Raw genomic sequence first — 282958 nt, forward strand, 5'->3', positions numbered from 1 at the left:
TCCATTGAAAGGTGGTAACCGTTGAATAAGTGAAGCTCAAGGAAAGAAATGAGAAAATAACTCCAATAATGAAGCAAGCTAGTGTTGAAACAATGTTTAGTCATTACAAAATCTTAACCCCTTCTGTTCCCATTACGGCCATTTTGTGACGGCTTTTCCCGCCAACCAACAAACACCCCTTTTGACAGTTCTTCTTTTGTGATATTGAAGCTAAAGCAAAATGCGGGACATGGAAGCAAAACATTGTTTTTACTTGCAATTTAGGTGATTAAGTACTGTGGATAATTAATTGGAATAACAAACAATTTCCTCCATGGTGGATTACTGATTAGTCGAGCTCCCCAGCGCTGCTGTGGCCTTTTTATCCTCTGTGCTTCAATTATGTTAATGCTAACTTTCTCTCCCAGAAATTATTGTGATTAATTTTCTCTTGTTTTGAATTACAATTCCACTAGCTGCCGGCACTTTAAAGCATTCATTAATCCCCAATTAGATTGGTGGGCTCATTTGCTCCAGTGCTGGTCGGTTCTGTAGCACTTTGTGTTTAATGTGCTAATTGGGGGAGATTTAAAACAACTAACCTCTTATGAAAGGAGAAAAGTTATTCAACGGTTACATTAGCATCATTTATCCCAGGATGCTTAATTAGACATTACCAAAATAATCATGACAACTGACTAACAACTGTGGTTAGCTGTTGGATACTAAAAATAAGGTAAGTTCAGTCGTAATGGATCCAGCGCACCTGGGCTTTCTTCAATTCTTATCGCCAAATGTGTTGTTTGTGCTTATCTCCAATCATCCAACATGCCTAAGACAGTATGTTTCTTTTTCACTTCATGCATTTTATGTCTCTTCAGTGCTTTGTTACAACCACTCGAGCAGCATTAAAAGCTCACTACTCCATTAACCGAAGACTTGGATTGTCGCTAACTCATTTACCACCATCAGAGGATCGGCGCTTCAGGGGAAACATGAGTGGGGTTGGATATAAGGAAAAAAGGAACACTTTCATGTCTTGATGTGATCTCGTAAAATGGGACCTGGAACCTGGGAGTGAAATATTGTTTAGCTGTGTGTACCGCACAAGCTTTTCCATCAAAAGATGAAAAAATAAAGAACCGGGGGTCCCAGATCAAAGAATACAAACTTCAGTCATTGCATACATCCGAGCCTCCATACAAAGTTCTGTAACCTGAATATTTTTTCGGAATTATCAAAGTGAAGGTTTTTTAGAACAGTGCATTTAGCTGCAGGTCTCAAACTCTACTAGAACATGTCCTCTAAAACACGCCCTCCAAAGCGTTGTCTTTGACATTTGTCTTTTGGGGATCATATGGAACGACCCATACCGGCCTTTTTCTGATTCTGCACCACCAGGACAACATCAGGTGTCTTGCCTGCCAAAACCATTACTAGTCACATACCCTTTGTTGTATGATCGGCCACGGTTTGGGTTTGGTTTGGCACTAACAACTTGGTTTGGGTTTTAATTGTTTGTTGAGGCACAGCGACTACCTGTGCAAAGGTTAAAACAAATCAATGTTGACTGTTAGCTGAAGAACGGAAACAAACGGCATTCTATCTGGGTGAAGTCCAATGAATTCTGGATGATGTACTATTGAGTTTCTCTTAAACCTGTTTAAAGGGGAAGCATGGTAGGATTGAGTGTGCCAAGGTAATCCGATAATGCGATTCAATGATTTGAAATTCCCTGATAAATGCAGATGTCCACCTTTCAATTCATCTGTATTGATTTGATGCATTTTAGATTAAAGCATGCACCAACACAGGTTAGTGTGTGGCGCAGGTAGCTGAGCTCAGGGTAGGGATGCCCCCCAAAACCCGTTTCTAAACAGGAACCGGATCAAAATGAGTGGAACCTGGAGTATCCATAACGGTCTGAGTAACTGGTTCTGGTAATAGGACTTTCAAAGTGACAGAGTGGGAACTAGGAAAATAGCAGCATGAAAAACTTCCTCACTTGGTCTTTGTGTCTTTGCACAAAGGGCAAAGACGTGCTTTACTCTGACACACTCTCATCAACTCCGGCTTAGTACTGCGTGAGACACACTTCATGGCAAAAAGAACAGAAACATCACAAGTGTGGCTACATTTTTACTCGAGTAGAAGCTGATAACTCTCGTCACAAATGCAATAAATCTCTTACAACTAAGGGAGCTGATACCAGCAATGTATCAAAATATTTGGGAAACAAGCATGAAAAATCTGCAGAAATGCATGTTTTTTAGATTTTTGGCCAACAGCGGGCCAATTCTTATCCATTGTAGGTAATGTTAGCGATACCACACAGAGTTTGCTAAATTGCTCATTTCTTTGCTTATTGTTTAGCTGCAAATGTACTCCAAAAGTTTGGTAACTTCTTGTTTTGCTGCTAACGAAAGACTTTTTGCACACATGAAATACTAATAGTAAAAGGTAACCTTTGATGGTACAGACATTATGGATGCTAAATGAACATAAACAAAGGAATTTTATGCTTCATACAAAATCCATCTGAGGTTGCTCATGTAATATTACAGACTCCCAAAAGAAATAGGACATGGCTACAAGTGTGAGTAAGTGATAATAATGATATCTTGTGTGAATAAAACTGTAGCGGGACACTATCATCTCGGTTCCCATGTTGCTTTAACCTCTTCCACATCTCAAGTGCTCACACACGAAATCTATTACTACCCTTTTAGAATTACAATGCAGTGAATATCATCTTATTGAGTGCTTTGTTCAGGTAATTCATAAAGCACTTCGAACAATACTGAAGCATTGAGATGAAAACCATTGTACCTTGTGTACAAATGAACACTTGCTTGTTTCATTACACACTTTTCATCTATATGGAAATGAAATGATGCGCTCTCGAGTCTTCTTTGCTTGTTTGTCTTGTCCGGCACGGACAATGAAAAGAAAATAAGAATTGCCTGTGTGCTGGAAACTTTTGTATAGGCAGCTCTCATGGCAGTATTACAGAGCAAGAGGGAAAGGGCTGCTGGATGAAAGAGATGTCCAGTGTCACAGACAGCCTAAATTCTCATTTTGATGAATAGCACAGTTTTTTCAGAATAGGATTGCGCTGTTTGTGCACATACATGCTGATGCCAAATGATAGTAGCTCATGGTTAGTTGAATGGGAAAAATGCTACAAAAAAAAAATAAAACGTTAAAATATGCTTTGGAGTTAATTGTGTTTTAATTACACATGTCACAAAAGACCTGCTATATGAATCCAACACATGGTTCAGATACTACAGCGTTATTTATTCAGAGCATGCACAGCACAGTTTGCACAAGCACAGTTTGCACCTGTGTGCAAATCGCCCCAGAAATTAAATTGTGTTAATGACATCTGTGTTTTATAAGTTTGATTGACTTTTTAACTTCATGTTGTTTCTAGAGAAAGAGAAACATCTTCAGGCCTTTCAGCTACATCTCTTTTCCATTTCCTGCCTCAAACAGGGGACAAAGACACCCTTGTCTGTCAGTCATGCCAAGTGCCATTAGGAAGTAAAGGCGGGGAGAATTAGGTAGGGGCAGGAACAGGGCTCCCAACTACAAGGTAACAAGGGAAAACCAATCCCTCCTGGAATTATCCTGATACTGGAGACACAGGGCTCACCAGACAGTGGATCAATGGGTCTCTCCGGGGAGGAGAAGGAAGGAGGAGGGGTCCAGAGCAGGATATTGCACCAAAGAAAGTGTGCCACACTGTGTCTAAATTACCCCCAAAGTTGTGGGGGATCCTGTTACCTGTTCAGATGTTTGAGTTTGAATGTTCACTTGCCCGTTTTGGCTTTATGCCCGTGCCACACCTACTAAGCATCTGGCTTTGAAAGTAGTATTGGAGATCACAAAGGCAAAAAATTACGCAATAAGCTTTGTTCTGTTGAGGTCAACCACATAAATGTAGTGTTGGGAGAGAAACATTTTAAGTCCAGTTGAATTGGAAAAAAAGCTTTTCTGGAATTCAATGTTCTGAAGCCAAACACGTGATATTATTGGAGAAATTTAGACTTTAGTTTGCATGTAGTTTGGTTTAAAGTTTTTTTGCAATAACCGGATGAAGCCACAAATTCCAAGACAAATGGTCAAGTGGTTGCGCTGGTCTGCCATGTTTTTTAATTACAGCCAGATTTAGAAACAGCAGCAGTGGAATTTTCAACAACCATGAATATCTTGGTAACTATCCATCAATACATCTGCAACTAGGGAGGTGTATGGAGCCACTGACCCATGCACCTCCCGTGTCGTGCTACATTCTAAGCCAAATGGGAATGAGTTCCATATACATTTGTCTTGTACCTGTACACCACTCAAATATTACTTTTCACTAGGTAATACTTCCAGTACAAAAGCTAAAGGTGCTCCAATTTCTGTTTCACTGATACTTTAGGCCTCCATTACGACCTCTCCAAAAATATGTCCCAAACAAAAAACGCAAAGGGTCGTCCATACCTTTGCTGCATAAAAATGAAAAACTTTATCTGGCAAGATATTGGGCTGGCAAATCCACATTTAAAGTGCCCGATGCAGACTCATGTCAGATGCCCACTCGGTGGGGCCTTCTTCTGGAGTTCATAGCTGATCACTCATACCAACTTGTGTTTTCATTTGGGAATGTAGCTTATGAAAAATTGCAATTCTGCTCCTCACCCTAACCCTAGATTTCCCCAGCACTTCACCTCACTACCTGTTAACCCTCCGGTACAACCAGACTCAATGAAACCAAGCCTCTCTTCTATTCCTTTATCCACCATCACACATTGCTCATCCCTCGCCTGTTGTGTTCCTTCATGAAAGCACTGGGTATTCTCTTTGAGCCATCACGCATTGAGAATGAAAGAGCCGAACCCTCTTGTTCCTCACCCTCCCTGTCCCCTCCCACCATCCCACATGTACAATGCACTCTTGTCTAGTGCCATGTTTTGAGGGAATGTCTTCATCCAACATCTATGAATGACTGGGGCACGCGTCACATATTGATCCACTCTCTTTGTGAGGAGTCCAAGCTTGTGATAATTAGCTTCGTCCATTAGCGACTTTGTCAAGCTAACGGTGCCATTAAGAGTCTAAGCTTCTGTTCTTTTCTGCAAATATTTATCCGGCCTGAATTTTCTCCTTTAAAGAGTATGATAAGGGAAAAGTAAAAATGTGTTGTGGACGGATGCAAATTGGAAAACATAAAGTGGGTGTTTAAATGAGTTAAAAGGCATCGAGATTTAATTAACATCCTAGATAGCTGGCTTCTTTGTTCCTCTGCTGTAAATGATGATCTTGGCAGTGAGCAGAGCTATTATTTTGAGTGTGATTTTAAAAGGTGCTTTGCAGACACATTGCAGAGGCACCTTTCTTTTCACAGCCCAAATGCAACTTCTCTTTTCCCTTTATGATGTTAATTTTCCATCATTAGAGGAAGAATATGTATGTTCATCAGGGATTTCTTTGCAGCAAGCGCGCAGATTTCATGAAAAAATAAAACAGGAGATTGACCAATCAGCTGATCAAACTGTACTCTTTTGGCAAGAATTAGGCGATCCTGCAATGCAGAGCACGAAAGCTTCAAACTGAATATGTTGACACTTTACGAGATTGTTCCTTCGGTGGTCCGGACCTGAGTATCGATTGCAATACAAGAGGTTCACATCCACCTGTTTACTTTCTCTGTTTACTGTTTACTTTCCTCTGGCAGGCAGAGATATTATTTCTCTGTTGAGGACCCTAGAAAAGCGGCCAACCCGCGGTCAGTATTCGACCCCGGCACCTGCCGTAGCTCTACTGATATAATGAGAGTCTCTGGAGAGAAACTATACCGATGCCAGTAGAGGCTCTTTGGTGAGGCATCCAAACAGCAGCTTCCACTCTGCAGATGTCGTTTTGGGATGCATGCGTGTCACATTGACCTGACTGACCATCGGCTGGCTGAGAGGAGAAATGAGCGCAGCGTATGAGAAGGAGGGAGCACCAAAGTAAAGTGCTCACCCTGAGCCATTATGATTAACCATCAGCAGTTTTTGTGTAATCATCGGCAATGTGCACACAGCAGAATACCGTATGGAAAGAGCTGCAGAGAAAAATCAATCACATTATATTAGTGTGGACATGCTTTATTGACCTCTGTTGGTGTTCACACATTTCATACTTGATTTGTATCTACTGGCGGGCGTTTAGAACAATGTGGGCAATTTGGGCAATGAGCAAAAACAGGGCAGCGTTTTCATGCCCCAAGCCAGAGATTATAGATTGAGTGCTACTTTATGAAAAAGAGCAACCTATTTAGATGCATTTCCTGCATACATTTGATGAAAAATCTAGCGTTGGCTGAAGCTGTACTCTTATTCAGTCCCATCAGAGAATATTTTCTGTATACATAGCCACATAGGAGCCAGACTCTCAGCACAATGTGTGAAATCTCGTGTAGCTCAGGCGGACAACAGTAAATAAGAGTTGGATGTCTCATTATCTGAACATCATGCTGTGACAGCGGCATTCATCTAAAATGCATTGTATCTAAAGGTTAAGAGTAGTTATGAGAAAAGTAATGTATGATTAAAATACCTTTCGGAGTGAAGTACCTTCACATATATTTTCCTTGGTAATGAAAGCAGGATTCAGTGGAAATTTAGTCATTTGGATGCCCATTTCTTCAAGGCTTTATTCTCCCTCTCTCTCCAACGATTTATCCGGGAGAGAGAGTGAAGAGCTCACAGCTAGCGAAACAGACAGTAAACATTTTGTTATAGTCGGAACCATCTCTTATTACTGGTTTTCATTAAAAAAGAAAGCCTTTCAAAGCATTCAAAGCATTTCGGCGGATGAAGATGCTTCACAATTTTCTCCCTCTCACCTCTTTCTCTCCTCACTATACCTGAGTCCTTTCTCTTTTTGATGCTGTTAAGGGAGTAATTGAGTGCAGAAAATGGCTTGGCTTATTTGGACTGAGCCTGATCCAGAAATGATTAAAGCTAAAGGGGTTTGAGGTATTCAAAGGGAGAGAACGACAGAAAGAATATGGTCAATGCTTTTTTTTTTTTTTTTTTCCATTTTGTGCAGGAGGAGATGGGAGGGGTGGTCAGGCCGAGCAGCCAGACAGGTTGGTGTTCAAGGGGAGTTGGGGGAGGAGGGGTGAGGGTGGGCGCACAGAATAGCCCCTACTCATACCCCTATTAAAAGCATCAGGATTGTCAGAGACGGCAAAAAGACAGGAAATCACTGTATGAAATGAAGCTTCTTTTACCAATTACTGAATACCTAGTGCACACCTTGGAGCTCTTTGTGCTCTGTAGCACCAGCTCTCTGTCTCGCGACCCTTTTCTCTTTCTTTTTCTTTCCTCCCGCCTCTCTCTCACTCTCTTTATCTCTCTCTTTCTCCCTCCCTCTCGCCGGCTTGAAGCCTTTGAGTCAGATGCATTAGCACCAAGGCCCGGAGAAGAGGCAGCGTTTTGAAAGCCCAGTTGGACTCACTTCTAGCCTGTCGTTGTGGTTCCTTTTCAGGCTTTTATTCGCAGACAGTAGGGGCAGGTCTGAAAGAGACGCTCTCAACCTCTCCACTCAAACATTTATCTCTCCCTTTTTTTCCTTGCTACAGCAGAGATGATTAGCAAAGGGAGCCATTTGCTGATCTGCGGCGCCTTTTTGCACAGTGTGTTAGAAAATAAAAAGGGAGCACATTCAGCTTGTCTGATTAACACACACCTACACAGTTGTGCACATTCAAATACATACTGTAAAACAAGAATGGATCAGACAGGGGCAAAAGTCTATCCGTAGTTATGGATGACAGCTGTGTTGTTTTGAATAAAATCTCTTTTACCTGTAATTGATATGAACCTGAGCCCTGAGCGGAGGATCTATCAGGTCCTCGGGTTTGGATGGATGAGCTCTGTCGTGCTCTCTCAACCTGATCATGACTCTTGGGACCTATAAACCCCTCGCAGTCTGGCTCACCATCTCACCTATTGACCAAGTGAGTTATTTACTTCCCAGTTAAAACAATGCCAGATAGGTAAAGTAGTCTGGAGAGAGCATTTAATGCTTGTGGTTGTGTGTTTGGTACTCTGTTCATGGATATAACACCACGGCAGCCCTCCAACACGAATCCAAGAGAGCCATCTTAATGTGGTTTCACATTGTGGGTTTGTGTGAGCGTTGTTGCTGTGAATGTGGTTATGGGATAGCCAGTGGTAATAGTGTCGTTAAAGAAGATATAGCTGCCAAATTAGAGGTTCACAGAGCATATTTGCCAGGGCAATAGCTGCCTTCAGGATCCATAACGTTGTTAGTGAGTTTTCATAGACCGCGCTGACGGATGCTGTCGGCTTGTTCTGGTTTCGCTCATATCAAGACACATGAGGATATTATTATGTATGATTACTCATTTTGGAGAGATTTAACTCTCGCTCCCAACACAAGCAACCCAACCCCTGCTCCACACCAATCCCTTTACATCGTCCTCACCTCATCCGTCATCCCCAGTTGCAGACAGGAGGGGACACTTTTAAAAATCACCCTGTGTTTTGCCACGAGCGCTCTTGTGATGCTAATAAGATTTTCATTTACTCGGAAATACATTACTCCATCTTAGCTCCCTACATCGAGCACAGGTATTTTTAATGATTTGAGATCTTTAGCTTGGTGTTAATGTCAACCATCAGGAAGTTGCTTGAGTTGACAGCGTGTGTGTGTAGTTGTATAGAGTGAGGCATCGTTGCTCACTGGCCGCCATTTGCAAGGTTAATGTTGTAGAAAACAACATCCATCTCTGTTCTCCCCCACCTCACAACAGCTTCATTAGTCCCCGACGCTCTTATCCCTCCATTTACATTCAAACGTGACATGCTTCATATTATTGGCTAGTGATCCGATCAATACAATTCCAAAGTCCATGCCGCTGCCAAGTTCCCCAGCCCATCGTCCACAGGATGCATATTTTAAAACACCGGGTCAAATTTGCACCGGATACACCAGCCGGTCATTTCCCATTCATACGCAGTAACTGGTTAATAAATAAAACAAGCTGGAGGCGCCGACTATCAGTAATAATAACAGAGTGAGTTCAGTTTTAGACCCTGTGATAAATGAACCCTGTGCATGCTTTTGTAAAGCTCTGTTTGGTGCTGACACATTAGTGTTTTGAGCAGGTGAGTCGGAGACAAAGATTTTGATTCAGGGGATTCCGTTAGTTATACAAACGACTAACTGAACCAAGGCTTTTCCTCTTTGTCTCATCAGTATGTGCCTCGTGTTACAAACCTTGTGTGGAGGAAATGCTATATAGCAATCATATTGACACACCTTTTAGATAGTCCTCACAATATAATTTGCCAGCATTTAGTTCATTTTGATGACGTAAGAAATATCTAATACCTTGGTTTGGTGTTTTATATATTTATTTTTAATCTATTTCATGTCATACTCTGAACGAGATCCAGCGCAGTAACTGTAGTCTGTATTGGCAAATGTAACAATGCCACATTTAGATGTTTTTTTTAAGTATGATGACTAAAGGAGATTTTTTCTCATTGAGTTCAGTAAATTGTATTGTCAAAAGAAATATTTGCGTAGGGAGATGTACAGTACAAAGAGCTAGTATAATTAAGGGGACACAAAATGAGTAGTAACAATATAATTACTTTCCCTGGATTAAAGTACACAATGGGTTTATTAGAGGAGAGTTACGTGGGGTCAGGAAACCTTCATGGTCTAACTATAAAAATATATATATTGCAAAAGGCTGGGTTTTCACTGAACACACAATAAAAAGGTTTATTTTCCTATTTATATGACAAAAAACACTCAATATCATCTTATTTAATGTAACCTGATTGCTGATCAGCTAAATTCATTAATAGAAATACAAAGAGATGACCTGAATAGTAGAATCAATAAAGATTACAGTACAGTAACACACAAACAGGCTTTGAGTGGATGTCACAAACATTACTTGTACTAACAATATAGTTATTATTTCATGATACCCAAAGAAGATTCTTGTTACACAAAAAAAGCCTCTTCTTAGAATAAGGAATATACAATAAACAATATATTGCTATCAAAAGACTTATTTAATTTGAATAAAAATATAGTAAAATATTTTCATAATGAGTATATAAGCATTCTGTAAATTGGCTTGAACTTTACAATCACCTCCAGTCGTCCATCTCTTTAAACATTGATCTGATAGCTGATGGGCTTCAGTGTTCCGCAGAACGGTTGCTGTCATTTCAAAATATTGCTGCTGCTGTTTTGTGTGTATGTGTCAAATGTCTTTTTTTATAAATGGACAAAACAATGCAGTGAAGGTCTCATGTTCAAACAAAGTTAGAGTCAGACAAATTCATAAAATGACCTGTGGGTAATCACAAAGTAAAATATGCTTTAGCCCGAGCCATGAGAAATGGACAAAAAAGCACTGATAAATAGCTGTGCTCATTGTAAATTCCATACTCAATTGTGGCATTTTCCAGGGTAAATGGAATTGTACATTAAAGTCTGAATATGCCTGACTTTGGGGGAGTGATGCATTTTATTTTCCCTCTGTCTCCCACAGATGTGGCCCGTGGAAGCCACAGTATTGCGGTGCTTTCAGGGAAAAGGCCATCTTTAGGACCTCTTGATCAATCTGTGACCTTTAAGTACACAGCCATCTCGTAAATAGGAGGGTACGCTTACAGAGACTTCAAAAGCAAGGGGACCCGATAATTTCAAAATGGAGCGGTGTGGAGTGGCGCTGGTGGGTAGTCCATAAAAGCCTGCCTTGTTCTCTACACACCTCCTCTTTGCTCCACAACAGCCAGTTAGGGTAATAGCTCAAGGGAGAAAGGGGAAGAGCGAGAGAGCGAGAGAGAGAGGGGGAAAGGGAGGAGGGATGGATGGAGGGAGAGAAAAACAGGTAATTACTGGTAATCATTGGTCGAGGAAGAGCTGATGATCACTACAGTATAACAGATTGTACTGTTCCCCGTTGAAAAACACTGAGAAGACCGGATGTGCTGCTGTCTGCAGGTAACGACTGGGAAATTAGTCGGTAACCTTAAACCCCCCCTCCTCGCATTCATAGCAAAACTCTTTCCCTCATTGAGAGGAGATCTATAAATCTCAATATTCCACTCAATAAGTACAGTATAAGTAGGGACTATGGGTCCTTTATTATATTACAATCTTTTTTATTTATATTGGACATCAAGTAGAGGCAAGTAGCTGTGGTTCAACAAGGAACCAGGGTGTGAGATAGAAACGCTATCACTGGGACTTTTAGTTTCGTCTTGATTTAAAGCAAAAATATATTAAATCTCTCTATTATCTTTCAAAATATGTCAGACTAAGTCAAATCCCAATCGGGCAATAAAAGTCCAGTAAAAAGGGATTTTTTTTTTTTAATCACCCGCAAATGGCTCAGATTTGCTGAATGTGGCTGCCTGGCAACATTATACATTTTCTGTTTGTATAATTTCATCAACAACATCTATTCAATGAAAGTGCACCGAACCATTTGGTAAAATGTGCATAAAACCTTTTTTTACCAGAAATGGCTGAGCAGTGATTTCCACAACTATTGATATTTTTTTAAAGCAAAAAAACATTAAAAAGTGTAAAAATAAAAATAAAATTGTTTCATGCCAAACACTTAAATCAATATCTGATCATTTCCACCAGGATGAAGTCACTTTTCAGAAGTACTCAAATTATATTTGCAGCAGTTACAGTAGGTTTCAAATCTCTTGAAAACAGCTTGTGCAATTAAATTCATCAATGCATCTGTATTGTATCACTTCTATTCCAATGATTTCTTCCACTGCCTCTCACGTTCACAGTGTTGAGCTACTACAAGTGTAGACTTTAGTAGAGCCAGTGTCACGAGAAGACTTATTGATTTGGAGCAGTGTCTTCCTTGGGCTCTGTGCGACTAGACAGTGGCCTCATCACGGCGGGAGTCTTTAGTGGATCAATTGGGAGCACTTGGCCTGCTTGTACCTGTTGTGTAACTGATAAGACAACACTTTGGAGAACTGATAATGATTAGCTGAGTACAAACACAGCAAATGCACAGCACAATATGGATGAGACCTGGAACATTGATTGTCCACTGTTTTTACAGCACAAAATAAAGCTGGGGTGCTTTTTGGTACTTTTTGTGTTTAAATCCAGAGAAAGAGTCACAATCAACAATCCTAAATCCTGTATCTAAAAATCCTATTCAAATATTTTCTTAGAAACTACGGAAGAGGCCCTGTTGTTGTGTCGCTCAAGACTCATGAGATCATTTCTGTTTCATACACTCGCCGGTGATGGTGACGTGGTGAGTCCATATCCTGATACGGCACCAGTCGAAAAAGGAAGGCATGAGGTCATCAGTATTGACCTAGAAGCAGAATAGCTTCTATTGATGATGATCCTGCCAGACACAAAAGTTGATACAACAGAAGCAGAGAACATTTGAGTCAAGACAACGTTTTATGGCTTGAATGAAAAAAAAAGGTTGTGAAGGCATAAAATATAGATGAGAGTCAATGAGAGAGAGTGACGCTTGAGCACAGACGCCTCCCGTGTTGACATGTGACAGCGATAAACGTTGTCATGGGAAGCCCATCACTTAAAACAGCTCCGGTCAAAATGTGCCGCTGGGAGTTCTGCCTTCCGTCATTGCTGCTAAACGCCACAACAAGGATTCTCCCTTAGTATTTTTTTTCTCAAAAATGACAGTATCACTTGCACATTGCCCAAACCATAGCCTTAGCCAAAGCATAGTTTTTGTCGTGCCCATTCAAGAGGACTTACCAAGAACACGGATAATAATAACAGGCTTGTAACGGATACATAGACGGTTCGCCGTCCCGCTACAGTTAAATCTGGCCCGCGGGTACTGTGGCAGTGGGGGACCGGTAACGCGAGACTCAAAGATTTGCTGCATTAGTTCTGCTTAGCTAACCGTGAATGCTAATTGCAGGAAGAACAAACTAGTACTCTCCCCTCCTTTTCCTCTCTCCTCCCCCTTAAGCCGGCCGTAGAGCGAAGCACAGAGAGTGTCACACAGCTTGCCTTGGAGAGGGAACAAAGAAGGTTGTTCTGCAAGCGAGATTCAATATGTAGAGGGAAGACACGTTAGTTTCCCCCACAGCCGTCATCTTGTCCTCTCATGGGCGCCATGACGGTGTGCAGGGTGAGAGTTCATCTAGCAGTCCAACGTTCTGCTAACTCCTCTAAATCAGTCTACAGCAGGTTGAACACAGAGTGTTTATTGGTGTCTCTTTAAGCTGCAGCCTTTTTGCCATTTTAAGCCATTTTGATGTGCTCTTTCATAGGTAAAATATGTGAATGTTTAGGCTTTCAGGTGTAATTACATTTTTTGTAATAGTAGTCACTTGGCATACGTTATTGTGCAGATGTCGCAATTTTAAAACATTGGGAAGCCATAATTTTTAAAACCATCACCTAACATTAGAATTGTGTCCAATCAGCCTCTATTGTAAATGTCTCTCTGAAATAAGTACTGCAACCATACCAACGAGATCATGATGCAAATCAAGCCGGTCATGAATTAAAAGAGCTCCATTCAGAGGAATCCAACTGTGACACGACTTTGTGAGAAAAACAAGACAATAAAGGAAAGAGGGCTAAGAATAGAAGAAGTAAATCTAGTGCTAATACTGATACTGATACTAATCTGTGGGCAAGGTCAAAGACCCAGTTACATACCAGAGGCTATGAAGGCTAAGAGGTCCTGGTCAGTCTGAGCTGCCGAAGCTGTGATCCCCCTCTGAGGTTCTGACCTGGGCAAATGAGAGGCCACTAGCCTAGTGGCAACCACTATCTCCTATCACTCTCCTATACAGACATCTATAGACTACCTACAGGCCCTCGGGTCGCAGCTATCGTATAGCAACTGTACCGAGCACTCCTGTCTTTACCTTGCAGTGGAGATTTATTGTAATTGGAAGATTCCTTTACAAAAGCTTGGGATCAGCGTTTCTTCAAGGATCTCTGTGCGGTCCCGTGGGGGACACCCTTTGATCCCGACCTTCGAACCCTCAGGGTTAAGCCTTGCCTTTGCAGATGAGTTTGACATGATGGGTCACTTCCTAATTGACCAATTGCTTAATGCCATTTCTAGGCCCTGCTGGTTTAACAAGTGTATGTTTTCCTTTTCACGTTCCAACCATATTCCTATGACTGCTTTGAATGGATTATTTTTCTCCACACAAATAGATTCATATGCCGTGCTAAAGATGTGACATGGTCATTATGCATAGGAAAGGTTCACATGGCAGAGCCCTTATGAGTTATAAGTACTATCTTGGATTGAAAACAGGCAAAGAATCCGTCAAATGTGTTTAATATCACCGCTGGGGACGTTAAAATCTGTTGAAACCGCTGTTTGTGTATTCCATTGGGATTCACACATTTTCTCTTCTTTTCTTTTTCACAACCACCGACTGTGTGTTACCCCGACGGTGCTGAAGGCCGTAGTAGCTCCGAAGCCATCAGAGACAGTGAAGAAGAGCACAGGCGGTGTCGAGTCCTACCCTGCAGCATGTGGTTTGTAAGTTTCCGCCCCTCCCCACCTCCATCCTTTTCGCAATCAGATTAGTTTGTCTAATAGTGAGAGGAGAGGTTGTGGCCAGTGGGCCCTGCAGGCTTTGGAAGAACAGGTGGCCAACTGCTGAAATGGTTATTCTGCATTGATCTGCAAAAGCGATGTTTGCGGTCTGCGTCCGTGTCTGACTCATAGATCACTAACAACAGAAAGTTGGCTGAGCTATAAACCATCCAAATTTCTGCAACTCAATCGTTTCTTTCAACGATGATTACAATTTTCAATATGACTCATCAAGGCACCGTAGTGTAATTGGTTTGGTAGCTGTCATTGTGCAACAGGATGTATAATTTGTCCTGTTCACTTCCATCTCAACTCTAGTTCAGTTCAACCGTCACCTATACTTGTGTTGTTCAACGTCTTCCGAATCTACCTGCAGACCGTTACTCAGATGGATTACGTGGTCACCTTTCCTGATGACCTCTGTTCACCTGCAGGACCATGGGAATCTCCTCTGCCGGAATACCTCCTCCCCGGTACACCAAGAACGTGCTCTGCCAGCCGCCTAGCGCCTAGACGGATTGTTTTGGGGTGCAGAATTAGTCGGGTCAGGGAATCCTCGGCCTCAGGCCCAGCTAATTACTTTCCAATGCAACGACAATTCTTTTGAAGAGCGGTTTTCTCGCTGGCCAAATCCCTTTAAAAGCGTCTTGGGGGTGCAAAGAGGGCAGAGAGGGAGTGAGCTGTGGCGGGCCACACCAGGGCCAGAGGGGGTACTCGTGTTACACTATGCCTGCCGCGATGCATTGTTGGTGGGACGCAGAGGCTCCAGTGCCCCCCCACCACCACCTCCCGCCTCCATCCTCCTCTCAGCACCGTCCCTCCTGGAGAGGCTGCCACGGAGCCTCACAGAAAGCCTGACACCAGTCCAGAGGATGCACTCTGCACATGAAATTCTACCCTCAACTAATGGTTACAAATGTGTTCTCAAGAAATCCCTGGTCTCCAGTACAAACCATAGACTCACACTGCCGTATGTGCACAAGCACAGAGGTTGCGCACACACACACAAACACACACACACGTGGGCCCATCGGCATACACAGTTGCGGACAGTCAGTGATGCTGAACCGGAAGAATTAAAATGGACTACGTGAATGATGAGATATGAGGTTATTATTATACTCAAGCTACGACGACCAACAGACTGATCAACAAATTGATTTTGGAAAGCACAGGTGGCTTGCGGCTTTGACAGACACATCACAGGGATTTCAGCGGCCGCTTGCTTTCTTTCTCTCTCAAAGAGAATGTATTCCCTTCCAGGGGAGCGATCCCTAATTAGCTGTCAGGTGATAGTGTGCTGCTTTCATTGTGCTCCCTGCTGCTTGGCTGCAGGCTATGTGGTCAGCAGTCAGTCTCACACTGAAGTGACAGATCATCTCTCTATACACCAAAACCCTGCAGCTGAAAGAGACCACTTGGTTCTTACAAAGAGATCCCAACTCTTCATATTAAGGAGAAGTCAATATCAAATCTCATAACAAACAGATCACCGCACCAGCAAAGACAAGGAGATTACTTGTGAATATGCGTGTGTGTGTGTGTGCTCTCACTTTAATAAAAAAATAGCAAGTGATACGTTTGTCTTCCACGAATACATGATGGGTGATTTGGATCTGAATAATTTAGTGGCCCTTTGTTTTTGTCAGTTTATTCAATGTAGATGGTTGTAATGGGTAAAGATCCTTCTTATATCATGTTCCAACATTCAATGAAACTGACAAAAGCTTATGGAAAATAACAATCACGTTTTGTCGTATAAGTGTGAAAAATAACTATCCTTTCCTGTACTTCCCAATAAAAGCCATATCTTCTAACTGCACAGGATATGGCAGACAGGTAATTCCTGATATAAAAGATATGATTTCTTCCTGTCTGTCTGCTAGTTTCACTGCAGGTCTCCTCCAGACAGTTCCAGTATCCACCCGGGCAGCAGAGGGGCCGTGTCTGAAGGTCATGTCAGCACCGGGGCGTAAACGTTAGACCTTTTTGTGGTCAGGGTAAATGTACGAGGCCGTCCTGCGGGAGCACTCCTTCCCTCTCTTTAATCGGCGTATAACAGGCCCTTGTAGAGCCAAACTGTCTGCGACACATCAGCACTTAGAAATGAAAAACCCTCAGCTAACCATGCGACGGCTGCGGTTTGACTACGGCAGCTGGATCATTTCAGGAAAAACACTGACAGCTCTGCTGGTGGGAGGGAAAAGGGAAAGGGGAAATCCATTTGAACACTCCATACATATTACATCTGTATTTTTTTAATCTTCCAATTTAAATTGTTATATATTATACAATGATTTGCTGATCATCCATATGATTACTTAAATATCTTTCAAGTCTCCTCCCTGAAAAAAATTCACTTGCAAAATAATTTTGTCTGTAAATGACACACATATAGTGCAATTTACTCTCTTATTTTAAAATGAACCCTGATATATCGGAATTGGTATTTTAAGATCATGGAGTTGCTCTTTGCATTTAGGTTGCCCTGTGATCTGGAATATATTTCGCAAATATTTTGAAACTGCCCCTTTTGACATTTTATTCTTATTCAGCTTTACTAACATTCGCCTGTAAATAAACAATCAGTAATAAATAAAGTGAATCAGCCAAAACACAGAATATCCAGCCCCTGTCAGTGAAGCCAATAATTTGAAGGAGCCGAGAAAGCAAACTTAACAGTTCTAATGCTCCAGCCGAGAAACTTAATTTACCAATTTGCAGGAAGACAAGATGGCAGGAAACAAGCCAATTTGCCACGTGTGCAGCGCACAACAAACCCCAGCCTCGCTGCCCGGCCTCATGAGAGGCAATTATCCCTAAAAAGAATGCCAGGCTGTATTAAGATGTTGCCGCATCAAAACGAGGGAGACAGCCTCATTACGAGTGATTATGAGGGAATTAGAAACATCATTTAACTAAACGAGCAAATAATGTCCAGGATATTGAAGAAGCTGCCTGCACTTCTGCCGACCGCTGCAAGTCCCATTACAAAAATTGTAGGTCTTTAATAGAATAATGACATGCTTTATCTTCCCTGGCTCTCCCTGAGAGGGTCTTGAAGCAGAGGGGCGGGCTGAGGGAGGGAGGGGGGAGGAGGAGGATGTGAAAACAACTGTTGCAGAGCTCGCTGTCCGCAGTGTGGTCTGACTCTTGAGTGTGTAGCATAAGGACTTCAAGATAATTCCCCAATTATCCTTACAAATACAAAATGGAGAGCAGAGAATTGTATCTCCCATCCATTATTGCGTCAACGGTAATGTTAACGGACTTATCTCTGGCGCAATAGGAGAGTTCTCGCCACGTACTGTGGCCTGTAATAGTACGATGCATATTGGAATGGCACTTCAAAACAGGCACTTTAAGAAATGGTCGGTAATTTAACAATCGGGGCAAATTTGGCCATTAAAATCCCTAATACTGATCTTTGGTTAAAACACTGTTCTTGGAAGGTTTAAATTGTATTTGACCTTGAGTTCTTAAAATGTGAAAAGAGTGAAGCAAATAGAATTTAACAATGAAATGGCATGTGACTATTTTTGAAACTTAGTTCATCCAACGTTTGTTATGTTTAGCAACCAAATCCTTTTCAATCCATGATTTATCACATTTAACTTAATATACTTTAGCAGCATATGCCTCTCCTGTTAAGGAGAAGGGGTAAGGGGCTGCGGAAGGGGGGTGGGGGGGGGGGACAAACACAATTTCCCTTCAGCTCCTTCATTTCCAGTTGATATAAAACAGAATCATGAAAAATCACTTCTGGTCCAAGCTCTCCTTTTTAACCATTAACCTATAAACACAGAAGCTGGTTAAAGCCGGCGGATGACAGGGTCTGCCTCAAAAACCTTGTTACGTTTCTCTCAAATTCATTTAGGGAGCAAACAGGTCTTGAGAGTTGTCTGGCTTAATGCATTGCGATCGCTTTTAAAACTCTTGTCTTGAGGCAGACGCGGGGCTCGGCATCTGCTCGCGGTGTTATACTTCATAGCCTTCTACTCTAATATGAAGCCACGCACGCCCTCTTTAAATCAAATGGCTTTAAATATGTCAGGTAGTCGAAAAAAAGCCTTCCTCCAAATAAATTAAGAGAGAAAAACGGGTTCTTCAAATATTAGAAGAGAACATTGTGAATAAAAACCTAAGTAATGTTGTTGCAGCCTGTTTAAATTTAATGGGTTCTCTATTAAGTTAGTTTTGATCTACATCATTTTATCTCAAGATGTAAAAGATGATATCCGGAGGTTTTAGTATAATTCATTGTGATCCTGTAAATATGCTCTGAAGGAGGGAATCAATTTGCCCGATGCTCTCTGTCTTTGCCTCTCCCTATCCACACTGCGTGTAGCCCACAGTTTCCATTACTCCCATCATAAATTATACCACAGAGTGAATTACACTTGCTTTTCACCTTAGCAGGCAGGTTTGATGAATCCCGAGGCACAACACATCATCTCAACAAATCTTCATCACCATGCCCGTCGCTGTCTCTTTGCAGTTTAAACCACTCCAAATCATTTTCATTGCACCGCTATTAAAATTTGTAATTCACACCTGCCATTGCAGTGATACATAGTTACGTGGGACCCCTTTCTCTACCCGTTCCTCTCTTTCACCCTTTCTCTCCTTTGCTCGTCACCGCATCCCCACACATCTCTCTCTCTCTCTCTCTCTCTCTCTCTCTCTCTCTCTCTCTTTCTCTCTCTCTCTCGCTCCTTGTCTTGTAAATCAAACAACCAGCGGTGACAGGTCATGCAGATTTCCCACACGGGTGCAAACATCCATCCAAAAGAGTGGCGCGTTGCCGTCACACCTGATGACATAATGACCACTTGGAAACTAATAAACAGCTTCATTCAGGCAAAGCTATTGCTCCTTTTCATAAGCGTTACGGCGCCCCATCCCTCGCTCTCTCTCTCTCTCTATCTCCCTTTTCTCTCCCTCTCCTATCCGTCACAAATTCATCCCCCTGCGCCTCACCTCTTTGCTGGTGCTGGAGTTACCCATAAATCACTGCTGTTGTCTAACGCTATCCATTTTCCCAGAAACACAGGGCGGCTGTTGCAGAAATTGGGTCAGGCATAATCTGCAGGGCAGCAGAGCCTGGCTAGTCATGATTCTGCTGGCTAATAGCACACAGTGAGAGATTGGCGGGATGGGTGGAAGGGGTTGGCTGGGTGGTGATGGTGGTGTTGGTGGGGGTCCCCTTGAACACAATGTGACACCCAAGAAAAGGCAAATTACAGTTATTTTGCTAATCATCAAGCAGTTGTGTTCTCGAGAGTGAGTAAGTGTAGGGGATTCTCTTCACCTGTTTTTTTTAAATATTTGCATGCAATTGTCATGAGACCGTAAATTGAACTTCAGCAATATGAGCTGGACTCCTTTAAAATCTAAACTAGCTCCCGCGTTAACAAGACTCAATCATGTGTTTGGTATTCGTTGTGTAACTGATCGTTCACTTTGCAGACAGAAAAAAAAAAGGGAACAGCTTCGATTAACTTTGACAACATGGCTCTTTGCTGTGGTTCCCCTTTCAAGGCCTGATGCGGGAGAACCACAAAGGATGCAGACTTCAAATGAGAGAAGATCTGTCCCAAAGGTCTGATTGGCTTGTCCACATATGAATAGGCTTTCTGATTATGTCTGCACATTTTCGATTCAATTCAGTCTTCTTTTTTTATATAGCTTTTGAATGAATCTGAAAGTATGGCTCTATATTCTTTGCCATGTCCGATCCACATATCAAGAAATTGTAATTTTTCGTAGGAGGTATAAGGCTAGACTAGAGAGCTGTTTGAAATATTGTATAAACTGTAAGGTCATACATGTCCATTAATGCCAGTGACTCCAAGCTTTTTTCCCTTCAATTCATCCATGACTTAAACACAGGTGATTTAGTCCAACAGAACCCTGCACATTTGCAGCAGACATCCTCCTTTAATTCCTTCATAATTATATCATGCATGTATCAGAGATTTATTTTCACACTAGCTTGATCACATTGGCACAAGAATTGTCTAGTAGCATTTAACAAAAGTCTCAGATTTGTGAGTGTTTACCTTCTGTGTTAAATTGTTACAACAGTATAAAATAAAACCAAGCAAGCCCAACTTTCACTGAAATAGAAAATTTATTGAATGAGAAGGTTATTACTGAAGTTCTAAATTACAATAGAAACAATGATATTTTCCCTTAAATGGAATAATAATGCTTTTCCTGTCAGGTGAAATAAATGGCACTGCTGCTTTGCAATATGTGACAAACCGATTAAGAATATAAACACTGTAAAAGCATTTCGTTTTACTGGAATCTATTTTTTTCTCGATATGGGATATGACTGTTAAACCCCATTATTGTCTAAGTTCAAGGAGGAAAGAGAAAATAAAAGTACAAAAATGACTGTAATTAATTATACACATGGTGTATTTTAAACAATTAAGCTTGGCTGCTTTCATGTGAGACGTACAGTTGCTGCATAATAACAATTTCCTCGACGAATAAAGTGATACAATTAATATACAGGGGTTATGTGGAGACACTTAAAAGGTTGTTCGTATCGTTTGGTGATGCGTTTGCGTGTTTGCGTGGACTGCAGCGGTGAACACACAGCGCGGTCCATCAGTACTCAATCTTGTTATACAGGTTGTACAAAGGTAGCGCTGACAGGTTGCTCCCCGGGTAATAGAGGGGCGTCGGAAAGGCGATGGACCGGGGAACCGGAACACGCAGCAAGGAGTTGTCTCTGAAGACCAGCGGCATCCCCACTAGTGTCTGCGCGGAGGCGTGGGCCATGTTGGCCGCCTCCAGTTCGGCTGAAAGCTGCCGTTTCCATTTGTTCCTCCGGTTCTGAAACCACGTCTTGACCTGAGTCTCTGTCAGCTGCAGGCTGGAGGCCAAGCAGGCCCGCTCCGAGCTGCTCAGGTACCGCTTCATGTCGAAGGTGGACTCCAGCTGGTACACCTGGCTGCGGGAGAAAACCGTGCGCGTCTTCTTCTTGGCCGAGTTGCCCTGCTTGTCCGCGCCGTCCGAGTGTCTCTCCTCCGACAGGGGGGACATTTGGTGGCACGGCCTCTCCTGCTCCTCCTTGTAATCCTGCAGCAGAGGCTGAGGCAGGTGCGGCCGCCGCGCGAGCCCGTCGTTCCCGGAGAGAAGTCCTTTGCGGGGCGCTAAACGCGGCGCGGGGAGAAGGAGATGGTGAATATCACAGCCGCCAGATATGCACGCTTTTTTTTTATTTTTTGCTTTTTTATTAAACAGGCGGCGAGGGTTTTTTTTTGCGTGTGTGAGGGGCGGGAGGGGGGAGGAAGGGGTGAGGGGCGGGGGGGGGGGCGCTTTTTTCTCTCTCTCATCCCTACTCAGTTTGAGAGTTCCTAAAGTGTGAACTCTGACTTCCCTAAATCGGCTGCTAAAAAGCGGGTGACTTTTTAAACAAACAATCCAGCGCATGAGTACGCGCGGTGTTCCGGCGAGCCATTAACAAAATCCCGCTCTATTTCACGCCCAATTGACGGCGTGTGGGTGCAGCCATTTTAGACATGTTTCGTCAATTAGCGGGCTCAATTAAATGTGAAATGAGAGGAAGGACCCAGGGCTTTAATTATTCGACCTTCCACTCTTCCGCCGCGATGCTGCAACGAAACGAGTGGAAGTGGATGAGCCGCGCAGACACGCGCGGTGAGATGAGTTCTGAAGTGCAAACAACAACAACAAAAAACTGTAGGCCCGGTTGATTAAGAAATGAAATAAATAAATAAAACAGGAGCCACTAATAAGGCCTGCTGCCATTTGACGCTGTACAAAAAGAAATCCACAAAATAAATGTAAATGTTTCCAATAGCATTCACATGCAATGTGATGGATGGCTACCACTTATTTTTTCACTTTATTCCCCTTTTTTTCTAATTTCATATTTAGAATAATCGCCATAGAAAGACGAAGCTGCTCACCTATGCAGAAGTTGTGGGCTTGGTGCTGGCTGCACGGCTCGCTGTGACCCGTGTCGGAGCAGAAGCAGTCTGCCGAGTCCTCCCCGCCGCTGCACTCCTCGGAGGAGGACACCGACAGCGAGCGCCTCCGCGGCGGAGGCGGCGGCGGCGGCGGCTGCGGCGGCACCTTAGCGAGCTCCTTGCTGACGGAGCGCGGCGCATCGGGCGGCGTGCCCAAAATGGACTGGATGGTAAAGCTGGAAATCGGGCCCGACGAACACTTGCTCCCGCTGTCTTCTGCGCTACTCATTCTCGCCTCATAACAGTATGAAGTATCGCCTGAATCTTGTCTGTCCCCTTGTATTCCGTTATTGATTTTCTGCACGGTTGCAATCGCGTGGATTGCGTAAAAAAAAAATTGCGGAAGCGGCTTTTTTCGCGTTCTCCAGTGGCTTTCTCCTCCTCCCGAGCCGGTTTAATTGTGGAGTTTTAACATTGAAGGAGTTGATGGTGTTTTTTCTAGAGCTCGGGGAACATGAGTGTATTCCCGGTCCTCCTCCTCACGCTCTGGATCAGAGGCAGGAAGGTTGCGTGGGTTCATTTGCATGTAGGTAAGCTCCTCCTGGGCCAATCGCAGTCTCCGACACAAGCCCGCACATTTTAAACTCCCGTCAAGGTCCTGAGATGGGGTGATGAGACCGGCAGTACGCGCCGTCACAAGCGAAGGTGGTTTTAAATCAATTAAAATCTGATTATGAATTAAAACAGACGTGTAAATACGTGTCACTAAATCGCCGTGTGTCACATGTGACAAAAATCAGGATAAGATTTGTGAAAACGTCATTTTAAAAATCAACTTTTGATTGTGACTTGTTGTGGCCTGCTTAAATAGGCCTGAACCACAGGTTGATGACTTATTTGCTTCATCTATGTAACGGCTCAGTCAACTGAGGATGACCTTCTGCTCTTTTGTTTTTTCATCATCTTCCGCTCTGCTAAATTGACCGTGGTTGCGGTTACAACGCGTGCAGTTTAACTAATGCAAAGGCCCAACTCATTTTTACCGAAAATAATAAACTCATTCCGCGTCCATTATCAGCGATTAAGAATTCATTTGATCATTACTGTGCTAATCTGCATCGTGATGGCCGCGAGTGGAGTAGGGGCCGGCTAATTGATTGACTAATTGATTGGAAGGTGGTGGGGGCTTGAGTGCACGCGTGCGTGTGTGTGTGTGCGCGTGTGAGTGTGCGCTTTCCACTATACCACCGCCCTCCCACCACCCATGCTCTATTTGTGTGATGTCTCCCCCCCCCCCCCCCCCCTCTCTCTCTCTCTCTCTCTCTCTCTCTCTCTGGTTGTGTCTGGCTGCTGGACAGCTGCGGGGCTTGAGCTGGCCGTTCGGGCACATTATCCCTCTTTTACTGCTTTGTAAGGCAGCCTCAGACACATTACAAATGGTCAGCTTTAATCATCATGTCAGCGCCCTTCCAAGTAGCCACGCAACCGGCATTCGGTGTATAAGGCATGGCTGGAACATTCACAAGACGTCGGCCACGGCCACTGATAATGATGCTGGGCGAGTACATGATGTTCACAACGGATCCTGCCGTCACCATCATCACCACCAGCATCATCATCATCATCATCAGCAGCAGCAGCCAGACAGAAGCATCTGGATCCACGCGTAAATATCGTCAACTGGCAGCGGGCGGCCAGCAGCTGCTAAACGATCTTAACAAAACGCTTTCGCAGGGGAGGCTTTACCGAGGGGGGGGGGTATATATATTAGGGGAGTCAAGGCGGATGCTGGATTTATGGTGGTTACACATAAGGCGTGAAATCTGCAATGACGGTTAAATGGGGTTTATTTTTACATGCCGCTCTTTTCGAACAAAGACCTTTGTCAGCGGAGCCGCCCTTAAACGCACCAAGACGACTTTTCGCAAAGTGAGATTAGTTCTTTATAGGCAGTGCACGTGACAGGCTGCACAGAGCGAGTTACGCACGCGGCTGCTGCTTTTGTGCGCCGGAGTTTGCGTTGGTGGGTTGCGGGCCGGAGCGGTGTATTAGTGAGGGAAGTGTCCACCCCCCTCCCCCCCCCCCCCCGCGCTCCCCGGTCGTGTTTCCGCATTTCATCGAGGCCTCAGACAGCACGCAGCGGCCCTGAGCTCGTGCTCTGTCACAATGATAGGTGGCGCACGCGCGCCCTATTCTGCAATAACCGAACACGATCTTTAGCAGGAGAGAAAGGTCTGAGAAAGACAGATGAAGTTATGAGGCGCTTTGATCCGGGAATCAAGCCTCGATAAATATTAAACAAAGACCCTTTACACGTGTGTATTATGATATATGGCGTGTCCAACTCTAGAATAAGGAAATTACCAGAGAAAATGATATCAATAAATTTTCTAAGTATAAACGTTGATTACGTTTCGATTTTCATTCAAGAAAGCGAGGGCTGCTCTTTTTTCAGGAGGCGTTTGCGCATGTCTGTACGCGCACATTCGTGTGGGTGTTTTTGTGTGCGTGTGTGTGCATGCGTGTGTGTGTGTGAGAGAGAGAGCGAGAGAGAGGGCGAGGGAGAGAGAGAGAGATGTAAACGCAAGCAGAGCCCCCGAGCCCTGGAGGTGTACAATTTATGTAATCTGAGTGTGGAAATGAACTGGGTAATTTATTGGAAAACACAAAGTCAGGAAGATTGGATCAGTACAGCCTATCCACGGGCTCCTATCCATCAAGTTCCAATTAACAACCTAACCGTTGACTTTTAATGGCTTTCCAATCTACTGCCCTGATAGACTCATCAATTCCTCGGGGAGAAATTAAGAAAATCGACCGCCCCTTGGCGTTTCGGTGTCATTCTTCACAGCAACTATATGTCAAATTAAAAACACAATTAAAATTTAAACTGTTCCAATCAGACGGTGCCCCGCAACCTATGTTTCACTTAATAGAACTTTGATGAAAATCGGATGCCCGCATTCAATCAGCAAAGCGAATGGGATGGGTTTGAACAAGAGTTCCTCTTCGAAAAGTGTCAAACGAGTCCTTCAAACACACGAGCTCCGACGCCTCCGATCACTTCCGCTTTGGCCAAATTGCGGAAATTCATTAGTTTGTGTCGTTGGCGCGCGGGACCAACGCGGGAGGTGCGTTTGAGGTGAATACGATTATTCACATTCGGACCACGAGAGTCATTCTAGAGGGTATCTTGTGTTTAATATGTTTGAAATAACTGAATTCGTGAGAATAACGTTGTGTGTACAATGGCAACCCCTGCAATATGAAATATGCAATCCGCTTGCATTCTGTCCCGTTGCCAACCCTTCAGGAACCACTGCCAGGAACGGTTCTGTAGGCCTCGGCCACGAAAGAGCCAATTTCGCTAAATGCTTTGTTTGATATCCTATGCATGCAGCCATTGCCTCCTCCCGATACAACTAACTTTAACAGTCCAACACACACACACACACACACACACACACACACACACACACACGCGTGAGCAGATGCTGCTGCAGGAAAGAAGCTTCACACAAGGTGACCGGTTGGTTTTCAAACTGGCACTGGGCCTTAAAATGAGCCGATCAAGCGCTCAATTTTAATGTAATACATGAGCGGAGTCCCCGGCCACTTCCGTACCCCCCCTCCTCTCTCATCTCGCTGCTGCAAATGTACTCTATCTGGTCTGCTCCTTTACATGCAGATGTCCCACAAATGGAAATTATCGAGTGGTAATTTTTCAATTTATGCGCGCAAATCAAGGTCATAAGCTGAGTCGCAGCGGCGCGTGGACGTTGCTCTTACTCGACGCAGTATATGACGATGCAGACGTTCACGGATCGATATGTGCCAGAGGAACAATGCCAGGGCAATCTATTAATTTGCGGTAATGGGGCCGTGTTGAGTGCGCGCGGTAGGTGTGTACATCAATGCTTTGGGTGATCTGACGACATTTGAATGAACCCTTTGTCTCTTGATGAGGTCATCATCATCATATCAGTTTATAGCTGAATGATTCATTTCCAATAACATGTATTAGCCTACTGATGAAAACAGGAAATGACCTTTGATGCAAAGGTTGTTCTGAGAAATACACTTGCCACATTATTTGAAGAATTTTTAAATAACCGTATTGTTTCCCATGTTTAGATTCAAGTGTAGTCAGATCTATTTAAGAATTGTGGAAAACTGAGGTGCTGAATAGTTTGTCTGCCTAGAGGGAATAAACGTGTGTTTTTGAGTGTCCACCTGGATTCTCACCTGAGATTCTCGATTCAAGTGTAAGAAAGAAGTATTTCAATAAAACGTTCCATCCTGTTGACCATTTATTTATCAAATGTACTTTCACAAAATGTATTGATTATCATAGCGTTTATATTATGCGTGTGTGTGTGTGTGTGTGTGTGTGTGTGTGTGTGTGTGTGTGTGTGTGTGTGTGTGTCTGTAAACTGTCTTGTAACCTGCGTTCTGTTAAAAGGAAAAATTGTTGCGATTTTTTTTATCAGTCATATTTTCAGTGCACTTTTATTCACGTCCATTGATTTGTCATCATCAAATCATGAAAGAAATCAAGTGGGAAATAATAATTTGGGTTTTTGTTTCGTTATTTAAGAAAAGGTGTGGGTTTTCATGAAAACATGCACAATTCGTATCGTTTGCATACCAGTAGTTTTTAACAACATATAGTTAATTTAACTTGCAGACAAAAGCATGCGTGTCAAGTGTCAGTGACACCTGTGGTCGCATGTACTACAAAGTATAGTCCACCTTGTTCAATCCCCCAAAATCCATTTGCATTTCTCCCCGATTAAATATTATCATTTAAAAATGATCCTTGTAAAGAGAAACGTTTGCACATAAAGTTGTTAAATAAAGTTACATGACGTTCATCAATAAACATGTGTTTACATTTGAAACAAATTAATTTAAAGATGAATTAACGATGATTAAGTTAGCAGTATAAACATAGTGTTTATTTGATCTGTGGGTTCTGACATCCTTCCATCTTAAAACACCTGCGCGCGCACGCACACAAGGCCATGAGAGAGAGACACGATGTTTAAGAGACAGCTGATGTGAATGCATTACCCATCACTTTGGCAAGATCGTGGCGATCATGCATCTAATGGACCAAGCCTACTTTTTTTGCTAAAATATTGTTTTTAGAATGCAAAACACGATTAGGAAACCTGAACCTTCCCGAGCGTCTGTATATTTGTGCATGTGAATGGATGGACCGAGGTGTATCTACTATCAGAAAATGAATTAATTCCATACTTATTTAAATATTTTCCTCCCTTGGCGCAAAAATGTTGTGACAAAAAATAAATACAATTTTATTATATTCTAAAATGGTTTAATGCAATATCCTCCGATCATTACGGAGACAGAAAGACCTGGTCAAACAAACATTATAAAATGTAAGGAATTCTCCATTTATTTCACAACATGGTTCAGCAATACAATATCAAAATGTTTTTTTTTTACTGTACAAATGAGAATTGGCAGCTCTCTCCCAGTTCCTCATTAAATATATACATTTACATATTTTTTACACTAGTGTAGTCGACTTTTTTTTTTGTTGCTGCTCCTGTTCAAAAGCACACAGTAGTTTAAGCGACATTGGCAGCTCACACTTGTGCTTGTGTCCATTCAGAGAAAACATGGGACTCACTAAAACTCAACATAAAGCCACATGGTAATTTACAGTTGATAGTGTTTTGATTGTCCCCCGTCAAGCGCTTAGAAAATAAAAAAAAGGAAATTACAGCAAAACCACACCAATATTCTACCGATGTCAAACCAAGTTTTCCGTTTGGATGCATTAATTCACGGCACACCTTTAGCGGATTGCACGTCGTCGTGTAACGCGTTCTGTGACGGCAAATATGCCCGCGCGTTCAGCTTCGCCAATTTTTGTAAACAAGTTTAAAAAAGAAATGTCGCGGAGTTGGCCCGTCCAGAAAGAGTCGTGCTGTAAGAAATACACACATGTAAACCAGATGGACTCCTGAGGTGATAAATACATATGTCTGAGATCATTTTAACAGTGATAATAACATAAAACATGGGATTTGAGTTGTCGGATCACGTGTAAACGGCCAACTTTTGGAAAAATGACACAATGTATCTGCCAAAAAAAGGTCCACGTAGGCCCAACCGCGTGTCTCTGTTTTTCTTTTCCTTCATTCAGTCATTTGTACAAAAATATGAAGTCTTTTTTTTTTATCTTTTTACTTTTTGGATGACTTTGAAAATCTACACCAAGTTGTGCCGCAAGACTCAGCCTATTTTTCTTCTTTTTCAAACTGGTCTGAGCATCGGCACGGACGTGACGATGGGATGCGAGTAGTAGACGCCGGGATGCGGGAAGGTGAGCAGCGGCTGGCTCACGGGCACGTTGGCACCGGCGCCTCCGCTCTCCGAGACCGAGTTCTCGTGGTAGAGGATGGGCACCCGGACTATCCTCTGAGCCGCGGCGTGGCTCAGGTTGGCCGCCTCCAGCTCCGCGGCCAGCTGCCTCTTCCACTTGTTCCTCCGGTTCTGGAACCAGATCTTCACCTGAGTCTCGGTCAGGTGGAGGGACGCGGCCAGGCCGGCTCGCTCCGAGCTGCTCAGGTAGCGCTTCATGTCGAAGGTGGACTCCAGCTGGAACACCTGGCTGCGGGAGAACACGGTGCGCGTCTTCTTCTTGCGGCACGGCTTCTTGTCGTCGTCCCTCTTCTTCCATTCCTCCAGGTCGTCCTTTTTGGCTTCCTCCGTGTCGCTCTCTTCCAGGATGATCTCGTCGCCACTTTTGTTGTTGTGTTCATCTTCGTCGTCGTCATCTTTGACGTCGGGCTCGGATTTGAGAACCAGGTCCGGCGAGTCTCTGTCCGTGCCCGAAGTTGGAGAGGAGTCCCTGGCTGCTAGTTTTTCAATAACTGAAATGGGGACACAGGGAGACGGGGTCATAAACACATGGGGCTCTGCTCGGAATGTCTGGGCTTTTATTGAAGCCTGTTGATACTGCACAGCCTTTTTTGTAGGGGGGGAACTAAACAAACATTTTGTACATATAGACACCTTGTTTAAATATATTCAAACAATTATATACCCTTTTTTTTAAAACACTTTAATAAACTAAGGGAATACAATATTTAAAATAGTTATGCTTGTATTTGTTTTGTTTAATTCCAACAAAAAGATTGATGTCCTAATTAAACGCGTTTAAAAAAAAGCCCATTTATTCTTTACATGACACACGCGTTTTAAATCCACCCTGAATAAATCACGGGAACAGCCATGTGAACACGCAAGTGGGTGACCGAGCCTGTGGGGTGAGACGTTCCCAGTGGGCGCCAACAGACAAATCAAAAGCACGCCGCGCATCGTCACCCTCACCCGGTGATTTGAAGACGTCTGCTTCATTTTATGCACAGCGTGTCCGTGTTTTTTTTTTTTTTTTTTTTAGATCTATTACTAAAAAAATAGCCCCCCCCCCCATCGAGGACACGTCGTCAAATTGTTTTTTTTCCACTGCGGTGCTGTAACGACGGAACACACGGCATCCCCTATGTCCCATCACCCAAAACGCACCATTTAACGAGGACGGTCCGAGTGCAGCGTCTGGTATCTGACTCAACATGACGTGTCACAAAACGCACACGGGTCGTTGTGCGGAAATTCACATTGATTTTTATTTAGGAAAAATAACTGATCAAGAGTGCGATACAGAAGAGTAAGTTGGACAATCCGCGCGTGCGTTTAATATGATAAACAGTCTCGTTTTGTTCTGTCTGTCGGTCTTACCTTCGGTTCTGTGGAGGTGGGAGGATGAGCTCAGGGCGTAGGGGTACCACCACGCCGAGGTGCGCTCCAGGTAGTGAGCCGGTAGACTGAATCTCTGCGCGGGCAGGTCGAAGCGCGGAAAGCTGAATTCCCCCACCTGGGAAAATGAAAATCCTCCCTCCAAAGCCGCCTTGGTTGCGGCCAGAACGGGCTTCGGTTTGGACGGTTTGCTATCGCAGTTCAGCAGGTTCTTGATGAAGAAAGGAGAGTCCTTGGCCGAAGCGCACGTCTCTTGCGTTGTCTCTGGCATCGCTGTGTTTGCGGTCTGAACGCAGAAGGACCACGGAAGCAGGAATTAAAAGAGAGAAGAAAAAAGAAAAGGCAAGGCTCACTTACACGCAGTCGGTGTACTGGCTTCCCAGTTCCTCTTTTACTCTTCTCGTTGATTTAACACCCGCAGAGCGCGTCAAAACACGCGTCCTTCTAGACTGAAGAAGTAATCAAATAAAAGGTTTGAGCGCTAACAAAAAAAAAAAAAAAAAAAAGTAAATGAAAGATGCATAAGCATGAAGATGTGTCATTCCGGGCTCTTTCGTCAAAACGCAAACTGTGTCCACCGTGTCAGTCAGGCTGTTGCTAATGATGAAATAAAAGTGTCATCCAAGTTAAATGCGGAAAGTATAGGCGATTGGGCATGTACAATGGCAAATGGGATTAAGGGAGAGACGGTGGAGGAGAGAGAGAGAGAAGGAGAGAGAGAGAGGCAGAGAGAGAGGGAGGGAGGGAGGGAGGGAGGGAGAGACCGTCCTCCCTCTGTGCGCTCTGGCTGCAGGCTGTAAGCACTCGCCTGATATTGGTCTCATTCAGTCCAATTAGGCAGCAAATCAACACAAGGCTGTTAGCGCCAAAAAGGAAGGTTTGGGAGAAGCGCCTCATCCAGTCAGACACTGATCGACTGAACAAGGTTATATTTGTAGTCCAGTGTTTTTATATTTATTGATACGGGTTTCATTAATAAACCACTTTAAACCAGGCTGCAGGTGTCTTTCAGATTTTTTAAATTCAGATATGTATCAATATAATTAAGATATATATTTTTTTATGTTCATCAAAACCTAAGTAGCTGTTATTTAAATAAATTAAATAATAATAATAATAGTATTCATCCCGTATGGGAATTAAACTGAAATTGTGAGACGAACAGGTAAGCGTTGTAACATCCATCCTCCATCCGCATGTCCAAAACAACATTGCAGATAAAGTTGTATGTATAGTCGAATAACCCCAACGTCAGAATACTTCTAACACGGTATGAAAGAGGCCTGAGATCAGGCACCAGCTCCTCCACGTGTCACCAATGGGCGATTAGATTCATATTTCTAATTCATTGATTTTCAGCGAGGGCCACTTCCACAATGTCTGCTGGTCGCACAGTCATTTATTCCCCCCTAATCGATTCGCTTAATTTATCCCTCAGATTGCACTCTTTGTAAGTGTGCTATGTATATTCACTCATTGATATTAATTGACTTGTTAAAAAAGTAGTCCGTTGGTCGGAAGCTGGTGTTGCGGAAAGACTGGGAGACAGCGCCCTCTGTCGGTCCAGGGGAGGAAATGCAAGCGTAAAGACTGTGTGTTAGGTGCTTACATTTACCACTTTGTGAGGACGAAAGTATTCATCACACTGTCACATGATGGGGACTCATCTTAAATCTGGTCCCCATAAGGTTAACTACTAAGTGTCAAGGTATATACTGTAGATTTAGTTATAGGGTTGCAGGTTGGCATGTAGGACTACAAGAAATTCATGCAAGTTCATGCATTGTCCTCCAAATGGACTAAAAAGTTTGTGTGCCATCTGACTAATATATTTGTCCTCTAGAGCATGCGTGAGCCAAGGGAGATGTAGTCATTTCAGTATTGAATCATCATCATCATCATCAGTTCAGTTCAGTTCCCTAAAGACATTCATTATGTGATATGCAGCCATAATAGAGGGTGTCAGTTGAAAGGTAAAGGTTGCAATGGATGCCACAATGTCCCGTCCCCCCCCCCCCCCCCCCCCACATATCTGTAGGGTTCTTACAAGCACCGGTATGGCCGTGGTTTAATTAACACGTGTTATTCATTTAGTGAGCTGCTCAAGAAGTACCCCGTCTCTGTGATGTAATTACCACCTTTCCATGGTGATCATCACAGGTATTTGATGGCGCTCTGCGGCCGAGATGCAAAATGGGTGTTTTTATTAGAACTAAATCCAAAGAATTCCCATTATTTCAACATGCCTCAGGTGCTATTTGACAATGGGCCGCTATTTAGAAAGAAGGTCTGAAAAATTTAATTTTATATTATTGTATTGCAGCAGGGCCACCAGAGCTCTATTTACGCTGGGAAGTTACTCAAACCATTTTGCTACATATTTTGGTAGATTCTTCACAACAGAGAAGAAACTCCTAACCCTGAGGGAGTTTTTAATAACAGTTCAAAAAAATATTAATTTAAAAACTTCCTGAACAAAATTGAGAAATTAGAAATCTTACATATCTGATAGTTCTTCCACAAGTGTCCAATGTTTGACCGCAGACATTTGAAATAATCCTTGTATTTAAGTTAAACGTTATACACATTGCGTATGTCATGACTTGAAGCTGTCATATTTACATTCTCGTAAACACATGCAGTTCACGATATACACAGTATTCAAATCCGCGATACCTTCTGCACAAAACTAATCCCAACTAAACAAGGCTAGATATTTGTCAGTGAAGCAGCAACAAGGCTTGTGATTAACCCACATCACATCTTCCACCATTTACCGACAAAATAAATGTTCTTGTTGTCAAAACGACGGGGAAGACATTACAGATATTAAACATTCAGAGAAGCTGATGGTGGTCATGAAAAGAATAAATATATTACATTACATTATTATATTAATTTAGGAGCTCTTCAGTGGATATCACTACGAGGCGCTCTATTATTATTTTTACCATTGTACAAAAGTGACTTTCATAGGTTGTTATCACATTGGCCTGATTCCCAGGTTGTGCTTTGAATAGTCCAATAGAGATTGTTAAAGGGCCTAGTAACGCCGTGAATTTAAATTTACCACAGTGCTTTACCACTATAACAGCAGATAAAAAGATCCCAACATATGCAAACCTTGAAAATGAACAGTGCAAAGGTGCTGTACTAAAACGTAGCTCATGTTATGCATTGATTAGAAACATACAGTAGACTTTGTCCAGAGGCCACATGGGCTTTCTGAATGCTCCATAAGTCTGTTTTTGTTGCTCCTCGGGTAGGTTACTGTGACTTTTATATTATTTATTTCAAAGCGCCAAGATATTGATTATTTCACAAGGAAAAATGACAAATGGCAGGAGGGAATGACACGGTCAGCAGGTTCTATTAGAGAAATGATAGTGTTGCTCGTGGTTTGTTAAAAGGTCCAGTTTAGATACTTTATAGGTTTACATCCATCATCGTCTAATGACCTATTTGATGAAAAACACTCGCTCTGGTGACAATGGCCCTGTGCAGCCAACTTCGCTTTGTAATTGCTCCCATATTAAATATAGATTTTTGTTTTGATATCTTGAGAGAATTCCTTTCTGTGGGTCAAAATTGTGATAAAAGACACGGACGCAACAGCTAACGTTCAGAGGGGGAAAACTGGAAGGAAAATTGGGGAAAAAGATGGTGTGGCGGTGTTGATGGTGGACCCGTGTTCTGAGAACTCGTAGAGCAGGTATTCAGATCGGTTAATGAGATGAAAGAAGAAATACTCCACAACAAATAAAAGTAAGTATCTTTTGATAAAAGTACTCAAAGTCTCAAACTCATTGGCATCAGATTGTTTTTCCTGAAATCACAGTGTTGTAGTTGAGTTGATCTACTTTAACTACAACACTCCAGCACAGGTACAACTATTTTAAAATGATACTTAAAAGTGTGAAGGTATCATTCGGGAGGGCAGACTTTAATCTCTGCAGGACTCTGTGTACCTCTTCCACTTTTAACTGGACACTCCGGTTGGCACGATCCATTAAACCATTGAAGGCCACACTGAGATTGCTTTAGATTTAAGTATTGCATTTAACTTGTAAAGGAATTGGTGGCCCTCCACTGACCCAGCGAGCTTTAATTGGGATTGTGCGAGTATTGATCGTAGGTTAGCCAAGCGCATCTTGAATTACGGCCTGGTTAGCTTTTAATCGGCGTCTTGCACCGGCCCGTCGAAGGAGCTCGAGGTCATTCAGGTTGGAGCACTTGACAAGAGGGAATATTGTTACTTCCCGTGTAAACAGGAAGCCAAATATGTCTAAGGAGCAGAAGGACAGTTGCTCTTTCAAATTTACTTTAATTCCAAAAGGGGTGTAATTTTCACTTGGTGTCCCTTTAAGAAACAATGTTAGCTTCGGCGCTATGAGCAGATATGGAAAGGTGTATTCTCCTTTTTAAAAATCTTTCTTGCTCTCATTTTATCCACATTTTACGAGTCCTTCGCTTACTTTATTGTTTCTCAGCAGAGATGATGACCTCTGTAAGGTTTGGATGGAAGCAGTCGTGGGAGCGATGTAGCCCTTTTTCTCTATTACGAGCAGCTTCCTCTGAGCCCGCCGGGCGCCCAGCCTCAACATCCACCCTCTCCAAAAAAAAAAAAAAAGCTGGCGATCGTCACCTCTTTACCCGGCCTGCCTGTATGTGTCATTACAACTGGGTAATCTGGAGAGGGCAACAGAAAAGTTCTCATCAGTGTCAGCCTGAGATATAGATACGGGCCGGGTAACAAATGGCCAAATGCACAGGCAGCAGAGCAGACCATCAATAAAGCAATTTCTTGTGTCATAACAGCCGTGCTTTTCCTAAAGCTAACCTTTCAAAACTTTTCCCTCTGCAAATCGCTGCAGCCCCACCATTAGAGTCCTGCCTTGTGAATTTAATGGATTCCGTACAAATAATATTCCACCATAATGGAAAAGGTTGAAGTCACCGAAGACAGATGAAGTCATAAACACGTATAATTGAGAATCAAAGACCGATAAATTTTAAACTGCTATCCATTTTCTCTTTTTAGATGATGATCTATGTCAGCACGGCTGCAGGAAAATGGAAGAGATTATGGGGGGAAATTATAACAATAAATTTTCTAAACATACACCTTGATTATGCTTCGATTTTTTGGAGGGATAGAAGGCGAGGGAGGGGTTTTTAGAAGGAAGGCTGGGATTGCTGAAAGCTTGCTGGTTAAATGGCACCATAAAAAAGGTTCCCTGCTCTTTTGCCTGCAGAGCGTAGGCATGCCTGGAGGTGTGATTCTCCCCCTCCTCCAAATGGGGGAAATGAATTGTGTAATTTATTGCAAACGTGCACACAGTGAGATTAGATCAGCATATCCCATCAAAGGAACAACAATCAATCAGCCTCTAGTTAACAGCTTGAAACACATAAACCAGGGCACCTAATGGCTTTCCAATTTAACAGATTGATAGACTTATCCGGTCCTAAGGGATGAATTAAGAAAACCGGGTACTTTCACACAGGCACTGGCGCTTTTGACAGGACCTTTTTACCCCCTCCAGCTTTCTTACCATCTTTACTCCTGGATTTAGGGATATGGTTAACCTGAAAATAAAGAGGAAGTCAGTTTTCCCCCCTTTTTCTTTTTTTCTTCGTTTCTGTTTGAGAAAGCACTCCGGAGCTGATTTGTTATTCAGATGAGGCGGCAGTAGAAGTGTGTCAGATGTGGCGAATGAGCTCATTTTAATGACCTGATTATCGCGGGTCATTTGGAACTGTGAAATCAAGGGAGCTATTCAAAGCCACTTAGCAATATCTAAATGTGACCCGGGCAACCCATTCAACCAAGAATGTAGTTTTTAAAAAAGGAGCTTGTTTGTTTCATATCTTATTAATCACATAATTGAATGTTGTAAACTCATCAGTGCAAAAAATGGTAAGGGAATAGTTTAGCATTTTGCTAAATACACTTACTCTCATAATTGCCACAAGTTAAATCACAAGATTGATACCACTCTCCGGATAAAGATTAGCTTTAGCTTTAATATTAGCTAGTTAGCTTAGCTGAAAGACTTAAAACAGGGAAGTAAAGCTTGTAGTAAATTATTTATTAGTTTTTTATTAGTAAATAGTGGACTATTTGTTGGCTTCAGGAAGATGACGGTCCAGGATGAGAATTAATTCAACATTCCCATTTTTAAAACTGCATACTTAGATTTTGATAGTTTGGCGTCTGTGCCGTTTACAGGCGAATGCTGAGATTGTAATAAGACCACAATGGCCGGGCTTGATTTTGTTCTGTTTGAACATACCAGCCTCGCAGAAACACTTCCAAAGAAGGTTTACCGGCCTTACTGTTCTCTTAAGAGCCGGGACCTTGAACCCTTGAGAAGTAGCGTAATCCACACTCTGTGTCACCATATTATCTTGTCCACATCCGCGGCGACAGCTGATCTGTCTGCGTCTCTACATAATTGAGGAGCCGTTGGCATCAAGGATGTGACCCTGAGAGAGATGAGAAAGCGTTACCTTAGACCCCCACGAGCAGACCAGAGGAACTGGCGCGAGTGGGAGCCACAGACGGGGTCAAACAGACGGTCTCCCTCGGAGCCTCCGGAGCCAGCGGCCCGTGACACGTGCACGTGACTGATGCCTGCGCTCCAGACCAAAGAGGAAACTGATCTTCTGGTCGCCGTTAAGGGCCGGGGTCAATTTCTTTCTCGCCTCTGACATTTCGGGAAATGAATTGAGATTCAGACCACGGGTTGGGAAGCGAGCATAATTGATTACTGAAAATCAATACATTGGGTAATGAATAAGGGCCCATTACTAACCAATCATCACAAGAATAGCACTTTAGTCGGTTCTTTGTTTCTCCTTCCTACAGCTCAGCGGAAAATCTGCGGCCCACTGACACGCTGGACGGATCGATACTCCAAAAATCCAAGAGGACAACAGAGAAAATAACCAAAAAACAAAACGAGAACTAGTCTATTTAACTCAATGAGATCCTCACTCTCGAGGTCAGAGAACAAAACTGTGGTTTCCCGCTTGACATTAACACTCTCGTCCTCCTGGTGGACACAACTCCGCTGAACCTCTTGTTTGTTGCTCATGGAACACAAAGAGCACCGAAACACGATGACGGCCCTCGTCGTGATGGACAGTAATTGGTGTTTGTTTGCTCTCTTCGCTCCCTCTCTTGTGTCGCGGGGTGGTAAAGAGCGCTGTTACAGTCAGCTGATTAGTACGGCTCTTCCAGCAGCTGTCAGGGCGGCCTAATAAGAAGAAACTTGAGCAGAGTGACAACAGGAGGCCTGTGCTCAACAAACACACACACACACACATGCATATTGAGTTGAAGCGCAGCGCGAGTGAGTGAGAAAGAGAGATTCATTTGAGATGCCTTCAATGTATTTATTTCTTTCAGCTTTATGTATTTACGCAGATCAGTGAAGATAAATGTATTCGACTTTGAATCTAATAGGAAACAAACCTAGTGATTTGACATTAGGTGCAGCTACGTTAAGATCCACTCTTCAGTCAAAAAACTTGTATTCTTAAGTGCCAGTATTCAAAATAAATGATTACGTTTACGTCAAAAGTAGATAATCAAGGCATTTGATGTCTACATATGTTTGGCCATCTATGTATAAACATAGCAGAAAAAACTCTAATAAACTAAAGACTGAGATACAATCTGAGGTATATAATTGTAATTGTCATATAATTTTCCTTCTGTACTGTAAATAAGAAATGTATGACGCACCAGCATCAATGCCTAATGGATCTTCTGAGAATTGCCCTCCTGATTCATCAAGCATTCATACCAACCCATCACATCTCCATCTTCCACACAACTTCACGCACCCCCAAGTCCTCAGGGCACCCAGAGAAAATTAACCATTTAATAGCAATAAATAACAGATCCCGACTCAAGGGGACTTCAAATCAGCCTCTTGCTCTCTCGCTCACACCCACACACTCACACAAAGACACACACACACAGACAGAACAGCCACTTTACTTGAGTATTCCCATTTTATATGACTTTATACTTCCTCTCCACTACATTTCAGAGCATTATTCTCTTTACTCCAGCAGATTTGTCTAACAGCTTTTGTAGATCAACTAAAGCCACTAAAAGTAAATAAGTAAGTAAATAACTGCTCAAACAATTGTGAAATCAAAGCGATGACCTCGTGCTAATAATCAAAATAAGTAAGAAACTGAAAGCATCTATTTACTAAACATGTAGTACTTTTACTTGTGATACTCTACTTTTGGCAATATCCCTTTTTTCGTACTTTTACCGAAGGGACATTTGAAGAAAAAGAAATCACTCGAGTTGAAGGACTAAAACATGTATTGTATTGCGAACCAGGTTCGGTGGCCACGCTGGTCCATGTTGAAGTGTCCCATGTTCGCTAGTTTCTTTGAATCGAGGTGGCAAGCGAGTGGTTGGAAACTCGGGAAAGCGCCTCACAAGTAGAGAGGATTTACTGGTTACCATAAAGGATGATCCTGTTCTCGCAGCCACGTTACATTCCGGCATCTGTCTTTTCTGTTTTCATTATACGTCTTCATTCTTGGCTTGTGTCCTGCTGACTCCGTGTACTGTTACGGGCCCGTGTATTCGTCAAAATGGAGTATTGACTTTTTGTAAAAACATAAGTGCAAATCAAATCAACGGCGTGCGGGGGACAGACGATCGCTGCCTATCTGTGCCCACGTAGGAAAAAGGAGCAGTTAGTGATCCATTGATTTGATGTGAAGGAGGGGAATTCTTTTGCCTGCATCAGAAAGACCTCCGCCGCATGCTGAACGGCTAACAATCACTCCTCCACCCTCACCTCCAACTACCTCTAACACCCAACTGTGTCCTCAATCACCACTCCACCAGGCTCAGGTATGCAACCTTTCCGTCGGCACTGTTGTGTATTTGGCTTTCTATTTCACTTTAATAGGAGAGAAATTGGCAACATATTCTTTTACAGCCCCCTGGCACCATTAAGGAGCCTGCTGTCATGTGGATTATTTATGAAAAACTATTTCATGCTTACTTACATTTGCTGCTTATTTTCCCCCAGTGTGACCTGCAGCAGATTTAGTTCCATTTCGAAAGCCTTAAAGCCAATTCTTTATATCTGCGGGTCAGACTTCTCGATTGAGGCGAGATTGAAATACCAGTGTGTAGAGGAAAAGGTATGGCAAGAGGAAACCAATGGCGTTTTATTGTGTTGAGGGCTATAAGAAAAAAGAATAGGGGGGGGGTACTTAAAGACGAAACGATGGGGGTGAAGGCTGAGGAGCAGGGTGATTTTTAGGTGGATGTAGAACTGGAGACACCTGAAGAAATAAGAGGCAATGCAGAGGCGGCAACACGGGTTGAGGAATGAAAGGGCCACAAACATCCAGCTGATCGTGAGCAGAAAAAGCAACAAAGACCGACCTGGAACTGAGTCAGCAGATTGCTATTGAGTAAGTAAAAAAAACAGTAAAGACATAAAAAACAAAGTGGTCTTAAATCCAGAAGATTTTATATTTCATCTAAAAACACGTCAAATATCGTTGTTTGTGACGTGTTTCACAAAGGTAAACTTAGGTGGGAATTTCTGCTTTGTTTCTAGAATCTATACTCATATTGTTGTCTGTATAAGAAAATTGGCAATCTTTGTCTCTCAACATATCAAATAAATCAAAATAAACTTCTCCGCTAAGGAGCTTGACAGTCCGGACAAAGCAGTCACTTGCATGCATTTATACTCATAAATCCCGTACTGTATCGGGTCCCAATGCACGCACACACAAACACACACACACACACTTTTGATCTGGGTTTGTTCTCGGCTTTATACAGTGACCCTAATAAACTGCGGCGTGGCCCGGCAGGTTTGTCACTGTCACAGGTAAATGATGTAACTAATGAGTGTGAAGCGGAGTGGATGGGAGTCTGGCTGTTAGCTTTTAAACACCTCTCCAGCTGACTAGGTTTGGGGGGGCCCAGCTGGACACGGCCATCGGATCGATAGGGGGTCAGGGGGTCAGTCAACCCTCCCATTATAGCCCCGGTGGCTCCCATCATCGTCTGGCTAACGATGCCTGCAGGAGGGCAGGCAGAGATGGAGCCACCGCGAGCCGAGCACGCAGCTCCTGCAGCTTCAGAATGAATATTCTGTTGTTGAGAAACATCGGACACCATTTGGGGTCTCAAATGGTTGTTATTGGCACGTTTGTATTTTCACATCTCAAAAATAAGCTTAGCAGTGCCGCAAGGATGGAATTATTTATCTTGCTTGTGCAGTTTTCTTTTGTAATGATAAAACAGGTCAGAATACGCCACATTCTGACAATAATCTTTTCCTAAGTACCAGAAGTGTAAATTTACTTTTAACTTTTTGATGCTTCCAGCATAAAAATGAAACCAAGCCAGATGGACCAGAGTTCATCCTGTGTTAGGATGAGGATATGTATAAATGCATCTATTTTGATTACAAACATAATCCCCCAATCAGTGTCAATTTTTTTTTAATTAACGTTTTTTGCAAAAAAAAGAGCTATTGATAATCCAGATCTCCAGCTAAACGCACTGACACACCAACAGCTCAACAACTCCTCACTGTTATCATTTCAAATATACATTTCTTTTCTGCTTTATCTGTCACCATCAAACTAAAATATCCCATCTGCATCTGCCGTGTTGTTCTCTGGCTAATGTCAAGGACAAAGAGAGCGACACGGGAGGATGGGGGGTTCCTGTTCAGGGCTGTTTAATGATTAACTTTTAGTCTATTGATAACGTGCCTTTTGTCTGGAAAAACAGTCTTCCAATGTTTCATTTTGAAATATCGCGTACGCGTGTGTGTGTGTGTGTGTGTGTGTGTGTGTGTGTGTGTGTGTGTGTGTGTGTGTGTGTGTGTGTGTGTGTGTGTGTGTGTGTGTGTGCCTGTGTGTGTCCATCTGAGCTTCTCCTCGCTATATTGACACAGCCGTGCCGGCTGCACATGCTTTTAGTGTATGTTGGTGCATGAGAGCGTGTCCCACCTCACAGCTGCTGCTCTGCACCGCTGAAAACGCCGGACACACCCTCGGGTGTCCCATCAGGTGACCACTGGGCTGTCAGCTCTGCTAGTGGTGTTAGCGGCGTTGTAGCCATGAGCCGCGAGCATCACAACGCTCCGGGTCTTGGATTTTGCAATTCTTGGAGCTTTGAGGGGTTTTTTTTAATCCTGTAAATTCCGTGACGAGTGCAGCAAACGTTATTTTCACGTTGTGTTAATCATGAATATAATAGCAGCGGTATATGTGAAAGTAATTCTGGCCAGATCAATATCATTAAAGAAGCGTAATCTAAAACTTCCCTCAGATTAGTATATATGTCCAATTTAGACCCCTCTTTACTCCTCTTCAACAGCCACTCCAACCGATCCAACAGATCCATACGGAGATCAAAACAGCAGCTAATTTAGAGCATGTGGTGTTCGTGCTGTGAGCTCCCGCAGGAATACTGGGAACAGTTTTGTTCATGTTGATACATTATTAAAATTGCATCAGGAGAGTAAATCGTTCCCGGCTACATTGGGTTTGATCAATATCCTCAAAGGGCAGAGGCCTCATTAATCTCAAAGTTCCCTCACATTAGCAGGACTGTCCAATTCAGAGGCCTCTTTACTGCCAAAGATCCAAACTCAAAGCTGATCTTGAGTTTTTAAAGTTGTGAGCACCCCCAAGGAATACTGACACCAGTTTTGTTCATATAGATTTATTCAGTATTTAGTGTAACTTATTTTTTTATTACTCTTTGATATCTTTAAACTGCTGTACGCAAAACATAAAAAGACATTAAGACAAAATATAAAAGAAAGGCAAGTCAATGCAAGTGAGATAAATAATTCTATAAGGAATACAATAAATCAGAGGTGAAGTAAAAATAAAGAACATGCATTGTCATGTCTTATGTTGGACTATTCAAAATATCTTTTAGGAGCAAGTTGAATGTACCCATTTTGTACTATTATCAGACATCTCACCTAACTAATCCGCAGATGATTGTTACTTGCAGCCCTAAGAAGAGATAAAATGATTTAGTTTGAGATCAGGGCTCGATGTGAGCAGACATGCAGAGAGTCGACACCCTGCCATGTGACCCAATGGCGATTAAAGATGTGCCAGTGGACGCACTATATTATCTTCCTGCGGACAGGCTCATCCATTACCTGCCCTCTCGCGGTGCGAGTGAAATGCTCGTATTGGGGCAACTATGCGTTCAGAGGCATCATTCAGGACAGTGACCTATAGCCATAGAGTGACAAGCTAGAAAAATGTACCCACTTTCAGGCTGTACAAATGACGTTTGGCCACAATAACTCAGGACCGGACACCTCATTTCGAGTTGGGAGCCGGCCGGCCAGTCAAAAGCTATCATACCATCTTCTTTATTTGTGGCCCGTGCTTTTGATAGCAACACTATCAAATAAATACCGCTAAAATGCCACTTCAGTCAAAAATATTGTCCGGTTCTTTCTCCTCCGTGACCGGATCCGGATGGCAACCTGTTTCTGATGAACCATTGAGAGTCAGGCGGTCGCTCAGCCGGCGTCCATCAAACCCCACAGCGCCATGAGTTAGTGTTGGATAGATAGATGCACGTGAATACGAGTGATCAATGCCGCCGATCCCCTTGGAGCCCTTCTCAAAGCGTGATAGTCAAATGAATTGATTACCAATTATTCATTGGGGGAATTGCTTGCTTTGAGGAGTAATCACTCACCTATAAAGAAGAAATGGCTATGAATACATTTCAAGGATGACAATCTTTGAGGAGTAATAGTATAATTTGTCACTTGTGACAGTCTATTTGATTGTTCTCGATATTTCAGCCCGGTGGAATATTGGACAGAATCCCGCCGGGTTGTCAGAGGCGAGCTGAGGTGTGTGTGTGCGAGCGAACGCGCCGAGCGGTGCTTTAATACGGTAATAAGGCAGTCACAAGAACACGTAGACTTCCTAAGGTGACAGCAGCTTTATCGGGCATCGCCTCATAAAGTCCCATCATATCTGTTTGCCACTATTATCAAATGGATGTTTAGCATGCTTACGTGTGTGGGTGTGTGAAAGACAGATAAGAAGGATCACTGTGTGTGTGTGTGTGAGTGTGTGTGTGTGTGTGTGTGTGTGTGTGTGTGTGTGTGTGTGTGTGTGTGTGTGTGTGTGTGTGTGTGTGTGTGTGTGTGCAGCCCATTGCCATTACAGCACAAATAGATAAGCGTAAAAAGTGAGTTGATCCGGTCTGAGGGCAGAAATACTGGAAGATGTTTTCCTTTTCATGAGTAAAATAAGCCCATTATCCTCCCGCTCTGAAATTAAACATTTCTCCTTTGCTCTCCCAGTTCCCTCCCAAAGCCCAGGCAGCTGTGGTCAAACTTGGGTCAATAAAATGTCTGTCCATTGAGTTTAACATTCATCAAAAGATGAAAGTTTGTCTTTAAAGCAGAGATAGAATTCAGCGGGGAGAGGAGCGGGCCCTTTTCTGTGAGGCACGCAGGAAATGAATCAAGGAAATGGGGTTTTTCGGTGTGCCCATATCTAATCTATCCTTTGTCTGCATGCAGCCTGCTCCAATCCTCACCAATCAAGAGCGACACGCTGGCTTTATGAAAAGCCACTTGTTCCCTGCATAATTGAGGGGGGGGAGGGGGGGATGGTGTGTGTGTGTGGGGGGGGTCTCATTGCTGAGTTAAATGGGAGGTGGAGGTTGGAGGGAGGGGCAGTCTTGTTTGCCCGTGTAAAGTGTGATCCAGATAATAGCATTCTCATCAAAGGCGGCAATTACATTCATTACAGCGGCGCGAGGCGTGCCTGCAAGGAAATTAAGTGGTGAGAGGAAAGAAAAGCTTAATATATACCTCCTTTCTCCTATCCCCCACCTCTCGGTTCTTTTTCAAACGCTTCTCGTGGAGCCGGAGAACTCAAGAAAGAAACAGTCTCAGTAGGAGAAAGAATAAATCTTGTCAAAGTCCCTCTTCACCTTTCTGCTGCCAAGAGGCTCCTGTCTCCCGTTACTATGGCTGCACTTGTCTGGGATAAAAAAGCTTTTCCAGAAGGGTAATCTCCAATGCAGCTTTTACAACAAGCCCAACAAATGACACCGAGTCTTTAAAAACTGCTTAAGACTTTCTCTAAATTAAATTCCAATTTCTTTCACGAGAGGAGGAGCAGATCAATTGTCTTGTGTGGCGTTAAACCACAAACAGCCTGTAAATCAAGCGGTTAAGTGGAGACGGGAACCTTTTCATTCAGGCCTTTTAAATGTGAATCAGAGCAAGTGGTTAACACTGCAACCTTCTCAAAGACAGGTGTTGTCCCTGAGTCCATTCTACATCCGCCTCTGTGTGTATTCGCACTCGCTCATATTATTTGTGAAGGTTCTGAGTTCAAGTCAGGCCTTTAAAAAAAGCATTAAGTATATGAATAATTGTGTCAAAATAGAAAGAAATCTGTTGGAATAGCGTGTTTTACTTGCAAAGTTTGAAGATTCAATTCTATTATTTAATTATTTGAGTCCTATTCTACTTAATATATGCTCACTACTCTTTAAAAGAACAGCTTAACAAACTCTGCGGTGGACATGTCATTGATGTGAAATTAGGTTTGACTAATTACTTCCCTCAATTCATTCTAGGCTTCAGAAATCTGTCCTCCAAACCAAAGGCTGCATTGGCCGGAGCTGCATGAAATGCGTTGCTGAAAAACACAACGTTTGATTATCATTTTAATGATTAATTAAAAGGAATTACAAACAAAATGAGCGCACAGAGAAGTGCGCACTTTGTCTCTTCGAACTGACAAATCCTTGTGGCTGTGTGTAAATTATTCAACAGGACCCGGCCTCAGTGGAAACCTGAGGATAATTAAATTGCAATAAAATAACATTAGCGTGGACGGGCTGTCAGAAGGTGATGTAATTGACAGCCGGCTGCGGTCATGGTTCAACTGATGAGGTCGACTGTCATGTTGTCCCCTGGTCCTGTACACGTCGTCTCCGGGGACTGACAGCTGACACGGAGAGGACTCTCTATACGCTTCCTATACGATTATAGCCAACATCTGTGTAATCTTGATGAGTCAGGGTTAAGACTTATGAACAATGCTAGTCCGTCCACACGTATTGTATTTTGGATGTATACTGGAAGTACTGGTTTCATCGCTGAGACACGTGCACCATCTAGTGTCCAAATGTTGAACTGTACTCACAAGAGGTCAGGCAACAGAAGACACACAATGTCGGACAGGTTTACTTAAAGAAAGTTGGAATATTCTGTTAACATAGTCTATAATTTCTCTATGAGACAGATAAACAGTTAATACACACGGCCTGTGACTATACAGAACATAGGTGGATACTTTTTCAACACAAAAAACGTGACTCGTGTAGCAAAGTAAATAATTCACAGGTTTACAGGTTTCACAGGTTTACATTACTGCTGAAATACTATTGCTGTGTCGAACAACAGTTGTGATGCAGTAAAAGGATACCGCAGCTTCACACAACTCGGTTGTTTGTCATATTGTCATTCTCCTCAGTGGTTTTCCTACGACTTTGACACAAATGGGGCAATGCAATCTTCAACAAGTGCCTACTTGTTAATTATTGATTGTGATGAAACATGAATGAGTCAATAGCTTTTGAAAGTAATGCAATTGTTTTAACCTCATTAACCACATGTGTATAATTGCAAGGGGTACATTTGGAAGTGTCACGTCATCATTAACCCCATTAAAAAAAAGCTATTGTTGCTATTAAAAAAGTTGCAAAAGTGCATTTTTGTGATTACAATGCAATAGATAACGATAAGATTGTTTTTTTTTCCGTTTTGAGCTATGTGCCCATTTGTTCCCATTATCTCCGAGACGAGGCAGACTAGATTGATCAATTTACTTCATATAAGAGTGAAAATAAGAGTGAAAATAGGTATTCTTGGGTTTGGGTTGAACTGATCCCAAACACCAACAACATATAGTTGAGCTGATCCCAGAAAACGTAGCAAGAAAACATTGATTCCCTCAAAAGATAACATTTTTGCATATTTCTACTCTACTCTAAACTTAGGTTATATGTTTTGAATAATACCTGTTTGATCATTTCTTCAAGTATCATTTACCACACTTTTGTGTATTGTTTTGAATCTGTGATTTGTCTTTCGTTCAGTAATTGTCATAAAAAAACATTTGGACCAAATACTTTGGCCAATTTAAAATAGTCTCACTTAAATTGTATTTGTATCAAGTAAACATGTCCTGAAAAGCAGATTTCGTTGGCTCACAGTAACGTTGACAAGCTTTGGCGGTGGGAACCTTTGTTCGCTGGCACTGTGAACTGGTGGCCGGACGGTTTACGGCGATGCTCACGGAGTGAACTTCCACCCCCTCCAATTAGTTTATTGTTTTAACTTAGCTAACAGGTTCTATGAGTAACTCGGCCGAAAGAAAACATTCTAACGATTAGCACGCTTGACGATTCACTCATTAAGATGTAAGAAAGAGCGCGTCGACCAGATTCCGGCGTTGACAGAGATGCTCTCTCCGCGATAAGCTAGCTAGCGTTAGCTGTCTAGCTAACGTAGCTTACGTAGCTTTGGAAACAACATGACGGCGACGAGGAGCGGTGTGTAAACAGCGACCGACCGGACGCCGAATCGCGCCGATTTCCTGCTGGTGCACATATTTCCAGGATTATCCCGTCTCTTTTGTCTGCATAGCCTTCTCGACCGCGACAACACAACCGATTTCATGTAACGTTAACCCGCAAGTTCTCTTAGAAAAGGTACCGTTAGCAGTGCGTCTCTGGATCGAGTTGACGTGGCTGCTTCATTAACTTTCTTATTTGTTGTTGTTGTTCTTTGTTGTATGTGTGAGTTACTTGTGAGTTCATAATGTATTCATCCTAATGTCAATTTATCTTTGCGCGTCAGTAAACCGGGAGCAAACGTCGTCGTAGCGTGCGGGACCGTAGCATCCCTTTATTCCGATGGGCGAGGAAAAGCCGGACACGCTGGACTTCGTGAAGGATTTCCAGGAGTATCTGAGCCAGCAGACTCAGCATGTCAACATGATATCGGGCTCTGTCAGCGGCGTCAAGGAGGAGGACGAGCTGCCACCAGGTAACAAAACGACGACCCATCTCTTTGCAACTCCCTGAAAGATTCTTTGGGATTTAAGCACCAGAACCACCTGTTTGTGTATACGGAAGTGTTGGGCTACATGCTTTTTGTAATCCAAAGGAATGGCACCTGTTTAAATCCCCGGGGATAATCCTTTTCTTTTGATAGTAAAGTACAAGCGTGGTTTGTTTGGTATGTTATTCCGTATTATACCCGTTTGGCTGATCTTTCTGTATGCAGACTGCAGTCAGAATGGACTAGATCATCCCTCAGTGGACTTGTCGCTGGAGGACAGTTCGGGGATCCTGGTGGATGGTTTTGAGAGGACCTACGACGGCAAGCTCAAGTGTCGCTACTGCAACTATGCTACCAGAGGCACCGCACGGCTCATTGAGCACATCCGAATTCACACCGGTAAGTGTCAGCGGTTCATTCTCGTGGGATTAATTCACATGTTTCGGTTAATCAGGCTGCCTTCCTCAATCAAACAGGAGAGAAACCTCATCGCTGCCACCTCTGTCCATTTGCTTCCGCTTACGAGCGCCACCTGGAGGCCCACATGCGATCGCACACGGGCGAGAAGCCTTACAAGTGTGAGCTGTGCTCCTTCCGCTGCAGCGACCGCAGCAACTTGTCGCACCATCGCCGCCGACGCCACAAGCTCCTGCCGATGAAAGGTGCCCGCTCACTTTCCCACAAGAAGATGTTGAGTGTTCTACAGAAGAAGGCCAGCTCGCTGGGCTACGGCCGCCGCCTCCTCATCAACTTTAGCCCCCCTTCCATGGCGGTGCACAAGGCTGACAATGTCAACGACTTCTCGCACGAGCTGCCCCACTTACGCCAGGAGACGTATGATAACCCGGGTGGCCCAGCGGAGCACGGGCACTCTCCAAATCACCGTGACATGGTTATGGATAACCCCCTGAACCAGCTGTCCACACTGGCGGGCCAGTTAGCCAGCCTCCCCTCTGACTCCAGGGACCAGATTCAACCCCCCATGTCTCCAGGAGAAGAGTCCCCCGTAGATGAGAAGCCCTTCCTCATCGAGCAGCCCCATCCCGCCACAACTCCCGTGGCTGTGTCTGCGTCAGCCAGCGTGGTCCAGGCCTCCTCCTCTTCCCCAATCACCCCGGAGTCCCGGGCTCCTGCCCACAGCAGCTGCAGCCCTAGAGGGGGGCCGTGCAGCGAGCACAGCGGGCGCACCAGCACTCCCAGTATCTCCAACAGCCAACCCAGTACGCCGGCCCCCGGCCTGTCCATCCCGCTCCAAGAACCCCACATGCTACACCACTGCGAGCACTGTGACATCTACTTCCCCGACAACATCCTCTACACCATCCACATGGGCTGCCACGGCTACGAGAACCCATTCCAGTGCAACATCTGCGGCCACAAGTGCAGGAGCAAGTACGACTTTGCCTGCCACTTTGCGCGCGGGCAGCACAAGTAACGGGCGGCTGGGGAAAACTTTGAAAGGACTTTTAATGGACAGCTTTGTTTTATTGACACCATAGTAGTTTTATTTATTGGTCTTTTACTTGGCCGTGATGTAGCCTAGCCTTTTTGAAAGGTGTAAAATGTTAACATGATGTGGTTTTTAATATGTATAAAAATAGGTGCCCATTTAAGTGTATTATGAAGGGTTGAGTTTATTTTTTTGGTATCATGAATCAGAGAAACAACTTCCCTACTTGTCCAAATGAATTGACCTTATTTAATGGAGTAAGTTATCAAGTCCGACGTAAAGCTTCTCTTCAGCTGTGATCTCTGTCACCTTTTAGGTGATGACACTCATGGTGTGCACACAGCACTCTGCCTCTCAACAGTGTTCCCCTTTTAAAAAAAAATGCTAAAAGAGAGGAAACGAAATACATCCTCAACCTCCTCTGCCCTGAGGATACTCATACGGGAGAGATCTTACTTTTGCCTTATAGAAATTATTTCAGTGCTTTGTGCATCAATACTATTCTTTGCAGTGCCTCACATAGTCACTTTCCTGTCTGTCCCAGATAAAATGGACTGTTACTTTGAAGATGAATCGATATTACAATACTCTCTTCTTGCTGTGATGAATAGGCCCAGAACCTTAGAAAAAGAGTTTGGTCATTGTAGTTTTCTATGGTAGCCATTCTTTTTTTTGCCAAATATCTTCTATACGAATGCTGCTAAGACACTTATGGATCTAAAATACGTGGATGGCGTCTACCTGGCCAAACTCTTGTCTCGTGGTTTTAGTTCAGCCCAGTTAAGCTGACAAACCAGATTTGGTGGAAGTTGCGTGGTTCTGAAGTTACTTCCTTCACCATTTTGCATTATGGTCACTTCAATAGTTTGGTTGAAACGGTTTCGCCCATCCTTTTAATAACATTATGTCACATTCTGATGTTTTGCTATCGTACAAAGTCACTTTGATATCCAGTATCTGCGTGTGTAGGACAGTCTAGCCTCATGTGAACACTTGTTCAGTAGCACCGGGGATGCCACCTTTGCGCCTTTGTGATAATAACACACACTGAGATTCCCCCGGTCATCAAAAGGATCAGAGTGCTTTGCTGAATATTTACTGAGTATTGTATTCTGAGTTGTTGAATAGATGTTCAGTGTAAAAAAAAAAAAAAGCAAACACATGCAGGAAGACTGATAATTTAGCAAGGTTGTTCTTTGTCTCGGGTCCTGTTTGTTGCTTAGCAACATGTGTGGAGAACATTGTTACTGTTTTCTTTTAGGACCATCTCGGTGTTGCCATGCTAACCAGTAACAGGGGCATCCGGTAACTGCCTTATGTTTCGTCTGCGTGTTGTAGGTTCATAGGTAACGGTGAATGTTGAAGCCTGATGGCAAATCATTTCATTGTGAGATGCATAAATCTTACTCATTTCTAAGTAAAGTGTTTTCTATCTGAATTGCACTTGGCTTTTTGTCTCCTTATTTTCTCCTCCAAAATCAATTAATTGATTGGTATTTGATGTTCATTAAGCAGTAATGAAATACACCAACACGCGGTGTCTTTTGATGATGCTTTTAATCAGGTATTAAGATCAAGGGGAAATAAATGGGTGAGTATGATTCAGTGTGTCATTGAACAGAATGAGTTATAGTGAAGATGACTGAAGCCTCTCAAGGCAGAGTCCAGTTACTCCCTTTTCTGCTTCAGGGTGTCTTCCTCCTTCTCTTCAGGGTCTGGGGAAGAGAAATAGCAAAATGTGTTTTATTGTCGCGTTGCCTTGAGATCATGTGACTACATGTTTCACTGCTAACAAAAGCTCCAACTGATCCCCCTATTGGATCCAAATCGAGGTACAGATTGACACAGACCTTTGAGTTGGATGGGACCCAAGACCAGAGTTTGGCCTTCGTGGGCCGACCCCAGGTCTCTGGCCGCACGTCTGTTGCAGCCCCGGCGGCACCGCGAGTTGTAGTCGGACGCTTGGCATATCAAGACCTTGCACTGGATGTACACCGACTCTGTGGCTCGCAGGAACTGGAAGGCCTTGAAAGTGAAGCGGGCATAAGCACTGGAGCCGGAGGCGTAGGGCTGGTAGGTGTTGTCCATAGGACAGCTGAAAGTAAAAGAGACACGTGTGTTTCTGGAGAATACAGGTACAATTTATTTTGTTATTGTATATTTGGCAATGCAAAATTTCCCTCTTGAGCGATCAATAAAGTATCTATCTAGTGGATTATAAAGTATTAGCACATGGCGCACTTCCATCTTACCCGTTGCGAACGAGGTAGTACGGTCTGGTCTGGAAATCGTGGGCCGATGGTGATGTCACACAGGTATCCAGAAAGAGGACCAGGGAGCTGTCACCCCTGCTGAGGTTCACTTGAACAAACAAGTTCTGGTTGAGTGTCACCTTGTATGGCACTTCGGTCACCTGTGAGTGTAAAAGCAGAACATTAGCATGCCATTAACTCTTTAGCTGAGGGATTTTCTTTCGCAAACACAACCAACAAACCAAACACCTGCGAGTAGAAGCTGCTGGACGTGTAGAAATCCATGCTGGTGTTGAATCTGCCGGTGCCTGTGATGCTGGTGTTGTCATGGTGACGGACGATGTACATGATCTGGGCCACGGAGTCCTGCGCCATCCGACAGCCCACGCTCATCTTGAAGTGAGCCTGCCGTGTGATCTCGCCGGAGCCGGAGGTGAAGGCGCGGAGAGCGTTGGTGTACACAACGCTGCCGTTGTCAAACTGTTCAAGGCACGATACGTTGGGAAAGGGTCACGCTCTTCTTACGTCACACTCATTTTTATCGGGATTGTTAATGTTTTCCAGAAGGAGGGTAGGGGGGGGGGTTGCCTACCTTTCGAACGTTGCCACAAGTGTTGATTGGGAAGTTGAAGACCACCTGGTCTCTCGAAATCTGGGGTCTGCATTGCTCGTCATTCAGGTACAGATCGTTGCCGTCGTAGCCGAGAGAGTTCAGGTAAGTCCTCTGGAGAACAATGTTCATGTTGTCCGAGGAACAGTCCACTCGACCTGACGGGGAGAGAGTCACAGCTTGGATTACTTTTAGGGTAAAGGTGTAAGGTTACACAATATTTCTGTTTTGCCAGAGGTATGGTTCAAGGGTCATTTGGGCTGTCCATCACTTCAGCCAAAGTAAAGTTTTCTACCTGAGTTTGATGGTAAAGAGCTCATAAAGGCAGCGTTAAACCCTCGGCGAACAACGGAGCTATCAGTCCGGAAGACCACGGTCAAGTAGTTCGAGGTGGAGTAGAAGGTTGCTTGCTGATTGCCCTCGCACACTTTCCCCAGATGCTGTGAGCTAGCAGAAGGCCCGTCGTAGATAGAAATGTAGTCACAGCCGCAGCAGTTCTCCAATCTGTTTTTCCAAACAGATGATAAAAGCCACAAATGATTGAATTGTTAAAGCAAAACTCCACAAAATACTTGGAGCCAAATTCTCACAACTGAATAATGGTCTTGAGTGTTATTCCTTTCGTGATGCATATTTTTGTATTTGCGCTCCACATGAAACTGCTCTTTCACACAAATGACTTCCAAAGGGCCGTCTGAGGTTCACTCACTGCAGGTCTGTGAATGACAGGAAGATTCTTTGGTCGTACGCAACCCTGAGCTGCCACACACAGTAGCCGTTGTTGTAGTAGTTGTTGGGGTAGTTTGGGCTGGAGAAGTTACCAGAGCCAAACAGAGAGCCTCCACAGGAGCCCCCTAGAAGTGGACAACATTACACGGGGGTCAATGCAGAGGTTTATTAATTTCGCAGCAGGCTAACGGCACACGATGACGATCCTACCTGGCGTTGGCATCGGGGTTGAGCTTGGGCAGTGGGCTGTTTGGAAAAACAACAACAGCAACGTGGGTTTCAATGTTGCCTTTGGGTGGAACGTGTGATGAAGTTTAAAACGACTGAACACTTACAGTAGAAGTCGTAGCAGCAGTTTCCATTGTATTGACAAGAGCTCGAGCAGGAGCAGCTTCCCATGTGCCGGCCACAGTTGTGTCGACAGGAGGGCTGACCTGAGAGAAGTGAAGAGTACAGTAATGAGACATTTCATACGTCTCCTAGCAGACTATGGGGGGGCTGATTTACTCCCTGATAGTCCGGGTTGTCTCCTAGTCCACGAGGAATACAATCAACTAATTGATGATATAGTTTGCTCGTGTGCATGTAGGTTGTTGAGAGGGTTTAATACCTGTGGTTGGTTGGACTGTGGTCGTCGTGCAGAAAGCTACAGGATGGAGAGAGAGAATAAAGTCACCAAGTGAAATTTCCGACATCTCTTCTCACTGTGTGAAACAATCATCTTGACATTTATTCTGCAACTGTGAGCAAACATTGTAATCACACCGTGAGCAAACAAACACCGACGGATCCCACAGACTGAGTCCTTCAGCATGAGAACAATGCAGCACGTTAACGCTATTGATTAGTTTGACTCAACGACTGAACACTTACAGTAGAAGTCACGACAGCAGTTTCCATTGTATTGACAAGAGCTCGAGCAGGAGCAGCTTCCCATGTGCCGGCCACAGTTGTATCGGCAGGAGGGCTGAGCTGAGAGAAGTGAAGAGTACAGTAATGAGACATTTCATACGTCTCCTAGCAGACTATAGGGGGGCTGATTTACTCCCAGATAGTCCGGGTTGCCTCCTAGTCTACGAGGAATACAATCAACTAATTGATGATATAGTTTGCTCGTGTGCATGTAGGTTGTTGAGAGGGTTTAATACTTGTGGCTGGTTGGAATGTGGTCGTCGGGCAGAAAGCTACAGGGTGGAGAGAGAGAGTAAAGTCACCAAGTGAAATTTCCTACATCTCTTCTCACTATGTGAAACAATCATCTTGACATTTATTCTGCAACTGTGAGCAAACATTGTAATCACACCGTGAGCAAACAAACACCGACGGATCCCACAGACTGAGTCCTTCAGCATGAGAACAATGCAGCACGTTAACGCTATTGATTAGTTTGACTCAACGACTGAACACTTACAGTAGAAGTCACGACAGCAGTTTCCATTGTATTGACAAGAGCTCGAGCAGGAGCAGCTTCCCATGTGCCGGCCACAGTTGTATCGGCAGGAGGGCTGAGCTGAGAGAAGTGAAGAGTACAGTAATGAGACATTTCATACGTCTCCTAGCAGACTATAGGGGGGCTGATTTACTCCCAGATAGTCCGGGTTGCCTCCTAGTCTACGAGGAATACAATCAACTAATTGATGATATAGTTTGCTCGTGTGCATGTAGGTTGTTGAGAGGGTTTAATACTTGTGGCTGGTTGGAATGTGGTCGTCGGGCAGAAAGCTACAGGGTGGAGAGAGAGAGTAAAGTCACCAAGTGAAATTTCCTACATCTCTTCTCACTATGTGAAACAATCATCTTGACATTTATTCTGCAACTGTGAGCAAACATTGTAATCACACAGTGAGCAAACAAACACCGACGGATCCCACAGACTGAGTCCTTCAGCATGAGAACAATGCAGCACCTGTTAACGCTATTGATTAGTTTGACTCAATGACTGAACACTTACAGTAGAAGTCACGACAGCAGTTTCCATTGTATTGACAAGAGCTCGAGCAGGAGCAGCTTCCCATGTGCCGGCCACAGTTGTATCGGCAGGAGGGCTGAGCTGAGAGAAGTGAAGAGTACAGTAATAAGACATTTCATACGTCTCCTAGCAGACTATAGGGGGGCTGATTTACTCCCTGATAGTCCAGGTTGTATCCTAGTCTACGAGAAATACAATCAACTAATTGATGATATAGTTTGCTCGTGTGCATGTAGGTTGTTGAGAGGGTTTAATACCTGTGGTTGGTTGGACTGTGGTCGTCGGGCAGAAAGCTACAGGGTGGAGAGAGAGAGTAAAGTCACCAAGTGAAATTTCCTACATCTCTTCTCACTATGTGAAACAATCATCTTGACATTTATTCTGCAACTGTGAGCAAACATTGTAATCACACCGTGTGCAAACAAACACCGACGGATCCCACAGACTGAGTCCTTCAGCATGAGAGCAATGCACATTGCAAGCACATTGATTTGTTTGACTTGTCACTCTCAGTGGTAGTTGTGTTGTTTTACTGCGTAGTGAATCGTAACTCGTCTAGTTCACGTCTTGCTTCGTTAAGCAAAAAGAGACAATCGCATTTGTCGTCGGTGCAGCTTTACACTGTAATTTGACGGACGGACTGCTTCAGCGAGTCAGGGCTTCAGAGGTGCTTAATGCTGTTGATTTGTTGGACTCGGCACTTACATCTGTAGTCATGGCAACAGTTTCCTTGGTATCGGCAGTCGCTTGTGCAGGAGCAGACTCCCAGGTGCGAGCCGCAGTTGTTACGACATGAGCGCTGAGCTGGGAGACAACATGTAGTTCAAAATGACTTGAAATGAAAGTGTACGTTTATCTTTTATGGAAGTTTTATGGAGAGAATTGGTTTACCTGGTTCCGTTGTAATCGCAGAGTAGCAGTAATCTGCATGACATAGAGATTAGATTATGTTGATTTATGAATCTAACCCACTATTTTAAATGCTTTCTCTTAATCTAGTCTTTAAAGATTGATCTTAAATCCCAGGGTGCAAGGAGTGTTCAGATCGTTAACTTCAGTACCAATACAGCAATGTCAAAAATACTCCATTACAAGTAGAAGTCCTGCATTCATGTTCCTAATAACAGTGAAATACCCTTCAACCATTCATTACAATTATATAATCTTACCATATAACTAATAATGAAAAATAAATCCTTTCTAACAAACAAGTTTATTGTTGTAGTGTTTGTTATGTTCAGCTTACATTTATAGTCTGGACAACAGTTCCCTCTGTATTCACAGCTGTAAGAGCACGAGCAATGTCCTAAGTCGTAGCCACAGCTGTGCCTGCAAGAACTTTGACCTGCAGAAAGAACAGAAAACGTAATTTACAGATCTCCCTAAAAACAACACTGTTTAGGTCGCTCTTTACTTTTTTGTATTCAACCCAAACCCTGAAGTTTTCAGGGTGTTGGTATTGTGCATCCTGGCCTTCTCACTTGGACACTTGAATAAGACCAAGCCGTCATAATGTTAGTATTCATACCTGAGCTTTTCCTACAGTGACAAGTGAACGCGTTGATGGTGAAATAGGCCTATGACGTTCAAATGCAACAAAGAAAAGGTCTTTTAACCTGACAAACCTTGTGTCGTTTCATACCACGGCCAAGGTGTTGTGTAGCGTGCAGCCCCTGGTTTATTATGAGAGAATCACACAAATATGATGAAAGTCAGAGTATTTAAAGACCCGAGCCAATACGGGCAGCAACAGACAAAGACCCATAATAAAAATAACAATAAGGAAATAGCGAACCATACCTGGCACTGCGGATGAGGCGATCGCACCTACGAGAACCATGAGAGTCCACATGACGAATTTGTTCACCTTCCAACCTGCTTCAGATGCTCACCATTGAGGCTTATATAGCCAGAAGCGTCAGCGTCACACTCATGAATTTTGTGATGCCCCTAAAAGTGACAGTAATAAATTATTAATTTATTGTTGGCCATGAGAAAAACCACACTTGCTTAAATATCATAAAGCGAGAGATAAGATTGTTTTAGAATATTTGCTGAAGGCATACTTTTTTTTTCTTCATGTTTTCTTTTGATAAGACCCCCCTCCCCACACACCCCATTGATCTTACATGCCTCACTGATCGCAATGGAATATTGTCACCATTAGAATCTGTCTCCACTGGTTAATTTGTTCTTTGCAATAACGTAACATCAGGCATTTGATTATTAATAATTAAACACTATAATCTAATGCAGTTTCATGTATTTTCAATCCTGGAGAATGAGCAGCAGCTTGCAACCGTCCTGCGAACATGCAAACCTATAAATCAGATTAATTCATCTTTTTAATAATAAAATCCAGCAAAAGATACTGTCAACGTTTTACAGCAGTGAAATTACATGTTGTTTTTTTTACATTTTAGCCACATTCAGAGTAAACATAACCTTTGACCTTTCAGCTAGCGGCCCTTTAACATTGGATTAATAACGTAGATTAACATTGGGGCTTTGTCCACAACTTCTGGAGGTATTTGCCACACAATTTGGTGCACACATGAATGTCCCCCTCAATGTTAATTGTAATGACTTTTGATGTTCCTTGACTTCTTCTCTTTGGGTCAGCATTTAGAATTTGTCAAATATGTTGATTTATGACCAGATGCCTGAAAAACAAATGACATTTACAACGGACTTATATGCAGTTTGTGTTGAGCTCCTAATAACACATATTAGCATTACAATGGGCTACACACGTGTTCTACATTCACTGAGTCCCGGTAGACCTACTACTTTGTCATAACAAAGCACCTTAAACTTTGACCCTTTTACACACATCCTGATATCTAATTAAATTTACTTTTCTGATAAATACATGAAATACAAATAAAATCATACTTCATATGAATACCGTAAGTGGAGGTATTACTAGTATATGTCATTGGTTAAGAAACCAGAAATAAACTTGACTTTGGATACCAATCGGTCAATTACACATTCATACATTTTTGCTTTGTAGACTCTAAACATTTTGGTATCAATATAATTACTGTAAGAATGTTTGTTAAAGATGCTTTTAAAACATTTAACATAACACCATGTTTCTCTTTACGATGAGACCATGTCCTGTTGAACCAGGTGTGTGTGTGTGTGTGTGTGTGTGTGTGTGTGTGTGTGTGTGTGTGTGTGTGTGAAGGATTTCCCTCATTACAGTCACGGATGTCGATCCCTTAATAGGCTTTGTTAAAAAAAATGTGTAGACATGTGTAGAAAAAACATCTGTAATTTGTTTGCTCTTTTCCACGGACACTTTGGGTTTATTATCTCTCTAAATCCAGTCGTAACCTTTCAGTGGCTTGACGCGTCAGAAAGTTAAAGTGAGGATAGGAGACACGTTTATTGGTTTCATTAAGTAACTGATAGAATTCCTCAGAATTACTCAGTTGACATTGGGTAATGCACGTTATTGTGCATTTATAGTCAAGAGGGTTTTCGCACATGTGACATGGAATGAATATAAGACAACTCCAAAAAGAGGGAATATAGATGAAGTCAGACAAATCGTCACAATAATAGCTGTATAATATACAACATGAAATTATGCCTGTGCTCTTTTTGCTCATAAACTAGATTCAAGTGATTCAGATCTGTTTACTTGATGCTTGTTTGTTCCCCCAAAGTTGAACAAAAGTTGTTAGAACACGCGTAATGAATCATTTGAACGGGGACATTTGAGTGAGTCACTGTGAAACACAAACAAGCCGTCCCTCTGTCCCTCTGTCCCTCTGCTCCCCAATTATCCTTGATGGAACTTGAGCTCTCCTTTCACCCCCTTCCAGGATGTGCTTGCATCATCCCCCTAAAGTCAACACGTAGAGGGACATCGGCTGGTCTCTGACTACATAGCAGCAGAGCCCCTGACTCAACGCCGCCTCGGTTAATCAGTAACCAGGGCGGGAGCAGCGTGACTGGCCGGTGGGGGGGACGCTTTAAAGTAGGGAAGCAGAGGAGCCGGGACCTCATTCAGCGCCTCACTCAGCAGCGGCAGACACACACACACGCACACACGGTAAGAGGGAACTTACTTAATCACAGCAATCCTATTAGATGAGGAGAAATGTTAACATAATTAATGGGACTGATCCATTGTGTTCTTCAAAAGTTAAACATAATGTTCTAAATATCTAAAATGTGTCAAACAGCCTGTCTGACAAAGCTTTGTTTAATTTAAAGCGTATTTACTTCATAAGAATAAACGCTACAACTAAAATGAATGAGACCCAAAGAAAACGTAGTCTGTATCTAGAAAGACAACATCATTGATAATCAATTGAGTGGGTGAGTAAAGTAAAGCAACATTTTAGTATGCCAGTTTAATTGATTGGGACCAAGGCCGTGTCCTGTGGTACATTTCCAAATAGAGGGGAAGTCTGGTGTTTGCTTACCTCGTACAAGAGTTCATCAGTCCACATTTTGCATGTTCGACTCAAAGGATAAAGTCCTATTTTTGCATAAAACAAGTATGCAAGGTTAATGCATAAAAAGTCTGCATTTATTAGGAGCTCCAACAACACAATTGCAAATATCTCAATGAACTTGTTAATTATTTTAATTATATACTATGTGCGTAAAGAATATCAGTGAATTATCTATTCACTCATTCCAGATTATATTCATACATTTAACATGCAGCCTAGATTGGATGTAGGAATCACATTTTCTAATCAAAATGAACAGTTTTGTCTTAACATATGTTGATCTGGTCTGATGTCCGCATGAGGGCACTCAGTTTGTATCCCTGATTTGGAAGCTGCTTTAACAGGAACCAAATAAGCCACAAAAAATATCCAAGTGGAACATCCATCTTATTTTTTATTCTTTATTTTTTGTTTTTATTTTGTGAAAACGCACAAATTTGCACGCTGATGTGTGTCGATGCGTCTTCATTATCTATGCGACCTGCTCTCATTCACTGACCAGCATGTGAGAGGCCACAAAAGAGTAATCAATCCATCGCTGACATGCTGCTCTATGTCCAATGTTCGTGACAGACAATCCGGTCGCAGACGGAAAAAAACAGAGTCCCGCTCACAGTGATCCCCACTTTCACAAGCGATCCAACGCAAAGCCCCCACTGACACCCCAAGGGGCAGTTATATGTGCCGCTATGCTCAAGGAAATTCATTGCTAACAAAAGAAACGCCATCTATCTCCACAGAAGGAAACGTTTTACGGTGACTCCAAACAAGAGGTAAAATGCAGTGGCCCCTTCTAGCCCTCGTGCTTTGCTGCTACCTCTCAGGAAGCCGAGCCAACCGCGTCTACGTCCACCCTTTCTACCTCTTCGCCGCCGAGAACGTCAGCTGCGAGACTCTGCAGACCCAAACCCCAGGGCCTCTGGACACGCGCCCTGTGGCACCCCTCGACGTGGAAGTCCTCACAGCGGACAGCAGGGACCGGTCTGAACTGGACGCCCAGAGGCAGAACATCACCGAGAGGACGGTGGTCCTGGCGGAGCTGTTGAACTCTGTGGGCCTGAGGATGTACCAGGCGGTCAGCAGCAAGCAGCCGGGCACCAACACCCTGTTCTCTCCGGTCAACACCTACGGATCCCTCGTTACCCTCCTCCTCGGGGCCTCCAAGAAGACCGCAAGATCATTCCAGGTCTCTGATTTTGATTTGTTCTTATGTGTATAGATGAACCTGTTGATCCTTTGCTATTGCGAAAGAGGGACGTGACAATCAGGTCTTTTTTCGTTGACTCAGAGATGTTGATTTTGACCGAATCAAACCTTTCCTCGCAGTACCTTCTAAACCTGAACAGGCACACCGACCGAGAGGACTGCGTGTCCTTCGTGGATGGACACAAGGTTCTGAAGACCCTGCAGGGCATTAACTCTCTGGTGGACGACGGACCCAAAGATGAGATCACCACACAGGTCTGGGCCTTCGCTCGCCAGGGCGCTCAGCTCTCCGAGGACTTCATTCGAGGCACGCAGGACTTCTCCGACACGTCGTTCATCCGCGGGGTGGACTTCTCCAGACCTCAGGAGGCCGAGGAGCTGGTGAACAGCTTCGTGAATAAGACATCGGACGGGAGGGTGATGGACATCTTCAAAGATCTGAACTCCAGCAGCGACCTGCTGTTTCTCTCTTCATTCAACTTCCAAGGTCTGTTTCTTCTTCCTCTGTGTAGTTCGGTCAACTACTGCGCAGTACCTGAGTGTGTTCTTTGGATGTGTCTGTTTAGGCAACTGGAGGACAGCTTTTCAGCCAGAGAAGACCACGTTGCAGGAGTTTCATGTTGATGAAACCACCACAGTGATGGCTGCGCTGATGACCCACACGGGTCTCTATCCCTACCTGAACGATAAGGTACATTTGAATTCAAAAATATCGTTTGTCGCCACATATTTTCCGCTGTAAAATATGAAACTGACTCGCATGAGTGTTCAAATATAATGGGTGTTACTTTGTCCCTGTGAAGGTACTGCAGTGCACAGTTGTCAAGCTGTCTCTGAGCAAACGGTCCTATATGTTGCTGGTCCTGCCTCACGAAGGCGCCGACCTCCACAAGATTGAATCTAAGCTGCTCACTAAAGTCTTTTCTGGCTGGCACCAGAGCCTCCGAGAAGGGTGAGTATTATGCACTTCTAAAATCCTAAATCCAGACCTATCATGACTATCACGTTCAGTTTCATTTCAAAGACTTTGTCCTTACAAACCACCCCCCTCTGTCCATTGGCCCAGTCTGTTGGAGCTGTCCCTCCCAAAGTTCTCCATGTCGTCTGAGACTTATCTGCGCGACCTGCTGACCAACATGGATCCAGAAATTGAGACCAAGCTGTTAGGCTCTCGGGCCGAGTTCAGCCGACTCAGCAACACCAAACCTTTCACCATCGACAAGGTGAACCAGATGAGTGGTGACGTTGTCCGGAGAAAAAAAAAAACCCTGTCTTTGTGCGTTTGTGTGTATCATTAATGGATATCTCTGTGTCCTCTTAGGCCATCAACAAGGTTTTGTTTAAGATGTCAGAAGAAGGCGCAGAACTGCGGGACAAGGTCCAGGAAGCAGGAGTTCCTCTGAAACTGTCCATCAATCGGCCATTCTTCTTTTCTGTCATAGAGGGAAATTCTAACGCCATCCTCATGCTGGGCAAGATCACAAATCCCACGCTGTAAAGTAATATAGTGCTTTAAAACTCATCAAGATCATACTGTTGTTTTCCAGCCGAAAAAATGACCACACAGTACGTTCTATCTAATATTCAACAGTGTTATCTTTCACCATCCATGGAGATCCCCGTCTCAGTATTTATGAAAAGCTTTTACTTTATGCTGAAATGTTATCAAGCAGCCTGTTAAATATCCTAATTTGTTTCTCTCGTGTAAAATGTATTATAGCAGAATTCTGTACAGTATTTTTCAATAGAGAAGCTACAGTATCCACAATTCTCTATGATGAATGACTGAAACGTTGTATATTGTAACTGAGAGTTTATTTTTGTTTTGTTGACATTTGTGATTGCTGAAATAAAACTTAAGTTTCCAATACGGCTCAAATCACATTGTTTCTCATCAAGATTTAAGACAATTTTCACACAAACATGACATACTAGCCAAAACAAAAGATATTTTTGGAGTGTATGTCTAACAGATTTTGATATTTTAATTAAATTACTTTTATTTTGTACAGCTCAGGATAACAAATTTGCCTCAGAGGACTTCCAATCTGTATACACGTGACATCCTCTGTCCCAGAACCCTCACATCGGCACGGGGGACAAACTCCCCCACCCAAAAGAAACTAACGAGGAACGGATCATTTTGTTTGTTGTGTGTCAAACAGTGAGGGAATGTTTTGAGGTTGTGAAAGATTATGAGATTTAACTCATCAGTATTGATTAGCGAGCCTTGTACCAGTGGCTATAGTGCGAATTGTGGGCAATTGTACTCGCTTCTTTGCACACGCCCCATAAAGAGATTTGAACCTTTACGTTTTATATATTCAGAGGAAGTGAGACAACTTTAATAATATATTATGTTGTAAAAAAGTAGGTACTTTCATACTCACAGTATACTAAGTGATGTCTTATGCTAATATCGAGAAGTTAAGCCATAAGTCATACACAAGTAATGATGGTATGTCCCTACTTGTCTTTTTTATGGCATCAAATATTGTCATCAAGTATCGTATAGTATGCATTAAAAAAAAACATCTAGCTAGCTAATCCACTTTATTAAAAACACACAAATTCAATTTTGTATCCACAGTTAAAATTTATTCCAGAGTTAAGAATTCCATTTTATATCAAATTTAACATAAATGTAATGTACATGTTAAACAGACCATTTCAGCTAAAACCTTCCCCTTGGAGCACAATTTACACAGATAGGGCTTCATTGATGGAGAATCTAGCCCAACATATATAATGATTGGTACATCATTTTTGTGGAGATGATCAAATCATAGTGTTATTCGGACCGGTGGTTTCAGAGCGTTGGTTGAACGAATATTCTTGTCCAGCTTGTAGTAGATTTTTTGTAACTGAGGACTGTAAATCCAGACTTCATTGTACACATTGAACCTTTAAAATCTGCAATAAATAGAGATGATTTTGTACCAAAAGGATTTCAGTAGTGTCAGTCCTTGTCAGTCTTTGTGGCCTGATCATTATTATCCATTTCAGGTAATGCAGCAGCATGCGAATGGCTTGCAGTTGCTATGGACTGAACCTTTCACTGGCCCTGTTCAGCGAGCTCTCTGGCCTCCTTCACCAGGTCCATCAGAGTGGAGAACATGGGGATGTCTCTTTGCTGAAGACCCATCTTCTGGATCTGAGACACACAACAGAGCAGTGTTAGAGAGAATACTCAAAATGATCACACCTAGCCATATTTGCTAGTTTTTGCCCAAGGGATGGTCAGTCACGTGTTTGAGTATTTGTCTCGCCTGCGTGCGTTTGTGTGCTCGTCAAACGCCACCTACCTGTTCCCCGAGGTACTCCACGTCCAGTGCAAGTTGAAGTCGGATCTTGCTGTCGTCCGTGGGTCCACCGTTTGCTCCGGCAGCGGTAGTCGTACTCGCACCTTTTCTGGCTTGTTTCAATCGCTTCAGACTCTCCTCCATCTTTCTCACTGAGCTCAGCACCTCTGAGATGGTCTCATAATACCTGAAGAAAATGTGTTTGGGTGGCAGCTGTAAAAATCTCTGAATACTTTAAGAACGCAGTAGCCGTTACATTGTATTAAACGGCTCATTCCTTGATTTGCGAATAATTCTGGTAATGTTTATGGGTCTTACCTCTGTGTGTAGTCAGTCAGTGCAACTCGCAGCCACTCTTGCGCTGTAGAAGGGGCGACGAGCCCTGTTGAGTCCGTCAGCAGCTGATGTAACGGGCGTAAGGCGTTGTCCATGTAGGCGGATGCACGCACTGGCGGGTCCTAAAGATGTTATTGATTAAAATATTACAAGACACAGACTCGTTCCCGTCAAATCCGGCCTTTCACTGCATTCCAAGAGGTTAAATCACGTCGCATGCATTTATTTATAGAATATAGGAGAAATAAGTATAAACCAAAACACAATCTCGAGTGCATTTGTCCTCCAGGACGTTGCGTAAATCATCTTTACTCCAAGATATGTGCACGTTTGCAGCTTCGCTGACCTTATTAGTCCTGCGGTAAAGGCGCGGGACCTCAGAGGCACTCTTCAGGAAGCGGCAGCAGCGTTCCGTCAGATGCTGGGTCATCCTGGTGTTCAGAGTGGGAACGCTGCTCGATAGGCAGTTCTTGGAGTCCGTTAGGGCATCTGACACGGAAGAGAACACTTGGAGTGAATTGCCCTGTGGCTCACGCTGCGGATATTGAGCAAGGAAGCCAAGAGGGTAGAAACTATTTCATTTTGTGACCGACATGTTTCTCAAAATTGAAGGGTTAGATTTTAAATGTCAGTGACAACACCTGGCATTGCTCTTTATTGCCTTGTCTCACCTGCCATGTTTTCCACAGAAATAAGACAAACACTGCAAATAAACTGGTGAATTACTTCCAACCTACCTTCCACAATAGCAATGTTATTGAATCCGATGGCTTCTAGCCGCTGTCTGACCATGTCTGTCACGTCCGTTATCTAAGAGAAAGACAAGCAAACTCTGTCAGTCACTCTGTCAACAATGAAGAGGAAACCATTAGGAAAATTTAAAAAGGGGCAATTGGCAGTTAGAAAACCAGAAAACCAAAAGTGCATGTGTATTATAATATATGTGTGTGTGTGTGTGTGTGTGTGTGTGTGTGTGTGTGTGTGTGTGTGTGTGTAATTAGTGTGTGGGTGTACCTGCTCTTGCAGCTTTTGGATGTCGGCTGCTATGTAGACCAACTGTTTGGTGGACAGCGAAGCGGGACTCCCGCTCTCACTGCCGCCCTCCTCCATGGACGTTCGGCTGGAGGTGGAGGAGGCGGAGCTCGGCAGGGGCCTGGTTGGTTCTTTGGTGGCTTCAGGGGACGGAGTCTTCGTCAACACCTGTGTGGACGCGTAACGTTGTGAGGAACACAAGCAAGCCACGGCGACATTGGCAATCCACGGCGTATGTCTTTAAATGACTACAGTCCTCAGGTGTAGTTAGGCTCACCTCGTCAAGAAACTTGGCGTATCTCGAGTAGAGCTGCAGTGTGAGCTTCCAGAAGCGGTGGGCCAGAGGTGATAGGTAGATTTTGTCTGACCAACATCGCATGAGACAGGACCACAGCACCTCAGATACCTGCAGGTGGTACACGCTGCCAGCTGGGCATGTACAGACTCACAGTTAGTTCGGAAAAGGTACACACAGGCGTTCACTATGGAAGAAAAAAGAAATCCAACCGGGTGCTGCTTCAAGTCCATCACTGATGGCGTTCTCCAGACTCCCCGCTATTTCCTTGTACCTGGAAAAACAAGGCCAAACAATCAATGTGCTATTTCACGCACCAGCTCTGATATGCACGTGCTCATGACGTGAAATACCGCTGTGCGCGCTTTCCAGAAAAGCTGGACCGTGCAGGTTGTGTTGCGAAATGAGGTCACGAGCCCTGATCTTTACAGTGTGTGTGTGTGTGTTTGTGGAGGGTGGGCGTTGACAAATAGATGACAATTTCTCCACTTTTTCACACAGATCAATGGCCTTTCAGTCAAGGTCCGGTGTCATGCTTATGGGCTAAGTTAAGTATGGTGATTCGGTGACACACATCGTCTGTTTAAATACTTCTTCTTGTCATAAATATGCATGAAACTTCATGGCACCCCCTCTAATTCCAGTGTTAATGCTGCGCTACGCCAATCCTCTCCTGGCTCCAGCTTTATACAAAACCAACAGACATGAAAGTTGGATCAGTTAAAAGCAAATAAGGGGAGTTCCAAAAACATAAAACCTTTCCCTGAAAGAAGTGTGTTTTTGTACTTTGACAAATGAGTAAAGAACATCATCTCATTTCTCCACGTCACAACATAATCAACAAAAATAAAGTCCAGATCACATTGAGGTAATATGCACCGTAGTTGAAAGTAGACAGGCAGATTCCATTTGTTGTGGAAGCTGGTGTACGAGGGATGGACTCTCAGCCTCTTCACACTGGCCTGCGAGCTGCACTGGCGCTCGAACCGCCGCACAAACTCCACGCTTGCACTGTAACGCTAAGAGAAGTAGAATGTGAAGAGTCAACAGACGCCACACGCCGGTGAAACGACTCAATCGGAGTCTGAATTATTTGACACAAAACTACACGAGGTAAATGCACGCACACAGTCCCTATGGACGTACCTCGTAGAAAATGTCAGGGTTGCCAGGGTTGAAGAGGTAGGCCAACCTCTCCTCTATCCCTTTGATCATCTCTGGCCACACTGAGTTCACAAGGAAATCATAGCCGGGCACTGTGTCAGCTTTGTCACTGAAAGGAGAGACAATAATGCAAAATAATATCAAAAGAATGGTATGCAGATGAAAGCGGGTCGTTTGTTTCACAATTAGAAGCACGGGGATTTCAGAACAATCAACACAACAAAGAGTTGCTTGATCCAAGCGTGCTTTGAATGAATTGGCCTCCATATTAGGAATACCTGGATATGGCTCCTCCGGTGACCTCTCTAAGCAGCCTGCAGTGATGAGGAACAAACTCCAACAGTCTGGAGTACATCAACTGGAGACCATTGGGACTAGACTTCACCGCCTCTTCTGTTATCACCTGAAAGAAGAAAAAGAGACAAAGTAATCAAGTGACGTCTTCTACCCAACTGAAATTCCCTTGGATCAACTGTACATCAAAATATGAGCGGTATGCTATACCTGGTCCATGTACGGCTTTACCAGCACCTGTCCAACCAGGGCCTCGACATCGCGAGTCTTGTCTATGGTGGCGTACGTCCTCAGGCAGTGACGCACCATGTCCACGTTGGACGTTTGCAGACCCTCGATCAGCACGCCCTCCAGAGACTGCTGCAGCATGGAGGTGATCCCTGCGATGCGCTGGCGGAGGACGCAACCAGGGGATGTGAATATTGCAACAAAGTATATTCAATCTCATATTTTGCCGCTGCCCGGACTGTAAGTATGTATTATAGGACTGAAGGATTGATTAAATCAGCTTTCATCCATCTCCTGTCCCATTAACCCATTAACACTTACCGGTCTAACTTTGTCCAGTAGCGGCATGCCTTTGCTCTGTACAGCGTGGAACTGCAGCTGGTTGAATTCTGTAGCAATCCTCTCCAGGATGTGACCTGCTAACAAGGGACTGCACAAAGACAGACATGAAGTCGGACAAAAAGGCTTAAACCGCCGGAATAAAATGTAAAAACCAGGACAGTTTCTCATTTAGCTTATTTATCTATTGATGGACAGTCTATTATAATATATGGTAAGGGCCAATAGCTTTCCATGATTCAACTAACATATATAAAGAAATGACAGCGGGTCAGTTGCACACCTGCTGGTTTCTAGAGAGTTGGATTCCTTGGAGCTTTGTGAGTGGAGGATCTTCTCAATCTTCTCCACTGAGCGCACCACTTGAATGAGCCTCAATACACACACCTGATGAATGGGATTATAAAAGGAAGATGAAAATGAAAATGAATGGAGTTTGTCCCACCGATGAAGACAAATGTCCAACTGTGGGAAAAATAGTATGTCTGTACAATAATCAAAAAATCATTAGTATGGCAAAGAATGGAGCTGGTTCCAACCATACTTAAGTTACAACATGGCTCAGACATCTACTAGACTGTCATAGAGGATTCTAATGGTGATTCTAAAATATGCTTGACAATGAACACAAACTGTGATCAAATGCTTCATTGAGACAAAATTAATAAGAACCAAACCTTTTTTTTCTGCAGATCTTCCTGTTTGGCTAGCTGGTTGTCTATAGCCTGAATCACCTCGCTCACACAGGAACGCAGACTCTGCAATAGAAACCCGCATGAACACTCACACACACACTGTGGCACGCACTAGCCATGCGATGTGAAGCTTACAGTTTATCACAACACGTACCATAACCTCCTCTCGTAATTGTCCCAATGGCACAGAGAGCTGATTGAGGGCTTTGTCCATCCCCACCTGAGACCAAGAACCAGAGGTTTGTCGTTAGAAACAGACTCCTGCAGACTTGAATAATGAAAACGACTTGGTGTGCGCTATCATTTTTCAAGATAAAATTTCTCACAACGTGGGGTCATTTCTGGTTTTATTTTGTAGTTTCCTGCCTCCTGTGTCCCTGGGTTAACTTCACTTTCTGCCCTGGTGTATTTTCCCTGTGAGTGAGATTGTCTGCCGTGTCCCCGATTGTTTCCTGCTGTGTCCAATCACCTGCACCTCCCAGTGTATTTAAACCAGGTGTTTCGATCATGGGTTCATGGAGTTGTCCATGTCCCTGCTGGTGAGTTGCGTCGTTGGTCTGCGCTGCAGTTGTTCCTAAACAAATCATTTTTGTTTGTGAAGTCTGCGATTGGGTCTAACTTCTGCCTGCACCTGACAATATTAAGAGCTTATTAAGTAAAAGAGAAAACATCATAAAATGGTTGGACCATAAAACACAGGCGACTGCAACATGCAGGTTTTTTTTGTGTTCATTTAGTTGATTTTTAAAGTTGTATAAATTAAATTACTGGAGCGTTGAGACTGCTGTGAATGAAATGAGACAAAAACATTAATTTGGGTTGAATTAAATCGTTTAAATAACACTGCCCCTATTAATGTCACTATCACATCTTTACTTCGATGTGAAACCCTACCTGGTATGCGGTATTCTAAGTCCTCTATACTTGAATACATGAGGCCTAGTTGGACTCCAGAGCACATAACAAATGAATACTTTAGCTGTAAAAGAGACTAAAATACAAACCAAGCTTGGCTTTTCTAGATCATGAGAAAATATTCCTCTAGGCTCACTGACACGGATTTCTTAAAGCCCTCCATGTCTCCTTTTGAACACAAGTTGCTGGTTAGAGTGCACAACCAAATTACAAACAACTGACCAGGTTGGTGGAGAGGTTCACAAAGTCGGCATAGTCCTTGTTGATGAGCTCCACCATGGCCGTTTTGAGCAGCTTGTAGTAGAGCTCCAGGTCCTCCCTCATCTCCTCCATCTGGACCTGTTTCCGACACTCCGACACAAACTGGTCCACGTCAAAGTCATCCTGCAGAGAGAGACGGGACGATGACGTCACAGAGGGATACCTTCATACAGCGGCAGACATGTAGTGTTTTAGTAGCACGACATGGAACAAGAAAAACATCAGAATGCATATTTTACTTTATGCTTTAACCAACAATAGCTATGGGGGTTTGCGTTAACGGTTTTAAGTATGTTTAATAATAAACGAGAAAGGGTTAAGAACGGAGCAGGAAGTCAAAAGTAAAAGGCTAATGCGAGCTGACGCTGGTTAGAGGCACACGCTACAGTGAGCGCGTTAACCAGCGAAAAGGATTCATACCTTCATAAAAACATCCTTGTCGAAGCACAAAGAATCGGGTCCCTTCGGTAAATTCATATTGAATTCGGTTAAACGGATAAAATGTGCACGCAAAGAAAATATCAGCCTCCTCCAGCAAACTGCAGCGATTATACTTCCGCAAACATGGCAAACGCTCCAACGAAGAAGAGGAAGCGGATGAGTGGACCGTCGCAGTGATACCGATATGACACTCAGCGCCCTCTAGAGGTGGACAGTGGTGGCGCGGCGCAGTGGAGGCGTGTCAACATGTTGAATAGATTTGGCGCATGCTTCTGCGTCTTTTCGCACAGTCGTGTCGACGCACTCGTTTCAATCCATGGTTCAAAAAGGCTTGCGTGTGTTGCAGAGCAATTCACCGTCAGAATATGTGATCTCTCAGTAGTGTTTGTGACTAGCAGGTGCACTGAATTAACTGATTAGGTGAGTGACAGGTGGAGGAGACAGGGTAGAAAGTGACGGAGCTGTGGCGAGGCTTATTTCTTTTATTTTCATCCTAAAACTAGCTGTACTGGTAGTAATTTACCACTAAACGACGTCGGGGGATTTCACAAACACCGTCATCACCTGTGTGTCAGCACTGCACGAGCACTAGGCGGAGGAGGAGGAGGAGAAGGAAGGAGCGCGGCTTGTGGGCGCCGCGGAGCAGTTCGGTGAAATTCTCACAAGAACTCAAATAAATGCCCCGTCGAATGTCAAAACACATTTGGGGGGATTTGATGACAGTGCGAGTAATAGTTATTCTAAAATGTTGATGAATGAAGAAACAATTGTGCTCCAGCAGAAGGGGCACTTTTCTCATCTAGGGCTCAAACAGCCTCCAATAAACGCAGTGCCAAAGACTACACCATGCCCAGCTGTTTTGGTAATGAATGAGAGTTAAATAGATATTGTTCGTTGAATTTGAGCTATTCCAAACCTTTACTTAGCAATAGTTGATTTGACCATTCTCATGTAGGATTATGTACCGAGCACCGGTGCCATATTGGTGAAATGAAATGACACAAATGACTATATGAACATCTATTTATTGAACTTTAACAAAACGGAAAAGTGCAAATGTAAAACAAATCTTTTTTGTGGGATTTAGTCCAGCGCTTCTTTAATGTGTCTTGTCCATATATTGAAGCAATAATGATAACAAATAAACAAATAATAAATAGTAAATGCTTTATATAGCCACATATTAAAATAAGAAAAGCTTCCGAAGCATCACGGCCGAGGCGAAAACATGGGTATTTTCTTTTAGTTCGTCCGTAAACTTACATTTACGTTTCGGCATGGCTGCAGATGTCATGTGCTGTAAACAATGCAACTAGTGAAGTGCTCAGTGTTGCCAGATTGTAAATGGTGAAGTATCGTACCAAAGGCTCAAAATGGTCGTATTTGGAGGATAATTATCGTGTATCTGGCAACATTGAGATCGGTTGACCAATGCCTGTTCTCTCTACAGCCAGAGCTCGCGAAAGAAGGTGGAACGTAAGGGAGACACCATTTCCAAGGGTCTAACCCTAACCCTAAGGGCGTAATAACTAGTTTTTGAAAGACCCAGAGAAACACAAATGTACGACGAAGCAAAATCCCGGACGTTTTTGGAATCTCTGCCGGGCGCATTTTTTAGGTCTCAAAAAGAGGACATGTCCGGGGAAAAGAGGACGTTTTGTCACCCTAATTAAACAGTCTGATAACTCTGTCCTCGCAGCAGCTAACGATGGCTCACCGCTTGTGTAGCTACAGCAGCTAGCTAGCCATCTACCTTCTATTCGTATTTATGTTTCTACACAATAGAAAAGCGAAGTGCTCTCGTGCCTCATGCAGCTCTTCTGTGTCGCACATCAATACTTTGAGACAAACAAGGAGGGTCAATCTAACGTAAATGCTTTTCAATAAATGTCTTTAGTTCCTGCACAATGAACATGAATCTCAAATTAAATGATTAATATTCCCCAAATTCCAATTAACTACATTTCCGCTGTTACAGAGGGGAAACACTGTAATCATACTGTAAACTTTCAAAAGTTCATATATTGTGCATAGTTTGAAGTGAAAAAAAACCCTTTCTTCAATTGTGTTTGGGTTCAGGCTCTGTTTAGGATCGGTATCGGAAAAACCCAAACGATACTCATCCCTACTCTCATGTGACATGTCTGCGCTCAACGTGAAGCTAAAGCCAGCCTCTGGTTAGCTTAGCATGAAGACTGGAGACAAGAGGGCTCGAAAGGGATGTTTAAAAATCCGGATTCAACAGTTTACAAATTTCCGACTTGATGAAACAATGGACAAAAATCGTTCTTTATTTATTCTTAAAGTGTTTGCTTTCAAGATCAAGATGGGGTCATAGAAAAAAACAAGTAGAGCAAAGTGTTTTATGCACCATGTTAAGTGGATGAGCTCCATCATTACAAATATACCGTCCACACACACACATTTACTCTAAAGGCTCATTTGCATATTGTAGATACCTTCACTGTAACCATAGAGACGTTACATCATGATGGAACATTTCTCCATGTTCCATGTTCCATGTTCCATGTTCTGTGCTCCGTTCACCACAGCATAAGAACACAGTCTGTTGCACATCCAGTCAGTCAGTTTCAAACCTCGCATCTACACACTGAAGTTTTCCGGACCTACACTTGCAGAAAGCAACCATGTAATGCCTCAGGAGTCTGTAGAGGGGACGAAGACGCGTTCTGCTGCACTCAACAGAGCTCAAGGTAAGTGAGGAATCCAGACAGACTGCAGCCTTACTGCTGTGAATGATGTATTGGTCTATCGGGTGGAGAAGGCTGTGATTTAGAGCTAATACCTTGAGATAAACCTCTGATTCCTGCTGTTGTCATGTAGATGTACACAGAGACGCATTAACATATAAAAGTACTTACACAGAGACGCACTAACATATAAAAGTTATTTGAGGAAATTGCACTTCTGAGTTTGTACCCTATGGTTGAATGCACTTATTGTAAGTCACTTTGGATAAAAGCGTCAGCTAAATGAAATGTAATGTAATGTAAAAAGTACTTACACAGAGACGCACTAACATATTGGTATGCACAGAGACTAGCTAAACATAAAAAGCAAATACAGAAATACAGTTTAACAACCACAAATATATAATGTAGATTTACACATCCATACAAACATGAAATAATTAAAATGTGCATCAAATTAAAATAATTGGATCTATGAATCTTGTCTCACATCCTGATGAACCTCCTCACGTCTCTTCTCCTTGTCTGCAGACCAACGGGACGCCATCAGGACGCCACGTCAACGGGACGCCATCAGGACGTCACATCAACCCCTCAGGAGCAAATCCAGATCTACGCATGACACCCCCCCCCCCCCCCCCACACACACACACACACACACACACACAGATGTACACACAGACACACTATCATTTGGTTCTAAACAATGACACACACTAATATTTAGATGTACACAAAGACACAATAACCATTAGATGTACACACAGACACACTAACAATGAGATCTACACACAGACACACTATCATTTGGTTCTAAACAATGACACACACTAATATTTAGATGTACACAAAGACAATAACAATTAGATGTACACACAGACACACTAACAATTAGATGTACACACAGACACACTAACATTTGGTTCTAAACACAGACACACACTAATATTTAGATGTACTCAAAGACAACAATTAGATGTACACACAGACACACTAACAATTAGATCCACACACAGACACACTAACAATTAGATGTACACACAGACACACTAACATTTGGTTCTAAACAAAGACACACACTAACATTTAGATGTACACAAAGACACATTAATATTTAAATGTACACAAAGACACAATAACAATTAGATGTACACAAAGACACAATAACCATTAGATGTACACACAGACACACTAACAATGAGATCTACACACAGACACACTATCATTTGGTTCCAAAGAATGACACACACTAATATTTAGATGTACACAAAGACACACTAACATTTGGTTCTAAACAAAGACACACACTAATATTTAGATGTACACAAAGACAATAACAATTAGATGTACACACAGACACACTAACAATTAGATCCACACACAGACACACTAACAATTAGATGTACACACAGACACACTAACATTTGGTTCTAAACAAAGACACACACTAACATTTAGATGTACACAAAGACACATTAATATTTAGATGTACACACAGACGCACTAACAATTAGATGTACACACAGACACACTAACATTTGGTTCTAAACAAAGACACACACTAATATTTAGATGTACACAAAGACACAATAAGAATTTGATTTACACACAGACACACTAACAATTAGATGTACACACAGACACACTAACATTTGGTTCTAAACAAAGACACACACTAACATTTAGATGTACACAAAGACACATTAATATTTAGATGTACACACAGACACACTAACAATTAGATCTACACACAGACACACTAACAATTAGATGTACACACGGACACACTAACAATTAGATCTACACACAGACACACTAACAATTAGATGTACACACGGACACACTAACAATTAGATCTACACACATACACACTAACAATTCGATGTACACACAGACACATCCTGATGACCATCCTCACGTCTCTTCTCCTTGTCTGCAGACCAACAGGACGCCATCAGGACGCCACGCCATCGGGACGTCATCAGGATTCCATCAGGACGCCATCAGGACGCCGCGTCAACCCCTCAGGAGCAAATCCAGATCTACTCATGACACACACAGACACACACACACACACACACACAGATGTACTCAGAGACACACTAACATTTAGACACGCTGGCAAATTTAGATGTACAATTAGATGTACACACAGACACACTAACATTTGGTTCTAAACAAAGACACACACTAACATTTAGATGTACACAAAGACACATTCATATTTAGATGTACACACAGACACACTAACAATTAGATGTACACACAGACACACTATCATTTGGTTCTAAACAATGACACACACTAATATTTAGATGTACGCAAAGACACAATAACAATTAGATCTACACACAGACACACTAACAATTAGATGTACACACGGACACACTAACAATTAGATCTACACACATACACACTAACAATTAGATGTACACACAGACACATCCTGATGACCATCCTCACGTCTCTTCTCCTTGTCTGCAGACCAACAGGACGCCATCAGGACGCCACGTCATCGGGACGCTACGTCATCGGGACACCATCAGGACGCCACGTCATAGGGACGCCATCAGGATTCCATCAGGACGCCATCAGGACGCCGCATCAACCCCTCAGGAGCAAATCCAGATCTACTCATGGCACACACACACACACACACACACAGGTGTACTCAGAGACACACTAACATTTAGACAGGCTGGCAAATTTAGATGTACACACAAACACACTAACATTTGGTTCTAAACAAAGACACACACTAACATTTAGATGTACACAAAGACACATTAATATTTAGATGTACACACAGACACACTAACAATTAGATGTACACACAGACACACTATCATTTGGTTCTAAACAAAGACACACACTAATATTTAGATGTACACAAAGACACAATAACAGTTAGATGTACACACAGACACACTATCATTTGATTCTAAACAATGACACACACTAACATTTAGACAGGCTGGCAAATTTAGATGTACACACAAACACACTAACATTTGGTTCTAAACAAAGACACACACTAACATTTAGATGTACACAAAGACACATTAATATTTAGATGTACACACAGACACACTAACAATTAGATGTACACACAGACACACTATCATTTGGTTCTAAACAAAGACACACACTAATATTTAGATGTACACAAAGACACAATAACAGTTAGATGTACACACAGACACACTATCATTTGATTCTAAACAATGACACACACTAACATTTAGATGTACACAAAGACACACACTAATATTTAGATGTACACAAAGACACAATAACAATTAGATGTACACACAGACACATCCTGATGATCCTCCTCATGTCTCTTCTCCTTGTCTGCAGACCAACAGGACGCCATCAGGACGCCACGTCATCGGGACGCCATCAGGACGCCGCGTCAACCCCTCAGGAGCAAATGCAGATCTACTCATGACACACACACACACACACAGATGAACTCACAGACACACTAACATTTGGTTGTAAACGAAGACACACTAATATTTAGATGTGCACAAAGACATATTAATATTTAGATGTACACACAGACACACTAACATTTAGATGTACACACAGACACTAACAATTAGATGTACACACAGACACATTTGGTTCTAAACATAGACACACACTAATATTTAGATGTACACAAAGACACAATAACAATTAGATGTACACACAGACACACTAACATTTGGTTCTAAACAAAGACACACACTAATATTTAGATGTACACAAAGACACAATAACCATTAGATGTACACACAGACACACTAACAATTAGATCTACACACAGACACTAACAATTAGATGTACACACAGACACACTAACATTTGGTTCTAAACAAAGACACACACTAACATTTAGATGTACACAAAGACACATTAATATTTAGATGTACACACAGACACACTAACAATTAGATGTACACACAGACACACTAACATTTGGTTCTAAACAAAGACACACACTAATATTTAGATGTACACAAAGACACAATAACAATTAGATGTACACACAGACACATCCTGATGATCCTCCTCATGTCTCTTCTCCTTGTCTGCAGACCAACAGGACGCCATCAGGACGCCACGCCATCGGGACGCCATCAGGACACCACATCATCGGGACGCCATCAGGACACCACGTCAGCGGGACGCCATCAGGACGCCGCGTCAACCCCTCAGGAGCAAATCCAGATCTACTCATGACACACACACACACACACACACAGATGAACTCACAGACACACTAACATTTGGTTCTAAACAAAGACACACACTAATATTTAGATGTACACAAAAACACATTAATATTTAGATGTACACACAGACACACTAACAATTAGATGTACACACAGACACACTAACAATTAGCTGTACACACAGACACACTAACATTTGGTTCTAAACAAAGACACACACTAATATTTAGATGTACACAAAGACAATAACAATTAGATGTACACATAGACACACTAACAATTAGATCCACACACAGACACACTAACAATTAGATGTACACACAGACACACTAACAATTAGATCTACACACAGACTCACTAACAATTAGATGTACACACGGACACACTAACAATTAGATCTACACACAGACACACTAACAATTATATGTACACACAGACACATCCTGATGATCCTCCTCACGTCTCTTCTCCTTGTCTGCAGACCAACAGGACGCCATCGGGACGCCATCAGGACACCACGTCATCGGGACGCCACGTCATCGGGACGCCATCAGGACGCCGCGTCAACCCCTCAGGAGCAATTCCAGATCTACTCATGACACACACACACACAGATGTACTCGCAGACACGTTAACATTAGGTTCTAAACAAAGACACACACTAACATTTAGATGTACACAAAGACACATTAATATTTAGATGTACACACAGACACTTTAACAATTAGATCTACACACAGACACACTAACAATTAGATGTACACACAGACACACTAACATATGGTTCTAAACAAAGACACACACTAACATTTAGATGTACACAAAGACACATTAATATTTAGATGTACACACAGACACACTAACAATTAGATGTACACACAGACACACTAACATTTGGTTCTAAACAAAGACACACACTAATATTTAGATGTACACAAAGACACAATAACAATTAGATGTACACACAGACACATCCTGATTATCCTCCTCATGTCTCTTCTTCTTGTCTGCAGACCAACAGGACTTCATCAGGACGCCACGCCATCGGGACGCCATCAGGACACCACGTCATCGGGACGCCATCAGGATGCCACGTCATCGGGACGCCATCAGGACACCACGTCATCGGGACGCCATCAGGACGCCGCGTCAACCCCTCAGGAGCAAATCCAGATCTACTCATGACACACACACACACCCACACACACACACACACACACACAGATGAACTCACAGACACACTATCATTTGGTTCTAAACAATGACACACACTAATATTTAGATGTACACAAAGACACAATAACAATTAGATGTACACACAGACACACTAACAGTTAGATCTACACACAGACACACTAACAATTAGATGTACACACAGACACACTAACATTTGGTTCTAAACAAAGACACACACTAACATTTAGATGTACACAAAGACACATTAATATTTAGATGTACACACAGACGCACTAACAATTAGATGTACACACAGACACACTAACATTTGGTTCTAAACAAAGACACACACTAATATTTAGATGTACACAAAGACACAATAACAATTTGATTTACACACAGACACACTAACAATTAGATGTACACACAGAGACATCCTGATGATCTTCCTCATGTCTCTTCTCCTTGTCTGCAGACCAACAGGACGCCATCAGGACGCCACGCCATCGGGACGCCATCAGGACACCACATCATCGGGACACCATCAGGACACCACGTCATCGGGACGCCATCAGGACGCCTAACAATTAGATGTACACACAGACACACTAACAATTAGATGTACACACAGACACACTATCATTTGGTTCTAAACAATGACACACACTAATATTTAGATGTACACACAGACACACTAACAGATAGATCTACACACAGACACACTAACAATTAGATGTACACACAGACACACTATTATTTGGTTCTAAACAATGACACACACTAATATTTAGATGTACACAAAGACACAATAACAATTAGATATACACACAGACACACTATCATTTGGTTCTAAACAAAGACACACACTAATATTTAGATGTACACAAAGACACAATAACAATTAGATGTACACACAGACACATTAGTATTCAGAAGTACACAAAAACACAAACATCTGGTTCTGCACAAAGACACATTAATATTTAAATGTACACACAGACACACTAACATTTAGATGTACACACAGACACACTAACAATTAGATGTACACACAGACACACTAACAACATTAACATGTTAATAACTTTTCTTCTTTTCTCTCTTCTCAGGAACTGCTTCAGATGTTTTCCCAATGATTGTGTTATTATTATTGTTAAATATGTCGTCTGTTTATTATTTTAACAATGAAAATACATTTTAATAAAAATAAAACCAAATGAATCCGTCTTGTTTTCTTCAGACCAAAGAGAATCACATGTCCTTTATTACTCGTTGACTTGATTGTCAACAACAATGATCTTGAGTTAATGAGCGTTTGTGTATTTAATGACACACAAAGGTTTCAGTCGACATTTTAAGCCTGATTTCAATTGTTGACTCACTTCCTCCTGTAATCAGACATCAGGCGGAATAAGAAGAGAATATTTAATCAATGAACATGTTTCCGATATGGAACATTTTGATTAAAACATGAATGCTTCTAAAAAATGATGTCAGGCAACTCAAAGCACAAACAAGTTCAATTCTCTACAAATAAAGCAAATTCAAACCCCAAGTTCATCGGGACGTGTGAGCGTCTCTAATGATGCAGTCAAGTGCAACTCCAGAGTTACGAATGTCTGTTCGTTCTCTCTGCTGCTGGGCGACAGACGGCATCTTTTCTCCCACGCTGTTAATCAGAAACTCAATGAACCGCCACGCTGCAGCATGCGAGCTGCAGCCCTTCAACATTCCTACAGTTAGATGAATAAATAAATATGATAAAAAACGGATCAGACAAATGTGTGTTAACTGCTCCCAAAATGACAAATTCTAAATATTCTAATAGGATAAATTACTAACTCCAATGTTAATGGTAACTTGATCTCAACCATCTTTAGTGACTAAAATCAGCCAACGAATCAGAAGGTTTGTTCTAGGGGTTGATGTTCAAGACAATCATTAACACATCTAGTTGTCCTTTTTTATTTGTTATGTTCTATTACTAAATACTAAATTCATCTATTAATTAATATGTTTTACCGTTGAGGGGGCATGAAGTTAAATGGTTAGTCACCATACAAGTAAAAATGATTATATAGTGATAAACTATATAATATAACCAGGGCTGTAGTGGAGGGTAAACGCACGTAAATGCCGTTTACGCACCTCTATAATTCTGGAAATAGCATTTACGCACCTATAAATAGCGTTTACGCACCTCAAAGTTCCCTGCGCCTTGTATTCTTCCTTTGGAATAATCCGAAATAAACTTGGTGTAATTTTAAAACAGCTAAGACTACGTTTCCTATTGTTGAACATATAAACGCCGTAGTCTGAATAATTTTCATCTGCGCTGTATTACGGTCTGTGAGCATCCAATCAGTGCCTTGCGGCTGCAGCAGCGACACCAATCAGGATCCAGGAGGTGTGTAAACACACGTTGTGGATCAGCCCAGTGGTCCCCAACCTTTCTTACCTCACGGACCGGTTTCATGTCAGACAATATTTCGCGGACCGGTCGAGAAGGTCCGACGGGGGGGGTGTAGTCGTTGCGGGCGGAACGACCGATGGGGGGGGGGGGGTAGTAGTCGCGCGCTCTGTGTTCGCTGGTCGTGCACGGCAAAAGGACAAGAAAAACGCCTGGTGACGCGTAGATTAGAAAACAAGTCAGTTCTCAACGTGAAAAAAACATGCTGTATGGGCTATTTATGATGACATAGGTAGTACATGAGTGCTCCTTTAACTTATGTTGTTCATACACATGTATTCATTGTCATTGATTGTATATGACTTACTTACTGATAACATAATGCAATATAGCCAGGACAGCCTTACAAGAGTCGCGGCGCTTTGTGTTGCGTTGCTTCGCATCGCGTCGAGGTCTGTATGATCACAAAATTCAGAGTTTACCCACCTCTAATTTTACCACTGCAGCACTGGTCAGAACAATAGGTGGAGTACGTTTTTTTTGGTCGAAGACAATCTAGAGAGTCACGTCTTTGTGTGTGGAAGTCGTTGGTTTGTTTATTTATTTATCAGAGACTTTATTGCCCCGTGCATCGCCACTGCTGCTTTTCATCGCGGACACATTTGTCTCGTATTTTCCTCCAGAACTTTGTGCACCTCGAGATCTCAGAGATCTCCCTCCATGAGTCGGAGGCCACTCGCGCGTCCTTACAGTCCGCCAATAACGGGTTGTAGAAGTGGTCATATTTACGGATTTCTTCCGTCAAAAGCTCTCCAATCCTATCGATTCTCTTGTAAACATTCTTCGTTTTAATAATTAATAATCTTGCGTCTGCGTGTCCTTGCGCCTCTCTGAAAACGAAGAAGCATAAACTAGGCTTATGAATTATTTTAACCAATTGCTTTGTTGAAAAGTGTGATTAGTTTCAAGTTATACACTGTTTCACTAAACAGATTATGTGTTCATTGCTGAATTACATGTTTCTCTCATAGGCAATTATTTGGAGCATGGTAAGTATTTCCATGTTAAGGGTTCGGAAAGCCCGAGGGAGGCCTCACTCCTTTGTTCTCGTCCCGGCCGGAAATGAAGTTTGAAGAGTCAGCTTGCTTAAATTAAAAAATCAAAAAGTACTTAATAACTAAACAACGTTATAAGGAATACAATTACAAAGTGAAATACAAAACGAACAGTAAAACATTTTGCGAAATAGAGAATTCTCTGATCAAGACTAAGGTGACTTATCAAAGCGGCTGCAGGAAAATTCTAACAGTCCTTTCCCCGCTTTGGTCATTTGAAAACTCTTGAGGTGTGTCTTCTTGGGTGCGTTTGAATGTCGGGTTTGGCATTGGCTTCAATTACAACACACTCATAAATGATTGTGCCATACGGAGCATGTGTGGGATGGTGAGATGGCTTCACGCTGGTCTGATCTGTCCAAAACATCCTCTCATGTCTGAAAGCACGTCTCAATATCAGTGCTAGTCTTGAAAAAGACTGGTGTTTTATTTGTCGCTAAATGACTCGATGTAACCTTTGAAAAATGGTGGTGAATCCAAAAAGCTACTTAAGTCTGTAAAGGACAAATATCGCAGATACTAAAACATCCAACTGCACTGCATGGTGTGGACTCCATGCAACGGAATGCAAAATACAACAAAACCCACTTGTGTGGTTTTATATATACACATTATATACATATAAATATATATATATATATTTATACATATATTAGGGATATTTATATATATTAGAATGGTCTATATATTTTTAAAAAATCACTAATTCATCTTAATCTAGAATAATCGCGAATGATGGTTGTAGCTGGTTGTCATCTACGGTCCACTACGATTACCGAAGGGGGGCGTTTGTTTTTTGACAACGTTTTATCTCATAATTTTGACTTTCTATCCCCTTTCTTTAGTGCGGAAATGGGCTTCTATAGTTGTGTGAATGCATCCTCCAGCCAATCCAAAAACGCGATTTGTAACCAATCAGATGTAGAGACCATGGTCACTGGCTCCGCCCCCTTACTGTCAAAAAGAAAAACAGCGAGCGCGTAGAAAACACCTTCAAGCGCCAGCAGAGACTAACCTCGCGAGCGAGGAAGTTCACGTTTCGCAAGGGAGCAAATATCTTGTGCGAGAAGGAGATTTGCTCGCGGATGTTTGATTTACGCGCGCGCATCAACCTGATTTGCGCTCTCAAGTTTTGACAGTGATTTGCCGCCTGTTAAAAAAACACCAGCCACAAGACAGCCTAAAAGGTTCTTAAATGACTTTACTTACTTTACTTAATTACTTAAGCTATCAACTATTCTTTATTAAATTGTTTATACCAAATTAAAAAAGGATGCCCTTGATACATGCCCCTTAAATCAGATGTCGGCCAGAGGTCAGGCGGATGGTCTGCTTCTTCAGGCAGCGCTTCTGGTGGCCATCACTCGAGAGGGACACGGAGGGGTTTGTGGCCGCTTGTCCAGTTTGCACTCAGAACAAGGCCTCCCTCCAGCGACCATCAGTTACCACACCCCACCTCTGGTGCCTCGACGGCCTTCTTCATACATATACTTACGTATATATATCTGTATCAGTGGCGGCTGGTGGGTTTTCTTTTTGCCATCAGTTTCAGTAAACATCCCTGTATGATTCAATGCAAAAAATGGTATCAAATACACATAATTAATTTGCAGTTTAACATAATAAGGACATCTTATCTTAAACAATTCAGTACATCAATGAATATATAAATATAACTTATAAAACAATATTCAGAATATGATAACTACCGTGACTATTATAAATATCCAATATAAATATAATAAATATATTATATTAAAGGATAAATATATTACAGTATAAATATATTCATATAGCTAACTAGCTAGCTAAACCTCCCGGTGTAGAAGTCTCTTTAGAAGAAAAACAAACTTAAAATTGTGACTAATGGCGATTAATACATTTCCAAATGTGTGATGAATTAGATCATTATCTGTTGACTGCCCTACTTTTTAGTATAAAACACTTAAATTCTCTCAATTATTTATTGATTTCAGTAATTGGCCAAAAATGATTCATAAAGTATACGGTTCGTTTATTGGCAATCCAAGAGGAATTATATACAGTATACACAAACACACCCACAGGTCAAGAAATAACAGGAATGCAAATCCATCAAGTAGTAGTTTTAGACAGTTAATGATAATAAATTGTTGTGAAGACTAACTGGATGTTCACTCAAAGGGGTTCAAGGTTCCTTATAGCTGCTTTTTAATTTAGAATATAGAAGTTGTGTATGTCAGACATGACAATGACATTGTTAACTAGCGATTTCGGGGTAATTAATACGTCCTGTTACATGACCTGCTGATGACACTGGAGAGAGGAAATGTTTTATTCACGAATATTTATGAAATAGGAGCATTTAATTCCGGCCACCTCTAATTCCTTTGTCGTTGCTGGTGGACTCTGCTGCCACCTTGTGGTTCATTTGCATCACTGCAGCGTTTCTTTTACACTTCACCCACACTGCGCTACCACTACCAAGTCCAAGATAAATTCATCCAGGATAACGTGAATATCCCGACTTAATCCCTCATCCTGGTTTCGTGCAACAGCCCCCTGGTGATAAAGTTGCAAATAACAACATCCAAGTGTGATTCTTCTTCTTTTTTGTAAATAGGGGCTTATAAAGCATTCATAGGCACAATTATGTGTTTGGCTTTTTTTTAATTGCTTTTTAGAGGACTGCATTGTCATCACTTCTACCCATATCCCTATTATATAACATCACCATTAATAGTCGTGATATCTCCACATTTTAGCTCCAGCAGCTGCTCCTCGTGAGATTGAATGAGGAAGTGCATCTCATTGGATGGCGGCGCAGGGCTGCGCCGTCAGGTGATGCCGAGGCGGCCACTATCTCTCTCTGTGGAGAAATCACTGGCACATCCACCCGGATGCGAGGCCACAGCTATCGACAATCCTGCAGCACCGTTGGCAGAGCGAGGAGTGGGGAGTGGTGGGGGGGGGGCGGAAATATTCCAGTACCCTTGAAGCCGACAGCTCTCTTCCCGGATCCGAGCCCCGGAGAGGCGAGCGCTGCAGGATCACAATTCACACCCAAGACAGAGCGCGGGGGGGGGGGGGGGGGTTTACGGCCACGCTGAACTCAAACACCTCCCGGCGCCGGCGAGATCGTGACCACCTGCACGCCCACAGCCGCGGTGGAAGGGTGAGACAGAGGGAGGAAGAAGCGCGCGCGCGAGAGAGAGAGAGGGGTTGGGAGAAGAGCATCACCACTACGGAGAGAGAGATGGCGGAGTGCGGGCGGAAGGCGCTGTCTCTCCTGGAAGCGGCCCGCTCCCGCTACGAGAGCCTGCAGATATCCGACGACGTGTTCGGCGAGTCCGGCGACGACAGCAGCGACAATCCCTTCTACAGCACCTCCGGGGACTCGGACTCGGACAACTGCATGGCTGAGGACGAGCAGCTGCAGCAGCAGCACAAACGGGGCGATAAGGAGGGCAGCGGCCACCGCGGGGGGTCCGGAGCCGGTCCCCCGGGCTCTCTGTCCCGTAGTCAGGCAGAGGAGGAGGGCTGGACGGAGACTCTGCAGGACGTCACGGTGCCGCCGTTCAAAGAGACGTACGGTAAGACGTGATGCATGAATAAGGTCATTCGTGCAAACGTGTGTGTGCGTGTGTTTGGGGGGTGGAGGTTCCTTTGGCTTTCAGTTTGGTGCCAAAATAACACAATAGGCCATTGTTCGGACACAACTGATGCTTGTTTCATTTTCGTTTGTGTGTGTCCATCCCAGTGAGTGAGTGGCAGAGATAATCATGCCACTGCATCATTAATTGCTGTTCAGTTGATTGCAAACGGTTGGCCTTTGATACTTCACCGCTTGGAGCTGTTGCACACATGGTGTCCTGTGTGTGTGTGGGTGTGTGTGTGTGTGTGTGTGTGTGTTCATGTTTCAGTGCAGGGAGACCTGCTGTTCAGTTTAGAGAATCTGCATGTGGTCTCTCTTGGTTCTACACACACATTACATTAAGCATAGCGTACTGTATGCAGAATGCATGCTGGCCTCTGTTATTTAACATAACTCATCACTCTTAGCTCGAGGTACAAGTTAAAGGCATTTTGATTGCTGTTGCACCCTCTCTCTCTGTAAGCGCGTGTGTGGAAGCGGGGTTTGGCTTCTCATTGTCCGGCTGTGGCAACAGCGATGGGTAGAAGTGCCCTCCTGTGTCCACTGTGACGCGATGCACTGTGGCACCCTGGGAGGTGAACCAGCAAATGGCTGCAGCAGATATGGTCCAAGCAGCTCACACACATGACAAACACACATAGGAGGGTCTAGAAAGAAGTTTTAATGTCAACAGAAAAACGCTGTGTCACAGAATGCCACATAAAAGACCCAATCAAATCATGACAAGTCCTAGTGTTGTGTCATGTGGTGCCATTTGTGAAATTGGATTACCGAGGAGGATGAAGAATAAAACACGGAAGAGCGCTGTTTTCTTCCGCCCTTGTTCCAGATTTGAAGCATTGATTACTGCAGTAATCCAGCTAACTTTGGTAATCATCACCATTCATGCAACGGTGCAGATTTCAATGTTATCCAAAATAATCCAAACCATAAGTGGTTTCTTTGTTGGTTTTACGTGTCATTCTGTCCTCCCTGCTCTGTCCGGGTAATACAGACATCAGCAGGTGTGTCTGTCTGGTTTGCACAGTCTGGTTAATAAAGATCCATCCACCGTCTTGTTTGCACAAGCCCGGTCAGTGTGGGTGTAGCCCCCGCCATCTTGCATCCGGGTCGAGATGATTAAGAGCTGCCTGACTGGATGGAAGCGAGACTGGAGCATAATCACACATCAGACCTCGGATGGCTAAGAGCCGTACACGGATTTCATCAGCCCGAACAGCGCAGATCGACTGAGCATTAGCGTGGATACATTTACCCCATCAGTTTCCATGACACGAGACGAGCTGCTGCTTAAGCCACTAAGTTGGTGTAAATGTCGTTGGATTTTTCAGTCTATTCTTTCTTCTTTCCATTTTTCCCTCCTTGTCCTACTGTCCAGCTGTGACGGTGAAGACACGCTGCTGATGTGACGGCCACCCTCCTCGGAGACCGTGCGCCCCGTACATAAATCATCAGCCACGGTCATGAAGCAATGGGTCGACCCTCAGCAAACTCTCAGAAATAAATATCTCATATATCCACCTGGTTTATTATCTTACTTTATTTATTGTATAGTAACAGTAATACAAACTAATACTACAAAAAGTAAAAAACAACAGAGACCAATTTTTACTATTTTTATTATTTCTATTAAATCCACTTATCACTGACAACATGTAGGCCCTCTGTACTGTGTGGTACCGGATAGATTACGACGAAGTCTACTTAGATAAGCCAGCTCGCCTTCTTTTCCAGGTTTGTCAGATAAAGTTGGCAAACTTTAAATTACTTAAATAAAATAATAATATAGTTTAAATAACAAGTGTTCATTTTCCATTTGATAGTTTCACAAAAGCCTCAAATATTGTGGTGTAAATTAAATTAAATAATCACTGTACAATACTATAATAATATGATCACATTGTGTGACTATTTAACACAATTTTGTTGTCAAAATAGATGATTCATAGCAAAACGGGAAAAAAAAGATAAGTCTTTTTTGTGCACGTAAAGAAGTGTTTTTGCAGCTCAGTAGAACACCAATCATTTTAGGGGATTGTTGTGCCCTCCAGACAAAAATGTGTATAAATAATGTGATCTATTTCAGCACATTGCCCTGTCAAAGCTGACATTTCTATATTAGAAAATATTCAGAAATCCTTCTCAAACTCATGTTCTCTTTTTTTCGTTATATCCGCTGAAACTGAGAGTAAAACATGTTTCGTCTGCGTGACGGGTTTATCCACCCGACTACAAATCTCTCATTCCTAAATCCGTGGCTATAAAAGCTGTACCAGGCAGATGTTTGTCCCTCGCCGACAGAAATAGTACAGCAGATAATCATGAGGGATTATGCTCCTCAGTTTTGGGGAAATTGATATTTCAAAGCTTCCCCATTTGTAGTCGGAAGAAAGAATCATCTGAGGGTCTGATCCGGTTTCACCGGCATGACGTCGGCTTGATTGCAGCTGGCGTGGAAGAAGATCAATGAAGGAAATCGATTGGAACAATCCCATTATGCATAAAAATGATGAGGTCTTCCTTTGATCGTATTTTTGGCTCACGCCCGCTGGACGTTACATCTGAATGTCTGATGTGTTTACGGAGGGACGTCTCGCTCTGAGGACGTCTTGCTGGATTTTACATTCCCGCTTTCAAATCTAATTGGAACTTAAATGAGTGGATCTCGAGCTTTGAGGGGCTGCTTGTCTGATTTTCCTCTTCTCCTCCTCCGCGACGCACCATTTGGGCTTAAGCCTTGTGCGTGTTGTCTTTGACCCGGGCTTTGAAAGGCCCTGAAACAAAAGTTCTCTCATCATTTGTGGTTGCAGCCGCTCAGGACTGGAGAAATAATAGAGAGTGAAAACCTTGTCCTCCTCTGATCAGAGATAACAACGCGATTGTGTCGTTCAATCCAGGCTGAAGTTGTTCTTCCCGCTCACGGATTCCAACAACCCGAGAGAATGTTTCTAATTAACTAGAGCCGGTCACTGCGTTGTGTAGTGATTGGGCAACGTCAGTGCAACACCCAAAAGCTTACAGACAAAGAGCTTTCAAATAGGAGGTAAACTGGCGGATTATCCGAGGACAGAAAATAACTGCTTGTAACTAATCTTATGTTCATTCTTTCCTTTGACGTTAATAAAGGTTTACTCATTATCTTAACTTCTCCAGCCTTTTTTTGTACTTTAAACAAACCATTTCCGCTGTTTGTCCACTGCTTTAAGGTTTGCTATGAATGTGCGAGAGATCGAGAGGGAGAGAGAAGAAGATTTTGACTCAATGCCACCCGCCATGACACCAAAGCGCTGAGTCATCGAAACCGTCGCCTGTGCAGGATCGCCACGCCGTGACAGGGGTCACAGCGCGGCGGCTGTCATGTTGAGTAGATGATCTAAGCCGCCCCCCCGGCCTCAAACATTTACACCAAAGGCTTTTTGTGGCTGATTCATGGAAAAGCACAGATATTTCATTACAATTTAATACGATGCAAAGCTACCTGATATTAATGATTGTTCTCCCTGTGCCAGAGGAGTTTTATGAAAGCAACAAACAGTCTGCGTGCAGCCTTCACAGTGACAGCTCAACAAAATCTCTTTGTAACGTGTCAAAAGAGAACCTTTTATTCAGTCAATCAAACGTCAGGCGTAACAAAGTAGAGTTGAGTTTGCCCGCGTGGGACTCTCAGTCTGTCTTCCTCCATCATAAATGTTTATTCTATCCCTTCCTGTCCTGATTCAGGTCCTGCTCAGAAGATGCCGGCCTCCTCCACAGCTTTGGACTTCTTCCAGCTGTTCGTCCCCGACAACTGCATCCAGAACATGGTCACCCAGACCAACATGTACGCCAAGAAGTTCCAGGAGCGCTTTGGCTCAGACGAAGGCTGGCGTCCCGTCACGGCCCAGGAGATGAAAGCCTTCCTGGGCTTTGTCACCTCCACCAGCGTGCAACGCTGCGAGTCGGTGCTCAGCATCTGGAGCTCGGGCTTCTTCAGCAACCGGAGCATCGCCTTGAAGATGAGCCAGGCGCGCTTCGAAAAGATCCTCAAGTACTTCCACATCGTGGCCTTCCGGCCGTCACAAGGGAGCAACCAGGGCCTGTACAAGATCCAGCCCTTCCTGGACCTGCTGCAGCAGTCGTTCAGCTGCACCTTCAAACCTTCACAGACGCAGGTGTGTACACCATTATACTACACTGTATATACAGTATGCATGTATAGCACAGTTTTAGATTTTACGTTTAAGATATAATAGGTGATGGATTTGTTGAATCACCCAAGATGATGCATGCACTTTTAAAACGGAAGGAGTTCCCCATTTAGCTTGTAAAATAAGAAGGTAGAGAAAATACGCTTTTTGAGTACTCATATCAACTATTTGGGAAATGTCGTCATCTTTAACACACCTCATTTCAAACTCTGTTTGCATTAAAGCCACATTTATGCAACTGGGCCAGTGGAGCTCCTGGCCTGCAACTCTATTTTGGTTGGGCTGGAGTTTATTCAAATACTGCTTTACTATCTTCTCGAGATGAACAGCAGCACGACAGGTTCTAAACGAGCCGATCACGTCTGTTAAAGCATATTCGCATTTCTAGATCAGCGTTGTGCTTTTGATTAACTCGATTCCTGTAAGAAAACATCCCACAGTGCTCCTAATGAAAAACAGGCTCATCATATGTGTGATTAAAATCGAGTAATGGGGTGTTGTGGAAATTCGCAGACGGAAAAGAGAGCACAGCATTTAGTTATTGCATATTTATTTCTCATTTACTCATAAAAATTGTTGCCATGAAAGTCAGAACATAAGGTTGCTTCCACTTCATTTAAGGACTTTTTCAGCTTCACGTTCTTTCATGACGATAACAAATAAACCGAGGTATTTAGATTCTGGTTATAGCCAGAGTTGGCTAATCATTTTCCAATGTGATGACACTTAGAAGACACTTAGCCAATATACACCAATATCACGTCATCATCAAAAGTTTAAATGTCGACGAGTTTCTTTCATTGTGAAGAAATGAAGCGCTCTGTATCCCATTTGCTCGGATAATGACTGGGAGGAGGAGGCAGGCCGTCTGTCACGCAGCACACGCGTGTATCTAGGCCAGTTGGGTTTATCTGTTGTTTTTCTGTGCCAGGGGCAGAACGCGAGTCCCAATAGTGAAACGGTCGCTCCGCAGACAATAGCAAAGTCGTCCAGCCATTGAATAAATTGAGCTGGTTTGACTAGTAATTGATCTGTTAAAGGTCTAGATTAATTAATCACTCGGTCCATAAAATGTCAGAAAATAGCAAACAAATTGATGTGATGTATTTGGTAAAAACAGCCCAAAGCCCAGCATTTAGTATGATAAAATGGAAGAAAACCAGCCGATATTCATGACTGAGCTGTAACAGGAGGGTTTGGGTATTATTATTATTTGAATGACTTATTTCCATAATGAAAATAGAGGATGATTAATTGCTGCAGATCAAATAATCAATAAAAAAATAAATGTACTATTTTTAATTGAGGAGATGACTGCTTTGTAAACATTTGTAATAATTCTATACATAATATTTCTCTACATGTGAGGCTGCATGACCTGGATTTATCTTATAAAACGTATCATTATTCGTGTGCGTGTGTGTGCCTGGGAAACGTGCTGCAGTGGCTACAGGATGTTTCTTAAAAGGCCATTGTGGTTAGTTTGATGTCATTCGTCTAATAGGCTGCACAGCCTCATTCATTTTCCACTTGTTTAATCCATAACTCCTCATTTGACATGGAAATAACTCGCTGCTCGTTGTCCTACAGCAACTCTTCAGCTTTAGTCAAATCGGGATGGAGGAGGCGGCGGAGAGCACGAGAGAGCCGCGAAACATTTGAAATGCAAATATCTGTTGTGTGTGTGGTTGAAAGGTTCGACCGAAAATATGAATAGATGAGTGTACCAAGCGTGCGTATTTGTCCAAGGAATGGTTAGATATCTTTTTATTTTGTGCAAGAATTTAGTTTTCGTTTTAACATCTGATTCTGGTCCTAACCAGTAGAGAATGTTATTAGACGGGGAAATGTTAGTTTGAGTTTAGATGACCAGAAAGTGGCTCTTTTTGGGAACAAAACATAAAGATATTGAGTTTACTATAATGGGAAACAGATTTATATTTGAGAAATTGAGACAATTCTTTCTTTTTTGCTTGAATCAAGATTTACCAAATTGTCACAGATTAATCTTCTTACCATTGATTAGACTCATTGTTTCAACTCTTTATTATATACATATATATAACATTATGTATTATATACATTTATATATATATATACATATTATATATTTTGATCAATTTTGATCAATTTGCAGCAGGACTGGTGAGTTTCTTTTTATTCGTCAAAGGCTCACCGAATTTATACATTAGGCGAAAGTCAGGACAAAGTTAGTTATGTCTTTTTTAGATTTGTATTTCTATGGGCTTTTGTCTAAAGCTAGAATACTTCAGACCATGACAGTACAGTCTAAACTCTTATTTTGTCATGAAGTTGTAGAAAGACAGACTGAGGAAGAAGTACCGAAGGGAATAACATTAAAATGCAGAGGAGGTCTTTCGTCAGACAGCTCTGCACAGTTTCAGAGTTTCTGCCGAGAGTGTTTCTAGTCTGTATTCTTCGCAGTATCTCGGGCTTGTGAAGATCTTCAATCGGCCGCCTTCCCTCTCTGACCTCGAGCTGTGTTGTTACATCATTCACCATCGTTATATATAAAAATCCATCAAGACAAACTCACAGTTGCATTGCCCATTTGTTTTCCAGGTTCTTCATGAGCCATTTATAGACGAGGATCCGGTCTTCATCACCACCTGCATGGAGAGAGAGCTGAGGAAGAGGAAGAAGAGGAAGTTCAGCCTGTGGGTACGACAGTGCACCTCCACGGGATTCATCTGCCAGGTAGCAGCAAACGACACCAGCAATTACAAATCTGAACGCAAGCGAGATGTAGTGAAGAGACGAGGGAGAAAAGGAGTGCGTTGGTGTGTTTGCTTTTAAACTTTGTGGCACAAATCTAATATTTTTAATTGAAAAATGAAACAACAAAAAAAAGCTTTTAAAGGCATCAAATACTTTGATCTTTCCCCATGTTTCCCAAATCTCATTCTCAGCTCGTCGATGATGCATCGTATTGCACTGCCGGTATTCCAAAGAATAAAGAAACGTTTTAAAATGAGAAATACCTTTTGGGTGAAAATATTGATTGTCAGATTTTTCTCTCTCATTTGAATATACGTCTCGGCTTTGATCTCCGCCTCAGTCGGTTCTGCTGCTCGCCAGCAGCCTTTCTCCGACTGTAACCTTCCACTCGTACTGTTCCTTACGTAACGCCGCTATTTATGAAGTCTGAGCCAGCCGCCCACGGGCTGATTCAGAGCCAGTCTCCCTCTCCAAACAGGGACTGAACCAAACTACAAACCAGGCCTCAAATATCTACCCCGCCACTTAGCCGGGGATAAAAAATGATATAGTAAAACAAGAATGTCATGAAAGCATGATAGCATTTTTCTTCAGGTGTAGGAAGGAGCCTTTCCGCTGAAAAAACGTAACCCTTTGCAGAAAAATCCGCTACAAAAGTACAGCAATTAAGTTTCAAAGTAAAGTTTGGTGACTGCTGTGAATCAAAGATTTCAGAAACAAGTCTTCAGGGAAAGCATCTCCTTCTGTGTCCTGGATGTCCTCCAGAATTACTGGACGTTAGGGGAGAGCGGACGGACCACCATCAAGAATTTAGATTTTTTCCATTTTTGTTTTCATGGCTCTGTATAGAAAAATAAATCACATTCATTAATATCTCCCGTGAAATACGAGTTATGCGCGAGAAGCTTCTCCGTGATTTAAAGCCAAATCCCATCATCCATTTTTAAATTAGCATTAGAATTACCATTCACACCCACTGTGTGTATTTGGCAGTGCCTCATCCTTTACCAGCCCACCCATGTGTCTCTTCTCTCTCTTAACGGTTAGTGTCTCAAAGGGAGAGAAAGGGAGAAAAAAAAAGTCCAAGAAATAAAACGTTAAAAGTTAATGGAGCGAATCAATGAGATTCCATTAAGCAGCGCAGCACACAGGGACACGCAAACAAAACACACACAGAGGAACGTGCGGACCACTTAGTGTGATAGACGCTGGCTGTGCAGGCTAATGCCGCTCGGCTCGTGAACAACAGCTGGTATTTAAGTGCAAGAAAGACACTGGGCTGCTTGTGGGTTTACATTTGTCTTTGCATGTATGTGATAACGGCTTTTTTCACAAGACGAGATCCGCTTCATGTTTGTGCTGAGACTTCCGAGGGCGCCATGTGGCCTTCATCCAGAGCGACGTATATCTAAACAGCAACTGGCCTGATTGTCATGAAATATTCATATTTACATTTTGGGACATTTTTAGAGGCTCGGGCCTAATTTATCAAAATGTATTCATTATATTATCACGACTTTAAGAGATCACATTCACGTGCTCCAAATGAGTTAACTTGATCCTTATGAGCTTTATTATTGCACCTACATCAGGTCGGGGGGTGGGGGGGTTAATTCTTCTTGTAAGACCACCAAGAGTAAAGAGAGGAAATGAGGAAAGATAAAGACAGAGGGAACGACGTCGGAGCCAAAATATAATTGGCGCTTGGTTTCTCTATTGTTTTTTTTTGGTTTTATCTACATGCCTCTTTCTGCAGATCTCAGTCCATCTGAAGGAGGGCACGGATGCTCTGGCCACCTTGAAGAACAAGCCTCAGCTCCACAGCCTCGTGGCCAAGCAGCTCTGCCAGAACATATCTGGCAAGAACACCATCGTCTTCACCGGGCCGTCCATAACGAGCCTCAGCCTCTTCACCGAGTTCAGCAAACAAGGTACCCGCACAGGTTGTTGCACCAGCAGATGTAGAGTCTATTAGTGTGTCTGTCGCCGCTTTTTCCGTCTCGTCTCCCTTCCTCTTTGCATGTTATCATCGGTGTCGTTTAGTTTTTAGCCGTAGCGATAGCATCTGCGGGCTAAACGGCACAGAGAGCACCTTGGGTGAAACCTCTTCAACCACATGTGGAATGTAGAATCAGCAGAATCAGGTCTATGTCAATGAAAAACACAGCTGGGTTTATTTAATGGTCTTTGTTTTGCCCTTTTTTCGCCACCAAGGATAATAATTTATTGAAGAAAAAGCTTGATGTTGTTGAAATTCTTTTTAAATTCTTAATCTTTTCTGCTAAAAAATGACTTTTTAAGATGGCTGGGAGTTTTTTTCCCACTGTTCAGCTGACATTGATCATAACAGCCCCACAATGCTCTGCGATAGACAGTTAATTGTCTTTTCACTTGCACAATAAATCCTGGAAGTGTTTAGCCTGGCCAGAACTCCAAAAATCAATAAGTACAGTGCAACAAATGACAATAAGAACACTTGCTTGCAAATAGTTTTTGTTGTTTTACTCTTTCTGTCGCACTCTACAAAAACAGCCCATATTATCATTATTATTTAATGTGGTCATTTATCAGAAGTTAATCTACAGGAGATCGTTTTGCCGATTATCCGTCAGTGAAGCGAGTTTTCACAGCTCCGATTTCCATGCTCATTATACCGAAGGCATCCTTTATTATTAAACGCATATAATCCTGCTGTGGTTGGAGTGAGTCACATCTATTCAGTGAGCCGTTTTCATCGTTCCATAAAAGGCTCAAATACAGCAAATCACTTAAGAAAATGAGATCAGCGGAGAAATATTGAGCGAAACCGATCAGGCTTTTTTGACATGGAAATTGAAAAGTTTTTACATTCCGCACAAATCCTCTTGACTAAAGAATAATGGAAAATACATTTTAAACTCCGGTACAACCGCAAATCCAAAAAAACATCCAGAGGTATGATCAATATCCTAATTGGACAATGCGACCAGGAGGCAGTCGGCCAAACAAAAACTCTTTATTCTGAGCTTGCAAAAGCAATGCCCGACATTTTCTTTCAAATGTATTAGTTAATGAACTCTGCAGCACACACAGACATATGTATTAACAGATAGAACTCATTCTCCAGATTAAGAACATTAACAAATCAGCAGCCCTCATCCATTTAATAGTTTTATAATGGCTCATTCATGTAAGAAATATTGGAATGGAATGGCTGGGAAGACAAATGAGAGCAGTTGGGACAGTTGTGGAAGAGATAAACGTTCTACAGTATTCTTATAAACTATCTGTAGCTTGACAACTGAATAATCATCCTGTTATTTAATCTTTAACTGTTTTTTTGTTTTTTTAAGAAATGCTGTATGTTTCTTCACATTGATGTATATACGGTACTCGTTGGATGTCTTTCTGTTTCGGGGGCATTGACACAAATGTCTTTCCAGATATCTACTGCTGTGGTTTGCTGAGCACCAGGAAGAGCGACTGTACGGGTTTACCACAAAACATGCTGGTCTGCAGCTCCACACCGGCGCAGCGCGGCCAATCGCGCGTAATGATGAAGGGCAGCATGTCCCTGATCAGCTGGTACAACAAGGGACACTTCCGGTTCCTCACCAACGGTTATTCCCCAACCAAACAAGGTACATTAAAACTGAGAGTAGTCTTGTTGAATCATAAAGATTTGAATCGCATATCATATAGACTGCTGAACAAAATGCATGCATTTTTGTAATTGTAGGAAATGACACATGATTTTTGAAAACTCCTGAATATAACAATTTTTCATCAGAAATATGATTATCTTTACCGTTACCATTAGTTGAAATTTGCACGTTGATAAGCATTTGTGTGAGGAAAAGTCAATGAGAGCTTCTAATCCATGATAATCCATTTCCAGGGAGCGGCGGGATCATAATATCCTGCTTCTGTCTCTGAGCGTAATCCACTCCCCTTGGAACCGTTTTGTTGCACCAGATCAGCTGAACTCGTTCAAACTGAGTAGAGTTCAAATTCCATCAGCAACATTGTGTTCCTATTATGATCTAAAATAAAACTTTGTCATGATTTGGGATTTCTATATGATTTACTCAGTGGTGACGCAAGTGTGTTTTTTATACGATAACAACATTCTGAATTTAGTGTTCAGCATTTAACTACATGTTGCGTAACTGAAGCGTAACTTTTCAACTGCATCATCCATTTGGTGCCCAAATGTTGTCATGAAATGTTTTTAGTTCCACACCGTTAACATTATTAATGACTGCATTTCCATTTCCGCGCGGGCTCAGCGGTACTTAAATGGAACGAAACAGTCGATAATGTTGTTACCTGCGCGTCTCCAGCGCTGAAGTGTGAAAAAAAAAGACTAATTAACAAAGCCGCCCGGCAGCAGACAAACATCGAAGAATGTCCTCTTCCTTATCCCACATCATCTGGGGAGAGGGAGTCTCTTCTTTGTGCCGTTCACTCTCATTTTTCCTGGTGTGTGTGTGTGTGTGTGTGTGTGTGTGTGTGTGTGGCAGGTATCATCATTAAGAGGAAAAGTGGGGAGATCCCTTGTCCTTTGGCCGTCGAGGCCTTTGCGGCGCACCTCAGCTACATCTGCAAATACGACGACAAGTACAGCAAGTATGTACGAACGGAGCAAGTGGGCTCAAGATGACGCAAACACTTTAACTTGCTTTCCCCACGTTGTCCGCTAAATATTCAGCCACGATATTGAAAACTTTTAGCAACGCAAAACATGGAGTAATATGGCTCTGGTTGACTAGCAGAGACGTCACACAAATTAATTAGTTTGATCGAATATCTTAAGAAACCCAAGTTGCTATTTTCCTCCCACAGGTACTTTATTTTCCATAAACCCAACAAGACCTGGCAGCAGGTGTTCTGGTTGAGCATCAGCATCGCCATCAACAACGCGTACATCCTCTACAAGATGTCCGACGCTTACACGGTCAAACGGTACAGCCGGGCGCAGTTTGGAGAGAGACTGGTCAAAGAGCTGCTGGACCTAGACGACTGCTCCCCCACACAGTGAGGACGAGGAGGAAGAGGAGGAGGAGGAGGAGGACAGTCAGACCGCGAAACCTAACACACACACACACACAATTTTCACAGATTTACACTTCATTACGATTGTACAGCGACTGCTGTCTGTGTGTATGTGATTGTGCTGAAGCAGTGGCAGGCCTGTGTCGCTCCCCCTCTAGTTGTTTTCTGTGCTTCTGTAGATGTCCGTTAACACACGACCGCATTCTACACACTAGAGAATCACGAGGCCGCTCACATGGCCTCAACCGCACCTTCTAACCACGTAGATTTACTAAGGATTCGTCAGCAGGGGCCATTTCACAAGCAGGACAACGAAACGCAGGACACATTTCACCGGTAAAACGATGTCCGCGTCAAGTCTTGGACGCCAATCAAAGAGCCGCGGTGTGTCGCCTGAATCTGGGTGTTAAAACTTGTACTCGTCGGGCTAAAAGGCGACACGTAGCTCGACATTTACGCCGTGCTAAAACAAGCCCGTGAGCCTGTGACAAAAGTGCTGCAAACCGGGACGACCCGGTGTGGTTCACACGCTGCATGCATGAAGAATCTGGATCGTGGTATTTTCTTTGTTTGGTGTGAAAATGATTTTTGCTCCAGGTGTGGTTTTGCAAATGTGTGTGTCTGTGTGTGTGTGTCTGTGTGCATGTGTTAAGAAGTAGAACTGCCATTTGCGACTGCGACATTGAGCCTGAGGACATAGACGTGCGGCTATTGTGACCCAGAAGTGTCGTGTTGCTGCAGACTGTAATCACCAGAGGGAGACTGTCGGGTGACGTAAAGCCTCACGCAGCAGTGTGCCAACGACCTGCAGCGCCAAGGAGACGACAATGACCAGACAGATGGCAAAAGGCAACCGTTAAAGTTAGGTTGAAATGACATCATTAGTTTTCATTTATTAAGACTTCTTCAAAACATTTAAAAGACACTGTGGGATTTATTTAATCAGATTTAACTGAAAGCATAAAACAGGTCAACTTCAATTCAAAATTAGTAAGAAGAAGTAGTGAGAAGAACACAGGAAAAAAAGTACACATTTCTCATATTGGATCACATCGCTCACAATAAGAAGCTCATTTAGAAAATAGGTTTTCAGTCTTTGAAAAAAGAAAAAAAAATGGGACAATAAATGCAATTAAATATGCAACCTGTTTTGGTACCAGCACCCAAAGCTGAATAAACTAATCTTTTCTATTTTAGTACTCGTGTAGCTAGCTGTACTTTGCAGGCCACAACCAGTTGAAAAGCTCCTCCGTTGAGTGGTCGGTAGCCGGTGTAATATTGAGAGCAGGCTGGCAGGAGATTGGAATAATATCACATGACCATATTTGGTAAAAGAAGCAAAAGCGCACAAATCCTGTGAGAACGTCTCGTTTGAAAAAGTCTCTCGCTTCGATTTTAGACCTTTCTCCCAGCCGAGTGTGAGCGAAGAATGAGTGTTTATTAAAAAGAGCACCTGTCTTCAGGCGACGAAACAACACTGCTGTCTGTAGCTTAATAAGGATTTACCGAGTCCACGTTGCTTTGCTTAACACGTGACCGCCACGCTGGAACAACGACCCGCTGCTTTAAGTGGAAGGCTTTGGTGTGTGTGTGTGTGTCTGTGTGCTTTGCTCAATCAGCGAGGTTTGATCCGTGGACACATGTGGTGGGGAGGGACGGGGACGGGACGGGGGCTTTGCGCGGGTACAGCTGGTTTGTGGAGTGATTTGGTGGCAGGACTCATGCACTTTCTCTTATCACAGTCTTGCACTTTGAGGAGCTGTTGAGTTGGTAATATGTTTACTAGATATGTCCTTTTTGCTTTTGAACCCAATCAAAAACATGTGGGAATAAATGAATAAATTCTGTAAAAATACGTAGATTAAGTGAAAAAAATGCCAATGAAATAAGAGGTAAAAGTGATGTCTATAACCAAAACAGAAAAGATTTCCACTGTAGATTTAGACTTCAAAGTAAAGTACGTATGTGTATATTCTGTTTACAAATGACTGCACTGAGTACATGTCCATAATCACTGTCACTGAGACTCAAGATTGTGATCTTTTTTTTTTTTTACTTGTTCACTAATCCAAAGCATTGTTGTTCTCATTGTGGCACGAAATGTGTTTTGTTAATCTTCACCGCAAAGCAGCAATGTCATCGTGTCATGTAGTTGTCAACGCGTGATATTAATGTTGAATACTTACTAATTACTCACACATCTGATGTCAATTCAAATTAGTTCATAACCCTGTAACCATTCTGGATATTCGCCTCATTTATTTTCCCCAGATGTTTTGTCTAATCCCGCCCTGCTGCGCCGTGATTGGTGAATAATCAACAGGCTTTCCTACGCTTTGAGAAAGGAGGAAGGAACTATTATGTTGTTCAATCACACTCGTGGGATCGCTAGTTAGCTAGCTGGCTACTTTCCTCTTGCTTTCACGATGCCAATTTCTTCACCACCTCAAAAGGCCTTGATGCACGCGTCTGTACGCGTAACTCGTGCTGTGGGCCGAGGATTCAATCATCACTGAAGCAGAAAAATACAGGCCAGGTTAAAAAAAAAATAACCCTTACACTGCCTGACAAAATTGGGACGCACATATCGCATCCAAGTTTTTTATGCTGTGCTGACGTCGCTTGGCTCAGAGCAGAAAGGATGCACCAGGGACTGTGCCGGGCCGTAGTTACTTGGCAACCAGTTGTATATGAATGTGAGAGAAAGAAAAAAGAGGTAATATTTGAAGTTCTCTGCCCATATTATAAAATTGCTCTGCTCCCAACTGCAGACTGAGGGCTGGGCGGCTTCGTGTCGTCTCCTTTTCATTATCAATCAGGAGAGAAAAGCCCAGCATCCTCCCCCGATAACGTTGTTCTTCATTCATTTCAAACTCCCACGTAATTTTAAACTCTCAGGTTAATACCTGAAAGGATTATTCTGTCCAGCCGGCTCTGTTGACCAGCCGATGAGTCGGATATTTCTATAGTGCCTTTTTCCGTAAGAGGTTCAGTGTTAATGTCCTGAAATAGTTGATGTGCAGGTTAGATTTGAAGAAAAAAAATGAAATCAATATGGTAAAATTTCAGTCCTGCATGGTGTGAATAATAGAAACTAGGGAAATACATCTCTCACCGTATCACAGTAGAGTTTAGAAAATATTTCATGCAGCCCTATGACCTTTTTGCTATAATGTTAATAAGTAATATTTCACATGAGTGGTGTCACTGGAGTCAACGCGACTCTTCAATATGATATTTTAACACATCTGAAAACATAAATGTCCAAATATAACTTCTTTATAAACTGTAATTTCATTATTTTTTCACAAATAGTTTTTGTTTGGGTAAACGACTATGTAGGAACCTTTGGAGGAAAGCGCTGAGAAGAGGGAGAGAGAGGGAGGAGAAATGTCATTTTGATGGGGTTCTTTCTCTCCATTTTATACCGTGTCTCCTTTAAAAATATCTTCTGTTCATGCTCATTTGTTTAAGTCGGATGTGCCAATCAGAGTAAACAAAGACGGACGGACGGGAGCTGCTCAGCCGCCATGACAGGAGGATTTGTCCTCTACATCCAGGTTTTCTCAGCCAAAAGATTATCCCTCAATCACTTGTCGACAAATGTGCTAAAAGATTCCATGAAATAAATCGACCCCCCTCCCCCCGTTTGTCTTGTGGTCACGCAATACAGATGTTCGTGGTGTGCTGTATGTGCCAGTTGGCCATCTCTGTACAGTCTGTCAGTGTTTGTTTTCCGGAGAGAGGGAGACGGTTGTCAGTGAAGATATTTATTAATCAAAGTCATTATCTGTGGATGTGATGAAGAATTTAAACGGCTGACCTCAGGGCTCCTTGACTAACTGCTGTACAATATATCCCCCATTGAAATAACACGCGTACACTAAATGGACTTCTATAGCCTTATCAGGTGCTATCCAACCACAGTACCAGTAATAGTAGAGTTAGATTTGTTGTCGTTAGAAGCTCAGCAACCAAGCAATGAACGCCGAGGTCGAATCAAGTTTTTCCCAGATAACATGTCAGAAAAATGTTAATGTTACCAGGCGCCCAAAGCAGACTTTAACCATTTCAACATGATTGTGGGTTTCAGACAGTGGCTTAAGAAGGTGGAATGCTGTGGGGCTGACGTGTCGTCTAGTTCCACAGAAGGATGTGTGTATGTGCATGTAACGTTGGGTGAAATAACGTGTGTAAAATAAATGGTGTACGCTGGACCAAACTTTTCAAAAAATGTGTGCTGCAATGAGTTGAGCAAGGTGGTAAATGTGTCTCCATTAAAAGGGTTCTCCGTGGAAGATTTGGTGGAATTATAATCGCCATGATTTTAGTGTTAAAAGTGCATTATTTACTTGACTTGAGTGCTGAGTCTGTATTCACTGAGCCTATGATTAAAAGACGTTCCTATGCAATACATAATCTAGTCAATTTAGAGTTAAATTCAGCAAAGACCCCCAGAGACACTTGGTTTTGTGGTTCATAGTTGGATACTCTATGAACATTATTGGGGCGTGACAGGCGGCTAAACATTATGTTTCACTTAAGACCTTCTCAAAATGATAGAACGGTATCCATCTCTGTGTATGGCCAAGTACACATTTATGATCCACTGTTTATTTGGTATATAATCCAAAAATATCAGTAAGGTAACAGAGAAAGCAAATATGTTGTTATTTATGGACGTATCACTGGAACCATTTAGATTGAACGCACGGATACATTTCAACAATGTAATGTGAGAAGAAAGCAGCAGAGGGCAGCAAATCATAACTGCGACCCATCATGGAAAATACCACTGACAGCTCCTCAAGCACACCGCTGAGGTTAAGCAGCAAAGTTTGACTGTATCATTTGATTATTGTTGCACTTTAGTACCAACCTGCTAAAACCAGGGGGCGACTTACGTAAACAGCCACGTGCAGGAAGAGGTTTGGCAAAAATAGTTGTTAGATGTTATCTCATCTGCAGAGCTCAACAACCTTTCACAAAAAATATTATCACTGCCTCTGACTGTGTGTGTGTGTGTGTGTGTGTGTGTGAGAGAGAGAGAGAGAGAGAGAGAGAGAGAGAGAGAGAAGGAGTTAGTGATGGAGAATGAAGCAGATCTGAAGGTAAAAGTTATGATTTTCACAGAACAGAAACCTGTGGAGAAGTTGCACAATAGAAAACCTCAGCTTCAAAGATCACACAAGCAGCACCCAGCTCCCAGGGACGGACGGACGGACAGACACGTGAGGGGCTGCTCGGGCGTGAGACAGACGGACTGAACGTGTGGCGTATCATCAATTAATAGTTTATTGAGTTCAAAATATAAATCTGCAAAATAACACAAAAATAAAAATGTTTTTACAGTTTATAATGTCTTGTTTCAACGTCCTGACTCTCTCAAATAAATCCTAGAACCAAAGACACCGCTCCAAATAAATGATTTTGTTCAGAAAAAATATTTTCCATTTACAGGGAAATACTGTAAAGGGTAAAAATCAAGCAACTATTGTGGTGTAAAGTGTAGCTTCACTGCTTTGTGTGACTCAAATCAGCTCGTAGCCTTGATTCAACCTCATCTATCATCCCAACAGGAAGACAGGAGAATGCAGTATGAAATGGACTGTCACTGTTACATCACTTCATCATCACTTCACTTTTGCGAATAATAGATGTCCCGTTTAAACAAACCACCATCATGCAAACAACACTCCGGTGCTTTTATTTTGAAAAAAAAGCTCATCTGAAATATAGTGTAAAGGCCGACAAACAATGGGGTTTTGTGAGAAATGTCTTTTAAAGTTTACAACCTCCGTCTCCACAATGTCTGGAGCCTCCACCCGTCCTATGTGTGCAAGGTTATGACGTTCTCAGCCCACTCAATCGAGCTCTGCACCCTGCACACACACACACACACACATACACACACACACGCCTCTACAGCCATCATTATGTTGTAATCAGTTGTCTGAACGACACCGGGACAATGATTATTTTTATGGGATTTAAAAAAAAAAAAATATCGCAACCTAGGAGGTCAATGCCGTGTCCTCAGGGAGACAATGTTTCCTGATTCCTGATTCCTGATCCTGATATGCATCACTGTTCACAAGAGAAATAACATTACACGTTTTTCAACATGACTTTGTTGGGGCAGCTTTTGGTGTCGTTTGGGTGGTTATGTGGTTATTTGTAAGAGAAGAAAGGAGGTGATCCTAGATGCTGTTCAATGATTAACCACGCTCTCTGTACGGTTCTATTTACTCTGTGTGTGTCACAGTCAAACGTTCCTCGAGATGCTTTTCCAGATTGTTTGGAAAATGACAGCCACTCATTAAGACGTGAATGATGATTTTCTTAAGAAACCTGTACAGATAAGACTGTCAGTGGACTTTTGACACGGGCTGCGCAAACGCTAATTACTTCTCTACAATAATGAGTTCTTCTTTACACAGAGGTGTCGAGAAACTACAGATTGCGTGTAGTCGTTTTCCAGTCAGGTGCTACGTGTGTGTGTGAGTGTGTGAGGTGTTTAACGCCTCTCTGTCATGTTTCCTGGTGGTTCCTGACCCATGACTCAACATTTTTTTTTGTGCATGATGGATATTTTCATTTATGTCTTAAACGATGCCAAACTGACTGTTGCTTTCTTATGAAGACAATGGCTCCCAGCTGTGTGTGTGTGTGTGTGTGTGTGCGCTGAGGGAGCCTCTTGTCGACCCACTCAGGTCACATCCGAACAACAGCTCGGGGTCAAAGCTGTTACCGTCACGATGTTTGCAGGGCTCAAGGGTGGAATCACGAGCAGCGGTTATGAATACCAGGTTTCATACAGGACAGTTAAAATGACGCGCAGCTGTCGAAAAAAGAATGGGGAGACAAAGGGGGGAGGGTGGGAGGGGTACGAGAGGTAGGGGACGTGTGATCCCATGTGTTCAGGGACCGTGTGTAGGTGTTAGGGGATATTTGGGATGCAGCAGGGGGGATTGAGGCACCAGAGAGGCCTTCGTCATATAACAGGATGATGTTTTATCTCAACGGAAGAAGGGGGGAGAGGCAAGGGGGTGAGGGGTGTGTGGGGGGGGGGGGGTGTAATGACAGGGGGAAGTGAAGGCTGATTGTTTTCATGGTTGTCCACCCACAAAAGTTAACAGCCTGTTGGACATGTGTAGAACTCACACATTGTGTACATAGGGTCTGGTCAGGCAGGCCGGGACAAGCATTGGGAGGTTCTTTAGATTATGTAACTATTCACATGCATCCGTCGGTAGCACGTGTGTGTGTGCGTGTGTGTCTGTGTGTGTGTGCGTGTGTGTGTGTGTGCAGCCAGCCAATTAGATGGCGTCTTCTTTATGCAGTCACCATTCTTTGGTCTTGTTTAACTGCCTCAATTTTATTCCTCTTGTCCAAGCTTGTACTTAAAACAATTCAAATTAAAAATAAATTAATTAAACACCTCTTAGCCGGGGAAAAGTCCATAAACTAGGAGAACATCATTCCAACCACTGACGTGAGGCTCATTGCTCAATTCGTGTCACACTTCCTTTGTGTTTGTTGGCTCCGAACCAACTTTCCTTTAAGTTAGTTTGAGTTACTAACGAGATAAAGAACAACTCGTTCAAGTAAACCGATGAGCTCAAATATTATGCTTTACCTTTGTCTTATGGATTTCCATCTCCCCGTATGTGTTGTAATTCAAAACATCACATCTTTGCACTTTGGGAAACAATGGATCATTTCTGGTGAGAATTAAAAAACGCCCACCATTATACCACATGTTTTTCTTAAAATCCCGACCCCGACCCACACACACACACCTCTCCTATCATATATAAATACCTCAGCTTCCTCTGGATAATTGTGAATAGCATCTGTTTTATGTTCTGCATAAGGACAATGCTTCAATAGGAAAACACACAAATTCAAATTCAAGTCAGATAGTCTCAATGGTGTCATTGGGACAAATCCTAACAATGACACTATTGTGTTTTATTAGTCTGTGTGCGATGGGTTCTGTTGTGAAAATAACTAAAGGTTTCCCCATGAATATAAACATTTAAACCGAACATATCGATTCCCAGAGTAACTCAAAATGGCTCAATCGGCTGCTCGAGCCCTGACGTTTGAATCCTCGCCGAAAGACAAGTCACTCTGCTGCATAACAAGATGTGCATCAATCTCCGAAGAACGATGTGTTGCCTCTTATTGTTGTGCTGAACATGATGGAACCGTTCCCAGTCAAAGCTGAAGATGTATTATTGTGTGAATTTTCTTCTTCCATCCATTAATGCTGGCCGGTGAAATCGGGCCAAAATAAATAATAGGAGAGAAAATATAAAGTCCCCTCATACATGAATTCAGATGTTGGTTGTTCTCGTTCTCGCACATTTTTCTTTGTCCCACCAAAGACAGAATGTATACTGCAATAGGAAGTTTGATTTTTATTGAGTATTGGAGCTCAAAGGGACGAACGACGCGCGCGACCTCACGGGCTCCGTCGTCAAAAGCCAGCCGCTCGGCACTCGAGGGGTTTAAGTCAGCAAACGGCTCTGATTAAATGTACGTGGGCGACATACTGCACATTGCTGGCTGACTCGTTCCTCATTTCACAAATCAAGATAAGAAACGGATTTCTTCCACGCTTCCGTGAAAGCGAAGGTGCTCAAATTCTCTCAACGCGCACAGAGTTGCCGTGGGTGTTGAGCAGGTGCATTGGTATTTGCATGCGGAGGAAAAAGCCTAATGGGTTTGTCCTTTGAACTGAAATTTACATGCGCAGGAACCTGACTGGAGGATCAACTCACTCAGGCCTGCTCAAGACTCCCAGAGGGGATTTCTGCAAGAGTCGGACCAAAGAGTCCATTTAGTGTGCAGCTTCACGTCGTATCACGCTGTGGTTTCAGTGGTGTATCATCTTGTTTTCATTAGTCACTGCGCGGTGATGTTGATACTCCCTGACAACGGACATACATTGCTATGTCTCACAGGGGGAAGCGGTGACCAGGAATTCACACTCCGACAAAGCGCACCAAGAAAACCTCTTGTGAAAAACGGTGAACTTTCGGCCTTCAGAGCAGCGGCGGAATCCGCCGAGGATCGTTTCGCTCTTTGGGGTGTCCGAGTATTCAGTTTCAAAATGAGAGGTAGTCTAATAATTTTTCAGAGCGTACATGGTTCTGCTGACCCCGTTCTGATCCGCTCTGTGATCCCCGAAGCGCCGGTTCTGTATCGATTACGAGCGGCCTGCACCTTCACGTGAAGATGTTGATGTCGGGGAGGAACCAACTGAACAACTCCCCCCTTTCTCCGAGCCTGATGATCAGACTGAATTTCAATTTCTTACTTGTCCCAAGCTAATCCAGACGAGCGATAACAGACGAGACAATAAGTAATTGGACCAGAGGTCCCTGAATGAATCCGATTTCTTCCTCCCTGTGCTTTGTCGTTGTGCGTCGCGTCACTCTCAGGTGTGGAGCACGTGGACGACTCCGTTGTAGGTTGCTCCCGGAATACAACCCGACCCGGTGAGGACGGCCGCATGGCGCTTCGTTTTGCGGTCGCCACGTCACGTTGTTTTTAGGGAATTCGAACCAAGCTTGATATCATCTGAAATAATTAAGTTATCTTGCAACATCGTTCCCCTTTGTGTTTCCCATCACTGTGAGAAGCTTTAATGGTGGAAATTCCCTGATTCCACACTTAAAATATGTCCTGATACATTTTTCAAACAGCTGTCTGACCACAGAGGACTATGATTGGGTAGAAATCATCAAACTTTAACAACCTGATCAGTTTACTTTATCTGGCTTAGTGGTTTAACAGAGGTCAAATACTCTGAAATGAATCAAACCACAACAAACCGAGTGTTCCCGGAGGTCTCTGGGGTCTCTGGGGTGTCTGGGGGATTTGGGGTCCTGGAACCAGTTTCCCTGTATCTTTTTGCTGTTAGAGATTGCTCAATGGCACTTTGAGATCAAACTACCAACCTCGCCCCCCCCCCCGGTCCAGATGGAGCTCAGGGTGAATCTCCTGTGTTTGTTCTCACGGCAGCTCCCTCAAAGCGCCTCGCCAGGTCGCCGTCACAGACACAGAGCGCCGAACTCCCAGGCTCTCATTTTGGATTTCAAACACTCGGACATTCTTCAACCGATGACTGCGATTTTTGAAAAGGAACGTAGCGTCTCTGAATCAAACACCCCTTTCGGTTTTCTCATATCATCTTTTAAAACTTTTCGATAGCATGTCAGCTGGTCTGGTATCACTTCAGCCTCTGATAACAACGTGTTCTATTCTGAGAATATTGGGAAGGGTTGACTTTGGAGGGAGCTACATGTGTGTGTGTGTGAGTGTGTGTGTGTGTGTGTGTGTGTGTCTATCCGGGCTCCCCGTAGTCCTTGTATTGGTCTTCTGAGTGGGTGGTCTGTTCCAGGAGAAGAGCACTCGAAACACTACACCTACATACACACACACACACACACACACACACACACACACACACACACACACACACACACACACACACAAAGGGAAACTGGGAATCACACCAACACAGCGCAGCAGAGGGTGGAGCAGGCAGGAGCCTTCTTCCAGATGTGTGACATTAATTCAGTTGATCCAAAACATGAACCGGTAGCTCCCACTCACTCATAACCGCTGTGTGTGTGTGTGTGTGTGTTTGTGGGAAAGTCTTAACTTTTTAACATTGTCACACAACACACCTGCAAGTCGATGTCTTCTGTTTAATTTGTCCAATATGGAGACAGAGGGCATCGAGAAAAGAAACAAAAGAGACGAGAGAATAAAAATGAGCTCAAGCTGGAGGAAAAGATGGAGCAGAGGGGACGAGAGACGAGGTGTGTATATAACGAAAAAAAGGTGGGTGAGGAGCGGAGCAGGTTATGAGAACACTCTCCACTCTGACCCGTGAAGCTGCGCCCATGGACTTTCATAGAATACTTTCCACCAGAATGAGTGGGTGGGGTGGAGGGGGGGGGGGGGGGGGGCACAGAAAGACAAAGAGAGAGACAAGAGAGAGAGAATGAAATTAAATCAGGAGGAGCGGAGGAGGAGAGCGAGGGGAGATGTAGGAGGACGGAAGTGGTTGATTGGGTCCCTCTAGAGATTCTTTTGTTTGGATTGTTCTGCAACTCACTTCTTGCAGCCCCCCCCCCCCCTCTCCTCCCACACCGCCCCCATTTTTTTGGACATCTGAGGTGGATTACAACAGAGAACCCGGGTCACATTTATGACTCAAATCAAGAACATATGGGGTGTGTGTGTGTGTGTGTGTGTGTGCACTTGTCTCCATGTCCATTTCGATGCTGTGGGATTCCCCTCCGGTCCCCGAGCGGTGGTCAAATTTATTTTCTTGTCCGTTGCCTCTTGCTGGGACATCAAAGCGCTGTTGTTTGCTGACCAGCGGGCCTGCTGCAGGTTACTCGCAGGTCTCGAACCAGAGCGCTTCTCTCTCCTCCACATCTTCTCTTCTCATCTACTTTTCGGTAAAATAAAACTGAGCTTTCGAGTCTGTCGGAAATCCCAAATCCAATTAGCGCTTGCACAGAAAACCATGTGTTTTTTTTAAAGTATTATTAAAGTGTGGTTATGTCTCATTTAGGCATTTGGCGAAGCTGGTTTTTAAATGGACCACAAACACCACACGCTGTACTCGCACAGCACGGCTTACTCTTAAAATAAAAACGGCTTTAACACGAACCTCATGGAGAAAAAAAAAAATGAAACTACCACATATTTTGGTTGCTGCCACACATAAGCCCTGAAATGAAGGTGAAAGATGAAACCATTAACTTCAGCACAAGAGCGCATCTGTAAAAGTGTCAGTTGACTTTATTGGGATCGGTTTCACTCAGTTGAAGAGAAAACAACTTTTGTCTTTGGAACGTTTAACTAGGAAGAAAGAACAAATCTACAAAATAAGTTGGAAGGACAGTATATAAAAACAATGGCATCAAGAAAACATAACCAAAAAGGAAAAAAAGGCTCAAATATTTTTTGGATGCAGAGCATTTTTATCGTTTTGCCCTTTTGTTTACAAAACAATAACAAAAGAGAGGGTGTGGGTGGCAGGGAAGGGGGTATTTACAGTGCATATATTTACATTAAGGCATTTTTGCTGGGGAGAACGGCGGCTGTTCTAACAACCCCCACTTCTACACAATCAAATAAATAGTCAGATTTACCATGATACATTACAGTGATATATTATCTTTATGCTACCTGCAGTGAAGGAACAAATACAGTTATATGTGCAGGCCAAACCAAACCATCAAAATGGACATTCAAATATATGTATATCAAAAAGGACAATGTGGAATTTTTCTCAAGTGTGTCCTGAAACATTCTTCTCATGCGGAGCTTTTGATTGATGCGACTGTTCCTCATGTCTAATATCATTGTGACGAGATCCGTTGGCGATGTTGTGCAGAATCTTAGTTAAACTAAACTCAAATTATTACTTTGCAAAGTCAGTCTTGACTCTTTAGTAAATTGAACACCCTCATTGTGCTTTCACAAACACACACAACAGCTCAACATCAACACAGTCGTGTTTCCACGCAACTGCCAAGCAAATTTTTTGCTTTTTTGAAATGTTGCAAAACAGATATGCAAATGAGGCGCGTTTCTGTCAACTGGTCTGGAGAGAATAAACAGCAGTAGTTGTGTACTCGCTTTGGCTGTAATCCGCCAGTTAACAGAGTAAAAGAAGTACAACTTGCTATTTAGCCTCTACAAAAGAAAAAAAAAACTATTATTCGTTGAATTATTGGTTAAATATCCAATAACAAGATATAAGACAAATCTGCTGTCAAATAACATTTTAGTCAAATCTTTGACAATGCATACCTTTTTAAATGATTAAATACTACTTTTATGGATTACAGACTTATGACACCTTCGAATCCTCGTCAAATGTCAAACAAGGATCTTGAGGAACACTTGCAGCAACAAATAACTTGCAATGCCCATGTGGGAATGTTCTTTTAAGAAAGACTTGGAAAAATGTGACCTTATCCTTTCATAAAATATACGTCCATGTTTGACTGACTGATTGAGCCCCATTGTAAGTTAGTTGTGTCACAGAGTGAAAGCCCCCACAGAGAGTCCCACAAAATGAATAATCACAATGAATGATGGGTAAACCTTGTCATTTAAAACAAGAAATCGAAATAAAAATTTCAATAGATTAGGAAATAAAAAACAGCACCATGTGTGTTTTAAAAAAAGGACTAAATTGATCACAGCTCTGCTACCACTGAACAAAACCACGTGAATCATAGAAGGAGGCACTTAATAAGGTTTTTGTGAGGAAGATGCTGCTTTGGTTAAAACATTTTGAACACAATAAACATAAAAAAAATCTGGATGAGATGGATGTAAAGTAATCGAAGCATTATAATTGAAACACGGTCAATTCTGTTTAAACTGAAGGAATTCTGCGCCTCTACTGGTTCTATTACACTTCACAGGGTGGAAATCCATCCAAAGCCATCATGAATCATTCACCACCTAATTGCTGCTCTCCAGCAGCCGTCCACCTTCCTTTGTTCCTCAGACGTCCTCTCGCTAAAAACTCAAATCTCTTCCACTCAAACCCTCCCTCCTTTTTTTTTCTTTTCCTGCGCTATCTTCCCTCTCTCCAGAGTATAAATGCCTTCAATTTTTAATATCTGAACAGCGAGGACTTGTGTGGCGTTCCCAGGCAGTCCAGTAGTGATAATAACGATCGTTCCAGTGGTGAGTGAGACGAGAACGGGAAGCTCAGACTTACAACAATTCTAGTGCAAACCAAAGGATTTGGTTAAAAAAAAACCTGGATATTCCAGTTATATGAACAAACCAAGGAGTTAAACAAAGATTTGGCTTGACTAGTTTTGCAAACAAAAGCTTCTCCTTTATAAGAAAAATATACTAAAACAAAGCCAGTTCTATGTTAGAGGGACTTACGGGTTTGCAGTTTTTTTTTTTTTGCAGAGTCCAATTGCACTGGAGACACATTTTTTAAGCTACTGTTTTCCTTTTTGTTTTAACATTTTCTCCCTTCTATTCATCCAAAAGAAAATGTATATCAAGTATAAATGCAGATTAGGGGGGCCGGGACTTCATCTGCCCATTATCTTTCTACGACTTTCTACAACCTCAGATTTGTCCCACTTTGGGTTAAGAGCAACACGCGCGTCGGGCCGTTTCAGCCCCGGATAGCAGCACCAGGAGCGGCTGTGGCGTCATCGGGCAGCTTGTATCATCGCTGCTGTGGGACATGGAGTGAGTGCTTTGTGTGTGCGTGCTGCTAGTTCTGGTGTCTCTTCATGTGCAGGGCGAGGTGGTCGGATCGGGAGAAGGAGCGCGAGCAGACGGCGCACTGGAAGGGTTTGGCGCCCGTGTGCTTCCGGAAGTGACGCGTCAGCTCGTCCGAACGAGCGAAACGCCAGTCGCAGCTGTCCCACGTGCACCTGTACGGCTTCTCGCCTGCGGGACGAGAGAGAGAGAGAGAGAGAGTGGGGATTTAGTGAGGCCGAGCGTGTCATTGATCATTATTGACGCAGACGTTGCAATGAGTGACATGAGTCATACTGGGTGGGTGGAGGTACCGGCAAAACAGGCTCTACAGAAAATTCAGTTTTCAAAAAAAAAAAACATATACAGTCATGTAACTGTCAGATCATCCGGCAACGCGGCGCGAGTTTCCCACGGCCGGCTCGCCTGTCGCGCCGACATTTCTCCGTGCCGGGGAGTATCGCCGGCCTCTCTGAAGCTCCGTCATTCTGATGGTGTGCAGCCGCGGCTCCGGAGGCACTTTGTGAACAACTTGTGTGACCGGTTTCTTTTAAGCCCCCCCCCCTCTCCCCCCCGCGTGCACACGCTCAGCGGCCCCGTTGGTGAGCGCAGAGGATTCGTGGTGTCAACCCATGCAGATCATCGGTCCAGGTTCCGAGATATTCTTCCGTCACATTTGCGCCGCCGCCCAAAAAATAACAAAGGCAAATGGAATTTTACTGTGACACTAAAACAATTAGACAACAAGAGCAGATTACACCTCCAAGACAAGTCTTGACAACGCATTTTCTTTATGTGTTTAGCTTGCTGGGATTTCTGGATTTTTATGAAATATGGCCAGGGACGTTATTCTTGCTCGGCCAAATCGGCCCACTTTTAATCCTTGTTTCTTTAGGTGCGTTTTGAAAGAATAGGTGAGACAAGCTCCTACTGAAGTCAACACGTTTTTCATTTCGTTGATCAAAGAGCACCTTACGATGGAGCCACAGCTCTTTACAAGCAAATTATATTGGACTCAAATGGAAATATCTGCTTTTGGATATTTCTTCCTCCGTTTGTCTATTAACTTATTTGATTAAAAACACGTCGGGGTATGTGTCTGCTATTGGTAATTCTGGGGCAAATACCAAATAAGAATTCAACAACTGTGTCATTCCAGAAACATGCTCCATAACTCCAGATAGTCCACGTCTCCATTTAAAAAAGAAAAGGAGAAAAAAAAAAACAGTGGAAAGCTCTTTGCAGCATGGATATGATTCAATTCACCTCTATGACAAGGAAGCAGAAGCGATTGTCTAAAGGATGCGTCTCAGAACCTGGACAAACTAAAACTGCCTGCTGCTGGATACATTACAGAAAACACGTGCCTTCTCCTCATCGGTCTGAAGCAACCCTTTAAACAAGCACAGCAAGCAACGCAGCGTCGCTACAACAACAACAACAACATCTGTAAGCGCCTGTCACGAAATGAACCACAATGTGGTTACAACAACACAACCTGAAACTGAGCACAAGTCACAACGAGACACAACGAAAAGGAAGGAAAATAGAGCGAAGGGAACTGGGAGTGATGTTCAGATTTTACGCTAGCGAAAACACACACGCACTCCTGCACACACAGACACACAAACAATCAGGGTAATGGATGTTGATGGAGATTAGAGTGGGAACTCCCACAGGCACCCGAATGCATTAGGCATCATCTCATACGGATTACTGACAGGTGTGTGTGTGGTGTGTGTGTGTGTGTGTGTGTGTGTGTGTGTGTGTGTGTGTGTGTGTGTGTGTGTGTGTGTGCATTCAAGCAGCTGAATAAGAAGTACAACGAGTAACAGACAAAGATAGAAATGGGGGGGTGAAGATGGGAGCTTGGCACACGGCAGAAAAGACGATGACTATGAATGAGAGCGAGGGTGAGAAAGTGGCTGCTGCATCCCGCTCAGCGTTTCCCCCACCATTATAACACCCCCCCATATATATATATATATAAATATAAATATGTTTAATTAGAATAAGTCTGTCTACTACCCCCCCTCCCCTGAAGTTGTAAACCTAGGGGGAAACACTGCCTCTTCATGCGTCCTCGCCTCGCGGTCTACAATATCCGCGATAACCACAAACAGCCTGCAGCATGAATGACGCCGCATCTAATTGGCGTGTCATGTTCCCAAAAGTGAAATGCGAGGCACGCAACCATGTTCTGTACGAACAGTTCCCATTGGTAAAGGGAACGGACGAGTTTGCCGTGCGTGCAGATGAGTGAGGAATGCGTAGATATCAACAGAAGCTTTGTTTTGTTAGCTGCAGAGAGGCGGGGGCCAACACCTAAGCGCTTGTTTGTTGCCTTTGCTCATCGAAAACTAAATAGCTCAGATCGAAATGTGAAAAAGAGGGACACCGATTAAGAGGACGACTAAACTAAAGAAGGAGGAGAACGGACACCGAGGTGCAAACGACGATTAGAAGCGGAGCGATTGGGGAGATATTTTTGTATCTGCACACACACACACACGATTTATTTATTTATAGTGGCGAAGCGTATTGGAGCTTTTAAAGCATCCGAACACTTAAGAGAAACGCCAGCGTCCGTCCAGTGCTGACCACGTAGTCCGAGAGTCGTCCCCTGGCAGAAGTGTGTCACTTCCACCTGCTTTGATGGAATAGTATATTGGGCAGAGGATGGGAATGGGGTAGGATACATTTACACGCACATGCCAGGAACACAACACTCTGCCCAGCAACACGGTGCCAGTGCAGATACCAAAATACCAGCCATGTGGGCAGCGGCTTCTTTTTTTAAATTTTTTAAAATTATTTTTAAAATTATTGACGAGTCCCAATTTTAAAAAGCTCCATTGATTGGAGGAACGTCTTACCCGTGTGAGTCCTGAGGTGGGCTTTCAGGTGGGACGACTTGGTGTAGACTTTCTTGCAGCCTGAGGACAGAGATGGACACAAACAGAAGGCTCAATCCCGGCGCGAATCGTTCACCTGTCACTCGTGCATTTGACCAACAGAGCTCGGCCGCGGTGTGAAAGGCCAACTGATGGGGCAACAGAAGTTGTTTGCAATGAGATACAGTGAACTTGTGTTTCCGTTGAAGGCTTTCGGTCGTATTTGGGGGGGGGGGGGGGGGGTTTAAACTGGTCAAGATCACGCTCATTAAGACCACACCTGTAGTTCGACGCCAAAGTCGCGACTCCTTAAGCTCAACACCATGAAACCGCCTACACATTACGTTGCACACTAACAAGTTTGAGAGACACGCCGCGGGTTTATTCGGGCGATGGGAGCCCGTTTATTGCAAAGATTAAACAGCGAGCAGCCGCGTGACTAACATACTCGTCCGTGTGTGGATGCCATGGAATAGAAGTCAGGCATGCGCTGACACGCTGCGGGAGGCTTTGCTTAAACCCATTTTTTACGCTGCCACGGGCTTCTTGACATTACCTGCCTTACAAGTAGCTGCATATTGGACAAATGCCATCTGAGCTCAAACTGTATGCAAACTATGCGTTGGGAGGAGAAATGGTGAATACTTTGAAGACACAACAATGAGTGAGAGCGCACGGCGGGGAATGCTCGAGTGCTTTAAGGTGAGATGATAGATGCAAATTAGTTTTTGTTTTTTAAACCAGTTGACAGTTTGACAGGCGCTGATAGATGTTGTCCCCGAGGCTGGACAACTTTTTGTGTCTCAGGCTGGGAAAGTCATTCAGGCATCTTAAAGTAAAGCTGCTTTTATGAAATTCACCTGACCGCAGCACGGCACACAAAAACCTGTGTGGCAGACCTCACCTGGGTAATCACAGTGGTGGATCCGTCGCTTCTCCAAGTCCGGGTTGTTCCTCCGGTTGTAGCGGGCGGGCGCGGTGGTCTGGGCCGGGCTCGGGGCGGCGGTGGCTGCCGCGGGCGCGACTTGGCCCGGGGCCGGCGTGGGACCTGCGGCGCGGGGCGGAGCCAAGCTGCCTGGTCCCGGGCCCGGGCCGGGGCCGGGTCCGAGTCCGGGGGTGCCGCCCGACAGCTTGGAGGCGATGGTGGCCGCGTATGAGGGCGGAGGCGACATGGTGTGGAGCAGCTCCTTCTGCCGGTCGGGGCTGCCCGGCTCCGAGCTCGGCGGGGACGGGGGCAGGTAGGGCACCTGCTGCTGGAGGAAATGGGGGTGTGCCTGAGCACGGGGTTGCGTGTACGCTCTGCCGCCCAGGCTGCTGTAGGCGGCGGGCTTGGCGGTCCGCTCTTGCTGAGAAGCCACCGGCAAATTATGGAAAGGCGCGTGGATTGTGGGAGTGGAAGTGTGTTGCATCTGCTGCTGCTGATGGTGATGATGATGGTGATGATGATGGTGATGCTGCTGCTGCTGCTGCTGAGCATCCATACCATCGCCGCGGTGATGGTCCAAGCCACAGTTCAGCAGCTGAAACAGCGAGCCGCTGTTGTCGTGGTGGTGGAGGGCGTGCTGCTCGAACTGCGACGACATCTCCTGCTTGATGAACACCTCCGGCACCGAGTCGTCGCAGCGGCTGCCCCCTGACTGGTTGAAAGCGCTGGTAAAGTCCGGCAACCCCGTTAACGTCATGTTTATGGCGGAGGTCTCCATGGCGATGTTGCCGGGCCCGTGCCCAGACGTGCCGCAGCTGCTGGCAGACGTGGTGCTGGGGCAGTGCAGCTGTACGTTGGGGGAGAAACACGGGGAGGCGGGCTCTGTTTTGATTTGGGTGAGGCCGGTGTGGTTCTGGTGCTGAGGGGGCCGCGCCTGCTGACACAAGCCCATCCTCAGGTAGGCAGCGTCGGGGAGGTAAAGATTCATGTTGAGGGTGTAAGGGGCCCCGGTGTGATCGCCTGTGAAGAATTGATCCATTGCAGACGCGCTGCCTCTCTGGGACTTCTGCTGGCTGTCTGCGTGAGGTGGAAGGGGGAGGGACTGGGGGGAGAGATACCTGTCCATCTCACACTTCACCTGTTGGCGAAAGGACAAACACACACAAAAAGTCTGGTTTAGAAACCAGTTCATTGAAATGCATCCAGTCGGACTTGAAACACCGTAAAACTATTCCGAGGCGTCTTTTTTGAGGAGACAAAGGGTTTGATCGTCACCGCTGAAACATGTATCAAGTAGTCATCAATAGCCAGTTGCCACATTCCCCCTCTGGCTGCAAGGCTGAACTCAAAAACCCGCCGCGAGGCCGCCAGCAGAGGATCAAACCCATTTTAAAAAGCTGATCTAATACTACTCATGCAACTCCATTTGCACACCGATAACGCGCCAATTACAACAACAAAAAAACAAAGGAGCAGCTCGCTCCAACGGAGTATTACAGATTATTTCCACGCTCACTCGTGTGCTTTGTGCTCTCACTCCTGTGAATAATAAAACAAGTTGAAGAAGCCGTGCAGCAGAGGATGAACCGACAGCATGAAGGGGGGGGGGGGGGGGGGGACGGGGGAAACACCCATGCCTCCCTGCCCGCTGCAGCAGCAGCAGCAGCAGCAGTCTGTGGATGGGCTGCTATTTGGAGGCTCCTGATCCTACCAGCTGTTATATTGCAGCTCTCTCCCTCTTCTCTTCTCTGCTGTGCACAGAGTTTCCAGCTAACTGGGGGACCGAGTCGCCGGGAGCCTTTCTGTCCGAAGGCTGGTGTCAGTTGTTGTCAGCGTGGTATGATGGTGACGGGAGGAGGAGGAGGAGGGGGGGGTGCGCGCAACAACTGGTGGCCAACTGGCTGGCACAGAAAACATGCGGTGAATGCCTTCGCGGGCGGAGCCGCCGGGCTTCGCGTCCGGCTGATCGCAGCCTATCACTCGCTTATCAGCGCAATTCATGCAAAAAAACAAAAACAAAAAAAAACAGCGATAACATCGCGCAGCGAGGCCTGCTGGGGATTCGGACAACAACAACAACAAAAATTCAGGGTCTACAACCTTTCCGCCACGCCCATTCAAAGAAATGCATCACTGATGCCTTTTTTTTTTGTTACCTGCGTGTAGTCAATTGGTCCGGACTTGTCCGTGTCCGTGATCTTGCAGTCAAAGCCGAACAACACCGAGTCCTCCAGGGGGAAAACGGCGGGCAGGCTCGCCTTGTGCAGCGGGTAGAAGGCATCCTCCTGCCCGCCGACGCCGCCGCTCATCGCCAGTGTCGCGGCCATGGAGCTCCGACGCAGATGGACGCTCGTGCCGTTGCGCGAAAGGGAGGATGCTGCTGCCCGCGTGCCGGAGTGAAAAGAGTGCGGGGAGGGGCGGCGGGGAGTTGGGGGGGAGGGGGGTGTTCTGGGGGGAGGAGGGGGGCCGCCGGACGAGGTGTAGCGTGCGCGGTGGAGGTTGTCGATGCGCGTCTGTCAAGCTACCGTCTCCTTCCACTTGTTTCATCCCTCCACCGCGGCCCACCGTTTTCTATCTGCGCCGCGAGGGGCGGAGCGGCGCGGGGTAAACAGCGCTCACGCACCGCCCCTCCAGGACCTTTAATGAGGGAGGCTTTGATCGCTCCGCCGGCCACCGCCCTGCGCTCCATCCCAGCGCGCCCACAGCGGCGAGGTGCGCGCGGAGCCAGCCAGACCGCGTGCACGAGCACGAATTAGTAAAATAAACAAAAACATGATGGTTTTTGTTGTTGACATAACATATTTATATAAATATATATAGGCTATATATATATATATATATATAAATAAACACATGTATAGAATATAGAAAATGTATACATAGTGACGCACCCCAAGTGAAAAGGGTGTTACTTAATTATTCATTAATATTTTATTTTTATTACAGGTTTTCAGAAACTATGTTTCAGATATATTGAAATGTTTATTCTTCTTAATAAATAGGTTGAATTCTGAAGGTTGGCTGAAGCCATATTTTTTCACTTTTATTCGTTAAAGGTGAAGACCAGTAAGCAAAATGTGTGAGTAACATATATTGCCATAAGCATTCCCCAGTAGACCACTTACTAAAGGAAGGGGATTCTGTACTAGAAATATTACGTTGTTACATAACAGGACTTCCTTTAACTGAACTAGACAGGATTTAAAAATTACACTTAATCACAAAGTTAATTCTGCAAAATCCCTTCTGCCATCACGACCCAATCTGTGCGACAAAATTGATAAGTTGTGCATTTCTTTTAAAGAAACATCTAATTATATGTAATATATATAGAAATATATATATATATATATATATATATATATATATATATATAAGTGGTATATTGTAGAATGCAAAAGGAGTTTAAACCGCTCTAAAGCAGTCCTCTGGTCAAGTTTAATATGACACCGATAAGAACATGTCTGAAATGATAACGGTATGCGTACTATGTCTATATTTAAAGCCAAAGGAGCCTCCGCTCGGGCAAACTACGGCTTATGTTCCTCCAACGCCATTTGTCTGTAGCCGCCAGTATTTGCAAACGTGGAAAAGATGAGAAAATAATGATAGACAGACCTAATAAAATGAAGCACTGCCAAGGAAGAGGAATGTTTGGGCAGTCAGTTAGCTGGGAATGTGTGTACCCTGTGGAAGGCAATACCTTCTTTAGAGGGTTTATCCTCTCACAACAAAATGCAACCAAAGATGAGAACAACAAAACACTCTGACACCAGGAACAATTTTTGCTTTTGTATTTCAAAAGTTGATGACATTTAAAAAATCCTAAAACACTAAATACGATTATTAAAGCCTTGAGTGACGATTAAGAGCACCAATAGTAACAGAGAGGAATTTTGCATTAGGGTTTCTGCTTCGTCTTTTTGTACCAACCAGGAACTTCTTTATTAGTCTGTGAAGGAAAAGAAAAGAATAGCGGTTAGAGAAGAATAAAGCGCCAAGCGGAATACTTTCACTTATTTGACTTCCACGCGATGTAATAATTAATACGCTCGCTCAGCTGTGTAAAGCTCATATGGACCTAAATGACGAAATGTGATTAATAACTTCCCGTTGCTTCGCCGAGCCCCTGAACTTGTCTGGACTTCTGTACAGGCCGGTTAGCGTGGTGTGACTCATGAAGGGCGTCGTCAGATCAAACACTTACAAACACAGTGGGTTTGGGTTTGTTTGGTGACTCTTCTTCTGTGGTTTTGTTCATTTTTTTGTACTGATGCTTTCCTGCTCCAGAGGTTGCCGTTGCAGTTTTGTCGGTTCCCAACGGGTTTAGGGGGTCTCCCTGTCCGGAACGCATGCTGATCAGGACTTGCTTCATCACCGCTAACTCCTGAAGAATAAATAAAAAAGAGAAATAGCAAAAAGAGCCGGGTCTGAAAAGGCGAAAGTCATTTTTGACGTGAATTCTGTCAAAAAGATAAACCAAACATTATACACTCATTAAATATGTGTCTGATACAATTAAATGCCTTAAAATATAGAGAATACTATTTAAAGAATTCTCAAAAAACGTTTCCAGGAATGTTTATTGATGCTTTCTGATGCGGAGGAGGGGGGGGGGTAGAGGGGGACTTTTCACGGTTCTATTTATCACCCTTGAGGACATGAGCCCCGGCATGTCACACATGCACACGCACCAGCGCACACGCACGAGCACACACGCACACTGGTGGCATCCCAAACAGTCGAGCCGAGGAACAGCTGTCTATGACAGGACAACATACTCCGAACAGCAAACGGCTGGCTGGAGGGACCCACGCGCACGCCCACGCACGCCCACGCAATCCCGAAGGATGCGTTGCAACACTAGTTGCAACACATTGGTTGGTTGATTTATCGATTAGTTTGGTTGATTTATCGATTAGTTTAATTGGTTCTCAAAGTGAGTGAAACTGATTGATTTCACACCACAACCGGAGGAGAGTGGGGCGTTTTTTGGTCGTTCATTATTATGTAATCTATAAGTGGCGTGGAAAAGTGTAGGAACCCGTGTTGGAACCACTCAATCAGTTAAATACGATCGGCAATCGTTTTGATAACCGCTTCATTAAAAAAAAAAGATTACCGATTAAATTGTCTTGAACTGACTAGAAGGAGGAACCAATGATGTACATAATCTTTAGTTGCGGTCATAACTAGAACCCTTCTGCCAACCAGTCGAGTTGAAATGTTATCACTGTCCAACCTGCATGGAATTGTCATTGTTAGCTTATTGATTCTTGAGCCATTACCAAAATTATAAATGATAAAAAACTACCTTTTATATTTTGCTACAGTGTGAGAAGAATGTTTTTCCACAGAACAGGTGACAATTAGTCACAGCACCAACACTGACCTTTTCAAACTCATAAACACTTTTTTTCTAACTGGAACTTTACTGGAATTTCCTGTTTCCACTCTGAACCAGCCCAAAATGTTCAAACTACATAAAACATCACAAAGCATCGCGTGTACCTCTCGGTGGTTGAGGAGTCGCTCCAGGTCGGCGGCCATGTTGTTTTTCACCTGTTGCAGGGCGGTCCGTTCTTTCCTCAGAGAACTGGGGTTGCACCCAAAAACAGGCAGAGAACAGCTCTTGGGTTAATAGAAAAATATCACTGAACTTATTGGGGAGGAGTGAATTCAATATTGGTTGTGTGAATCACTAATTTATCGTTCTTTTTTTTAAGAATTAGTTGTATTGTGGCGCGAGGGTTGGGTCAGAAAAAGGCCAAAACGGGACCAGGTATATTTAAAATCTGAATGTGGCCCATTTGTGTGTAAACTGTATATTTTCATTTCATTTTCTTTAAATGCTGCGCTATAAACCCATCAGTCTGAATGGGGGCAGTTTGGTTTACCTGTATTGGGAGTATAAATCCAGGGGATATAAAACCACCCAATCAAATAATTTCTAAAAGATGTGTACGTATTAATAAATTGTTTGTGAGGATTCCATCTTGTGAGAAAAAAAGTCAGTCCTGTCAAAGTTAGTTTTTTTTCCTGGGGCTGTGACACGTACATGCAGGGGCTTGTGGCGGTGCTGCTTTAAAACAAATGATCTTGCAAATTTTTAAACAGCAGCTCGGTGGCTTCACCAGCGTTTACCGAGGATTGACGAACTCGACAGTCTCACTTACTGACCGCCGTTGTCCGTTTCTATGATGTCACTAAACTAAGTGAAAACATTAATCCTTGAGACGCACAGACTGCGGAACATGAAGTGAGAGTGTGTGAGCAATTGCACACATAACACGGCGTCGCCACAGGAAGACTTCAATGCATCTGTCAGATTGGGAGTGTTCAAGAAGCTTCTGGGGATTTTAAAAGGGATTTATTTTTTGCGCTCTGACGCTCGCCTCGGGTGAGCGCAGCAAGAGAAAACCCGTCGGCCTGAAAAAGTCCATCGGTTTGCATATTTCTCAGGTTAAACTACAGGAGGAGGGGCGGGAGGGAACTAGGTTAGGGCCGTGAAGCTGTAGCGCGTGGATGGCAAAAACTCACTTCTTGCTCAGAGCCGAAGTCGTGCACGCGTGCGGCGCCGCACTTGGACGTAATGAGCTAGGTGTGACAGGTATACGTGCAGACAAAAGAGAGACAGGCTCAAAAGCACAGACGCCCCAGGGTGGGGAGGCACGGATAGCGGCCGCGATGAGAGAATCACAATATATAAAAAATTAAACAAGGAGACGAGGAACACGACTTGATTGCTTTCACTTATAAAAAGGTATTGTGTGTGTTTGGTTCTAAACGTGTTCAGTTCCTTCCTTGTTTAGAGGGACGTGTTCGGCTTTGTAAACGAATGTTCTGCGCGTGTACCTGACATCGTCCTCGAGGGAGGCGAGGCGCTCCTTCAGCGAGGTGATCTGCGTGTCCTTTTGTCTCACGGTCTCGATCAGGTAGCCATAGGGCTGCTGTGCCTGCTGCAACAGCTGGTTGGCAGCCAACAACTGAGGAACAGCGCGCACACGTGCACACCCACACACACACACACACACACACACACAATTGAGCAATCGTAATAAAAATGACTTCGCCCAGTCAATGTTCTTTTTTTCCTTTGAGTTATTTCAACCCCGACTTAATAATACACCTGAGACGGAGGTGTACAAAAAAAAAATTAAAAAAAAGACTTGGTGGTTTGCACGTGTCCAAAACTGTGGAGAGTCACGCATGATGAGTCAACACGATACGAAAACTGCCTTGGTGGTAACAGGAATATCGAAATGATTTCATTCTAAGGCTGGACGATACTTGAATGCATGAATTAAGCACATACTGATGTGTTCAATCAGACTAAACCTCATCTCTCTGTACACTTTAGTATGTGTTAAATTCACAACGGAGAAAACATAATTAGACTTTACCGTCAGACTGTTAATTGATTTAGCTGAAAACATGCTACATCACAATGAATATTGTTAGTGAGATAAGAAATTACATTTATTGGGGTTGTAGATTTATCGCCCAGCCTGACTTTACATGTGGGTAATATTGTAAAATGCAAGACTTCCTTATCTCTGATAAGAAAGTACTTAAATGCCCATAAATTAGAGTTTTAAATGAAGAAATAAACTAATTAGTTTCCTTTTTATGAAAAGCAGTTAGATGGAGCCATAAACTTGAGATCCGGGGGAATGTTCGTAACCTCGTTAACCTCATTTATTACAGGTCATTTAGCTGACGCTTTTATCCAAAGCAACTTGCATAGCATTTTTAACCCATGGATTTTTACATTTTTGCCCGGGGAGCAATTAAGGGTTTTCTCTTATCGAAACCACTGTCAGAAAAGCACCTTTTCAGTGTTTTCTGACAATCTTTCATATACGAGTGTGAATGTCCCATGAGCGCGGAGACATTACCCAGCGAGTATCAGGCAAAAGATAAAGTCAGGGTGTTACACATTAAGCCACTTTTACAGCCAGCAAGTAGTGAGTGGAACTGGGTGGGAGGGCAGGGCGACTGTGTGGGCGGTTAAGTCGGGGAACACCCTTCTTAGTGAATAAATAGTCTAATTTTTCACCCTTTTCTTTCACGCTCGGTGCTTTGCGAGGCAAGAGTCGGTCACACCTGAAAAGCTGAAAGGCTGGCTTATTTAGTCTCAAACCGGTCTGGCCTCTCTAGTCTGTCTCGTAAAGTCTCTCCTATTAAGATAATAACGAGTGAGAATAATGGCGAGCGCATCGGTTGACCGAGCTGCTGCTCTTGTGAATAAAACCGTTCCTGGATAATTACTTAATTTCTTTGCGTTGCTTTTTTTTTTTTTTTATAGACATGAGAAGTAGACTGGGAGACAAATTTGGTACAAACGTAGTCACGCACGGAGTAAATACACACACACACACACACACACACCCAAGGGTAAAGTCTCCGCACTGTACACACGAGCGCATACTACGCCACTCAAAAGCAGCAAGGCTTGGCCCGCTGGGTCGTTCGTTGTGGGGGGGGGGGGAGAGGGGTGAAGAGCGGGGACAGTGTGACGTGTGCACGGATGAGGGCGCTCTCATTGGGGGAATCCCGAGGGGACCCACCGCCTCACCAGCTTCTTTTGTGTGGTCTTTGAGCGAGCGCTGCGCTGCATTGAGGAGGTAAATGGTGGCGGATGAAAGAGGGCTGTGTGACAGCGGCGAGGTCGTGTCGTCAGGTCTGAAATGAATCAGGAGGCTTTGCAGGAGCTCTGTGACGGTCAGTCAGCGTCGCACGGCACCGACTTGCATTGCTTGGAGTGGTTCGTTTGTTCACACTTGTTCCTTCTAGACTTTAAATGGAACCTAAATGGCCCGTTAATAACGGCCCCCTGGCAGGCGAACGTCTAGGGGGGCGTTTACCTCTTCGGATACGTGTCCCGTCTGGGACTTGAGTCTCTCCAGCTCTCTCGTCAGAGACGTGTTCTGCCTCTCGAGCTGCAGCACCCTGCGCGCCAAGTGAACGCTGCACGACGCACAAACACACAACACAAACAGTCGCAGACATTCAAAATGTATGCATGCATAAATGCAGCGTTTATGCTGCAGCTTATTGCAACCGCAAATGTTTGGGATCAGTTTGAGCTTTTGGCTGCGAACATACATGCGTCACATTCACGTGAAGTAAAATGCAATTGTATTTAGTTTGATCTAGAAACAAACAAAACTGTAGACCAACTCAGGATCACAAATCAGACCAGAGAGCTTCTCCCTGTTTTTTGGTCGTTCATTATTATGTAATCAGCCTACTTGCGGTGGCCTTGCTTGGACCCCCCCCTCTGCACACATCAAATTATTCAATTCTATATATATTATATATATAATATTCTATTATATAGACACACACAGTATATTGAGGAAGAAGCACACACACAGGTCAGAGAGCAAACTTCCAGTGTTCATTTAGTTCCATCTCTTATTATAATACTATATTATTATGTGTGCTCCTGTACTGCGCGCTGTACCTCTGTTTCAGTCGCCTCTTAGCCGTGGTGGGAACGTTGGCTCCGTAGCCGTAGGAGAACAGCACTCTCTCGGCCTCCTCTTCGTTCTCAACTGGCAGCACACAGAAACACAAATAATCTCCTGGACCGTTCTGATAACAACAAAGTAAAAACTGCCAGCCCGCGTGGTGGTTTTATCTTATAAAACTACCACACAGGCTGGTAGTAAAATCTCATTGTGTCACACAACATCTTCTTTTTCTCCTAAACTTCTCTTCCAGTATTTCCATTACTTCACACTACTTCTTAATCCGAGTCTCACTTTCGGCGGCCTGCATGGTGACTTGGTCCAGCTCCTGCTCGAGCTTTTCGTACGTCTCCAGGCGAGACGCCTGCTCGGTGTTCTGAGCTTGCAGCTCCGCCAGGCGCTTCTCCGATGACGTCTGCAGTCGGTAGAACTCCTGGGTGAGGAGCTGAGGGGGAGAGGAGTTAGGGGAGATAGGGAGTCAATCAGCCCGCGGCGGGACAATACAAAACAAAAGGCTTTTTCAAATTGGGGAAAAAAACCCTGTACATTTTGTATGTGTAAATAATTATAGAAGAGGAATATTATTTTCATTATATTCTGCAATGCCAATCTTTTTACTTTTAACCATTTTTGCACTTGCAAAGCGAGGCCCCAATGTTGTTACATTGTTTTGTTGGGTTTTATGTAACACAGTTTCTCAGGCTGAAACTCCGTGTTCTGGCTTGCAGAGTTGCCACCGTGGTAAATGTGAAACATGATACTAACCTTTACCGTTGCCTTTTACAAGCGTAAACAAAATGAGAGAGAATTTAAAGAAATGAAAGGACGACTATTTCCAAACCTCACGATTATGCAGAACAAAATCAAAAAGCAACAACAAACACTGAAGCCAGAAGCTAAACCGGCTCTTTATTCACTAGGAGAAAATATCTGTGACCTGCACCTTCCCTACGTTATTATGTGCAAAGCGCCGTCTCATGTTGCTGGTCCTTCTGCCCCCCCCTCGAGCCCGCCCCCCCACCCCCCAGACGGGGTTAAACACAGGCGAAGAGGTGGACCTGCGCTAAGTGCATCAGACGTCGAGGGCAAGCTGCACTCAATTAACCGCTTACATATGCTATTATAAATGGGTATAAATTACAAACGTGTGATTATGAACGAACAACGAGGCGTTGGGGGGCTTGGGAGGGGCGTGGTGGCGGGGGCTGACGTTCACACTACCTCCAGTTTCTTCTGCTGTTTCTCACACTCCACCTGGCACTGGGCCAGCGCCTTGGCCGTCTCGTCCTTGACCATCTGAGCGCGCTCCGCCTCGAAGGAGTGCAGCTTGGCCCGATTGGACAGCTCCGACACGCGGCTGTCGGCGCCCAGCTGGAGCTGACGGAACCTGCGGGGACGGAGACACGCGGGTGGATCTCGGACCGTCGGGGGGGGTCGTGTGCGGATGGGAGCGGGTGCGTTAAAACAAAGCGGTACTTTCGGTGCAGACCGGCAAGGAAGAGACGACGTTGGGATTTCACGGCCAAATTTTTTTTTTGTGGTGCCGAACAAGTCACAAGACTTAAGCGAGTGTTTCCTAACGGCCCTCCTGGCAATGTTTGTAGTTGACAGCGAGAGGAAAAACCGGTTTCAACTTCTCAGTTGCTGCTCAGTAATTAGAAAAGAGATACAGAGAATTGTGGCGTTTGTGATTTCTTGGTGGTGGGAAAGAGAACAGTCGCTTAGAAGCACCTCGCCTTCGGGGGAAATAAAATATCCATCAATCTTTGGGATGTCATAGTCAGAAGTCCTTCATTGAGAAGACCAACATTTGTTGATTCCACCCCCCACATAGAATACAATAGTTCTCCTAACAGAGAGCCCGGTCGTCTTGCGCAGGCCGCTTTCCGGCAGCGAATCCATTAAACCCCGGAGGTTGGTAGAATAATATTAAGAACTCTCGATTACAGCTGTCCTGATGGGATTTCATCCTCCGCGCTGAGCGCCCAAGGTGACAGACATGTACACGTGGTCCACATGGCCTTCTTTTATTTATGGCAGCCAAGGAGAAAGCATTTTGAGAGAAAAAAGCGAGGGATTTCAAATGAAACGACATTTACAGCTGCAGAACACCTGACTTGGGGGCGGGGCTCTCCGTGGCAATTTCGTAGAAGTCCGGAGGGGAGAAAAAGCAACAAACGCTCTGAATACTTTTTCCTTTGTTATGGACATGTTGTTGGCCGTAACTCGCCCGTTGGCCGGCGTTCGGTGGTAGAGGGCCGAGACTCGAGCCGGCCCCCCGTGCCACAAACCATCTGACGCCATTTCGAGCTCGTCCGCCTCATTCGTTGCCCCCAAAAATAGGGGCATGCGTGGGGGGTTATGGGTTAAGGGCTTGAGGATCGCATCTGTCGTTGCTGGCTTGCGATGTGACGCAGAGGGGGAATGTGATCGCAGCCGCAGGGGTGGGATGGGGGGGGGGGGGCGGGAGCGGGGGCGGGAGCGGGGAAGGGAGAGTGAACCGTGTGTGTATATAGAAAGACCAACAGCTGGTGGCTTGGATCTAGAGAAATGACTGGTATGTTGTAGTAACCGAGGAAAGAGACACTGCTGCTGTGTACGTGCGTGCCTCGCTGCGTGCGGATACCGTTAAAAGGTCAAATTAACAAATGCTGCGTAGTACTGAAACACGTTAAAATATGATTCTACTGACACATCAATTCCAAAAACGTATTCACAGGAGGGAAATGTATGTATGCAGCAGAAACGGAATAAATAAAGTGGAAAGGAATAAAGTGTTGACGAGGCCGACTGAAACAACTTCTGATACTGTGTGTGTGTGTGTGTGCACGCCCCAGATTATCTGTTGCAATTTCCAGGCAAGATTTGAAACTTCCTACAAGGACGTGACCGTGAGGCATCTTTTGAGGCTACACCGGAATGGCCATTGTTTGCCGGGGGGGGCCGAGATATGGTCACCCAACTCGGATACAAATCACCAGGGAGGGTGGCGGGGGGGGGGGGGAGATGAGTGAAAAGACGCCACCTTTGTCACTCATTTATGGCCGTATCAACCGAGGCAGATCTGCAATTTGTTTTTTGGTGCGGCAAAATATATGAATCGCACGCAATAAAATGATGCCGCCAGGGTTACAATGACCGTACAATGGATGAAACGGCTCAACCAGATGGCCCGAAAGGCCTCAAAGGATCGCTTTAGGGGGAACGGGTGACCCCCACGCACGCCGCAAGTTACAACGCTCGCTGATGACAGGTCGTCGCGTCACGGCGACCACAAGCTCACAGCGAGGAGGAAACTAGGGAGGAATTACAGCCGAAAGGAGGCTCATCGCATGAGCAAAGCAAGACGCCCTCTTTATGGATCACGCTAGAGGCCGCCGACTCGACAAGGAGGAGGAAGGGATGCTACGTCGCCATATTTCAAATTGACACATTGCGCTTATTTCTTTTTTTTTTTTACCAACTTGTCAGTTTAACAGTTGCCCTGAGGTGAAGTTCCCACCCTGATACTGCACTGGGGCAGTGAACACAAAACGGCAGTTATACCGTTTTAACTTCTAAAAAGGACAACATCTCGTATTAAGTTACTCATTCACCAGAGTGCCTAAAAGAGGTGAGGTGCAACCGAGTCTGCAGGTAGCTGCTGAGGATTTGAGAAATGGGGAATACAGAGAAGTAGAACGGGTTCCGTGAGGGGATTGTGAGATGGTCATGAAGCAGATTCAATGTGATTTCCTTGTTTACACACTTTGACAACGTTAAAGGGTTAACAAAAATGTCAAACGACCTTTCACTTTCTAGTGGTTCAGTATTATTTGTACAGGTTTTTGTACAATAAATGACAACAGTCATAAAAGAAAAACAGGAGAAAAATAAACTAGATGTACCTTTCGGTCAATACATATTAACCCAAGATGATGACTGTAGAACTCACTGTTCCAGCAGCTGGTCGTATCTGGACTGCGTGTCTCTGTCAGAAGCCACCGCTCGGTCCTTCTCCAGCACGGCATTGTCTCTGGCCTCACGCAAGTTTCTGGTCGGCAACCCAAACAAGTACAATGTCACGTCGCAGAGCATTTCACTCTTTTAAAGTTATGTTTCATTTTAATAGATGTGCTCATTGATCTTCCTCTCATTAAATATTTGGGTAAGTTGGTGACTTCGCAGCGTGACATTGATCCCATTTATAAATAACAACAAAGACACAGCTTCCTGCAGTAACGTAACGAACTACATTTACTCCTGTCTGAAAACTGTATTTGCTTAGATGATGCTTAGGAAAATGTGCAACTTCTAGTCTACGTCCATGATATTTTTCATAGTTTTTACCAACATATATATATGCCGTTTCTTGTATAAAAGGACGGCTACCTGTTCTCCCTCTCATACATCTCCCTGGAAGTTCTCTGCAGATTGTCTATCTCCTGACTGGTTTTCAGCCTGATGTTCTCCAGCTCCTCCCTCAACTTGGTCTCGTACTCAGACTTGTAGCGGTCTCTGTAAAAAGAAATACGTAGTAAATTAAATAAAGCAACTGGACGCATTTTAAAAACACTAGAATATACAAAAACAGCAGACCCTAACCTGGATGCCACATATTTTTCATAGGCGTCCTCCCTCGCCTTCTTAGTGTCCTCTAATTGCACCTAGGAAGAATGAAGAAGAAGTGGCAGCACATTAGACTCTGTCCTTTTATTGAATATCTGCTGTATTCCATGAGCCTCCTAGCTGATGGACTGTGTGAACCTGCAGCCTCTCCAGGCGATCTTCTCCGTGAGCACAGCGGACACTGAGCTCCATGTTCTGTCTGTGCAGATACTCCTTGTCCTTCTGCAGGAGCGTCACTGACTGCTGCAACGTCGCCACCTGGAGGACAAAGGTAGATTTTGACGGAACAAAGCACCCTCAAAAAAGGGACCAGTGAGACGTATGAAGACCAATTGTTCAGTGGTGGGATGGGTGTGTGAAGTACCTCTTTGCTGTGTGCGTTCCTTTCTCTGGTCACTGCTGTGTGAGTCAAGTCTAGAGTCTCAAATCGTCTCTTTAATTCTTTTAGGTCGGCCTCAAAGTTGTCCCGCTCACTATAAAGCATGGCGTGAAATGTTAACATCTGACCTTGAAACTAACGTATCCAGAACTTAAATAAAGGAGAAAACAAACCATATTAGACTAAAAGTGTTAAGGAGTTTGGTTTTGACAATCGCAAAAAACTAAATTACATTACACATATTGTTTCATTTCAAGTGCTGCCTCCTTTGAAGGATGCAGTCTAAACAGCTGTAGTGTGACCTTATAAAGGAAGACAGCTGACCCCTCCCCATCAGACGAGGTCTACAGAGAAGTTACTCCTCTTGTCATGTCAAACACACACACACCGTTTGATGGCAGGGTAGTTGTCACGGCGATAGTCTCCTTCTTGGATCTGCTGTTTGGTGTCGGCCAGTTCTAGTGTAAGTCTCTGGCTCCTCAACTCCAGCTCAGTACGGAGCCGCCGCTCTTCCTCGTAGCTCTGTGGGTACAAAGACAACCGTGTCGACGTGGCGTGTTCACAACATTAGTAACACAACGCAATAAGCAGGATTATAGCTCCTGAAAATGTCCACAAGCATCATGGTTCTTTTAAAAAAAAAAAATGTTATGGTCCTCTTGAGCTCACGGGTAACTTGCCTGCTGGATGCGACCAAGCGTAAAAAAGAAAGTGTGACAACAAAGATAGGACAATATAAGAGCAACAACAAAGGACAATATAAGAGTAACAATATCTGGATACTCTGTGGCATTCGAGCGATGTTCATTTAATGGGGATTGGTAGTTCTCAGAGGGTAGAGCGGGGGGTCCTTTATTGGCCAAAGTGCCCTTGAGCGAGACAACAAACCCTCAAGTTGCTCCGCAGGTTCTCCACAGCAGCCCGAGGCACCCAGAAGGTTAAGGCGGGTTTAAATGTGCTGAATTCTTTCCCTGCCTCCAGCATGTTCCGCCATAAGCTCAACGACACGTGATTCATGCTGACAGGGTGATTGGGGCCTTGTCCTCACATTTAGGTTAAAAGGTATTTGAAACTCGTCAACCTTTCTGAATTTTAAATGTGTGACTCAACGCCTGAGGGAGTCATCGTGTACTTGTTCTTTAGTCTTTACACAATGCAAATAATGCAGCTCATTGACATTACGGACTTCTATTTGTACACCAAAAAAAAGGCCACAAAAGGCCGTGCCATGTTGATCAGCAAGTTAGCGGTTTTGTTTACTGTGACTTTAAATTATATACAAGGAGAAATGGAAATAGACGGAAAATTGTCAGACAATATACAATAAAACATGCCAAATTCACTTCAAAACAAGTGAACTTGGTACTGAAAGATGAGAAAGAATCCAACAGGGAGGTGTAGTGCGATCCGGGGTCGGTGTGCCGTACCTTCATCAGAGCCTTCATCTGGGTTCTGTGCGTATTCGCGTCATCAGTCAAGCCGTCTCTCTTCGCGCTGAGCTCAGCCAGCTGGGCCCGCAGAGGGGTCACCGCCTCGTAGAAACGCACCTAAAATCGGGCAAGGACAGCGTCAGCTTCACCGCGCGCTCTAAATCAACGCGTCCGGTCCGTTAAGGCTGCGCCAAGACGCTGCTTACCGCGACATATTCCTGTATGGAGATCTGGTCGTCGGGGAGGTCACGGAGCTCCTGGTATCGGTCCCGAGAGATGTCCAGATCCCTGAGAGACCGCCGCAGCTCCCCGGCCTTCTCGCACAGCTGCCGGTTGGTCTCCTCCAGCTGCTGCTGCCGGAGCAGGATGGCCTCCATCTCCTGCTTACGCAGAGCCTGCTGCTTCCTGGCGACGGCACCCTTCGTTAGCACACTTTACACATTTGTGATTACCAGATCATCAGTGGGATCGGCTAAGACACAGGTGGGGTTTTTTTTCTTCCTGCTGAAGCACTTTTCTTGCTCCAAACAAACGCATCACTGATTGAGTTTTCCATATTTCACACATTTTCTTCATACTCTTCAATTCTAATTCGGTTAGATCAAGGTCACAGTTCCCTCTCACTCACACACACACGAACACACACACACACACACACACACACACACACACACACACACACACACACACACACACACACATTTCCGTCTCGGCGTGTGTGCGATCTTAGTTGAATTAATTGGGAGGCAATAAGGTTAGCCGGTCGTGTCTCGGCCAAGATACCGCCTTACTGTACGATTGTATGAAATAGTCGAAAGCAAAACGAACAGGTTTGTCTGCTCACTGTAACCAAGAGGTTTATATCAGAGTAAATCTATTGAGATAAGATTGTCCCTGTCCATCGGCGCCCTCAAAATTCACTCACCTGGTCTCCTCTTGAGTGAGTTTCAGCTGGCTGTCCAGTCTCAGGGCCAGGACTTGTTTCTGATGCAGAGCATCGTTGAGCATCTCCTCCAGCTCATCGACCTGAAGCGTTCATGGAAACAACCACAAGGCCACTATTACAACAAAGGCCAATTTTGCAAATGGCAGCTCCGACTTCCCCCCCACCCCATCCTCCTACCTTGGACATGTTGTCGGCCTTCATGTTGTCTATGATCAGGGTTTTCTGAGAAAGCTCGATCTTCAGCAGCTGGACGTTGTGCAGCAGCTCCTTCCTCTCGATCAGCTGGCGGGTCACCTTGTGGGATCCGTCCCGCTGCTCGTCGGACGAGGAGACGTCCTCCGTGGTGGGCACGGTGGTTTCCAGGCTGACGTCCTCCGACTCCAGGTCCAGGGAGCTGGAGACGTTGGCCGCCGTCGGCCTCAGCTGTTGCTTCTTCGGAGGCATTTTCGGTTGTTTTGGTCCGCTCGTTTGTTTGTTTGTTTGTTTTCAAAACAGCTAACTGTCCATAAGGAAATATTACAAACGTGTGTACAACCAAGAGTTAAAGTGACACACCGGAGCTGACAAGAGTGCGGTGTTTATATTTTAAACGGTCCCGCTCCGAGCCGCCTGCTTACCGCCATCCCCGGCTCGACTACGACGGTGAACCAGTGACGTGAACTACAGCGACGTCAACGGCGGCGGACCTCCGATACAACGAGCACCCGCCCGTGTCCTTTTTTACGTCGCGCAGAGCGTGCAGTGCCTCCTCCTAAATCACGGTGGCGCTGTGAGCTCGGACAAGTAGTACGTCTTACGCCTTCTTCTACTTTGTTTTCGTTCAACAACCGTTAGATGGTCAACCAAAACTAGTGTCGAGCAACAGTTTTGTTATTGTTTTATGTTTTAACCGTAGAATCACCGTATATCTCAAGGCACAGATTGTGTCATATTGTCCTACATGGTTTATAAATCGATATTGACGGACAAGATTGACATCGCCATCTAAAACCCACGTTTGTCAAAACTCCGGAAAAGTTTTGTCGGCCCACCGATTTTACGTTAGTTTACACATGGGCAGCTAACTCCCTGCTGGTCACCTAATGGTAGGAGAGAAACATCGGAATTAAATCTCTTAAGGATTTAATTGTCATCATGTTGAAATCCAAAACGTTCGTGAAGAAGACCCGGGCAGGAGGGGTGATGAAGATAGTGCGGGAGCATTACCTGAGAGATGATATTTGGTGCGGAAGCGACATCTGCGCTGAGTGCAAACATGAGTGCGCGGTGCTGCAGAGGGACCCGTTCATCGAGAGCAACCTGTGCTCTTATCTACATTACGTGATTCCCGACACTAATGTTGTGCTTCACCAGGTACAAAAAGCGTCCCCGTCTTTCACACATGTGCTCTATACATTTAAGTTGGTGTCTCCAATGTGTTGTGATGATCCAAGCTTTATTGTCTCAACTTATGGTTATTTTGCTTCATATACATTAATACATATGTATAATCTTCTTTGTGTGTCTTTAGCTATATGACCATGCTGCCAGAATGTGCAGCTACAGCTATATCACTTTTTGTATTCACTCCATCATTCGCCACAGATTCTAAGACTCTTTACTCCTCTTGTCCTGCAGATTGACGTGTTGGAGAACCCTGTGATCTGTAACGTGATCATCCTTCAGACTGTGCTGCAGGAGGTTCGCCATCGCAGCGCACCGGTCTACAAACGCCTGAAGGACATCATACACGAGAAAGAGAAGCACTTCTACACCTTCACCAACGAACACCACAAGTGAGAAAAAGAGATCAGGGACTAAGTGCATTGTGCAGATGCACATTAATTAACTGCGTATTCCCCACTCACACTATGACCTCTTTATTAAAACCCTAGAACTAAAAACAAAAAGTGGGGCAGAAGATTTAGTCTTTTTTTTTTGTTCATTCTTCCACATTCCTCCCCCATGATTTCTATTCTCCCAGAGAGACATTCATTGAGCGCGAACCCGGAGAAAGCGCCAATGACCGCAACGACCGCGCAATCCGCGTCGCCGCAAAATGGTACAGCCAGCACCTGGAGAAGAGCCGGGCCGAGGCCGACGGACCCAAGGTGGTCCTCCTCACCAACGACCAAGGGAACAAACGGAAGGCCGAGGAGAGCGGCCTGCTGGTGTACAGATGTAAGCGCTGTTCAGCAAGCGGGCGTCCTCATTTTTTCCTACCGTAAACTAGCATCGTCACAGGTGTGTATTCTCTTGTAGGTGAAGAGTACATCAAGAGCCTGATAGCGAACCCTGAGCTTGTGGATTGTCTGGCTTTGTCCAATGATGACAAGGTGAACTCCCTGTAATGTGTACGCATAGAAATGAAAACTATTTCGCTGTGCGTGATTTGTATCTGTACATCTCCTGTTTTCCCCTCCGCGTCTTCTTTGTGCTTATTTTGATCCTTTCATTTATTTATTTCTCAGAATGATATCACAAGCAGTAAGATGATTTTCCCGGAGCACCTCCCCCTCTCAAGGATCCAGGCAGGAATTAAGAGCGGCACTTTCCTCCAGGGCACCTTCAGGGCCAGCAGGGACAACTATCTGGAGGCCAGCGTCTTTGTTCAGGGAGAGGGGGAAGACAGCACAGAGGTGTGTGTATGTGTGTGTCTGTGTATATTTATCGGAAATGTCTGAGATTTTCTGTTAAGAGAAAGAGTTAATTCACTCTAAAAAATAAAATAGGAACACATGCAAATTGTAAAGGCTTTGTTCGGTCCCTTCGTCTCGCTGACAGGTTCTCATCCAAGGTCTTCAGAACCTCAACAGAGCCGTGTACCAAGATCTGGTTGCTGTGCAGCTGTTGCCCCGCAATCAGTGGGTGGCGCCGTCCTCGATCGTGCTGCAGGACGAAGGCGCGGCAAAGGACGATAATGAGGAGGACAAAGACGAGGAGGCGGAATCAGTGAGTTGGACTGAAATAAATTGTTTTTGGACTTCAACTTCCCGCTGGAGGTGCATGTGCCTACTTATGGTGTTATTGTCTGAATGTAATACAGCAGCGTGGGAAGAATGACCGTGCTGTGCTACCCAAAAAGAGACTAGCAAGTGAATGAAGATCCCAATGTGGCTTTTGTTTATGTACAGTGTCTTAATAGTCTTTGTGTTCCTGTGTGTGCGAGCAGTTGAGGATGTCGGCAGCTGAATCAGCCAGGAAGCCCACCGGCAAAGTGGTGGGGATCATCAAAAGGAACTGGAGGCCATACTGCGGGATGCTCAATCCCTCCCAAATCAAAGAGGTAAGTCTCGACTTCTCTATGATTCCATACACAGTTTTACATTTTAAATGCCGTATACTGTACAAACTCTCTTTTCTTTTCTTTTTCTCTCAGTCTACCAGACATCTTTTCACCCCGGCGGACCGACGCATCCCCCGCATCCGCATTGAAACACGTCAGGCATCCACACTGGCGGGCCACAGGATCATGGTGGCCATGGACGGCTGGCCGAGACACTCCAGATATCCCAATGTAAGTTGCAACTTTCTTTTTGCCAAAGTTTTGACAGAAAATGGAATTGTCTTTAGGGTTTCTACATTCATATGAAGCCGCAATAAAATGATTAAATCCATCTTTTCTTCTTTGTTAGGGCCACTTTGTGCGCAGTCTGGGGAATGCGGGGGACAAGGAAACCGAGCAGGAGGTGCTGCTGCTGGAGCACGACGTCCCCCACCAGGCCTTCACTCAGGCTGTGCTCAGTTTCCTTCCCAAGATGCCGTGGGTCATCACACCAGAGGTAAAGACGGCAGCAGTATTCTAGTCACAGTTTTGGTAATCATTTATCATCCCGCGATTCGAAGTAGCGTCCGTTTTACGTTGTGTGCGTGTATTAATGTTGATGTTTGTGGAACAGGAAATGGCCAGGAGAGAGGACCTGAGGCATCTGACCGTGTGCAGTGTGGATCCTCCCGGATGCACAGACATAGACGACGCCCTGCACTGTAGAGACCTGGACAACGGAAACCTGGAGGTGCTCGAACTGGACACACGCGTGACAAGAGTAGAGAGAATACTGCGTTTTTTTTATTTCACATGGGCCTAAAGTATTGCATATGTTTGTTTTGTAGGTGGGCGTGCACATCGCTGATGTCAGTCACTTCATCAGACCTGGCAACGCTATGGACATAGAGGCTGCGAACCGTGGCACCACTGTCTACTTGTGTGGCAAGGTAAGGAAAAACCAACTGCACCCGAGTGTTTTCACCACGTCAGAAGGCCAACGTCACTGGAAAGATAAGCCTTCTTGTTTGGGAAACCTGTTTATTAGTAAACTATTTGACACCTTTTGCCACGACACAGTCCACCAACATGAAATCACATACATGTCTTGCATCTCTTTTTACTATTCCTTTTTTACCTGTGATATTCCCTGGTGAGATGCAAAACACACTTGGTATTGAAAGTTTATTAAATCTTATGTATCATTTCAGTTTTCTGGCGTTTGTGTATTTTATGCTAACCAATAAGCTTACCATGACCACTAATAGTTTTGATTGATTTAGAACAATAGATTTTGACACAAACTAAAATAATTGTAATGTTGTGTCCATCAGAGGATAGACATGGTCCCTGAGCTGCTCAGCTCCAATCTCTGTTCTCTACGCTCCAATGTGGAAAGGTGAGGAGATGCAAACACTTAGATATTAGTGTCTACAATAGTAGATATTATATTAAGCAATTTCTTTTCACTAATTCAGTAAATAAACGGCTGTTCAAATGTTTGTCTCTTATTTAACAATTTGTTTTGCCAGGTTGGCTTTCTCATGTATCTGGGAGATGAACCACAAGGCCGAAATTATTAAAACCCGGTTCACCAAAAGTGTCATTAACTCCAAGGTACAGTGCCAACACCCAACACCTGATGTACGATGACAGAAGATATACCCAATGCTTTGTTCATGTGTGAATCAAATCTACAACAAAGCATTTTTTTGTTGTTTCCTGGTCTTACAGGCGTCTTTGACGTACGCTGAGGCCCAGATGATGATTGACACCACCAAGAACGATGATGTCACCAAGAGCCTGCGAGGTCTCAACAAACTGGCCAAAATCCTCAAGAAGCAGAGGATAAAGAAAGGGTAAAGGCTGGGTGTTAGGAGGGATGGAGGCCGAAGGATAGAAGCTGCATTACTTTGTTCTGATGGACTGACGGGTTGAAACAGTAACCCAAAGCACTGGTTGTATTCAACAGGAAGCGTGTTTTGTGTTGCATTTGATCGCTTTCAGGGCGCTGACGCTGTCATCCTTAGAGGTCCGATTCCACATCGACAGTGAAACCCACGACCCCATCGACCTCCAGACCAAAGAACTCATGTAGGAGACTTCAAAAAGCAACTTTTTGTTTATCTCCAGCCTGTCAGGCTGCGTGTTTTTATATAAGCCCATCTCTTGTCGATTAGGGAGACCAACTCTATGGTGGAGGAGTTCATGTTGCTGGCCAATATTTCAGTGGCCCAGAAGATTTTTGATGAATTTCCAGACTGTGCTTTGCTGAGGAAGCATCCGGCACCGCCTCCATCTAACTACGACATCCTGCTGAAAGCTTCAAAGTCCAAGGTAGAGAATGTCTTCTATTTTTAAAGTTTCCCGCTAGTCTGAGCTTTAGCGAATTAAATGAATATATAACCCTTTAATCTCTTCCCACATTTCAGGTGTGTTGATTTATTCAAACAGAAGTGAATGAAGTTGACATTTTCTTCGACATATAACAGTGAAACTTTTTAACCATCCGTTCCTGTGGGCGAAACCGGAAAGCTGTTTCATGACCTCACATCTAACAATGTTGATTGTTCCTACTTTACCGTTACCTTCTCCCTGCAGGGCGTAGAGATCCACACGGACTCGGCCAAGGCGCTGGCGGACTCCCTTGACGTGGCCAGAGTGGACGGCTTCCCGTACTTTAACACGCTGCTGCGCATCTTGGCCACTCGCTGCATGATGCAGGCGGTCTACTTCTGTTCCGGCATGGACAGCGATTTCCTGCACTACGGCCTTGCTTCACCCATTTATACCCACTTCACGTCACCTATTAGGAGGTCTGAAAACGGATATTCTGACTAGATATGTTGTGTTGGGCCCCTTGTTGATAACAAAGACGCCACAACAGCACGGTTCTCACTAACCTGCTCACGCCTTCCATGTTGTCCCCCTTGTTCTGTCTGAACCTCCACCTCCTCCACCCTCTTCGTCTGCTCCTTTCTACAGGTACGCAGACATCATCGTTCACCGCCTGCTGGCAGTGGCCGTCGGGGCAGACAGCACCTACCCGGACCTGATGGATAAACAGAAGCAGGCGGCCCTCTCCAACAACCTCAACTACAGGCACAAAATGTCTCAGTATGCACAGAGGGCATCGGTGGCCTTCCACACACAGGTAAACGCACGGATAGACACACTGGTATGATTTCACAGTTAACAGTAAAACCAATACGGAAATGTGGCAAACGAGCCCACTTCTCACAAAACATTTGAATCCAACGGACCTCACCGCACTGCGCCGCCAAGTCGCGCTTTTAATGCAAATGTTCTCTTTCCAGTTGTTCTTCAAGAGCAGAGGCATACTGAACGAAGACGGATTTGTTCTGTTTGTGAGGAAGAACGCAATCATCGTGCTCATCCCGAAGTTCGGCCTGGAGGGAACGGTGTTCTTCGATGCCAAGGACAAGGCGGGCCCAGCCCTTGTTTTTGACGAAGAGGTATGAAGTCCTTCTCTCGTGGCTCGTTAGATCAACGCTGTTTAAACCGAACCGATCAGAGGGCGGCGCGCTTTAAAGACGTCTTCCATGAATGTCTGTAGGGTCCCACTCTGAAGGTTGAGCAGCACACCTTCCGCTTGTTTGACAAGGTGAAGGTCACCATCAGCCTGGACGCCTCCAATATTCAGCACCAGAAGATCCGCATGTCTCTGATTGAGCCCGTGGTAAGGACCGACCACACTCAGGTTCTATTGTGGAACCACCAGTGGGAGATTTGGCTGAGAAAGGTCAACATGTTGTGTAAATTAGTTTAATTCACTTAACCGGTAGCTTTCATTGTTTTTATTTCAGATCGCTGGTGTGAGTGTTCCGCCCCCAGATGTTGAACCACAGGCCAAGAAACCAAAACTGGACCGCTGAGGTAGAGAACAGAGCAGCAATTCACTCGAACCGCCAGCTCAGCACGTCTAAGTGTGTTAAGAACGGATACAATTTGAGCGACGGGGTCTGTTTCAAAAGCTCATAAGTCACTCTGCTCTTTACAGGACGGGAAACACATGAAGCTGCAACTTGTCAACAACGTACTGCCGATCATTAAAGTGTTATTTTTACCCGTTAGTGTGTTACGTAAGCCCATTGATTTAATTCGTTAAGTACTTGGAAAAAGTTTCATTAGACAGAAGTGTGATTGTTAACAGCTGTATTCAGAGGATCGCAGGTGATCCTTAAATACATTTGTTTCTGTAATTTTATAAAGTTACCCATAAAAAGCATAATAGATTTGTTTGGATGGATTTTAAGTATTAATCTCTACTAAATGTTTTTTGCAAAAGGAGTCCCCTAGCAATGAGTTACTATATTTTTTTAATCATTAAGGAAAAATACACATTTAGAAAATACCAACTAAAAGAAAAACTCTTTAGCCAGATAAATATTCAAGTTCATTTAATGCAATAACGATTCAGCCAGTGCTTTAGGTATATAATAAAAAAACGGCTCAATCAGTTCTCTAGTGGCATTATCCAGGAATAAATATCCTAATGAGTTGCACAAATAAGCTGTATTAACAGTTCTTAATAAAAGAAAATCTCAATCATAAAAAAATATGATAAACAGTTCAAATCTGATTTCATCTGAAAATCTGGATCTTTCAGCTTGATCGCATCAGCAACAAGTTCAAGTGAAATGAGGTCAATACAGCATTCAAGGAGCTTACTGTTGTGCAAATTTGATACAGACGTGACTTTTTTTCCCCCATTTATCACACCAGTGAACCGTCCTCTGTCCGAGAGAACCGCCGACTTGTGCTCATTGCTTACAAGTCTCACGCTGGAACTACAATATCGACTGAGTTAGTCTTCTCCCTTCCAACAGGTGATGAAACATACTGTGGTTGATCGTTTGTGAACTTTACACCTTAAAAACACAAATAACCAGGTGTGAAACTGAGTTCAAAGTCACACAAATCACCCCAATCGAAGCTATGCAACATAAAACGCTTCAAAAACAATGTGTAAACTTTGTTGGATTTGTTTGCGAGTTCATCACGCCAAGCTTTCACTGGAGGAGGCGTCCCCTTAAAATGCGTCAGACGACTCAGTGGTGATGATAAAATACCTGTAGAATCAGAAACTCCATTTTAGTAACAAGCAGAGGGGAAAAAAAAAAAAAGACTAGCGGCACAACACTGTAAAGTCTTCGTGACTTTCCAGTGTGTTTGCACGTACAGGGCCGACTCACCTTTACTTTGGTCTGTCGAGGGAGTTGAAAGGCTTCTTCTGCCGGGTTTGAGCTGAAGGACTCTTTGCCGTGGCAGTCCGAGCCGAGGGCGTCTATGAGGCTGGCAGTGCCCGCCGAGGTAGTGTTGTAACCGCTGTCCACCTGAAGGGGACACCGAAAAGCAGCCCGTATTTCAGTGAGGCGAACAACTCCACCTAAATGCACCGCGGCAGCTGCTCGCACGAACCTGCATGCTGGAATCGTAGCGTATGCTGCTTCCCTCCGCCAGGAGAGACACGAACATGCGCGAGCCTTCTGCCGCCGACACGTTGCCCATACGAGAGCTGGTCAGCCGCCCCGAAAGCGCCGCGCTGTCCTCCTCCTCCTCCTCCTCCTCTTCGTCCTCCGACCTCCCTTCTGCCTCCTTGCCCTCGTCCATCTTCACCGGCTCCGTGGGATCCGCGGCAACTCTCTCCAGGCGTCCGTCGCGGGCCTGGGGGGAAGAGGGATCCAGCTCCATCGGGGGGAGAGAAGAAGAAGAAGAAGAAGAGGAGGAGGAGGAGGACGGAGAGGAGAAGGGGAGCTGGTGCTCGGCCTCGTGGTCGTCCTGCATCTTGGGGTCGAGGATCGGCGAGATGAGGGGAGGCGAGGCCAGGCAGCGCACTCTGTGCCGGGGCTTGGGACGGCCGTTGTGCTGCGGCTCGTTGCGGCCGTGCAGCTGGTGGGGGGAGCAGCTCCGGATGGGCGAGCAGCCCTCGACTAACGGGCTCTCGTTGCAAGCGGTGAGATTGTTGTCCAGGGAGACACCCAGTGGAGTGAAATGGCTCGGCTGCTTCTTCTCAGCTGAAGAAAGAACAAAAAAAGATTCAGATTGAAGAAAGATAATCCCCAAAGTCAAACCATTCTGCCCTATTGTGTGCACACGTGACCAAACGGCCTACCTGAGCATATGGGTGTGCGTGCTCCGCGCGCAACAATAGGAGAGATTGTGGGCGAGACGAGGCCAGCAGGAGAGGACATATCGGGGAACGGGGGACTGGCGATGCTGCCCAGGCTGCAGTCACGGAAGCGGCCACGCTGGATGGGGCTGGACGAGAACTGACCCTATATTTTAAAAACACAAGGCAAACACATTTTTGTTCAAACGGTTCGATTCAAACACAAAAAAAACGTCTTATCACATCGCCGCTCACCGTGGAGGGAGTCGCGGCCGAGACGCCACAGGACAGAGGGGAGAAGAAGATGGACGAGGCGGCTTCGCCCTGGACTCGTCCTGCGGCGCCCTCGTCCCGGTGCAGCGAGAGCCTCTCCGCCGTGCTGTGGCCCCTCTCTGGGCTCGGCGGGCTGGAGCTGTCGGAGCCGCAGTAGGCGCCCTGCCCGTCGAGGAAGAGTTTCCGTCTCAAAGAGGAGGAGCTGAGGCTCTCCTGCACGCCGTCGCATGGTTCGTCGTTGCGGTAATAATCTCCTGAGGAGAGGGCGGAGAAAGACACTGTGACTCCATGGGTCCAAATACGCTCTGGATTTGAATGTATTGCCGTTTGTTCAGAGGCTCACCCAGCACTTTCTCCAAATCGAGAGCCGCAGGTAATGAAAGTGTTGTCTGGCACGAAACTGAAAAAAGAGTAAAGATTAAATCAAGCACAAGTAAGACGACTCCGTAGGAAAGTCACGTCAAAACCGTCTCAAGGAACACACCAACCTGAGATCTTTTCCGGCTCCTCTGCGATCACTGGAGACTTAGAACCTACAGGAGTAAAGACAGCAACGCAGACCCGTAAATATGAAGACCTTAAAGTCAAGAACTCAAAAGAAAAGGCAAAAAGTGATGGAAACGTTACTGACTTTAGAATTAAATGCAATACTTTAATTTAAGTGGAAAAAGCATTAACCCATAAAATAAACTTACTTTTCATATACATTTGAGGGCCTTTACGGGTGTTGGGTGCTGCCCATGGGGAGGGCACGATGGCTCCTTTGGTGAAAAACTTCATTGGGAGAAAGATGGTGTAGATATTCACTAAATGAAATCAATAAATCGTGAATATGACACCTCCTCCATTCGCTGTGATAAGAATCCCAAACCTGTTCAATAGCGTTCTGTCGCTTTTCCTCAATGTCAGAATCCATCCTAGACGGGGAGAGAAAACATTCATTATGACCCGGCTGTCCTCCTTTAAACCTCCACATCCGCCGCGACCCCTCCCAGAACATACCTGGTCTGGCTGAGGTAAAAAGACTGTCGCTGGATGTCCTCTTGGTCTATGTGCACCGGGAGGAGACTGGCCATCTCGTCGATGGACCAGTTAAACCTGGGTGGAGTCTGCGGGACAAACGGGGGAGCAAATGAGTATCACAGCATTGAGATGGTTGCAGTGAGAGACCACAGGCCGGCAGGTCCACGCGCGCACGCACACACACACCGTGTTCACACTGACCACTTTGCAGGGCTTGGACGTGAAGACGGAGGGGCTCGGCATCAGGGGCTCCCGCAGCTGGTGGTAGTCATTGGGGCTCTCGAACGGGTTCCTTACCGAAGGCCTGCCCGGAGTCTCCGGGGTGATCTGGAGCGTTAGCTCGACGCGGTCCCCCATCTTCAGATATTACAGTCTGCGTGAAGGAAAAGGACGGTTGTTTTTTTTAAAAAGAGTAATGCTCTCACACGACAGCTTTTGGTAAATTGACAGGTTATTTAAGGTAACGTTACATTAGTTCCGCTGTAGCCGCCACAGGCAGCTGGCGGAATTCGGTAAGACGATCCTTACTCTCCTCTTTCGGAAAACACGCCACTTTACTAAAATGTCAAAGAGACATATTGTTATTTACTTACGCCAAATGCAGATGCTCCGTTGGTACTGCAGCCAGCTGTTAGCGAGTCGGGGCTAAATGCATTGAGTGGTCGGCAAACAATCGTCAGCGAGAGCGTTCAAACCAACGTTTATTTCAATTTCACCCACAAGGCCCGCTGGCCAATAGGAGCATTGCGGGAAGGTCTTGGAAACCAATCAACAACGACGTGTCGTCACTACCGGTTTTGGAGAGCTAGCTTAGCAGGCAATGTAGCTAACTAGCTGCTAATACAGTCCTTCAACGATCGCGCTTTACAATCTGCGGCTGCTTGTATCTAAAATTAACGTTTAACGTTATTTAAAAAAAAACTGAGCTCTTGTTTAAGTTTAGTTTATGTTGTTAGCAACCTGCTAGCAAACGTTGGCTAACGGTATTCAGCCCAAGGTTTCACTATGGCAAGTGCAGCAAGCGCCAACCTAAATGCAGTACGCGAGACCATGGACGGTAAATATACAACGTTATATATTACATTAATAAACGCGCAGTAGTCTGCGTTTATTTGTTGAACAACTGTTTTTGTTTGATAACTCGTAGCTTGCTTGTAATCGTACAGCTGACTAATGGCACAGGGCTTATTTAAGACCAGAAAATGAACAACAAACTAATGTTTGGATAACTCGACGTCTTCTTCCAACAGTGTTACTTGAGATCTCCAGGTTGCTGAACACCGGTTTGGACATGGAGTCCCTGTCGATATGCGTCAGGCTGTGCGAGCAAGGCATCAACCCAGAAGCTTTGTCTGCAGTCATCAAAGAACTGCGTAAAGCTTCTGAAACCCTCAAGGTATAGAAACGGAAGAGCTATATTATTACTTTCAAATGATTATCTAACCAGCTGACATCGTTAAAGAGAAAATGTGTGAGACTATATATGACGGTTAAGTCCCATTCGTCTTTACACACATCCGTAAATGCTGATCTATGGTGCTTTCTAAGAAATCACGTCCAATGTAAAGGAGAAATTGCTACACTAATCATCCTGAATTTGCAGTTATGTGACAGGGGTAGTAGCAGAAAACCTTCACATGTCTAAATTGTGCAGCAAAGTGTTCGACTATTCTTTCTTTTTTCTTCTGTTGATTGATTAATCAAGTCATAGTACAGGATCTTATTCCCGTTTTATATGGACATGGATGTCAATATGACATAAAGCCACTGGAGTCAGAGATTCTGCCATTGCTTTGAATGCCAATACTGAGGTATCCCTCTCTTGAGTACTTATGGGTGTATTTGAACATGGCTGTCATACAGACTTTAGCATTTCTATGATTTATGGAATGATGTCCTGTGCACAGTTTTAGCCCGCCTATAAAGCTGATGTAATTTGGTAATTAATAAAACAAACGTTATCTCATAATTAAATATGGCATAACACAATTATGTTTTATTTTCTATTTCAGGCCTCTGAAAACAGCACTAACTGAAGATGCAGCCAGACCGTCTCAGTTTGAACTTGAATGGGTTAATGTCCCGTTCCTGGATCTGTACCTGCGATGGGATCTCCAGCCAATCAGATTAGCCTGTGTGTTGGCACTGTGTCCTCTGCGCCTCCATGGTGACTCAACTGTTCCCGTTCTGCGCTTTGACTTGTGTCTTGAGCTTTTGTGTGTGGGTTGGGGGAGGTGAATCAACCTCAGCCCTCTTCCTAAACACGAGTCCTCTCCAGACATTAGAGCACGCTGCGCCATTCAGCCTCAGATCTGTGTGCGAGTTTCGGCCATTTGAAAAGTAGAAGATCCGAGTGGTTTTACCATCGACTGCCTTCATTTGAGAGTATACTTAGTTTCTGGCGGTCTACTAGTGTTGCACCTTTTCATGGGAAAATGTTTTTATGATGTTTTGAAATATAATTTGCTTTGAGTTTTTTTTAATTTTGTGTAACCATAATGCATTTTTCAACTTGATCCTTTTGATGTCTAAATTAAAATGTTGCCGTCAATAACCACAAGGTGGCGTGGTGTCCTTCTTATTCTTATTCTTTCTTTTTTTCTAATCAGGCATAAGAAGTTAACTGCTAGTTTCCGCTCTCATAGTTTTCCTGATGTTTGAGAGCTGTTTTTTATCAGGTACTTTTTAAATCATATTTTCCACATTTATTTATGTCTTATTTTCTCTCCGGCCTTGATCCCATTGTAGAATATAACAAAGCATTTTTTCCCAGTGATGTAATTCTTAATGGCTTTCAAATGGGACTTGAAATTTTTCTGAAGGATCGTGCAAAGGAAATGATCTTTCCTGTCACACTAGGTGAAGGGGAAAAAGATACAAACACGGAGCATGCCGGGGCGATCGCATCAACGTGTACAAAGAGAAGACATGAACAAGGGTCATTCTTTACAGCAGGATGTCCTGTTGACCTTAAATCACACCCCCTCCGTGTCTATCACACGCAAGAAATAAAAGAATTTGAGATTTCTTGCAAACTTGACTTAAAAAAAAAAAAAAAGGTGTCTTTGATCAACCACAAATGAAGGCCCTACATCATGTGTCCAACCACACGCAGCATTGTTTTGTTTCTCCACCGTCTGTGAAATGGCTCTATTCATCTTCCAGACGAGGGGAAAGTGCTGAGAGCACAGAACATTCCTCCACAGGCCAATATACAGACAAGGAGCGACCTCTCATCCGAAAGGGCTCGAATCAGTAGCTTTTGTATGCGTGTGTGTGCGCGTGTGAGAGAGAGAGTTTAGGTGTTCATGCAGCGCTGTAGATGTCTACAAATGAGTAGCCCCCCGAGCCATCTGACAGTCACGCCTCACCCCTCACAGGCACACCACGGAGAAAGCTTCAGAGTGTGTGTGTGTGTGTAAGCATTTCTGTCTTCCTCTGCTTTTGTCTCGCCATCTCCACTGACGGCGCTGAGTCTAAATCTCTGTACCGCCGCTTTGATCTCCTAACACAGTATCTCTCTGTTCCTCAATACCGGCATGGTGTTAGCCGAGTACGAGAGGCATACAGATACGGTGCAGTGGCTCTCCTTGATCGCTCGTGAGCCTAAACAACCCCTGGCCCTCCGTGGGGGGTGGGGTGGGGTGGGGGGGCGAGCTGCAGGAGATGTTGATGGAGGGAGACCCACATTGAGAATCCTTTTCTTTCTTTTTTTTTTTACAAAGAGTTATGCGCGGCTTGATTGGCTACTGTGGGCGTGGGGTTCAGGATTCATTGCTCTCTGGTGTGTTTGAAGGGTTTGTCCTGATCCCAGCAAGATACTTTGATCTCTATAAAACAAAATATTCTCAAATCCCACAGTCCTGCCTGGGAGATTAGCGTCCATATATGCATAAACATCTAAGAGGTGTTCAACTAGGCCACTGGTCAGGTCACATGACTGTATGAGCTTAAGCAGGTCCTCACTTCAGAACTTCTAAAGGTGTTTATGTTTGTACGTCTGATGATTATCCAGGCTGAGTATTATTTTTCTGATAAATGAGGGCAGTCTCATTTAAAAGTGAAAGATTACGGTTCAGGTGGGCGCAATGGATATTAGAAAAATAATTAGACTGGACTGATTAGAAGTTTCTTATGCATAAGGAGAGATGGTCTGTTGATGTTTGTACAAAGCTCAATTACAAGCAGTGTCTCATGAAAACAACTTCAGTGTAGAGTAGAAGGCGAGTTTAACCAAAAGTCAAAGATCTCTATGTGCACAGTTATATTTAGGTTACTAATTACCATTAGCCATAAACAGGTAGGTCTCCCTGCAGGGACAAGGCTTTGTTTGTTGTGTCCATTTCATTGCAAATTATATGATAATTTCATGGATGGAATGTTAAGTTTTAAGACTTTATTACGGATTAGTTCTTCTGGTTGGACAAACAGAAAAAAAACCTTAAGTGTTGTTTTGAGAAGGGAACTTTTAAAATTGTCGTTATATTCTTGGCCAACAGATGTTTCAGTGTTCGCAAAGTATTCTTGGAGTTTAATAAATCCACGTGAGCTGGGAACATGCACACAAAGAATATTTACTTCAGATTTTTTAATTTGATCCAATGATCGTGCTCCATTATGAAAATGACAATTTCTAACATGAAATAAGTTATTTTTGCTGCTTAATATGCATATAAAATGTGATGCACCATGACGCACCAGACTTAGCCATGGCGTGTAGAATAAGTGCAGCTCCACAGCGGCCAGCCGTTACCTCAAGATCTTAAACAGACCTTTCTACTTTCGTTTTTTCTTTCATGCTGTTTTTAGTACAAAGGCTGGACTAGTTTCACATTGTGTTATTTCTACTTCACTTTAAGCAGTCAGAATACTGTTTGTACCACTGATAATAAATTACATAACTAACTAAGCAGATAACATTGTTTTATTAATCCCCTGAAATCCAGTTATCGACCCCCTGGATCAGTGGACATCCTGAAGACTTCATACCTTGGCTGTGTTCTGGAAGTGATTGATGCATTAATATTTCTGTAACTGATCAAGCCTTCATCCTTCAGGCCTGTGAGGCGTCCCCGAGAGGAGCAGCGTGACCTTGTTAGATCTTACTCCTAAGCACCACCCTTGATCACATACAGGCCGCACTCAAACACTGTAGGATTACACTATTTAGGTCCCAATTAAATTCACAGCAAGGAAATTGGATCATAAACCCTTTAAAGGATCGTTAACAATCATTAGACAGGATAATGGCATAGCAATCAAAATATGCAGAAAAAAAAAACAACTTCCAAAGTCTTTTGGTGACTTTGTTGTTTTTGGACATTTTCCAAGCTGATTAATGTAGAATTGATTGATTTACAGTTGTAATTAGCTGTCTCCTGCATAGATGCATAATAATCATATATCTCCCTTAAAGTATTAATCGGTTTCATTAACAAAAGCAGTTAATTGAATAACAATTAACAAAGTTGGTGATGGCATCAACGTAGCGTGTGCAAACTCCCTTGTGTTTTCCTTATGATGATAATGAAACCACCTTTTTATCAGATTGAAATTTTGTGTGTTGGACTATGTAATGACTAATATGATATTGGGCTTATTAGTTTATTCGAGTAGCTCACTGAGGCGTTGAGCTGGTGTTGAGCGCGTTGTGTTTAACAGGTAGGCACCATATGCCGCCTTAATCAGACCTCGGAATCACATTTAGTTGTTAAATTGTCTGCCAATAAAAGCAGGTAGTAAAACAACTGAAGTTAATTCAATTTCGGACGAGTTCGGGCAAAGGGAACAGCTGTTGGTGTTTGTTGAATATGTTTTAACAATCCCCCTCTTGTTTTTTTTCTTGTTTTTTTCTTTCTTGTTCTTCCTTATTTCTTTAAAAGGTTTAACTCCAACAGACTGTTTGTTCTTCAACTTCTCTTGTAGAAAACAGAGATGGAGGGTGGACTAGCTGTCCACTCGCCTTAAAAGAAGACAATGCCAGGCATATTGTAGTGACAGCTTGCATTGTGTGTGCGCGCGTGTAGGTGTGCGCATGTGTGTGTGTGTTTAGGAGAAAGACAGAGAGAGAAAGAAGAGACAGCATGTGTGCGTGTATGTTGGAAAAACAGAAAAATAGACAGTGTGTGCACGCGTGTGTGTGTGTGTGTGTGCATGTGTGTCGCGCTGACAGCTTGTATTCTCCGTGATTAATGATGTGCTGTGTGACTTGATAAGTGCTTCGGAGGACCAACGCTTGTTTCAATTAGACCTTGTGAAGGTCGCGACGCCGCGCCGGCCTCTCATTATCATATCCATAATCAATCCACATTATCATTGGAGAATGTGGAATGGGTGTGTGATATCTTGGTCTCACACACACACACAAACACACACACATTCGGAGACGAACACACACACACACACACGGACGTCTAATCACGTAGCAAAACACAACGACGTACACTCTCCCTCACAACGGCACGCGCACACACCCTTCACTCCGAGTTGATTTGAACCATAACAGCGGCTGTCGGAACGGAGTGTCTGTTCACATTAAGAGTGTGTTTCTGAGAATTAAGCAGCGTTGATGGTGGTGGCATTTCAGATCCCGTCTGCAGACACAAATGCCAAAACATCATTCTGTCATCCCCTCCTTCTTTCTCTCTCTCTCTCTCACACACACACACACACACACACACACACACACACACACACACACACAATCTCGCACACTTAACCAGGACCCTGGGGCATCTTTAATAGAGGCGAAAGTGATTGGTATGTTTTTACTCCTCTAATGAGAACAGATTGAGTGGTATTTACACTTCATCGGCCGATGAAACCACCTACACATTTCGCTCGGGCTCCTGCTGCTCACTGGCCAAAACAGACATGTGGAAAGGACCCGAGCTTGGCTTTCAAACAGCGACGCGACGTGAAGTATTATCTTGGTCTCTTTGGCTCGCGATGGCACTACGGCGAGATGAATGTGAACAGGAAAACTGTAGCTGAATGAGGTTTGTTAAAAGAAGGCCGGGCGGATTCGTCTCGGAGGAAAAAGGAGTTTGAAAGCAAATTCAAATCTTTTGCAAGAGCTTTGGTTCAGGGAATGTTTAATTCATTGGAAGTCTTCCTGAGATCAAAACATAGGTCTACAAAAACAGCAAACACAGGTCCCTCATTTCATCCAAAATCATTTCATTAAAGAGCTTATGTGTAATAAATGATACAATAGTCAACGCAAGAACCACACACTACTGCAGCAATTTGGGGATTGAATTTCCTCAGGCTATTATCACACTTTGCAGAAATCTATTTCATCTATTTTTATTCCGTACCTATGCCTACGATCCCCACAATGCAAGTGGTTTGCTGACTAGTCCGGCCTGAGATATGTGGGTGTGTAACACTGGTATAGTCTGGCCTCGAGCAAATGGAGCTGCAGAGGTCTCACTTCTTTCTAAAACCACGCCGCGCATCCTCAATCCAAAGTGACATCACTTGAGAAACCATCAATAAAAGACTTGGCGGCCGATTTGACGAACCATCTGTCGACCAAAGTCCGGCGGAAGCAAGTCAGGTGAAGAGACAAAACATCTAATTTATTGAGGAAATGTAAGTGATGTCCATTGCAGCGTTTATGCTGTAGCCTCTTTAAAGAGCCGCCATTAAACGAGCGTCACACGCACACCTGAAGGACCACGCGTGTGACTGCACGGATCTCCTCCCATCTGACCACTGTGGCTCCGACACAAATGCACCGTGAAGCGCCGGAAGCCAAACAACACGGATTTTTGGAAAGAATCCGGCCAGGTGAGCAGCACTCTGCAAACAAACTTTGATGAGTGAAAAGGGATGGAGTTCCCCTTTAATATTACAGTTTATGTTTGAATGTCTTTCTTTCTTCTCCTGTGGACGGCACCTTGTAATTTCATGCTTCACTTACTGGAGGGATTCTGCAGCAAGTAGGGCTTCATTGTTTAATTTCATGTGAGTTTAAGCACAATAGCTGCTGTAGGAATTAAACCTGTGACCTTCCTGTTGTGAGACAAAGTCACTTCCCACCAGGGCATCCTGCAACCTCCTGCAAACGGGGTTCTTTTTTAATAACTGGTTGCTTAGCAGAACGTTGATGGATGAGCCGAAATGAAAAAATTTAACGAAATCTACCATCTAAGGTTGTAATCACAGATAAGTCCTTTAGGCTGACGTATTACTCATTAGGCCCGCGTTCATGTCACCATTCGCGGGCTAACTGAGTTCATATCAGTTAATCTATTATCAGGTGACGCCCCCCCCCCCCCAGTGCACGGCGGCCCGGGGAGGTTAAAGCTGAACGTCTCACTATATTAAACACTTAAAAGGTGCGAGTGAAGCGGCTCTGCTCAACACCGATGCCTTTTATCGTGTATTTTCTACAGATGGAGAAAGAGAGTCGTGACATTTCTTTTTGGCAGGGAAAAGGCCATACTCAGCAGGAGTTATCAAAGGCAAAAAAGTAAAAAGTTTGCGTTAGCTATCTCACTCTCTCTCTCTCCACCCCCTTCTCCCTCTCTTTCTCTCTCTCTCTTTTCCCCTGGAGATACTCATGTTAAGCATAATTAAGCAGATTTGATTAGCATCAAGCCTGGCTTCCTCTCTTGACTTTTAATGAATGTAAATCTACCATCTACATCCTAAAGATTAATTTCTGCCAATTAAAAAACACAAGAGGGCTTATTGGAGAGAGAGAGAGAGGGGGGGGGGGGGGTCGGGAGGAAAAGAGTGTTAAAGTCCTTTGAGTTGGAGTACAGTCGGAGTTTTATCCTCTTCCCCCCTTGTCTTATGGTGAGTCTCTGGAGATCTGTGTCTCTCTCTCCCTCACGACCAAGATCATTGTCAGCACAATGTTCCGTGAAAGCCACTTTGAAAGGACTGCGAGCTCCATATGTAAATGATGGTAGTGCCTGTGTGTGTGTGTGTGTGTGTGCGTGTGTGTGTGTGTGTGTGGAGATGAGGAAACAGTTGACAGGTAAAAAGGTTCAATTTGTCAAGACAAGGTTATTGCCCTGAGATGTTTTTACAGCCTCTCATCTCTCTGGTTAGACCGTTTTGTGGATCCCTTTGATTCAAATGTATATTTTGTTTGTTGATTTAAGATCATAGTTGGTTCAAATATTATTATAATAATGACAAAACAACTGCACCCAGCAGGAATGAGGTGCAACATGAAATCAATGTAAAACGTCCTCATGGAAGGCACCGGATTTACATATTTCAGTTTTTTCCCACTGTTAATGACTAATTGGTGAAAACAACTAATTTGGCAAGGGCTTTTCCCAGAATTTAAACACGCTTTTATTCTTATCATCAAACAAAAAAAACAGTTTGTCATTAAATCCTACAGATATCATACTTCTCTTAAATTGTATTAAACTGATTTTGACTTTTAACTGATTTAAAACACAATATAAACCCCTAAAATGCAGTTTATATAAGTATGTTTATTTAAGGCTCTCTGTTTTTATTTCATTCCTTTGCTGTAATCAGATTTAACAAGTCTCTCATCTGCCATTTAAACACGGAGAATAAATTCCTCTCAAGACAAATAACTAAAGTAATAAAAAACATGTTTTTTTTCAGAGATAATAGGCTACAATTATACAACTATTAGTCACAAACGATGCGGTGGGAAGCGGATGTCGTGAAGGTTTAAAACCCCCTTAAAGAAGACATTAATACTAAAGTGTCGTTAGGCGTTCATAAATAGGCTTATCCAAAGTTTATGTAGGCTAATCTTTGCTCTCTCTCCCTCTGTGTTGATGTGACTGTCTCTCTCTCTCTCTCTCTCTTTGTTGATGTATCTGTCTCTCTCTCTCCCTCTGTGTTATTGTCGCTCTCTCTCTCTCTCTCTCTCTCTCTCTCCCTCTGTGTTATTGTCGCTCTCTCTCTCTCTCTCTCTCTCTCTCTCTCTCTCTCTCTCTCCCTGTGTGTTATTGTCGCTCTCTCTCTCTCTCTCTCTCTCTCTCTCCCTCTGTGTTGATGTCTCTCTCTCTCTAAGAACAAACGTAGGCTCCGCCCCTTTATGATAATGGGACAGTAGCATCTCCGGCTCGGAGGCGAAGCCTCCTCTCGCTCTCACTCAACTATGTGATCGCTTTTCTCCCCCCGCACACACGGACCGTGTCTCTTCTCCTCTCCTCTTCTCCCCCCTTTACCTTCCCCACCTCATATTCTCTCTCCTCCGCGCGCAGCTCCCTCCCTCGCCTTAACATAGGGAAACGGCCTTTTCACGGAGGAAAGTTACTTTCTTTAAAAAAAAAATAGTTTGAAGTTTACTTTTACTTTTTTTTTTTTTTTTTTAATCGCTCGGACATGACTACCATGGCATCTCCGGCCGCTTCGGCTCTGCTCCCCGCCGCTACACTCGGGCACCACCCGGCGCCGAGTTCCGTGTCTCCGGCCACCGACTCCCCGCCGCCGGCCGCTTCCTCGCCGGCTCCGACGGCGGCGCACCAGGCGCTGCTCCACCAGTTCAGGGCGGACCTCCTGCTGGCGAACGGGACCCCGTTGAAAACCGGCGGAGCTCCGGTGTCCAGCGGCGGCGGCGGCGGCGGCAAGCCGGTGTACGCGACCCCGTCGCCCGTGGAGAGCACGCCGCAGAACAACGAGTGCAAACTGGTGGAGGTGAAAGGTGCCAAGCTGGCTTCGTTCACGGTGAAGGACACGGAGCTCATCTGCCTGCCGCAGGCGTTCGACGTGTTTCTCAAGCACCTGGTCGGCGGGCTCCACACCGTCTACACCAAGCTGAAGCGCCTGGACATCGCCCCGGTGGTGTGCAACGTGGAGCAGGTCCGGGTGCTGCGGGGGCTCGGGGCCATCCAGCCCGGGGTGAACCGGTGCAAGCTCATCTCCAGGCAGGACTTCGAGACGCTCTACAACGACTGCACCAACGCGAGGTGAGGGGGGGGGGGGGCGGTGACCCCCTGCGGAGATGTTGGGGTGCAGCAGGTGGGGCGGTATCTAAAGCAGGTAGCACCCGAATGAGGTAAACTATAAGTTATTTAAGGGGCTGGACATATTAAACTGTATCAGACTTACAGGATTCATCACCAACATCTAAATAATGGTGCAAATTGTCAGTGAGCAGTTAACAATAAGTTTGCAACAACTTACGGTTTTACCGTAATATCGTTGTGATTTTCCAGGACTTTGCTGTATCTTTGCTCCGATATACCTGCAGGAGATGCCTCCCATTTAAAAACAAATCGACTATTCCACAAGCCATCGTGTAACCTGTAAACTGCATCGCACAGGGACAAGGAATCCATTCATCTTGTAAAATGGTTTACTTCATATTTATTGGTGGTTGTTTACCATTTGATGATGCCCGACTGGACGCGCAGTCAACTGATTTTTTCCATTTCTTAATTTACTGCTTCACTCCTGGGCCTGTCACTACCACCTTAAACAGATCACGAGAGCCGCGATGTTGTCGATTAAGGAATTTTAGTAATCCTAATAAAATAATGTTTCAAAGTTTGTCGTGTTATCACACACCATGATCTCTCGCTCTCTCTGACACACACACACACACACACACACACGTCTCTCTCTGACACTCGCGCACACACTGACACATGCACACATTGAATCTGACACTGTCATTCTGAGAAATTGATTCTTCACAGAAATTAATTAATTTTCATTTGGCCCCAAGCGGCAGCTTAAATCAGGACAAGCTCGCTCGCTCACTCACTCACTCACTGATCCCTTTGCTTTCTCTCTCCTCCCCCTCTCCCCCCCCCTCTCTCTCCCTCCTTAATAACTCGCTGTCTTATCATATCAACACTCTTTAGCCCTGAGCATCAGAACAGAGGAGATGATTAAATGAATCCTCGGTATTTATGATGCGATTATGTAAATTGGCTGTTTTGCAGAACTCTGATGGTGACCGACTACATGGGTCATCAATCCAATGCGCCACACAGACGTTTGGATAAAGGGGGCCATAAATTGGCTGGTATTTGTAGTTCCCTGGCGCCTCAGCCTGCCGCCGCGCGTACCACATGCTCACGACAGCATGGGTTTGAGAAAAAGTGCGGATTAGCCGTAGTTTGGGGAATTTATATTATTTGATAGTTAATCCCTGCTCCTTGGAGCATGAATGATCCAATTTACACCTGCTATTAAATATAGAAAAGAGGATGTGCCAAGATGTGTACAGATAGACACCACCCCCCGATTTAGCAGTGTGTTACCTACTTATTTTGACTTTCTTGGGCGTAAATCAAATAATTCAGGCGCTTTATCTCTAAGCTGTGACTTGTTGAGGAAAAAAAAAATACAAAAGACACAGAAAAAGAGACTAACCTTTTATGAAGGTGCGCACAGAGCGGCACCTGTTTAAACGTCTGAGGCCCTTCCGACCAAAGACAAAATCCAGATGCATTTTTCTCTGCTTTTGGGATTTCTTCCGAGTTGGGGCGTTAATGGGAACGTTGTTATACAACGGTTGAAAACGCACACAGCCTCCGCCGCCGTCTCTAATTATCCACACAACACTCAAACAGCCTTTAGTTAATGAGATCTGAAAACATCACTCGACGGAAATCTTCAAACGACTTGCGTGATTCTTTGTCCGAGGGCTTCAAATAAGGGTGCTGTTGTGGCCATTAGCATCACCCCCCCCCCCAAAGTAGAAGTTTCTAAGTAATCCCTGGTGTGGATGGTTCAACATACAGGAGAAGGTGGGAGTAAAAGTGGATGGTGACCGTTAACGCGGGGAAGGCCGGTTCATCTCCAGGAACATGATGTTACGCCTCTCTGTCAGGGCTCACTGAGGTTTTTGTTACTGATTAAGACGGCCATCACTTATTATTTTCCAGTCAGGCTGGAGGGGGAAAACAACGGCGTTGTCTGATTGTTTAACACACGTCGAACAAAACGCTTTACACGGATTCCTCCTGTTTAGTCTCGTGGCTGTTTGTTCACTCGGTGGCTCTTTTCTTTTTTTAAAAGATTAAACTCAGCAGAAATAATTCAAATATCCTTTGTTTATCACCGTCTTTCCATCTCCACTTTGCCTCACTCCTTATGTGCACACACACACGCACGCACACACACACACACACACACACTCCCTGACCACTGACTCATCAAACCATGAAGAAGGGCAGACTTCACCCTCAGTCAAAGCCTAGTTATAATTCATGCGTAGGTGCCACACAAACACAAAGAGACACACACACACACACACTCTCTCTGTCATCTCCTTACACACAAACTCACACGGTCACGCCTGTGTGTTTGCTGGCTTTCGCTGCTAAACGACATTAGTTCCACAGAGAGAACATGGCGTGTAGGAGGCAACCTGATCCTCCGTCCTTTTCTTTCTCCCTCAACAAAGGAACAGTTTCATTCTCTGTTAGGAACCTACATCAAACAGCTCGCTCAGGTCAAACTGTGTGTGTGTGTGTGTGTGTGCGCGCACATACTGTACACAAATGGCGTTTGTACATTTTGTGTAGTGTACACAAGTGCCGCCCCTGACATAAATGTGGTGTCAGTGTGGAAAGGCAACAGGATCGCTTGTGATGTTTTTAATATCAACACTCATCACTGTGAACATCCAGAGACAAAGAAAACGTTCCGCTAAATAACAAATACGTCCTTTACCGTGCAGGTAGTCTGGGTTTTGTTTGCCTATATTTTTGTAGGTTAATGGATTTTTGTTTGTGATTGTACAGCAAATGCCTTTCTTTGTTACTTTATAGTAAAGATAATAGTTTTCAGATGCCTTAATTCATCTTTAGACCTCCTTCTTCTTTGAAATTGTCCCCATAAAAACGGTGGGGGGGGGGGGGTCTGTTCTTCCTAATGGCACAACCACCGCAAACAAAATAATAAAGTTTGTAAGAAGAAAACTCTGCACCTCAGGTTCTGTGCGGCTGGACACCACGAGAGGTAAAAAGGAGGCTTTGTTTTGTTCTATTGCAATTTAGGTTTAGTTACTTTTTTGTTGTTGTTTTTTTGCAGCAACTGCAGACATTGATGAAGCAGAGTCAACCTGCAAAACAAAACAACAAAATCCAACGTAGTTAAATCCAACACTTAATGATAAATGAGACGCAGCGGCCTGCGGAGTGCAACAATAGCGAGCTCTTTGTGTCCCTTTGTGGCGCGACCTCGGCCCGCTCGCGTTGGCAGCGGCGAGCCGGAGCTGCGCGTATGTGTGGGAAGGTGGACTCAAAGCCGAGCCCCACTGCCATGCCATAACTCACTGTCAAAGTCAGCAGCGTCAGGGTGGAGGGGAGGGCTGTGTGTGTCTGTGTGTGTGTGTGTGTGTGTGTGTGTGTGTGTGTGTAAGGGTGGGGTGATTATCTCAACTTTAACCTCGGCACTCTTTTGATGTTTTATAGCGGAGAGCGCGATGAGATGGAGAGGGCCTCCGTTTCTTCCACTATGACAGGTTTTAATAGAGTGCACACACACACACACACACACACACACACACAGACACACACGATCTTGACATCGTCTTGACCCTGGAATGTGGGAAAGGAATGCAAGGCGGTATCAGTTTAGGAGATCAGATTCTTGCCGTGATCAAACGTCCTGTGTGTGTGTGTGTGTGTGTGTTCTGTCCCTTCAGCTTCTTTCATGACATCATCACACAGTCTTTCCTAATAACAATGCCGCATAAAAGCTTTTTTTATTTGTCAATTTTTTTTTTTGCCAGCCCTCGATTTCTGAGAGGAAGATCACAACATCAATCTTTCCCTGCCTACTCTGACCAGCAGCATACGACTTCCCTGCGCACGGCGACGACGATATGATTTATCAAACCGGACCGTGACGGCGAATACAAACCCGGCGTGATGAACACAGATTGAAAGGATGGGAGCATGGGAGCCGTAAACCGGCGCTAATATATTCCAAACAAAATCTTGTTTGAGCTAGTTCTCCTACACACACTCGCGTAAACACACACACAGCTGCTACCTATCAGCACCTCAGTCCCTCCAAGTCAGTAGCTGTTCCACTGTTTTGACTGCAACACTTCCCCTGCTTTCATTGCTTGTCTTTTTCCACACTGTGTGTGTGTGTGTGTGTGTGTGTGTGTGTGTGTGTGTGTGTATGTATGTATGTGTGTTAGCGGGGAAGAGAAAGATCTGTCATCTTTGTTATGTTTTGTTTCTGTTCCACCTGTGCTAAGCTCCAGCTGCCATGTTTGGCGTTTCATGTTTCAGGTAACACACACACACACACAGACACACACACTAAGCTAAGCTTGGATGGGAGAACTCAATGTACAGAGTAGCTTTTTACATGCGTGTTTGTGTGTGTGTGTGTGTGTGTGTGTGTGTGTGTGTGGCCGAAGCATTGGCATGAGGGAGGACGTCTGGGTGAGATTTTAATTAAAGTTTGAGACAAAGAGGTCATAAGCCATACACCCCCTCCTCTGCGCACTCACACACCTTATACACACACAGACACACACACACACACACACACACACAATGAACTGTTTTCTCTCTCCCCCCTCCTCTCTCTCATTCCATCCCCACAGCTTGATGACTTTTCCATGAAAGGCTTTTTCATTAATCCTACCTCAGGGAACCGGTGCTCTCCAAGCTCTCACACACACACACACACACACACACACACACACACACACTCACAAAGCATGCTCAACACACACGTAGACCTCCCTCTACGGGTCACTTTGATGTATCAACGCACTTGCAGACTAAACACAAAATTAGGTTCCAGTTCTTTATGCCCGCTAAAATGCAACATATACACACCCACTAACAAGGCCGCAACACACACCAGCGCACACGCATACACACACAGGGCATTAATTAGTGTGCGCAAATAAACAGTAGTAAGGAAAAAGGAAGCGGCAGCTGTAAAAAACAACCGCAGACTTTGTGGTCTGTGTGTGTTTTATTTCCCCTGACCGGTGTTGGCCTCTGCATTTGTGTGCATGCGCGTGTGTGTGTGTGTGTGTTCGTTTAAGGTGTTCCTACATCAGTTGCGTTGCAACTATGTTGCTTTACCTTCAACTTGAGAACTAAAAATACATTTCCTGCTTTTGTTAAGCACAGTATGCCTCTATTTGTAATGCAAAAAAAAATGGGTGTGTGATGCGAATGTGCCTCTGAAAAAACAATACGAACAGACACACACACAAACAGACACACACGCGCATTCACATCTTTATCCTTCTTGCACATTCCGTCTGTCTGTCTCCCAAGGTAGATGTGTTTGTGTGTGTGTGTGTAAATAAGTGTACATTTACCTTAGTGTGTCTCTCTCAATGTCTGTGCGCCTGTGTGTAGCACGTGTGTGTGTGCGCGCACGTGTGAGATATCTGATGTCAGCTGTCACATCCCAGTCGGTCTGGGCCCATAATAAGAGACAATAATAACAACTCATTAAAACTGAGGGCAGGAACTGTGGAGCTCATCGGCTCATCAAATTAACCTTTGAACACTTCATACACACGCGCACACACTCACACACACACACACACACACAAGCTACCTGTTTTTCTCCCACAGTTAGTGACTACCCAATCTTTCCTTCTGTCTTTTTGCCCCCCCTCCTATACACCCCCCCCCCTCTTTCTCAGCCAGTGGGTGTGTCAACAGGGGATTGGTCCTTTCTGCCGGGTAATTGATGAATTATATGCAATATGCAAATGAAGCGCCATTAATCTCCTGACTGACAGCTTCGTTTATGGGGCCTTAATGACGGCTGGATTAGATTCTAATTAAAATCTGCTCAAAGACACCCCACGCTAGAAAGCTGCTGCTTCTGCTAGTCCATCTCTCCTTCTTTCTTTCTTTTTTTTTTAGTTTACTTCCCCACCTTTTCTCTTGGACACTCCCTCTCTACACTTCCTCTCCTCTCACACACATCTCCTCACGGTTCCCTCCATCTCCCTTTTCATCTGTATTGTTTTGGATTCTTTATCTCCACGTCACGTGTTTTTTGTTCCCCTCTTGTGTTTCTGTCTTTTAATATCACACACACACACACAGACACACTTTGCAGACGCATCTTTTGCCCACGGACCCATGTTATCCACTGTCAGGTTGCTCTGAAAGGAGATGAGCTGAGCTGGTCCGTCATTAAGCCTGATGTGGCCCGTGTCATTTCCCCTGTCGGGACATTCACACCGTTTAGTCAGAGCCAAAGTGATGTCTGACAGCTTTTCACACAGCTCCTCCAGGATTGATTGAGCATGGCCGGCTCAATCAAACCACGTGAATCTGCTTGTAGTCGCGGCCCTTTATCGAGGAAATTTGTGACATGACGGGAAAAAAAAAAAAGGAGGGAGAGGGAAGGAGGCGAGCAAACACATTTAATAAGCAAACAAATGAATGAGTAAGCTGAACAGTAATGAGGTGCTTTATTGATGCCATAGGGGAAACTTCTTTTTTGCTTGCTCGTATCCGCGGGGAGGTCAGATCCGCTGCACAGAAGCCTTCCTGGAGCCGCTCGGGTTTCAGCGTTTTGCTTGTTGACACTTCAGCAGGATCAGAGGTTTACAGGCAGAGGGGCAGATTCTCTAACCCGGGGCCACCCATCTCAGTCACAGCACGAAGAAACCGAGGGAGCATTAAGTGGTAAACGGCCTCGTGGCGAATGTTAACCTGTGTGTTTTTTTTGTTGTTTTTTTGCCTGCAGTTCGAGGCCGGGACGACCGCCCAAGAGGCTGCAGAGTGCGACAGAGGGCGGGACTCACCACATGCTGTCCCACAGCGGTCTGGTGCATGCTGGGATCATACCTCCTGCAGGTGACCACCCAGGCCGCACTACGCACATACGTACCTGTGGGCACACGAGTACTGTAGAGACGATACCGCAGGCGCACATAACGCACAACATCGGACGAGAGAAACAATACCTGACATATTCAATTTCCAAAAATAAAGACACTTTTTTAATAGTTAATTCATGTTTTGATTTAGCTTTATTTCTCACTAAATCACAATTTTTTCTCTTTTTCATGTTAGATTACTTAACTTCTAAAATTATATTCCTCCATTTTATTTGCTTAATGCAAAACCGTTTGTAGATTTTTGACAATTTCCTGTTAACTATTTTCTATTTCTTTTTCTTTATATCATATAATCACCAAAATATTGGGGCCTTTTGCCCTCACTTTGAATATTAATGAGGTTACTTTCACTGAGAAGATCTATATACCATCGCAGACATCACAGAAATTTGCTTCTAATGATGTTTATTCAGGAACATTAGAGCCTGTGTTCATAGAAAAACACAAATAGCAGTTAGGGGCGATTTTAGTTACAGTTGTTCAATGCAAAGGTTTACAATTTGGAAATTTGTAAAATAGTTGGTCAGAGTAAATGAAAGAATACATTATTAAAAAATAATGATTTCTAAAGAATTAGTACAACAAGAAATGTTTTCCTCGTTTGAGTGAAATAGATGCATTTAATTTAATCAATGCCTTATTTATAGATTGAATGTATCATTTATATCTATGCTATTTGGTCAATCTACAACATATGATAATATATTAATATGTTATTTGGTGATGAAAGTAACTTAAAAAACAGTCAATTTACTGGCCAGTGTATTCTGCATCAAGTATCCATTAGAAGGAGAAAGCCTCTCTGACTCTAAATCCCCCTTTTTGTTTTCCATAAGGTCAAGGTTTGTAATTCTTCAGAACTGCACAGAAGTGTAAATCCCTGTTTGGGTTCCAGGAGCTGCTTTAAACAGTGAATTAGTGACACATTGTTGCTTAAGCCCTCAGAGGAGCTGCTGGCAAAGTTCAAATTCTGTTCTCTTTTCAGCTGTCGGAAAGTGAAAGCAAGGACTTGGCAGCCAGCTGAGTTACTGCCATCAGTTTAAAGAAAAGAGCAGGTTGCTTGTGCAGGACAGACACGGGCACGGCGCTTTTTCCTTTTTCCTGCTGAATGATACATTTAACCCGTTATCAATAGTGCGAGCAGGCAGGAGGCGACCCGTGTGTTGATTAATAGAATTACCATCCGCTCTGCTGACACACAAGAAACGACTCATAACTTGCAAGTTGGCCTTTTTTAGTCTTGAATTATAAGTACACAGTACAAGTCCAAGATTCCTAATATTTAAGCCATTGAGAACGCTTTTATTTTAGTCTTGCACACAAACAGGAATGTTTAATGTTTAATCTTCTTCTGTAAATGTCTCTCAAGTACATTAATTGCCTCCTCAATCTATTATTTGTTATCTCGAGTTTGTCTCCTTTACAGTCTCAGTCAACTGCCTTCTGACGGCCACAGTGCTGCTTGTTCTCGTGACAAACAGTGTGTCTGTGTGTGCGTCTGTAGCGCAGAGAAAGGGAGAAAAGTAATTGTTGGCACCTCGCCGCTCTCAAAGTTGCCCTTGGCTTTGTGCTCTTCACTGCAACCTGATCTTTTCATTCCCTCCCTCAAAAGAAGCCATTTTCTCTTAGCTCTGCTTCCTCTCGCTGTTCAAAGGTGCTTGAGAGGGTGTGTGTGTGTGTGTGTGTGTGTGTTGTGTATGCGTGACTGTTCAAGAGCATCTTTCTCAGTGGGAAAAGAGTCTTTTTCCACCAAAGGAGAGGGCACGGCAGCAATGTCAGCGCTACTGATTAGAGCTGGCCACATGAGAGGGGAGAAAGAGACGGAGAGCGGGAGGACATTTGAGCGTAAAAGGCAGGGAAAATCTTTGATGTCATCCTCCTTAGTCTCTTTCTCTCGCCTCATGCACACACACACACACACACACGCACGCAGGCAACACGGTGGCTTATGTCCCGCTGTGATGCTGACATTTGAAAAGGTAAAGTACGGAGAGGGGATGGGAGGAGAGCAGGGAGGAGGGCACGAATGAGAAGAAGCAGAGGAGATGAGAAGAAGAGGAGTCATTTGTTGTGGTTGTCTGCGTCGCGGACGGACAGACCGTCCGCCGCAGAAGACGCGATGCTCAGCGGGTTCACTTTGTTGCAAATGCTCCGATGAATCCAGGAAATTGAGACTTACGGCCTGTTTGCGTTTCCTCAAGTCGTGTTTGCACAGTTGCGGGGTTCGTCTAACTTTAATAATCCCCCTCCCCCCCCCCCCGTGTTTGTCTGCATTAGTGCGAGAGATCTTTCATTTTCTGTGGCATAAGTGAGTTTTAAAGGGGGTCAAACTACCTCTGAGGATCAGGACACAAATTAAACAAGGCCCGGCCACATTTTGTCACTCTCCGTTGTGCACAACCCCTCTATTAGAAAGCACCTTTATTTTCCTCTCTTTAATTCCTACTCACAAAGATGGACCCTGCGGGCCAAAAGGTGGCGCGGCCGCCGGCGGTTAGTGTCGCCCTGTGTGCCGTGCGCTGGGACGCGATGTCCCCCCCCACTGTGTGGGAGAGATGAATGTCTCGGCTTGTTCCCATCGCCGCCGATCCCCCGGCAGACTAAATGTCCGGTGCAGCGGTGCAGTCAGGATGAATGGCTGGCCCCTGTCTTCCCATGACAACCTCCTGCCTGCCCACCGCTCTAATCCTGCACCGCGGCCATTGATCCGGCTCTTATTGATTGGGCTTCTTTCTGTTTCTGCCTCTCTCCGTACACATATCCCTCTCGCGCTCTCAGATCTGTCGGCCCTGGCCAAGAAGATCAAGCTGGAGGCCCTGGCCAGTTACCACAGCAACCATCAACATGGCGGGATTAACGGGGAGAACGGCGATCACGGCCACGGACTGGGTGAGTGTCCTCTTGGGTCCATCCACACACACACAAACATACACGGCGGCTGTGTGGGACGCGCCGCGCGGTTGTTGTCTGTACACATCTGGGATGCCAAGTCAATACGACTGGAGCAGCTGTGTTTGAATGAAGCTGATTAAAAGCAGGATGTGACATCACCGCTCCTCACCGGTACGTTTCCTTACAAACAAAACAAACAGCAGCAGCAATTAGCAGTCATGTATTGTTTTTTCATCACCAGTTTTTCCTTTTTTTTCTGATTGTGACACATGTGAACATTTCCTGCAGCTTGGAACTGTTTGCATGCTTGTGGGATTCAATGAGATGAGTAAACACAACTGGTCATCGACTCTGCAGCACCAAAACACACGGCGAATCATCCGCACAGATTACTCATCGCATCAAGAGAGCACCGACCCGAACCAGCGGCGTTACTTAGGCTCCGCATGGCATCGGCTGAGGAGCATTAGATCAGGATTTACTGGAAGAGAAGCCTTTGCCTTTCAGACTTACAGTAAGTTAGCCGTGTGTTCTCATTCCTTTGGCTACTTGCGCTGGTCTAATATTTAGTCATACGTTATTTAAAAAACTGATCCGTGGCTTTTCGCAGTCAGGGAAGAGCGAGGTGGACGAAAACAAGCGCACCCGCATCATAGAGAGATGAATAAGATGAGGGGCTGAAGCCAAATCAATAGTCTTCTCTCTAATTCACTATCCTGAATGCAAACGACAAATGCCGGACAATCGATGGGAGAACGGACACGAGCACGCACACACGCACACACACACACACAAGCGCGCGCACACACGGGCCACACCGCCCCCGCCGTTATCGACAGGTTAAAGCGACATCAGTGTGTTTAGACAGATGACGGGGCTTATGGAGGCCTGTGTGGAATACGCTATCAACCCGGGACACACACAGACACACACACACACACACACTCTTAACATGAGGCGCACACTGCAAGGCTTCAGGACAAAAATGAAAAGGTGGAAATTGTCCTTGTGTTTTGAGACAAAAGTAAAATTGCTGAATGCTTGAGCCGGGTACCTTTTCAGGTTTCGGCTTCGTTTGTGTGTGTGTGTGTGTGTGTGTGTGGGTCTGTGTGTAGTAAATAGTTTTCTCTACCCGTGTCTGCGCTTCCAGCCTTAAGCATTGTTTGCCGTCGTAACACGCTCGGTTACAACTGCCGGCATCTGTGCGCAGTTAGGTGGCATGGTTACCACCAGCCATTATAAACATGTAAAGCCTAATCACTGTTAATGATAGAGTCAAGTGGAAACACACACACACACACACACACACACACACACACACACACACAACATACAGCGCAGGCATACATACACACGTAAGAACGGTGTGTTTTTTTCCATACCGCCACCCACGGCCTTATGGGAAGGACAGGCCCCTACCAGGGCTTCAACCACTACAAAGGCAATCTCCGATTACACAGACGCACACACTCACAAATGCTGAGTGTGACACCTTATGGGCCGGGGAGGAGCGGGGAGCAGCCATTTCTGCATTTAACAAGATCTTCTGGGAAATTTACAGTAACTGTTTGTTTACAGTAATGGTTTGTTTGGATAAACATAAGAGAGGCACTTTGACTTTTGATGTTTTTTAATGAAACATAAGAGAGAGTGATGGGAGGGCAGAGAGAAAGTGAGGAGAGGGGGATGGGGGGGGGGGGGGGGGCAGAGTTAGGAAGGCGAGAGAAAATGAAATTATGGAAGGAGGGGTGGGGCTGCAGGGGAGTGGAGGGAAGGGGAGGATGGGTGGAGGAGGTGGGGGGCTGTTACAAAAGTGGAGTGCTGGTTTCTGAAACCAGGGCTTAATATTTGGAGTTGGCTGCTAGTTTATTGTCGGAGCATCTGGTTATTTAGCTCCATTCAGACGGATCTTTTGTTTGGACTGGTTTCTGCGCTCGGCGAGTGAGAGACTAATCTGCCAAATGCACAAAAGCACTGCACATATGTCCGGCGAGCCCGACTCGTAAAGTCAACGCCTCGGCCTTTATTTCTTGCTTTGCCCTTTTCTTCTTCCTTCTCTTTTATTTCCCTCTCTTTCTCTTCTTTCCCTCCATTATTTGTTCTATTTCATCACCTCTCTTTGGATGGCCTTTTTTTTTTTTTTTCTCTCTTTCTCGTTTCCATGCACTCGTTCTATTATTTGTGACAATTGTGTGGAATAGAGTCCAAGATTTTTTCCTTTGTGTTTATAATTACCCAGCGTGCATTGCTGGCCCAGCACCAGGACTGCCATCAGCTTCTTTTGTTCCACTTCCTCCCTGTGTTTCTTTTGTTTTTGTTTTTCCTTTTATTAAATGATAAATATTTATGTCATTTTCTCTCCCCCACCCCCCAAAAAACGGGATTGTTTGTTTCATGAATAGAGGGACTGCAACAACCCACTTGGGTGCTGTTGAGAGGAAGGATTTTCTTTAAAGATAGTGGATGCTTGTGGTATCGAGAGGAGCGCGACTAGCAGATTGGCCAAGATAATAAAGACTTCACCGCTGAAAACGTGTCGGGTTGTCGTCAAGAACACAGAAAGAAATCTTTCTTTTATTCCAGAGAGGTTTGTGGTTTTGTTTTGTGTAATGAGCGAGGGGGGGGGGGGACTGTTTCTCTGTCCTCTTCCTCCCATTTTCTTCTTATCTTTTTCCACACCCGACATCTCTAGACCGCACTCGAGCATATTTTGGACTGGTGGTCTGGAAGCGGAGCGGTCAGCCAGGTAATATTGACTTCACAGAGGAGTGACATTGGTGTCCGGTTTCACACCGTTCAGGTCGGTGCACTGCACGGGGCTGAGCGGAGACCTTGCATTGCGATGGATGAATACAACTGAAGCCAGAATGAAAGAAGAAGAAGGGGCATCGGGGGTGTTTCGTGTCGGGGTGCACGTGTGGTGCAGCTTTGGTGCCCTTTAATCAGAGCTGCTGTTCCGATCTTCTTACCGTAGTCAAACTCTCCTCCTCCCTCAGTCGTTCTCTTATCTTCCACATTTTCTTCTATTCTCCCCCACCAGTTCTGGATCAGTTGCCCTTCATGATGATGTCCCATCCTCTGATTCCTGCCAGCCTGGCGCCGGCCTCCGTTTCCATGGCGATGGGCCAGATGAACCGACTGAGCACGCTGGCCAGCATGGCGCAGCTCCACGCCAAGCCCCCCCCCAGGGCTCCCACCTCCGTCATTAAGGTGAACTCAGAGGACCGTCGGCGGGGGGGCATCTGACCACCAGGCAGAGTCCACGCATGACGCGGCTTTCACTTACACAGTTGTTTAAACGCCACGTAACCCCAAATCAAATAAGCACGCACAGACGTATTTTCTGTCCCTACAATTCAAGATCTTTGGATCATTGTACATGCAGAGGTTATAGTCAAGCTTCTATGATAATGGTCTAGTGGCAGGCTCACGTTTCTGGATCACTACCATGTTGTAACCAGATACACTGAGATATCAGACAGAAACTTCTCCTTAAATAGCATCTCACCCCATACAAATAATTTAAGGAGGTTTGGAAGGACTGGAAATGTTGCCAAAATAATGACGTCTCTGGTCATTATTTTAACTCATTGTTCAATCTCTTGAATGATTCCCACCAATGATTTTAGAGGATACCAATATGCTCTCAAGCTTGTACGAGAATATATTCTTTGTTATGTGATTTGTCGAGTTGCTACATTTTGGTCATAGCAGGATATGTCTTTCGGCACATTTGTTTTAGCATACAAACACTATGATGACACAACAATTGAACATTTCTGGGTTTTGGAATTCAGTATCCTCATCAGCATACCAATCTGACACTTCTTGTGGTTCGGTAGGAGCGAGTGCTGGACAGCCCGTCCCCCTCTCCCTCGTTGGAGGAAGCGCAGATGTCCTCCAATCACAGCAGCAGTGTGTCCAGTTCACCGTCCCACACAGAGCGTTCTGGGGAAACCACACGTAAGTACCGACCGGTGGTCAAGAGAGGAAAAGCTGTGGCTCCAATTACACCGAGATGTGTTTCTGTAGTTGACCGTTTTGTATTTTCGTTTCAGACCCACAGGATGACGGCCTGTCATCAAGTCACAATGTGTTGGGGCACTCGCCCGACGGGACCTCAATGGAGTACAGCAAGGAGAACAAGAGGAGCCACGCCGACAGAGGTGAGATTCACTGTTATTGTCCTGTAGATGGTGTCAGCGTTGGACCTGGTTGGGAGGCACTTTGTTTTTTTAAATAAAGTTAATGTTTCACTATTTTCTCACCAACCACTCATCCGACTGACTTGACACTTGGTGGGTGGGTGAGTGAGGACTCGAGGAACTGCACCGTCGATTGTGAGCACTGGAGATCCTGCAACTTGGCGCTTTTGCAGAACATAATCTTAAAAGCATTTTTTGCATTTGACTCCACTGTAAAAGAGACGTCTGTAAACTGTTAACAAGACACTTCAATCCGTAGAAGAGGTCGATCGCGAATCCTTCTGCTGAGACTTTATGATGCGTGCAAGTCTGTGCAAGTTTCGCAACTGTGTGACGTCATCACAATGGAAAGTGAAGGTGATCCCGTGAGCCTAGCATACCCACATGACGCATGCACATTGCCAGGGGATGCAACTATGTGGTGACCGGCGTGTTGCTCAGAACCGAAGGAAGCTCGGGGTCGAGTGTGAAGCCGTTTGGATGAGCGGTTAACAAGACACATTACTCAAATATGTTGAATGACAATGTGAGCTTAGACCTCAAAGTTCCAGGTCCCATCGTTTCCTGAGAATTTCTTCTTGCAGTCATTAATCATTTAATAATTATTAATGAGTACTGATTATTTCTCTGTTGAATCAACTGTCTCTCAATGCGGTTTCCACCTGTGATCCTACAGACAAGTTTGTGCTAGTTTATTTCTATTCTATTTCTAAATTTATTTCAAAAGTCAAAGGGTAGAAATATCTCAGTAACAGGTCAATAAGGATGCACTGTCCCACCTTTTCTGTCCTCCCCATCTCCTCCTCTCCTCATTGTGGTCAGTGCCCCCCCCCCCCCCCCCCCCCCTCCTCCTCTACCTCCTCCTCCTCCCGGCTTCCCGCGGCGAGCAAAGACAAATAATTCTGCAAAACAGGGCTCCATTAGACCAAGAAGCAGTGTTACATTAGCGAGTCATTTGCCAGGCCGCGGCCTAACGAGCCAGGCGGCCTCCCGTGCTCTCAGCTGGACCTCATCTGCATAACGACCGCCTCCCTGTCGTTAGGGCCCCGCGTTGCCACGGCGCTGCAACGTCAGTTGTTTGGTTCTCTCTGTCAGGGAGGTTTGCATTAGCTTAATGAGGACTGCTCAAGGACAAACAGTCAGCAGAAATCCACGGCGAGAGAGAGGGAGAGAAACTGAGAGTTTGTATGTGTGTGCACGCGCCCGGCTAAATGTATTCTAATACCGAATCACATTATTCAGTAATCGAATCTAAAAATCACAAAGGCCTCCCAGGTAAGGTTTCAGATGCTGTCAGGTATCTGTGAACATATTGACAAAGCAGTGATGGCACCAACAAACGTGAAAGCCATGCATGGCACACTGCATTTATGCAATTGATTTTTAATTGATTTTGCTCCATGCAAATGAAACGTATGTACATTTGCTGGATTGCAGGCTTTTGTGTTCGACCTACAACATCACAAGACGGGTTCATTGTGCATCCAACAGACTTTCAAAGAACACTCCAAGCGCTGTCATTCTGTCAATCCATTGTATGATAATCTTGAGTGTGTGTGAGTATGCATGTGTGTGTGAGAGAGTCAGTTTTGGCTGTGTGTGCTGTTTCAGTGGTCTTTGAACAACGTATCCATGCAGCAAAGATCAGAGGCCATCCCTGACACCTCACTCCCATTAACCAAACATCAGCAGAATTTTATTCTCTGTCTGTCTCTCTGCTTCTCTTCCACCCTCCCCTCCCTCCCGCTCTCTTCCGCTGACTGGCAGTCTTCACGTGGTGAAGTTCATTAGCCCTGGGGACGGGTGGGAGAGGAATAAGAGAGGGGGGAAAAAAGAGAGATGAAGTTGGGAGAAAAGAGAAAAACAGACAGTGACCTTGGTTAGGGAGATGGGTAAATGATCAAACGAGCTGGCAGCCGTGTGTGTGTGCGTGCGTGTGTGTGTGTGTGTATTTATGCCAAGCATGTGTGTGTGTGTGTGTGTGTGAGAGTGTGAGGTAAAGTAGGCGTAAAACAGTAACTCAATAAAGGATCAGTCACATCCAAGGAGCCCGGGGAAACCACGCTGCTGACTGCGCACTTCAGCGGCTACGAGCGTGTGTGTGTGCGTCTGTATGCGAGCCACGGGAGTGTAGTTGGATGCCCTCCGCTGAGCTCGCCAGCACCTGCTAATTACCTTTCTCTACAGAGCAATGCTTTTAGCAAGGAAGAGGGAGAAAGAGGTGGAGAGGGGTGGGGGAGTGGGGGGGGGGGGATATTGCTTCTCATCTGTGAAACACCTTGAATGTGACAGTTGCCAAGACGTGAGGCCGAGGCGGCGCAGGGGGAGGCGGGTGGGTTTGGAGCAGAAGATGCTGTGGTCAGCTAAGTGGGGAAAACACTGTCATTTGTCACAGACCGAGAAAAGTGCCAGATATCACAGCGCACGCTCACCCTCGCCTCTGCTCCAGTAAGCGTCGGACTCCCAGGACGTCTCCGTCCTCAGTGGCTCGGATGACAGCGAGCGCAGAAAGCGAGCGACTGCCTGATGTGTGTGTTTGTGTGGATGGAAAAAAAAATAAAAATAAATGCAAAAGGAAATGGCTAGTCTTCATCTCCCCTACTGTCAGGAATCAGGAAGGCGCAGTTCTCAGGTTTACTAGCAGATGGTCATCCATAATGCAGCTTCTTAGCTCTTTCTACGGGAGGTGTCAAGCTGTGGCGCATTATCAATAGGCAGAGTGCCATCTAATAAAGGGTAACCACATTTTCAAAACTCAAAACCAGGACTTCTGCATATGCGAACACGCTCACAGTAATTAGTGTAAACAACTGCTGCTGGACTGGATATGTTTGTTATGTACTCATAGAAATTAGCATTCACCCTTGATTGCATATTGCTGCTGCAATGATGATCCCTTTGTAGGTTTGAGACAAACATTAGTCACGTAAAAAGACAGTGTGTCAACTTTATTTACATATCATTTGAACAGTCTGTGTTTAGTCCTTTGCAGGACTAAAGAGAAAAAAAAGGATCTATCTCTATCTCTGCACTGCCACTGCTTGAAGGATAAAGGTCTATATTTAACCCTGAATTATAAACCAATGTGTGAGTCCACCTCCCGATACCTTCCTGATCCCTGAGCCCCTCTGTTCCTTCTCGTCAGACATCCTTAAAACACATGCACACCTTTCCTTAACCCTCTGATCTGTAAACAGCTAAGCCCTGTAGTTTTTAGCCAATCTGACTCAACCAGGAGTGAACTGTGCCTTTTTGTGAGGAACTCATTTCCGTGATACTAAAGTGAAGTAGAATAAACTGCGAGCCCTTTGTGTTCAACCGCTTCAACTAACACACACACACACACACACACATCAAAATGTCTCCGTCTGCCCTCCAGAGAACAGCTCCTTGGCCGCTCACACAACCAGGCAGAGCTGTGATAGACAAGTCTACCAGAAACCCCCATCAGGCTGTGAGAGGGTATCTTACCCCGCAGGACAGAAGCTCCCAGCAGGTCTCCACCACACTCCCTTCATCTTCCCGGAAGGCCTGTCCTCCATAGAGACCCTGCTCACCAACATCCAGGTGAGGCTCTGCTGGGGCTTTATTATTATTATACTGCGAGATGAATAGGAAGGGAGATGAGCCACTCTTTGGGATTTCCTGAAATGGTAAATAGCAGACGAGGCCGACATTTAAGATGTGCAGTAATTGGGATGGGCGTGTGCTGACCTGCTTCTCATGTTTTACATGTCTTTGTTATAGAGGAGTCACAATGAGAGCTCTCACTGGCCGGGTTTCTTTTTACAGAAAGGTGTTTTTTTACCTCCTCTGACCTGATAGAATATAGCTATCAAATGTATTTTAAGTTGCTCTTTTCCAGGAATTATACACCAGAGTAAAACATGTACCGCCTTAGTCCCAATTATTTGAAATCTTTTCACTATTAGAGTCAGGTGGTCTAAATTCTCTCTGTCCGTATTCACTGCAGCAAAAATTTAAAATGTTGATTGAAAGTAAAAAAGACTAACTTTGCCTTTGTCAACGTGTTCACTGAGGGTGAGGTGAAGGAAGGAGTTGTCTCTGCGAGGCGTTTGAAGGAGACAGACGCCTCTCCTGGCTCCTGATCAGTGTGTGACCTGTTGATGTGTGCCTGTGTGTCTCCAAGCAGGGTCTGCTGAGGGTTGCCATAGAGAACGCCCGGGCCCAGGAGAAGCAGGACCAGATGGAGAGGACGGAGCTGAAAATGGAGCTGGTCCGAGAGAGGGAGCTGAGGGAGACGCTGGAGCGGCAGCTTAGCATGGAGCAGAAAAACCGAGGTGGGCCGCCCCGCATCAAGCGCCACGTGCGCTATCTTAGGGAGAGTGAACCCTGCTGCCACAGGAAAGTCCTCGGTTTGATGTCATGTGCTGTGCTTTCAGTATAAGTGAGCGAGGAGCGCGGCAGCCTCATTAACAGACTGCCACTCGAACATTGAGATATTCTACAACGAGCTCATAATACCTTCAAAGTCCCTCACGTATCAGGATGTAAATCAACCGGGAAGCAGACGTATAATACACAAATTATTGCTCGTATGGATACAAATTAAGTCAAGTATTTGAAGCTTCCTCTTCCTTTTTCTCTCTGTTCAGTTCTGATCCAGAAGCGCCTGAAGAAAGAGAAGAGGAGTAAGAGGAGACTACAGGAGGCCTTGGAGGAGGAAGTCAAACTGCGTGATCAGGCAGAGCACACCCTGCTGCACACTGCCAACACACACACAGGTACAGGAACACGCACAAACAATATCATGAATTCCTTATGGAGTTTTATTCTATTCTGTGAGCCCGAAAGTTCGAGCAACATGCAACATGATTCTGATTTTCATATTAAATGTCACCGCGAGCCTTCCGTGCAGCCTCGACTCTTCATTTCCCTTTCAATTAAGCTTCTTTATTAATGAATGACCAAATTGCAGGCCATCAATCATCGGCAGCCCCGCCTCACGCGGAGTCTGTGACCCAGGACGTGGACGGGAGCAATCACAATGACAACAGGATGGACACCAAGGCAACAGTACAAGGTACAAGTGTCCAGAAAACAGACAAGCGGCTTCTTTGGTGCGTGTCTGAGAAAACAGCTTCACGCAGTAGAAATGTTGGAGCTGTGCAGTTATTAGAAGGGTAGCAGCTACTGTCACTGCAGAAATGATAATGTAAAAAAAAAAAAGATTTTTACAGAGTTTTGAATTTTCTTACATTGACTTTCGCTTTGAAATGAATGAATCCACATTAAGGCTCTGCGCCGAATGATAATTAAAAACGACTCTTCAGTGTAAGAATCTGGAAACAAACCTGCTGCTGGGAAATTTATTTAGCCCCCATCAACTGAGCTTGGACAGCAGATTTCATTATTACTCACTGATGCCTAACTGACCACTCTACTGGAAGGGGGTTTAAAAGATTTCACAGGGAGAAGTTGAGCAAAATGAAACGAAGCGTGGGGCGGTTCACCGGGGCGACCGTCCTAATGGAGACAGGCGTTTTAATTTATTTATTTTGCCAACATTATTGTCTTCCCAGGAAGACATTAATGAAACCACCCCACACGTAACGTCTTAAACGGCCCGAAAAAGAAACGGCGGCGATCTCTCTCTCTCTCTCGCCCAGGCCCCCGTCGGAGGGGTGCATGGCGGCGGCCCACCTCTGCCGCGCGCCGCGCCAGGACCGCCGGCACGAGACGCCGTGGCTTGTTCAAAGCCAATTTTTAATTGAATGTCAGTGAAGCAAGAAGAGAACTGGCCACTAATTAACGGCTGTCTTAATTGTCCTCGTGACGAGTTTGTTTGGACATCATTTGCATAATTAACACCCAGTAATAAATCATTTAAAGGGGGATTGTCTGTCAGACAGCGGGGCAGGACGGGGTTCCTTTGTGCCAGCAAGTTTAATCGCCAGAAAACAGGGATCAGGGGCCGAAAAACACTTTCAACTGAACCTTACTTCATAAAGATCTTTTATTAATGAGCTTAGGGCAAGGTTATAGGGGACAATATCAATATTTGTATGAATGCATTTGTAGTCTTACTGTTTCAGCCATTGTGATCTGACCTGGTCTACATTCAGTATAACTTATAGAATTTTGGTTGTGTTTTATTAGACTGGATTTCTTTCTGGATTTCAGAGGGCAGAGTGTTCTTGCAGACATCCGGGATGTACTGAAGACGAGGTGGAAGCGCGGACGGATGAATGGACGGATGAATGGAAGAACGGAGTGATGAAGATTTTCTCATTAATGAGAAACAATACAATAGACAGGCATGCTTGGCAGCGCAGTGGAAACCCGTGATGGACATATCCCCCCCCCCAAACTGGACTCCCTTACATTTCAAGGGTGATATTTGAACTTTTCCATTGTTCTCTCATTTAATTTATTGCATTTATCACCAAATCTCAGCCGTAGTGGAAACAGTACTTTAATCTGATGATGTGTTTGACCGTGTTTCTTTTAATCAAGGTTTTTAGATCCTAGATGAAGACGACCATATCTGTTTTTTGTCAGTGTTGGTTATCTGGACACGAGAGTTGTGTACATATACAATATATAGTTATCATTTTTGTTATTATTATTATTATTACTATCACAAAAACATATTGGCATGTTGTACAGTCAGTAAAGGACGTATTGTGTATGTTATGCAGTAGTGCAGTTTGACAATACAAACAATACAAATTCTTTTTATCAAATGGCGTCAGTGCTTCTTTTCCTTATTTTATATGTGCAGTTTTTTTTGTTTAGTCATTTTTGTGACATTTTTTTTTTTTTCATTTTTGTGTGTGTGTGTGTGTGTGTGGAGGAGGAGGAGGAGGAGGAGGAGGAGGAGGAGGAGGAGGAGGAGGAGGAGGAGGAGGAGGAGTGGGTCCATTTGCTTGCAAGACTGTACATATGTGAGGAAATGAGATGCAATGTGACATTGACTACTGCACCATCTCCAAAAAAACATACACGTAAATATTGACAGACAGACAGGAAGGTGGTGAGCAGGGTCACATGTGAGCTGACCTTTAGCGAAACATGATGACGATGCACTCTCTCTCTCTCTCTCTCTCTCTCTCTCTCTCCACTCATTTTTTTTGTCCCGTCTCTGAACTTTAAAAGCTTTCTTGGACCAATAAATTCTTAAGTAAATGAATGAAAGATGTGACCAGAAAAAGAGGAACATTATTTTTGCTGTATAGTCAATTCTGGCTATTTCATCATCATTGCAGGCCAAATAGTAGCATTGCAGGAAACGGAGCCATAACAAATTAAACTAATAATTGATAGTAGTTGTGTATTTCAGATTGCGGTCATGAAATGATCTGGTAACATATATATATATATATATATACATCAATTGTAGCTCAACTTGTAATTTAGAAATTGGAAAAAACGATTTATCTGTACACATTGGAGATATTTGAATCCTATCCTCCTCTGATGGCCAACAAATGACTATGTGATAAATTATGTAAGGGATTGAGTACCACAAAATGCTGTTCAACGTTCGCACACACAGTAGACGCTCAAGACAAAACACACAAGCTTTCTGAAGTAATAGTTCCCTTTGTTATTAAGCCATTGGTTGTAGCAAAAATAAACCCTTGAAGTCGACCAGAACTTTCTCATGCAACCTTGTGTAAATGTGCAGCATGCCATTTCCCGGACACAGGCAGATAAGCTGTGATGCAGGACTGAAACAATACGTCGGTAACTAGCGATTCCTCCTGAATACAGAGTGGCTGACAAGTGAATAGCAATTATTCACATAAACGAACGTATGAATGAATCATCAGCTTTTCAGATGACCACCTCACAGGCTGTCTTCACTAAAAAGGTTTGTGAGTTCATTCAGCGCCGCTCGACTCATTTGCGCTTCCACAGACACGTGCAAGCGCACGCAGACGTACGCGCGTCCCTCACAATTCACCGGTCACCGTTGTCCTGCCGAGAGATGTGCAATGGAAAAGATAAATGGAGGATAAAGCTAAGGTGACAGGGCCAAGCATGCATGCGTGTGTGTGTGTGTGTGTGTGTGTGTGTGTTTGCATGTGTGTACTGCACAACAGACCAGCAAACCATCTGCTCATCTCCTCTTAATGAACAAAGCAAACAGCAGGAGTCAAGGCTGTCTCCAAATCTGGACTCTCTTTATTGGTAAGCACACACAAACGCACACTCACACAGACACATTTGCACATCTCTGTGCTGTTTAATCTGATTATCTTTGATTGAGAACAGGGGCAAAGCAACCTTTTTAGACCTCACTCTCACATCAGTGACAGAGAAGGTCTGAAACACAATTAGCAAGCTGTTCCTCAGCTCTGCTTTGCAGTCACATCTGACCACATGCAGCCAAATAGACCTAATGGGTGGGAACTAACCAATGGGAGCTGACACGCATACGGCATCTGTGGATGATGGGGAAATGCAACGCTATTAGGCAGCTGTTGGCCACATCTTTTCAAATGCACTTGGAAGTAACATAAGCATTCGATCAACTGCCACAGGAGCAATCACAGCCAGCCGTGAAGGTGTGCGCGCGGTTGTCGGGCTGCAGTGCAAGCAGTCGTAGGAAGTCTGGACCTTGACAAGATGTGACATTGTGTGCATAAGGCCAAAAGGACCATAAGAAAAAGCCATTAATCTGTAGTTTGTGCAGCCACATCCTGCTCACTGCGCCGTGGATAATTAACACTGTTACCTCTCTGTCAGAAAGCTGAGCACAAAGCAGGAAACACTCCCTGTTCGCTCCTTCTCTGCACATCCAACCCATAAACACACATCACGTGCGGGGCGAATGGTCATATCTGACATGGATGACATACATTACGACACCAATGATTCGGGGCTTGGGACTACCTTCCTTTAGGATAACAACAGGATGGCATTGTGGGAAAGGAGGCTGCCCTTCGCAAGAGGACGATCTGGCTGCAGTATCCCTGCCGAAATGCCTGTAAGCAAGACACAGGTGCTGCAGGTGGAGCAGTAGAAGTAGTGGTGCTAGAATTACATTATTTTAGCTGAAAGGTATCCAAAGTGACGAACAATAAGTGTATACTAAACAAACAAAAACATGTAAGAATCAAGCAAATAAATCAACTGCAGCATTAGGGAACAAGAACATTAAGATCCAGACAGTGTATTCCCATCAGGGGAATTGATCTTTTATTGAAGTGCAATCTGTATTCTAATCTATTTGTTATGTTTTATCATTTTACTCTGAATTGTATTCAAAAATGTATTTTTTACTACTTTACTTAGTGCATTGTTAATATTAGTAGTAACACGATGTAGGTCGTTTGTTTACCTGTTTTTCTTTATACAGTATTATTAGTAGTAGTAACAGTAGTAGAAGTTATACCGTCAGCAATTTATCCCTGAGGACCAAGATAACAATTAAAAAATAGTTTTAAAAATGTCATCCTCTTTCTTTTTACTTTATTATTCAAATCAATTAGAAATTATTAAGTGGAGACAGTTTTCTATGGCGTTAGAATAAGGGCATTACCAGTAAATAAACTATCTGGAGATCAACGCGGATCAACAGCGACCTCTGCGGGCCCGTTCAGTCTGGTGTCAGCGGAAGGCGAAGCGGTGTCTTTTGGGCTTCTGGAGCTCCCGTAGCTGATCCCCTTTGCCCTCACACTCACAGCATGGATCCCTTCCACAACTTTATCGCGGTGTCTTAGTGTTGTATTCGTTGCCTTTGGGATCAACGGGGTTTCGTGTGGATTCTGTGAACTCGTCCCGAACGCCATGTTTACCACCACCGGCTCCCGGGGCCTGTGTAAGTATCCCGGAAGCAGCAGTTTAAGCGACGTCCGGGGCCGAGGAAGTCCTCTCGCCGCCCCCCTGTCAGTCTCAATGGCAGCGACGCTAACGGCTGACAGCTGCTAGCCGAGCGGCGTTAGCATTGCGCTGTCATTCATTGACCCGGAGGAGCGTGTAACGCTAACGTTAACTGTTACCAGCTCAAACTCCGCAGCTGCGTTCCCTCAACTCGCATCCATCCGGGTTTGTTTCTCCATTCAGCGGAAGGCGATTGGTTCCCATTGGGATGTCATCGTTTAAAATAGTTGTGTGTGGAAAGGTTAATCTAATCTATTCCTATTAACGTCACACTGCCCCCCCCCCACCTCCAATGAACAAATTAGCTGGCAACTGATCTCACTGCAATCAGTGTGTAATAAGTGTGTAATAAGTATAAATGTGTGTGTGTGTGTTGTGCACAGACAAGGCTCCCCTGTCCAAAGGCCTCCTGCTGGTTCTGAGCGGGCTGACCGTGATGCTCGCCCTGCTGCCACAGTACCAGGAGCTGTTTGTGTACGACCTGCAGGCCGTCACGCAGCACCACCGGGTACGTCTCTGGGGGGCCGCGGCGTGTAAAGGAGACAAGGAGACGCCACTAGGGTCCACTTGGGCGCTGACCCAGTCCAACACCAGAAGCAACTGTTTTAGGAGCAGCTTCAAATCTCGCATTGTTGTTGTTGTTGTTGTGTGAGCTCCATCAAGGCGGACGAGAGACAACTGGCAACATCAGCCATTTGTGATCACATAACTGAGGGGTCAGAGGTCATTGCTTTGGGAAGAATACGCCAATTCCCATCTGAAACCACAACTAATCTTTGAACAGAATCTGAGATTACACACTCATCGTTTATCACATTGATGGAAGTTAAAAAAAAAAAGAAGCTTTAATTGACTTTGTATTATTTTGTGGTACTGTTTTAATTGTTATTTGGAAACTTTGCTCTACCTTTTGTGCTGCAGCTGTGGAGTTTGTTGTTCGGCAGGCTGGTCTGTCTCGACGTGAAGGACTCCTTCTGTAGCGCCCTGCTCATTTACAACTTCCGGATCTTTGAAAGGCGCTTTGGCAGCAGGAAGTTTGCCGTGAGTACCGAAAAACGTCAACCAATTTATACATTTCCGAACTTGATTCTTCCAAAACTTGACGAGTTGAATCTAAAGTTGTGCCGTTTTGTTACTTTCATGAAGGAAAAAAAAAATCAACGATACACAACACGAGTTCTCACCAACCACCGTTTGACAGCGATACCTTTGTTGTGTTCTATTCACCGTCTGTGTTCCAGTCCTTCTTGTTGGCCACGTGGTGTCTCTCCGCGCTGACGGACTTCCTGCTGGCCCGGGCTTTCCGCTCTCTGTTCGACTACGAGGTGGAGGAACTGCCTGCAGGCCTGTGAGTAGCCGCAGTGCCAACATGCCAAACCTCAGCAGTAGGGCTGTCAACGAGTATTCTATATTCGAATATATATTTGAATAGTTGTTAATATTCAAATTAAAAAACAAACAAACAAAAAAACTGAGGCGCGCCTGACTACTGACTGTATACTACATGAAAAAAACAGACTAGATCGGCTACAACAGCTTCATGCACTGCTTTGATTATTTGCCGTTTCATGCCAAGGAAAAGTTCCATGTTCACAGCACAGCTCGCTCGGAGCGTTCAATGTCGCTACTGTAAAACTTTCAGTTTCAATCACTGAATGAAGACGAATGAAGATGTTTGGGAAAAGAATCGCGACTTTAAATCGCTAGCACGAAACTCTTGATTTGTTTATTGTTGTCGTTCATTCAAACCGCTTTGTGCAGAGAGCGCGACGGTGAGAGAGAGCGAGCGAGCGAGTGAGCGAGAGATCTGCGGTCGTGGCCGTTAGTTAATTTACTTAGTTTTGTGCAGGAAATATGTTGTTATATAGGTTTAAACTTATATAAATTACCTATACAAGTAGTTATGTCTCGTTGTATGAATTTGTCATGGACACCGAGGATCCTATCTAACTGTAAGCCTTGGGGCGGTATCCGTTCTTAAATGCCTCCTATTGCGGTGTAACCTACAGGCTCTACAGAGGGAAAAAAATAAATTTAAAAAAGCGTAACATCGTTCCCAAATGCCCTGAAATGCTGTTTCTATTCGTGTCGTCCCCATCCTCTTGACTTTTTCCTTCCTCCTCCCCCAGGCTGGCTCCGGTCTTCGCTCTGTTTGTGCCTTTCTACCGGTTGATCCCCAGGGTCCCAGTCACTCAGGTCCTGGGCCAAATCCACATCACCAACAAGTCTCTGGTCTACATAGTGGGCCTGCAGGTGAGCCCCCCCCCCCCGTTCCACTGCTGTAGGAATGTATGTATCTATTGAGCTGTATCCTTTACTCTCCAGCTCTTGTGACCCCGATTGTTTGTGATCCCCTTTTGTCCTTCTGTGGGGCAGCTGTTGACTTCCAGTCCCTTCATGTGGCTCCTCGCACTCAGCGGACTGGTGAGTAAAGAACATTTTATTTACTGTGTATTTAGAGAAGTGTAATAAGTGCGTTATGACCGGTACGAGGTACACGGACCACTCAAAGGAGCTGAAAATTGCTGCAAAGATAAAGCCTGGTGTTCATTTTATTCATGTTTGTATTCTTTAATACATGTTTGGCTTTTGACATCAGTACTAAAAATGTATTTATTTCTTTTTGTTGCGCCTTCTAGATCGCAGGTGGCCTTTACCACTCCAATGTCCTCTGGATGCAGAAGCTCATCTTTGTACCTGCCTGCGTGTCTTTTATTGGACGGAATATTCTGGAGCCGATCTTCTCGAGTGAGTCCGACCGCCGGGGAATCGCGTGCACAAATCCAGCGTGACCAAGTGTTACTTGCAATTAAAGCTAAAGTAAGACCCCTCACTGCTGTTAACAATCCGCGTCCGTGCAGGCGCCCAGCCGAGCGGTGAGGCGCCGCTGGGTATGGGGGCCACTCTGGACATCCAGAGGCAGCAGAGGATGGACGTGCTGGACCAGCAGCTGCTGCTGGCCCAGTACAACGAGTCCACGAGGAACAACAGGCCACAGCCTCCGGTAGATGGACCGCCAGAACTGCTGCAGCACTAACACGCGGATAAAACACCATTATTGTACGTGTAGAAATGACTGAAATGTTTCCCCCCCCCCCGTGTGTGTGTGTGCGTGTAGTCCGGGTTGTTCGGCTGGACCAGGCTGTTCTCCACCCTGAGACAAAGAGGACAGAACCGTCCCCCAGTGCAGCCCCCTCCCCAGGCTCAGACGCAGGCCTCCACACAGCCCCCTCCGTCGGACCCGTCTCCTGTCGCAGAGGAGCAGGTGGGTGTTGCGTGTGTGCGTTTCCGCGTACATTTCTTTCAACTATTTCGTGGGCCTGAATGACTCAAAATCTTCTTGGACAGAATGACTGATAAAGCGGATCCTCCGGCCCTCCCACGCCTTCGTCTGTGCAGAGCCGCCGCGTTTGCCGTTTCCCCGTGCAACGACTTCTCCGACCGTCCCAGCTGATGCTTTTTTTTTTTCTTTTTCGTTTGTCCCTCAGGTTGCCCTGTTGGTGGAAATGGGCTTTTCCAGGAGCGATGCCCTCGAGGCCCTCAGAGCTTCAAACAACGACATCAACGCGGCAACTAACTTCCTCCTGCAACACTGAGAGAGACAGTGGGAGAGAGTGGGAGAGGGAGAGAGAGAGAGAGAGAGAGAGAGAGAGAGAGAGAGAGAGAGAGAGAAAAAAACGACATAAAACCGGGAAGAAGAAGCAACCAAGTGCAAAAGCGGAGAAAGACGCTAAACAACGGGCCATTTTGTACAGATAAGGTGGGGTCCGGGGGCCATGCCCGAGCGCAGGCTGATTGGGGAAGAGGTGTAAGGCACAGAGCGCTAGGACGGGAGCGGCTCGGAGGGGGGGCGCGAGTCAGGCGCCGTCGCTGGAAGGCAGGCGAGTCGCACCTCCTCCAACTGTGGGGAGTTTTCCTGCGACTACAGAAAGCCGACCGGAGGCTTCGGGGCGGCGGAGGGGATACAAAGCCAGTTACTCCTTCGTGAAAACACAAGTCCGCTGAGCTCCAACCACAACCCTCCCCACACAGAGATGCTGTCTTACAGTAACAGACTTTTCAGACTGCTACTCTGCTTCCTGCGTCCACCGCGTGACGTCTTCCACTCGGATCACCGGCCCGAGCGGATGAGCCGGACGTGGGCGAAGCGGATGAAAGGGAGGCGCACAGGTTCGGTGAGACGACGGATCGGAGAACGTCGTGTCATATTTTCATCCCATTCGGAAAAAGTAAAATCATCCACGCTTCATTTTTACTTTATTTTCCCGCTGAGGCTGAGATGCTTGTTATAACGCCCACCTCACGAGGAAGAGCAGAGGTCGTAATTACAGCTTCCATGAACAATATTCCGTACTTCACCACGATCCTCCTGCACAGGTGTCACATGTAGGAGCTAGATTTCTTCCATTTTTCCAAGTATTGTAGCGTTGGTGACGGACGACTATCTCAGGGTTTATGTGGCGGCCTGTGAGTGACGTAATCACACTTACAGACCCGAATTCCCCCGAGCGCGCGCGCACACACACACACACACACACACACATGCACGGCTGCCCTTCGAGGTCGTGTTCTCACAGCCTTTCCTCGTTTTTATTTATTCTCTCTGGACTGAGTCTTTTCTCTGCCAACACGCGTCCGAATCCTTCCCAAGTCTTAAAGGACCAATGATATTTATTATGCAATATCATGACAAGGTAAAATGGACGTGTGCTTTGTGTGTATAGAAGGTACAAACATTTTGTGCAACAGAAATAACATTGCAGCCGCTACGTATTGATGTCAAAGACTGATGCTAGTTTTATATTTTGTGCTTGATAATATTAAGTTCTGACCGTCGGTCATGTGTGTGTTTCTTTTGTGAGTGGTATAACAGTACGTGGGTGTGATGAGGAGGTTGTCTCGTGCACAACTTTCTGATTAATTCAACGAATCATGCGTTATCCGTGGAATAAATTTGCCGAGTGTTACTTTTATCGACTGCTACCATCCGTCCCCTCGAAGCGGAGAATGCCACACAAACAAATGTTTTGGGATGGAAGACAGTTGTTCTCCACTTTTCCCACAGAGCCAAAGCCAAATGTCATCATTTGGAGATTCACGTTTGGTAAATACAAATGTTAGTAACGTGCTTTAATATGCACTGTGATGTTGTGGTACTAGTTTGCGACACATGATGGCACTCTTGTGATAAAATAAGAGATGGGTTCATTTGTCTAGCGAGAAAATGTTAAATCACGGCACATACGAGTAACGTACGTATACCGCTTGACTGGCTTTTAAAAAAAACAAATTAAAGTAATGGCTTGTTCAAATAGCGTTTCCTCTAAAAAGAAATAGTGAGATGTTAAAAACCGGAAAAGTTGATATATAATAGAACGACAATATTGATCATCGATTGATGGTATTGAAAGCCCTCAGTGGAAAATTGCAGAAATTACACAATAAAAGATATTTCATGACATAACATTTTCTTCTAGAAATGACTGCCTTGTTTTTGTGAAGGTTCCCACATGTAAAACTTGGTCATTAGATGGAGACGTCGAGCCAGGCGGGTTCTCGTTGTGCCGCGCCCACCAGCTGGCGTTATTCCACCAGCAGACATCAACGGAGAGAAATCACCCACATCCTCGAGTGAAAGAATTTACATGTTTCCCCAAATACCCCCTGATACACCGAGCACCAAATGGTACTTTGAGCTGCCCATGCCTCTCCTATTCCATAAGTTCCACTCGAGATGTCATCTGGACCCCCACTTCCCTTCCTTCCCCTCCCCACACCACCACTTTCACAGAAAGTCTCCTGAGGTCACAGCAACACAGTTCCATTCAGCCTCCGTTGACGTAGAACCCAGTGAAGCGAGGCCTCTTTTAATGGCTGCCGGAATGAAAAGCAGCTTAAACCACAGTGATTCATATCGGTGTGTCTCTTTGTGTTTCGCTGTTTAATTAAAGGGACCGATGAAAGAAATAATACTTTTCCGACAACCAGCGCCATTAGGGAGATTCCTTTAGTGAAATGCCCATTTCATGTGTGGCATTAATTATGTCTCGTTTAGGCGTAGCGATTAGATTTTTCTTTAGAGCCTCTAGAGTTTATTTTGACTGTGGACTCAAACCGCACGAGTGAAGATCCAGTTCCTTATCCCTGCTCCTCCTGCTCCTCCATCGTGGAGGGAGACGTTTGAGAGTGATTATTGGGTTGAGGATGCGTTCAGGAGAGGAAAGTGGAGTTGTCGCTTCAAGGAACGGTTGAATATTCACGCAGATACGCTCGTTCCCCTCTCGGCGGTGTCAGGTGAGAAGACAATGGCCGCCGGTTAGCTTAGCTTAGCACGAAGAAGGAAAACAGGAGGGGGGGAGTTAGCATGGCTTTGTTGGAAGAAAACAAAATCCAGCTCTCTTAGACACCTCTAAACTCACTAACACTCGAAGCCAGCTGGAAAATGTTGCCAGGCAGAGTAACAGTTCGGCCCATGACTTTGTCTTTTTGTACTGTTGGAACATACGGATATGACATCGCCTCAGTGTTTAGGCCTCCTGTCTTCACAATACATGCAGCCTTGAAATGGCTCTGCGTGTGTGAGGAGGGTAAAAACATGATAAAGTGTTTTGTTTTTTTCTCCACAAATCCAGCTGTCATGGAAACACATTATCATCCATATGAGTTTCTGACTCACTGGCAAATGCAGAAACCAATAAACACTCCCTCCTAAGCTCTGCCCCCCCCCCCCCTCAGAGAAATATCTGGCTCTTTAGTTGCAAAATCACCCACCATGCCAGGTAGTTGCTCATTTGTCCATCTGATTTGCACTGGGTACAGTATTTTATTAAAAAATCAAGATTAATGAGAGCTACGAGTGTGAACAAAAACATTTTATTGAAACAAAATAAAGAGTTGAAAGAGTGACCTGCACAGGTGGGGGGGTCTTTTCTGTCACATTGCACTGAGTCACGGCATCCACTGTTTACATAAAAAAGCACCAATGTAGCTTTAAGGTCTCCTGTACAACGGGTCTGTCATGCTCGTAACATGTCGGCGTTTGTGCCGTGAGTGAACTACTCGCCGATGCTGCTGCTGCTGCTGCCGGCGTGCACGTATCCCTTCAAACAGCCGGAGGCCAGGACCAGCTCCAGCCCCCCATCTCCGCCGTATTCCCTCTCCAGCCCTGTTGCCATGGTGAGCGCATGCCGTTTTGTGTTGTTGCCATGGGGACCCGTGTATTATCGGGCTCTCCTCGTGCTTCGTGATCATTTGTATGCCTCCTGTACGCTTATACTTAAAAAAGGAGAGAGAGAGAGAGAGAGAAAAGGAAGCGGCGGCGGCCCTGGGGAGGGAGTGCCCTCAGGGATCGCCTGGTGAGAGATGACAGGAAAATACCCACGGAGGCTCAATGACTTTCTCACCGTGACAAAATGCTTCATGTTTGTGTTTCATCCGTAACAAGCGCGCCTCTGTTTCCCCTCTCGCTTCTGAGCCCACAACTATGAAAAGGAAAGAATGCGTAATGACTCCCACTGATGTGGTGATAATATTCAGGCCGGTGTGCTTCGAGAAAATCACATCATTTGTTTGCTTGATTCCTTCCTAACAATCACGGCCTGTTGGACGATACGCGTGCATTAAAACCGTGTCTGTCTGCCCACATGCGTGTTTGCGTGAGTGCACTGTGCAGCACGCGTGTGAATGTTTTGTTCTCAGGGAGGGAAGCGAGCGGGCAAAGTGCTGCTGATGCTTCCAGTGAGTCATTTTCAATAGAACGTCACAGTTAATGGGGATACACGACAATGTAGCTGCCCATAGGTCGTTCTGGAGTTTAGCATTTCACTCCCCGTGTGCCCCTTAGCGTCTGTTTAGTCTGCGCTCTGCTTTGGTTACGCCTCAAAAAGAGAGCAATCTTCTTTAATCATCGGGATTTGTCGGTTCAACCTGTTTTTCATCCTCCAGCGGTGATGGCAGCTTTTGGATTTCCCAACTTCTCCTTCCTTTTACTTCCCCATTTTGCTTTTGTTTGTTGACATCTCCCGCTAGCTCTGCGCCTTGGACCTTCCCAAGCCCAATTATAAGAAACCCGCAATCCCACAAGACGCTTATTTAGAAAACAGTTATTTGCAGCCTCGGCACTCTGCTCCGGCTCTTTAATCAGCATTACTGTGAGGTAAGCAGCCGTTGCCGCTCTTGACCATCTACACAGCACTGACCCGGAGCACAGGCCCGTCTTCGTGTCTCCAAATGATGCGCTCCGGAAACAGTTGTCCTTCACCGGGATCACGTAAACAGCATTTGCACCTTTGTGCTTTGAGCTGGAAGCTAAGCACTTTCAGACAAAACAAGCTCTTCCATTATGTGAGAGCTGAAGATTACAGCGGAGCAGAATGATTTCCTTTTTAGGAGACTTCATCTGAAAGTGAGATAGTCACCGGTCCAGTGAAGTGTCATCTTTAAAATGTTCAGCTAATTGTGGCCTTTGCGCTCTCTCACCGCCCCTCCTCTTCTCTCCATTTCCTGCTCCGATGCTCCCGAACAGCACGGACACTCACAGGGAAATGTTTGGAATGTCGCTCTCTGCCTCCTGCATGAGCTTTACGTTGCTCTTTCCCGTGTGTGGCCCTCAGTGCACTCACAAGAATCCCCCGTGTCCTCTGACCTTTAACAGGGCCAACTTCCTCTGTAACTGTACACACACCCGGTATGGCATGAACGCATCCCCCCCCGTGCGCGGCTGTTTATTTTTATGCATGCTTATGCGTGCGCGTCTATAAATGTGACGAACACGGCGTACCCGGTTCAGACACCAAGGTGCAGGTGTTAAGCTGATGAAAGCTTTCTCTTCCGTCGCTCCACTAAGTGAACTTTACTTACACATACACGGCCTCCAGCGGATCCATTACATCCGGTCCAAAATCGACTTCACTAAACGCTTCCGACATTGTCCCGACTGAGGAAGCGTCCAGCTGTTAGTGCATTTATCATCGAGGCATGGGGATTCCGGCTGTCTACTCCGCTGACACACAGCAGGTGGACGTTTCCTGGCCCGGCAAAGAGGCTTTCTGTTTTTCTGCAGAGCCATCTTCTCTCTACGCTCTGCACCTCCCGCTACCTGTTTTTGTGCTCCATCGGCCTTTCTAAGTAGTGCTAATTGGGCATCTTGTTCCTTAAAACCAAGGACTCACCGTTCTATTCCGGTCATTGCCGCCTCTGAGGCGGTCAGCCGCTTCCGCAGCAGCAGGTCAACGCGCGTTTTACAGGAGTCAAAATGTATTTTGTTCTTCTCAGACTATTAAAATGGTTGATGTGGAGAGGACACTTGTACGTCCATTGTTGCAGGTGAAATATCAGTCAGCACATGGAACGGATTGTTGCATATGGACACCATTGATCGATGTGACCTCAGACCTCGTCACACCCCTCAAATACGTATCTCACCACGGATTTTTGGAATGATGATAATAATATGAAGAACCAGTCAAAGGTTTGGACACATTTTTTCATTCAATTCAATGAGAAAGTGTGTCCAAACCTTTGACTGGTACTGTATAATCATCAATATTGATAATAATGGCAAACATAGACTCATCTGCATGTGGATGTCACGGTGAGTATTATGAAATGCTCTCGCTCTCCCTCTCTCTCTCTACACATCATATGATGTTGTGTTGTCTGTTTAAGTGAATGAGATAAAGGGGAAAATGATATTTGATGTGCCAAATTAAATGAACATCCAGCAGATCCAAATTATATCGTTACGGAAATGATGAACGAGCGGCGTCGTGTTCGTCGAAAGAAGTGGTCGTGTTATTTAATGCGCCCGGGTGACCACGCAAACCTTCAAACACAGACATCTTTATGAGAATATTCCTTTTTTTGATCACCTCAGCGTTGGCACGGAGACAACCCAGAGCTCACGGTGTTCTTTTAGTCATGTGTAAACACAAAGAGACCCCCTTCCTCCCCCTCCCCCCTTTCAGTCTGTGCTGATTCACAACGGTCTGGAACCAGCCGGCTCTGGAAGCTCGTCTCCATGGAGACAAGGGTGGGAAGGAGAGTGATGATGTCGCCGGCAGAACAGCAGTCCCGAATCAACCATGTGTTTCAGTGTGTGTGCGTGCATGTGTGTGTGTGTGTGTGTGTGTGTGTGTGTGTGTGTGGATGTGTGGTTGTACACAAGACAAACAGAGAGAGGGAGAGGGAGGGAGGGAGGGAGATGATACTCTCCAAAAAGGAGGGGCAATTTGGTTGTCTAGCACGGCCCTCAACGTACATGGATTTTATCCAGTCAGTCAGTCGGAGAAGAAAAACAAACTTGTATTGATCCTTTACGTTTAGCATTGATTGATGGTACAGGTCCCGGCGAGCTCAGAAATGCCAGAAATTTCCCGTGGCACCCATATTGTCGCATGACTGTAGATGACTGTAAAAAAAACGGAAAAAAACAACAACACAACATATGACAACTCAAGCTGAAATGTCAATACAAAGGCTTAGCCCCATATTTTATGGCCTTTGAAGGTTGAGTTTAACCGGTATACTGGTAGAAGTGAGCGCGAGCGGTCCTATCTGTAAGTCCTTCACGGAAACTGACTTCAAAGGAACACAATAACTATACCACTCATCCGCACTGTCATTCGGGGGGGGGGATCAGGTTCGACAGCTAATAGTAGTGTTGGTATGAGCCACTTAAATACTGTACCTAGAACAGATTACACGTCTACAGAACTGGAATACCGGGAAGCCGTTTCAACGAAGATGCACCGGAGTGACTACCTGAGACTATGTTTGTATTTGACAGTGTGACACCTAGTCAGTTAGTTTATACACACAATTCTAAACCATCAATTATTGTAAATATCCAAATGTCACGAATTTGCGGTTGCAGAGCCGAGTCGACAGTGATGATGGCGGCGACGACGACAACAATGATGATGATGATGATGATGTGGTTCAATGCAGGGTTTGAGTCAGAAAGGAAAGCTTTTGTACCTGCCACTTTGTTTTGTTGACGTCTGTGACCCACCTCACTAAAATGAAGTTCAAAGCTGTGGATGCCATGGTGATGGAGAGGTGTTAATGGCGCTTTCAGAGGCACTGGGGGTGGGAATGGGAGGAGGACTGGTTAGTCATTGTTTAGCTCAAGGACTGATGGATTTTTGGCAGGATGTCATTGTATTTTGCATCATGTCCATTCTTGCCCAAAGGATTTGCAATTTTGTACTTCTCATTTGTGAAAACAGAAAAGAAATTTAACGTTTCTTTACCTGTGTGAAAAGGTGTGGATGAAAGTCTTAACTTACCTTAACTACGTCAGCTAATAGTGTATGCAAGTCAGTCAAACGAAGGGCTCAAGTGAAAGAAAGTATCCTTTATTAATGCCCGTGGGAAAATTATTCACAGGATTCGACGAATCCGACATATGCTGCCGTAAAGGTGCTCGGAGATTCAACTGCCAACCCCGTCTGCTCCATGCGCCACAGAAGCTGTAAAAAGGTGGAGATGCCGGGGATTGAACCCGGGGCCTCATACATGCAAAGCATGCGCTCTACCACTGAGCTACATCCCCTGATGACATGTCAGCGGGAAGATCTATGCATATAAACTCTCTCTCCAGTCTATGATGTTATATGGCGTTATCCCGTAGTGCTGTGGGTTAGCTAACTTGTTGGTTCCGCTTGTTTGCTAATATGAATCTGCTGTCAAGCTAAATGCTATTTGCTTTAACGAGCTCCCAGCTCTGTAATATTCTAGTAACATTAGCGAGTTCTTAACTTGTTCTTAAGTTGGTAGTAAGCGCGTTCACACGCTGCAAAAGAGACTCGAAGGTGAGTGGAGACACGAACAAACGCCTCGTTCACATTAAAATAAGTAACATTAGCCGATATTTTAATTCGACCGGAGGGATTAGTTTCCATTAATTCAATTGCTTTCTTGAACTATGAGAAAAATGTAATATTTTAAAAAACAACGCACATTGTAGGCACCGTAACCATCAAAATAAGTAGTGGATTATCGTGAGCTTCTGGAAACAAAATCACATTAAAAGGTCTGCAGTCTTTGACAGGCTGCTCACCAGTAGATCTTGATACAATTGCATTGATTCACTGTGCCACGAACAAGTCAAAATTAAAACTAAAATTATTATAAAGCTGTATTTTTTCAAATGTACAACACATTCCTAAAGTGATTTATTCTGACTGTAATGACTTGACTAATGGTTTTGTGGTGCCTCAAGGGATGCTAAACTAAATACATTATGATGATACAAAGACAAGAATGACTGAGGTTTAGAACTGGAGGGGAAACTGACCCAGAAGCATCATCCGAATTCAGTCACTTCAACATGAGGACTTGTAGTTAGGACATATCTAATACATCAAAACAATAAAAAAACAATATGCTCATTAAAGAAAAATCTACATATTGCATATCATCTACATATTTTCAATGATTTTCCCAATGTTTTCCTCCCAACACTTCGCTCATGAGTGCTGCCTTTGGTTTCACTCTCTGTCTCTCTCTGCCCTCCTTCCCCATGCCAGACCTCCATCTATTCTCTCTGAATGCCACCTTGACATTAATATCCCCTTTAAGTAGATAAATGTAGTTGCTGTTGCTGTTTTAAACCCAGTTATGTGGCGCTGTAATGGCAGGTAATGGTGCTGTGGGCTGAGTCACTGGAATTAAGTTACCATCTAATTCCCAGTTAGAGTGACATCCAGCTGCTTATGGTGTTCATTCATTCCATGACTCAACAGGGACAAGCAAATCACCACCGAACAGCATTGTTAACAACCAGCATGTTAAAAACTCATGTGACTCTATATCATAATATCAGTTATTTTTTGAGATATGTTACATTCATATCGTCTAACAGTTTGCACCTAAACCCTTAATTTAGCCATTATTATTTGAGCTTTCTAATGGTGCTGTGAGAAGAAGGAGATGTCAGAGTGAAGAAGAGGAGACATCCACTTCTAGCCAGATTTGAAAAACATAAACAAACTTGTTTAGCAGCCAAAGTGAGCAGTTTCATCCAACCCCACTTTCAAGAATGAAGTTAAGCTGAAGCTTCGGTAGATTGTTATTTATTTGTTCATTCTAAAGGGGCCATGTACAGTTTGAACGTAAATGTCACCATTTGATTCACTGTACCAGATTCTAGCTTGGAGCTAATTTGCATCTTTTGACTGAAGCCATCGATCACTGGGGAGCACGGACTGATCCGCTTCTTGCTGAAGCCCTCCAGCTGTTCTCAACATTTCACTGACGCCTCGACTGCTCGGAGGTTTCAAACCTGTTTTACAAAGCTGAAGTCACGAGGTGTCAAAACAGTTTTATTGTTCGGCAGATTCTGCCTTTCCTTTGTCGTACGTCTCTCTCATCGCACGAAACCCCTCCTGTCTCCGTCTCATTGCAAAGGCACGCGGCCTCACCTGCTCACCCTTTCTGCTTACTGTCAAGTTGAGGCTGAATCCTGGTTCCCACGAGCCGTCTCGTCGTCGCTGCGCCGCTTCCCGGTAAAATGGAAACAAGGTAATTAGAGAGGACGCCACCCCGGCCTGACGAGGTCTGCCGTCGGCCTGGTTTTTTGTGCTCGTGTTGACCTCCCTTTCCTCCGCCCCCCCTCCCTCCGGCAGCACCTTGAGCCCGGATCGTCTGCAGGGATCAGACGGCCCTCCGGACGTCGCAGTGACGGCAAGTGCAAAGACTTCCGCGCATCCACGATTCCAGCTGTGCTCACCAGATGCAGGCCGAAGTTGAGCACGCGCTGTAAAAGGCGCTGCATGTGCGCCCGTAGAGCGGCGAGACGGAATACCAAAGTCAATAGTCGTCTCTTTGTCGTGTTTGTGTGTAGAATGCTGCATTAGTTTTCACAGTAAGCGGCCACCGGGCCATGCGAGTACCAGGAACTGAACACTGAATAATACAATAGCACCGTATTGATTTTTAGAGCACTGCACACTCAAGCGCAGATTGCGCCTCTGCCAATTAAAGGACGTCATGGTTTTATTTGCTCCAGGATGGCGTCTTTGAAAGGGCTTTAGAGTATTTGCAGGGCGGATTAACCGCTTGTGAGGGAACAGCTGAACGGGATACATTTACTTTGATTGGGAAACTAGCAAAAAAAAAGGGCAGGAGGTCGAGATGGATAGATGGTTCAACAAAATATGGTACAATGATGGGCGTGTTTGTTTACGATTCTAATTAACAGTAGTTTAATGTTTACTAATGATTTTCTGCCCTTAAACGCGTGGTTATTTGTTTGCTTGCTCTTTTAGAAAAGATAATCAGTATCTTTTACAGAGAAACACAACTAACATTAGAGTTTCGTTTCCTCTTCTCCCAAAAATAAATCCTAATAGATCAAAGCTTAATATCAGGTTCAGTGTTTTGTAGCCCTGCCTGAGAGAATCGGGTGGCTTGCTCATTTGTGTGCTAATATTGGTCAGTTATACAAAATGACTCCCCGAAGGTTAGAATAAAACCCTTGCAATATAAAAAAAAAAAATGGAGCCCTCCCATCCCCACAACCCTTTATCAGTCGGAGAGCACCTGTCCGGACCTGACCTGATTACCGAGGAAAGTAGGTCTGAATTTTAACCCTCATTGTTGTCACACATGAAAGGACGCAGCCCAAAATGAGCCGCTCACTCCTCCGGTTGGGTGCAGTCAAAAAGGATGTGCGTGCTCGTGTATCTGGTGCTGTACGTTCTGCCTTTTTTTTTTTTTTTGAGATTTGGCCCACGTGAAGTTTGGAGGATTTCGGTGGCCGTCGCCGTCGGCGCTCGGTTCTCTGCCGGGGCGTTTGTGGCTCGGTACTTGGCTGCCGTCGGTGTCGGGTCCTCATGTGGATGGAAGTGGAAGGCAAATGTGCAGTTAGGCCTCTCCAAGCTTTTCTCAAGAAGAACTCCACTGGATCTTCGTCGAATCGTCTGTGCATCCGTGCCGCTGTGACCAAACATATTGATCTATAAATGACCATTTTACGGTTTTGCACATGTGCTTGATGCAGTGTTAAACACATTTTTTGCAGAGCTCATGACTTGAGAGCAAGAAATCTATAGATTATTGCAATAAAACAAGAGCTGCTGTCGTACACAAGCTGAATGGGGTAATAACGACCACGCGACTGTAATGCGATCATCGATTACAGTCGAGTTGATTTCAAAACGTGAATTGGATTGAGACAGGAGTTTCATCCGCTGTTACTCTGTGCACGGAGGCCGTCATTGGCTTGAGGCTTTGCCTCGCGTGATTCAGCGGAGGGTGGTTTTCATGGCGGGATCAGCAGCATCCATCTTATGTAATGATTGATTTCTAGTGAAAGGGGGCGCTTGATTTGTGCGGAGCTCCTCTCAACCTGAGCCCGACATGGGGAAGCCCCCCCGTAGAGCCGTCCGTCAGCCCCTATCTGGCCGCTGCACACGGCACACTGATCAGAGACTGAATACCCTCGACTCTCTTCATACAACTTCCACCTCGGAGATCTGAAGGAACGTCATGAGTGTGAATGTTTAAAGACAGTACAGTTGCTTAATGTCTCCCTGGTCCGTTATGGTTAAATCCATATTCATGAAATGGTCACATAAAATCCTACATTCATCCTGCAGGAATATCTCATTAGTTATAACACCCTATTTTCAAATTATTTTAATCATAAATTCTTCACCATCCTAACTAATACTAGTGTGATTATCCACTACTATCTGTGCTATTATCTGTATATTCAGCCTACAAGGGCTTCTAAGTAATCAGAAATCACACGGTAACTAAACCATTTAATATGGATCGGTAATCATGGATGACCACAGTGAATATCAGCCTTACTGACCTACTAACTCTCCTCCCAATGATCAGCAACCCCGGTACACACAGTGCACACTGAACTGCTCGGCATCCACACGTCGTATGTATTCTTTGAATCTGAGAATATGGAGCTTGTTTGACTAGCTGGACATTTTGGACATTGGACATTAGCACCGTTGGCTGAATTAAAAAATGTCCCAGTAGAGTGTTAAGTGATTATCTAAACAGGAGAATAAATAGTGCAGAGGGAGAAAAAATAGATAACACCACATTTGACTGTACATCTTCGCCCCTTTTGTTCTGTTCCGTCAGATTACTGTCCTTATTTGGGGAAGCTCTGGCCTGCTTCTTTCGCCTATTCCTGCAAATATGCCTTTTGATATGGAAATCCAACATCCCCACCAAAAATGACTCCCCTTCTAAAGGACACAGCGGGAATAGTGTGTGCGCACGTTGCTGCATTTCTCCATTAATATACAGACTTTGAAGGACTTGCAGCTGTTGTTTGGGTAAAGGAGAACCTCTTCTTGAAAAAGTGAAATACAAAATCTTTTTCCCGGTCACATTTTTGTCAAGTTTTCTTTGGTTGGATTTGCCTGAGGTTCATTCAGTCCCAAAATATTCAAGGGAAGGCGAACATCTCTACGGCCAATATCTCCATAGTTAAGTAACTTATACCATGACAATCCAGATAGATAAGTAGCACAACTAAAAGGATTTTGGATTTTGGGACGAACAGGGCCCTTTAAATTCTGTGCGACTTTGTGGCGTTCCTCCAAGTGAAGTGTGAGGCCAATAAATCCTAATAAGCGACTGGCTGATGGCTACCTCCTGGCACAATCGATGACAACCGCTGCTGGCACCAAGCCAGAGAAACCACACCCTTAAACACACACACACACGCGGTACACATCAGCTGTAGGCGCCCACAAAATCAAACGTGCACACATCCCCATCAGCAATACTGTGCATGCACAGCGACTGACTCACAAAATGGAGTGGAGCCGAGCGCAATCCTTCTCTCCTCTCACTCTCTGGACTCTGGTGTTGTTGTAGATGGGGGGACGTGGGGGGGTGGAGTGAAGAGGAGATGCTGGAGTAGCGGATGATAGTCTCGACTGGAGGACATCATGTCATAGGTGTCACAGCGGGTAATCTGTCTTGAGCTTTCACTGAGGTCGAGCACAGCATTGGGGTTCCAAAGCTTTTGGGTGTAGTCATGATATGATATTCGTCCTACCTCCCTTTTCCCTTTCTAAAGGTGACTTGTATTTAAGTGTAATCCATAGAATGAGCGTAAGATTTGGAGGTAGCCATGGTGACGTCACCCATTCTTTTTGTGGATGGCCCTGAGTTCGGCATGAGATTGCCATCTTGGTTTTTGTCCTTCGCCATGTTGTTGTCCATTGATGATGATGATGATGATGATGATGAAGCTAAGCCCGACCGTACGCTAAACATGCCATTTTTAAAGAAATATCGTCTTACAGCTCACTTTAACAAGCGATAAGCCCATTTTTCAAAAGGTTTTGAGTTTTAAGAAGTGGTCGCGACCTGTCAATCACAAGGTTGCCATGTCCTAAAGTATACCCTCCTAGCTCAAGTAGCGATTAAGACCGTGAACCCATGTTTGCGATGTTTACCGAGGTAGTAAAGCAAGAGTAAATTGGGGTCAACCTTTTATAGACTTCCTCATAATCTTCTCTTTGCAATCAGAGGAATCGTCCCCTGCTGGGCAAGTTCAAGAAACTCCTTTACTTTTCACACCCGCCTGGTGCAATCACATGAACCCCATTAGTTAAATTAAAATCACATTTTGGCAACAACCCAAGATGTTAAATGTTATGTAAATGCCTGCTTGTCTGCATTAAACATCTAATTATCAGAAAGAAAACTTTAATGACTGCGTTGACTCGCACATTAGTTTGATTTATTCATGATGTAATCGTTCACTCTCTTTTCATTCGGTTATGCGTCTGCCAGAGAGACCGCAGAGTTACTGAAGCAGAAAAGTGTTTCTGTTCACGAGCAAAACACAAAAGCCAGTGGTGATGGAAAAGTTAATTCATCCCACTCTCTACATCGTTCTTCCCTAATGAAAGGTTTCCTGTTTGCTGCCCTACAAGCTGGCAAACATTTACCCTTCGTCCCATTATCGCCGCTGTTGTTTCTGGTCGTGCCTCTCGGCCAGAAAAGAAATTTAATATCCAACTTTTTGAAGTAGATCTTTTTGCCGTGGTATCATGGAGGGGTGGTGGTAACACACGGTATCTAATTGGATTTCATTCTGACACTGCTCTGCCAATAGTATTTAGTCTGTAGACTAATATTAGTACTATATTAGTAAATGTACCAACCCTAAGACAAACAAGCCTTTTACTTCTTATTGTGACCCCCCATCTACTTTGATTGATTTCCATTATAAGTATTATATAATGCTTTAGTGTTTTCCCTTCCATTGTTTTATTAAAAATATATGTTAGGGTTATGAAATAGATCTGTCGCTAAGTGAAATATATTCTCGGCAGTTTTGTGCTTTAAGGCACTAGCGCCGTTAGCATTGTTAGCTAGGAGCCGCCTGCTCGCAGATCCAATAGATATGCTCCGAATTTCGTATTCTGCGCCTTTTAGTTGGAACATTTTCGACTCTTAAATCCGTTGGTGTCCACTTGTTCCATTGGAAACATGCTTTTTCTGAAGATACCGGCCTTCGCCTCTCTGTTTTGAGGCCAAGGCCTAATTGACACCAAACAGCATGGAGAGGGGGGGGGCATGCTGCTCGTCGGGAGCAGGAGGGAGTGTGGATTGAGGGAGGGAGGGATTGTTACGTCCCCCCTGAATAAAGAACCTGTTGTTTGGAGGGAAATCACAACAAACCCTACCGCTCTCTGCTCCTCGCTTCTTCTTTCATCCTCTCCTCCCTGGTCCGTCCGTCTCACTGATAACACATTGTTTTCTCGCCCTCCCTACCTCCCTCCTCCCCATCTCCCGCTGTCATTCTCACCCCTCCTTTCCGATCTCTCCCGTCTCTCCCTGTCACCCAGGGCGTTCTTGTTCCCGTCTCCTCCACCGTCCACTTGCTCTCCTCGTGCCTCATTAGTGGGAAGGTTTCGTCGGTGGAGACCTTCAGCTTGTTGAATCGGGTTCAAGTCTCGTTATTCTATTCTTTCTTTTCGCTCTCTGTCTGTTGGCCGCGTGTCGCTCGGATGATATCAAACCTTTTTTGCGCGAGCGTCTCCTTTTTCTCCTCCAGGCGTGCGTCTGCCTGTCACACACAGACACACACACACACACATCTCAATCCACCAGCCAGCCAGTGCCGGCTGCAGTTCTGTTCCAGTTTCCAGTAAGCTGATCTCGCTGGCAGAGGCTAGTGGGGAGACTTCCTTTTCTGGAAGGACCTGATGCATCGTGTTAATGATCCTCTCTCTCTCTCTCTCTCTCGCTCTACGTCGCTCTCCACCGGAGAGTCTCATTTCATATCACAACATCTGAGCAGGGGGGGGGCAACGGCAGAACTCCTCCAGCCGGCAGAGTGAAGAGACTGTGTTGATCACGCACCCCTCCACCCGTCCCCCCCTCTCTCTCTCTCTCTCTCTTCTGTCTCTGCCATAACGCCGCTCTCTCTTTCAGTAACACCAGTAATACCATTTCACACTCTTCTCCCCTCTCCTCCCATTTCTTTGGGGGGGTCCCCTCCGGTCTTCCAGCTCAGGTAGGCAGCACGTTCTACATCTCCCTCTGTTCCTTCTGCCTTCCCTCATCACACACATCCACACCCTGCACCTCCTCAGCCGAGCCTCCTGAGCGCGCCGGAGAGAGAGAGAGAGACGCCAATTGCACACGGCAGGCAAGGCGGCAAGTGGGAGTGGAGCTTTGGCGAGCGTGTTTGCGAAGCGCGTGTGTCTGTGAGCGTGTAAAGGAGGAGGAGGAGGAGGAGGAGGAGGAGGAGGAAAGCATCCAGCACAGTCCTCCCGGTCTCTCCTCTCTTCACTGCCACTCTGCGTGGAACAACCCTTCTCTCGCTGGTTCTAGATGGACAGTCCCCGAGGCGGCGTCTCACCGGTGAAGACAGCGGCCGCCCGCCGAGCCCGCTCCACAGGCTCCCACATGCTGGATTAAAAAGGAGAAAAGTGAGGAGAGGAACAGGGCGGGATTCTCCGAACATGAGCGAGGAAGCGAAGGAGAAGGCAGGCGGCGGGAAAGCGGCTCATCGCAAGAAGAAAGGCAAAAAGGTACGAGAGAGGGGGGAAGAGCCCTCTCTGTCTACGTGTGCTTTGCTCAGTTGTTGCTTGAGATGAGCGTCATACGTGTTTTTGTACGAGAGGCAGGAGGTGATGAACCCGTTACCAAGTGAACGAAGGCGTGTCCGACCCATGTTGATACTGTTCCTCAACACATTTTTGGGGGGTTGGATCATCCTGGTGTGCAAGAGCGACGGACAGGTCGGCGTTATTTAGCAGAGAATGCATTTGAAGTACAGCCTGCACGCCCGGTTGTATTTCTGTGAATCGTACTTCCATGAGTTTTTTTTTATTATTTTTTTTAAAACATTCTTCCGCGCCTACTGGCTCTGACAGGAGCAAGAAATGTTTGTTTAGCCCCTGGAACGCTTCCAGAGCCCTCTGATAAGCCGCCTGTCAGCCACCGGCTATTCCCCCGACGCGCCGCCCGCCCGCTCGGGTTGTTTCGTGCTGTGCGTGAGGAGCGTGGCACGCTTGGAGGCCAGGGGATGTCCTCGGGGTTAGGGGTGGGGGCGGCTGAATGCACGCAACGCACAGGTATCGACCTCCTCCACAGCTCCCCGTGTGTGCGTGCGTGCGTGTATCTGAGACACACCAACGTATGCAAAGCTGTCTCGCTCCCCGCGGCTGTTTTCATGTATTTTAATTGAAGGTGCTTGACGCCACAGAAACATGTTTTGACTTATGGAACGGAATGTGTCTGTGCGGAATGTGCGTGCCAGGGCTCACCTTTGCTCCCTAATGATAATGCTTTGCAGTTTAACGCTTTCAGGCGTGTGCATTGTTGGTATGAGCTGGCGTTATAAGTTTGGCTGGGGCCCTTCATTAGAGGTGTCAAAAAGCCACCGATCACAAAATACACCGGAGTATTTTCCAGGCCATTTGAGCTTGGACGTGGTTTTGGACGTGGTTGGAGGCACATTGGCGAGGGGGGGAGGGGGGGGGCAAGGCGGAGTGAATCTGTTATTCAGGATAAAAAAACATTCTCTGTCTCCCATTAAATCATTTATAGCGGCTGTGATATGCGCCTCCCTCAGTGGGGAAGCTGTCCGCCGGGTTCCTCCAGATGAGGGGTTGACTTGTGAGTTGTGAAATGTTGTCACACTGCTGCTGGTGTATTGCTTGTGAAAATGAATACATGCGAGTTAACCTCAACACAAACTAATAGTCAGTAATAGTAACAGTAGTAAAAAGTAATAGTCGAACCGATTGAATGAAAATCCAAATGTGAGAAATGCAAATAGGAAAAATTAAGATGGATATAATGTATTCATGATGGTCGTCTCTTCGACCTTACGGAACCAAAAGGAAGTATTTGAAATATATATATATAATTATTTTAAATATCAGCATAAATGTGGTACCTTGACATTTATTTATTCACATGAGGTGGATGCAGATTGTCAGGTAGCTGATAATGGTCTGAATAAAGTATCTTTGTTTATCTATATAAATCCACCCGGTGCGCATGCGCGTGCCAAATAACTATGCCAGATGTGTCAATGATTGTAGCCATGGCAACTATTTTTTTTTGTGCTCTGAGTGAAAGATGTCGAGGGAGAGAGAGAGAGAGAGAGAGAGAGGGAGGGGCAGGGGCAGAAGGGAAGGAGGGTGGGGGGCAGAACAGAAATATATTTTTCATGAAGCAGCTGCTGTGACGAGAGAAGCTCAAGGATACAATCAAACATCTTCTGACTGAAGGTGCCGTAACCTAAGCGTGATTATGGCAGTAAATCACGAGCAAACACCAGCCCATGTCTGCCTTTTAGGGGTTGATCAGTGTGTGTGTGTGTGTGTGCGCGTGTGTGCGTGTGTGCGTGTGTGTGTGTGCGTGTGTGTGTGTGCGTGTGCGCGTGTGTGCGTGTGCGTGTGCCTGCACCTTTTGTAAGTGTTTGACAGTGAGCTTATTTACGACTTTGATGTTCCTCCAAACACTCTCTGATCTCGACTTAATGACACTAACTCGATGTAGTGAGAGAGATAATGAGGATTGCATAACACACACTCACACCCTCTCACACATACAAACAGCATTTGCAGGAATTTGGTTGCGCATATTCCCTGCATCGAATATTGGTACACGTGTGTGTGTGTGTGTGTGTGTGTGTGTGTGTGTGTGTGTGTGTGTGTGTGTGTGTGTGTGTGTGTTAGTCCGTGCATGAAGTACACTCTCACACACTATGTTTAGTGTGTATTCTCTAGCTTATATCCAATGAAGAGCATACTGAGGAGAAGAAGTTTATTTGTTTATTACTTTATATTTGCTGTGAGTTTGTGAATCAAAGTACAAATGATAAATTAGAGTTAAGTAGAGCTGAGATATCTGTACAGTCCCCCCCCCCCGATGCCTTTTCCAAATAAATCTCCTCCGCAAAGTAAACACATCATTTTCATATTACATAAGAGATTCTTGCACACCGACGTTTCAGAAACACCACGTTTTTTTCCCAGGTGTCTTAACTTCCAAAAATAAGCTTTCCTGGAATGAGCGATGTGCTGAATGTTTAAAACTCTCTCTGTGTTTTGAGGGAGGGAGGCAGTTGAGAAACGTGTAATTCTGGTAATTCTGTCACAAACAAGCCGCTGCTACCGATTGGGTTCACTCTGCTTCCTCCGCTCACAGTATATTTCACACAGACAAAAGCGCTCGGGAGAGTTTACGCCTTGCCATATATTTATAAGTGAAGCTTTTATAAGCCAGCGTCTCACTGAGTGAGCTTTCAATGGCAACTGCTTTGTGGCACCGCGGAAAAATCACCAGCAAATGCAAAAGGAGAAAAAATAAACAAAAAAGGGGGGACGGTCGACTTCGGCTGACTTTCTTCCCCCTCGGGCACTTTTTCGCTGGACCGTACACATGTTTCTCCGCCAGTTGCCTCTTGTCAGCTCGTCCATAATGAGAGGAAGCAGGGGCGGCCCGACTCGGGCAGCTCTGCTCTTTGTCTGGGATGGAAAAACCCTGCCAGAGGCGGAGAGCCCCGCGTCTGGAGGGCTGATGAAATAAGCCGTTCTGTGACAGAGCCTTCAAAGGGAAATGGCACATCACATCCCCCCCCCAGACAACAGCAGGGCACTGCCGAATGTGCTGATGGAAGATGTGAAGCATGTGTGTGCGGAGAGAGAGACGGACGGAGCGAGCGCAAACTTAAGTGCTGCTTTTGTTTTTTCAGATTAGGCTAATGGACTTGGCACCGATCAAATCCTTTAGAGGGGGTAGGTAATACTTCACGGTCTGTTTGGGCACAGAGAACGTGGCGGAAATGTGCACGCTTAAGTGGGAGGTAACGGTAAACACCGTATTCTGCTAACGAGAGCAGAAACAATAAATCAATAAGCCGATTTGAATGACCCATTAATGGCGTGTCATCTTCAAGCAGAAATCCCAAAGGTTCCCCAGTTTCATCATTGTGAGGATTTGTGCTTCTCTGTTTTATACTTAATAATGAATTGAATATGTTTTTTGGGCTGGGAATAAGAAACCTTTCATCGTTTTATTGATCAGGAAACTATTCAGGCGGATTAATCAATGATCAAAAAACTTGGCATTGGTTAGCGCTTTACGAAGGTTTGTTGTGTCTGTTAATACCGCGTCACTAAAATGCAGAATCTTGCGTGATGATGTCACAAGATGGAAATTGAAAAAAATGGGAAATTACTCTTGAAAAAAGCTTTTTAAAAGTCAAATTAGATTTATCCGTCGTGCCGAGTTCCTTCCAAAACTTTTTGCGGGAGCACACACAGATAAAACACACACACACACACAGATAAAACGGAAAATGATAGAATTATGAATTCTAAAGAATATGGATGCCAGTATCAGGCCAAAACCTCCCGTGACCGGTGATTCCTCATCACCTGCTCACCATTCCTAGTTTCTGCACTACATCAAGTGTGATGCCTTATATAATGCTGCACGCACACACACACACACACACACACACACACACACACACACACACACACACACACACACACACATGCATGCACACGTGCTGTATCAGAGTGTGGAGGTGTGAGAAAGTGCACATGCGTGCCTCCTCAAACCTCTATAAATGTATGCGTGTGTGTGTGTGTGTGTGTGTGTGTGTGTGTGTAGGTGGGTGTATTCCTGCCGTTTCTGCGTGGATGTTTGTTTGATGGAGGTAGGCGGCCGCAGCTGTACGCCCCGGGGGGGGGGGGCAGAGGGATCTGCCTGTCGGAGCTCCATCACTCTCGGATGAACCCGTCCGCTGAGTGAGGGAGGGATGAGGTGAAGAAGAAGAAGAAGAACGAGGAGGAGTGCGGAGGGTAGAGAAGGAGGTGAAAGGACTGAGGAGGCCGGAGTGCGAGCGAGGTGTGACATGGGGAGCGACATGGGGAGTAGATGGAGGGAAAGTGGGAAAGGGGGAGTGTTTCTTTCTCTCTCATCCTGAAGCTCTCCCTCCCGAGCTGCTGCAGGAGAGGGATTGTGAGGCTGGTCCTTTATTCTCTCTAATCCCAAATGAATTCACGCATCGGTTGGCCGGCTGTGTGGAGGTGAGAAGGTCCGTGGGGGTCGAAACGTCTTACTAAACTTTCTCACACTTTTTGCGTTGAGTTTGCCTGAAGGAGAGACGGAAAATGTGCCGCATCATCGTCACATTCGAGTGTCAAATAAACCGTGTTTTGTAGCGCTTCGCCCCCCCCCCCCCCCCCCCCTCTGACCGACAGCTTTTCACTCGCTCACTCACACCTTCCAGTGACGAAGATCCTTTAAACCTGCCTAACGACACGTTCTACAGACCTTTCAAGCATAATCCGGTGTTCACAAATCCTGCATTGACGAGTTATCCACTGACCGGTGGTCGCGCTGACTTCACTAATTAAGAAAGACTTCAGCCTTCTGGAAACAAACCTAAGCAGCGTTTGTTGTCAGACAAAAAGGCTTCCGTTTTTTCAACACGGTCGGATAGAAGACACAGAAATCCGGGAAGGTTTCACCGGAAAGTGCAAGTAGGGAAGCAATGGCCGACTAAAGGGGGGCTGTTGAACCGGACCGGATCAAGAAAAAGGCCCAACAAGGGCTCACCGCTCTTTGCTTCATCCGTGCAAGAACTTCTCTCCACGCTTGCCCCCCCCCACCATCAACAAACCCAAGCAATTTGAAGAAATGCGCGTTGAGCTTCTTTAGGGTCTGTCGGCGAGGAGGAATCAATAGCAGTGAGAGTTCAGCGCAATTTGCGTTACGTTTCTCTCTCTCTCTGCAAGAAACAGTCAGAGCCAGTGTGGGTTATGTGGGTATAAGAATGCTTCTTTCTACAAAATGTATGTGAGAAAAATATATTTTTGGTAAGACAAGGTCAGGCCTCAGTCTGACAAACAAAGATGTTGTATTATTGTAGGCAAAAACCACAATGCTTCACTTTGGATGTTGGATCAACCTCGTCACGGCACTTCAAATTTTTTTGGATTCTCGAGTTGTCTCCCTCGGCGTAGCATTTCATGGGGTTTTTCTCAAAACGTTTTTTTAGATAACGTCCTGATGTGCTTTTAATCAAAATTCAGCAAAGAACCCGCCCACCCCTCAAAAAAACACCAGCCATTTCGTTGAACCGCTGAATCACCCTCAAATGTCAAAGCTGAAGGCGGCTGCTTGGTGACCCAGACGGCGGTGAGCTGCTTGGTGACGTCTGCTGGTGTAATAATGTGTGCTTTCATATTCACACTTATTTCCCTCTGCTGGCAGTCGCTGCCGCCTGAAACCCCGCCGCCTCTTCCGCTTCCTGCAGCTCCGTCCGGAAGGCTCCTCACATCTCGCTCCGTTGTGCTCCTTCTATCCCTCTTCCCCATCCTCTCTTCCTCATAAGACTCTGAGTCAGTGATTGAAAAACAAGCGAGAAATAGAAAGTTCCTCCGTCAGATTTAGAAACCCCTTTTTTATCGAGTTTGGGATCCTCCTTAAGCCTCTCCTGGCTCGGTGTCGCCATGGCAACTGTTAAACGCAACAGAGCAGGGTATCAAAGGCTTTTGTTCCGTGGCAGAAGCAATAACACTGGTTTGTGTTCACTGTGCCGTCTGCCGACCTTGTTGTGACCGCGGCGTCGTCTCCCCTGATTTCTCAATGTGTATATACGACATCAGTGCTTTTATTCCGCCTTAAGTTGATTCTAAAGCTGTTAAAGACTCCCGGTTTATTTTTAGCCTATACTAAATGAGCGTGGGTCACAGATGCACTGGCTGTTAATTGCAATATGAGCACGCCAGAAGGGGATGTGCGAGGTGCTAATAAGGCTTATAGGTCATAAATATAACACGATAGCTATTGTGTGAGAAATGACAAAGATCACACTATTCCCACAGCGATGGCGTCAGGCGGAAGCCATCTCGTCACGTGACGGGAGTTGGATGTGCGGCCTGATTGTGTTTATTGTATTATTATTATTAAGTAAAGAAGGTGAAGCGGTCTAGATGTCATGTTCAGATCCGCAACTGTTTTCAGTTAAAAGAAGTGGAATTACAGTTTAATTAACTGGAAAGGAGAGAAGGGGGTGCTGCATCCCTCGCTTTTTGCTCTCAGGTGTTGTTTAAACGAATCCGATGATGCATCGGGAGATGTGGGAATCCGTCCACGGTGGAGCCGAGCCAGATGGCTCAGCGCTGCTTCCTCCGGGGAACGACGAATGACAGGTTGCTGGTGAATAAAATAGGCGGACTAAATGAAAGATGAACTGTGTAATCCCAGGCTGGGGAGGTAGCTCCGGTGTCTCCCTAAGAAAAGCCGCGTGTTTAGACCCTTCTGCTGGCTCTCAGCTGGACGACACACTCACCAGCAGGATCTGGCTTCCTGAAATTGCCTGGTAAATCGCCACAGAGCCGCCGCGGTGTTTGGAAATGCAGAGCCGATCGCACATTTTGGCTCGATTTGTGCCAAACTGTTGCCGGGAAAGCGGGCGAGGTAGACGGCGACATGTTTAGTCAGCGACGATCCTCTCGGTCCAACGTCAGTGTGAAGATTTTCAGGGCCGACTTTTACACGCTATTCATTTTCTTTAGCGTTTAAATCTTGACGCCTTCCTGCGGCCTGGAGGGTGTTTGTCGGGAACATTTTGAAAAGGGCTGCGTCCCTTTTAATAGAAGCCAAATGGGTAAAAAAAAAACAGGGGAAACACTGAAGGCGGGTCGAGGTTTTGTTCAATCGAGCACGTTGTCAATACTAAACTACTACCGTGGTTTGTCTCTGGTGCTGTGATTACCTGGATGTGTAAAACATGTTATTATACAATGTAAGGCTCTACAAGCCAATATGGAAAAAGTAGAAAAGTGCTGAAAAACTAATTGTATCTGATATTTTAACATTATGCATTTCCTCGCTACGTTGACGAAACAGAAGTTCCGTCTACAGCGGTATCGCCTCGCTTCCCTCATGAACAGTTTAATGCCTTCTTGTTTTTCTCCCAGGCTGTGTGGAGGCTCGTCCACGCGGCCCAACCCCATCAGCGGGGCTCCTGTGCGGGGGTGTAGGGAGGTACGCCGCCGGGGAAGACCACGTTAAATGCTCCCCTGTTTAGACTTGAGCTCAGGTTTGACAGCAGCGGAGGGCGAGCCGCGAGGCAGCACCGCCCGAGCCAGACGGTGCGGTGGTTATCGGGGGGGGGGATGGTCGGGCTTGAAAGGGATGAGTAGGTGAGGAGAGGTGGAGGATGATGACGGATGAGAGGTGGACCGGGAGGAATCGCCTCCTTTTGCACGAGAGCAAAGCGAGAGAGAGAGAGACACAGAGACAGGAGCGAAACCAGTGGGGGTTCCGATGTGTAAGGCAAAAAATCGGGAGGAGACGAAGGAGAGGTGGATGAGTCAAAGGGTACGCGGCTAAAATAACCCCCTAAAAGCATGGGATCCGCATTCCCAGGGGCTTCGGTGACGGCGGGATGCCACCCGAACAGTCACCACTGTCGAGATGTTGCAAAACTCGAAACTCCTTTGCTGTTTCAGGTTTCAGCGTGAGAACAGAAATGTTCACCTCATCTTTTCTGTACCAGTCTGTGCCTCCATCTCTTCCTTTGACTCTCACCGCTACAGAGCCCAGGAGCCAGACTGATGGATTGCTTGATATTGATAACTCAATTTCTGCTGCGGACGGAACAATGTGGGTTTGATGTGACGATACGTCACGCTCCCCATCCCCCACTTCTGCTCACAGTTTGGACTTAACCAGTTACTACCAGCAAATTTGAGTTTCTTTCTTTTTGGTACCATGCGGAGAAGCTTCAGGGCTTCTCTTCTGCTCCTCTCATCCGTTCCCCACCTTATTGACTCGTGAGAGGTTTCGCTCAGGAAAACACATCCCGAGATGTTATTGCTGCACGACCAAGGTCCACTGTGCCGACAACAGTAATGGCCCATTAAATGAAAACCCCGCGTGCCATTGGGCCAGTTCACGCCATTGTGCTCCTGGGGCCCGAGGACAGGTGGGAGCTTAAGTATCTTCTCGCGCGCCATCACTTGCTCGTGTCACAATAAGGTTGGACGTGCAATTTAGGTGTTATTGTCTCTTGTCAGGCGACTGCATGGGCATTAGATAGCAATTTGATTAAAGGTGATAAATGCTTCCTGCTAACCAACACACAGTAATTCTCTGAGCAGCTGTGTCAAGAACCTTGACAGGAAGTTGGCTTCAAATCACAGCTGCTACGTGGGCGTGTGCTCAACTTTGTGTGTGCAGGTTGAAATCAAATCAGCGGCAAAGCTTCTTCTCCATCGCAACTAAATAACTGCGACGTGTTTCTGTTTAAAAGCTGTATTTTTTTTTGCAAAATCACCTGTTCAGAATGGAGCGGGTTAAACCTAAAACGGTGTGGGAGCTGGGACCCTTTAATTGATCATTGATCGTGGCCCTAGTGTAGAATAACTTAATAATTAACACGCACGCACACACGCACGCTTACTGTTTTTACTGCGCTTGCAATAAGCTGAAGTGTGAAAGTAGCAACGCCCGAGGCTTATATGAGGCATTTGGGAGTTGTGCGGGAACAGCAAGGTGATTTTCACATTAAATATATACATATACTGTAATATATACATGTTTTTATATGCGTGTATGTTGACATCACTCTTTAAAAGTATTCAATGAAACCACTGTAGACTGCAGAGGGTCCAAAGCAAAATGCCTACACAAAATATCTTTTGTTTTCTGGAAAACAAATTCAGTATTGAACGGCAATTAGGGGGGAATCGAGTTATGAAACACAGTTGCCCCCTGGTATGTAACATTTTGGGTGGTGGGTCAGTCACAGGGTTTCTCCTGCCCTGTGGTCACTGACACGCGATGTGACAACGTCCGGCTGTGAGGGTGTGTGTGTGTGTGTGTGTGTGTGTGTGTGTGTGTGTGTATGTGTGTGTGTGTGTGTGCGCCAAACATCATTATTGTGCTAGTAATTCAATTAAACAGTTTTTGCTATTTCACTATATAATCTATTTTATTTCAGAGGTTATTGCTTGTAAGTCGAAGGAATGGCTCATTTTCTGTTGGAATATCTTTGAAACAAGGGAGAATCCGCAAGTTTGACCAATGGTAAAAATAAAAAACAGCGGAGCAACAGGAAGTACACTTTAAACACTTTTACTTTCCGAACTTCTCTCATGTTTTTTTAGATTTTGTAGAGACTATGAGATGAGGTAGATTAACGACTATTAACCAGAAAGCGTTGTGCTAAAAATCAATTTAACCATCTGTTTGTAATTAACATCTTTTAAATACTGTCCATCCCTTTTAAAATACAACAACATTGCGTCATCATGCACTTTCGATTGTCTATTAATAAACATTCAGTAGGTGCAGCGGGAGTGAAAATAAATGACTCTGGGTGATTTGATGTGATTAATATGAGTAGGTAGAAAATGAAAGCGGGGAGCGCGCATGTGGGCAGCACGGGTGGGACGCAGCGGATGATGTGAAGGTGACAGCAGGGTGATGGGAGGGTGTCCAGGAGGTAGCTGGGGGGGGAAAAGGTGGGTGGGGGGGGGGGGAGCTGAGCGAGGAGAGAGGAAGGCTGAGTCCTCGGCCACGTGTGTCATGAATAAATCACAGGCCGAGATCTCCTCGCCGTCTCGCCCGAGCACCGACCAGTATGCTTCCACAGTTACAGCTCACCCGCGCTGCCCCAGTTTACCCCACAGACAATAAGCAGAGTCGTGCATCTACCGACCGGGGACCGTTTGTGACGGCTCCATCCATCACCAATTACAAAGCACAAGTGATGTCAACCACTTATAAAGCACAAGGGGAGGGCTGGGAAAGGGGGTTCTGGACATCCGGTACTGAATATTACCTGAATGAATCATGAATGTACCGTATGTGTACAGAGCCCCAGGTCGACGCACCTGAATCCGCTAACGTTCAACACATAAAAATACATACATAATAAAAAATATCACTGCACTCTTTCCAAAACACCGTCGCAGAGGAGTGTGTTATATAAAAGCGAGTGGGAAGGTGAGCTCAGTGCTGAAAAAAATCCCCGAAAATTGAGTGTAAATTGCTAAATGATCTGATCCTGTCAGCCTGGTACAGTACTGCACATCCGCAGAGACGGTAATGGAGTCGTAAGGGAACAAAGAGAAACCATTTCCTCCCTCGGTGTCATTAAACAATGGAGACATCCTCCTCGCCGGCCGAGGCTGAGGGGGACGGAGCGATTCTGGGAAGACCTGTTTCACCGGGGCTGTGATTGATAATGTTATTCGTTGTGGCTCCGGCCGGAGAGAGGAGGTGTTTTTTCTCAGAGTTCAGCCAATGAAGCTGTGCACTAGAGAAGACACACATATTTCTAGTATCTGTAATAGTTTTTCTCTTTTAGTTTACATTTTTGTGCTAATGTGCTGTAGATATTGACATTTAAACCTTTACGTGGACCTTCTGTTTAGATATTAGATATTTAGAGCTATTGTGTAATTGGCATCTTTGTGGTGCAGCATTTTTAAAACACAAGACAAACATGGATGAGACAAATGTACCACAGGTCTCGTATTTAATATCGATCAGTTTGACACCGATAAAAAGAACCACCATCAGACACAGGTCCAAGTGGGCGACGTACAGTGAACCTGTGGGATCGTTGCTGCACCGCCCTAATCCGCCCTGGACGTAAGACCTGATGCTTGAGGCGTCCCGCTGAGCAGCTGCTTACAGAAGCGTCTCAAGAGTTCCCCTAGTGCCCCACTTCAGACTATTCCAAACTCAAAACATTCAAAACGCATCACAAACCCAGAAAGAGGCCAGAAAGAGATTTCAAGCTCCGTGTTGTAATCATCCAATCAGGGGATCTCTGAGAAGCGTCCCCCCTCCACATTGCTCTCTTCGAGGCTGCGCGGCCCCGACATTCAAATCAATGTTGCTATTTAATTCTTAATCAGGCACTTTATTCAATATCTCCGTCGCCCCGATAGTCGTCTGATTGCCGTGATTGCAGGAACAGCCCTCCCGCCTGTGCTTCAACTCCTGATACATTTCTGAGAAATATATTATTTCCCCCACCGAAGCTGTCGGCTAATTGTCCGCTTTCCCGGCGCAGTCACAGTTTGAATCGGATGAAGACCGCGTTAGCATTGACCCTGCGTGGAGCCTTTGACGGAGTAATGCTCCGGGAGACGGAGGCAAATTCACTTAACGTGACTTCTGCTTCACTTTAGAAATCGGCCCCTAAATGGGTTTACACCGTTTTGGGAAAAGGCAGATGTAACATTCAACTTTGTCGTTAGATTAGCCTGCCGGGGAGTATGTTGTGAAGTCCCTGAAGGGGGAAGAGAAGATGCCGTACCTTATTGTTCTTTCTATAATGCCACCTAATTGGAGCTGTCAGGCAGCTGATAATCTGTAATGGAGTTCCAAAAGGCGCCGCGCAAACCTCTGCGTTTTCTAAGGGAGCTGATTAGGGCGTGAGCGGGTGTGCCGAGCGCCAGAGGGAGAAAAGAACGAGGACAAATCCTGCAGCCTGGGAGTGAGAAGGCCGAACCCCACTGCAGTTTGTCTCACAGAAAAAGTAATGAAACTGATAGATTGGTAATTCGAGAATCCTCCTCCGCTATTTCCTTCTGTCTTTGAACACTTTTGAGATCTTAAGTCTCTCCGCCCGAGAGCAACGCTCATGGTGACATGTTGCACCAAGTCGGCAACAGCATTTAACAGCTTAAAATGATTTATTTTAGACAACAAAATCATCAATTCACCTGCACTTCACAACACCATTTTTAATGTTCCTCTGGCTCTTGAACCAGAGTGAAACCTTCAGGCGTCTACTAAAGCGTCACACGCCATCTGACCTCCTTTTTCTCCTCACGCTCGCTGCCTCCCTCTCTTCTCCCCTCACAGTCTTCATTTTTTATCTTTCTTCCCCCTCCGTCACCGTCAGCCTCCTCGCTCTCTTGCGGCAGCCTCAAGAGTGACAGAAAGGAACTGTGAAAACCTGGAAAGGAGGGTAGAGGTTTCTTTTCTTTTCCCCCCTCAACCTCAAATCTCTCGTCACTCTGCGCCCGCCGACAAGCTGATCACTGGGCGGCCCGAGAGATAGAGAGAGAGAGAGAGGAAGGTAAAACAGGCCGACCACCGCTGACATGGTCTTTGTTTGACCTTCTACGAATGCTTCTCGTATCTTCGCTCTGGAAGTATTTGTAAGTGTCTTATTTCCTCTTTTGGCTCAGCCAGATGCCACGGAGCCCACAGTGTGGCATCTGGAACCTGCCTGCAAGCGCTCTGACAAGGCCTCCAGAGTGTGTGTGTGTGTGTGTGTGTGTGTGTGCGTGTGTGTGTCTTTCTCTCTCTCTGTCTCTCTCTCTCGTCCCCGGGCGCGAGCTAGGGACACTTCGTCATCCGCTTCCTTCCAAAACATTCGTCAGCGCGGTTCGTCTGCAACGCCGCGTAAAACTGAACAAATGGGCTACGTTTGACGAAGAGAATACTTTATCAGGATCCCCCCCCCCAAAAAAATACATGAAATAGCGCATTTTAAACATCTGAGTCATTGCAGTCGGGCTCAGGGCGCTTCCTCGTTGCACTGTACCGCCACCGTTTGCATGAGCTTGACAGCGAAAGCCATTTCCCACTTGTGTTGAGTTTAACAAACACTGTCTTAGTGTGTTTATAACAGTCTACAGATGCTCTCTGTGGAAGCTCACAGTTTATTTTATGTGAACTTTAACAGTTGTAAGCACAGTAATCACCAGACTCTGTCTATATCCTGTTTTGGAAGTAAAGCTATTTTTTCTTGTTCCCAGAGAGGGCCAAAATATGCTTATACAGGTAATAATACAAACCCTTCGAAGGAGGATCTGTGTTGGTTTGAAATGGCTTAAAGTGATTGGCAGCTTAGCCATAAAGTATTTTTTATTTCCTATCCGGCTGTGGGCTTGTGTAGAGGATAAAGTGAGGGGAGGGGGGGGGGTGAGGTGTGCGCTGAGACGGCCTTCTCTCACTCACAAACATGTAAACACTTCAGGGCGTTTGAAAACCTCTGGACTGGAGTCCTGTGCACTGACAGCAGCAGCAGCAGCACTCATGTCTTCTCTTCCCCTGTGATGGTCTATTTGCGGCTCCCCGCGTGCGTGAACGTACTTGTTTCCGTTTCCATGGCGACCAAAAGAGGTGTGGAGTACCGTGAAGCCTCGCTGTGGTCACCGGCTTTGTCACGCTCGCTGCCAGCCGCCACCGCTTCCCTTTCAATGGCCCTTCACTGCCGGAGGTACAATCGATTGACGTCGCTGATTAGAGCGAACAGGCGGTCGCCGTAGATCCCGACCGCATCCAGTGCCGTGAATCGCAGTTTTTAAACCTCTGAAATGTCAAAATGTTACGCTTTAACTCGGTCAAATGAACACAGTCACATTTTGTCCTCCTCAGACGAACGCGTCGCTGTGAAACACGAAGCCGCCGCGACAATCGGTCCAAAACAATCTATTCCCGTCGAAATTCCCAGCAGCGGGCCCGGCTGAGTGCTCTCATTTTGATCTGAATTATTCCAATAGCGTTGTCCTTCCGTCCCTCCCCGTGGTTCTCGTACACAACGGCGCTGACCCGCTCTATTGTCCGTGGGGTTGTGTCCTCCTTCCCAGCACGGAGAGAGAGAGGCCCGCTTGTTGATCCCCTAACCAGATTAGCGCTCGTCTGATTAACTGCCCGTAACCCCGGCTGCCACTTGTAGCTGAAGTGGGTCGAGCCGGGGCTTCGCGCACAAGCCTCGCCGCCCGCCGGGTTTACTCGGTTCAATGCCATCGATGGCCTTTCCCTTTCTGCACCCGGTGGACTTGCGGACAATGTCAGAGACGGTCCGGATTTCGTGAAGATGCAAGTGGAAAGGGTGAGTTTAAACACAGTCGCGTGGTCATGTTAAAAAAAAAGAAAGAAATAAGGTAACAGCTAAAGCTAAGCTAACAGGGCTGTGGTGTTTCCACCCCCTTGACCTATTCACCCGCTGGTTGGATTCACCTGTCTGGAGCCAAGTAAAGGTGAGGCCAATTTAAGAACCATGTGCCACTTCTGTCACTACCTTGATAGATGATGAGGTCAAACACTATCGCGCTCTCGCTTTGTCTCTCCTCCATGATGAGGGAGACGGCACAGCCTGTCTGTTGGTCCACCGGTTCAGTCTAGACGGAAGATTTAGCGGTTGTAGATCAAATGGTCGTCAAATAATTGCCTAACCATCGTCCATCGCGATCATTTGAAAGTGCCTAGTCTGATTCTCATTTTTTCTTTTTTTTTCCAGCCAATGTTATATCATGCTAACCGTTGAGGCATTGACTCCCCGTTTGCCCTCTGACCCGTCACCTTTTCAGTCCGCCGCTCGGCTAAGTCACCGCGACAGGTTGAACTCTAAGGACGAGAAGGCGAGGACACAATATGAAAAGATGAAAAGGGTTGTGGAAGGAGAGTCACAGCGGTGTTCTGAGACGGAAAGACACGCGCGGCCGGACTAATTCGGCCTTCCGAGAGCTGAAGTCGGGGGTTGACAGCCATCGCGTGGGGACCGGGGACCGGGGACAATGGGCCTGAGGGAGAATTGTGTGTATGTCTGCATGGCCTTTGCACCAGTACTCCCCGCGCTATACAATCACTCGAGCCGTCCACTTGACTGACATTTCAGGAAATTTCCACTGATGTGGAGACCGGGGCCCCAGCTGTCGAGACGGAGCAGATGGGAGGGGCCGGGTGGGGTGAAATGAGCAGAGCGAGAGAGACAGACAGTGATGAGCGTTGGGTGTTGCTTATCAGACCTGGCGAGATCTGGCAGCTTTATGGCTTACGGGAGGAGAACATTGATAAGTTCCCTCTCTTCCTTTCTTTGTCCGTCTCTGTGCGTTATTGCTTTCGGGGACGGAGCGGATGACAGCCTCTGTGTGATGTTGGCAGGCTTATGAGGCTTATCTCGCAGAAAGACATTCTGGTTTTTGTTCCCTGAGGTACGTAAGATGAGATAAGTGATGCTCCCAGTTCCACATTTTATGAAACCGTTTCAGTGAATTGAACATAGACGGCTTTGGGGTCAGCAGAGCGTTTGTTTGAGTTCTCTGAGTGGGTTTTTCCCCCAAGCATTTCAATGACGTTTTTTTTTTCATTTTTCGACAATGTCCTCAATTGTTTCACCAACGTACTTGGGAAGAGGCTTTAAGCGATTGCATGATCGCTTAAAGCGATCGCTGAACATGAACAGCTCTCTTTTTTATTGACATGCAATTGTGGAAGGCACGAGATGGAAATGTCGGGGAACAATCCTCAAATTTGAATGTGGCGAATCAGAGGACTTGCCATTTACACCACCTCTATCTTTCCCAACCTCGTGCCTCAGATCAAAACCATCCAATATATGTGTGTGTGCGTGTGTGTGTGTGTGTGTGTTTGTGTGTGTTTTTGCGTGGTGATCATTGCTACGGTGTGAGTAATATGAGGTCCAATAGGACCCACATGACCCAGACTTAGTGTGTATGTGCAGTCATGCTTACACAAGTAGTTTGCTGCTCAGCCCTCGCTGCGCAAACTCAATTATCTGATTTATATCCAATTAAAACTTCAATAAACTCCGTCTGTAACCGTTTCATGCGCATCCCATTTCCAGATACTGTATCAGGCGGCATCTCGACCTTTTGGCAACACCAATATGAGAAAGTAGATGAGCAGCGGTGCTACATTTCTATCACCACAAGTCGATCGCGCACACCGGCTGTCTAGATGGCACTTCTGGTCCTGCGCGTGAAAGGGAAGCCTGCATGCGATCAAACATGCTCGCTGTAACTTACACTAGACGAGAGGCTACTGCTGCAAAGCCCTGGCTTCATTCCAGTTGTTTTTCTTTTTTAAAACTTTTTATTCTGCAACCTACAGGTTTCGATAGGAAACGTGTCCAGGAAGTATCTTCAGCCTGAATAACTACTTTTGCTATTTGGAATTTGTCTACATCAAACTTGGTGGAAAAATTCTGCCTGCTGGACGATTCCCAAAGTGTAGCAGAGCCATGTAATTAATAGCACAGAGAAGCTGTTAGCACTGAGTATTTATATGTCACCTTGCTTTGAAGATACTGCCCAAAATAGATTTACATCACAGTCATTTATTTGGCTTTTTGGAGTATTTCTTTATTCACTATTTTGTATCTTGATAACTCGCACACATATTTACAGAAAAAAAAAAAACTGTAAATGCTCAGTTGCTGGTTGACCTTTCTTCTATGACAAAAAGCAATCGCTTGTGTTTGTGCGGATGAATTTGTCTATGTGTGCGCTTCGGGTCCGGCAGTACTTTCCAGGTGGGCACGTTGAGTGTGTGTGTGTCTGTGTGTGTGCGAGCGAGGCTCTCAGGGCGCACCTCTTCCTTGGCACATCTCAATGACCCCATCACGACGGGTGGGAAACTCGACACTGGGGAGGATGTTCCGCTGCCCGGCAGCTAAGGGAGAGCAGCAAGGCTGCACAAACACCTCCAATTCCAGGACACGGTCCAGTGAGGCTACAGGCCGGCAGGGCTTCACTTCACACACCCCCAAACTGCTGCACAGTACAGACATATGTCTCCCTAGACACCCATGAACAAATGTGTATATATATATACAACAGTACACAGTCATTTCTGGGAAATAGCGAGGTGATGGCCATAGAGAACGCATTACACCAGCACATTCAGGCATATGGCTTGTGGACCCACTGATGGGCGCACACATATGGTGCTGGTGGCTTTTGCTGCTTCGCATGGGAGGAAGGCACTGTGCTCGCCTTTGATCAGACTCCAAATCACTGAGCACGGCACACAAAGTACAGCCTAATAAACAGTTTGAGTCGCCTCATTTCGTCTCATTATTTGAAAAAAGAATGCAAGGACAGGATTAGTTTCTCTGCATTGGTACAAAGGCACAGTGTTCTAATAGAAAGGGAGTCTTTTAGTTGCAAAACTATTTTATTAATGAGACTATTTGGTCCTCATTGGTTGCTAAAACAACAATAGCTGTCCCTACACATAAATGTGGGTTGCTAGAATACATCTCAATGTCATAATAATTCTCAAACAAACAACACAATAACTACAACAACAAAACTAGAACAACATATTAGAAAGTTATTGACAATTTTTTTATGAGCCAGTATTTGCATCTGATTAAGTGTTTTTGTTTGTTTTTCGAGTCTTTTAGCACCTTCCAATTTCCCACTTCGGCCAAATCAACCTGTGGTAACCATGGTGACTATTGTTTATTATTCATATCCCACCGAGAGTTCCAGGCGACTCCGTCCATCACTGCTCAGGGGCCGCATTGTGATTGTAACCTGTCACCGTGGCGACGGGTTGCATATCCCAGAAGACCCGATGCTCGATCCGCGATTGCATGGAGCGACGAGGTCGCGACCTTTGAGGCCACGGCCACTTACGCCTGTATTCAGCCATCAAACAAGTTGCTAATTCACCGCGACGTAACGTAATTAGTATTTCTGTATCAACAGCAATGCACTGAGAATATAGAAAAGTGCACAGGAGAGCGGTGGAGCATTTCTTTTATCGAGATTATAAAAAAACGTTATAACTTTTGAGTAATCGTCCGGCCTTTTTAGATAATGCCAGCTCCAAAAACGACCAATCTCACTCTCTTGCGCCTCGAGGAAACGACTTATTGCAGCACGGTGCGCTGATTCAGAGCAGCATTTGAATAACAGGCAAACACTGGGGGTGATTGTGCATCGCCGTGTGTAACTCTTCCCAACAGACCGTGAAATTGTTTATTCTTTTGCTGCCATGTCTGTGTAAAACAGAAAAGCAGCACTACCCCCTCTGCACACTCGGGCCGCCACTGGTTTCCACCCCAGCACCCTGTTTTCTTTACCTTCCCTTAGGCAGAGGCATTCGATGCCAGAAATCCTCCTCGCCACATAAAGGAAAGGAAAAGCGTTTCAGGAGCCCACCTTAAAGTGTACACTGTGTGTTAGCGTGCGTGTCAGTGTGCTCGTCCGCTCCACTCGGAACGTCTGCCTGCCCCTCAGTGGGGAAGACGTGGAAGGACATTTTGGTCCGGTTTGAAGGGGGCCGCTCGGTTGTGACACACATTTAGGTGGGTTGCTTGTCGCTAACTGGGTTAAAGTGGTGGTGCGTTATGTTCATCCGGGGGGGAGACGTTGGAGTAACTTATATCATTTAGGATACACCAAAAATAGATGGTTGTGGGTGTGTGTGTGTGTGTGTGTGTGTGTGTGTGTGTGTTTGGGCCCCCACCCCTACGACATCACACTTATTAATCCCCTACTGTGCATGAGCATCAGTCTATGTGTTTGGGAGTTAAAAACCCTTATATACTGGTGTGTTACATCCAACCTCTCATCACGTCCCCCCTTGTTGATATACTGAATATTGATGTTCTATAAGCCTTCAGGTCAAGTGTAGGTGATGGAGGGTGGGGGGGGAGGTGTGTGTGTGTGTGTGGGGGGGGGGGGGTTCTCTGCGTGGCTGCATCTATTTCCCATCAGTCTATAAGCACTTGGCATTTGACCTGGCACCTTTTACTCTCCGCTTTCTCCGGCCTCTTTTTATTCCTTCCTCCAGGCGTTTTCCTGTCGAATCAGAGCAGGCAAAGGTTTTGGACCACCAGAGGGGGGAGAGGAGGAGATAAATATGTCATAGTAAAACCCAAATCTACGTGGTGATCTGTTTTTTTTCTGGTTTGAAAGCCTAAAGCGAAGATAAAAATAACAACAACGACATTTTAAATCTGAAAAAGAAAAAAGGAGAAATATTAGTGACGACATGAAGTACAGGTGAATTGGTTTAACATATTTCAGAGTTTAGGATAAGTTATCTGAATTCAACACCTATTTGGGTTCTGGTTAATTGTATTCCTAACACCTTTTCATATATTAATGCAGAGACCAAGAGTGTCCTCCTGGAACAAGGTTTGGACTGTTTGTGCTGTTGAGCACTAGAGGGCAGCAGACTACAAATAATACTTGTGGTCCATCAGAGGAAGCCCTGCTTATTATTTTATTATTTTGAAACATGCGATACAGCAGCTCGATTAAAGGAATCGGTGTAATTTCCTGTGTGCTGGTTCCTCTGTAACCTCACAGTGTCCAGCTCAGGGCCTCCAGATGCCGTCTTTGTTGTGCGTGTTAGGGAAGCCGCTGATGTGGAGGTCAAAGAGGCCAATGAGATTGATGCTGTGATTGGTCTGTGTTGCACCCGAGGGAGATGCACCAGTGAGATGAACTGACTCCCCGCAGTTAAAACAGTGACCCGGGCAAAATGGTGTCTAAAGACATGCGACAGCTGAGAAAGTTTGCTTTGTATATTGTTATTATATGTATATTCAACGTTCATAATCTCATAATAAGTGGGCTACTTATTTAAAATGTCTTCCATTTGTTAGCAGATTGTGATGTGTGATAATTGATTATAATTAACAATGAATAATAATGATCGTCATATTTATTTTTCTTTAGCGATAATCTATAAAATATCTGGAAAATCTCATAAACAAATTGTTGCCAGTGGATTTTTCCGTAGATCATCGCGAGTTTCAGCTTAAATCACTTCTACTACTAAATGAAAACGGCCATCCCAATGAAAATGTTGGGGTAGTTTCATTCTGGCCGTAGGTGTATGGCATAGTGCCTGGAAAGCGGATGGAAAATATCCAATACTAGAGTTCACGGCCACCAGCCAAGTCAGCTCTATTCAGGCAGACGAGCCCCTTATTTGCCTGCAAAATGGCTGGATTTAAAGAATAGGACACCTTGGCAGTGGCTTTTACTACAAGTAAGGCTATTGCCTGTGGGGGGGGGGGTTAGTGTGCTTACTTTGAGTTGTTATTTATCAATGAATTCATTGATAAAAGTTGGTACTACCGCCAACTACAGTAAATTATTGTTTTTGCACAACTATGCAGGTTTCTGTGCCATGTGATCGCAACATTTCTAATTCCTGATCATTCGTCATGAGCCTTCCTTATATATTTTTCGTAAATAGCATTTCTTTTATCATGTGCACATATGCCCCGCTGTCATGCACCCACCCCCCTGCCGCCTCCTCGTACCTCTTCACGCTCCTTATCCATCCATCCTGTCCTCCCTGGAGACACCCCATTGGCCCTCGCCTAGCAACCGCATGATAATTTGCAATAATGTGACACCCCCTGATGCATGATGTGGGGCGGTAAGTCAGCTTCACCCCCCCCTCGATCACGCCGGTGGCTGGTGTTGGGTGCTGAAAAGGAAAGAAAAAAGAAAGAGAGGGTGAATACGTTTGAGGAATTGAAAAGGGAATTTCACACTCGCCTCGTTACATGCCCGGTGTCCACCGGCTAATCCTGTCACATGTCCCAGGAGGGTTGTCCTCCTCTCTCTCTAGCAGCAGTGACCGAGCTCCCTGCTCTCATCCCCAGCGTTTCACCGTAGGGTACCCGCGTAGACCACATGAACAGATGAGGAGGCACGGCAGCTTTTGTGGGAAGCAGACAGGCATGAGATGAGACAGCCTCTCGGTATCGACAGGACCCGGCCAGGCTCATAGGTGCCTCTGACACGCAGGCACGCGGTGGAGAGGAGACATAAAGATGGCCGCCGCCACGGCGCTGCGTTCGCCTCCACGCTGCCGCGTCTGACGTGAAGGACATCCTAAATATTTTTTTTCCCCCCTTTCTCCCCTCATCAGTCACAGCAAATCAAACGGGGTCTTTTGTTGTCTCTCCCTCCCTCGGTGTAGATCTTCTTTCCTGTCTCTCCCTCCTCCTCCCCTGTCCCTCTGTTTTCAACAATGACACGAGTGATTTGGTGAAACAAAAGCTCCCTTGGTCCCGCTTGACCTCTCCGTCAGGGTGTCTATGAACCCAGATGGTGGGATGACCACACTGAGCGCAGGACAGAAATTCTGCTCTATTCTCTGAGAGATTCATTTATTTATTACATTTATTAAATCACTAATCTTTGGTCACCTGGTTGGTTTATTCCTTTTTTTTCAGTTTATTGTTTGGTTCGATCTGCACATTTTGGAACAATTGACGGGCAATAGTAAATAATGTCATCAGTTGCAGCTTCCTCTTCCTTTATGCACGGTTAGCCTCGGCTTCACACGTGTGCATTGCATATTCTCCCCATTTCCTTTTTGTCACTTGGCCACCTCCAGCTGGTAGTGTGTGTCCACGCACACACACACACACACACACACACACACACACACACACACACACTCGTCTGTCGCTCCTTGCCATCTTCCGTTTGCTTTCCCAAACGGTGCCTTTGCTTCATTCATGCACTCACACACCCCTCTCTCTCTCTCTCTCTCTCTCTATCTCACACACACCAACACACACATTCACAACAACACACACAGGCGTACACACGTGTGCATGGCGGACAACCAGGGCGACGTACAGTAGCAGGGACCAAAGCAGAGAGAAGAGAGGGAGAGAGCGAGGGAAACATTTAAGAGGACAGACTGAAACAGAGCGTGGTTGCCGTAGTAACCGTTCCCCTCCCTCCCTTCTTGCCTCCACCTCCATTCCCTCTCTCTCCCCCTCGCTCTTTCTCTCTCTCCTCCCTCCCTCCACCTCTGTGCTGGTGATGCTCGTGTCTCTTTTCTTTCCATCCCGTTTGTCCTCACCTCCCCTGGACCGCGCTCGTCTCACACTGCCAGTGGACGAGTAGGAGGAGGAGGAGAAGGATGAGATGAAGAGAAGCTGCTGTCTCTTCTCTCTCGTCTTTCCATCACTTTAAAAGAAAAAAAGACAAAAGAGAGAGAGACAGAGAACAACCAAAAGAAAGGACACGGATATACATTCAAATGTAAAAGATACCCTACTCTTCTCCATTCTCCTTTTCAAGGAGGGCATTTTTCTTCCCTTTCCCCCCCTTTCCTTTTCTACCCCACTTTTTACCACTGAGATCCCGGTTTTGTCAAATTACAGCCACTGAACTTCTCTGGGATTTCAGGTGAGGCACGCGTGTGTAGTGTGTGGTGCTCATACAAACATTTTTTATTGCCTATCATGGCTCACGCGGCCTCTCAATTGAAGAAGAATCGGGGGGAAGTGGATGTGAATGCATTAGAGGACGAGAAGGAGAAGCGGAGGAAGAGCAGGAGAGCAGCGTCCCGGGAACAAAAGAGAAAGGTAACAGGCGAGGGCTGGCTCCGCTCAGCTAGCATCGGTGGAGCGTGACTCTGGATGCGTGTGCGTGTGTGCGTGTGTGTGTTGGGGGGGGCTTGACTGCCTGGATCAACTGAGCTTGGAGTTTTCCTCGTCACACACACACACACACACACACATTCATGTACATGTACAGATCTGCGCATAATTCAATGCACATGTGTCTCGGTTCTATTCTGACACTTGTCCAATTTAAAGAGCTTCTTTGACCTTGTGTACTGAATGCGTGTGTGCGTGCGTGTGATGGTGTTCCCCTGATTCTTTACGTGGGAGTCTGTGTGTTTATTGTTGTAGTGCATGCCAAGTGTTTGCATGATGTCTGTGCCTGTTTGCCTTCGTATGCTCAAAGTCATAAATAATGTCAGCTGTCCGCACATGACGACGTTCCCCCGCCGCCTGCGTGCAGACGCGGCAAACGCTGTGCGGACACATGGAGCCTTTTGTTTTCCTGCCTCGGACTCTTTGAAATGTTTTTTTTTCAGAGTATTGCCCGTCCGTTTAGTGAAAGTACGTCACACAAAGGGCTCCCTTAAGCATTTGCACATCCTTGGCAGGTTTTAACGAGAGTCTGGGTGGTCGGTTGTTAATCACACCGTGCAGAGTACGGTTTGTTAATCACTGCCTCATAGGCGTTATTTCACCTTCGTACCAAGTGAGACAAATGCTGCTAGTTGCAAGACTGTAAGGTCGTGTTTGCATGGGGTCATTTCTTTATTGCATTTTTTTGTGTGTACTCTCTTGTATATGTATATATATATGGGTGTGTGTGTGTGTGTGTGCGTGTGCTTGAATGCACAGACATCCATGTATAATGCATACACGAGTGATTTATTGATGACAAAGCTTTTCATATGACGGAGGAGGAACTGAAGTGCACGTGGGTCTCCCTCCTCTTCCTCCTCGCACATGTGTTCCTTTAAGACAACCCTGTTTTTTGTTCATTCTCTTTACTCGGGACAGTACCGGATGAGGGGGGCACACAAGCAAGAAAGTTGGCATTTAATAAGTGATTATAGCAAACGATGGGATAAAAGAAAACAAAGGTTTAATGGTCGTCTGTCCACAATTCTGTGTGAAAATAAACTCCCCGCTGTGTCTTATATTTCCCTGTTTAGAGAAAAGCATCCGTTACAATCTGCGTAATGGACGTGGGGAGATTTGACCGTGAGGGATCCATTTAATAACGGTGACATTTACCGAACTTTTGCGCCCATGGGTGCCCGGTTTCGAATTATGCTGCTGGCAACGTTATTTGACCGGAGCACAAACAACATTGTGGCTTAATCTTTTCCGAACCAGAAAAACAAAGAAAGAAAAAGATGCTTCAGGTCAAACGAATTGATGGATCTACTTCTCAGTCAAGTTTTAAATCTGCACCCGTGCCCTTTCGTCCATGTTTGTGTGCGTGTGTGTGCAGAAACGGTGTGTGTGTGTGTGTGTGTCTCCGATGCTGACCCGTGCAGGAGGTTCATAGTCCTCACGAAGGTTCGTGTTTCATAGAAGAGAACAGGAGACAGAGATGATGAGGGGAGAAGAGGGGAGAGCTGTATTGATCGGATTGGCCACAGCGGCATCCGTGAGGACGACAAACTTTTCCCTTCTCGCCTCGGGCCTGCATCCTTCCGTCTGTCCTCTTCCAGTCTCCTCCCGTCCCCCGGTTTTCTCCCTGCGTCTTATTGCCATCACCTTTTAGCCAGTTTTTTCTCTGTTATTGGCGCAATGCTTCTAAGTTTCAATGGTGCGCCGTCACAAAACAAAGTCCAACACTAAAGTGAATTTGTTTGTCGGTCGTTTACTTGAGGGATGCGCTCTTCAGGTCATCACTCTCTCTCTCTCCCTCCCTCTCTCTCCCTCTCCCCAGCACGCACACAGATACGCAGTGGTGGTTTTATTCCTTGGCTGCCCTTGCTCGCGCGGCGTTTACGGCCGTTGGTGGCCTTCCAATTCTCAACGTGTCCCAATGTGCAGCAGAATTATACTGACGGAGGGCTGTCGGGGACCAAGGAGTCACATGTGCAGTAAGAGCACATGAGCGAGATGAACGGGCGTTACAGTCACGGGTTACAGCGTCGCTTTCCCTCCGTTACTCCGCTTCAAACCTTTTATTTGTGTCTTGTAGCTCAACTGATGCGGCCTTCTCGGTGCAGATTGTGAAACAAACTGCTTTGACTCACTCCTTTCACGGCTCTACAGTCGCTATATTTAGATGGTGGAGCAGGTACAGAGAACACTTGTTAATGTGGAGTGGTGTGTCTCCCCCATTCGTACATTCTCTGTCCAGGCAGCTGGATTCATGGGTGATCGAAGTTGTATACGTATCTAAAATGTGCGTATCGGTGACCTAACTTATAATAGATTACATGGCATTTTTTATTCTTACACCGGACACTGTATGGCCATTTGTCAGCTGAAAGAATCATTTATTTTTATGTAAAATGACTTAATACTTATGTATTACGTGGTCTGATCTGTTTGGGGGGGATATCAGATTCATGTCCAGCACATGTTGTGCCTTTAAGTTGACAGGAAAAGAATGTTGAGAAGCAGATATTTCCTCTCCTGTTTGGGTTAATGTCAGAATAAACCGTTTATTTCAGGTGCTCAGTCCATGATTCACTCAGTCAGTGCTTCCTCCTCTGTGTCAGCAGTAAGTTGAGATCTTTGACCCTTTTTAATGATCTGTTTGTGCATCCGTTGACTTGTTTAGTAAAACATGTGGTCATCCTTTTTTTTTTGGCTCCTTTTGTGGGAATCTTTCAGGGCAATCAGAATTCGGACCCCTCAAATAAAAAAATAAGAAAGCCGTGAGTTCGTTGTGGACAAAAATAAAGTAACAACTGTCCAAATGCAAAAATAGCTCAACAAAGTGCATGTGATAGTTGGACATGAGGCCCTGCAACTTTTATCAGACAGCACTCCGTTCAGTAAAAGCCTAATGGAGTACTCGGTGTCAGGGGAGGGATCCCTGCTACAGACGCTTAACAGCTCGGTGTGTCGCTCCGTATTCACGGTGTGTATTGTTCGGGAAGCAACAAGACGGGGAGGCAGTCCCCGCCATCAGCCCCGTGGAAATGGTGGGACGTGAACCCGAGAGAGAGAATGTGTGTGTTTGAATCCTGGAGTTCATCTTCATGTGTTGTGTGAGAGCTTCGGTCGGAGAGGGAAAACGCAGTGGTCATCTGAACGGGAAACCCCCATTACAATGGTCCTCCGAGCTGCTTCACCTCTAATGACCTGATCCAAAGCCAGGAGCCCCCATTAGATTCACAGAGAGAGAGAGAGAAGCAAAGGGTTCCTATTGCCAGATTCCTGTATTACTCACTGTTACGCAGCGTGTGCAGCGGTACAGCACCTATTGTTTCTCTCACAGGGCTTATATGGGTCATGTGCTAGTTTTTTTTTTTCCTTCTTTTTCTTGTGCTTATTCTGCACTCAACTTCCAGTGAAATCCTGAAAGCCTGTTTCCCCGCTTCCTTCTTCCGCACCTGCATCTGTAATATTGGACGCTTGAAAAAGCCTTCTTTATAAATTCCATCGAGCTCATGGGGTGGCATCCTTTATTGCCGTCATCTGCGTCCGTCGCAGGTCCGAATCCCGATCACGGCCTACAGTGAATCCAGAGCGGGGCCGCGATATGACTGCCGGGAGGCGAATGGCAGCGTTGAAATTGGATTTCAGCCGCGCGCCGCCTTCGGAGGAAGCCCCCCGGCAACAGTGGGAAGGCTGCTTGGCCCCCGAAGAGGCAAAGTAAGCCGCGAAGGGAAAAGAGCCATCAGGCTGCGAGGGAGAAAACACAATATCAATATGTATTTTAATCGATTCCCCCTCCCACGTCTCGTTTCTTTCCGCCTCATTTCACTCCCTCATTTCGCTGCGCTCACTTTCCGGTTTTGGGTTGAAACAAAGCCGCCACGCGTGTCGCTCCGCTCCTCCACCAACAACCCCCCTCCTCCTCCGCCTCCTCCTCCTCCTCCTGCTCCCCTGCAGCCCATAAAATATGGAGGTTAATGAATTTGGTGCTCGTGCATGCCTCAGCTAATTGCATTGGCATTGGGAACGCCTCCCGGTACCACTAAATGTTTTCACCATCAAGATGGCCACCGGCTGGACGGCGCCAGCGTGACTTTGAGGAGGCTGCCTGGCCTCTGTTCCTGTTAATAATGACAATCGATGGCGCCTTCGTGGCATTGTTTATTCACTCAGTCGGAATGTGACGTGCGCAATTTAGTCAGTTTGCATTTGAAAATGTTTGTGGTAAAGATTTGGCACTCAGAGAACACATGACTCCTTTCTGCTGCCTTTTTCCCAATGAGACTATTATCGGATGCTTTATTGGTGATGCTTCAGCAGTCTGGCTAAGTCAAGTTTTTATCTTCCTTTTGACTACAGAATTCACTCCTTCTGTTACCACTGTACTGCAGCTAAGCACAGAAACGCTGTTGGGGGGGGTGTTAACAGCAGGAACTGCCATAATCCAAGAAATTTCATTTACAGTTTAATAGACAATTTCTTTAAATTAAACTGTAACGTTGCACACAGAGTGCAAGAGTGTCTTCCATCTCTTGCAGTAGCATAAACTTTTATCAAAATTTCATATTTTTGCACCACGATCTTCAATATACTTTGAAGACATAGTATTCCCAATACTCATTTTCAGAATCATAGCTGAAGATGACAAACAATACAGTAAATTTCAATTGCAGTCCCCGAACTCTCTATCTTTCACACCAGAGAGCAAACCTGAGGCACCTTAATGGTTTTCAAGCTCAGATTTAATTGGTTACAGATGCTTTCACAGGTGCATTGTGGGGATCCATGTGATTGATAATTGACTGTGGTATTTCATCTGCAGTGTTAAGCAAACAACAGACACAGGCTTTCAAACTGAATTGAAAAGCGAGTTATTGTAAAGCAACCCCCCTTTAAATAATTAACTACTAATTATAAAATTGTTCTGCATCATTAAACATTAATATAACAGGCAGTGGCCATTTGGAACAATAAAACAAGCTGATTGTGTCCATTTCTTCCACCCACATTAGCTGTGGGCCAATTAAAATTGCTGATTTGATTGTGACAGACAGCGATAAGTTTGTTACGTGTAAGACGAGCCACTGACTGAAGGTCAGTTTTAGACTATTTTCAGGACAATGTTCCACACTTTTATGGGTTAACTGGTTCCAAAAAGTCTTAGAATCCCAGGCTCAGCATCCCTGTTACTTGAGGTGGTCTGAGACGTGCGGGACGGTTTGAGCGTCGCCGCGTCGCCACTCTGCTGCACGCTGCCGCTGTTGTTCTACTTTAGCTTCCGTCTCTGAGGGGAAATGAGAGCGTGTAATAAGGATTGTTCTAATTATTGATTCACCACTTCAAGGGTCCTCAATCACACATGCTGCTGGGGGATGGGGAGTGTGTGTGTGTGTGTGTGTGTGTGTGTGTGTGTGTGTGTGTGTGTGTGTGTGTGTGTGTGTGTGTGTGTGTGTGTGTGTGTGTGAGAAGGGATTTCATAGGGAGCCTTGTGTATGTGGGATGGAGGGGAGGGGTCCATGTTGTCTAGTTGTGGTTCCTGGTCTGGTTCAACTGACACCCCCCCCCCCCTTTTTTTTGTGCATCAGTTCAACACTACACGCACAACCTCCTTTAACACGTCACGTGGGCACCGGAAGGGAGCGTCAGAGTGTTCGGAGACACTAAATCAGCGAGAGGAAGATATAGAAGTTAATTAAAAGAAAGAGGAAGCGATAAAGACTAATAGACAGAGAGAGAGGGAGAGAGAGCATGTGTGTGAAAGAGAGGAGAGAGTAAGCGATAAGAAGAGGGTCACTGTGTGGAGGCAGGGGGGAGAGAGGAGAGAGCACGTAAGCCTAAAGGTTATTTGAAGGTGAGTGGCGTCTTTCTCCACGCTCTTCAGGTCCTCTTCACCTCTCTTGCTCACTCCGATGTGTGCCCATTGTGTAAATTTACAATGATTCCATTAGCATTTAAATGCTCGTTAGCTTTTAAAATGCTCTGTGCCGGGCTGTTGAACGTTCATTCTAAGAATAATGAATTAACTCAACCAATAAAGATGCATTTAATCGTTCAGTCAATTGGAAAATATGGAGATCGATAGGACACACATGAAATATATATGTGGGAGTGTAGCTTTAATTTTGCACGTGGATGGGCGCCACGCGTGTCTATCTCCATGTGAATGTTGTTCTGCATGTGATGAGTTGACATTTGTTTGGCCTGATTTTGTGCATTATGAAAATTGTCGACAGATTCACTGCATCTTCGTTCAGAACGAATGCTAATGTGACACTGAATAGGGTGTTTGGTGCTAGATGGCCAAAAAGAGCAATATGATGGCGTACGCTAGGGATTAAATTATCGTAAAGTGGCTTTTTTTTAAGTGGTTACAATCATGGAGCAAATGAGAGGACAGTACTACAACAAGCTGTTGGACCCTCCTCTCTGAACGAGAACACCACGGACTTCGTTCCTCTCGAGCGCAGTTCACCATGAGATTATTCACAGATGCAGTAATGCTGCTTAATGATGTGATTACAGAGCTGGACGGTATGTAAGGGGGGAGGCGGGAGGGAGACTGGAGACAGAGGAGTTGGAAGGAGGAGGAGATAAGGGAGCAGAGGCCTGATGAGGCAAGGAGAGAGTGAGTGAGAGAGAGAGAGGCCAAGAGGGGGGAGGGGGGGGGGCAGGTGTGGAGGAGACACAGAAAGGAGGGAGGGCAAAAGGTGACTTTGTGAAAACAGGGAAGAGAGGGAAGAGACAAGAATAGTAGAGTGGGCAACAGAATTCTACTTCTCACTCGATTCACGCCGATATCTCCTACAGTGGATCCAACGGTTAATTATACTGCAAAGGCCCCATGCAATCCACCTGGGCGCCGACTACTAACCCTACCCACCCACTAACTAACTAACTACCCACTGTTTACCTCCTTTTCTATTGATTCATCAGCCAATTAGTTAATTAATTAAAATAGGGAAATATTGTTAATTGTTTTTTTTGTTGGTCCAAAACCAAAAAAAAAAAAGATATTCAATTTAATTTTTAAAAATGCTGCTTTGATTGATCGATTACCAAAATAGTTATTGATTGATTAGTTCAGGTCTACTAAGTGCAGCTTGTTACAACTTTCCTTTACATTTTAAGAACAGTCTGTCTTGCTGTCTTTCACTACTTACTGTTCACTGAACCAGCAGAGTGTGTGTGTGTGTGTGTGTGTGTGTGTGTGTGTGTGTGTGTGTGTGTGTGTGTGTGTGTGTGTGTGTTTGGGCCCCCACCCCTACGACATCACACTTATTAATCCCCTACTGTGCATCAATGCCAGACCTCTTCCATCAGGCTCTTAAACGCCAAATGCTGTGTCAGAGGCGTGTGTGCGTGTGTGTGTGTGTGTGTGTGTGTGTGTGTGTGTGTGTGTGTGTGTGTGTGTGTGTGTGTGTGTGTCTGTTATGCATATATGGCAGGTGCTTCTCACACACTCCCAGATGAAGCTTATCCTATTGAAATGGTGCCGTGATGCTCTCTAACTCACACACACTGCTCTGTTGCCCCTTTGGGACTCACGCATGTACGCCTTGATAATTACTTTCTTTTGCCCCCCTCCTCACCCCCCTCACCCTCCTCCGGCACCTCCCCCCTCCCCCTCCACCTCGAGCACTACGCAGTCTCCCTGTTCTCCACTTAACCACCTGCCACTCCGCCGTCACTTGCTGCGATAACAAGAATCGCGCGGTTATCAATTTTGTTGACTCGCCCGACTTTGTCGAAGACCCCAGAGACAAAAACACAAACACATCAACGTGGTCATAAATGTGACAGGATTCACCTCAGTCAATGTCTGTTGTTTGATAGTCACAGTCTTCTTCGGCAGCCTTTTCAGCCCCCCCCCCGCACTCTCCCCCCCCAATAAAAAAGCCTCTGCTCTGGGTTAGGGTTCTTTGGCTCCAAGGTTCTGGATACTGAGGAAATGGGCCGTGGCAGGACAGATCGATGGCAATCACACCTCCTCCCAGTTGGCTCTCTCGCATTGGGGGGGGGGGGGAGACGGAAGGACGGAGAGAGGGAAGAGGCGGCATGTTGGGGGAGGACGAGGTGGCAGCAGGGAGGGAAGGGGGGGGGGGATAAAAGGCTTGCTTGGGAGCAAAGAAAGCGCCTAGATTCATGATTAGGGGAAAATAATATTACCCCACCCCCGCCCACTCCCATCTCAATCCCACCCACCCCTGCTCCCAAACAATGCACCCCCGCCCCCATTTTTGCACTGCACCTCTTCTTCTCTGAAATGTGTACTATTCCCCCTCTAAAGCAGGACACACCTCCTTGAAATGTCCGGTTAGAACACTGAACACCGGCTCTTGACGTCTCTTTGTCACATCGCGATCCGTGTTCTCGTCTGAGGAAAAGGGTCCATTGCACCTAAAAGGTTGCAGTCTTCATCGCGATGTAGTCTGAGCACGGAAATTCTGTATTTTCACCAGATGTGGGTGTGTGTGTGTGTGTGTGCGTGTGTGTGTGGCCTTGGGTGTACTGTGAATTACAGTGGGAGGTAAAACACAGGGTGAAATGATCGCCGTGGTGCACGTCTTTAAACCGAGCCGGAAAGGTTGACTGTGGCTCCAAGGGGCGACTGGTATTCTTTAACTCAGCTTGTTGTGTGTCACATCGCTGGGAAAAAAACAGACCTTTAGACAGTAGAGCTTTACACACAAGAGGCGTACACACACTTTACACACAGCGTCTCGGGCTGGGTTCCTTGTGCTTCTGCTAACAGTTGCATGGACAGCCAGAGTGGAAGTATGTTTGCATTCTGTCACCAGCAACCACTCGTTGTGGGATGGAAGCGTATTTATTTATCGATTGGATCACGAATGATGAAACATATTAGTAGAAATCAGGAATTTGTCACCATGTCATGAAGCCGGGATCACGGCTGTTGTCGCCCCCGATGACGATGGCGGTAAAACTTGATCTTTGCCGTGTCGGCTTTAACCTCCCCGTCGTTTAACCACCAACAGAAACAACTCGTAAGACGTGGCAATGTCTCTCATCCTCACGTGTGATTTATAACTCTTCTCGGTTTTGGTTCCTGCCGGTTTCACAAACACCTTGTCAGGTTGAAAATAGAAAAAGCCCTGCAGCGGCTTCCCTGCGTAACGCCGTGTTGAGCTGAACTCAGAGACACCCCACCTCCCGTCTGTGATCCGTCTCCTCTGTGTTTCATCCTGAATCCATAGTAGTAGTATGATCCCACACAGGCGTCTCTCACCTGGAGGGAAGTGAGTAAGAGCATCGCTGGTGGGTCTATTTATTGTCACTTTGTCACTCTTTTAGAAGAGAAATTGACTTAAAGAGCCAGACATATTTTACATAACTTTATATCACCACGCTGAGGTTTTTTTTAGTAATTTACTATGCAGGAATACCAAATATTTGCTGGTTCCAGCATCTCAAGTGCAAAGATCTGCTTTATGTAAATTGTATATATTTGGGATCTGTAATAGATGATGACCTTGTTCAATCAAAGACATACAACAGCTTCCTGTCTAAGTCTTGTTCAACGTTTCTGTGAAACTAAACTTCATTTACAGATCAGGATTTGGCCAGATGTCCATCAGTCTACCAATCTACATTAAAAACAATCTGTCTTTCAATGTCACGAGAAGAGTCTCTGTTTTTGCAAAAAGTTGCAGTAGTCACATTGCAGTTTTTTGTGCCGCAGCTATTCCTGGTGAACGATATCGTCTTTGGCAGCTGCTGTACTGACTTTACATTTGGAGAAAAGACAGTAATTACATTTGATTTTAACGCAGTACTTGTAGGTTCGCTGACTTCAGGTTGGATAAAATGTCTGTGCGGTGCATCCCTAGTTAGTTGGACAAAATAAGGGCAGAATAAGGGTATTTTCACTATGTTCAACAAATCATGTTTGTGGGATTGTTTCCCACAAGTTATTGTAATAAATGCCACGCTAGATTATTAAAACGTAGGCACCACTTTGTCCTCTCTGTCTCTATGACGTTCTGTAATAGCTCTGTTCTTCAGTCAGTCAGCATGGAAGCTTGATCTGATGCACCAAGACGCAGCAATATGAGTCAGGTTGTTGTTGGTGTTGCTGCTGACTAGGTTGCTGTCACTGTGTGTGTGTGTGTGTGGGAAAGGTGCACGTGTGTGTGTTGCTGACTGGGATTCTGTCAGTTGTCTCTGTGTCAGCCATCTTGACACCTCGGTGCACTTTTAAGTTTTATGGGACCATCCCTCCTGACACCCAAATAGCCGCTCCAGTCGTGCAGAAAAAATAAATAAAAAATCGTCACACACACAAACAAACAAGTTGCTGAAGGGACCAATTATAGGAGTGTTGAAACTAAGCAGAAACAACACTAGACAAGACAAGAAGAGAAATAAAAGCTGTGTTTGTTATTATTTTCTCAGTGTCAGCTTGACTTCTGTCATCATTTAATACATTAAAAACATATTCATATCTATGATGAAATGTGTGGAATTAAAAACCAACTTCACGGGCCCGTCGGATCTTGGTGATTAGTCTGTTGGTCAACAGAATAAAATGACAACATTTGAATCCAATGTCACCACAACGGGATTAAGGCTAAGGGTCAGTAACGGGCCGTATTACCACCTGAGTGGTGAGTATCTGTTGTGCAAATGGCTGATTGAATGGGTGTAGTCATGTCATGTGTCCGTTTTATATACAGTACTATACCTATATTCTCTCTTTGTTTGTGTGTTCATTGCTGTTAACCGGTATGTGTCTCTTTCCTGTGGTGAAGGAACGTATATGCATGTTAAGAGCATTTTTTTTACACAACTAACTTGTAGACAGAATGTATTTTTCTCAGTTTTCTGATTCTTATTATCAGAAGTTTATATTTTTGAGAACAGGTTTTCCCAGGAAACCTCTGCTGGTCAGGAGTAAGATCAGGAACATTAAATACAAAGACGGGGACACAGCTGAGCTGCAGAGAGCAGAGCACTGTGTTAATGTGTGTGTGTGTGTGTGTGTGTGTGTGTGTGTGTGTGTGTGTGCTCTTGGCCGCTACACACAAGCTAACTGACTGTACCCATCAGTCAAGGTTGTGTCTTATTATAGGTCATTAGTCTCTCTGCTCAGCTGCGACCTTGATGCTACCTGCTGAAGCGTGTATATGTGTCATAGTTGGCAAAATGAGTCTGCGTGTGTGTGCGCGCGTTCTTGCTGCTGCATTGTACACTAAGTGTATTACACTGCACAAAATGTGTGTCCAAGACCGCGTTCTGTCGTAGTAGGTGTTGATTTTTCAACACACACGTGTGTCACACAAGTGGCTGCGGCCTTGATGAGCAGTCGGCTCTGGCTGTGTGTGATGGATGGATTGAAACAGCAGGGGGGGTCAGAGGAGGTCAGTCAACACGCTCCCATGCTGAGGGGGAGAGGGGACAGCGCACAAAGATGTCCGTCACAGATTTTAGTGCTACAAGAATAACGCTGGTCTGAAATAAAAGTGCTGCCACCCACAATATAAACTGTCTGCCATGCAGGACAACAGGCCCACCTGCCACAAGCAATTTACTCATTTAGGCCTTTACCCAACTGTGACAGGTTTACAGTGGTGAGCTGAGCTAACACACACCGTTAGCTTAGCTTGCAGTGGTGAGCAGAGCTAACGCACACCATTAGCATGGCTTACAGAGGTAAGTTGAGCTAACACACACCGTTAGCTTAGCTTGCAGTGGTGAGCTGAGCTAATACACACCGTTAGCTTAGGTTGCAGTGGTGAGTTGAGCTAACACCGTTAGCTTAGCTTGCAGTGGTAAGCTGAGCTAACACACACCGTTAGCTTGGCTTACAGTGGCTTACATCTTGAAATACGGAGACTGAAAAAGTCTTCAAATCAACTCCCAACACGAAACAGTAAAACAGTATAGTAGTTTGTCAATATAATGGATCAATCCTGTTTTTTTTATGGACACCACAACTTGATTTTATTTTTATTTTTTTACAAGGTGTTCACGACAATGATGAGAATACATACAGCTTTAGTGGGGAGTGTTTCTACAAACTGCTCTGTCTCAAATTCATCCTGGCCAGTGTCTTAAAAGGTTCTTAAAATATAGTGTCCCATCTTAATAATAATTTGCATTCATTTTTGTTGTGCTGCTGTGTTTACAGCCACGGTGAAAGCTCTGGGAACCCCCCAAACGTTGACTCGCATGATGCTTAAGCTTCATGTGTAGCCAAAATCGTCGCATCCTGAGCCCCGGCAGTGTGTGAGTTCAGGTGACCGTATCAGTGAATATCAGTGGATCAGATTTATGTAGCAGATAGAAAACAGCCACCCAAAAATGTACCCAGCCAGGGAGAGAGACGCTCTGGATCGTCCTGTACCCCTCCCTCTATCGATTTCCGTGTCCCATGTCCTCTGCTAAACAAAGCACTATTGGTGGAGAGACTAGAGCCTAGCCTGCGTTAGACGGAGAGACAAAGAGACGGCAATAGACAACGCTTTTTTATGTTCCTTCCGATTTTTATTTTATAGAAAGTCACACGATTGGATTTTCTGCAAAATAATGTTAATTAATTTTATTACGAGGCAATTTGCTACAGAAAAATACATCCAGACACCAATCAAATGAAAATAGCATCAGACTACTGTAGGATTGTAGTACTGACATCAGCTGGTGTTATTAATCTCAATGAGTAGCTCCAAGAAGACAGAGGACTGAATGCCCATTTCCACCACTCGGCCCCATTAAATATATTGAAATCCTTCTTCAGGCCACGCTTGACCCAGTTGACCCCTCAAACTCTTTTGACCTTGTGGATTGATGGTTTGGTCACGGCATTTATTACATCATTTATTTATGGGGGTTTTTGCTGCCTCCACCACCTGAGTGAACGACTGAATATCAATTTGCAGTTACAGTGGTTTGTTTTTTGGGGTATATGCGTCTTTACTCTCAGCACCCACAGTTGCATGTCTCGTCACCTCGTTTGGGGAGCGCTGGCCCCCCCGTGGGTTTGGGCCCCCCCCCGACTCTACAGCCTATTACTTTGTGGTGCCTGAGGGGCAGCTGGCTCTTTCAGCATCTAATAGCCTTCTGTTTGCCAAGCAGAAACGCCAGGATCTGAAAGGCCATTACTGCGTTACGGCAGGCTGCGATGTGTAATAACCTCTGTGTTTGTGGAGGTGAGTACACAGATTTAGTAGCAAATGAAAGATCAGCGGTTGTATTGGTGAATGTAAATCCCCTTTCACACTCATGCTTTCCTTCATCTTCCTCCCCTTCCTCACCCTCCTCTCCTCCTCCCTCTGCGTCGGGGCGGAGCTGTCGGTTCCTTTGGCCTTGGGTCAAAGGGTGATCGTTTAGGATTAGAAAATTGTCTCCTTCTTTTTAAAATGTTTACCGAGCCATTCGTGTGGCGCTAGTGTGTTTAGTTTATGCCCATGTGTGGACATTGGTGTCTGCCTGTGTGTGTGTGTGTGTGTTGGTGGAGACTGAGGGGGTCCCGGGGGGACAGATGGCTCGTGACTCTCGTCTGGAGCTCTCCGCCTGCCAGAGATCAGGCAAAAACAGTTACAGCACCTTCCGTTTCATCAGCCCAAAATAACAGACCTCTTTATTGTTATCAGATGAACCATCAACACGTTGTGGGGAAAGCTACAGAAAGTGATTTTGTTTTTGTTCCTCTGACACTTTGTTATGGCGTGTTTTGTATAGTTGGAAGATTACAACAGTGTTTTTGATTGTCGCAGAGGAATGTGTTTACCTTCCAAACTGCATGACTGTACTTCATGCAGTATGTGTTTTCCAAAAGTCTCTCTATACAAATGAACGCTTGGTCTCACACGTGCACACACACACACCACACACAAACACTGATGAGCTGGGGGGACATGAGGGGGTTTCCTGGATGTCAGAGCACTAAGCTCAATATTCTCCTTGTCCCGGCAGTTTTGTGAGAAGTGATAATGTGGACGAGAAGCTTTTAGACTTGTGCTTTGTCCTCCTCGTAAACACCGGAGAAGAGGATCTCTGTCGGCTGTAATGCTCTCAGAACAAAGAGAGAGAGAGAGAGAATGATCACGCACGCTCACACACACTGATCGCCGTCACACACACACACACCTGCTGTAGAAACAGCGCAGTCTGTCCGACATAAGCAGCCAACAAAACAGGGCATCGCAAAGGGAACGGACAGACGGCCTGGCAAGACATCACCAGAGACTTCAGTCGTCTTGACTTTGAGCATGCCCCGTTGAATTCACGTCGTCCAACACACTCTCACGTCCTGCAGCCCGGCTGTGTTGCTAACCCAGTGGACCACAGAGGACGAAGGAACGTGTTGATGTCAGGTGGTTTAGAATGTTAAATAGTCACAGCCTTACTTACTTCACTTAGTAGTTTGGCTTTCTTCAAGAAATTTTACTTGACTTGTGTTGTTTTCTGGGCCGGTACCTCTCTCGGCCAAATGTGCTTATTGTAAGTCGCTTTGTATGAAAGCGTCAGCTTAATGAAATGTAGTGATGTAGTGTAATCACACATTACACATAATTCAGAGATTTTGAGGGTTAAATGTGTGTGCATCAGAAAGACAAATAGAAAGGAAGATGGAAGATGGAAGGAACAGAGTTGTGACAATTGAGGAGAAGGTTCTTCTTCACTTCTGCGCCTCCATCGCTTCTTTAGTAACGGAAATCATTTGAACAAGTTGAGGGGGGGAAATTAATGTCTGGAGTGGACGAAGGGGTTTAATAATGCACCTGTTTTTGAAAGGGACGTAGAGATCTATATTCAAGAAGTGGAGTACTTTCTGATCCGTGTTGTCTTAGATTTGTCTCTTGTGTGCGTAAAGTAGGTTTGTGCGTCTGCACCCGTCATTTTAAATTGTTCTGTACAACCAGAGGAGCTTGTGGCTGCAATGTGGGCCTCGATGTGAACTGCATTTTGGTGGACACGTCCATCGGAGCGGAAGAGGCGAGAGTATGAGTGAGGGTTAACCGGCTCCCTCCTCGTTCCACACACCCCAAAATTCCTGTGTCACATGATCCTCTCTCGCACTCCCATATATAGCCACACACACACACACACACATGCAGACAATTTAACAGGACAACTCATGTCAATTTCAGCTCCCGCAGCTCGAGTTTACAACCCGCTGAGATTAAGATTGACTCTTACTATTGGGAACAGTCCTTTCAGTCCATCAACTGGCATGTCAATTACATTTTTTATGTCCCATTCCGGAATGACAAAAGTGTGGAATGTCACTCATAGTAGAATGTATCTGTAGAGAACTGACTTTTTTGACACAGAATGTGTCTATGGACTCTTTAGTCATTACCATGATGTGGATTCACTTCCCTGCAGTATGAACTGTGCATTATTGGAATTAAATGATTAGTTCATTCAGACTGCAGACAAACACAAGTAATAAACAGCATGTATGTAAATATGTGCAACCGATTGCAAATTTATGTCAACCTTTAAAAACTTCAGTGATGATATTTTTGTTTAGTGTTCACTGCCATTATTTTTTCCATTATTAAGTATAAAAAAGTAAATGTTTCTATAATTTCTCTCGTCTGTATAATATAATAGCCATTATATTCTTTATTCATACAGGATATTCAAAGTAGAACAGCTTACTCTCTTTTGTACACATGGCACATTTAGAGCATTGAAAACGGCCTTAAACCTGCATGAAATATTATATATAATTAACCTTAAAGAACGACACAAGCAGTATAACTATGTACTCATCATTGGCTTAGTAATGAAAGTGAGACAACTAAATGTCCTGTTGCAGTTTATTCCATTTGATAGACCATCAAGATTTTTTGATCCAATTTCAAATTCGTTGTCCCGACAGCTGTGGACACTTGAGGCACTTGTCATGCAGGACACCATCCACCAGAGTCCAGTGTTTGACTGTTGAACGGAGCCTGCTGCAGGTCAAACTGAGGCTAGAGGAGGAGGAGGAATTTGATGTCTGATTTTGTGTCATTTAACTGAACTCTGGTATGTTTCCTTTAGTCTTCGGTTTTTCCATGAGCCTGATCCTTCTGTTTTTTAACTCATGTCTCTGTCACCATGTACGAGCCTCCCTCTCTTCTCCTTCTGTCTCACACTCCTCCCGGGTGTCCGGTACATAAACCCTCCCTATTGCTTTACTGTCAATCACTTTTCTTTCTGTCTTTCTCTCTTTTCACCCCCCCCCCCCCCCCCCCTTTCCTTTTCCTTTGACCTCTCCCCTTCCTCTTGTATGCATCTGATCGTCTCACCTTTGCTCTCCTGGAGCTCGCCTGAGGGGGACTTTTTGGCGGGACAGCTATCGATTAAGCCCTGTGCGCTGGTGTGTAGATTTCACCTTTACAGCTGAAGAGTCAGCTGGATGAAATCCAATATGACATTGAAGTGATCCTCCACATCGGGGTGGGCGTCATTGTTCCTCCGTGAGGCTTCATGTATGCAGCAGAACTGCAGCACCGCATGCAGCAAAGGCAGTAAATAACAGCGAGCACACAAATTGGACTGTTATTACTTTCGTTCAACCTTTATTTAGCCAGAATAATCCCTGTGAGATTTTGAATCTCATTTCCAATGGCCTTCCAATAATGTAATCAATAATGATTTTACTTTTCGCACGCGTTTATATTGGAGTAATAAACTCGATAATGAATCTGATCAGATTTTCGTGCTCCATGATGATTCATTCTGTGCTCTAGTTAAATGGTTCCCCTTTTTTTTCTTCTCAAGATTCGTCCCTCCTCTCCTCCTCTCCTCCTCCACTCCTCTCCTCCTCTCCTTTCTACCCTTCCTCTGGGCTGCCCCCTATCTTCCCCTCCCCCCCCCCGGACGGTTTCATGTCCCAGGTGACAGAGCTGAGCTGTGCCCTTGAGGGAGCTCCATGCGGCGGGAGCAGTAAATACCTGCTGTCCATCCACAAATATTGAGGATCGTCTCCCAGAAGGAGCCCGGGGTGGTGTGAGGTTTTACAGTTCCTCCGGGACGGCAGAGCTCGCAGAGCGTGTTGATGAAACCGGGAAAAGGGAGACAGCTGGATTCGCCCAGAGCCATTCCCGTTCCTTTTGAATTCATACGCATATTTTTAGGGTTGGATGCTGTGAGCGTGATACGGTTCTAGAACAAAGATCTACTTTCAAGAAATACTACGTTTTTTTTGTTTTGTTCTCCGTGGTATCAGTTGTGTGCGTTGATTTATAGCGTCAGCTCTTGGTGGACGGATAAATATATTTTTATATGGGATCCACTAAGTGATTTAGTTATTGTAATCTATGTATATATATATATATATATATATATAGATATATATATAAATGTATGTGTATATTAATGGTCTTTCCCAGGCCTCCAAGATCTATGTTAGATTTCATTGATCTTTCTAGGTTTTTTCAGCATTCTGCGACAATAACAAATAAACAAATAACATGTCTAGTTTCAGTTCATATTTCAAATTACAATGAAAAGAAATAAAAAAAAGGAAAATAAGCAAACAAAAATGACACATAAAAGGGACACACAGCAAACTCTGCGTTGCGTGGCGAATCTAATAATATATGTACATGTATCCACATAAACATATACATAAATGTCAGATCAGTCAATTATTCACATCGAACCACCTCCGTTTTTTATTGTTTACTTGCTAATAATATCTCAAATATTCAACGGAGGCGCAATTTTCCATAAGTAGGCCCGACTCCCTTCCTGTTCTGTTGCAACCCTCCCCCAGTAGCCATGGCAACCCTGTCGTTTCCAAGGAGGGCCGCTCGCCGCGGCGTAAGCGCGAAGGGGGCTTGTGATCCACCGGTCACATGTTCTCCTCGCCTCTTCTGGTCCAAAGCATCTGTCACTCCCCTCCGTCGGCTCTCACTTACACCACTCTCGGTATCTCTCCCTCCTTCAGAGCGTCTCCCACCCTCGTTGGCCGCCTCCAACGCTCACTTTATCACTCGCCTGAAAGGTGATAGCGCTGGAAAATACCCAGAATGCAGTAGTGCCATTCCTGTGGAATAGCGAGAGAGTCTAGAAGCAGTGGCGGAGGAAGGGAGGGAGGGCAGGCCCCGTCTCTTCTGTACGTTTGTGTGTATGATGTTACCGAACAACAGCATTCCCGTTATAAATAGCACAGATGTGTGTGATACTGATGCTCATTTATCATAAAAATGCCCAGCAGAAGGGGAAGGTGAGCACATAGCGGCGTCTCCCGGGGATTTTCCATGTGTTGGAAGTTCTTTCATTTGTTCACACGCCTTTTGAAAGCAGTTTTTCCTCTGAAAACAAAATGGTTTTATTGAACATTTCATGCCAAGAACCAAAGTTTGCATCCTGTCACAGACCAGCAGTCCGTCACAATCTTTGTGTTTTAGTTTATTGCCTAACACTTATTTATATATAGGCCTACACTATTTTACTTTATGCGGAGACTTAAATGAAAAGCTTGACATCCATCACATATTTGCATGCTAAACACCAAGCCACAGCTAGCAGCTTAGCTTAGCTTAGCTTAGCATGAAGACTGAATACAGGGAAATCACTGGCCTGGCTCTGTCTGTTAATTTTAACATTTAGGATAAGTTATGAAAAGCTCCCTAAGATTTTGTGAAGCAGGATATGCTGTTTGATTCTTCACTTCCCGATGAATCCTCTCATGAGCTCTCAGATTTATCTTGTGACCTCTTTTGGGGGGGGGGGTCTTGTCCCCCAATGGTCTAATCACCATAGAATCTAGTGGTTGAGACTAAACAGTTTTCCCTCCCCAAAGGGAAGAAAGGTTACAGGGATACAGCTGTGGGTGGTTTTCCAAGATAAGATAATCGGATCATTTACCGGCCCCCACAGGTGAAATAACCCGACATCAAACATATAACAAGGACACGGTGTTTATGCTGCGTGCTTTTCTTTACTGCTTAACTTCCTTAGATCACAGATAGCGATCAGATTCCAGCTCGCTCAGCTGACTGCGGTGGGCCGTGTCTGCTGAGAGGTGGGGGGGACAGAGGGTGTCCCTAATACCACAGGGGCCCCTAATCCCCTGTTAAAGTGTCACCGTTGGGCAGTTTGGTGGGAGGGTACGGGGGGGGGCACAGTCGCCACCGAAATAGCATCTGGTGGTGTTGTTGTTGTTCTCTGCTGTTATTGGATCGGTAAACACGCTTTAGACACACGTAGAACCACTGAGATCCCTGTGGTTGGTGTCATGCAACTAGGTGGAGCAAGCGCGGCCAGGACATTACACGCACAACACATGCACACGCACACACACGCACGCACAGATCTTCTTTGTTAGAGAGAGAAAAAGCTGATAAGCAGGATGACAATAAAGAGCTGCTGGTAGAGTTGGAGGGAGGAAGGGAGAGTGAACCAGAGAGGTTGAGTGGGAGGGAAAGAGGGAGAGTGGGTGGGATAATAAGAGAAAAGAGTATGGGGGGGGGGGGGGGGGGGGGTGTTATACTGTGTTGACACATCACAGCGGAGTCATTTTAGATTTAGTATTTATTTCAGCTGCTATTTTCAGTTCGGCCTTTCTCGTTGCTCGCCCCCCCCCCAAACTTGGATATCAAGATCACACTGACACCCCCCTTCAGAGCCGATAAAGGTGAGGGAGAAAAGGAAGGAGGCGCAGCGGGAGGGAGAAGCCTCAGCTACGATGGTAAGTACGGAGGGGGAGGGCTCTTCCTCCACCCTCCACACTCAAAGGTGGTTTGTAGGGCAGGGGCCAGCTTCAACGGGGGGGGGGGGGGGGGGGGGGGGGGGGATTTACCCTCGTTGGCATATTAAGCAAACAAAACAAAAAAAAAAGGAGATAGACGCAGGGGGGCAGATGGGATTTGTGGGGTGTCCTTCCTGCAGCGTGAAAGACAGAGAGACACTCAGCGCTTTGTTTAGTCACCGCCGTGGAGTTAGATAGACCCCCCCCCCCCCCCCCATGCCCCTTACCCCCCACCTCTCCTCCTCTGCTCTGCACCCGACATCCTCGGGTCCTCCCGCCCCGCCCGCCCGCCCCCAACCCCGTACTCCCTTCTCTCCTCCCACCATCCCTCTTGTGCAGGGCATCGAGCAGACAGCGGGAGGACGCTGTTGTATCCGCTTACCTCCGCCTCTCCCATTTGTTGCTGTCCTTTGATTTCGTTTTTTTTCGCTGTTTCTTTTTTTTTACCTGAGCCAATGGCACCTTGCTCTTTCCTCTGAGTGGGACTTATGACTGTAGGTGACTGCTCCTCGGCCAGCCTTAGCTCAGGTTTTGCTTGTCCTCGCACGAAAGTGAACATGGCTGTTGAAGAGGGTGTTGTCTTCCTAACACAAGTGAGTAACTTGTATGTATATATATTTGTTTGGATGGATTTGTGTTGTGATTTGGCTCGTGACTGTGACACATGTTGTGAGTTCAGCAGTGCAGCAAACCACGAGAAGTCCTGTGTCACTCATCAGGACTGGTTCATGTGTATGCTGATGGAAAAACTGCTGCTCTCCGGTGTGTGAATGTTTGTCTGCACGGTGATAGCATGCACAGCATGTCAGCCCTTATTATGAAGCATTATCATTATAAATGCACGTTGCACATGTAGTTCTGTGTGAATTATTAAGCAACTTTTATATTTTGGGTTTTGAAGGAATAGTTTGACCTTTTGGAGAATAACGTTGATTCTCTCAGACATTTCACAAACAAGATCGACTCCTAATTAGTTCATTTGTGAGCATCTTGATTGTACTTTGGAGCTAGCTGTTTCCAGTCTTTATGCTAAGCTAAGCCAACAGTCTCCCTTCCGTCCTGCTTCATATGCAATGTACGAATACAAGACTGGTATCAATCTTTTCATGTGGACCTGAGCAAGACAGCAGAGCAGTGTATTAGCTTCACTCCTCTGTCTGTCTCCTTGTGGCAGTTAGGACACATTAGACCACTTGTTTCCTCTCTGTGGTGTTCGTGGAATGTGTGTTGCATCCACCGCACGGAGGCTCTAAGATCTCCGGTTATAGACGACCATTCATTGTGCTGCCGATAACTTACCTCTTAGAGGATTTTCTGGTGAGAATTACATGAACGTCTTAATGAATCAATAGCATGACTATGATTAACCTTGGGATAAAACCGGAGGAGGTGTTAGGGGAAAGGGGATTTCACGTGGAGGTTGGTGGGGTGATGTCCTTTGGCCTTGAGGGGTATAGTGGCCTTGTCACTGGATGCCTCTGGCTCCGTGCTCGCAGATCTGGGATGATCTGTGTGTTTTGTGATGTCAGGAGAGAAGGGGTTATAGTGAAACAATACAGCCGCTGCCGGTCTCTCTCTGCACCTCTAAGCAGTCAGTTCAACCCGCAGCAGTCACATCCACATTGCTCCTGTTGTCTGTTGTTTGTGTGCACATATTTTTTATTGCATGTGTTTTTGGTGGACACTGTGGTAAGCTGTGTGCAGACTCACGCGTGTTGATGGATTCCTTCCAAAATTCTGCACAAGCTTCTGTCCTGTTGCACGCACGAGTGACGGCAATATCAGTCTTTACACATCTAAATATCCTCCATCATGTAGACGATCACTGTGTTGATTTCATGAGGAGAGGAAGTACAGATTCACTTACTCTTCATCTCTTATTAAGTATGTTAATTGGCCACCATTGATAAGACGGAAGTGTTTAAATTGCATTTTGACAAAACATTTGTGTAAAACATGTGATACAATGGCAGAAGAGGGTTGGATCAGAGTTCTGTGTCAGACAACAAACAACATAAATTGCAAATGTATTTTTAGTTCATAGGTCAGCATTGTTGTAACAACTCTTTTAAACATGTACGAGTCCCTTCAGGGGATATTTTGAGCCTTCAGATATGGATGTTGGTACCTGCCTCTCACATACAGGCTGGGCTTTATCACAGGGTTCCCAGGTTGAGTTTGAGTGGGTTGTTCTGCTTTAAAGATTCGGATTGCGACGTCTGACCCTTAATAACAAATAGATGTGCAGTAATCTGACCAAACCCACATATGACCTCCAACTGTCAATACCAAGGGGACACTGTTATGTAGTGTTTAAAGAGAATGTGCACACACCCGTCAGTGACCACAGGGCATTCGAGATGGTTCATTTTCATTTTAACAGCAACTCACACAAAAATTAGCTTCATTTTTGTCAATGTAAGACTATAACTAGGAATGAAAAACTCTCTACTTTTCCAGTTATCACGTTAAATTCCTTTCTCTCTCTCTCTCTCTCTCTCTCTCTCTCTCTCTCTCTCTCTCTCTCTCTCTCTCTCTCTCTCTCTCAGCATCTCCCTTCTATCTAACATTATATTAATGCTTTCCTTCAGGCTTAACCTAGTCTTTAACGGCCCCATTTTCTCTGAACCTCTGATCTGTGGAGGCATAATGATATTTCTTTTACTAATCTCTTGCCCCGTCCGGCGTAGTGCTTCGGTCCCAAAGACTTTAAGATGCCTCATTTTGGACATGGCTGGGATATGATGTATGGAGGGTTGGACATGTCTGCTCTTCACTGCGGGCATTAAGGGATAAACCGACGAGGGCGATGAATAGTGATTTATGGATGAAGACTACTTAATCTGTTGGCAATTCTGCTTGGCCCGATGCAGAAAGAGAAGCAATGACAACTGTGTGCTGTTTGAAAGACTCATAAATCATGACCTGACATACACAATTTAAAAAGACGTTTAGAATTTCATGTTTTTACACATGCGTTGTGTCTATTTCTAATCATATCTGCAATGAGCGCCATGTAGCCTTTCGCTATCTGTGATAGATAGATAGATTTTGAAAGACCACTGCCGTCGCATGCCGTGCTTAGCTCCGCCCAACATGATTGTGATTGGTTTAAAGAAAATCATTTAAAACAATACTGTTGAAACCAGTTAAAAAAATTAAAAAAACATATACACAGTACATTCAAACAGAAAAGGGATGTCTTCCTTTATCGTCTTTTGAAACTATCTTAAAACATCCAGGAAATTAGGAGAACACACAGAAAAAGGAGAAAACGAAAAAGATAAAACGTTGTATACATATAATACGTGCAGGAAACTTATTATAGTGTCGAGGTGCTGGCTGGGTTTTAAACTGGAGGGGAGCCAGTGTCTCAGAGGTCACGGGGAAGGACGCTGATTCTCGGTGTCCATGACTGACTTGTGGTGGAGTAGAAATGCAAAATGTCGATGTAGAATTAACCCCCCATTCAGATGAGGAGAATCCAGCTGGTTTGCTGTTGATCTTCCGGTGGGGTGGACGTCCACAATAACAGAAACACGGCGCAATCTGGTGCTCGTGTCGATTCGGGCCAGAAGAACAGAACACAAAGAAAGAACACAAAGGTCAATAAGTGGTGCAGTGGCGTCCCACTGTCCTCCCGGGGGTTGGCGGTTTGGGAACAAGGAAGAAAACGTCTCTAGATGTGCACTGATATGAGCTTCGGGCTCAATGGTTTCTTGTACTCAGGGAATGACTTCCAGTTGACCTTGTTTCATCTGCCATTATTTTGTTTGTGCGTGAGCACACGCGGACACAAGTATTTTCCTCTCACAGTTTACCGCGGCTTATCGGCCGACCAATCGGATGCCGGGTGGCTTGTTCACTCACACTTTGGCTTTGGGTCAGATCCCTCTATGTCCGTCAGAGTTATTTCTGGAAAAGCAGGGCGGGGGGGGGGGGGGGGGAGGAGGCGGGGGGGGTACAATTATTGGATAACGGGTCGCACCGCTCGTCCCCGCTGAGTTTATCCTCAGTGTCACCGGACACACGGGCTAAATTTAGCAGGTCTGGGGCTTTTGATAATTCAGGGGAATTTGTTTTTGTTTTTTTTGAGCCTCTGTTATGAAGCGGCGTGTCACAGCTTCTCTCCCTCGTCCTCTCGGCAGCTCCAAGTGCCGCGTTTTAGGAAGCAAAAAAGAAAGAGAAATGCTCTCTGCGAGGGCTGCCGCCAGGAGGGCGCGAGGCGAAATGTGCAGAGTTTGCCGTGTGTCACTTTATGTCAAACCGAATGTCCTCGGAGCGAACATGAATACAGAAGAGAGAAACACAAACTCTCTCTCTTCTTATTCTCTCCTTTGAGCTTTCTCCATCTCCTTGTCTGCTCTTATCCTCCCCCCTCCCTCCCTTCCCACTTCCCTCTCCCTCTCTCCCTCTCTCTCTCTCTCACACACACACACACATCACATTTGTTATAGGGGCAAAAAACATGCTTGCCTCATCATATTTTGTTGGTGTGCGAAGCCCTATTTCGGTAGTGAAATAAAGGACATTGAAGCAGAATAGAGAAGGCTCTCTTTCTGGTAGCACGGCGACATTTGACTTGACTCTGCTGGTGGATTTCGGAGCGAGATCTGTGTGGGAGAGAGGAGGTCTTTGTCTGCGGGGACCACCCGGTCGCTGAACTTCCTACCTTTGGGAATCGGAGACATTTGGATTGAACAAAGCTGAAATAACAGCTCGGTGGGATCCGACGCCGGATGACATAAATTGTTTGGGATTGTTCGCTTTTTGCTCCCTTTTTCACAGATTTCCTTTTTAAGATGTTTTGGTGTTAATTTGAAACGCCCGTGGACTTTAACACATTGTTTTTAATGGAATGACGGACATGCCGTGTGCACAGATCTTGGCTCGTTTTCTGTTTTGTGGACGCCTGAGAAACTATGACAGAGTTTTACCTGGTAATACCTGTACGCCCAATAGTGAGCCGTGTGGAGCAGATCAGCGCGATGCCAAAGTCACTCACATCCTCGTCTCTCTCTGCTTTCTCCTCCCCAGTCCGACAACAATGCCAGTTACTTGCGAGCTGCCCGGGCGGGAAACCTAGAAAAGGTCCTTGACTACGTCAAGGGCGGAGTTGAGATCAACATTTGCAATCAGGTATGTTTTTCGCTCATCGCGAAACTAGAATGCTGCTTGTGAGTGTCTGGGTTTAACCTCCTAAGACCCAAGCTCTTATTTGGTGTGCATTTTTAATTTGTCTTTGCTATTTGGGCTTATTGGGACCTGATTAGTATACAAACTAAGCATCATCGTTTGACATGATGTAGTTTTTGAGAAAAATGATGTCCACATACGTGTACACTCGGTCCAAATTCACACAAAAGTCATCATTGTGAAATAACGTGTTCTACTCTTTATTTACCAACCTGAACAAAGCTGTTTTTTCTTGACAGCTTTTGCATTCATTCAAAACACATATGAACATGTTTTTGAACAAACAGTGCAAAGACAAAACTAGAAAAAATATTTTGCACCCACTTTATTATCTTCCACACTCATGCATCACCACACCGCTGCATAGGCCAAATCTGCAATTGCAGGCTCAGGGGCTTAAACGGAAAAGGGCATTCTCACCCTCTAGATGAAATATTCGATCGTCCTCTTAGTTCACAGTAACACTGTCTCATAGTAAATCCTTTTACAAGAGCTGCACAGACTCCACCCAATGTGTTTCTTTCTCAGAATGGTCTAAACGCTCTCCACCTGGCCTCTAAGGAGGGGCACGTGGAGGTTGTGGCCGAGCTGCTGAAGCTGGAAGCAGATGTGGATTCAGCCACAAAGGTAAGCCCCCCCTCCTTCACTTGTTGTAGCTCAGGTGATGTTACGTAGGGTCGTGCCTGGAACCCAGAACAAAACGTGGCTGCGCACCGCGATCCACGGCGAGTCGGAAGTCAAAAGTTCATAGTTACGCGCCGACCATCTAAATGCGTCCCAGAGCATCTGTTGGGGGAACAAACGCGCGACACACTGATCTATGACAAGTATCTGAGCTGAGCAAATATCTGCAGAGGATCTACAGCAATTAGCACAACACCATCAACAGAGAGAGGAGTTCAACATCCAAAGACACAAGCAATCGATGAAACCTTACACAAAGTGAAAAAATGCTTTAAAAAAAGGAAGGTCCGACCTGCACTTTTTCACATCCCAAGCCTGGTGTGCAGCCTGTGTAATGTATCTAATAAAGAACAACGAAGACAAAAGCAGCAGAAGTGTTATATTTCATGTGCAGTAATACAGTATTATTCAGCATTCTCTGAAGCATCTTTACTACCACAAGGAGTTGAGATGGAACGTCCCTGAAAACAATTTAGATTTGAGCTCCCATCCAGACGCCTGGTGCAGCCCCTCTGCCACGGGCCTCTTGCCTAGTGCTGACATGCACAGGGGACGCAATGAAATATTCAAGATCAAGGAAGAAAATCTGCCCCCGATTAAAGCATCTCGCTGTTGTGACCCCGAGGATGCTGCGGGATTAGTTTGAGATCTTGGGAATCCACCGCCTGCATCCCAACGCCTGTTAGTCACTCTTTTGATCCTTTTTATTAGGGGGGCCGGCGCTATGCGGGATACCTATAGGTTCAGGAACACAAAGTGGTTTAGCATTTAGGCCGTGCGGGTGTTTAATGCTAAAGTTAATTGTATATCCGCCCCTCTGAGGTGGAGCTGCTCTTGTTGTGGGAGAGTTAAACAAGAGGCCGTGTTCATTAGCCCCTCGGCGGCGCCCCAACAAACAACATTCTTGTGAGGCTAACAATGTTGAGACTGTCAGAGATACTGATTTGATTTGAGGCTGAATAGTTTCAGAATGAGTAAACGGAGATGGGGGGGGGGGGGTTACAAAGAAGGGATTTTACTAGACGTCTGCGTCCCACTGCTCATCTCTGCTTAAGGCTGAACCTGAATCTCCGATCAAACTGTCTGAAAAGTTAAATCATACTTTAGTTACCATGAGCAGATTTTGAATTTCAAGGGAAGACGTTGTTAAGAGGTCGTTGGAAGTTGAATCAATACCGTTCTCAACAAAAGCCGAAGCATGTGGGTTCTTAAAGGTTTTAATCTGCATGTTTTTTACACTGAAGCTGACGACATCGTGACCAACATGTAGGCATTTACGTTCCATAATCATATTTAATATTAAAGGCTCAGATAATTAATTAATTAAAAATCTGTATCAATAAAAACACTTAATTAGTGACTACATAAAACAATTCAGTTCAATTATAGTTCAGATCATGAACTAATAACAATAATTGCTTACACTCTTCTGTATTACGGCGAAGCCTTGAGACTCAGCACAGCTTAAACCCTCTCATCTTCTACATTATTTACCTACCGGCCTTTGGGTCTTGTTATTAATTTGCCTGCGCTCTGGCTTCCTTGCTGCAGTGCGCAGTGCGTGTGACAGGAGATCACTCATTCTGTAACAGCACTTGTTGGAAATAACAAAGGCCGGTCGCCACGCGGCCTCCAGAAAGGCCGAGGGGTCAAATCTGCCTTCACAAGGACCCGCGTGCCAGTTGATAAAACGCCTCCTGTAGTTTTATTTATGGCCCGAGGCTGAAGGGGAGCCTGTTCATGTGTGGAACACCGAGCATCGGAAGTGACACATTTTTGGCAGAGCAGGTAGGGGGATACCAGAGCTGGAATGCCAGCTGTACAAAAGTGTTGCTGACGTGGGAGGGAGATTCGCTGGTGCGCATGGAGACTGACCTCGGTGACAAACACACGCGCACACACACACACAGACGTGCTGTACGGTTGGACAGGTGGGGGCAGAGCTTAACACACATTCCTTTGGCTGTTCCATGTGATCCAGAAAGGAAACACTGCTCTGCACATAGCCTCGCTGGCCGGACAGACGGAAGTCGTCAAAGAGCTGGTCACTAACGGAGCCAATGTCAACGCACAATCACAGGTGGGATACGCTCAACACACACACACACACACACACACACACACACAGGTGAGGTACCCGTTTGCACTTAGGACCTAGAGAGACTTAAATGTAATTACACTGCACACATTTGGTGCGATATGGTACCGTGGAGTCAATGACACGGAGGGGAATCACTCAGTGGAAAGACACCATCTGGCACCGCGCCGACTGGGCCTGCGCACCACCAGGAAACCCATGTCCTTGCGTCTGAAATGACACCATCAGATCAAGGTGAATAGAAAGACTACGAGCACCACCTCTCTCACTCTCTCAGACCCCGAAACAGCCAATAGAGGCGTTGCAGTAGCGCAGAAATCTTTCTCACTTTACCGCGATATTTTATTTGTTTTCAGGGTTTCGTGAATCACCCTTCAGGTTGTTTTTTTAATTTTTATTACGTTTATGTGGTTTGATGGTACAAGTGAGACATTTTACAGTTGTGTGCAATACAACAAGGCGTGGGTAGAGCAGAAACCAGGACACTCCTGTCTCCTGAGCGCAGCCTGGATGTAAATGCACATTGTGTCATCTGGTGTGTGTTGTGCGCAGAATGGCTTCACTCCTCTGTACATGGCGTCCCAGGAAAACCACCTGGAGGTGGTGCGGTTCCTTCTGGAGCACAGCGCCAGCCAGAGTATGGCCACCGAGGTACTGTATGCGTGTGCCTTATTGTGTGTGGATGTGTGCCAGTCCTGTGTCCACCTTCCTGTACTGTCAGTCATGTATGGACATTCACATCTGTTGTACTAACCACCTTCATCTCCTCTCCTCTCTCTCCCCCCCTTCGCTCTGCATCTGCCCGTCTGTCTCCACTGGCCTCCGTGTCTCTGCGTCCTTTCTGTCTCACATTCCCTCCTCCTCCTCCTCCTCCTCCTCTGCCTGCCCCATTCCTCCTCTCCCCCTCCCTCCTCATCTCCTCATGAGGGACACTGCAGAGCATCATTGATTGGTAGTGTATGGCGGTGGAGGCAGCGTGACCTTGAGCGGGTCACAGATGAGGTCCTCTGCTCCTCGGCTGCCGCTGCTGTTACTGCTCTGATTTACGGGCCTGTGGAGCCGGCGCGCGCGCACATAGTTACCAGTCTCCGCACGTAGAAACACACGCACACACAAGCACGTGCAGAGATTAATAGCTGGTGGGGCTGGTGGGATACCCGGGCCCGTCTACAGTCTACTGTTAGCTTACATCTACGGGGCTACATGGTTGAATGCGGGACGCCCTTCAGGACATGCATACACATAGCATACCGTTGCACATGTGCGCACAAACCAAAATATATGATATATATAATGCACGCACAAATGCACGTGCACAAGTACTTAGCGCACACACATTGAAGTATGCAGAGACGCTTCGCTGTGGAAGCTGAATTATGCATCATGAGAATATTTGTGTTCAGGAGATATATGGGAGCCTTTTCCACCCCATCATCTCATTACGTAACTTATATTAGTGTCCTATGTGGTGAGGAGGCTTGAGGATACACACAAAGAGAACGGTAATCTGTTTGATTTACTATCCTACACGTTGCCTTTTTAAAGTATCTAGATGATTATTTTTACTCAGAGAGACTGCAATTGATTGATGCAACATAATAAATATAGACAACATTAAGTAATCTCTGGATTGTTCCTCAATAACACTATCACACAAAAACACACTGTTTGCAGTGAGATTTATTAAACATTTGACGTTTTTTGCATCAATTTAGCTTTTTTAGTGCACATTTCTTCAAGTTTCTCGCTGCCCTCTCTGCCTGCAGCGAAATGATAATTCAGTCCATCCGTCCAGTCACACCGTCAGCGGCAACGTTTAGCGGCGCCCGTGACTCTCTCTCTCTCTCTCTCTCTCTCTCTCTCTCTCTCTCCCCCTCGCAGGACGGCTTCACGCCTCTGGCGGTGGCCCTCCAGCAGGGCCATGACCAGGTGGTCTCCTTGCTGCTGGAGAACGATACAAAGGGCAAGGTACGCCTACCTGCCCTGCACATCGCTGCCCGCAAGGATGACACCAAGGCCGCGGCCCTGCTCCTGCAGAACGACCACAACGCAGATGTGGAGTCCAAGGTGAGCGGCGACGCCGACGCCGCCGGGCGCTGGAATTTCAGTTGGCCTTTTTTTAATCTCCGATTATTTGATTGTTTGACTTTGACTATTTGACTATGTTTTTCTTCTTGCTTTTTCTTCGTTTTTTAGTCCAATCTAATATTAATATATCTTTTCGGCAGTAAGTTAAATGCTACTTTTTTTTACACGTATTTATCAAATCCCATTATTGATCAGAACAACATGTAATAGAAAAGACTTGAATCTTTCAGATGATGCCGGTGTGTTTTCTGGTTTGAGAATGACGTTCTCAAGTTCAAAGGCATGGATAACAACAGAAGCTTTTTATTTTACCATGAATTGTTTTGTACTGATCTCCTTCTCCTCTCTCTGCTGCGCCACCACGTGTCGGTGGAGGCCCTTTTCTGTTTCTTTGCTCGCTAACTGACCATTCTCTCCTCTCTCGGCTGACTCTGTAGATGATGGTGAATAGAACAACAGAGGTACACCTCTACTCTGTACATTACGTATAGTCCCTCCATCGCAGCTCATAAAAACTCCTGAAAAACCAAACAAACAAACACTTCAGTGACCCTGACTTCATGCAGTAGTGTTTCTGCAGCCCTTTGTAACCCCCCCCCCCCCTCCTACTCTCATTTTCCTCTCCATCTATTCATCCATGTAGTGGATACCTCTAGTGATTGAGAAAGTCAGAGTAGAAGCGCATGTTTCACTAATATCCTGAGCCTGGGGGCTTGGGCATCAAGCTGATTCTAATGGTTTCATGGTTTCCCGAAGCGTCGGCTGATAATTGTTCCCCAAATTTGTTCGTGACTGTTGACAAAATGTGGTCCTGACGTGTCCTGACACAGTCCTTCCATGAAACCGATTAACATGATAACCAGCGTTAGCATGAGAAGTGGTTATCATTCATTGAAAAGCAGCGGTTTGTGCAGAACCTGCATGACGACCCAAGCCCCCCCCCCCCCCGTTACGCAGTAAAGGAACCCAGCCGGCAGGCAGCAGACAGTTAGTAAGTTAGTCTAAGCAGTTTACGCCACTCTATTGATTTTAGAACGTTCCAATCTAATCCCCAACCCTTGCATCCAAACCATTTTGCATGGGACCAAAGCAACAAGCTACCTCAACGCGGCTTCTTACGGGGACAAAGCTCCCTCGCCCCGCCCCCCCTTCCACCGCTTCTCCGTCACACCAAAGTCAGGTAGCAACCTTCGGAATGTGTGTGTGTGCCTGTTTTGGTTGGCACTGCGTCCGGCTGGACGGTTATCTGATGTGATTCATCCAGAAAACGTCTCTGTTGATCTGAGGCTCCTGCATCGCGGTGAAAGTATTTACACAGAGCCCCCGGTGAAGGAAAGCCATCGACCGACTGTACAATACGACGGATTGTTGTGGTTCACTTTTATTTTTGGTGAACCTACTTCTTGAACATGATATCTTTTGAGTTTAAGAATATATTTTGAGTTTTTTTCAAAGCTGCAGTGTTTTTCGGTTGAGGTTTCTGAGGCGAGACGCCTGCTCTCTTCTGGATTAGTGAGATTCACTACTTACTGGACAGATTGTTTCCAGTGCTCTCGTCTGCTGCTTTCACAGCTGTTGCTCACTAAGCCAGTTTGGGGTTTTGCTGGGAAATCACCGTAATTCAAGATGGTAACCAATGGACATTAAGTCAATTTGCAGGACCTCAAAGTATCAGGATGTTGTAAACGAGATGCTCTAGATTACGGGTCATTTGTCAGACTGTAGTTTGAATTGACTTTGCCCAGTGTGATGATGGAGGCACAAGCCCACGTGGTGTAGTGAACCTAAAGCCCCCCTCGTTGTCAGCGTACCGCTGGCCCCGTGTTAGTTATGTCCCGCGTAACAGCGCGTGTCCTCGTCTGTGCGTCAACCGTAGGCCCGCGTAGGCCGCCGTGACTGTCCAGGTCTGTTAACTGTGTGGCGGATTCCAGAGTTTGTAACGTGTCGCGTGTGCTTGTCTTGTTTGCACGTGTGTGTGTTGTTCGCCTCTCTCCGACCCTCAGAGCGGTTTCACCCCCCTCCACATTGCGGCTCACTACGGCAACATTAACGTGGCCACCCTTCTGCTGAACAGAGGAGCAGCTGTGGACTTCATGGCCCGGGTGAGTTTACTCCGCCCTCTGCTGTTTGGGAGGGGTACTACCAGCAGAAAGGGTGAGCAGAGGTGTTCAAATGATCCTGTACAGATGTGACACAGTGGTTTTCACTGCTTATTAATGGGACACCTCCGTCAAACACGGGGAGGGGGGGGGGGGATTTAAAGATAATGCTCCTTAGGAATGGAGTCTTTTAGAGTTTTACATTGTCCGAGAAGATTGGATGATGAGGTGATTAAAGTGGATTAAATTCAGATTCTGGGGATTTTGTTGAAGGATGGATTTAACAAATTTTAAATCACTTTAAGGTATAAAGCCTTTGACTTGTAAAATGAGCTTTAAATAAAGTTCAAACCAGTTTAGAATATGTGCGTAACTCCAGGCTTCCTTCTTGCTTAAAGAAATGTTTAATAATAATAGGCAAAGGAAGGATTACTATTACTTGTGACATTTACAATGTAATGCATGAAAGGGTGCCATTACCAATGGGTTTTTTTTTCATTAGACATTAGCTAATACCAGTCAACAGTGGTCCGTAATTATATCAGCTGGTGTGTGAAGGAGTGTTTGTGTTTGTGCTGCTTTCTGACACTGATTACGGGTTCAGGTCTAAAGAGCTACAGCAGAGGAGATCAATTATACAAACAAGCGGTTTAACAGCTGTTTGCTTGATACTAAAAGACTATGTACCCTTGTTAAGTATATTACAAGTCGAAATAAAACATTACATATTTTATATCTAAAGAATACATTTAATTTAATTGTTGACTTTCCATGTGTGTGATTTTGTGTCGATAATAAATACATTATACATACACGCTGTATGACATCGGTTTCCTCTTGTTGTTTAGAACGACATCACGCCGCTTCACGTGGCCTCAAAAAGGGGCAACAGCAATATGGTCAAGTTGTTGCTGGACAGAGGGTCCAAAATAGACGCAAAGACCAAGGTGAGACCGATTCTATTCATAAAATGTAATAACATTCAGAAGCACGTAGGGCCTGAATTGTATCGTGTGTTTGTTTTTCAATTCCCCACTCTTGTTGCATTGAATTTTGTTAAGCAAAAGTCGCGGGTCTGTTGTGATTATACTGTGTACTTGTTGATTTTGACATTTTTGTTGGAGTTAAATTGGATTTTATGTTGCGACCTCCTCGTGGAACCCAACTTAATCTTCAATGTGGAACAAAGCATATACAAGTATATTTGTAACTAATTTTCTTTTGAACATTTTTCATCTTTATTAACACTTCGGTCGTCTCTCCTCCTCTTCCAGGACGGTCTGACGCCTCTTCACTGCGGGGCGAGGAGCGGGCACGAGCAGGTGGTGGAGATCCTGCTGGACCGCGGAGCTCCTTTCCTGTCCAAGACCAAGGTAGCTACTGGGACGCTCGGCTCTGGAGGCCGCCGCTTACCTCAGATTACCAAAGGGAACAAACTCATGTGGCATTTCTTGTTTTTCTCTGGCTGTTCACTTGAAACAGGCTACACGTTGCCAGTAACTAATACAGATGTTTGTATGAACTAGCTTCCCTCTGCACGCAGAGCCATTTGACATCCTTCCAGTGAGACAGTCTGCTGCTGCTGCTGCTGCATGTAATGTTGTTGCGTTGTCTCGATAACGTCCTGTGCGACGTCCCCAGAAGGTCCCACCGCCGCGTAGCCCCACGGTTTGACCGCGCGGGACGACCAGTGTAACAAAAGTAGACATTGTTGTAATGGCCTCGTTATAACAATGCTCCCGCAACACACATCATCAACTTCCTTCACGGTTGCGTCTGTGCAGCGCCCCGACTCACTGTGTCCGTCTTGTTTGTCTACGTGTCCGTCTGCGTGTCTGTCTGCCTCTCTCTTTCTTTCCCCCCCCTCCGTCTCTCTCTCTACCCCCCCCCCACCCCCCCCTCACCCCACCATAGAACGGGCTGTCGCCGCTCCACATGGCCACTCAGGGGGACCACCTGAACTGCGTCCAGCTGCTGCTCCAAAACGACGTGCCGGTGGACGACGTCACCAACGACTACCTGACGGCGCTGCACGTCGCCGCCCACTGTGGTCACTACAAGGTGGCCAAGCTCATCGTGGACAAGAAGGCCAACCCCAACGCCAAGGCTCTGGTAGGGAGGGAGGGGGTGACAAAAGGCATCCAGTGTATACAAGTGATATATAACTGTAGTTAACCACGAGAAGAAGCTAACGGGAGGCGCTGTGTTAGCGTCCTGACCAGATAGCGGCAGCACACAAAACATGTATGAAACAACAATATTAAAAACGAAGGCAGATAAAAGATAGATATTAGTATTATAAATATTACGTTTTTATACAAGTTGCATTTTAAGGAAAGAGAATAATATATAGCAGAATAATAGCAGAAATAGAATAAACAACATATTTTGAACTAATTATAATATATTACCTGTGTATATAGTAGAAAGATGATGTGAGTGATTTTGATAAGTGAACTAACTGAATAAAAGGTATTTTAAAACTAAACGAAACATTCAGTTCGTCATACAAATGCTGTCCCTCTGTCTGTAGAACGGTTTCACCCCGCTTCACATCGCCTGCAAGAAGAACCGGGTGAAAGTGATGGAGCTGTTGCTCAAACATGGAGCGTCTATCCAGGCCGTCACTGAGGTACTGTGCACTCTTCCCCGCTGCACTCTGCCTCTTGCCACTTGGCACTAGCGGCGGTTTCTTTAACCCGCGCTGACTTTGGACTATTCCGAGCCGCACTGTTTTTTGCACGTGACTTGCTTTACAAGACGCTGTCTCTGTTTGGCCTTGTTTATCTCCAGTCTGGCCTAACGCCCATCCACGTGGCGGCCTTCATGGGCCACGAGAACATCGTCCATGCACTGACGAACCACGGCGCCTCGCCCAACACGACCAATGTGGTGAGTGGAGGCGGCGTAATGCTCCGTCGCTTGTTAGAAGTACATCTTCCTGTTAAACGCTCGAACCATCGCTAAAGAAAAGCCCCCCTGTCTTCTTTCTTCCAGCGAGGAGAGACGTCCCTCCACATGGCGGCCCGGGCGGGTCAGGCGGACGTGGTCCGATACCTGCTCAAGAACGGAGCCAAGGTGGAGACCAAGTCCAAGGTCAGAGCGCCGCGCCTCGTTGTTCAGGAGACAGAGCTAAACAAAACGGCGGCGAGAGTTTCACTTTCTCCTTCCCCCCGCAGGACGACCAGACAGCGCTGCACATCTCCAGCCGGCTGGGGAAAGTCAACATCGTCCAGCAGCTGCTGCAGTGCGGCGCCTCGGCCAACGCCGCCACCACCTCGGGCTACACCCCCCTTCACCTGGCGGCCCGCGAAGGACACCAGGACGTTGCCGTCATGCTGCTGGAGAACGGAGCCTCTCTCTCCTCCTCGACCAAGGTGGGTCCGATGGAGGGTTGTCATGGCGTTGCAGCGGGCAAACACACACACACACACACACACACGCACACACGCATCTGATGAACGGAGCAGCTTCATCAGTTCAGTGCCGTGTCTCTCCACTAGTGGGCACCGGTTTCCAGCAGCATTGTGAATTGTGAGATTTGAATTGTGCCACAGCTTCGGCTCTGGTGAAGACCTGTAGCCGGCGTAGATACGAGGCGGAAACATGTCGAGTTCCGTCACGTACGCGAGGCACGTGAGCGGTGGCGCTCACATTGGGGTCAGTGGCCGTATTAGCGCCGGCCCACTAATGTAAGACAGCACTTAAGTGCTTAAGCGCAAAAGGTGCAGCCCAACGTGGACGGAGGATGTCAGTTTTTTCGGCGGTGCTGATTTCACGTGTGACTAATTGCATGGATCAAGGTCAAAAAGGGATTCAGGGTGGACTTCATGGAATTGGTCTGTGCACGCGTGTGATTGTATGTTGCTGGGGGCCGTCTTTGAAGGTTACCTCTGTCAGTGGAACCGATTAATGAACGCTAAATCCCCTGGTCCCACACACACACACGCGCACACACACACACACACACACACACACGCGCGCGTCTTCTGGGACTTTACTTGAGTCATCTGACCGACAAAACTATGTCACGTAAATGTTGGAACAGAGGTGTTGTGGGATGGGACCCGCAAATTGACCCTTTTGATTTTTTTAAACAAGTGCCCGCATTTGAAAACATTTAAAACTATTTATTTTTTGAAAATATCTTTTTACTGTATAAACCGTAAGAATACGAACCAATCACACAAATGAGGTCATCTGTTTCAGAGCGTGGAATCCTTGGGAGTCACATTCCTCAGGAAAATATGACATAATGTCTTAAAATATCTCCACGCTCACACGAGAAGAAAGCCAAGATTAACATGATCACATGTAAAATCACAAACTAAATCAGTCATGCACAGATTATACTCATTTGGAGGTCATAGAAACCTTTAATGTAGGTGATTCAATTAATTTATAATAGTTCAAAATCTATTTGGACCTAATTTAGGTTAGGTCAACAACACTTGAATGTCTGATCTCATTCAAGTCATTCAAAGAAAAAACATTCATGCAGGAACAGGGTAACTAATTGTGTTTTGACATTTTGTCAATTTAAGAAAGAAATTTCAGTCAGCTCATCGTTTTTCAAATCCTCTATGGTCTTTAACCCAACATGAACACTGAACTTAACCACCCAGATAAGATATTTACAACCATGCGAGAAACTCTGCTGTTATGAGGAAACGCTTGACCATGGCCAGAAAAAGGCTGAACCCAAACAATGTAAATATTCTCTTCCTGTGTGACTGCCCTCTCTATCCTCTCCATCTCTCCACCCTGCTTCACTTTGTTGACCTATTTCATTCTGTGTTCAGCAGAAAGGGTTCAGTCCCCTGCACGTGGCAGCAAAGTACGGCAAGATGGAGGTCGCCAGTCTGCTCCTACAGAAGAGAGCTGCGCCGGATGCTGCTGGAAAGGTGAGATGTCTTTAGAAGAGAGGAGAGGCGTCGTGTGCGATTTTTATATTTTTATTACAGCCAAATGACAACAAGGTGTCGGGTGGAGGAGCCGCATGTATGTAGGACTGATCCCAGGACAGCACAGCTGACCGATGCTTGTCCTGATGCACAGTCCATCTGTGCCGATTTGCTTTTATTCCCTCGATGATTCAACCTCAACATGCCCCCTTGTAGAAACGCACACACCCGCACATATTGAATGCATTTACTTAGCACTACTGGCACTGATGTGCCGCCATCTGAGAGCATTTAACATAATGGCAGTCAGGTATGATAATGAAGCTTCCACAAATGCCCGGTGGGGTCTTGCTAAAATCTGCCCAATTGTAATACTGAGTCTGAACACAAAAGCCCCCAAAAAATAACAATTACACTCACTTTCTTTAGAGATGAGTAAGTAACACATTTAAAAAGTCTCCCACGTCTCTGGGACATTTGAAACAACACACTGCACAGCAGCATGGGAGATCATCAAGATACATTAGATGCCGCTCACCTTTTCTGAGGAAACCCGATCGCTTGTTCGACATGATTCAGGAAGCATCCTGAGATGGAAGTTGATATCTGTGGGGATGCAACACTCTGGTCGTGGCTCAGAGTGCACATGCATCGTATCTTAAATCAGGACCTGCTGCTGTTGCTAGACACCCCCCCCGCTCTGCGTCATCGCTCGGAAGACGGTCGCCCGTGACTACATCGGCCTCTGCTGGCGTCACAACCTTGGGTCTCTGACTGCACTGCCAGCAGCCCTCGAGTTGCATTGCAGGGAACGTATGCGCCACATCTCCACAAGGACGAACGACTGGAATATACATTTTAAAAAAGGGATGATACCTCTGGTTCTGCCTTGAGACGTGTTGACAAAATGATCCTACTTAATCCTACCATTTCAAATTGGAGGAAAAGGGGTCAATTTGGACATCCATTTCTTAAGCCAGTGGAGACATGCTCCCCCTAGCTGCTGCTTCCAGATTACAGCAAGCTTCCTCCTGCACTAACTACCTTTTTACTTTAAATTCCGTTGCTTATGTGCTTTCATGTTACTTATGGCCGTGCCAGTGGACTTCTAACCCTGTTTGATGTGTTGCATGCCTGTGCGTGTGTGCGTGTGGATGTTTTAGAGTGGGCTAACTCCGCTGCATGTGGCCGCTCACTACGATAATCAGAGAGTGGCTCTGCTGCTGCTGGATCAGGGAGCTTCCCCACACGCTGCCGCCAAGGTAACACACACACACACACGCACACGCACATGGCAATGGCCGCATCTGACTCCATCTCAGACCCTCGATAATCTCATCTCAGACCCTCTGTGTGCAGCGTGAGAAGATCATCCGCCCATCTTCTCCCATTCCATCTTGTCTGGTCTCTGGCGCTGTGAGCGAATGTGCAGCTTTTTATCTGAGCTCAGCAAAGTCGGAAATATCTCGGAATGGACACGCACGCCGCTTTATTTCCATGATTCCCATGAAACAAGAGAGCCGGTGCGAACGGGCTGGTAGTGTGTTATACACCTGGTAAAATGAAGTCTTTCTCAACTTCAAACCACCCTTTTGTCTGAATTTAGTTTGCCGTCAATTTGCCGTCGGTCGCATGCGGTCGAGTCGCGGACGGTTTCTCCCGCTCTGCTTTGGAAGTCTGTCAGAAGCACCGAACGAGTAACAACAGAATGACAGATGGTGCCAACCGAAATATGGGAGGGAGAGTCTGATTTGGTCCGGACTGTCAACTGCAAGAGGAATCAAAAGCTTGTAAAGCTAATTCATCCCTCCTCTCTGTCCTCCCCTTTTGTCACCGTCTCTCTCTCTCTCTCTCCCCGTCTCTTTTTACTCCCTCCTCCCTCCCCCACTCTTAGTCATCAGTTTCTCCCCGTGTGAATTGGGTTTTCATTCGGCTTTGTGCTGAAGCTGGTGCGCTCGGTCAAATTTGAGGGCTTTTGGAAAGCGATCAAACCTTTGTTCACTAGGAATTGTCTAGCAGCGTCTACACACTCCGGTTGGAGGCGTGCGTGTTCACACACTGGTAGCGGTGATGGCAGTAAAGTTTCCCTCACTCACTCAGCCGGGGCTTTTTACAGCCTCTCCATTCAAGCTAAAATCACTCCATCCCGGTTGGACTTCAGCGTTGCCCAGTGAGTGGAATATAAAGTGCATTATTTATTCCCATCCGTCGCCAGCCGAGAGCGTCAGCGTAGACGTGGGGTCAGGAATGAATGAAGGTCGAGATTGATTCCACCTTATGACTTTACTTACTGATTTGTGCTACTGACCTTTCATCCATTTCTTTGGCAGACGCGCATTATTCTGTGCTTCTAATCCGAATCTTGATTCATAATCTGGTTCCTTCAGTGCAGAAAGAATCTGTCTCTTATCTGCACTGTGGTTATTTCAAATGTTCTGTATGTAATGAAAAGGATTTTAGAAAGTGGTCTTTTCTAAAAACCTTGGTTACGCTTTAGTTTACAATGTACGAGTTATCAATGCCATTTTTTATTTAGAATGGAATGAAATGCATTATAAGAGGAAATCCCCGTTTTAAGCTACATTGTGTACAACAAGGCAATTTAAACAATACAATAGATGAAATAACCCATTAAAGTAGAAGAAGAGCTGAATCAAGCGTCCCAACCGCCGCGTCTCTCTGACCCGCCTCAGAACGGCTACACGCCGCTCCACATCGCTGCCAAAAAGAACCAAATGGACATCGGGACCACACTGCTGGAGTACGGCGCCGACACCAACGCGGTGACGCGGCAAGGCATCAGCCCCATTCACCTGGCGGCCCAGGAGGGCAGCGTGGACCTGGTGTCCCTGCTGCTGACCAAGAACGCTAACGTCAACATGTGTAATAAGGTAAAGGTCAGAGACGGACGTCGACCAGCTACGAGACAGTCGTGCTAACTCTGACCCTTAAAATGTAGAAAGAGACAACATGTCGACGACCACTGGCTTGCAGCGTCTGGTTTACCGAGAGAGACTCTCGTGCGCTGTGCACCAGGACACAGTTATTCGCGTGTTCACAAAGTGGTTTTTATCCTCAAACCCAGAGCGGACTCACACCACTGCATCTGGCGGCGCAGGAGGACAAGGTCAATGTGGCAGAAGTCCTTCTCAACCACGGGGCTGATGTCAACCCGCAGACAAAGGTAAAGCTTTCTCAGCACACACACACACGCACACACACACACACACACACACTGTAAATACCCAAACAGAAAAGGGTTTTCAAATCAGCTTTTACAGTTGCAGGCATGACGTTTCATTTACACACATCATTGATTGTCTTTGTCTCTCTCTTTGAAGTTGACTTTTAGTGGACTTCCTTTTATAGTTTTAGTCTAGTCATGGCATCTGAAAAACATTCACACGCACACACACACACACACACACACACACACACACACACACACACACATACAGTCGTCCCCAATCTTCTCAGGTGATGCATGAATAAAGGATTGATACCTGAGTGGAAGGTGTTCATGTCTTCATTGGGACACGCTGCAGCAAAAATCATGCACTCATGCACATGAGCACGTATATGCTCTTCTGTTCAGTCACACACACACACACACACACACACACACGTCAGTTACATTCACTCTCTCACACACACACACAGGCCCCATAACAGGCCGCTCACGTTCACTGAGAGACAAACCTGCAGCAGTGGAAGGTTGGACTAACACAAGGTTATGTAGTATGTGTGTGTGTGTTCTGCTGACAGGACACTTGTTTACAGCAAATAGGTTATCCACGCACTGATCTCATCCATTAGCATTATGCGCTGTACTCATAATTCAACGATGGCGTGAAATACGATGCAGTTTCAAAGTTACGTGTACAGTCAGAGATGTCATGCTAAAAATTGTTCTCTTGCACAAGAATTCAAAATTCTTTCGACCCAGGCAGATGAATAGTTTTTGGAGAAACTGTGATGTAACAAGAAGAGGCCCCCAGTCGGCATGTGTAACTGTGTTTTCCTCCCCTTTTCACCTCCTCGCCTTTCATGTCTGTGTCCTTCCTCGTGCAGATGGGTTACACTCCGCTGCACGTGGCCTGTCACTACGGCAACGCAAAGATGGCAAACTTCCTGCTGCAGAACCAAGCCAGAGCCAATGGCAAAACCAAGGTAAAAGAAAAACCCACCCACATGCACAGTCTTAGTTTTTGTGTAGATTCACAATTCAGATTTCATTCAATTTGAGCACCTCCTCTCTTTGTGGCCCTGACTACTGTGTGTTTGTGTGTCTCTGTCCAGAACGGGTACACTCCTCTACACCAGGCGGCTCAGCAGGGCCACACCCACATCGTCAACCTGCTGCTTCAGCGCGGCGCCTCGGCCAACGAGCTCACCGTGGTCAGTGCACAAACACACAGAAAGCACACGCACACACACACGCACGCTCAAGCAGAGCTGAAGCGCGATGAAGTGCTGAATGCTCTTTTGTGTGAATAACTTCCTGTTGCTCTCTCACTGGTCAGAATGGGAACACTGCCCTGTCGATCGCCCGTCGCCTCGGATACATCTCTGTGGTGGACACCCTGAGGCCCGTGACGGACGAAAACCTGACGACCATGGTGAGGCGCTCGTCTCTCGGCACCTCACGCGATTGAATGCACCCAAGTTGTATCACATCACCAACAGAGTTTGTGCTAATCTAAGTTTATGATTTGGAGAATGAGATGAATGCAAGAGGCAGCGTAATGCAATGTGCATGCAGGTGACATTGAGGTTGATTCAAATAGTTTTACTGCTCCGAAAACACGTTAAAAAAATAACTCTGCATCTTCATTCATCCTCGTTTTAACAAATTTAGGATTTCATACTTTCCATATTTACTCATTCTATCTTCTTTATTCAGCAACGGATTTCAATTCTAAACTGTATTCAAATCAACTGGAAACTATCATTACAAGAGTTATCAATCTTGGCACTTCGGTTTGTTGTGTTGAGGGTTTTTTTCTTAAACTTTTTGATATGCTCATGAATTGAAAGCTGACCAGCCATCCGGCCACAAACTGTGAACGCGGTCAGTGAGTAAAACCTGCCGACCGGCCGGCAAGGAAGACAGTAACTCATGCCATGTCACATGTGTGAAGCTGTCCTCATTAAGAGAGCGAGAAAAGGGCTTAGATGGGAGCTTAAGGTTTCTCCTCAAATAGCTAAGGTCACCAACAGTGATCTGATCCACACACGTGTCTGGGAGAAAGACGGGGGTGAGGGGGAGAAAGTGGGAGAGAAACTGAGGCAGAGGGATGACAGCGAGGGGACGAAGAGGTCACTGCGGATCCTGCACAATCAGCAGCAAAGTGTATTAAACATAACTGTGCACGGTTAAGTAACTCTAAAGATCAAGGTCGGTTCCTTACACCTTTGCGGGATTGATCAATTATTCACCGTGAGGCCTCTGCTGTTGTTTTTCTTCTGCAGCCCGGTCAGCTATGTGGAGGGAAATGGCCTTCAGACAAAGAGTATTATTACTTCTCACCGTGGCAGAGGCCACGGCTGAGATTCAGATTAATGTCCATATTAGGAAACATATGTGAAGGTCACACTTTGGTTGGAATGTAAATTCTGAACTTGTCATTGATTGACTACAGTTGTCTCCAGAATGTTTAGTTAAGTTTCAGGCGATATAACATTTTCAAAATGGTCAAATGCATGTAAAGGGAAACTCAGATGATTATCTGGTTTATTATATACTACAAAATGTACATGATAACTCAGACCTCACAGGTTTAATGTTTGAGGGATCAGCGCATACGTGTTTTTCAGAAGAAATGTTTCGTGAAAAGTGTTCAGCTGACCTTCTTTTCAAACATTTACAGAGCACATCGGAAAAACACAAAATCAACGTCCCAGAGACCATGAATGAGTTCCTCGACATGTCCGACGATGAAGGTACGTGAAGACATTTCCAGTGACAGCTTCGTCCTCTTATGTTTCACTCATTTAGTACTAAAATTACATCAGTCGATGCTTGCAAACCGCCGGTGTGACTTTATGGTTACAAATAATATCAATACAGCACATGATTTGCATACACTTTAGACTGTGTGCCATGTTGTGACATTTATTATTAACATTTTAATATTTCACTATGTGTATTTACACCTCACAGTCTGGGCCAATGAGGCAGAAAACCTCAACGAGGAGTCTTTTTCACAGATCAATGAAGGTTATTATGCAGTTCATGAACTGTTGAAAATAGCCAATAAGAAGGTCAGATAGTAGGTATTACACTTTTATTTGCTGTCAGCCGCCCATCATCACACAAAGAATGAATTCTCAACTGTTTCAATTCGTACAAGAAATCCTGTTTTAGCCTTGAATCTGGTTTTCAGTTTCTGGCAGTTTCAAGTTATTTTCACTGCAACTTGAAAACCAACTTGTGTTATTTTTAACTTGGTGCACGTCCCCCAACCTCGAACGGCGTGATTGTCAGAGATGTGAAGTGTCGTCCGCTGGCAAACTCTCTGAAGGACTTCTAGTGAAACCGTGAAAACAAGGTGGACGTGACTCACACTGTGTTTTTGTTCAGTCGACAGACTTTGAAAAGGCCTGCATGCATTCCACGAATCCATCGCGTCTCGCTGTGTGTAAACCTTAATAAACGGCATAACGGTAACGATGTCCTAACAGCATGGCGGCTGCAGCACGGCGGCCCCCCCCGAGGACCAGCGGCAGTTTGCAGAACGAGTCGCTTTGTTTTCAGGCTGCTCACTTCGGTCGCCTGCCCTTTGTTTTGGAACCACGTAGCCAACAGGCCTGTAAAATTGATGAGCTCGCTCATGGGCTGTTTAGGGGACCGGTATTGGGGGGCAGCGACGGGGTGGAAGGGGGCGGCGGGTGTGGAGCTTCTATGTCAGGTGATCCCGTTACGAAAACAGACACGCAGCGCATCAGGTGAGGAAAGATGAGTCTGAGGCTGCAGCGTCGTGACGAAGGTCCTCGCTGGTCGATCTGTGGTTCAACGTGTTTTTCACCGCCAGGCGGGAATCATTATACATAAGAGCCCCCACGGGCTCATCAACTCCACGAAGCTTATTCATCAGCTTTGTAGCGACTTCACTAGCACCAGCTTCAGTAGAGCTATTGCTCCCAGGCCTGTGCGCCTTCATGTGTGTGTGTGTGTGTGTGTGTGTGTGTGTGTGATGGAGTTAGAAAGTAAAGACTGTCCACATCTCTGTTTAATCCTTTCTATCCTATTAAGTTGTGGGTGTGAGGGACAATCCTGGTCTCTGGTTGTGTGTGTGTATGTGTGTGCGACGTGTCTGTGCAATCACATGCTCACACGCTTCCTATAGACTACTACTGTAGCTACTAATTACCTCCTTGCTGTGCTCTTCCATCTGTCATATGGTATTGCGTTCACTGGCTTAAGAGGGTAATACTACAGTCGGTGTTGTGTAAACGCCTAAATGTTCTAAAATGTAGCTATTCTTGTGCAAGTTTTTCACGTGCAACATGGAGAAGGAAACACAAGTGTTGCATGGGAATCAAAAAATATGCAACAATTGCAAAACGATGGTGGTTATTTCATCATCACTTCAGCCGCACTCTCACTTGCACATGCAGAGGAATGTGCAAGTGAGAGTCCTCCTCTCCTCTCCGGAGGTTTCCCAAGCATTTGCTCAAAGGACGCGTCAGCTGACTGCTCCCCGCGCCGCGGGTTGGCTCCCTTCAGCCGGGTTTTTTTTTGTTTTGTGGACGCTGGTGAGCCAAAGGGCGCAGCGAGGACTTTCTCTCTTTAAATCCCGGGGGGGGGGGGGATGAGCTGCTAGAGGAATTAACCCCCGCTGCGACCGCCCAGGGCAGTTGGCTTTGACTTGCGCTCTTTCTGCCCCCCAGCGACGTGCACTTTTTTCTTCTTCAGAAGTTTTGTTGTGCGCAACTGTGGAAAAACGCGCATGTTGGTGTGAGTCCGCGCGCGGGGTGAAGAGAGGGCGACATTCTCGAGGAAAGGACCAGTTGATGGTCCTCACCTCTCTCTGGATTTACTTTTCATCCCGTGGATGTTTATCGGAGCTCTAGAAAAATAGAAATAACTTTGGAGATATCAGAAGAGAGTTGATCACTATGGAAGGTAAGTGGTAAGAGTTTCAATAGTCCTTTTTGGTGTTTTAGAATGTATATAAAGTTAATTAAAGTTAATAAAATTAGAACACGGAGGATCGAAAGTGGAGTGTCATGAGAACCGAGAATTGAGTCCTCCTTGGATGGTGAAGACAAATGGCAATTTATTTATCTTTTTACTTGTTTTGGATTTTTACTGCTGAGAGTGAGATCTGATGAGGTGACATTGTAACACAGCCCAACAATAGGAAGTGTGTGTGTGTCTGTGTGTATGTGTGTGTGTGGGGGGGGGGGGACTGTGATGCATTACAGCAGCAGACAATTGTTTCTCAGTCAGACAGAAAAAAGTCAATTTAACCATCAAAATAAAAACATAACACATTTTAAAAGACTGAAATTATGCAGACTATCTTGAATTCCAAATCCGGAATACTATGTGAGTTTGCTTTCTGCTTGGGTTGATATCTAATATCTAAGATTAAAACATCATAAAATGTTAGGGTACTGGGGAAACACCAACACCACTTTGCAGATAACTCCCTTCCACCATTAATGCCAGTTTTGTCCAAACGTGTAAACTTGTTGCAGCAGAACTCTGCACTTCTTGAAAAAAAAAAAAACCTTGAATGCATTGAACAACAGATTCACAGTTCAGAAAAAAGCACCGCTTTATTTTGAAATCCAAAACCGGAAACGCCCGCCACTTATTTACGTCACAACTTGACGGCGTCTGACCGGAGTGCGGCAGCGTCGCAGGGACCGGGGGTGGGAGGGGCTGCGGGGAAGGAGCGCAGCGTTCGCGGGCAGGACACAGCCGGACGGGACATGCGGGAGAAGGGGAAGCACAGCCGCCGCTCCGCCGGCTTCATCGACCGGCGCGTCATCGTCCACCGGTCCGCCGATCGAGGTGCGCTGCGCTGCGGCTTTCTGCGCGCTGCGCGTCCCCGCGTGTTTGTTGCGCGCCCGTGCCTTCTGTCGGTCGCTGTCTTCTTGTGAGTGTTGATGTTGTTGTGAAAGGAGCTGCGTTCGGTTTTGCGGCAGAGCTCCAGAAATCAGGGAAAAGAGGCCTTGTTTGATGTTTTTTTTTAATTAATTTTTTTCATCCAAACTGACTGTCTAACCTCTAAAACAGAAATCAGGTATCGTTACTGCAGGGTCCCTCCAGCTTCATGTTGTTGTTGTTGTTGTGTCAGTGGGCTATGTTGGGTTAAACAGTTGATAGATAAACCAGCCTCCTCTGAGCGCCATGATCCAATAAGTGGCAGACTTGTGTTTTTTGTTTTTTTCTTGCTGAGGTGCCGCATCACCTGTTTTGGCCGTATAGACATATTGAAGTTAACGGGACGGATTTTTTTTTGTGATCTCACCCCTCCTCCTTCCCCCCCTCCTACCTCCACCAGGTGAGGATGCGTTGACCGGGGACACGGACAAATACCTGCGGCCCCAGGACCTCAAGGAGCTGGGGGACGACTCTCTCCCTCAGGAGGGCTACATGGGCTTCAGCATAGGAGCCCGCTCAGCCAGGTGAGCACCTGTCATTTGTGCTCTGAACATCACAGGACAGGTCATCCGGTGCAGTGCTGATTTCCTAATATTGTGGTATTGGATGGTATTTGTTAGGGTGAGATCACATGACGTAAAGGCCCTCCCACTCACACACACACACACACTAAAACGGAAAAATGGAAATCGCAGGAGAAAGCAGCTGGAAAGTTGCCACCCGGTGATCCGACCTGACAAAATGATGCAGCGTTTAATCTGCCCTCGCTCAAAGCCGAGGCAACGGTTCCCAGCGGCCCCGTAGCGCGTAGTACGAGAGGTGTGAGCTGTATCTCTTCAACCGCGAGGCCTTCGATCCTCCTGGGGAACAGCTGCTCATCCGGATTCTGCACCGGCACACAACAAAGTTTGGGCTCCAGTGAAAACACGGCCACAGCACAGAGTGTGTAGCACGGACGGACGGACGGACGGATGTACTGGGATGGCCGGATTGATTAAAAACAACAACACTAACTGTGACGGGAAGCCGCTCGAGTCAGCGGGTTCACTAGAAAAACTCTGCAAACCCGGAATTAAATGGAAATTGGAGGTGTTCCGTAAACAGGCATGTTTGAACTCAAAATAACTCCACATTTGAGGAATTGAGGTTTTAGTTATTAGTTTTTGTTATTTAAGGGTACAAAAGAGAAAGTATATAATTAAAAATGATATCTCCATCTGCTGCAAATTAGAACGCACTCCTCAACTGACGCTTTCATGCTGCTGCTTTTGTGTGATGGCTCATGAAGGAGACAAACGGCTGAAATAGATTTTAAAATTGGGTGAAATGTTGCAATTTATTGATAAACAAACGTATGATGCTGAGTGAATTCTTTCCTGTTCCTTGCTTTTTCCCGCGCATGACATTGACATTGCATGGTTTTCCCTCTGACTGACCACCACGCAGAAGCAGATGGAGGAAGAAAACAAAACAATGAAAGCCGCATCACGCTTGAGTGTCTTCAAAATGCTTCGCTTTTCACTCTATTTTCTATTTTGTCCTTTTCCTTGTTTTCCTGCACCGTCATTCTAGCCCTAGACTCAGGTAAGCACAGAGTAGTAGTCGTAGAAGTAGTAAGCATCATTAGCTGTGAATGATGTCGCCCCCCCCCCATCCCCCCTTCACATTAGCTGTGAATGATGTCGCCCTTCTCCTCCCCACCCATGAACGGCTGTTTGTTGTGACCCAAACCACGAGTCATCCAGTGTTTCCATCCTGATTTGTCCCCTTGGATCGCCGTCACTCGTTGTGTTTGTGTCGCTCCATTTTAGCCGAACAGCCTTCGCCGTGTTTTCTGTCCCGTCCCTTTTTAAAAGCAGGCTGTGAAAAAGAATCAAGCTTCCTGGGAATGAGAGGACTGAAGCCACATGTGCTTTTTTTTTGCAGACTTTTCTTCAGTTTGAGTTGTGTTGAATAGTTCTGTAACTTCTTCTAAGGTGGCTTGTTCTCAAGTGGCACTTTAGAATTGTGTCCTGCCACTGGGTGTAACTTCCAGGGATCAAACCCATCGCTATTCTCAAATATCCACCCCTTTTATCTCCTCCATTTGAAGGAGAGTCACTGGAGGTCGGTTCAGGATCGACAACGCCGATGTTAAATCTTGGTTCGCAGAGATGGAAACTTAAGAGCCTCAGATTTTTGGGGGGGAAGTTTGCTCCAACGCTTAGGACCGCTCACATGTACGCAACAACAACCCGAAGCGATTGTCCACGCCGCCGCCGCCTCGCCAAAAGACACCGGCCCATTGGTGCTGCCATGGAGACGCCAGCCAGATAAATAAAGTCGTAAATGATCACAAGAATGATCAACATTAGGAGTCCTGCACTGAGTTGAACTGTTGGCTAAACCAGTGCAGTGGAGTATTAGTAACAACAGAGGAGGTAGATGAAGGGGAGAGGGGGGGGGGGGGGCACCACGTGCTGAAGTGAATGAGAATAAAGAGGAAAACCGCGATAATTAGAGTAAAGTTCAAGTGTTTAGGGAGGAGGAGAGGAGGATGAACACAATGAGAGAGAGGAAGAAGCTGTGAAGAACAAATAGAGCTAGAACAGTCTGGCTGAGGGCCGGGGGGGGGGCAGGGTAGCGTCGTGCCGCCATGCCAGCGAGTCCGTTCGCGCCGTACAGAGTTGTTTGGTAACTTTAATGGCGGATTGCGCAGCCTCGGTTGAATAAAGGGCTCGAATAGTTTGCCCACAACACGATGAGCTGCGCATGAGCTACCCCCCTCCCTCCCGCTCACCCGTTCTCCCCCCTCCCTCACACGCAGGGTACATCAACCCACGCATACAGCACACAGAATAAGGCTCGCAGACGGCTGCTTTGCCCCCGTTTGTGTGTGAAATGTAGAAGGTAAATGTCTGAACCGAGACGTCGGCTCGGAGAGAAGCACGGGGTTAGAGGAAAAAAAACCCGAACGGAATCTACAGCACCGCATTGAGCCCGAGAGGCTGCAGGAATAGGCACACGTCACCGCACACACACACACACGCGCACACACACACACACACAGCCACAAAGCAGACTGCAGCAAGACGACTAGAAAACGCAGCTTTGCCTTCTGTGTGCGCTGCTCAGAAACCGGTCCAGGTCAGCTGCTAATCTTAGAAGGGAGGGAGTCTGATTCCTCACTGTCTCTTCACTGTCAATGCGGACACGCACACACACACACACACACACGTACGTACTGTCCCCTAATCTGCTGGGCGTCATGGTTTGGAGTTGGCCGACCACACCTGTGCGTCTCCTCCTCTCGCTCTCCATCGCTATCAATGCAAACGCACTGACGTCGCTCACATTTCCATCTCTGAGTGACCTGCTGCGGTTTCCTATCTCCCGGCCTCTCCCTTCCTCCCTCTCTATTTTCCACTTATACCCTTTGGACTCTCTCTGTCCAGTAAGTAGAAGAAACCCTGTGTTCCCTGGAGGTTGCATGTAGTAACGGATTCCTTGCCTTTTGTGTTTTGTGTGTCGTGTTCCCCCCCGCCCGTCACTTGTTGTTGCCCACGGCGCCGGGTTGCGTGGTAACGTGTAGCCTGCGCTCCTTCAGTTCGGATAGGTCCAACACGCTCAACCGGAGCTCCTATGCGCGGGACAGCATGATGATCGAGGAGATCCTGGCGCCCACAAAGGACACGGTAAGGTCGATTCCTCCTCTTTCTGTTCTTGCCATTTCCGACCCTGTTCCTCCCTCCTTTCAGTATCTTCAGCGGTCTGTTTTTTGTTAAGCGCTAATGTCTCTTCTTTCTGTCAGTCGCCTGTTGAGGGGGGAAGAGGGTAGTTTTACTGGTGTTGCGTGGAGGTCATAACAGAAGCAGTGTTGACGGGTTGCTGTCTTTTGCCAAAGTGCTGAAGGAGAGGCTCCAGCACCTTGAGTTTATTCAAGCCGAAGGGCTCCGGGAGGCCCCCTCTTCGCTTCCGCCTGGAAAAACAAAACGCAGTGCTCTCTCTGCACAGCTTGTTCTGTTGGTCAGGAGCACAAACAGAAACTGACCTCCTCTCATAAACACTGTTAGGGATATGAACGACAACTAGTATGACATCATAACCCAAGATCTCAAACTATACATGGCCAAAATATGCACCTAGCTCAACTCAAGCAAATGTTCGGGACGTCGAAAGAGCAAATTGTAGAACCATCTAATCCTCTCAGAGGCGGCATCGTGTTTCCTTTGATGGGAAGTGAATCAGTGGAGAAAAAAAAGCTCCATAAGCTCATTTGTCTGGACGTCAGTGTGACCTCTGAACTGTCTTTCTTCTCCTTCCGAAGCTTCAGAGTGTCTGTAAAGACATTTCCTACTTGGTCGACCCTCTCAATAAGGTATAAAGACTTCCCGAATGTCTCGACTCATCACTCACTGTGGTTCACCTTCCATCGCTCACGAGTTCTGTTCATTTGTTTGTTTCGGATCCACGCTGTTCTCATGTCGTTCATTAGCGCCGATCTGTATTTTGATCTTCCCCATGTGACTTTCAGTACACGTGAGTTCTCATGAAGCGATCATCATTTATTAAAAGCCGGTTTCCGGTTTCTTTTTTTTTTTCCCGAGGCGTTCATGGTCGCCTTGCGTTCGCTCCGTCATTCATTGTGTCTTTTGGGAGGAGGCTTTAGATTATAGGGACAAAGTTTGTTGACATTTGAGGCCGTGAATCATCAGCTTCACGTGTCTGCAAACCTTCTCGTGGTGCAATGCTTGAGGAATAGCTCTTTTTCGTCTTCTCAGTTAGCATCCAATTCCCCCTCATTTTAAGTTGTTTTTAGTTCTGTCCCCTTTTTTTTTTACCTTCACATCTGTATTCCTCATCCTCCTCTCATCTCCTCCGGATGCTCTCGTCTCCAGCACCTGGCCGTGACCAGAGAAAACGGTTCCGAGTACATGCGGCGTTACAGCTGGACCCCGGACACAGTGGACCACAGTCACAACACCGTGTCCAGTCCCATTCACTCCGGGTAAGACCAGCCGCACTGTCCTGTCCCATTACACACACACACACACACACACACACACTGGCTACATTCAAGAGCTGGCGCGTTCGCCGCCTGCACATTCACATAACTATTGCGTAAATTATACATTTATCTTTGCATCCTGCACACGACGGTTGTATTATGTTTTTGTTCAACGTTCAGCACCGTGGGCTTTCTGCAAGGGCTGCCATTGTGCACGTTGCGTTACAGCAACAAAAAGACACAGTCTGTCCTCCTCCAAGCTCTGGTGTCATACCACTAGTCTACAGACACGGTCCAGATGTCGCCCCTCTCGTACGCCGACCCTCTTTCTGTCATCACGGAAACAGAGAACAGACTCAGTGTGAGGTCACGGCACAGCGGCCTGTGTGTTTCACTTTGAATATATGACGTTGTAAAACGCAGCATAGTTTGAATTTGAAATGAAATTCTGGGATCTGCCCAGTTTAGTTCTACTATCGTACAATCAGATCTTGTGTGTGTGTTTTTTTTTTTTACATATTTATTGTTTTTTGTTCATTGTTATTTCGTCGTCAGTGTGTCTTGTGTTTCCCCCCTGATTTTCCACCTCTGCAGTTTTAAATCTTTTCTCCGTCCTTAATAGTAACCACAGATCCCAGCAGTGATAACGAAACCCTGATACTAAAACAAGATTCTGGGGGGTTTGCCTCCTGCATTGCCTCCATTGTGTTTATTTTGCAGCCTCTCCTCCCCGCTCCCTCAGTATGACTCCAGGTGATGACCGACGAGTCCGCTGCGTTCGCCCATGACGCCGCAGTGACGCCGCTCTCACTCCTCCACCTCTGTCCTCCTCTCACCTCGACACTCTCTCCTCCCCTCTCGGGCCTCCCCTCCTCTGCTCTGTGCTCGTCTCATCCGTGTGGTCTGGTGTTTCATTTGCACAGCCTAGATATTAGAAGTGTGCACAGTCGACGTGTTGGCTTTTCGTTGATGTGGCATCTCACAGTGCACATAATATATCTTCCTCAAAGCTTTACAGGGATGCTTCTATTTTCAGCAGCATACTATACTATAAGCAACCATACAGTACATAGCATACCACTGGTAGTGAAAAGAACAGCTTTATGTTTGGCTTTAGGCTTTACGAGCTGCTCATTCCAAATCCATCCTACTCCATCTTAACTCTTTGCTTGATTAAATGGGATGGCCCAAACCTGACGCATCACATATTGATCGCATTGACCTTATCTTGGTGAAACATCCGCGCAGGTGTTTTAATATTTGATCACCGAACGCTGCTTTAGATGGAACTGAAATGTGGCAACAGTCTCACCTTCAGCCTCAGGAGTGGAAACTAAACTTTCTGCAACGTCATCAGCACCCGGTTTAGTTTTGAACTGTAACGTTCCTGATTGAGGCACAAGCGAAGGTGAGAACTGCCAGCTTTCACAACCAAAAGCATTTTTCCCCCTCCCCCTTCTTCTTATCGTTCTATCTCTATTTTTGTTATTCTTCTCTTTCCCCTACTTTGTTTGGGCGTCCGGTGATCACAGCATGGGAAGCGTCCTCCTCACTTGTGTCCGTGATAAAGCTTCCTTCTATCTTTCTGCCCGTGTCTTTTCGTCCGCCTGACGCCGTTCCTTTTTTTTTACCCTTTGCAGGTTCCTGGTCAGCTTCATGGTGGACGCCCGCGGTGGCTCCATGAGAGGCAGCCGCCACAACGGCATGCGCATCATCATCCCTCCCAGGAAGTGCACGGCGCCCACGCGCATCACCTGCCGCCTGGCCAAGAGGCACAAGCTGGCCTACCCTCCGCCCATGGTGGAGGGAGAGGGGTTGGTCAGCCGGCTGGTGGAGGTCGGACCGGCCGGGGCTCAGTTCCTCGGGTAGGTCGCTGGGGATTTTCCTTTTCCTTGTGATGAAATGTTGAGATATTTCCTGATACCAACTTTCAGGGCGTCGGGGCTCATGAGACGGGCGTGGATTACCAGTTTTATCGTGATGTGTTTTCCCTTCCAGCCCTGTGATTGTGGAGATCCCTCATTTTGGGTCCATGCGGGGGAAAGAGAGGGAGCTCATCGTGTTGAGGAGTGAAAATGGCGACACGTGGAAGGAGCACCAGTCTGACGCCAGGCCGGAAGACCTGTTTGATCTGCTCACGGGAATGGATGAAGGTAGAGGAAAGGTTATTCTTATATGTGACTGGTTGACACTTATTAATGTTAGTTTAGTTTAGACGGCTTGTAGGAAAACATAAACTACATAACCCAGGGCTCTGTCAGCTGTTGCCGAAAAAGCCCATTTACGAGAGTAACATCTTCTGTCACAGAGCTGGACAGTCCTGCCGAGTTGGAGAAGAAGCGCATTTGCCGCATCGTCACCACCGATTTCCCTCAGTATTTTGCTGTGGTGTCACGGATCAAGCAGGAGTCCAACCACATGGGTCCCGACGGAGGCATGCTGTCCAGCAGCACCGTGCCCATGGTCCAGGCCTCGTTCCCGCAGGGGGCGCTCACCAAGAAGATCCGTGTCGGCTTGCAGGTACTGCAGGACTCGAGAGATCTGCATCCTGCGTCTTTTTCATGACTCAGCTTTTTCTTCGCAACTCACTGTCCACTGAGCTGTTATTTATTCATATAACTGACCCATTTGTGGGTGAATATTTGATGGCGCGCACCTGCATTGCATAGAAGGTGCAGGGAAAGTTTGACCGAACCTTTACACCTTTCCTCCGTCTGTGTCTGTGTTTCTGTCCAGGCGCAGCCTGTGCCAGACGACATGGCGAGGGCGGTGCTCGGGAACCGAGCCACCTTCAGCCCCATCGTCACCGTGGAGCCCAGGAGGAGGAAGTTCCACAAGCCGATCACCATGACGATCCCCGTCCCGCCGCGATCGGCAGAAGGCCATCCCAGCGGCCACCGAGGCGACGCTGCGCCCTGCCTGCGTCTGCTCTGCAGCATCACAGGCAAGGAGACCTGCAGATAACTAGAGCGCGACACGACTGCAGCAGGAGCTCCATCCGAGAGGCTCCCGCAGGCCTAGCGTTTGGTTACTTAATACACATCCGTCGACAGCCGTTGTGTCCTTTGATGCTGATACATGTGATGAGTGACGTCGGCCGTGGTCGGTCCTCCATTTAGTTTCGCATGGAGCAATGATAGTGACTCAGAGACACAACGACTCTGTGCCCACGTCAAAGTCGGCCCCATGCGGGTACATTAGGCCCACTTTGATGTCAAAAGCCATCGGTCGATAGAGGGAAGATGAAGAGCTGAGAAGATGAAAGGTTTGAGGATTATAAAAGCTCAAGATAAAACGGAGAAGATAACCGCGTCTATCAACTATAAATTTACTATAAACGATTTTATCATATTCACATAAATGGTACCACCCCATAGACTTGAATGTATTTTCATGAATCGATAAGTGTACCATAGATTATTTTATTTATTTTTCTCAACATCTGCATAACTAAAATGTGCATCATAATATCTCTGTATATACTGTACATTATCTAAAAGACTAAAAGGACAAATATCTGATTGTTGCCAACAATCGATAAATAAAAGAGAAGATAAAAAAGCTCAAACTGGTAAGATTGGAAAGTCATCTTTGGCCCTTGTTGCAAACAGGAGGGACGTCCCCGGCCCAGTGGGAGGACATCACAGGAACCACGCCGCTGTCCTTTGTGACCGATTGCGTTTCCTTCACCACAAATGTGTCGGCCAGGTGAGACTCAGACTGTACACATACCACTCTGTTACGACAGGGTGCCATGTGTTTGATCAAAGCCCCTTATTGATGTCCATTTCACGGTACCGTCCTCAGGGAAAGTCTTGCTTCTCTTAGTTTTCATGTAGAAATTCAATTTTGGTCCTGTTGGTGACCTGGAGATGCCACGATTTGACATTCAAAATCAAATCCCTGCCTCTATTTAGATGTTGAACTCTTTCAAGATAAACGGATAACAAATGAAATGTCCACATTATTGGGGCTGTTTTAATAACTTGAGCATCGCATTGTTTCTCAGTCCGGTCTTTACTACATCCATAAGTAGGGCAAGTTCCCTACATGTCTGACTTTACATGTTATCGACTGACTTTAACTATATATTACCATATATATATTTATACCATATACCAATATAACGTGACGTGCACGCTTAACAATTTAATTGAGTAAGCTTGAACCGGTTCTCTCTGTGGCTCTGTATACTTACAAGTTGCAGCTACATGCATCTACATAAAGTCACGTTGACCATATTTCTTGAGGCTTGCTACCTAACTTACCTCGGCAAGGGAACTTCTCATCCTAGCTAGACTGGGACCATGTGGCAAGTGTGCAGGCAGACTTTTACTGCTAAAGTTATCTACTAACTCTGTTATGATTTCTACGTAGCTGTCGTGTGTTCGTATTTACTCTTCAGAGAATTAACCCAGTTTGTTTAATATATTAAGTTTTAGTGTGATAAAAAAGGCTCAAATGTGCAGAGTTTCCAACTTTAAGCTCTTCATCTGTAAATTTTTCTCATAAGTAAGCAAATTTTTTTTTGTGTCCCTCCTCACCTCCTCTTCTCTCCTCCACAGGTTCTGGCTCGCAGACTGTCACCAGATTCCTGAGACGGTGAGTCTAGCGTCTCAGTTATACCGGGAGCTGATCTGCGTGCCGTACCTGGCCAAGTTTGTGGTCTTCGCCAAGATGAACGACCCGGTTGAGGCTCGGCTGCGCTGCTTCTGCATGACGGACGACAAAGTGGACAAGACCCTCGAGCAGCAGGAGAACTTTGAGGAAGTGGCCCGTAGCAAAGACATCGAGGTGGGGTTGTGACTTTGTGTGGATAGAGAACAAATTGTCTACATCAATTTCATCAAACTCATGACTGTCTGTGAACTTCTGCAGGTGCTTGAGGGCAAGCCCATCCACGTGGATTGCTACGGCAACCTGTCCCCTCTCACCAAAAGTGGCCAACAGCTGGTGTTTAACTTCTTCTCCTTCAAGGAAAACCGGCTTCCTTTCCATGTCAAGGTAAATTTAAAAAAAAAAAGGAAACCTCCTCAATCGCTCCTGGATTTTATTCTCAATTATTGGCTAATTAGCTCACGTCAGACATGTTAGATCATCCTCTAGTAATCAGTCGATGCAGTAAATGTTTAGAGCTGCATACTAACTCAATTTATGAGCCAGTTTTTTGGATGGCAAAGAATTACGAGTTGAAAGAATTACGAGTTGAATGCATTCTGCTGTTACTTTCTTAAATCTATATCCAGCTTCCAAATGAAGGAATGTTCATTCTGCTACTTATTTTAAACACATTTTTCACTTTGCGTGTCCTGCTGCTGTCCTCTGCAGGTCAGAGATATGGGCCAGGAGCTATGTGGTCGCCTCTCCTTCCTGAAAGAGCCCAAATCCAGTAAAGGCCATCCACAGGCTGCCATATGCAATTTGAATATCACACTGCCAACCCACAAGAAGGTAGGGTCCCCGTGTTTGAATAGCTCGTTATTCTACGCCATATCATCTCATCAACATGTAAATGAAATTGAAATACAGCAGGCGATGTTGTCCGGACATCAAGGGGAGCCACTGAAGTTCATTTGGTCCAGAAATGACTGCCTGCTGCTTGTGTCTTTAGTGTTGTTTGAGCGTTGAGGCCTGTGCCAGTCATGAGACCCCACAACGTACACATGCAGCCGCACATGCACACCGTGCTTTGTTCTATTGCCTGGCTCATTGTGGGTACATAACAATTATGCAAGAAGACGACTCTTCTCATCTGTTTGTTTGTTGTGGTATCGTCTGATCACAAGAAACTGAACTTATTTTGCTTTCGCTTTTTTTTACGTTGCTGTTTATTTGGTATTAATCCCGTAGATTTCTTCTGATGCCTTTTGTTGTTTTTGCTGCTCCATTTTCATCCCCTGAATTTTATTTCCACCTCCCCGCTCATTATAACGTCCCTGCTCTCCATTGTGTCATCTCTCCCCTCTCCGGCAATGCATCTTGGAATACCACAGGATATGGAGTCTGATCCTGATGATGAGGTAAAACAGATTCTTCATCATCACATGGAACTGCTTCTTCTCTGTCGTCCTTTCCGTTGGCTTTACTGCAGATGCTGTAGTAAATATGCGTGCCGCGATATTTTGTCTCTGTACAGTACCTTGGTGTGAAAGACGCTTCGGACTGCATGTTTTTTTGTTTTTTTACACAGCTACGCGATTCCAGAAGTATTGCATGAGTGGAAATGGCAGCTGTTTTAATCAGCAGGGGCTTATTTATTGTTGTCTTCATCCCAAAGTGCAGTGGAGCCGGTTGCTGTGCCACACCTCAGTTTCTTTTCCATCTCGATCTTCCTCTCCATACATGTCCCACAGGAAATCACCATGTCCCCATCCGTACTATTAACTCACAGGAGGTTTCACACAGGACTACGATACTGGCTTCAGATGAAACCCGAGACCTTATCATTCGTCTAGTCAGTCGTTGTTTTGTTGTTTTGGAGGTGTCCCTTCTTCACTGTTGTCCTCGGCTTGTTTGCAACAGACAAACTGACTAACTCTCACAGCTGCGTGTCAAAACATTTATAGGCGACTTTAACTGAAGGGACATGAGGCCGTTTTTAATTTTAATACTTTAAACATTATTGTGACCACGTTTGTTATATTACTTCTTCATAAATGTAATGTCCTATCTGCCCAACAGAATGTCGCTATTGGACATTTCAAAAAGTTCTTAAACCCAGATATATTCAGTAACCGCATTTTTAAAAATCTTTAATGACACGGCTACTACTTGCTCTGAAGTCCCTAAATATAGGGATATAAAACTGCCATAAAGTTAGACATTAATATTTTTTTCTGCTTTTGCAGGATTAAATCTTTTCACCAATATTAGTTCTGATCATTATCCATTATCATGCAAGAACAAAACCCCCCCGTAAGAATTCAATAGAAAACAATCATCTATTGTGAGACGGAGCAAATGAAAGGGAAACACACATTCTTCGCTCCAACCTCAGCCCCCTTACTTTGTACCTTATTTCACAAAGGCCACGCTACTAACTGCAGTGGCATCGAATGATGCAGTAAAATACATTTTGCAGAATAGTTCAGTATAAGCTTCGTTTCACCGTCCTAATATTGAACATTAATTTCACCCAGCATAACTATTGCTGACCACGTACGGAAGTAGATCATACAGACGAAGCACATTTGGTGTGAAGCTATGACGTTGAGCAATGCAGTGAGTGAAGAGACGCATTACTCTCCAGAGGAGGCACTACAGCACACCTGCAGTGTCTCCTCGTGCCCGTACTAACAGCATGTGCTGACTCACTAAAAACACGACGAGTTTTGTCCATTGAGGAATCTGAGCTAAACAAATTAACATTAACATCTATACCTAATTCTCATAGATCAGAAATTACATTTCACCATATTTTTTATGTTAAAGCATCTTTTGTTCTTTTTTTGTTTGTTTCAGACTGAAAAGCCAGAACGACGTCATACCTTTGCCTCCTTAGCTTTGCGTAAGCGCTACAGCTATTTGACCGACCCAGCAGCGAGTGAGTTTCCCGTTTTTACTTGCATTGCATTTTTTATTGAATTCAGATGTTAATGTGAATTGATTTAGTTTTAGTGTCTGAAGGTCCCTCCACACATTATCTTTCATATAGCCGTAGTATAGAAAGAGGTCTACCTGTTCATCGATCCTTTATTTTATCCACCTGATACATACTCCATACATCTGTCGTTCATCCAACGTTTGCATGGTTTACTGTGTGTCACGCTTCGCTTACCCACTCCGTGTTGACAAAAAGTCTTCCTGTTTCAATTTTGTTTTTTATTTTACATTTGTGGAAACACTGGGAATCAATGTCTGTCTTTTCATCCATCATTCCAGCAAAACATGTTTTGATTCATGTTGAATAAAATTATTCTTTTGAATTGTTCTCCTATTTTTACGGGCCATTTCACTCTTATTGGCTTTATGATTGTGTGCGGCTGTGTATATTAATGTGGTAACAGGTTGCACTTTACATCGCTCCCTTCATTTAGTCCTTGCTAGTGCAAGTATAACACAGAGGTTTTACAAGTCTGTGTTTCTTTTGAAGTTATTACTTAAAGAAATATGTTGTTACAAACAATCTGATACAATTTATATTATATAGGTATGTCTTGAGAAATATTGATTCAACTGAGAACAGAGACAATTCAAACGTGTCATAATTTGCAGATCATGCTGGACAGGCGTGAATCAGTGAATTTACTGTTACCTTTTTTGTAAAGTGCAACCTCGTATTTCATACATGACCAAGCAAGTGAAGTGATTTTTTTACTAATGATATACACTTGTGGGGTCATCTCTGGCATTGAAAATGAACCAAATGAACACATGTCAATCAAACATGTACCGTAAAAGGCACTGTTGCAAGGAGGCAAATAGATAAAAGCACATCAGAAGTCAATGGAATTGTAATTTTTGGTTATCATGTCATTTTTTTGTCAAGTCTACCACGTGTCAAACATTTTGTTCCAATACCTGCTCTGTTCTTTATTATGTCTTGTGACTACTCGCTGATTTTAGACCATCACTTGCCATATCATCCTGGGTTTTTAACTGGGGGCCTTTCATACAATTCCTGTGTAAAACATTGTCTTGCTGTTGTGAAAATGCTGCAGTTTCTGACTGACTCAAATTTCTCTCTCTGGTTTTTATCTTTTATTTTCACTTATTTTCCGTTACATTTTCCGTTTACTTTATTTTATTGTTTATGATTTAAATTATTGTTGAAGAAACAACTGATCGAAGCTCGCCGAGAACACAGCCTTCTAGCTACCCTCACAAACCTGTCTTTTCAACGAGATCTTATCAGGCGTGGTCGCCTGTTCCTGTCGCCGTCCCTTGCCAAGCCAAGTCTGGGTTTGGCTCCCTCTCCAGTTCGTCATCCAACACGCCCTCTGCCTCTCCATTAAAGTCTGTCTGGTCCATCAACTCTGCCTCTCCCATCAAGACAAACATCCCGGGATCACCTGCCTCTTCCGTAAAGTCAGTTAGCGACATGGCCTCTCCCATCCGATCTTACAGAACCATCTCCTCTCCCATAAAAACTGTAGTCCAGCAAGCCCAGTACCCAGGGCAGGTCAGCCACAGTCCCCTGGCCTCACCAGGTAGAAGCGCCCCAGATACTATATCCATGAAAGGACTGGCAGCATTGTCCGCTAGGACCTCACCTATAACTGTCTCTGGACCAGGAAGCCCACTTCTTGAGAGAACTTCAAAAAGCATGACCCCTCCAACCTCTCCCAAATCTTCCCTGAGTATGTTCAGCTCACCCCTGTCATACAAGACCGTAATGGGGGGCTCTGGCACAGGATCTTCCTCCTCGCCCATAAAAACAGTCCCCGGTCTCTCCTCTGTGCGTTCTTTTGCCGCAGACGTCACTGGCCCCGCAAGAAACCTGTTCTCCTCCCTTTCGTCACCACTCAAATCCAACACTCCACCGAGTGCCGCAGCTCTGATCAATGGAACTGTGTCACCTACGCAGTACCGCTCTTCATCCCCCACGTCTCTTCTCGCGAGCAGTCTTCAAGAGAGAATACAAGCAACCACCAACGCTGCGACTACAAGTGTCAATGCAGCTTTTGATGAGGTGGAGAAAACATTTAATTCTTGTTCTGCAGGCTATGGCACCTTAAAGTCCATGTCCTCTTCAGCATCCTCCTCATATCAGTCCATTAGATCATCGGCTTCAAATTCCCTCTATGCCTCCCTGAGATCCCCTCCCAACAACACCACCACTACTGTAACATCCAATACAACGACTGTCCCAGTGTACAGTGTTATTAATGTGCTGCCTGAGCCCCAGTTTAAAAAGTTACCTGAGGTGTCCAAGTCAGCTGTTGCCCTTCTGTCCCCGCGGAAGACTGTGCCCGTTGAGGTGAACGCTCACATGCAGTCTTCCTTTGCCAGAACTCTCTCCCCAATCAAATCGCCTCTTTTTTCTGCTGGCCCCAAATCAAATACCGCGTCGCCGCTTTCGTCGAGCCAAGAGATTCTGAAGGATGTGGCCGAAATGAAAGAGGACTTGATACGAATGTCAGCCATTTTGCAGACAGACCCCAATTCCACTGCTAACAAAGGATTTCAGTCAGATTCCCCTAAAGAGGCTCGGGTAGAGGATGAGGAGCCATATAGAATTGTGGAGAAAGTAAAGCAGGATTTGGTAAAAGTGAGTGAAATTCTCACCAAAGATGCTATTAAGGATGGAAGAGTTTCCCTTGCAAGAGGTTCTTTGGATGACATACACTTCTCAAAAGTACAAGTCGAACAACCGCCAAGCAACTGGAGCTATCCACCAAGATATGAGACCGTCGTTCCTCAAGCCAAGTCCAAAACCATACCAGATAGAGATTTCAATCTCTCCAAAGTGGTTGACTACCTGGCCAATGATGTTGGCAGCAGCTCTTTCTCCAAAACGCATGACACAAAACATAAAGCAGATGAGGGAAAGAGAGAAGGACAGGGCAAGGAGAAGCAGAAACGCGTCCTCAAACCCACCATAGCAGTTCAGGAGCATAAGCTCAAAATGCCTCCAACAAACATGCGCTCATCACCTTCAGACAAAGAGATCAGTAAAGTAGCAGATTCACTTTTTGACACTGTGCTAGACTCCCCTGATGATATCTCACATGAACAGGATAAAAGCCCCCTCTCCGATAGTGGCTTCGAGACCCGTAGTGAAAGGACACCCTCTGCTCCTCAGAGTGCAGAGGGCATGGGCCCCAAGGCCCTTTTTCAGGATATCCCAGTTCCCCCAGTAATCACTGAAACTAGGACTGAGGTTGTCCATGTCATCAGGAGCTACGAGCCCCCGGAGGATAATAAACAACCCGCAATGGAGGATGCACATCCCGTCAGATATATTGATTCAGATTCTAAAGGGCATCAAGCTTCATCTACTGCAGATCAGAATAAATGCTATTCAATAAAAGTCAGCCCAGATGAGGATCCAATGGGGAAAGGGATGAGGGTAAAGGAGGAGACTCACATCACCACCACCACCAGGATGGTGTACCACAAACCGCCTGGTAAAGAGACAGCATCAGAAAGGTGTGAGGAAACTATGTCCGTACATGATATAATGAAGGCTTTTCAGTCAGGCAAAGACCCTTCTAGAGAGCTGGCTGGGCTGTTTGAACACAAGACCGGCAATGAGGAAACGTCCCAACGGGTCCTCGAGGACATACACTCCAAACCTAAGGTTGAAAGAATAATTGAGGTTCACATTGAAAAGGGAAGTAAAACAGAACCAACAGAGGTCATCATCAGAGAGACAAAAAACCATGCGGAGAAGGAAATGTATTACTACCCAGGAACTAGACAGGAAGACGAAGAGCCTGAAGAATCACTTCCAGTTTACCTTGACTGCCCCAGAGTGCACACACCCATGTCCCAAGAGGAAGACAGTCGTCCTAGTTCAGCCCAGCTCTTGGCAGATGAATCTTACAAAGCACTGAAGCTATTAAGCCAGCAATCCGTAGAGTACAATGAGGATGAAGCCTCAGAGCTTAGGGGAGAATCTTATAATTTTGCAGAGAAAATGCTGCTCTCTGAGAAATTTGACCAGTCTCATTCTGATACGGAGGAATATCTGAGGGATAGATCTCGCTTCCACTCGCCAGACAGAAGCACTCACAGTGAGGGTAGATCAGTTGCACCAAGGACAGAGTATGTCTTTAGGTCGTCCAGAAATGTGTTTGACAAATCTGGAAGAATGGCCAATGTCGACGATAACTTTGACAAACTGACGCTTTTGCAGTATTCATCTGAGCCTGGCAGCCCGAAACAATCCGTTTGGATGCGTGTGTCGGAGGACACAAAGAGTAAGGAGGGAGAACAGCTCATGTATGAGGACAGAGTGGACAGGACTGTAAAGGAAGCGGAGGAAAAACTCAGTGAGGTATCTCAATTCTTCCGTGATAAAACCGAACAGCTCAACGATGAGCTCTTGTCTCCAGAAAAGAAGTCTCGAAGACCAGACTTCAGAGAATCTCGATCCGGGCCCAGTTCCACACACAGCAGTCCAGAAAGGTCAGCTTATAGGAATGGAGGTAGTGGGGAAGAATGGAGTAGAGAAAGGCTTCGAGACAGGTTCAGCTCCGGTGATAGGAAATGTGCCAGTTTGCCGAGCAGTCCAGAGAGGAGAGTATTGCCGCAGTACAGCGAGTCAGACCCAAAAAAAACAGGAGATACTAAGTCACAGGGAAGCACAGGTGAAGGCCCCAAACCTT

The 282958-nt window shown here is 45.2% G+C and overlaps 15 protein-coding genes, 1 long non-coding RNA gene and 1 other non-coding gene across 75 annotated transcripts in view; 9 read left to right on the plus strand and 8 right to left on the minus strand.

Moving 5' to 3' along the window:
• Positions 1 to 20725: 20725 nt before the first annotated feature.
• On the minus strand, positions 20726 to 23126 carry hmx2 (H6 family homeobox 2). The gene is made up of 2 exons (XM_040179507.2): positions 22561 to 23126; positions 20726 to 21780 (listed from the first exon to the last, which is right to left on the minus strand). The coding sequence occupies exons 1-2, from the start codon at positions 22847 to 22849 to the stop codon at positions 21233 to 21235; spliced, it is 837 nt and encodes a 278-aa protein (XP_040035441.2). The 5' UTR covers positions 22850 to 23126; the 3' UTR covers positions 20726 to 21232.
• A 4835-nt stretch (positions 23127 to 27961) lies between these two features.
• hmx3a (H6 family homeobox 3a) lies at positions 27962 to 31023 on the minus strand. Its single transcript, XM_078104686.1, has 3 exons — positions 30712 to 31023; positions 30337 to 30640; positions 27962 to 29468 (listed from the first exon to the last, which is right to left on the minus strand). Exons 2-3 carry the CDS (start codon positions 30623 to 30625, stop codon positions 28849 to 28851), a joined length of 909 nt encoding a protein of 302 aa, XP_077960812.1. The 5' UTR covers positions 30626 to 30640; positions 30712 to 31023; the 3' UTR covers positions 27962 to 28848.
• Positions 31024 to 46632: 15609 nt separating this feature from the next.
• ikzf5 (IKAROS family zinc finger 5) lies at positions 46633 to 50401 on the plus strand. 2 transcript variants are annotated; one of them, XM_040178965.2, is made up of 4 exons: positions 46633 to 47161; positions 47310 to 47498; positions 47739 to 47912; positions 47990 to 50401. In XM_040178965.2, exons 2-4 carry the CDS (start codon positions 47366 to 47368, stop codon positions 48946 to 48948), a joined length of 1266 nt encoding a protein of 421 aa, XP_040034899.2. In that variant the 5' UTR covers positions 46633 to 47161; positions 47310 to 47365; the 3' UTR covers positions 48949 to 50401. The 2 variants fall into 2 exon arrangements, with proteins under 2 accessions (XP_040034899.2, XP_077960817.1); XM_078104691.1 differs by lacking the exon at positions 46633 to 47161 and having other exon boundaries at positions 47223 to 47498.
• Positions 50402 to 50501: 100 nt separating this feature from the next.
• Positions 50502 to 56426, minus strand: LOC120820800 (CUB and zona pellucida-like domain-containing protein 1). 3 transcript variants are annotated; one of them, XM_078104687.1, is made up of 21 exons: positions 56324 to 56426; positions 56149 to 56196; positions 55770 to 55868; positions 55415 to 55447; positions 55229 to 55327; positions 54781 to 54816; positions 54506 to 54604; positions 54241 to 54276; positions 53966 to 54064; positions 53703 to 53738; positions 53428 to 53526; positions 53165 to 53200; positions 52890 to 52988; positions 52765 to 52800; positions 52535 to 52679; positions 52121 to 52329; positions 51808 to 51983; positions 51465 to 51695; positions 51216 to 51376; positions 50814 to 51058; positions 50502 to 50678 (listed from the first exon to the last, which is right to left on the minus strand). In XM_078104687.1, the coding sequence occupies exons 1-21, from the start codon at positions 56373 to 56375 to the stop codon at positions 50632 to 50634; spliced, it is 2121 nt and encodes a 706-aa protein (XP_077960813.1). In that variant the 5' UTR covers positions 56376 to 56426; the 3' UTR covers positions 50502 to 50631. The 3 variants fall into 3 exon arrangements, with proteins under 3 accessions (XP_077960813.1, XP_077960816.1, XP_077960815.1); XM_078104690.1 differs by lacking the exons at positions 52890 to 52988; positions 53165 to 53200; XM_078104689.1 differs by lacking the exons at positions 55229 to 55327; positions 55415 to 55447 and having other exon boundaries at positions 56324 to 56408.
• A 2036-nt stretch (positions 56427 to 58462) lies between these two features.
• agt (angiotensinogen) lies at positions 58463 to 62072 on the plus strand. The gene is made up of 7 exons (XM_040178933.2): positions 58463 to 58589; positions 59739 to 60184; positions 60325 to 60691; positions 60771 to 60895; positions 61008 to 61156; positions 61271 to 61427; positions 61526 to 62072. Exons 2-7 carry the CDS (start codon positions 59777 to 59779, stop codon positions 61700 to 61702), a joined length of 1383 nt encoding a protein of 460 aa, XP_040034867.1. The 5' UTR covers positions 58463 to 58589; positions 59739 to 59776; the 3' UTR covers positions 61703 to 62072.
• Positions 62073 to 62780: 708 nt separating this feature from the next.
• On the minus strand, positions 62781 to 69726 carry cog2 (component of oligomeric golgi complex 2). Its single transcript, XM_040178932.2, has 18 exons — positions 69486 to 69726; positions 69027 to 69188; positions 68044 to 68109; positions 67872 to 67952; positions 67478 to 67581; positions 67177 to 67285; positions 66838 to 67017; positions 66612 to 66736; positions 66316 to 66442; positions 66049 to 66188; positions 65382 to 65443; positions 65152 to 65303; positions 64857 to 65042; positions 64580 to 64652; positions 64189 to 64331; positions 63825 to 63964; positions 63510 to 63693; positions 62781 to 63358 (listed from the first exon to the last, which is right to left on the minus strand). Exons 1-18 carry the CDS (start codon positions 69540 to 69542, stop codon positions 63260 to 63262), a joined length of 2190 nt encoding a protein of 729 aa, XP_040034866.1. The 5' UTR covers positions 69543 to 69726; the 3' UTR covers positions 62781 to 63259.
• A 7406-nt stretch (positions 69727 to 77132) lies between these two features.
• Positions 77133 to 78837, plus strand: LOC144409494 (uncharacterized). The gene is made up of 2 exons (XR_013467955.1): positions 77133 to 78209; positions 78726 to 78837. It is a non-coding gene; the product is annotated as an uncharacterized LOC144409494 (long non-coding RNA).
• Positions 78838 to 83996: 5159 nt separating this feature from the next.
• pgbd5 (piggyBac transposable element derived 5) lies at positions 83997 to 100377 on the plus strand. The gene is made up of 7 exons (XM_040178748.2): positions 83997 to 84713; positions 88496 to 88926; positions 91546 to 91680; positions 93458 to 93632; positions 95124 to 95321; positions 96204 to 96309; positions 96526 to 100377. Exons 1-7 carry the CDS (start codon positions 84377 to 84379, stop codon positions 96719 to 96721), a joined length of 1578 nt encoding a protein of 525 aa, XP_040034682.1. The 5' UTR covers positions 83997 to 84376; the 3' UTR covers positions 96722 to 100377.
• An 8168-nt stretch (positions 100378 to 108545) lies between these two features.
• klf5a (Kruppel like factor 5a) lies at positions 108546 to 117465 on the minus strand. Its single transcript, XM_078104693.1, has 4 exons — positions 116991 to 117465; positions 114814 to 115972; positions 113892 to 113951; positions 108546 to 111207 (listed from the first exon to the last, which is right to left on the minus strand). Exons 1-4 carry the CDS (start codon positions 117159 to 117161, stop codon positions 111029 to 111031), a joined length of 1569 nt encoding a protein of 522 aa, XP_077960819.1. The 5' UTR covers positions 117162 to 117465; the 3' UTR covers positions 108546 to 111028.
• A 1148-nt stretch (positions 117466 to 118613) lies between these two features.
• On the minus strand, positions 118614 to 132509 carry pibf1 (progesterone immunomodulatory binding factor 1). Of its 2 annotated transcripts, none has more exons than XM_078104694.1 (18): positions 131851 to 132509; positions 131653 to 131753; positions 130934 to 131132; positions 130725 to 130844; positions 129686 to 129819; positions 129283 to 129391; positions 129057 to 129176; positions 128895 to 128956; positions 128682 to 128807; positions 128245 to 128343; positions 125532 to 125697; positions 124605 to 124755; positions 124304 to 124394; positions 123702 to 123804; positions 121690 to 121820; positions 120346 to 120430; positions 119042 to 119221; positions 118614 to 118786 (listed from the first exon to the last, which is right to left on the minus strand). In XM_078104694.1, exons 1-18 carry the CDS (start codon positions 132115 to 132117, stop codon positions 118736 to 118738), a joined length of 2295 nt encoding a protein of 764 aa, XP_077960820.1. In that variant the 5' UTR covers positions 132118 to 132509; the 3' UTR covers positions 118614 to 118735. The 2 variants fall into 2 exon arrangements, with proteins under 2 accessions (XP_077960820.1, XP_077960821.1); XM_078104695.1 differs by having other exon boundaries at positions 130934 to 131125; positions 131851 to 132070.
• Positions 132222 to 139497, plus strand: dis3 (DIS3 exosome endoribonuclease and 3'-5' exoribonuclease). Of its 2 annotated transcripts, none has more exons than XM_040178462.2 (22): positions 132222 to 133026; positions 133291 to 133448; positions 133637 to 133833; positions 133915 to 133988; positions 134124 to 134291; positions 134437 to 134604; positions 134825 to 134938; positions 135032 to 135169; positions 135288 to 135434; positions 135552 to 135668; positions 135766 to 135867; positions 136252 to 136316; positions 136450 to 136534; positions 136652 to 136776; positions 136925 to 137011; positions 137098 to 137254; positions 137519 to 137733; positions 137903 to 138071; positions 138235 to 138393; positions 138495 to 138617; positions 138745 to 138814; positions 138939 to 139011. In XM_040178462.2, the coding sequence occupies exons 1-21, from the start codon at positions 132808 to 132810 to the stop codon at positions 138811 to 138813; spliced, it is 2856 nt and encodes a 951-aa protein (XP_040034396.2). In that variant the 5' UTR covers positions 132222 to 132807; the 3' UTR covers position 138814; positions 138939 to 139011. The 2 variants fall into 2 exon arrangements, 1 of the variants encoding a protein (XP_040034396.2); XR_013467956.1 differs by having other exon boundaries at positions 132483 to 133026; positions 138745 to 138864; positions 138939 to 139497.
• On the minus strand, positions 139322 to 143083 carry bora (bora aurora kinase A activator). 2 transcript variants are annotated; one of them, XM_040178464.2, is made up of 12 exons: positions 142940 to 143083; positions 142533 to 142719; positions 142326 to 142432; positions 142195 to 142240; positions 142019 to 142097; positions 141812 to 141856; positions 141667 to 141723; positions 141306 to 141577; positions 141054 to 141216; positions 140360 to 140955; positions 140134 to 140274; positions 139322 to 140010 (listed from the first exon to the last, which is right to left on the minus strand). In XM_040178464.2, the coding sequence occupies exons 2-12, from the start codon at positions 142701 to 142703 to the stop codon at positions 139990 to 139992; spliced, it is 1698 nt and encodes a 565-aa protein (XP_040034398.2). In that variant the 5' UTR covers positions 142704 to 142719; positions 142940 to 143083; the 3' UTR covers positions 139322 to 139989. The 2 variants fall into 2 exon arrangements, with proteins under 2 accessions (XP_040034398.2, XP_040034400.2); XM_040178466.2 differs by having other exon boundaries at positions 142548 to 142719; positions 142940 to 143081.
• Positions 143084 to 143224: 141 nt separating this feature from the next.
• Positions 143225 to 144906, plus strand: mzt1 (mitotic spindle organizing protein 1). Its single transcript, XM_040178467.2, has 3 exons — positions 143225 to 143403; positions 143597 to 143742; positions 144359 to 144906. The coding sequence occupies exons 1-3, from the start codon at positions 143352 to 143354 to the stop codon at positions 144380 to 144382; spliced, it is 222 nt and encodes a 73-aa protein (XP_040034401.1). The 5' UTR covers positions 143225 to 143351; the 3' UTR covers positions 144383 to 144906.
• Positions 144907 to 148704: 3798 nt separating this feature from the next.
• dachc (dachshund c) lies at positions 148705 to 173965 on the plus strand. Of its 4 annotated transcripts, none has more exons than XM_078104697.1 (11): positions 148705 to 153265; positions 160008 to 160117; positions 162940 to 163050; positions 166094 to 166263; positions 166896 to 167016; positions 167112 to 167219; positions 170638 to 170825; positions 171409 to 171559; positions 171875 to 172003; positions 172198 to 172302; positions 173379 to 173965. In XM_078104697.1, the coding sequence occupies exons 1-11, from the start codon at positions 152682 to 152684 to the stop codon at positions 173438 to 173440; spliced, it is 1839 nt and encodes a 612-aa protein (XP_077960823.1). In that variant the 5' UTR covers positions 148705 to 152681; the 3' UTR covers positions 173441 to 173965. The 4 variants fall into 4 exon arrangements, with proteins under 4 accessions (XP_077960823.1, XP_040035139.2, XP_077960824.1 ...); XM_040179205.2 differs by having other exon boundaries at positions 173403 to 173965; XM_078104698.1 differs by having other exon boundaries at positions 171412 to 171559.
• A 2830-nt stretch (positions 173966 to 176795) lies between these two features.
• On the plus strand, positions 176796 to 182590 carry ubac2 (UBA domain containing 2). The gene is made up of 10 exons (XM_078104700.1): positions 176796 to 177048; positions 177494 to 177618; positions 178032 to 178151; positions 178352 to 178458; positions 179240 to 179363; positions 179487 to 179534; positions 179750 to 179858; positions 179972 to 180114; positions 180229 to 180375; positions 180599 to 182590. Exons 1-10 carry the CDS (start codon positions 177018 to 177020, stop codon positions 180704 to 180706), a joined length of 1062 nt encoding a protein of 353 aa, XP_077960826.1. The 5' UTR covers positions 176796 to 177017; the 3' UTR covers positions 180707 to 182590.
• A 6002-nt stretch (positions 182591 to 188592) lies between these two features.
• trnaa-ugc (transfer RNA alanine (anticodon UGC)) lies at positions 188593 to 188664 on the minus strand. The gene has a single exon. It is a non-coding gene; the product is annotated as a tRNA-Ala (tRNA).
• A 7817-nt stretch (positions 188665 to 196481) lies between these two features.
• The window catches only part of LOC120820651 (ankyrin-3), a 101070-nt gene continuing 14593 nt past the window's right edge, over positions 196482 to 282958 (plus strand). For 5 of the 50 annotated variants that reach the window (XM_078104702.1, XM_078104701.1, XM_078104708.1 and 2 more), the window contains exons 1-39: positions 218939 to 219732; positions 244550 to 244651; positions 245237 to 245335; positions 247374 to 247472; positions 248043 to 248141; positions 249372 to 249557; positions 250016 to 250039; positions 251582 to 251680; positions 252526 to 252624; positions 252952 to 253050; positions 253592 to 253789; positions 254211 to 254309; positions 254471 to 254569; positions 254675 to 254773; positions 254857 to 255054; positions 256480 to 256581; positions 257745 to 257843; positions 259275 to 259472; positions 259667 to 259765; positions 260653 to 260751; positions 260881 to 260979; positions 261105 to 261200; positions 262452 to 262524; positions 266100 to 266223; positions 269271 to 269373; positions 270006 to 270056; positions 270577 to 270686; positions 271407 to 271439; positions 272327 to 272551; positions 272685 to 272839; positions 272995 to 273206; positions 273423 to 273630; positions 274298 to 274394; positions 275252 to 275480; positions 275565 to 275690; positions 276015 to 276137; positions 276680 to 276706; positions 278148 to 278229; positions 279461 to 282958. The exon at positions 279461 to 282958 is cut by the window's right edge. In XM_078104702.1, coding sequence (XP_077960828.1) covers positions 219610 to 219732; positions 244550 to 244651; positions 245237 to 245335; positions 247374 to 247472; positions 248043 to 248141; positions 249372 to 249557; positions 250016 to 250039; positions 251582 to 251680; positions 252526 to 252624; positions 252952 to 253050; positions 253592 to 253789; positions 254211 to 254309; positions 254471 to 254569; positions 254675 to 254773; positions 254857 to 255054; positions 256480 to 256581; positions 257745 to 257843; positions 259275 to 259472; positions 259667 to 259765; positions 260653 to 260751; positions 260881 to 260979; positions 261105 to 261200; positions 262452 to 262524; positions 266100 to 266223; positions 269271 to 269373; positions 270006 to 270056; positions 270577 to 270686; positions 271407 to 271439; positions 272327 to 272551; positions 272685 to 272839; positions 272995 to 273206; positions 273423 to 273630; positions 274298 to 274394; positions 275252 to 275480; positions 275565 to 275690; positions 276015 to 276137; positions 276680 to 276706; positions 278148 to 278229; positions 279461 to 282958 — 7990 coding nt within the window. In that variant the 5' untranslated portion in view covers positions 218939 to 219609. Of the gene's footprint in view, positions 196624 to 196702; positions 197144 to 218932; positions 219733 to 239164; positions 239453 to 239827; positions 240106 to 244048; positions 244453 to 244549; positions 244652 to 245236; positions 245336 to 247373; positions 247473 to 248042; positions 248142 to 249371; positions 249558 to 250015; positions 250040 to 251581; positions 251681 to 252525; positions 252625 to 252951; positions 253051 to 253591; positions 253790 to 254210; positions 254310 to 254470; positions 254570 to 254674; positions 254774 to 254856; positions 255055 to 256479; positions 256582 to 257744; positions 257844 to 259274; positions 259473 to 259666; positions 259766 to 260652; positions 260752 to 260880; positions 260980 to 261104; positions 261201 to 262451; positions 262525 to 264187; positions 264710 to 265436; positions 265607 to 266099; positions 266224 to 267271; positions 267284 to 269270; positions 269374 to 270005; positions 270057 to 270576; positions 270687 to 271406; positions 271440 to 272326; positions 272552 to 272684; positions 272840 to 272994; positions 273207 to 273422; positions 273631 to 274297; positions 274395 to 275251; positions 275481 to 275564; positions 275691 to 276014; positions 276138 to 276679; positions 276707 to 278147; positions 278230 to 279460 lie in introns of those variants that run through there. The other 45 variants (XM_078104742.1, XM_078104743.1, XM_078104745.1 and 42 more) reach the window with 41 other exon arrangements.

This window comes from Gasterosteus aculeatus, chromosome 6 (genome assembly GCF_964276395.1).
Source record: "Gasterosteus aculeatus chromosome 6, fGasAcu3.hap1.1, whole genome shotgun sequence".
Classification (NCBI taxonomy): domain Eukaryota; kingdom Metazoa; phylum Chordata; class Actinopteri; order Perciformes; family Gasterosteidae; genus Gasterosteus; species Gasterosteus aculeatus.

Bases quoted from the DNA above. Each gene is read 5' to 3' on its own strand.
- dis3 (XM_040178462.2), top strand. From the start codon at position 132,808: ATGTTGAAATCCAAAACGTTCGTGAAGAAGACCCGGGCAGGAGGGGTG. The intron at 136,777-136,924 runs GTAAAGGCTGGG...GATCGCTTTCAG, and splicing joins AAGCAGAGGATAAAGAAAGG to GGCGCTGACGCTGTCATCCT. The intron at 137,734-137,902 runs GTCTGAAAACGG...TCCTTTCTACAG, and splicing joins TTCACGTCACCTATTAGGAG to GTACGCAGACATCATCGTTC.
- klf5a (XM_078104693.1), bottom strand. From the start codon at position 117,161: ATGGCCGCGACACTGGCGATGAGCGGCGGCGTCGGCGGGCAGGAGGAT. The intron at 115,973-116,990 runs GTAACAAAAAAA...TTTCGCCAACAG, and splicing joins GACCAATTGACTACACGCAG to GTGAAGTGTGAGATGGACAG. The intron at 111,208-113,891 runs GTAAGACGTTCC...CTCGTCCCGCAG, and splicing joins CCACCTCAGGACTCACACGG to GCGAGAAGCCGTACAGGTGC.
- mzt1 (XM_040178467.2), top strand. From the start codon at position 143,352: ATGGCAAGTGCAGCAAGCGCCAACCTAAATGCAGTACGCGAGACCATG. The intron at 143,404-143,596 runs GTAAATATACAA...TTCTTCCAACAG, and splicing joins AGTACGCGAGACCATGGACG to TGTTACTTGAGATCTCCAGG. The intron at 143,743-144,358 runs GTATAGAAACGG...TTTCTATTTCAG, and splicing joins AAGCTTCTGAAACCCTCAAG to GCCTCTGAAAACAGCACTAA.
- dachc (XM_078104697.1), top strand. From the start codon at position 152,682: ATGACTACCATGGCATCTCCGGCCGCTTCGGCTCTGCTCCCCGCCGCT. The intron at 160,118-162,939 runs GTGACCACCCAG...TCGCGCTCTCAG, and splicing joins TGGGATCATACCTCCTGCAG to ATCTGTCGGCCCTGGCCAAG. The intron at 172,303-173,378 runs GTACAAGTGTCC...GTGTTTTATTAG, and splicing joins CACCAAGGCAACAGTACAAG to ACTGGATTTCTTTCTGGATT.
- bora (XM_040178464.2), bottom strand. From the start codon at position 142,703: ATGGGGGACCGCGTCGAGCTAACGCTCCAGATCACCCCGGAGACTCCG. The intron at 142,098-142,194 runs GTTTGGGATTCT...CTCCCAATGAAG, and splicing joins GACAGAACGCTATTGAACAG to TTTTTCACCAAAGGAGCCAT. The intron at 141,724-141,811 runs GTTGGTGTGTTC...CTCTTTTTTCAG, and splicing joins GGAGCCGGAAAAGATCTCAG to TTTCGTGCCAGACAACACTT.
- agt (XM_040178933.2), top strand. From the start codon at position 59,777: ATGCAGTGGCCCCTTCTAGCCCTCGTGCTTTGCTGCTACCTCTCAGGA. The intron at 60,896-61,007 runs GTACATTTGAAT...GTCCCTGTGAAG, and splicing joins ATCCCTACCTGAACGATAAG to GTACTGCAGTGCACAGTTGT. The intron at 61,428-61,525 runs GTGAACCAGATG...GTGTCCTCTTAG, and splicing joins AACCTTTCACCATCGACAAG to GCCATCAACAAGGTTTTGTT.
- hmx2 (XM_040179507.2), bottom strand. From the start codon at position 22,849: ATGAGTAGCGCAGAAGACAGCGGGAGCAAGTGTTCGTCGGGCCCGATT. The intron at 21,781-22,560 runs GTGAGCAGCTTC...CGCCGCGTTTAG, and splicing joins AGCCCACAACTTCTGCATAG to CGCCCCGCAAAGGACTTCTC.
- hmx3a (XM_078104686.1), bottom strand. From the start codon at position 30,625: ATGCCAGAGACAACGCAAGAGACGTGCGCTTCGGCCAAGGACTCTCCT. The intron at 29,469-30,336 runs GTAAGACCGACA...TCCCCATTTCAG, and splicing joins CCACCTCCACAGAACCGAAG to TTATTGAAAAACTAGCAGCC.
- pgbd5 (XM_040178748.2), top strand. From the start codon at position 84,377: ATGGCGGAGTGCGGGCGGAAGGCGCTGTCTCTCCTGGAAGCGGCCCGC. The intron at 88,927-91,545 runs GTGTGTACACCA...TTTGTTTTCCAG, and splicing joins TCAAACCTTCACAGACGCAG to GTTCTTCATGAGCCATTTAT. The intron at 96,310-96,525 runs GTATGTACGAAC...TTCCTCCCACAG, and splicing joins TACGACGACAAGTACAGCAA to GTACTTTATTTTCCATAAAC.
- cog2 (XM_040178932.2), bottom strand. From the start codon at position 69,542: ATGAATTTACCGAAGGGACCCGATTCTTTGTGCTTCGACAAGGATGTT. The intron at 63,965-64,188 runs GTCAGCGAAGCT...TAACATCTTTAG, and splicing joins TTTACCGCAGGACTAATAAG to GACCCGCCAGTGCGTGCATC. The intron at 63,359-63,509 runs GTAGGTGGCGTT...TGTGTGTCTCAG, and splicing joins TGGAGTACCTCGGGGAACAG to ATCCAGAAGATGGGTCTTCA.
- LOC120820800 (XM_078104687.1), bottom strand. From the start codon at position 56,375: ATGTGGACTCTCATGGTTCTCGTAGGTGCGATCGCCTCATCCGCAGTG. The intron at 54,277-54,505 runs GTAAGTGTTCAG...TCCACCCTGTAG, and splicing joins CTGCTGTCGTGACTTCTACT to CTTTCTGCCCGACGACCACA. The intron at 53,527-53,702 runs GTATTAAACCCT...CACTTCTCTCAG, and splicing joins CACATTCCAACCAGCCACAA to CTCAGCCCTCCTGCCGATAC.
- ubac2 (XM_078104700.1), top strand. From the start codon at position 177,018: ATGTTTACCACCACCGGCTCCCGGGGCCTGT. The intron at 177,619-178,031 runs GTACGTCTCTGG...TTTGTGCTGCAG, and splicing joins CCGTCACGCAGCACCACCGG to CTGTGGAGTTTGTTGTTCGG. The intron at 180,115-180,228 runs GTAGATGGACCG...GTGTGCGTGTAG, and splicing joins ACAACAGGCCACAGCCTCCG to TCCGGGTTGTTCGGCTGGAC.
- pibf1 (XM_078104694.1), bottom strand. From the start codon at position 132,117: ATGCCTCCGAAGAAGCAACAGCTGAGGCCGACGGCGGCCAACGTCTCC. The intron at 131,133-131,652 runs GTGAGTGAATTT...TGCCGTCGCCAG, and splicing joins CTCACTCAAGAGGAGACCAG to GAAGCAGCAGGCTCTGCGTA. The intron at 118,787-119,041 runs GTAAGTGTTTGA...TTTCCTTCACAG, and splicing joins AACCCAAACCCACTGTGTTT to ACTAATAAAGAAGTTCCTGG.
- ikzf5 (XM_040178965.2), top strand. From the start codon at position 47,366: ATGGGCGAGGAAAAGCCGGACACGCTGGACTTCGTGAAGGATTTCCAG. The intron at 47,499-47,738 runs GTAACAAAACGA...TTCTGTATGCAG, and splicing joins GGAGGACGAGCTGCCACCAG to ACTGCAGTCAGAATGGACTA. The intron at 47,913-47,989 runs GTAAGTGTCAGC...TCAATCAAACAG, and splicing joins GCACATCCGAATTCACACCG to GAGAGAAACCTCATCGCTGC.